The sequence below is a fragment of the Hemicordylus capensis genome, chromosome 7, assembly GCF_027244095.1.
Source record: "Hemicordylus capensis ecotype Gifberg chromosome 7, rHemCap1.1.pri, whole genome shotgun sequence".
Classification (NCBI taxonomy): domain Eukaryota; kingdom Metazoa; phylum Chordata; class Lepidosauria; order Squamata; family Cordylidae; genus Hemicordylus; species Hemicordylus capensis.
In genome coordinates this window covers 12,042,432-12,289,122 of record NC_069663.1, presented here as the reverse complement: position 1 = coordinate 12,289,122, position 246,691 = coordinate 12,042,432, and the positions used below count along the sequence as shown (strand labels likewise).

General features: G+C 47.2%; 5 protein-coding genes and 1 long non-coding RNA gene across 13 annotated transcripts; 2 read left to right on the top strand and 4 right to left on the bottom strand.

The window, feature by feature from the left end:
- Positions 1–5,328: 5,328 nt before the first annotated feature.
- On the bottom strand, positions 5,329–12,322 carry LOC128332420 (uncharacterized). Its single transcript, XR_008310649.1, has 3 exons — positions 11,807–12,322; positions 8,803–8,944; positions 5,329–5,881 (listed from the first exon to the last, which is right to left on the bottom strand). It is a non-coding gene; the product is annotated as an uncharacterized LOC128332420 (long non-coding RNA).
- On the top strand, positions 10,526–29,874 carry FCN3 (ficolin 3). 3 transcript variants are annotated; one of them, XM_053266677.1, is made up of 7 exons: positions 10,526–10,647; positions 10,783–10,827; positions 16,565–16,600; positions 20,211–20,338; positions 21,226–21,355; positions 26,153–26,287; positions 29,546–29,874. In XM_053266677.1, exons 2-7 carry the CDS (start codon positions 10,788–10,790, stop codon positions 29,785–29,787), a joined length of 711 nt encoding a protein of 236 aa, XP_053122652.1. In that variant the 5' UTR covers positions 10,526–10,647; positions 10,783–10,787; the 3' UTR covers positions 29,788–29,874. The 3 variants fall into 3 exon arrangements, with proteins under 3 accessions (XP_053122652.1, XP_053122653.1, XP_053122655.1); XM_053266678.1 differs by lacking the exons at positions 10,526–10,647; positions 10,783–10,827 and adding an exon at positions 11,515–11,634; XM_053266680.1 differs by lacking the exons at positions 10,526–10,647; positions 10,783–10,827; positions 16,565–16,600 and adding an exon at positions 17,845–18,041.
- A 15,961-nt stretch (positions 29,875–45,835) lies between these two features.
- On the top strand, positions 45,836–117,772 carry MAP3K6 (mitogen-activated protein kinase kinase kinase 6). Of its 5 annotated transcripts, XM_053268255.1 has the most exons (29): positions 45,836–46,448; positions 50,535–50,674; positions 57,676–57,699; positions 58,543–58,730; positions 71,537–71,705; positions 74,445–74,551; positions 75,402–75,572; positions 78,400–78,512; positions 79,118–79,277; positions 80,590–80,740; positions 82,916–83,023; positions 83,461–83,510; positions 85,070–85,165; positions 85,711–85,789; positions 86,647–86,780; positions 87,236–87,363; positions 89,341–89,477; positions 91,377–91,482; positions 94,248–94,405; positions 96,586–96,757; positions 97,537–97,696; positions 102,218–102,389; positions 105,498–105,671; positions 106,572–106,677; positions 108,394–108,655; positions 110,072–110,181; positions 113,275–113,384; positions 114,926–115,002; positions 116,426–117,772. In XM_053268255.1, exons 1-29 carry the CDS (start codon positions 46,127–46,129, stop codon positions 116,508–116,510), a joined length of 3,969 nt encoding a protein of 1,322 aa, XP_053124230.1. In that variant the 5' UTR covers positions 45,836–46,126; the 3' UTR covers positions 116,511–117,772. The 5 variants fall into 5 exon arrangements, 4 of the variants coding, with proteins under 4 accessions (XP_053124230.1, XP_053124231.1, XP_053124232.1 ...); XM_053268256.1 differs by lacking the exon at positions 57,676–57,699; XM_053268257.1 differs by lacking the exons at positions 45,836–46,448; positions 50,535–50,674 and adding an exon at positions 54,608–54,712.
- A 675-nt stretch (positions 117,773–118,447) lies between these two features.
- On the bottom strand, positions 118,448–170,792 carry SYTL1 (synaptotagmin like 1). Of its 2 annotated transcripts, none has more exons than XM_053268260.1 (15): positions 170,388–170,792; positions 147,420–147,815; positions 143,780–143,928; positions 142,674–142,791; positions 140,829–140,892; positions 137,459–137,522; positions 135,695–135,786; positions 134,454–134,582; positions 132,242–132,408; positions 129,613–129,715; positions 128,584–128,745; positions 125,325–125,403; positions 124,413–124,512; positions 122,559–122,764; positions 118,448–119,004 (listed from the first exon to the last, which is right to left on the bottom strand). In XM_053268260.1, exons 2-15 carry the CDS (start codon positions 147,545–147,547, stop codon positions 118,865–118,867), a joined length of 1,701 nt encoding a protein of 566 aa, XP_053124235.1. In that variant the 5' UTR covers positions 147,548–147,815; positions 170,388–170,792; the 3' UTR covers positions 118,448–118,864. The 2 variants fall into 2 exon arrangements, with proteins under 2 accessions (XP_053124235.1, XP_053124234.1); XM_053268259.1 differs by having other exon boundaries at positions 142,674–142,794; positions 170,388–170,791.
- A 7,025-nt stretch (positions 170,793–177,817) lies between these two features.
- LOC128333157 (trophoblast glycoprotein-like) lies at positions 177,818–186,626 on the bottom strand. Its single transcript, XM_053268301.1, has 3 exons — positions 186,463–186,626; positions 182,645–182,949; positions 177,818–179,574 (listed from the first exon to the last, which is right to left on the bottom strand). The coding sequence occupies exons 2-3, from the start codon at positions 182,920–182,922 to the stop codon at positions 178,737–178,739; spliced, it is 1,116 nt and encodes a 371-aa protein (XP_053124276.1). The 5' UTR covers positions 182,923–182,949; positions 186,463–186,626; the 3' UTR covers positions 177,818–178,736.
- Positions 186,627–201,183: 14,557 nt separating this feature from the next.
- TMEM222 (transmembrane protein 222) lies at positions 201,184–225,975 on the bottom strand. The gene is made up of 6 exons (XM_053268386.1): positions 225,731–225,975; positions 218,676–218,760; positions 217,679–217,710; positions 211,785–211,881; positions 206,914–207,044; positions 201,184–204,410 (listed from the first exon to the last, which is right to left on the bottom strand). Exons 1-6 carry the CDS (start codon positions 225,871–225,873, stop codon positions 204,323–204,325), a joined length of 576 nt encoding a protein of 191 aa, XP_053124361.1. The 5' UTR covers positions 225,874–225,975; the 3' UTR covers positions 201,184–204,322.
- Positions 225,976–246,691: the final 20,716 nt, after the last annotated feature.

Genomic DNA, 246,691 nt, shown 5'->3' with positions numbered 1-246,691 from the left:
TTTGAATGGGAGGCTACATTTGACCACATTTTGAAAAGTGCATCTGAGGTCCCAAGTTCCCTCCCTTGCATCTCCAAGATAGAGCTGGGGGAGAGATTCCTGCCTGCAACCTTGGAGAAGCCACTGCCAGTCTGTGTCGACAGTACTGAAGTAGATGGACCAAGGACCTGACTCAGTAGAAGGCAGCTTCCTATGATTTAGGGAGGAGAGCTGGTCTTATGGTATTTGACGTGTGAGCTGTGTAAGATATTCCCCTTGGGGGAGGAGGCCTCTCTGGGAAGAGCACCTGCCTGCTTGCATGCAGAAAGTTCCAAGTTCCCTCTCTAGCGTCTCTGTGAGTTGGCCATTCAGATACCTTGATGAGCCAGTGTGGTGTAAGTGGTTAGTGTTGGACCAGAACCACGGAGACCTGAGTTCAAATCCCTACTCAGCCGAGAAACTCACTCGGTGACTCTGGGCCAGTCACACATCTCTCAGCCTAACCTGTCTCACAGAGTTGTGAGGATAAATATAATCTCACAACAACCTTGTGAGGCAGGTTAGGCTGAGAGATGCATGACCACTCTGGGCTCTGGCCATAATTCCACCCTACTTTATGCAGCTCATGCAGCAATACCCTCAAGGACTCCCATTGGCCTTAAATGTGCTTTGAGGGCCTTAGCTCAGTATTGCAAAGAAGAGGCCATTCTAAAAGCCTCCGGACCGGTCCGGACATGGGCGGTTCGGATTCAGGTGGATTGGGGTGGTGGTGGGTTCCCTTAAGGTCAGGGGAGGGTTTACTTACCCCTCCCACCGCTTTCCCCCGTCTGTCGCCGTATTTTCTTTAGTAATTGGGGTGGCAGGATACCTCCCTGCTGCCCCTTCTCCAGGCGCTTGGCTACACAGTGTAAAAGGCTTTTAGAAGCCTTTTGTGCCCGCACGCAATTTAATCGATGCAGTGAATGCACCTTCCCCCGCTTCCTTCCTTACCTTCCCTGGCTTAGTGCAAAAGGCTACCTGTGTGCCCCTTCTTCCTTCAGTAATCGGGGCGGCAGGATACCTTCCTGCTGCTCCTTCTAAAAAGCCTTTTGCAGCGAAGGGTTAGAAGGAGGTATCCTGCCGCCCCAGTTACTAAAGAAAATACGGCGACGGACGGGGGAAAGCGGCGGGAGGGGTAAGTAAACACTCCCCCCGCCCTTAAAGGAACCCCCCACCCCAGTGCCGGACTGCAGCTCCGCGGTTCCGTGCACACCCCTACCTGGGCCTATCCCCACCTCTCTTAGGCTACAATCCAGCCAAGGCATTTAGCAAACTGCGTATGATAGATATAGCGTGACAATCTGATATGTGCAAGGCCCCGAACTTCCTCATCAGTGAAGGACTCGGGTATACTACCTCTCCTGTGGCATACCTAACCCAACTGGAAGTCCCAAAGCACAGGAGGGCCTTCATGCTGGCACGTTGCCATGTTCTTCCCTCAGCTGTGTTTGACAGATGCTATTATAGGAAGATTCCACTCTTGAAACATCAATGCCTCTGTGACTCAGGGCAAGTAGAAACAACAGGGCACGCCCTCCTTCAGTGTGTGTATTACAGGGACATTCATGCCACCTTCATTCTACCATTATTACAGAACTATCCTAATAATACGGACCAGTTTTTACCCTCTTTACGGCTTTCTCATAGCAATCCTGCCACCACTTACAGTGTTGCCTGATTCTGCACAGGAGTGATTAAAATCCAGTGGATGATGACCTCCTGTTCGTGCCCAACGCCCAGCTTTATGGACTAACTGGATCACACCTTTGCCTGTTGCTTCAGAGCGCTTGATGGCAGCCCAGCATTCCTACAGTTCTATAGTCCCACAGCTTCTTGGTTTTTTTTTACCTTGCCCTAAATTGATAAAACTCTTACTATGTCTATAGTTGCCCTTAGGAACATAGGAAGCAGCCATATACTGAGTCAGTCCATTGGTCTATCTAGTTCAGTATTGTCTTTTCAGACTGGCAGTGGCTTCTCCAAGGTTGCAGGCAGGAATCTCTCTCAGGCCTATCTTGGAGAAATCAGGGAGGTAATTTTGGAACCTTCTGTTCTTCCCAGAGCGGCTTCATCCCCTGAGGGGATTCTCTGACAGTGCTCACACTTCTAGTCTCCCTTTCATATGCAACCAGGGCAGACCCTGCTTAGCTAAGGAGACAAGTCATGCTTGCTACTACAAGACCAGCTCTCCTCTCCCTAGACCAGATCTCCTCTCCCTTGCGTGGTTTTATATGTCTCCACGTTTTGCATATAACTTTTTAATGCATTCTCTCTTTTATGCCTTTTTCTTAATGATGTTTTTATGATGCCTTTACAAATATTTGTACTGTTTAATGCAATTTGTAGATCTCGGTCATTAAGGGTCATTTAATTTGCGGTCTTGTTCTGTCTTAGACAGACATAGCTTTATTTTACATTCTATTTCTGACTCATAGTCTTTTATCATAGTTTTTCATTGTGCACCCTTAGACTTTTCATATCTACTTTTACTTTTAATATGTAATCACCCCTAATACATCATGCTGGTCTAGGACTGTAATAAAGATTGATTGATTGATTGATTGACCTGTCCCTTAAAAGCAAAGTCATGAGCAAAAGGGCGGTCCAGATCAGGAGCAGAGCCACCATTGGGTGAACACGTTCAAAGAACCCAGGCCGCCAATGGGAAAAGGCTGCTGAGCCCCGTGGCTTGGACTCCATAGGAGCCCAGAGCGAACTCTCCCCTCCCACACCCAGGCCACCAAGAACCCAGGTGAACTCTTCTCAGCCAACTGCCCAATAGAACATTGCCCTTCCACTCCCTCTCTGGAGGGAGAGAAAGGGGAAAACATCCTATCAGGCAGCTGCTGCTGCCTGAAATGACGAGCTGAAAGCGCGTTTGGGCTCTCTGCAGCCCAGGCCACACCCCCTTGTCACAGGCAGAGGGGGCGTGGCCTGGGCTGCAGAGAGCCCGAATGAGCTCTCAGCATGTCATTGCAGGCAGCGTTGGCTGCCTGATAGGATGTTTCCCCCTTTTTCTTCCTCCAGAGAGGGAGTGGAAGGGAAAAACGTTCTATCGGGCAGTCGGAGCTGCCTGAAATAATTGGCAAAAAGTTCGCCTGAGCTCTAGGTGGCCCAGGCATGGGAGGGGGGGAGTTCGCTCCCGCACCACGCCCCCGTGTGCGTGATGTCACACGCACGGGCTTATTGGAGGGGGCCACCGAGCGGGGCTGGATGTGGGCTGCCGCTCAGCTGGCTCCGCGCCTGGTCCAGATCCTTTCAGATCCTCTGCCGGTCCCCTACACATGATAATGTCACTCCTTCTCTGATGTCACTAGAGGACATGCTGATGCATTTGCAGCACATCTTGCAATCACATCATTTGAATTGCCCCTCTACACATGCTGGAGGAGTTTTGCAAAACAAACAGGGTCTTGCTTCCCATGTAGAAGTGTGATCTGTGGGTACGTTCTTGTCCCGTCCCAACATCCTTGCATATCAGGGTTTGTGGGGGCTGAGCCAGCCCCAAACAGTTTGCCTTGGTTGTCTGCTTTATTTACAATTTTTGCACGTATCAACCATATCTTGCTGGGCTGAGGATCCCTAAAATGAGAGATGAGCATTTAGTAGGACTGCTGGATGGGAAAGATAAAATGTAAATAAATTTGTTTTTACATTTATATGCTGCTTTTCCTCCAAGGAGTCCAGAGTGCTATAGATTGTTATGTTTATCCTCACAATAATCCTATGAGGTAAGTTGGACTGAAAGATAGGAGACTGACCCAGAATCACCCAGTGAGTTTTGTATCTGAGTGAGGATTTGACCTCATCTCTCACCAGTCCTAGTCCAATAACCACTACAACACATACAACGCAAGGGCTGCCAATTGGCCATTCTTGTCCTGCACCAAACTTTGGAAAGAGATATGCCTGTGGAGAAGTTGACTTCCATAGAAGCCTCTGTAGAGAATGATCTGCTCTTGGGCATATTTCCTTATACTCCCACCATTCTTCTCACTGCCATCTTGTGTACACATAGTTTTTTCCTCTCTTCCTCTTCAAGAAAGTTCCTAATGTTGGTGTTTCTCATAAGAACTGCCCTGCTGAAACTGGCCCAAGGAAGCCCATCTAGTCCAGAATCCTGTTTCAAACAGTGGCCCACCAGATGCCTCTGGGGAGCCCATAGCAAGAGGTGAGGGCAACCCCCTCTTTCCTGTTGTTGCTCCCCTGCAGCTGGTATTAGGAGCCAATGTGCCTCTGAGGCTGGAGGTAGCCCCAGAGGCGCTCCTACCCTGGACCTAGGGGCCCCGGTCCATGGCTTCCAAGGCCTGGGGGGCTCCAATGGTCAGGGGGGCCTCCTGCAGCCACCCTGCTGAACTTCTGTCTCTCCCCCCCATAATTTCAGCCGCCATGTGTGCAGCTGGGGGGGTGAGCCTAGCAGGCCTAAAACGGCGGCAGCAGGCGGAGCGACCTCTGGGCCTGTCTGTCCGGCCCAGCGGCTCTTGATAACTGAGGCGCTCCAGCATGCCTGCGCAGTTGAAATAGACCGTCACAAGCCCATGATGCCAGCTTGTCAGTCCTAAATTTCCTGACTTTGAACATCAAGCTTGCTTGCTTGCTCGCTTCATTCATCCATTCATTCATTCTATAGGCCACTTTTGCACATTCATACTCAAAGTGGTGTACAACTTCAAAAGTATAAACATTCAAAAATATAGTTTACACTAAAAGTAAGTGTGTGTGTGTGTGTGTGTGTGTGTGTGTGTGTGTGTGTGTGTGTGTGTCTGCGTCTGCAGCCTGCCTCCAAGCAAAGACTAAGGGGAGAGTCGATAGCCCTGTTCAAATATCTGAAGGGCTCTTATATAGAAGAATGAGCAGACTTGCCCTCTGAGGGCAAGCCTAGAAGCAAGGGGTTGGAATTACAAGGAAGCAGATGGAAGCTAGACACGAGAAAGCATTTTCTCACTATAAAAGAAAGGACGGTTGGAACAGACTGGCTCGTTCAGGTTTTCAAACAGAGACTGGCAGCCATAGGTCAGGGATACTGTGGTGATTCCCTGCACTCAGCTGGGGTCAGACTAGAAGACCTCCAAGGTCCCTCCCACCTTTAACATTCCATGATTCAATTTGAACTTGCAGTAGAAGGGGGATACTCTGCCTTGGCAGTGCTTGGATTTCCTTTCTGCAAACTGGAAAATGGAGGAAGAGGATGTTGAAAAGATTACAAAAAAGAAGGCACTTCTGGTAAGCAGATTCAATTATCTTCCTTCCTGGCATCTAGTTTGGTATACAGGCACACTTGGCTCACTCACAACACACACACATATATATGTTCTCTGCTGCACACAGTCAAGTTGCTCAAGGGGTCAAGTGAAAATTATAGTTTCCCATAAGGGAAATAAGGATCTATTATGGATCTGAAGTCCAGGACACAATGTGCTGTTTGAAGAAGCAACAATCACTCTCCCTCATACACACACATCTCTCTCCAGGAAATGGTGATTAATTACTTTAGAGATTATTGCAGCTTTTATGCCCTCGAACAAAGGTGGGGAAATCATCGGTTCACTCTCCAAGATAAGCCTTCAAAAGTGGCATTGTTCCCTGCAAGTACATATAGAGAAACGTGAGTTGCCAAAAGAGAGACGAGATGGATCCTCGCGTACTTCGAAGGGTCTTTGCAGCCTTGGTCTGGTTTTCCACCTGGAATGTGGCAACTGGTGACCCCAATACATGCCCAGGTAAGAGACCATTTTCCAATTGTAACTGAAGATTCCGCTACATCGCACAAGGCCCTGATGGAGGAGCTTTGTTTCTGCTTTCTCTCTTCCAAACAGTCCTCAAAGATGCATGTTCTTCCTGTCGGATATCAGTAGTCCCAATCCTAGTGAAATAACAGAGCATTTAATGGTCCACCAAATGCCATGGCAGGGAAGAAGGGACTTGTGGCATGAATCGCTATGTTGACACAGGTATTCGCCAATAGGTGCAGGAGACAGTGGGGCCATTTCTCCATCAATACTCAGTGGAAGGGAACAGAGGAACTCTTGTGCTGTTGGATGGCTGGTTTTTTCAATTGATTATGGGAGATGCACACTCCAGGGCTGGTGAGTGGGAGGGAGCACAAAGCTGCTGAGTGTGGGGAGAGGTAAGATAACTGAAATGACAGGACATTTAATGGTCCTCCAAATGGCACAGGAAGAAGGTACTTGTAGCACTACTCACTGTGATGTCGCAGATATTAGCAACACTAACACAAAGGGGAGGAGAGCTGGTCTTGTGGTAGCAAGCATGACTTGTCCCCGTAGCTAAGCAGGGTCTGCCCTGGTTGCATCTGAATGGGAGACTTGATGTGTGAGCCCTGGAAGATATTCCCCTCAAGGGATGAAGCCTTAGAAGGTTCCAAGTTCCCTCCCTGGCAGCATCTCCAAGATAGGGCTGAGAGAGATTCCTGCCTGCAACCTTGGAGAAGCCACTGCCAGTCTGTGAAGACAATACTGAGCTAGATAGACCAATGGTCTGACTCAGTATATGGCAGTTTCCTATGTTCCTATGTTCCTAACACTAATATTAGTAATATTAGCACTGTGATGTCACAAATATTAGGTGCCGGAGACATTTGTCCATCACAGTCCACACAAAATAATAATGTAGGAGTGGGGGGAGAGCAGGTCTTGTGATAGCAAGCATGAATTGTCCTCTTTGCTAAGCAGGGTTTACCTTGGTTTGCATTTGGATGGGTGACTACATGTGAGCACTGTCCGCTGTAAGACATGGACCATGGCTAAGTGGAAGAGCATCTGCTTTGTATGCAGAAGGCCCCAGGTTCCTGCTGGCATCTTCAGGTTGGGTTGGGAGAGACTCCTGCCTGTAATCTTGGAGAACCGCTGCCAGTCCGAGTAGACAATACTGAGCTAGATGGACCAGTGGTCTGACTCAGTACAAGGCAGCTTCCTATGTTCCATGAAGATCCATGCTACAGTCATTGCTGCAGAAATTGTGGTTGCAGAGATGGGGGATAGGGAGAATTGCATTTGCTGGCGGCATCGCATTGTGATTTGCTGGACTATGCAATTCCTTAAGAATAGATGTATTAGGTGGGGTGATGCTGTCTGGACTAGAGCCTCCCCCCTGCAAAAATAACTCCATGTGGAAAGGTCTTACCACTACAAGGAATAGCCTTCTCAGGTGGATGCAGGGGTGGTCCAGCACATTTTTCTGCCTGCAAAGGTCAACATGACTCCCCCCTCTATTTGCAGGTGAGTGCACCTGTGGTCACTGGGAGGGATGGCACACCAAGCCTTCCTTACATCCATGCCCGAGGTGACCCCTGGGCTCTGCCTCACGGAAGAGCTGCCCCTGGATGGATGGCTGTTTTGAAGAGATATGAAACTGCTGGATTGCCTGCACTCACCAGCATCCTTTCCCATTACATAGGCACATAGGAAGCTGCCTTCTACCAAGTCAGTTTGAAGTACAGAGGAGAGGGGTCGGATAACTGACAGAGCACTGATCAGAAGTCAGTTTGAAGGGGGTCAGATAGCTGACAGAGCATTGATCTCCACTGTTTTTCAAGTATGGGGCTGTTTGGCAGAAAGAAACATAGGAACATGGGCAGCTGCCCTATACCAAGTCAGACCATTGGTCCATCTAGCTCAGTATTGTCTACACAGACTGGCAGTGGCTTCTCCAAGTTTGCAGGCAGGAGTCTCTCTCAGCCCTATCTGGAGATGCTGGAGAGAAAACTTGGAACCTTCTGCATACAAGCATTCAGGTGCTCTTCCCAGAATGGCCTCATCCCCTAAGGGTGCTCACACATCCCCATAGCACTCACACATGTAGCCTCTCATTCAAATGCAAACTAGGGCAAAGGGGACAAGTCATGCTTGCTACCACAAGACCAGCTCTCTTCCCTGTAACAGGGACTCCCAGGTGTTGTTGACTACAACTCCCATAATCTCCAGCCAAAAGTCATTGCAGCTGGGGGTGATGGGAATTGTTGTCAACAACATCTGGGGATATCTGTTACAGGGAACATTGACAGCAAGTGTGGGTACCATATAACCTGAACATGCTATGGCAAAAGTCCTGCTGGGATGGTGCAAACAAAAATTGCAAGGATATTCCTAGCAAGGTGTTCCTAGTAGTGTGAAGATACCAAGTTTGCCAGCTTTCCACCCTTGGAGAAGCTAATGTCTGTAGTACATGCAGGGCTCCCTAGGGTCTCTTTATGATTTCTTGCTCATTTGATTTTCTTTTCATCAGTGTAGTGATCAGCCACCCCTCTCCTAAAGAGTTAACCGGAAGTGAACCCTGTCCTGACTGGCAGGCTGGTGAACTCCAGGGATCAACCAATCAGCCCACCAGGAAGGCAGGACCTAGAGAGCCGTTGGGAGGAAGGGGATTTTCTTTGTGAGAAGAAGCAGGCTGGGGGTGGGGAGAGCAGGACATGAGGCCATGCAAACAGACTCTGTAAGCTTGTAAAGATGCTTTTGTATATTCCTACATACCTGTTCCTTGCAACTGGGTAACCACAATTTTTAATGCGTGCTGCCCCAACCTAATTTGGGGTGCTTTTTGGAGTATTCTTGTAACCTACTGAGTATTTTTACCTGTCGCTAAAAGCTGAGAGGGCCTCAGACAGAAGCAGTCTGTAGCATTTGAATAAAACTTTTTCTTTTTGTTCTTTTCATTTACAAGCCTCCCCGAGTGGGGTTGTTAACTCAGGAGAAGGTGGGGGCTGGAAGGGGTCATACTCTGGTGCAGCACATCCTCAGACATTCAACAAACTACCAGTTTTCTTACCACATGTAGGCTTGCACGTGAAGGATTTTTGTGTACTTTTCCAGTAGCAAGAGGAAGAGAGTTTCCCCAGGATTCCACCTGATGCCCAGGGTGGGTCAAGCTCTGTTGAAAAGAGGGGTGGTGGAGGAAGCCATTTTTGAACCTACCAGAAATACAGAAGAGTTTTAAGAGTTTTCCAGAAAGCTCAGCGGAGATGATTCAGCATTTCTGTCCCTCACCTGAGCTTGCTCTGAGACAAAGGCTGTAATCTGCTACAATCACCCTCTGTGAAGTTGTGTTATCCTCTGAATGCTGAACTGTGAAATGCAAAGCCTGCCATCTCATGATGCACTTATCTTAGTGAGTAACTTGCAAATGATATTTCAGATCTAACCAACATGTCTCTTATACCTCAGCAGGGCAGCACAACTTCAGCTCTCCTGCAGATGCTGGACTCCAACTCCCATCATACCTGACTATTGGCCATGGTGGCTGGGGATGATGGGAGTTGTAGTCCAACAACAGAAGGAGGAGAGCCAATATGAATATTGAGAAGAGAGCTGGTCTTGTGGAAGCACTCTTGAATCGTCCCCTTTGCTAAGCAGGGTCTGCATGTGTGAGCACTGTAAGATATTCTCCTCTGGGGACAGGGCCACTCTGGGAAGAGCATCTGCATGCTTGTATGCAGGAGGTTCCAAGTTCCCTCCCTGGCAGCATCTCCAAGAGAGGGCTGAGAGAGACCCCTGCCTGCAACCTTGGAGAAGCTGCTGCCAGTCTGTGCAGGCAATACTGAGCTAGATGAACCAAGGGTCTGACTCGGTTTAAGGCAGCTTCCTATGTTCCTATGGATAGCTGGAGTTGTGGAGTCCTGCACTGCACCAGCAGCTGGATTCCTCTCCTTCCCACTGGAATTTTCTGTTTCCACAGAGGTGAAGATCGTGGGTCTTTCTGGCGAGGAGCGACTCGCCATCCTGCAGGGGTGTCCAGGCATCCCAGGAGCAGCAGGAACCTCTGGAGAAAAGGGGGCACCTGGCCCTCCTGGCCCCAAAGGTATCAAATAAGTAGAGTGAGGTCCCAGCAAAAGCTGTCCTTGCTGGAGTGGTTATGTTGGTGATGTTACACCATAAGTAACAACTCTTAACACCATAAGACCAGAGAACAGGGCTGCCTGCTTGTTTTTCTCTCTCTCTCTCCTCTTCAATCTCTGCTCTAAGTTGTCCTGATTGGTAGACTGATATTCTTAGGACTCTCCCATTTTCTTTGTTCTCTCTGTTCCTTCTCTTCTGCCTTCCACCATAAGGTAGCTAGGCTAGTACAAGGTGCAGGTTTTCTACCAAAGTCTGTTAAGCCACAGTTTCCCCCATTGCCGTGAACAGGGAAAACTGCGGAAGTGCTGCTTGTGCTACTGCCCATTTTTATAAGCGTCAGGGCTGACCCACAGATCGGGGGCATCTCTTCCCAGGCAAAGCCTATCTTAGGCACTCCCTCACCCCTTTGCCCATGTGGGTAGGTGCCTCCCATTGGGTGGGTGATTCCCATTGCCCACCCTGGCTGGCTGGCTGGCTAGCTGTGACTGGCTGGTTTGCAGACCCAACAATGCACACACCTACCTGCAGGGGCACCAAAGAGCAGCACATGTCACCCAGGGCATGAGCTGCTGTTGGACTACAACTCCTGTTCTTGGACCAAATGTTGTTGGACTACAGCTCCCATCATGCCTTACCGCAATGGCCAAAGGCCTTTTTGCAGGAGGAGGATGAGAATTGTAGTCCAACAGCATTGGGGGACCCAAGGCCAAAAACCCCTGCCTTAGAGTGAGAGTAGGGATTGTGTGCCCTCAGAGGATTTGAAACTCAGGATTTCTGCGTGAGTTCCTGTTCAGAGCATGCCTCTTGAGCCAAAGGTGGCAAGCTGAGAGTAGTCACTCAACTAAGTGCCCATTCCTTGTCTCTGCCTTTTTAACCTCCACACTCTCCTCACTGTGTTTTGTCTTGCTTTCAGGAGAGATGGGGCTACCTGGGAAACAAGGGCCGAAAGGAGAACAAGGTAACTGCACTGCAGTCATTTTCCTTTTAAGAACAAATTCCAGAGGGAGAGCCATGTTAGTGTGGTTGCAGCAAAAAACCAAAAACAGAAAACGAAAACTCCCAAGAGTCCCGAGGCATGAAAGCCAGGCAGAGGTGTATCTAGGGTGGGGCAGGCAGGGCACGTGCCCTGGGCACCACTTGAAGGGGGGCGCAATTTCTTAAAATTATTATTATTATTATTTTAAAAGCTGCCAAAAACAAAATGGCCACCGCATATGCTCAAATGGCCTCTGTGAGGCCCTAGGCCATACCAGGCCTCACAGAGGCCATTTGCGCTTTCGTGGTGGCCATTTTGTTTTAAGCTGCCATGTTTAAAAATTTTTTTAAAAAAATGGCCACCGCACATGCTTAAATGGTCCCTGTGAGGCCCTAGAGGCCAGCAGGGGGGAGGGGGAACCTTTGCAGACCCCCCCCCCAGCCTTTAGGAAGCCCCCTGAAGGGGCTACAGGTAACTTAAAAATATATACAATGTAAGTCACTGTACACATATTCAGATATGTGACTTGTATGTGACCTTCAGACTTGTATTTTTCTGCTGATATTATGGTAAAGTTATCTGAAAGATGGGTGTCAGATGTTTGGACAGAGGGCGCAATTTCAATGCTTGCCCTAGGTGCTATTTTCCCTAGATACGCCTCTGAAGCCAGGTTTCAAGGAGAAGAACACAGGAACAGCCCAGCTGGATCAGGCCCAAGGCCCATCTAGTCCTGCATCCTGTTCCCCACAGTGGCCCACCAGATGCCTCTGGTGAGCCCACATGCAAGAGGTATGTGCATGCCCTCTCTCCTGCTGTTGTGCCCCTGCAACTGACATTGAGAGGCATCTTGCCTCTGAGGTTAGAGGCGGCCTACAGCCCTTGCTCAGACTAATAGCCAGTGATAGACCACCTGTCCTCCATGAATTTGTCTAAATCCCTCTGTACGTCTCTTTCCACATACCTGAGGAGACTTTGGACTTGGCTTCCTCGGAGTGCCACTCCCCTGCCCTCCCCTCTGACCGCATAACAAAACACTTTTGAAACTGGACTGGAGTGCCTTTGATAAAGCATTTTTGATATGTGATATGGCACAGCAGCCTGTGGTTTAAAGTGAAGAGAGTAAATAAGAAAGCAAAACAAAAGATCCCATTCCTGAAGGAACTCTTTGGATCTTGGCTAACAATCTTGTTTAACGCTGTCCTGGTCTGGTAGTAACCAGTCCTGTGAATAATTGGGGAAGGGAGGCAAACCCACCTCCCACCTTTTGGACGTTGCCACTGCCACCAAGTGGGAGACTTTATTTCCCGGCTGCCTCCACCAAACAGCCCACCCTCTCTCTCTCTGGCTCCAACATTGTAGTGATGGGAAGGATTTGAGGGAGGACTAGGCCTCACTTATAGCAACTGCTGGGAGGGTGGGCCTTTCCTAAATCCCAGGACAATAAAAACAGAAGGATCAATCCAGAGGACTGGGAGCCAACTACACTCACAGCCACCGGAAGAGGAAGAAGAAAAAGCTTTGTTCTCCGTGTTTGTGAGGGAAATTGTTTCCCTTTATTGTATTGCTTGGATCTGAGTTGCATGGTTAATGAAAACTCTCTTGCCCTCGCTCCTCGCTCTCGCTCTCTTTCTCTCTCTGCTTTATGAAAAGACAATTGTTATTATTGCATACTCTTGTTTTTCTTTTAATCTAATAGTAAACCCTTGTTGGTGAAGTGTGTTACTCTAAGGTCTGCCTTAGTAACACGCTTTTGGAGGCCTAGGACTACTCAGCCCTTCTAGAGAGGGTTTTGCCACTTTACCCCCCACCCCCAGGAATCTTATATGGAGAGAGTGGTTTGTCCCACATAAAAATAAAGTGGATAGTGGCAGCCTACTGTGAATCCCTTGCAGTTAAGGATTCACCCCAGTGAACTCCACCCACCCCGCCGCCCCGGCTCTGGTAGGCACTTTGACATCACCGCAGATGATGATGATGATGATCATAAATAAACTTTTTCAGCTTCCCCATAACAAATTGTTCTCTGGGCGGCTCACAACACACAACATTAAAGCATCCAATAAAAACACATCAAACACATCAAACCACAGGTAGAGTAAAATAAATTGCCACCTTACTAAATTGGAGTGGGGAACAAAATTGATAGTCCACAAGAGATCTGAACAAAGGTATGTCTTAGCTTAGAAAGAAAAACAAAACAATCCAACTTATATTCCCAGGCATCATTTTCTCAATATTTTATTTTTTAAAGCCCATAGGATAATAAAACAAAGTAGGATAAATGCATACAATTACTCTGTCTAAAACTGCATCCCTAATGCATCCAGTTTCACGAGGAGCTTTCCCAGACAGCAGGCTTTAATGCAGGTTTTCTGAGAGGCTTTACTGATATTCCCCTCAGGGGCTGAAGCCGCTCTGGGAGGAGCGGAACGTTTCAAGTTCCCTCCCTGTTTTCTCTAAGATAGGCTGAGAGAGATTCCTGCCTGCAACCTTGGAGACGCTGCTGCCAGTCTGTGAAGACAATACTGAGCTAGATAGACCAATGGTCTGACTCAGTATATGACAGTTTCCTATGTTCCTATGTACTGCGAGTTCAAAGTTGCCCCCCGCTCAAATTGCCACAATAGTGGATTTTTTTTACCCCGGGTAGATAGATACTTTATTTACGGCCAATGGCCAAAACATTTAACTGGATATAAATCGGGCTACATTCTAAGGCATGATGAAAAACCTGAATGGTGTGTGAAGTGCTCACAGGGACTTTGGGGTAAATTTGGCCAATATGTGAATGCACACCTCCATTCCGGAGGAGATGTGAACTAAAATCCAGTTGTGAAAAACGTCCAGCTTTTCAGACTTTCCAGCTGCTGCTGCTTCTGCTTCAACACCTCTGATCCTTCTTCCTCCAGATTCTTCTAGCAGTTTTTCACCCTGTCTCTGCCTGAAATCGATTTTTAAACTCTGCCTTTTATACCCTAAAACTACTCAAAAGGTTAACATAGGAAATCATGTACAGCCTGAGGTCAAAAGGTTAGCCTAAGAAATCATGTACATACAACATAATGTTAACAGCACACAAAATGGAGGACCTTTTGTGCCTCCTTCATAGGGGCGTATCTAGGGTGGGGCAGGCAGGGCACGGGCCCCGGGCACCACTTGAAGGGGGTGCCATTTTTAAAACTTAAATTTGTTTTTAAAAAATGGCCAATGATAACAAAATGGCCACCGCACATGCTCAAATGGCCTTTGTGAGGCCCTAGGCCATGTCAGATCTCACAGAGGTGATTTGAGCATGCACAGTGGCCATTTTGTTTCCAGCTGCCACTTTTTTGAAAATTTTTATTTTAAAAAATGGCCACTACACATGCTTAAATGGTCCCTGTGAGGCCCTAGAGGCCAGCGGGGGGGGGGGGGGGTGTTAGGGGGAAACTTTGAAGACCCCCCCCACAGCCTTTAGGGAGCCCCCCAAAGGGGCTACAGGTTAAAAAAATAAAATTTAATATAAGTCACTGTACACATATTCAGATTGGCACTATGTACAGAGAATCAGGGTTTGTGTATACTGAGCTGATGCTTATGAGCTAGGATTGTATTCATTTGCTCTTACTTTGCTTCTTATGATGTTAGTTAAATGTGATGTCAATAATATTAATGGTGAGTTTGTCTTTGAATCAGTGTGAAATCCTTAGTATTAAGGCCCACTGGGAGTTTCTTGCTCTCTTTCTCTCATTTTAACTGTCTTTCTGAAATACTTGAATATATTCCAAGCAGTGAATACAGTTTACTCTGCACATCCTTTAATTATTTTCAGAGTATCTGGGAAAAGTCAAATTCTCCATTTATTTTTAAAACTTATGTAATAGTGATGCTACAATGCATAGTAGAGAATTAGACAGGCACTTCTGTTTAGTTTTCCAAGTACACCTCCACATAGTATTTGGGTATTTCATGAGCCCCAGCATACTGAAATTTGTAGTTTTCCAGCATTTTTTGGTCTGGCTACGTCCATTGCTAAATAGTTTTTGAAATATTAAAAGATTAACAAGCTTGACTTGTATTTTTGAGCTGATATTATGGTAAAGTTATCTGAAAGATGGGTGTCAGATGTTTGGACAGGGGGGTACAATTTCATTGCTTGCCCTAGGTGCTATTTTCCCTAGATACACCACAAATGCATGGTAGCTTTCATGGGCTACAGCCTACTTTGTCAGATGCAGGAAATGTTATTTTTGACTGAGTGATATGTGGATCCTGAGAAAAAACAATTCTGAGGGGCAAAAAAGGCTATAAATGCAAAGAGTTGCAGAACACCTGTGGCATTTCTATGCAGGGCCCAAGTGTCTATAAGATGCAAACAGTGAGGTCTACCCAGGTTTCCCTCCTAACTGGCATCCACACAACCAAAAATTGGGAGCACACAGAGCTCCCAAACCTGGGTAGAACACATTTCTTGGTTGTGTGAATGACCTCAGTGACTTACTCACAAATGATGGATGGACCTTCTTCCAGTGATGTTATGCTAATTTAATACCTGTGGTGGGAAATGAACCCATAGTCCCTATTAAGTCTGAATTGAATAGAATCACATTTGGAGACAGTGTGAAACTGCTGAGCTAGAATTTATATCGCTACTTCATGCTGGGCCCTGCTCTATAATCCCAGAGTCCCCGTTAGGCAACTATATTGCATCTGCAATCTGCCCTGCCGCATATGACGGTAGGGAATTTGTTCACCCACCCCCCACACACTTTAAAAGAACAAGAAATATAAATAGATAACCATCACAGTGCAGGAGAGGGGAAACACACTCTCACAAAGAACGCAAATACCTTACTTAAGCCCTGTTCACACATTATGCTCAACATTCATGCCATCTGTATGGTGTGTATGCAGGTGCAGACAAATATGAAGGTACACTTATTCACAAGTAAGGTTGAATGCAGGGACAGCCGTACAGGATCTGAGGTGGCAAGCCAGCCTCTGAACACCAGGTGCTATGAAACACCAATGGGAGTGGGGCAGGAGTGTTGCCCTCTTTCCCCCATTTTCCATTTGGATAGGTGACTACGTGTGAGCGCTATCTGCCGGAAGAACTCCTCTTAGGGATGAGGCTGTAGGTCAGTGGCACAGCATATGCCTTGCACACAGATGGTCCCAGGTTCAATCCCTGGCAGCATCTGCAGGTAGGGCTGGGAGAGACCCCAACCTGAAACCTTGGAGAGTCTCTGCCAGTCAGTGTAGACAAGACTGAGCTAGATGGACCAATTGTCTGCCTCACTGTCCTAGGTATGTTTATATGGGTGGAGAACTGGTCTTGTGGAAACATGCATGAATTGTCCCCTTTGCTAAGCAGGGGTTGCCTTGGTTTGCATTGGATGGGTGACTATTTATTTATTTAGCACATTTTTATACTGCCCCAACCCAAGGTCTCAGGGCAGTATATGTGAGCACTGTCTGCTGTAAAATATTCCCCTGAGGGGACGGGGCTATAGCTCAGTGGTAGAGGATCTGTTTTGGGTGCTGCTGAAGGTCCCAGGTTCAATCCCAGGCATCTCCAGGTAGGGCTGAGAAACAGCCCTTGCCTGAAGCCTTGGAGAGCTGCTGCCAGTCAGTGTAGACAAGGGTCTAACTTGGCACCAGTCAGCTTCCTATGCTCCTAATATAAATGTCTGCTTGTTGCTCTTTGTGTGGTAATATGTTTGCTTCCTTCAAATACCAGGAGAGCCGGCAGACCTTTCGACCCTCTGCCACAATGGTGAGTTCCTTTAATGCTGCTTCAAGGAAATCCACCCCACCCACCCCGCTTACCACTGCCTACTTAATTGCTTGAGACAGAAGCACCTCAGGAGTGCAGCCCTCAAGAAACTGTCAGTTTTTCAAAGGCTGAAACAATCACCCTTTCCTCAAAGGAATATGTGGACTTTTCAAATCCCACGGCTTTTCTCTGATTCATTATATATGGTTCAACTCCCCCTTTTCATGGTAAGAGGCTCAGCTGAATAAGAGGTAATATACCGACAATGCTGCACAGTGTACAGGTTGCTTCAAAAAACATTTCCAAAGCACCAATTAACCAAGATATACATGTCTTAAAAATGTAGACCGGGGTTGCCAATCTTAGGTCCAAAGATGGAGCTGCCTTTGCACGTAGTCCGGGAACTGCAATGGGTACAGAATGCGGCGGCCGGACTGATCTCTGGGACAACCCAAAGGGACTATATAACACTGATTTTAAAAGAACTGATAGATCCTCCCCCTTAAGTAGGGGGAAATCCTCAAGATTTTAAAAGCGCAGGGGAGTAGCGGCAGGAGGGAGGGCATGCCCTCAGCTCCTGCTGTGGGCTTCTGGTGGCATCTGGTGGGCCACTGTGTGGGCAGGACGCGGGACTGGATGTTCTTATGTTTAACTGCACTGGCTGCTGCTATGTGTCCAGGCAAAATACAAAGGGCTGGTTATCCTATACCATAAAATGGTTAGGTGTGCGGCCGTGCTGCCCGTGTCTTTTTGGGCAGTTCTGCGCATGCGCGGAGCGCGTGCGCAGAACTGCCAAAAAGATACGGCTGCCCAGACACGGGTGGCCATGTTGTATCTGAGCAGGGAGAGGCGGCGGTGGCGGCGGCGGCAGAAAGGACTGGCCTCGCTGGCGGCGAGAAGACTGGCCCCACTGGCGGTGGCCGAAAAGACTGGCCCCGCTGGCGGCGTCCGAGAGGACTGGCCCCGCTGGCGGTGGCTGAGAAGCCTGGCCCCGCTGGCGACGGCTAAGCCGCCGCCGAGAAGCCTGGCCCCACTGGCGGAGGCTGAGAAGCCTGGCCCCGCTGGTGACGGCCGAGCCGCCGCTGAGAAGCCTGGCCCCGCTGGCGGCGGCCGAGAGGACTGGAGAGGAGCTCACTCAGAGCTCCTCACTCCTTAAAGTCTCTTCCTGTACTGGCGCTTTGGCCGAAAAGAACGCAATAGGCGTCCTTTTCGGCCAAAGCGGCAGTATGTGAAGAGGCTTTAAGGAGTGAGGAGCTCTGCATGTGAGCTCCTCTCTCCTTCTCTACGTGGTCCCGGGCAGAAGAGGTCTCGGCAGCTGGGAGGGCGGGCGGTTGCTCAACACAGAAGTTGCCGTCTCAATATTGATCGTTTAAAACAACAATCACCGCAGAATGTGGCATGTTAATAAGCGGATTTTATTTGCAGCACTTTAATAATGCAGGTACGTTCTCCAACCGAGTGTAGCACTTCCTCTTTTTAAGTTTGCAGTTTGTGCAAGTTTACTCGGAGGAAAGTACTGTTGCTTTTCACAGAACATCGCTGCCCCAGTATTATGAATCTATCTGTCTGCTTAATAAATATTTCTTAATATGCAACAGTTGGGGTTGGCTTAAATAATATGATTAGGTTTGGTGTTCTGTCTGCCAATCTTGATCTGACAAGAAAACTGCGATAGGTAAGCAGTATTTTATCAAAATGGATTTTAGTGTGAAATATGGCACGGCTTAATCTCTATGTTCTAAAAATGGCTGTTGGCAAATTGAAAGCATCCCCCCCAAAAAAGGGCAAGAGAAAGGAAGAAGGAATAAATTAAAAAAACAACACCTAGCGCCCGTTATTATAACGGGCTTAAAATTACTAGTTACCTATAAAGCCCTTAACAGTTTGGGCCCAGGGTATTTAAGAGGGCATCTTTTTTTGTCATGAACCCTGCCCCATCACAATCTTCTGGAGAGGTCCAGTTAAGATTGTCACCAGCTCGTTTGGTGGCAACTTGGGACCAGGCCTTCTCTGTGGCTGCCCCGGGGCTTTGGCATATGCTCCCTGTTTATATAAGAGCATCTCCTTCTCTGTTTGCTTTTAGGGAGATCCTCAAGCCTGTTTTCTCAGGCTTTTAACTGAAATTATTTTAAGCTGTTGAATGTTTTTAAAAGATTGTTTTTACTGTATTTTGTGAATTTGTACCTGTTTTAAGGCTGATTTATATTGTCTTTTAAATTTTGTACACCGCCTAGAGATGTACATATCAGGCAGTATAAAAATATGATAAATAAATAGAATAATATAAACTGCAGCTCCCCTGCCACAATGGCTTTTTGCTTATAACTGTAGACCTCCCAGCCTTGGGTCCCCAGATGTTGTTGGACTACAGCACCCACCACCCTCTGCCACAATGGTCGAAACCATAGTGGCAGAGGGTGATGGGAGTTGTAGTCCAACAACATCTGGGGACTCAAGGCTGGGAACCCCTGATGTAGACCATTATTCAACCCCTGCTAACTGGCCAAAGAGACAGCTTTTTAACGTGGTGATTCTCTTTATTTAGCAGAGGGGGGAGTAACTGGCCCTATCTGCCCCCAGCACAGTACCTCCAGTGACTATTGCTGGTGTATGTCTTACATTTCTTTTTAGGTAGTGAGCCCTTTGGGGACAGAGGGCCATCTTATTTATTTATTTGCTGTTTCTCTATGTAAACTGCTTTGGAAACATTTGTTGGAAAGCGGTATATAAATACTTGCTATTATTAAAGCAAAGCACGAAAGAGGTAAGAGGTTGGATATTTCTCCCCAAAAGGACGTAAAAGGTGGAGAGGCAATCCTAATTTTGGTTAGCGATTGACAGAACATTTTTGAGGTTAGAATGCAGGTTAACTCAATGTACTCTTGTAAACACGTTTCTTGCAGAACAGAAAGCAAAGCCCTGTTTTAAATAATACTCACCTCTACATCTTGGAATCTTGGAAATGTGCTTTTGATTCTAAAATTAGAATCAAAATGATGCTAATCCAGTAGGATGATAAAAGCAGAGCCAAATGGATTCTCAACAAGAGATCTGAATTATTGGCCAGTGGCAAGAGGAAAGAGTCAAACAAAGTACTTAACTCCATGTGGGGCTGCCACTGAAAATGGAAATTTTGCTGTGTTGTTGAAATATGATTGTGCATTCAGGCCTCCTACAGCCGGTTTGTTTGGGGAAAGTTATATACAATTCTCAGCTAGGGGTCTGAAGCACAAGCCTGCCACGGGGTTTCTCCTAGTCCTTCCCTGTAAGCTAGGAGGAGGCTCCGTCCTATCAATCCCAAGTGCAGCTCCCTAAGTGTTTTTTGTGGGGCTGTGTGGAGCTTTGGCAGAAGCCAAATACTCTGCACTGTCCCTCAGCACCGTGCAGAGGTGACTGTTACCATTGTGCAGTGGTGTGCTTTACTTAGTGTTGGGGGGGGGGCTTCTTTAAGGGAAACCCTGCAACATCTTGGAAGGAGTGTACCGAGTGCTGGGAAGTGTCGCCCTTCCCAGAGCTTTCCCCATAGAGCTCCTAAGAGTTCTTGGAGATCTGCTGTATAGATGCACCTTTCTCCTTTCCCTTTGAGTTCTATCATGTCATTTGATCCCAGGGCCAAGGAACTGCAAGGAGCTATTGAGCAAAGGGGAGATTTTGAGCGGGTGGCACACCATCTATCTGCCCGACTGCCAGCCACTGCGGGTCTTCTGTGACATGGACACTGACGGAGGCGGCTGGCTGGTGAGTGATCGTCTCCTAGATGGTTGCATCAAGGAGCTTTTCCAAAAGGCGAGGCTTTGCTGCGGAGAAAAGTGGTGTAAATCTTTCCCTGCTAGTGCTAACTGAGCAAAAGCAGTGATTCTCCTTGCTGAGCAGAGGGAGAGCAACTGGCCCTATCCATCCGCAGCACAGCATCCCTCCAGCGGCTGTTGCTGGTGTCTATCTTCTGTTTCTTTGTTAGTTTGTGAGTCCTTTGGGGACAGGGAACCATTTTATTTTATTATTTTATTTTATCGATTGTCATTTAGTGTGTATTATGTTTTGTTAGCATTTCTGCCTCCCATGATCCATCACTATCACTATGTTTATATTACTTTATAATTTACAATATAGTTTACATTTATATATTCATTCTTTATGTCTTTTTTCCCCAATTGTATCATTGAATCTGTTGGGTTGTATTTTGGATTTTTAAATTTAGAGTTACCTTTTATTCAGGTAAATACGGTATACAACAATATACATAGAACACCCTGAAAAATTAAAATCAAATTGCACTAAGAACAAACCAATAAAAACCAGAAACTTCAGTCTCTGGTCAAATTATCAGCCATAGCACTGGTTTGGAGACTTCAGAAACCCAGTGGGCTTCTGTGCACATATAACGGTAGCTCAGGCATGTACAGCTTGGGCTGTCCTGCAGTGGCTGGACTACAACTCCCATCATCCCTGACCACTGTGGGATGATGGGTGTGAGAGTTCCAAAGCAGCTGGAGGGCCAAAGTTGTGCAGCCCTAGCTGGACCAGGATGGTTGAGTGGAATAACACAAATTCAGACCTCCTTTGGTCACTGATGGCCTGCCCTTAACCCACAATATTCTTTCCACACTTCTTTCTCACTTTCTCAGGTGTTTCAGAAACGAATGGATGGATCTGTGGATTTCTACCGCACTTGGGACACCTACAAGAAAGGCTTTGGGAGCCAACTGTCAGAATTCTGGTTGGGCAATGAAAACATTCATCTTCTCACGCGAGAAGGTATCGGTTTTTTGGTCTGTGGACCTTTTGTCTGCAACAGAGCCCTGCTATTCCTCCATGAGCCTCCGGGAGGCAGGAAAGAGCTGCAATCCCCCCACCCACCCCACCACCACAGGACTGGATTTACTTGCAGCAGTCCTGTGTGTGTAGAGGAGCATCTGACCTTTCCACTACCTTTCCACACTGCACCAAGTCTGAGTATTCCCGTTATCGCAACACCCAGCTCAAAAGCAATAGGACTTTTTTTATTCTCACCACCAAAAAGGGGACCCCGATGTTAACTATATACATACAATACTTACCCAAACAGCAAATGACTCTGAATTTAAGACAACCCCCTTTAAAAGTAGAGGTTAAATGCAGGTTATACCTGCATTTACTCCAAAGGAACAGGACTCTGAATTTAAGATGACCTCCTGGCTTCTAAAATAAAAAAACCTGGGGGCGGGGGAACCTAGTCTTGGATTCAGGTAAATACATTACAATGAGAAGAACCACTCAAATGATCACCATAGACTGCACGATTTAATAAATTCAATAAATTGAGAGACTTGGGGGTTTGAACTAGAGATTGGGTCCAAAGCTGGTTCTAGCCTAATGAGTTGCATATGTCCAGTCCATGTGTATGTTTAGGTCTTTGAGTGTGCTTCCAGGCATAAGGGTGTGTAACATCTACAGAGAATGTGAACATTAAGTATTGGCTAAGTTTGGTACAGTAGTGTAGCAACATTGGAAGTCGTCTGGGTGAAATCTGAACATAGGGACATAGGAAGCTGCCATAAACTGAGTCGGACTGTTGGCCCATCGAGCTTAGAATTGTCTACACACACTGGCAGCAGCTTCTCCAGGGTTGCAGGCTGGATTCTCTCTCAGCCCTATCTTGGAGATGCTGCCAGGGAGGGAACTTGGAACCTTGGATGCTCTTTCAGAGCAGCTGCATCCCCTAAGGGGATTATCTTACAGTGCTCACGCATGTAGTCCCCTATATATATGCAACCAGGGCGGACCCTGCTTAGCAAAGGGGACATTTCATGCTTGCTACCACAAGACCAGCTCTCCTCCCACAACATGGTCTTTGCCCGGCCAGCTGTGCAATGCTTCCTCTTTCAGATGCAGGGGCAGTCCCTTCATGACGTGCTTGCCTCAGGCAGTGGATTATTGGGGCAAGGCAGCAAAAGGGCCCCTAATGCCTCCACCAGAGCAGCTCTTTTGGAATTATCATCTGACCCTTGCCAGCTTTGTAGGGAGCATGGGGAGAAGAGAGAAGGCATCCTCTCCCCACACTCCTTGCCAAGCTTCCAAGCAGTATGAGAAGAGGCTGCTGGCAACTGTCCCTCCCCCTTGCTCCCCACCCCATGTTCAAAGCTTGGAAGAGTTGGTTATGAAAGGGGCTGGCCCCCACCACAAGGGTGAGGCAAGGCAGCATTTGGGGCCTGGCCTTTGGCACGGCAATATGTTAGTCAGTGGTTCCTGACCTGCAGGCCTCCAGATGTCACTGAACTACAACTCCCATCATCCCTAGCCACAATAAATCATAGCTGGGGTGGATGGGAGTTATAGTTCAGCAACATCAGGATGCCCCCAGCTTGGGGACCTTGTGTTAGGTCACCCTCAAGTGCATGTCAGGTTACAGCTTCCAGTTCAGGCCATTGACTCTGGAGACCCCAGACTGCAGAACTGGGGTGGCCCTTTCATGAGGGAAGGTGAGGCAGCCAACACAGGCGGAAGATCACTGAGGCACCAGCAGAATGCCTGTGAAGGCCTCCAAGCATCCTATCTTGCCCATGAGCTGGGTTCGGCCTCCCTCGGGCCTCAGAGTCCATGCCTGGGAGACGGGAGACTGACAGCACCTTCTCCTCCTCTTCCTGCCAGTCCTTGTCTCCAGAGTCCCAAGACAAGCCACGTGTCTCTACCAGAGGCTCCACTGCCCTCCTCTCATCCTGGCCCTCATCATCAGCCCTTAAATGGCTTGAGGCCCAGCAGGAATGCTTCCCATGGGGTGGGGCTCCCAACAGAAGTGCTCTGCCTCTGTGGGGGTCGCACGTTGCACCACTTTCGAGCTCTTCCGCCACCCCCTTCCCTTGGGGCTGAATCCCAGGGCATCGATCCTCCAAGTCCGGCATGCGCCCTGTGACGTAATCAACCAGGGAGGTCAGGGGACACACGCGGGCATGTCTGGACGGGCATGTCTGACGCCCTGTGTAAGTCCAGTAGGCACCACTCCCTGTGGCTCTCCACAATGTCCTCTGTGGCTTCCACTGGAGGACTCTTCAGGACTGATCTGTCTCTTGCAGCCTTTGCAAGAGTACCTTTCCTTATGCTCCTCGAAAAGCTGGCAAGAAGCACAAGGAGAGGAGGCTGCCGACAACCTTCCCTCCTCTCTGCCCCCCATGGGCTTACAAAGCTTACAAGGTCTGGTTTCGAAGGGGGCCTGGCCCTCCTGCCTAGGGGTGTGGGGCAAAGCAGGACCACAATACCTCGGGCTGCCTCTTGGCAGAAGCCACCCTCAAACAGTTTCTGCAGAATCATCTCCTAGATTCAGGGATGGCCACCCACAGACCCTGACATGATCCTGACATATAGGAAGGGAATTGTCCCCCTGTTAACTGAGCAAAGAGGCAGCTTTTACAAGTGGTGGATCTCTTCTATTCAGCAGGGAGAGAGCAACTGGCCCAATCCAATCGCAGCACAGCATCCCTCCAGTGGTTGTTGCTGGTGTCTTTCTTATGTTTCCTTTTTCGACTGTGAGCCCGTTGGGGGAGAGGCAGCCATTTAATTAATTAATTTTATTTCTCTGTGTAAACCGCTTTGAGGACTTTGGTTGAAAAGCGGAATATACATATCCGTTGTACGTACGTACAATGTAACTCAAGCTTGTTAATGGAACTGCCCCGGGGCGATTGTTGAACACCCCAAAACTGTGTCCGGGCTTTGTGTGGGGAAATTAGCTCAGAGTGGAGCAGTTCCATGTCAGAATAATTTTTGTGCAAAGCTTTGGTGGCAGAAAAATGGAGAGAGAGAGAGAGAGAGAGAGAGAGGCTGAAGTTCAAAAACAAAGAAGATTTTATTTGAGGGTAAGGGATACAATGGAGTAAATCAATTAAAGTAATATTACTACTAAAAATATGTTACAAGATTAACCAGATAACTGCAAAGAGGAAATTTAGCTTAGTGTCCAAATTAAAATAACTTCTAGGCTGACCAGAGAAAGGAGGCTGGAGAGAAACAGGTTTGGGGCTTTAAGAAGAGAGCCCGGATAGGGAGCGCAGAGGGGAACAGGTATTACTCTACAACCTTGTCCTCCCTTTAGCGGTGATTGGACTCATGTGGCTCTGTTGCAACTGAAGAGCTTCTTTCTTCAGGGATGAACTGGGAAGCAGCAGACAGCAGCAGTGAGGAGCCAAGGGGGGTTAGACAGCAAAGAGAGGTCCCCAAAGTGTCTGTTCTCAAGTAGCCAACCTCTGGTTGCAGCAAGGCTGGCTGGGCAGATCGGACCAGGCAAAAGGGCCAATCTGGAGGGTGGAAGCAGAGCAAAATACGGCCAAGAGTAATGGCGGGTGTTAGGTCTAGCGCCCAAATCATGGGTGACTCACACTGGGATCCAGATGGAGCAGACCAGGGAGGACCTGGGAGACTAAGTGGAGCACTCAGGGAAGCACACTGGCTCAAGGAACCAGGGGCAATTCAAGCCCAAATCGTGTCTTGGGGTTACATTCCAGTTGCTCTTCTTGCTTGAATAGCATAGTTCTGGGGGATCTCAAAAGGTTCCATTGTTTGTGTTTGCTGCGCTGTGCTACAACACAATGAGCCGGGTCTCACGATCAGTGAGACCCAGTTTCAGGAGCTGAGCAGGGAGGGAGCCCTGGGTGGCCAGATCGGCCGCCCACACGATTGGTGGCCCTTGGATCCAGGAGGCGGCTTTTCACCTCCCCTCGGGGGGTCTCCTCGTGAGCAACCGCACCACGGAGCCGCACCACAGCTACTCATGATCGGAAAGCACGGGTTTGTGGAGCACTCGCTCCGCAAACCCGGGCTTTGAGGAGGGCTAAAAAAGCGGGCTAGCCGCTTGTAAGCCACTGGGCTCGCCTGGTGATTTACACCATCAGCCAAAATCGGGCTAGGCTCCCCTAGCCCTATTTTGGCTGATCGTGAGAATAGCCCCAGTGTTTGAATGGGTCAAGTGTACACTGTTATGTGAATGGATGTGCAAACACGGTATCTCTTGGGTCAGAAAGATCTAGTAAACTAATCAGTATTTTAATGGGTACATCTCTGCATTTCTATCATCCACTTAGCTTTCTTCTGATAGGGAGGGAGTTTGTATCACAGAGCCTTATCTGACTTCCCTGCTGAGGTAATGGGTTTTTAGCTCTTTTGAGGCATCTCTGGAGGGGAGGTAGACCAAAGGGGGAGGGGGTCAATCTCTGTGCAGAGAGAGGCCCTGAACAGAGAGTTAACTTTTGTGAGTTAACTCTGGAGCCTACTTAGGCGTCCCGGCATAGGGAAGGCATTTCCTTTCAATTTGGCTTTGGCAGGTGCTAAATCTGGGGGTAACTGTCTCACTGCCTACTAAGTGACTGATCCCCATGTGCCAACAAATGGAGGGCTCATGATCTTGTGAGATTCCCGAGCATGTCGAGAGAGAAAATCCACAAGCTTGTGGTCTCAGGTATAAGCAGAGAGGCTTCTGGGAGCCCACAGAAGAGCAGTGCTAGCAACAGGCTCAATGGCCAAAAGTACACCTTGTATAAAATGCAACAGGCAAGTTAAAGTGAATTTCTGCTTTCTCTCCCATAGGGGAGCACCAGCTCCGTGTGGACTTGGTGGACTTTGATGACCGTAAGACCTTTGCTCTTTATCAGTCTTTCCAGCTCCAGGGAGAAGATGACAAGTTCCGGCTTGTTCTGGGAGCCTACCTGGCTGGCTCTGCAGGTGAGGGACTGAAAAACTGCTCTCATTCTATACATGCTTATCCCACTTTTCTTCCCTGGCTTTTCTTTAAAAAACAAAACAAAAAACTTGCCTATAATTATTTTTATGAAATCTAACTACCCCTACAGAACAGGACATCAAACAGGACCTTGACCAATGTGGTGTTTGCGGAACCTATGAAATTCAGGCTCTGTACCCCTGCTAACTGGGCAAAGAGGCACCGTGTGATTCTCTTTATTTCGCAGGGGGAGAGTAACTGGCCCTATCCACCCCCAGCACAGTACTTCCAGTGACTGTTGCTGGTGTCTATCTTATGTTTCTATTTAGAATTTGAGCCCTTTGGGGAAAGGGATCCATCTTATTTGTTTGTTATTTCTCTGTGGAAGGGCGGTATAGAAATCAAATTATTAGTATTGTTTTCTTGTTTACACAGTCAGACAGGTGTTATTGACTGGTTTGTTTTATCCAGACACCGAGTCCTTCCCAAGGACCTAGGATGGCTGAATTTTATTGTCAATGTTGTTGCTGTTGTTATAGATATCGTTGCAGAATATAGGCTGTTCTCAGTAAAGCTGTTTTTTGTAATTGGCTGATAGTGATTTCTGTGGCCCCTATGGTGTTGAGGTGCTCTTCAAGGTTTTTGGAACTGCACCCAGGGCACCAATGACCACTGGGATTATTTTGGTCTTTTTCTGCCACAGCCTTTCAATTTCAATTTGTAGATCTTTGTATTTGGTGATTGTTTCTATTTCTTTTTCTTCTATTCTGCAATCCCCTGGTATTGCTATGTCGATTATTTTAACTTGTTTTTCTTTCTTCTCAACTACAGTTATATCTGGTGTATTGTGTGGCAGATGTTTGTCTGTTTGTAGTCGGAAGTCCCATAATATTTTCACATCTTCATTTTCTTCAACTTTTTCAATTTTATGGTCCCACCAATTTTTGGCTACAGGTAGCTTGTGTTTTTTGCAGATGTTCCAGTGTATCATCCCTGCTACCTTGTCATGCCTTTGTCTGTAGTCAGTCTGTGCGATCTTCTTACAGCAGCTGATCAGGTGGTCCACTGTTTCATCTGCTTCTTTACAAAGGCGGCACTTGCTGTTTGTTGTTGATTTTTCTACTTTGGCTCTTATTGCATTTGTTCTTAGTGCCTGTTCTTGTGCAGCCAGTATTAAACCCTCTGTTTCTTTCTTCAAGTTGCCATTCTTAAGCCATTGCCAGGTCTTGCTGATGTCTGATTTTCCACTTATATTGTGCAAATATTGACCATGCAGGGGCTTATTTCTCCATTTTTCTGCTCGGTTCTTGACTTGTTCTTTCTTGTAGGCCTGCTTTGTTTCATTGGTGTTGAATAGTTTTGCATTATTGACCATATGAAGTGCATCTTCTTCACTGTCCTTGATATATTCTTCAAGGCCTCTTTTCTCCTCCTCTACTGTTTGATGGACTTGCAGCATTCCTCTTCCACCTGAGCTGCGAGGGAGGTATAGCCTATCTATATTGCTGCGGGGGTCCAGAGCATGATTGTTGGTCATGATTTTCCTGGTCTTACGATCTAGCGTCTCTAGCTCTGCCTGGGTCTAGTCTATTATTCCTGCAGTGTATCTGATAACAGGTATAGCCCAGGTGTTTTTGGCTTGTATGGTGTTCCCGCCATTGAGTTTGGACTTGAGGATTTTTCTAACTCTCCTGATGTATTCACTTCCTATTTTTCTTTTAACTTCAGTGTGTGCAATGTTGTTGTTGTTGTTGTTGTTGTTATTATTATTATTATTATTATTATACAGGGTATATAGATAATATGCAATGCAATTCTTCACATATACTCTTCCATTCAGCAGTGAACTGCAGGATATTCAAAACTCTCATGCAAGTTCCAAGCGCACTCTTCCTAACCATGCACAGGCTGTTGCAGGCTTACATACTACTTCTAGCACAATTGTACCTTTTGTATACAAGTCAAACAGGGACCTTGCAAAGTATTCACAGCTCCACTTGCTGGCCAGCTCTTGTATTCCAGGAGTCACCACCTTTGTGTAATAAACTAATAAGAACGACCCCATTTTTGTAGGCAAATTCTAAAAAACTAGCCAACCCGCACAGAGCATCTGTGAACTCTTTGAGGCTGACTGTTCCTTTCTTCCTCCTGCCCCACTCTCCCTCCCTCTCTTCTGCCCCACATTCTTGCCCCCTCCCCTCCCTCTTGCCCTCCCTCACCCTCCCACTCCTCTCTCTCACCTTCCTTCCCTCTCACCCTCCTGCCCCAGTCTCTCCTGCCCTCCCTCTCCACCCCCTGCACCTCTCTCCTGCCCTCCTCCAGGCTCTCTTGCCCTCCCCCTCCCCCAGGCTCTCTTGCTCTCCCCTCCTCCCCCTGCCCCACTCCCTCTTGCCCTCCCCCTGCATTTTTTAAAGCTCTACTTACCAGGCTGCCACCGCTCCTCCTTCCCGGATGACGAACAGGAAAGTCCCGCTGCCCGGTTCCCTCCCACCCCAGCCTTCCACGGGCTCCTGGCCTCGGCGGCTGGTTCCGGTGCCGCCTGGCTGAGAAACGCCTCCATGGCCTGGCCCGCCACTGGGCCGAGTGCCACCCTTGCGGCCGGGCCCGCCACGCCTCGTGCCGTCTCCGTGGCCTGCCGGGCCTGCTGCCACTGCTTGCTAGTCTTTGCGGCCGGCCTCTTTGGGGCCGGCGCCGTCTCCTCACCGCCTCAGCCAGGCCGGGCCAACCGCCATCTTGGCCCTCGGCCCATCTTGGCCCTCCACCACCACCCATTGCCGGGCTGGGCCTGCCAGTGGTCCTGGCCCACTGCCAGCCAATTCTCCTCTCTCCTGGGTGCGCCAGCCAATCAGGTGCTTCCGCAGCCCAGCCAATCAGCTGGGCTGCCAGGACGCACCTTCTATGGCACACCCAGGAGAAATATAGATAGACAGATATTCTCTCTCTCTCTCTCTCTCTCTCTCTCTCTCTCTCTCTCTCTATATATATATATATATGAAATTTGCCTTCAAAGACCATGATGTTGGTCTTACTAGTTGATTACACTTCTAGCCTACCTTTTTTCTATAAAACTCAGTATGGTTGTACGGGGTTCCAAGGAAGTCTCCCATCCAAATATTGACCTGGCCCACATCTCCTCAGCTTTAGCAAGGCTATTGATAAAGTTCCTTTAGCAAGGTACCTTCAGACCATGCTCTGGGACTGTACTAAGCTGTGTTACCTGGAACTGAAAGGTAACAACATCATCTTTCTGTGCTTTGCAGGTGACTCCATGACTGCCCATAATGGGCAGTTTTTTTCTACCTACGACAACGACAACGACAGTGGGACGCAGAACTGTGCTGTCACTGTGCATGGCGCCTGGTGGTATTCAAACTGCTATTCTTCCAACTTGAATGGGGGCTACCCAATTGGGGATCGGAAAGGACAGACATATGGCATAGACTGGAGAACTGGCAAGGGAATTGGCATCTCCTACAAGCACACCGAGATGAAGATACGCTAAACAGATGCCATCTGGGGCCTATGGAAAGGGTGGGGTAAAGAGAATTAAGTGAATAAAAAAGCAGGTGTGGTGTGTGCATTATCTTTATATCTGTAATATAAAGCTGCTTGGGCCCCACTGACTGACTGACTCGCTCACTCACTGACATGAAACTCCCAGATCAAAACATGAAAGATTAAAACATGCCATTTTTGCAGGTAGGCTTTAGATCTTGCCCAGACTAGCAACAAAATAATAATTACTGTCCCGGAGAATGCGGGAAAACTCTCTCATTGGAAAGCATGGGGGAATGATCCCTCATAGAGCTATAAGCATAATAGCCACAGAGAGAGAAGACCTTAAGATGCTTGCAAACTCCAAACTCTTGCTGATTGATGTGGAACTCCCAGACCCAACCACAAAAGATAGAAACATGCCGTTTTTGCAGGTAGGTTCCAGACAACCCAAAACACCAAAACCTTCAGAAAATATAATTACTGTCCTAGAAAATGTGGAGCAATTCTCCCATTGGACAGCATGGGGAATGATACTTCATAGAGCTAGGAGAAGCATAGAGTCACAGCAATAATATGTTTGCAAAACCCAATGCCTTACTGACTTACTCACTGACTGACATGAAACTCTGAGACCAAAGCACAGAAGATGGAATCATGCCATTTTTTCAGGTAGGTTCCAGAACTTGCCTGGACTACCAACCCCACCCCCCACCCCCCAAAAAACCAAAACCCTGTACTGTGTATAGTTTTGGTTACCATATCTCAAAAAGGACCACATAGAACTGGGAAAGGTGCAAAAGATGGCATCCGAGATGATCAAGGCATCTTCCTTATGAGGCAAGGCTACAACATTTGGGGCTTTTTAGTTTAGAAAAAAAAAAGGCAACTGAGGGGAGAAATGGTAGAGGTCTGTAAAATTATGCATTGTGTGGAGAGAGAGAATCCCCCCCCACCGCCTCTCACACCAGAACCAGGCGTCATCCCATAAAACTGATTGCCAGGAAATTAATTACCAACAAAAGGAAGTACTTTTTCACACAGTGCATCATTAATCAATGGAATTCTCTTTCATAGGATGATGACCATTAGCTTGGATGGTTTAAAAATAAAACGGGGCTTGGGCAAATTAATAGAAGAATTCATCTCTCAATAGCTACTCGTTTTGATGACTACAGGCTATCTCTGAATAACAATTGCAGGGCAGCAGCTGCAGGAGAGAGGGCATGCCTTCACCTCTGGCCCATGCGCTTCCCAGAGGCTTCTGGTGGACCACTGTGGGAAACAGAATGCTGGATTAGATGGGTCTTGGGCCTGATTCAACAAAACTGCTCTTATGTTCTTATGTAAAACTTCATTGTTGTCCTGGAAAATGCAGAAAAATGCAGTGGAAAGCATAGGGAATGACACCTCATAGAGCTAGGGAAAACACAGAATCGCAGAGAGATAAGACATTAATATGATTGCAAACTGCAAGAGGGCCCAAAATGGGCTGCAGACTGGCCCATGCAGTCATTTGGGAGGCAGGAAGGGAGCTGGAAAAAGTCCTTGCTGCCCTATCCTGCCATGCAGCAACGTTTTTTTTAAAGGTAAAAAGGGGGACATTCCCCTCACCCTCCCTCCCCGCAGCCACTGTGGCTGCCCTCCCCCTGCCCTCAAATTGTGGGGCAAGTCCTTGGCTGCCTATGGGCAGCAAAAAGCTTAATCCACCCTGACCATAAACAAAGTGGAGACTTGCCTCCCCGCATATAATCTGGAGACTGTGTTTTTATCCCATCTACAATCAGCAATCTGGTTCAGGTCTCCACCCACAATGACATAGCCTTCACAGGAACTCATTAATTTAGAGAATATATTATGAAGAAAGTTGAGTTGCTTTTGGTTTGGGCTGTAAATTGATGCAACAGTAAACATTGTATCATTAAATCTGCCCTTAATGAAAATAAACCACCCTTTTGGATCTTCCTTAATTTTAACCTGTTGTAACTTGAAAGAGCTAGCTAATATGATGGCTACTCTCCTGGCTCTAGTTGAGCCAGTAAAAACAAAAATTTCCCCTAAGAAAGGGTGGGTAAAGGTGTCTTTCTTGTTATTTCCCCATCCATCAGTCTCCTGAAAAATTGTTGATTTTTCTCTAAGGATTGCATTTAATACTCTCTTTCTTTTCATTGGGTTGCCCATCCCCCTAACGTTGTAGGCAAGGGCTTTGAACTCAGCCTCCTTTTTCAGTGGAAGTCAATTCCACTGACTTCAATTATGTCACCCAACACTGGTGCTTTCCTGTTGCTGATCCTCTTCTGTTATAGACAAATTGGGTTTCAAGTTAGGGTTAGACAACATTGTTGTCTTTAGTAATGATAAGCCTAAATCCATGTTTGGGGTGGGTGAGTAGGTCAGTTGGAATGATTAAATTCTTGGAAGATTTTGAAGATGAATTCCTGTTCCGAGCCTGGCTGGTTCGCTCTGGTTATTGATGCAACTCCATGGAAGTTTGTGCTGTCTCACAATATTGTCTGCAGCTAGTATTTTCAGGAGGTTGCCCCAAGAAGGTTCCACTAGATGCAAAGTGTCAAAATCCATCAAATTTTTGGTAAAGTCAATTTTGTTGAATTGGCTTGAGTTGCCTTATTGCCTTGTATTCAACCGTTCTTTTTCTAGAGTGGCTATTCTGTTTTCAGCTGCACTGTGTGAGGGATCTCTGTCTGTTTATCTTGTAACTGTTTTCACTGTTCTTTATATACCTTCTTTGACAACATCTCTTTTCCAGGAAGGTTATGAAGCGGTTCAGCTGTTTCAAAAATATTTGCCAAATTGCATTTGATGGTACTTAAGCCTGAAGAAATTGTCACTTGCTCCTTCTGCAGAGTAATCTTGAGGGGGTTAACAGGACTTTGTAATTTTGTGGCTAGTTTATTTGACAGTTCAGATAGGGCTGAGGATTCTGGAATTCTTCCAGTAGGCATTTGTAGCTCAAGGTCAATCTGCCCTGAAGCTGTGCTATTCTTTTAATTAGTCTTGGACAAGCTTTTACTTCTTTCTAAACAGCAATTGGTGATATTTTAAATGACAGAAAAAGAAATCTTTTCATTTTCAATAGAATTGTAGGGATTAAAGCGTGATCAAAAATTAATAGGAGTCTCTCCCATTCCAACAGGTCTACTATAGATGACTGTTCCCATCTTAGAAGTCAGCTTAGTGAGTATATAATCACTTTCCTTGAACCCCATCAACCCCTGTTGGTTTCTGGAAAAGCAATTTGCAATGTAATACAATTTATCTGGAGGATTCGCTTAGCCAGTGCACCATTCTCTTTGCTACTGGGAGGCATGAACACCTGAGTTCTCGGGACTACTGGTTCTGTTCCAAGGGACTCTACTGCTGATTTCCCGTGTTCCACCACTCTGACATTATTATTACTTTTAGCTTGGTGAGCCCCCATTTGTTTCTATATAAAGGCACCAAACACAGTCTCAATATGGTCCAATTTATTCGCCACATTTGAAAGTTGTTCAAAAATTGATAAAACCGTTTCCCCAGTTAAAAATATGTATACAGCTACATGATCTTTAAAGGAACTAAATTGAAGCTCCTGAGCTTGGTCTCCAAACAAATTGATTGAGTCCTCTGTTTGATGAACCTTTGTGCCATAGTCCAGATCATCATTGCTCTGCGTCTTCTCAACCTCATCAAATGACTGATCAGCCAGAAGATGATCTTCCTCTTCGAATATCTCATATCTGTTGGGAGAGGCACGAGTAGCCAAATCACTCACCATCTCTTTTAAAAGCAGGAGGTCATCAATCCATGCCTGTTTTGCTGCTTTTAGAGGCTTTAATTGGGAAGGGCTCATCCCATTTCATTTCTTCCCCATTGCAGCCAGCAACGTTGTCAGATAATGCACTTTAAAGTCCGAGCTTATTCTAAGCAGCTCCCGATAAAACTGTGGATATATTTATAAAATAAAGATATAACTACAAAAGAATAAAAAATTCCACTCTTGAGGACCAGAGGAAAACAAATTAAACAAGCTAATTAGGAGAGCTCCAAACTGTGCCACTGAACCATCACCATCATTAAAAAAAAAAAAAAAAGTAGGTAGACAGATCTTAATGTTTTCTAGGGTTTCTAACTCTGCTTGTTCCAAGGTCCATTTGACTATTTACAAACGATTAAGGCAATATCATTGTTTACCTTTTCTGCTGAGGCTGGACAAAAAGCTACCAGATTCCACAGAGATGGGCAAAATACTTCCAAAAAGTATTTTCGATATAAAATACAAAAGTATTGAAAATATGTATTTTAAATACTTGTATTTTAGATATTGTCCATCTCTGAATTTCCAATGCACAAATTTTGTGTTTAACAATTGGAGAGAATTTTTCTAGCTGTAAGAGCATATGGTGAGGCTGCCAACTGGTGATTTTAAAAAGACCAGGTCTGTGGGTCACATGAGGGGCAAGTTTTGACTGGTCTGGGGTGGAACCTAATAAATCAGAGTATTCGATCAAGATTGAATAAAACAATTCAGCCAGCCAACAATTCAGTTTGCTCAACTGGGTAGAAGTGATTGTGTGGAAGCAAGGTAGGATTAAAACCTGGGCAGCTTTTCCTCTTACCTTGCTTCCACAGAAGGACTTCCTTAGTATCTTGCTGCCACACAACCAAAAATTGAGAGTACAGGTGAAACTCAGAAAATCAGAATATTGTGCAAAAGTCCATTAATTTCAGTAATGCAAATTAAAAGGTGAAACTGATATATGAGACAGACGCATTACATGCAAAGCGAGATAAGTCAAGCCTTAATTTGTTATAATTGTGATGATCATGGCGTACAGCTCATGAAAACCCCAAATCCACAATCTCAGAAAATTAGAATATTACATGGAACCAATAAGACAAGGATTGAAGAATACACACAACTCCCAAACTCGGGTACAACACAGTTTTTGATTGAGTGAATGACCTCATAATTTTCTAAGAGGAATCTGGCCCATTTTCTGAAGAAGCTTAAAATGTCAAGAAAGCTTCATTCATTTATTATCATTCGAATAAACTAGCAACATTAACTGCCTTACCTCTACAAATCTTCAACCTAAGGAAAAATCCTTGCCCCCTGTGAATACTCTTTGCCACCCTTTTGCTCCCCAAAACTAGCTATTCTGCCTGGTTGGGACTGACAGACAGCAAGATCTGAACTTGCGTTTTGGGCGGTATAAAAATGTGATAAAATAAAATAAAGATCTCAAGCAGAGACATTTCTTTCTCCAGTCCTGTGGTGTGAAATATGTTAACTGTAGACATCACAGAGGACAGTTTTATAACATGTGATGTATCTTCTGTACCGCACCAGTTTTCTGATGGACTATAGTGCTGCTAAGGGAGGTGATGTGGGGACATGATTTTTCAAGACAGTTTCCACCCATGGGCATCTGAAGGGTGAGGAAGGCAGTCATGAAGGTGTGTGCAGCTTGGAGGCTGCAAGCAGCCATGCCTTGGGGAACTGGGTGATCTCTACTTTTGAAGTCCTCTTCTTATTCCACTTGCTGAGCTCTCCTTGTGTTTTCTGTTGACATCAATATAGAAGGCTAGGCCTTATCTACACCAAGGTCTTGGGTCCCAATAGGTTGCTGGACTACAATTCCCATCATCCCCAGCCACAATGGCCAGAGTTGTAGTCCAACAAAGGGAATTGTAGTCCAACAATGTATGGGACTGAAGGTTGGGAATATAGCAGTTAATCTTCATGGCATTGCCCAAGGAAGCCTGAGAATTATCATTTTTTGGGATGCCAAGAATTCTCCATTCAATATCTTTTGCACCAACCTTTCACAGAACTACAATTCCCAGGACTCTGTGGGAAGAATAAATAACTGTAAAGCCTGTTTATATCTGTTAAGAAACATATTGTCCTTCTCTCTTTTTGAGTATGTTGCATGCAACAAATCAAATGGAAAACCATTCACCATTTTATAAACAATGGATATTATTCTCCCAGTGGTGCTGTTTTCCTATAATAAACATTTCTGAAATGCAGAATACTTTCATCTGAACTTTTATAATTCTAAAATGTATTCACTTTGCTTTAAGTTTCAGTCGGCCACAGGTACCAGGGAGCTTTTTCAGACAATGACTTTACATCACTTTGGGAGGGTGCATGTGTGTGTGCTCATATCGGCCAGATTTACCCCGAGGTCTGTGCAATATTTCAGATTACACTTCACACACAATTTGGGTTTCCCCCGCCGTATTGGAACCCAGCCTGATTTATGTCTGGGGTTAAAAAAATCCTCTTCTTGTGTTGGAGTACCTGTTATACCCTGCAGTAAAGCCTCGCAGTAAGCGGGTAAGACCTGCTGTCTGAAAAGGCTCCTGGTAATGGAAGCACAAATGTAAGCAAGGACACTATCTCAACCACACACATTTTTATTTATTTGTTTTGAATGTATATACCCCACTTTTGATTAAAATGATTCCCTAGATGGCCCAGAACAGGTAACATCTTAGTAATCCTAAGACCTCCAGCCAACAGCTGAGACTAGTGTTTCATTTCTACAGTCCCGGGGCCTTCCTTAGGGTGGGGCGACTGGGGCAATTGCCCCAAGCCACGCGCTGGCACAGGCCTGCTCTGGGCACACTACAGTGCAGCCTGCCCTCCTCTCTCCCCCAGTCCCAGCCACTTATCTTTCTCCACAGCCCAACCTGAGCCCACCTTTTGTGTCTGTGTGCAGCTTGAAAGGCTCCCAGTCAAGCAGCTACAGCTCCTTCTTTCCCTGCATCTCAGCTGTTTGGCGAGTGGGCGGGGCTTCAAAGAGGCCTCCATGCAGGCCTGCCTGAAGTTCAGGAAGCAGGCAGGCAGGCAGGCAGTGTCCAGCCCTGGATGCCCTTGCCCACCAGAGCTCTCTGCAGACCCTTTGCTCAGCCCAGCCCAGCCCTAGTAATTGAGATATGATGTGATTTCCTTTTTGTGGTTATTCCCCCCGCCCGCTTGAATATTTAGGGATTCGCCATTGGGCTTTGGCATTGAGCAAACCCATCCAAAAAGTCCTGTAAGTGGCTTGTTTCATGGCAGAAAATTACAAAAAAATTATGGTGCAAACAATATATAATATGTATTTGTTTATGAATGCACTATGCTCAAGTTGATTTGCACCCCAGAAGGTCCATCTGAGAACTGTGAAGCATGTGTTGTGCTTTTTATTTTTATTTCTTTAGAAATGCATTATATGGCCAAGCTGGTTGGACATGTCCAAAAACCTCACTCACACTATCGACACTGTAAGTCATCAATCAGTATGATTCTGTAACGATATGAAATGTTAAGGAGGCCCCGCACAGGCTGATTCACCACCAGCCCTGCACCCCACTAGGGACGGCCCTGGTCCCAAGGCAATGGAAGTCAGGGTGGAGCAGTGTCTCTTCTGACAGGAAGAGGGGATGCAAGTTATCCCCCGTAACTGTTCTTTCTCTGTCCGGTCAGGCTGGTCTTCCCTTTGCCATGAGTTTGTTTGTTTAAAATATTTACATCCTGCCATCTACGGAGTCAGACCATGGGGCCATCTAGCTCAGTACTGTCTACACTGACTGGCAGCATGGTTCCCAGGTTTCAGGCAGGAGTCTTTCCCAGCCCTACCTAGAGATGCTGCGTGGGATTGAACCTGGGAGCTTCTGCACACAAAGCTGATGCTCTTTCACTGAACTATGGCCTCAACCCCAAAGATGGAGTATGAGGGTCTCCCATCCAGGCACTGATCACACCAATTCCTGCTTAGCTTCAGCAAGGTGCCTGTATTGTGTGCCCTTAGATCATACCCTGTGACAGTCCAGTGCAATTACTGCTAGGGGCAGTTCACAAAACTAGTAAAACGGATAAAACAATATAAAATTAATAACAACTAACTAAAAACAGGACTCAGTTAAAAACAAATCTAAACATTGCAAGTTAAAAAGTTTAAAACCCACCAGACATTTAAAAGCCCCTCTAAAAGGATGGGTGCGGGGACTAACAAAAAACCACTGAGAGAGGGAGCAGAGTGAAGCTCTTCTGGGAGGACACTGAAAATCTGAGGGGCCACCACTGAAAAAGCCCTGCCTAGTCCTTACCAAATGAGTCAGTGATGGGGCCAAAAACAGGGCCTGAGATGTTGAACAGGTCCTAGCAGCTTTGTATGGATGCATGTGGTGTGACAGATACCCTTGCCCCAATCCATGGAGGGCTGTAAAGGTCAGCCCTTTTAACCTAGCCCAGAGCAAACCGGTAACTAATTTTTATTATTTATTTATTTATTTCATTTTATATCCCGCTCTTCCTCCAAGGAGCCCAGAGCGGTGTACTATATACTTAGGTTTCTCTTCACAACAACCCAGTGAAGTAGGTTAGGCTGAGAGAGAAGTGACTGGCCCAGAGTCACCCAGCAAGTATCATGGCTGAATGGGGATTTGAACTCGAGTCTCCCTGGTCCTACTCCAGCACTCTAACCACGTTGCTGCAGGAGGCAGGGAGTCCCAGTGGCACTTAGTCCAATGACAGAGTGTGCCTTATTTCAAGTGGTATCATCCAGTCCCCAAACAGAGCCCATCTTTTTTGTTCGAAAGGGCATACACATGTTGATACTTTTGGGATAGATAGGAGGGAGACTTGACTTTGAGGTTTGGAAGACAGCCTGGAAAATTCCTGGCACAGCAGTGGCACACAGTCATGAGTTCCAACATGTTCCTTCTCCTCCTCTCAATCAGTTTTGGATTTCAGATGCCAAAGGCTGGTGAACCCAAAAACAACCAGCCCCACCTTCAAAGAAAAACAGGCCCCGTTCTAAATGCCTGGCTCGTTAGCACCAAGGTCAGTGACTGCAGAAATCTTAATGTAGCTCTGTGAATTCAGTGAGTTATATTTCAGGGCAATCAACAAGAGGGAAATTCTGTTTTTGGTCAACAACTTGTCCAGTTTCCCTCACTGCTAATTATAAGGTTTCTTTAAAAGTAACCTTTACAATCCATTCCCTCCTTGTTGACTGAAAGCACCAAGAGGGGCGGACCGGGGAGGCACCACCGAGGAGGGGAAACGGTCTCCAATTCAGGTCTCCAAGGAAGTTAAATTTGTCCCATTCACATTTTGTTTGATGCTGAATGCTACAGCTGCTTCCCCTCCACTCAGCCTTTGTACAGACTTGATATAAATATATCAAACACATAAATCTGTCTTCCACTTGCACACAAACCTGATTCAGACAGAGGCCCTGATCCAGAGCAAGTTGGTGCCACCTGTTATGCTTGTTTTTACCTCCAGAATTTCACAGATAGGGTTGTCATACCCTGCAGGGTTGGCTTTGAGTCTCCAAGAATCAGCTTCGGTCTCCGGGGCATTTTCCAGATCACACACTGCAACGTACTCACAGTCTCCAAGAATCAGCTTCGGTCTCCGGGGCATTTTCCAGATCACACACTGCAACGTACTCACACCATATCCTCTAAGTGCCCCTCCATATTGCCTGTGTTTCCACATTGGTGTCGCTGCATTGTCAGCAGGGTGAATTCACATTTCCCATGCCTTGATTCAAATTTTCATGATGTGTTTTTGCCCTAAAGGTAAAGTGTGCCATCAAGTTGATTTTGACTCCTAGCACCCACAGAGCCCTGTGGTTTTCTTTGGTAGAATACAAGAAGGGGTTACCATTGCCTCCTCCCGCGCAGTATGAGATGATGTCTTTCAGCATCTTTCTATATCGCTGCTGCCCGATATAGTACCAGTGGGGATTTGAACCGGCAACCTTCTGCTTATTAGTCAAGCATTTTCCCACTGTGCCCTACAACGTTGTAAATGTGTTGCAGAAAAGTAGCCACATTTTCCCATTGTAGGGTCAAAGGCCTTCACAACCTTTTAATGTATCCTTCCCAACCCAGACACTGTACAACAAAACTAGGGGTCGGTGAGGGTGGGGGAGATTATGAATAAATCCACAGTAATGCACTTCTAAGCTCCCCCCCCCCCACCCACACACTCAGTTTATGTTGTGGTTGTGGAGAAAGCCTTTAGGAACAAGACCCCGTGCTGCAAACATGAGCTAATCGGCTTGTCATCTCCTGAGGATAATCGTAGTTTGCGAAGTATAGGTGAGGGGGCAGGGATCGGAAAGAGGAGCATTGCCGTTGCTAGCTTTCCTCTGTAGGTGGGGCTGCTCCATTTCCAAATGGGATTCCACGAAAGGACAGGAAAGGCAGTGATTTCCTCATCAGCAACAGACGCTTCTAGAACCCTTTTGCCAGGCCAAAGCGTGTGCATATTTTGGTGTCTATGGATCGTAAGAGCTGGAGAACAGCAGGATCACTTCAGCATGTAAAGGAGATAAGAGATCTTGAAAGAATCTGTCCCGAGCCAGGGAGAATCTTGGAATGTTCCTGGACGAAAAACAAGCTCACATTCTTTCAATGCAAGCGGTCATGTCACAAATGAAAACAAAAATCTCTCCCCGCCATCACCCCAGTCTTTTTTATTTGGGCTGAAGCAACCTTCCAGGTCAGGCTGTCCCACACTGGTTATGACTCTGAAGAGGAGGACTGATTCTTTTATCTTTAGATCTTGACTTTCTTTTCCATCCCCCTGCCCTGGACTTTTTATGCTATCCCTTCCCTTTGTCAGGCCACCTAATGGCGCAGCGAGGAAGTAACCTGCCTAGAGAGCAGGAGGCTGTTGGTTTGAATTCCCGCTGGTGTGAAACTCCTATATTTGCAGCGAGCTAGGAAGGTGCTGAAAGGCATCCTCTCATACTGCGCAGGAGATGGCAATGGTCAACCCCTCCTGTATTCTACCAAGAAAACCACAGGGCTCTGTGGTCGCTGGGAGTCGACAGTGACCCGAGGGCACAACCTTTCCTTTCCTTTCCCCTTTGTCACTCCCTCCAGTCTTCAGGGGGGCCATAGCTCAGTGGGAGAGCAGCTGCTTTGCAGGCAAAAGATCCCAGGTTCAATCCCTGGCAGCATCTCCAGGTAGGGCTGGGAAAGACTCCTGCTTGAAGCCTTGGAGAGCTACTGCCAATCAGAGTAGACAGTAGGGATCCGGATGGACCAATGATCTGACTCGGCTCCCTATGTTTCTAGCAAGGCAGCTTCCGTAACACCGGTATAGCAGAACACTTCCTATCTGCTATCCACATTCCCCTGCTAACTGGGCAAAGAGGCACCTTTTACTGTGGTGATTCTCTTCATTTAGCAGGGGGAGAGTAACTGGCCCTATCCACCCCCAGCACAGTACTTCCAGTGACTGTTGCTGGTGTGTGTCCTATGTTTCTTTTTAGAATGTGAGCCCTTTGGGGACAGGGAGCCATCTTATTTGTTTTATTTCTCTTTGTAAACCGCCCTGAGCCATTTTTGGAAGGGCGGTATAGAAATCAAATTATTTATTATTATTATTATTATCTGTACTATGCATTTGAACCTGTACTCCGGTTCATGGCGCAGGTATAGTCATCCACACAAAAACATGTACAAGTGTACAGACATCTGTACCCTCATACAACATAATGGCCTGGTTCACACAGTCGTTTGAATGCAGGTTTAATGTGGGTTACCAACATGACTGTGATTGTGTAAATCCATTTCAAGGCAGGAACCTCAGATTCATCTCAGGGCATTAACCACCTTGGTATGAGTTCACACAATCACACGGTCAGTAGCCTGCTTTATAGGTAGATTTGAACCATTGTGTGAACCAGCCCAATGTCTGAATAGGAGTTCTCTTTCACTCTGAGTGAGGACTGTGAGATATTCCCCTCAGGGGATGAGGCTGCTCTGGGAGGAGGACCTGCCTGCTTGCGTGCAGAAGGTCCCAAGCTCCCTCCCTGGCAGCATCTCCAAGATAGGGCTGAGAGGGATTCCTGCCTGCAACCTCAGAGAAGCTGCTGCCAGTCTGTGTAGACAATACTGAGCCAGGTGGGCCAATGGTCTGACTCGGTATAAGGCAGCTTCCTATGTTCCTATCCACATGCTTGGATAGTGTTCACGCTGGAATCTATTACAGCAATTTGAAAAGGGATGGAATGGTGAAAATCCAATTTGTTTGTTCTTTGCCGGAAGTCTGTAAATAAGAGCATCTATATATTTAATTCTCTAAGACATACCCGTGGCTAATCCCATGTATGGCAGCTCTTGCAAGAGTTTGGGAGGAGCTGCCAGATAGCCATGGGTATGGGCAAGAAAATGGCAGTGCCCGCCAGGCAGAGAAAGCGGCCGCCAGGCAGGTGAGAAAATTACTGCGGTGGGTGGGCGGCACACTCCCTCTCTGGCCCACCTGCCAGCCAAAAGGCCCGCTGGGTGGAAGAAGGCGGGCAGGCGAAACCGGTGGGCAGGCAGCAGAGAAGGCAGCTTAACTCCCTTTCTGGCCCACCTGCTGGCCAGAAATAAAGGATGACCTGGCCTGTTGGGAAAAGTAGTGGGGAGGAGAAGCAGCAGCCAGGCCAGCTGACCCCTGGGAGAAGTGGCAGGGGGAAATGGGGCTGGGGGCGGGGGGAGAGAGGGAGAACTAGGGGCGCAGATGCTCTGCACCAGGTCAGCTAGTTCTCATGGATGACTCTAGCAGGGCATGGACACACGGGTGTTTTCCCAGGTTGCAGCTTCCAACCCAGGCTGCCCCACCCAACTCCAGTGCCAACAGTTCCCCATGAGAAAGAGCTGCAGCCTGCTGCGTGAAACTAGAATCCCCTGCAGCTTTCCAGCAACCAAGTAAATTCATGGGTTCTTTATGGATGCTGCCTTATACCAAGTCAGGCCATTGGTCCATCTAACTCAGTACTGTCTAGACTGACTGCAGAGGCGTATCTAGGGAAAATAGTGCCTAGGGCAAGCACTGAAATTGCGCCCCCTGTCCAAACATCTGACACCCATCTTTCAGATAATTTTATCATATCATCAGCTCAAAAATACAATTAAAGCTCTTTAATCTTTTAATATTTCAAAAACTATTTAGCAGTGGATGTAGCCAGACCAAAAAATGCTGGGAAATTACAAATTTCAGTATGCTGGGGCTCATTAAAGAAAATTACCTGTAGCCCCTTCGGCGGGCTTCCAAAAGGCTGTGGGGGGCCTGCAGAGGTTCCCCCTCCTGCCGCCAGCCTCTTAATTCATTGCCGCATCCCATCCTAGGCTGATTTCCAGGCCTGTTTGGACCTGCAAAGATTGGCATGGTGGCCATACATGCTCAAATGGCCTCTGCATGGCCTGGCAAGGTCTAGGGCCTCACAGGGACCATTTGAGCATGTGCGGTGGCCATATAATTTTTTTTTTTTTAATGGCCACTGAAAACAAAGTGGCTGCTGCACATGCTCAAATGGCCTCTGCGAGGCCTGGCATGGCCTAGGGCCTCGCAGAGGCCATTTGAGCATGCATGGTGGCCATCTGAGCATGCATGATGGCCATTTTGTTTTCAGCAGTCATCCATTTTTTTTTTAATTTTTAGAAATGGTGCCCCCCTTCAAGTGGCGCCCAGGGCATGTGCCCTGCCTGCCCTACCCTAGATACGCCCCTGACTGGCAGCGGCTCTCCCAGGTTTCAGGCAGGAGTCTTGCCCAGCCCTACCTGGAGATTGAACCTGGGAATTGCTGCAAGCAAAGCAGATGCTCTTGCATGGAACTAAGTTCCTCTCCCAAAGGGTAGGAAAGGCATGCTTCAGCCTGCTGCTGCACACGCCACTTGTGTTTCCTCACAAGTAGACCAAGGTTACACTTCTGGTAGACCAAGGTTACACATGAGTCCATGCATCAGGCCCTCACATTTTGGCCATCGGTACCATCTCAAGCAACACATGCTCATAGTGATTTTGGGCAACATCCACCCCACTTGAGATGGAAAAGAGGTGTGTTCTAAGTGCACTGTTGCACTTACAGCTTTCTGTGTTTTATCATAAGAACATAGGAAGCTGCCTTCTACTGAATCAGACCCTTGGTCCATCTAGCTCAGTCAGTATTGTCTACACAGACTGGCAGAGGCTTCTTCAAGCTTGCAGGCAGGAGTCTCTCTCAGCCCTATCTTGGAGAAGCCAGGGAGGGAACTTGAAACCTTCTGCTCTTCCCAGAGCGGCTCCATCCCCTGAGGGGAATATCTAACAGTGCTCACGCATATAGTCTCCCATTCAAATGCAAACCATGGCAGACCCTGCTTAGCAAAGGGGACAAGTCATGCTTGATACCACAAGATCCCCTCTTCTTCATCCCTACCCCTAATGATTCAGGTAAAATTGCAGTCATTTTTGCACAGAAGAAAGGGTTAAAACATAAGAACAGCCCTGCTGGATCAGGCCCAAGGCCCATCAGCATCCTGTTTCCCACAGTGGCCCACCAGATGCCTCTGGGAAGTCCACAGGTAAGGGCCGAGGGCTGCTGTTATTCCGCTGCAACTGGTATTTAGAGGCATCTTGCCTCTGAGGCTGGCGGGTCACAATGAATAAATTGTTGTCCTCTTTCCATGGAGTAATCTTTGGAGGACAATTCCTGCCCATTTTCATTTTCATTACTTTGACTTTTGAGTAGTTTTTGAGTTTGTAAAACTTTTAAAAGCCTTTAAAGCACCACTGCAAATCTGGCCACTGCAGATCTGATGATCAGGACAATACAAGCAGGAGAACTCACTGAAAAGCTGAAAGGATTGCAATGCTCTCATCTGCTTTCCATCTCTAGGAGTATAGACCTTGTCAAGCGTTACAGTGAGCATCTATCTCCCCAGCTGGCACTAACAGCTGCAGTTATTTGAAGCAGCAACAGGCTACAAACCCTTCCCACTAGTCACAGTGGATCTACCTGTGAGAAAGCACCTATGCATGCTTCCAAGTAGTTCCATTATGTGTGGATTGTCCACAAACCAAGAGCATAGGTGCTTAAGAGGCGAGAGCAGGGCAGAAATAAGCTGGTGCAGACATAACCTCAAGTGCTTTTGAACTGGAACACAGGAAGCTCAGTAGATGACTTTGCATGACAACATACTTCTATTAGGAACATAGGAAGTTGCCTTATACCAAGTCAGACCATTGGTCCTTCTACCTCAGTACTGTCTGCACTAACTGGCAGCGGCTCTCCAAGGTTTCAGGCAGGGGTCTTTCCCAGGCCTACCTGGAGATGCTGCCAGAAATGGAACCTGGGACCTACCTCCGGCATCCAAGCAGATGCTCTACCCCTGAGCTACGGCTCCACTATGGCCTCTATGGCAGAAGCCAATTACACAGGCGCACGGCCTCCAAAATGGCAACCGCACCGAAGGGAGAAGGCTGAAAACTAGCCAAACCGGCCAGAGGGGGCCATAAAGAGAGCTAGCAGCAGGAGAGGGAACCTCTGCAGACCCCCCTGCCGCCTCCAGGAACTCCCCCGAGGGGGATAAGGTTAAAAAAAAGTCTTTTTCTTTAAAAAAAAGGGGGGGTCTGCGAACCCCCAAACAGTCAGGGGGTGTTTGGTCCAGGGTCGGACCAAACGGGGTGGTTCGGTTCAATATCAAACTAGCTTGATGTTGAGCTGGTTTGCACATCCCTAAGAGACTCTAACCTTGGAGAAGCCACTGCCAGTCTGTGTAGAGTAGACAATACTGAGGCAGAAGGACCAATGGGATACGGCAACTTCCTATGTTCCTAATGCAAGTATATTCTCAGTGGAAAATCACATGCGCGCAGGCAGGTTCACTCTCTGGCATCTCCCGGTAGCGTTGGTAACCCCTGCCCGAATCTTTGAAGAGACGCTGCCAGTCAGTGACTCAGTGTAGCAAGTTGGACCAGTGATCCGACTCGGCAGAAGGCAGCTGCCGAGCGTTCTTCCGATGCTGGCTGGTTTGGGTGGCAGCCACGGCAGGGCAAGCGCTATAGAGACAGCTTTGCGCAACCCGGGGCGCTCCGCTCGCCTTTGGGGCTTTTCCTGCCAAGCGGAAAGGCGGCGGAGGAACGCCTGCCGCTCCAGTTGGGGCCTCCTTCCCCAGGGTGGCTCCAGGCCGTGGGCGGCGTTTCTGCGCCTTGGCCTGCGACTACGCCGGCCTCACAACCACCACCTCCTTTCTGCTGCGTCTGCAGCTCTTTTTACAAAGAACCGCACAGGAAGGAGCACGCCGCCGCGGGGCCGCCCGTCGATCCCCAGCAGCGGGCACCCCGCGCGGTCCCCAGGCAGGCACTCGGGGGGAAGTTTGGGTGCGTGGGGCCTGGGCGTCCCACGAGGGGCGGCCGGGGGCCAAACTTGGGAACTGCGCCTCGGCGAAAAGTGCCTGGCAGGCGGGATCGAGGGAAGTCGCCGCCGAGCCGTTTGGCGACCCTGGCTCGTGTTTGAGAGAGGGGCGATCGCTCGCTCGCTCGCTCGCGGGCTGGACCTGCGCCGCGGAGCCCCCTCACGGGCATGGCAGGGGACGACGGCTGCCCGTTCGGCACCGCCGGGAGCCTCTGGCAGGACACTTTAACCATCGCGCTGACGCCCAGCCAGCCGGTCTCGGCGGGGCCCCCGAGCAGCCGGGGAGGTGGCGGCGGCGGCGGCGGCTGCAGCCGGGGCCGCTCGCTCAGCGTGGTCTACCTCTACACGGAGGACCAGGCGGACCCTCTGCCCCTGCAGTGCCTGCGGGAAGCCTGCAGGGAGGTGCCGCGAGCCGAGCTGAAGGTGGTGGCCTTCGTCACCATGGCGCTCCTGGCAGACACGGGCGCCTTGGACTGCTTCTACAGCGCAGGTGAGTGGCAGGCGCGCGCACCTCCTGCCTGGAGGAGCGGGGCCGCTGGTTCTTGCCTGCCTGGGCGGCGGGGGCAGGAAGGGGGAACGGTGGATAAAGTGAAGCTTTGGAGGTGGCTTCCAGGGTTCCGAGGGAGCCAGTGTGGTTCGAGTGCTGGACTAGGAACGGAGAGAGCTGAGTTCAAATCCCTGCTGAGCCAGAGAACGGACTGGCTGACTCTGGGCCAGACAAGTCATGCATCTGTCAGGCTAACCAACTTCCCAGGGTTGGTGTTGCGAATAAGTACTAACTACTACTACTACTAATCCTTAGTTGCTCCATAACAAATTGTTCTCTGGGCGGCTCATAACACCACAACAGTAAAAGCATCCAATTAAAACACCACACAAAACAAACTAGGATAGAACATGTCAAATGCAATACAAAACATGTTAAAACACTTTTTAGACTAAACACTTGTTTAGATTTCAAAAGGCCTGAGGGATCAGAAAGGTCTTCACCTGGTGAGGATAAACATAGTCATGTACACTGCTCTGGACTGCTTGGAGGACGAGCAGGATAGAAATGTAGTAACTAAATAAGAGTGGGCACACACACACACCCCGCCACAATATTTCCCGCTCCCCCTTTTGCTTCAGACTGGAACTTTACAGCAAAGTGTCATAATTATTTTAAAAGACCTCCATCATTTAAAGAAGCCACATTCACTCCTCTACCCCAGAACAAACTGTAGAAGCCTGTGCAGCCAGGTACACAAGAGACCCTGAATTACCTTAACTATTCCTATAAGTATTTAATATTATACATGTAGCAAAATCTTCCTTTGCTACCCCTTTGATCCATGAAACTAGTTGTGGAGTCATCCCAGAAAAGGCTGGTTACTGCTTTCTCCTGCTGCTTTTTGAAGCACATAAGAGAGGATCAGCTGGAGCAGACCCAAGGGCCGTCTGGTCTGGCATCCCAGATGAGAAGCCCAGAAGTGGGACGTGCAACTGAATTGCCCTCTCCCACTCTTGCTTCCCAGCAATTGGGAAGCCACTTCTGCATGACAGGAGTTTACCAGGTGCAGGACAGGTAGCGTCAGCATTTTCCATGGCTGCAGCTGTGCTGGGGAGAAAGCTGTTGTCTGGAGAAGGCTCACCTTTCCTGCAGCCGTTAAGGATGAAGCCGCTCTGGGAAGAGCAGAAGGTTTCAAGTTCCCTCCCTGGCTTCTCCAAGACAGAGCTGAGAGAGATTCCTGCCTGCAACCTTGGAGAAGCCGCTGCCAGTCTGTGAAGACAATACTGAGCTAGATAGACCAATGGTCTGACTCAGTATATGACAGCTTCCTATGTTCCTATCTGGGATTTAAAAATCCACTTTTTGCACTGTTTTTTTGGAGCAACTTTAAACTTGCAGTAAAGCCTGCTGTCTGGGAAAACCCCTGGTCTCATTAGGGAGATTTGGCAGCTGTCTTCCGCATCCCAGCTGAATTGTCTTTAAAGGCGTAATGTAGAAGATTTCAGGATTCAGAATCAACCACGGAATGGGCAGCTGGAGCATCCTTATGAAATGCATCCTCTGTGGTCCTTGCAGCAAAGCGTGGGATAGCCATTCCTCTCACCAAGTGAGAGAAGCAAATGGGTAGAAACTGCACTGTAGGCAAAACAGAAGCAAAGTAATTGTCACGGTGGTTAGGAAGGAAATTCAGTAGAACATCCTCTCAACTAATTGCTTGTCTGACAAGTAGAACCGGTAACATTTGGCAGTAGGAGGAAAGCTGGTCTTCTGGTAGCAAGCATGACTTGTCCCTTTGGCTAAGCAGGGTCCGCCCTGGTTGCTTTTGAATGAGAGATTACATGTGAGCACTGTAAGATATTTCCCTTAGGAGATGAGCAGCGAAGATCCCAGGTTCCCTCCCTGACATCTCCAAGATTTGGCTGAGCTACATGGACTCAAGGCTCAGACTTGGTAGGCTGCAGCTTCCTATGTTCCTGTGACTTACCAAACGGCCAGATGACACATCGGATGCTCTGAAGCAGAGCTTCCCAACGCTTTTAAACAAGTGTACTTTTTCTGCAGCAGACCTTCATCTCAAGTACCCCATAGAGCAGGGGGAACCAACTGTAGCTCTGCAGCTGTTTTTGAACTACAACTCCCATTATTCTCAACTCGATAAATTGTGGTTGAGGATGATGGAAGTTTACTTAGGAAGCTGCCTTATACTGAGTCAGACCATTGGTCTATCTAGCTCAGTATTGTCCACACAGACTGGCAGCAGCTTCTCCAAGGTTACAGGCTGGAATCTCTCTCAGCCCTGTGAGAACAGGGGTGTGTTACTAGTACAATTCTAGTTTTGCTTTCATCTATGAAATGCCGAGAACAAGGTATATACAGGGCTGGCGGTAAATAATAATAATTATCAGCATTTTCATAGCGTGCTTTAGGTGTTCAGAGTTCTTTTCTTCTGGATAGTTGGTGAACCAGTTATATTTTTGGGTGGGGAGAGAGCACAAATTAACCATCAGAAACAAAATGGCAGTCTATGTATAAGAGCATAGGCTACAGCTCTTTGAACAGCTCTGTGGTACCAGCTTTGTTACCAGCTCTGTGGTAACAGCACTCATCATGTGCTCAGAGGCACATGTTTCTAAATTCTCCTTAAACACTGCTGTAATGCTAATCCTCAGCTTTTGCTGTTGCCATCCGTCTATACAGGTGGTGCATTAGAGAACATGGAGAACCTAGCCAAATTGTGTTTCCGTGGTTCTAATTCTAAGCCCCTAGCAGTGTTCCCTCTAAGGGGGATTCCCAGATGTTGTTGACTACAAGTCCCATAATCCCCAAGCAAAAGCCATTGCAGCTGGGGATTCTGGGAGTTGTAGTCAACAACATCTGGGCATCCCTCTTAGAGGGAACACTGGCCCATAGGCATTTTGTGTCACAAAAGATGGCGGGCGGCCACTAATTGATTGATTTACATGCCTCTAAAAGTGGACTAGGTAGGCCCATTGGAAGGGCTGTGGGTGGCTCAATGGCAGAGCATCTGCTTTGCGTGCAGAAGGTCCTAGGTTCAATCCCTGGCATCTCCAGTAAAGGCTGTTAATATCTCTTTTCTGAAACCTTGGAGAGTCGCTGATGGTCAGAAGACAATACTGAGCATGGTAGTACTGTGTGTACTACAGATTGAGAACCTCTACTGTAGACAGTGCTGAGCTAGCTGCTGTATAAGGCAGCTTTCTATGTTCCTATGACTGGTCTATCAGTGGCGGAGGAGAGGTGGTCTTGTGGTGGCATGCATGAATGGTCCCTTTTGCTAAGCAGGGTCTGCCCTGGTTTGCATTTGAATGAGAGACCACATGTGAGCACTGTCGGTATCCCCCTGAGCGAATGGGGCCATTCTAGGAAGAGCACCTTGCATTTACAAGGTTCAAAGTTCCCTCTCTGGCATCTCCAAGATACGGTTGAGAGAGGCTCCTGCCTGCATCCTTAGAGAAGCCGCTGCCAGTGTGCGTAGACAGTACTGAGCTAGATAGACCGATGGTCTATAAGGCAGCTTTCTATGGCTATCAACTGTAGCAGATCAAAGGAATCTCCATGTTCAGGAGCCATATTAGATCTGAGTACCAGTTACTGGGAAGCAACAGCATTGAAAATCTGTTGCTTTCAGTATTGTTCCCTCATACAGCATAATAGAAACGTAGGAAGCTGCCATCTACTGAGTCAGACCATCCAGTTCAGTATTGTCTACACAGACTGGCAGTGGCTTCTCCAAGGTTGCAGGCAGCAGTCCCTCTCAGCCCTATCTTGGAGATGCTGCCAGGGAGGGAACTTGGAATGAACTTCTGCATGTTCTTTGCAGAGCAGCCCCATCCCCTAAGGGGGAATATCTTACAGGGCGCACACCTGTAGTCTCCCATTCAAATACAAGCCAGGGCAGACCCTGCTTAGCAAAGAGGACAATGCATGCTTGCTGCCATGAGACCAGCTTTCCTCCCTTAAGTAAGGGAGGTACGCTTGGAGAGTTGAATAAGGCTTCTGTAGAGGTGGTATCTGGGAAGATTGCAGGGGAGGTTGTGTCTGACGGTCTCTGGTATCTCCCTGCAGATGTAGTTGTGGTGGAGCTCACCAAGAGCCTGTGCCAGCCCTCTCTCTTCTATCACCTGGGCGTGCGCGAGAGCTTCAGCATGACGAACAACATTCTCCTCTGCTGTTATACAGATCTGCCAGAGATGCAGGCCCTCCGGGTGAGTAGGCACAGCACAGTTCTCCATGAGGTGCCTGTGGGGTTGGTTTTGAGCCATTGGGGCCCCCATGCTCTTGGTCAGTGTTTCCCAACCCTTCCCCCTCTGAGGCACACTTAGATTAAGGGGGAAAAAGTTGGGTTGCACTGCCCGCCCCTCAAAGGAACATGCTTATTTTATCTGTCTGTCTGCCCTCCTGGGGCATTATGGGATGAGTCAGCTGCAAAAGCTGGAGGTTTAAGCTCCCAGTTCTGCAGCCGACTCTCTCCTTTATGCCTCAGGAAGGGAACACCTCCTTCCCAGTGCATTATGGGATGAGAATTGCAAAAGCGAGGTGCTCCCCTGCTTTTGCAGCTGACTCTCAGCGAGTCAGCACAGCACACGGAGTGTCCCAAAGCAAGCACCCCTGTTGTGAAACACTGTTCTTGGTCCTGTTGAAAGAGAGTCACCTGGTCACATCCAGAGAACATCTCTTGCGTATAAAGTCAAGAGGGAGACGTCTGTTAGTCTGGATGTTCCCAGGACATGGATAAACTGTGGGCAGTCTAGATTGCTGCAAGGTACTGAATGCATCAAGTCTTTTATTGAGGGAGGCCATTGGTCCGTCTAGATTGTTGATATCCAAGGCTTCAGGCAGGGAACTTTCCCAGCCCTACCTGGAGATGGCAGGGAGGAAACCTAGGACCTTCTGCATTCAGCACAGATGTTCTTGCATGAGTTATGGATGGTCCTGATAAATATATAGAGCTGCTTTATACTCAGTCAAACGATTAGTCCATCCAGCTGGGTATTGTCTACCTTGACTGGCAGCAGTTCTCCAAGGTTTCAAAAGTAAGTTGGACGGCAACCAGAGATAGGGCCTTTAGTGGCACCTAGTGTGAAAAATTCTCTTCTCAGTGAGGCCTGCTAGGCACCAGGTGTGAAGAAATGTTGGCTCAGTTTATCAGCCAGACAAAATATTTTGCTCGTCAAGCTATCTTGGTGATGTGAATTTGGTTCGTCCCTGGGCCCGCCTTAAACCAATCAAACAGACTCAGTGGAAATCAATTAGAAGTATTTAATCGCTACTGCAGATAGCAAGGTAATTCAATGGGCTATCGCTCTGCATTGAATACAAATTGGTTATAGGTGCATCTTACATTTATACAAACAACCTGAATGATGCTGACACCCCAGACATAGCATACGTGGCAACAAAATGGTGGACTAAGTATCTAGTACGCATGCAAATGATTCATTGTTCATCTGGTGATCACTCCTTATTTGGTTACATCCTGTTTTCTAAACTGTCCTGTGAGAACCAAGTTTCTTTAGATACATTTTAGTGGAGAGAGATAATGACGTTGATCATGAGAGGCCTTGATGGCTCTGAGCCGAGCTGGGCTGGGCTGGGGTTACTTTAAGTTAGAATTAGGTTTTCTAAGTAAAATGGTTTTGCTTTGGTTTTCTAAAACACATCATTGGTATATTACTCATCAGGACTTTTTTAACTTGTCAGGCATCATTATTCACTCATCACAGACTAGTAGACTAGTGTATTTCTGCAGCCTTGTGCATTACAACTTCTTTTTAACCAAGTTTTAGATGTTCTGATGTGAATATGGTTCGTCCCTGGGTCCACCTCTTAGTCAATCAAACAGACTCAGTGGGAATCATTTAGAGGCTTTATTGCTACTGCAGTTTAGCAATAGGTAATCAATAGGCTAACGCTCTCAACCGATTACAGTTTGGTTACAGGTGCATTTTACATATATATAGACACTCTAATGATGCTGACACCCTAGACACAGTATACATGGCAATAAAATGCTGGTCTAAGTATCTAGTACGCATGCAAATGATTCATTGTTCATCTGGCGATTACTCCTTATTTGGTTATATCCGTTTTTCTTACAATGGGAAGCTTGGCTGTCTCAGCAAGTTTCATAGATACATTTTAGCTGGAGAGAGATAATGACACCAATCATGAGAGGCAGTGATGTCCCTGAGCTGGGCTGGGGTTACTTTAAGTTAGAATGAGGTATTCTGGGCAAACATGGAGTTTCTTTGGTTTTCTAAACACATCAGTTCTATTCCTGTTTCTGATGCTTTGACACAATAAGATTTTATTGTCATCTTGGTTTGATGCTGCTTTCTGCTCTTTTATGATGATTATGATGATGAAATCGGGGCACATCCCGAAAGTGCTGGGGAGGGTACGTGGAACCTTCTGTGTGCAAGGATAACACTTTCTTTAGACCATGTATGGGTTATTTTAAAATTGGCAGCGTAATCCTGCCTTGTGGGATTTATTTAAATTTTCCATATAAATGAACACAATCATAGCAACAATTAAATGATAAATTTTGCACTTTAAAGTTTCTTTCTTAATACAAACAACAGAATTTGCAAAACAAAAGGGGTTAGAGAGACTAGCTCAAACTAATGTGCCCACACTGAAGTTTTTCTTTTTGGGGGTGGTGTTGGCTTGTTTGAGAGTTATTTCTTGGCCGTGGCACTGAGATGCAGTCTCTGGTTGCTGTCCCTTCTGCTTGAAAGTCTGAAAATAATAAATGTAGGCTTTGCAAACAACCAGCCTACAGGGAACTTCTTTGGCAGGCCTCTGGATTGTGCCTTTTTAACCATATATGGTAGTTCCTATTCAGCTTGCAGCCCCCTGCTGGACAAACTTATATCACTTAATGTTTTAACCCTTAAAGAGCAGGGGTTACACAAACATTCAGATGCTCTTCCCAGAGCGGCCCCATCTCCTAAGGGGAATATCTCACACTGCTCACACATGTCTCCCATTCAAATGCAAACCAGGGTGGGCCCTGCTTAGCAAAGGGGACAATTCATGCTTGCTACCACAAGACCAGCTCTCCTCCCTTGGATACAGCAACAGCTGCCACCAGGATTGCCTGTCTCAATTACAGTGTGAGCCTAGCTGGCTACCATTGTTGTCATAGGAACATAAGAAGCTGCCATATACTGAGTCAGACCATTGGTCTATCTAGCTCAGTATTGTCTTCACAGATTGGCAGCAGCTTCTCCAAGGTTGCAGGCAGGAGTCTCTCTCAGCCCAATCTTGGAGAAGCCAGGGAGGGAACTTGGAACCTTCTGCTCTTCCCAGAGCAGCTTCATCCCCTGCGGGGAATATCTTGCAGTGCTCACACATCAAGTCTGCCATTCATATGCAATCAGGGTAAACCCTGCTTAGGTCAGGGGATAAGTCATGCTTGCAAGACCAGCTCTCCTCTAGTCACCGCCTCCTCCTCAGCAGCCGCCTAGTGGAGCCTCTCTGCTGTGGTGTGTGTTGTAACCTTGAAACAGAAGTGGCAATTTACCAGTGCCAAGTGTCTTTACTCAAAGTGTCTTAAATCGAGGACTTTTGGCCCAGAGTTCTGCCCAGAGAAAATGCCTCTTGTTTTTTCTTAGGATCATATTCCCAAAGGGCAAGGAAGAGATGGACCAAGGATTAGGTTAATTAGGTTAAAACATATTTTAATGTAACTTTTATGAAGGCAGAGGTGATACAGTAATGATAAGGGTTAAGTGATAACCGTAATATTTAGACAACTATTCATGTAACTACAATTCAGGCGTATTATTTAGGCTACTGCAGTAGAGACAGGCATATTCAGCACTGGTAAAATTAGTCATTAATACTTATGTTGGCAAAATAATAGTTGTAACTACAGAAGCAGAAAGGACTTGAGCTTCCATCCCTGGCATCTGCGGGTAGGGCTGGGAAGGATTTCTGTCTGAAATTCTGGAGAGCTGCCTGCCAGTCAGTACTCAGCTAAATGGACCAAAGGTCTCATATGTTCATAAGGTTGTTGTAAAGATGACAACCAAATCATGTTTGTGAAAGCACTTGAGCATCCAAAAGCTCTATAATTTATACTGGTTCAGTAGTGCTGGTATAGTTAAGATGAGTTGTTTTAAAATTCTGCCATTATAAGCCCCTTCTAAACCCTTTAATGGTCATAAAACTGAAATTGTTTCTCAAATCTGCCTGAATGTTTGCAGACATTTGCTGAATGACTACTCCATTGAAATGTACGTAAGTTTCATTGTTGTGGTGAGTAATGTTCTTACCTGTGTGATGCAGTGGTCAGAGTGTCAAACTAGAACTGGGGAGACCAGGGTTCAAATCCCACTCAACCATAAAGCGTTTTGGGTGATGGGCTAGTCACGATTTTTCTGTCTTGCTTACATCACAGGGTTGTTGTACATCACAGGGTTGTTGTGAGGGAAGAGTCATGTATGTCGCACTCAGCTCCTTGGAGGAGGCATGAGATAAACATTATTACTGAGCAGGATCCCGACCAAATTGAGCATGACTAAATCCTGTTGGTATTGATAGACTGAAGTTAATTGTGACTCATGTGTCTGATTCATTTCAGTGTGCCTAGTCATGACTAGCTTAGACTGCATCCTGCCCATTGTTGATATTTCTTTATACTTGTAGCGGATTGTGGGTATGGAAAATTGCCTTTCCTTCTGAGACAGCCAGTTAATGCTTAGCGCACTGACCAGTTTGAGCCAACTTTGCAGCACGAGGGGAGACTCTAGCAGTGGGTCATCCCTTCCCTCTGCTTGAGAAGCAGATTGACTGGCTTAAAAATCTTTAACTTTCCAAAACCCAGAAAGAAAAAAGAAAAAATTCTGGTAGGATAAATCTCGCTGCCACCAAACCTCTCCTATAAAGCCGGATTGTACCTAACGGGAATTGGAGTGATTAAAAATCCCCGTCTCCCTCCTCTTTCCCTTTGTTACCGGGCAAGAATGAAGGGGGGGGAAACCTTTCTCTCCTGTACGTTTTGCCTGTGTTTGAAGCTAATTGTTAATTTGGCCAAGCTCTCCTTGAGACACATTTTGCACCAAAGAAGACCCCTCCCACCTCTTGCTGGGTTAATAGCCAACCCTCTGAGGCTTGTAAAAAGTAAAGAGAAGCCAGCATGGTGTAGTGGTTAAAGTGCTGGACTAGGACCGGGGAGACCCGTGTTCAAATCCCCATTCAGCCATGAGACTTGCTGGGTGACTCTGGGCCAGTCATTTCTCTCTCAGCCTAACCTACTTCACAGGGTTGTTGTGAAAGAGAAACTCAAGTATGTCATACACCGCTCTGGGCTCCTTGGAGGAAGAGCAGGATATAAATGCAATAATAATAATAATAATAATTGGGAAGGACTCGATGTCTGGATAAAACAAACCAGTCAATAACACCTGTCTGACTGTGTAAACAAGAGATAATTAATAATAAAGAACATAAAATGAAAACTTATTCAAATACTACAGACTGCTTCCGTCTGAGGCTTTCTCAGCTTTTAGATACAATTAAAAATACTTAATTGGTTACAAGAATACTTCAAAAACACCCTGATGATTCTGGGGCGGCATACTTTAAGATTTTGGCCTTTGTGGCTGAGGATGATGGGAGTTGTAGTCCAACAACATCTGGGGAACCCAAGGTTAAGAAACCCTGTTCTAAGGCGTTTATTTTCAGGGCAAGGAATGTGGCTTCACTCCACTTGCATTACACATCTGTTGTTTTCAGCCAAGCTGCATGGCTTATAGTCCCTTGATGCTGGAGCAATACAACCAAGTCTTAGGCAGATGCTGCAACATATAGTAATGCATGGTGATGCATATACAACATTAGCTATTCAGAATGGATTTTGGTTCCTTTTGGGGGTTTAGTGCGTGGGAGTTGCAAGGTCTGTGAGTTCGTGGTCAGCACGTGCTCTGTGTGTTGCTGCTGACTGTGTGATAAAGAAGCATTGCATGGCTGCGTTGTGGCGAGATGGCATTGTTATGTTGGCTTCGACAGAGAACTCATCATCTCATGATCAAGCCCTTGCTCTCCTCATCAGTTTATCAGAATTGAAAGCCACCTCCTGCTTCCTTATATTGAAGATGCATTTCTGTAACTTTCATTTTAGATAAATTTCTGTAACTTGGGAAGCTGCCTTATTCAGAGTCAGGCCATTGGTCCATCTAGCTCAGTATTGTCTACAATGACTGGCAGCAGCTCTCCAAGGTTTCAGGAAGGGTTTTTTGCAGCCCTACCTGGAGATGTCAGGGACTGCACCTGGAACCTTCTTCATGCAAAGCAGATGCTCTGCCATTGAGCTATGGCCCCATGCCTTTTCTCCTGTTTATTTTGTCCTATGTGGATTTCAGCACTTCTTCCAACACGCCAGAATATATTTATTATTGCACCAAGTCCCTGCTGATACTATTTTATTCTCACAACAACCCTGTGAGGTAGATTATGCTGACCTAATGAAAATCTGAACAACTCCCTAATGAAAATCTGAGGCGTGTGTAGAGCCTATGGTATTTAAAATCTTTTGTCTGCAGCTTTCAGACCTTTTCCTCCCTTGCAAACTTCCATCCTTCAGCCTTTTTGCAGCTGCAGGACTCTGGTCCTGATTTTGATCTGCACACAATCAGAAAAATGGTCAGAGGTTGGCTACCCTGTTTTGCATGATCATATGAACTCACAAAAATTCCTCCAGTCCAGGTTGCTCAAAGCAGGGTAACCTAGCTTTCCTACCATGTTCTTAACTGAGGTAGGAGGAGGAGAGAGCTCTCCTATTTTGATTTTCTGGTTGTGTGAACCCACTTGCCTCTTCTACCCAGCAGTCTGCTGCTCTTCCATGGCCAATTGGAGGGCAACTGCTGATGTCATGAGAATTTCCAGTCTGCTGGCAGTGCAAAGCATGCTGGGGAGACCTGGAGGCCCTGGGTTGACTTTCAGCTCCCTATTGCAGCAGTGGAGGCCTTGCCTGGCTTACTTGTGTGTTTCCTGGGTTTGCTGTGTTGACCCAAACAGAGATTATGCTCATGTGCTGCTAGTGGGGTAGGACCCCTCCAGTTGGTGATATGGATGGGCCTTCTGTCTGATAGTGGCTGTCCTTCGCAACGAGTTGTTCTCAACCTGTGTCACATCCAGTTTGGCCCTTGGCGATTTCCTACTGCTGGCTAACACCCCTCCCTGCATTTCTCCTTTTTAGGAGGAGATCTTCCAGAAAAATCTGGTAAGTTCAGTTGATTCTCTCTCACTCTGTCCGCTGGACATACAGTCTGCTCTTGCAAAATCAGTCTGGGGCTTCTGGAACAACCTAGCAATAATTCTGAAGAAGCGGCAACCTGATTTCCTTTTGGGATGCTGTACGCAGGTTCATCATCCCTTATGAAAAATAATGTCTGAGGAGGATTTCTTACTGAAGCTACTCCCGGAGATTCCCCTCCCCCCACTATTTTTCACAGTAGTAAACCATTGAGAATTTCAGGATTTCGATCAACGGTCTTATTCCTGGCCAGGCCAGTCCTGGAGCATTGGCAACCCTAGGTCTTTCCAGAGGGCCGTGAATGGCAGGATGTTCAAAGATTCCTTGCAAAGATAAGTGCCATCTTATGCCTCGTACACATGCTGTTGAAAGCTTCTACCCTACTTCCTAGCATGATCTTACCCTTGGTGGGTGTAACACCAAGTAGGGGCTTTGTGTGATTTTCGCGGTGCCACCTGCTGGCCAGCTCTTGTAGTCTGAGAAGAACCCACCCTTTCCCCCCAGTTGCACAAAAGTAGTGATGAAAAAGGGCGAGTTCTTCTTGGAGTGCAAGAGCCGGCCAGCAGGGGGTGCCACAAATATCACGTGCAAGATCCTGCTCAGCCTGTGTACAGAAGGTAAGATTGTGCTTGGGGAAAGCGCAGAAGCTTCAGCAGCAGTTGCACTGGGAGTAAGCTTGTGCTTGAATCTGAGCGAAAGCTTTGAATGCCCCGCAACTTCTTTGCCATCCAGAAAGACGCCCTATCAGAAGGCAGAGGTGGAAGGTGGGCGGGAGGATTTCTGCATCTAATTCACCTGACTGTCTTTCAGGACTGCAATGGCAGCTACACCTTCATCCCTTACATCGTGACGGGTCAGAACAAGGTCTTCTGCTGCGATGCCAGCACGATGATGTGCCTGAGTGAGCTGTATCAGCCCAACTTCAACGTGGAGACCTTCTTAACCCCGCTGTCTGGGCAGCTTATCAAACTGCTTGAGGGCACCTCGGCCAACTCCTGGTAATGCCTCTTCCTTTTTCTCTTGCTCTGCCCTCCTTCCACACGTATACGCCGGGCCCTTTCATTCTTTAGAAATTCATTGTCATTCTTTGACCTTGCTCTTTAGTCAGGTTGAAGACCTAAATGGCTAAGAGTATAAAAGCAACGGGGGCCGGGGGAAGATAAAACTTCTAGCAAGTTGAAACCGCACACACATGTGCGTTTGTGTGTGTGTGTGTGCGTACACACACACACACACACACACACACACACACACACACACACACCACATTAGCAGTTTTATTCAGTCCAAATTTTCCAAACCAGCCCAAGTCAAGTGCAAAGATAAATGTTTTTTTGTGGCCTGCTAAAAGGCAGCAGCATAGCAACGTTGGCAGCAGCCCATGTCCAGATTTACTGGGCCATCACTGCAGCCGCAGTCCTACCCACCCACCCACCAGCTGCCACCTTCCTGCCACTGCCCTCTGCAGCCCTGCTTGCCACTGCCATTGTAGCTGGTTTACTGTCCTTTGCCAGCCGCAGTATGGTATACTGACATCCCTGGGATAATGGGTCCCGGCATCATTACACTGTGCTGTGATTGGCAAAGGGCATCAAGTTGGCGGTGGATAGTGGGGCTGCAGGGGCCAGGCAGTGGGAGGGAGGACGGTGGTGGCAGGCAGTGAATGGCGAGGTGAGCAGGTGGGCCCACGGCGGAGCCACTGAATGGCAGGGTCTGTGGTGGCTCCCCTTGGTGGGACTCCTAGCAATCCCTTTGCAGAGCACAGAGCTGCACAATGGTAGATCTGCCTCTGCTGGAAGATCTGCCCCTGCAGAGAAGGAACTAAACAGGCCTCCCATGGCAATGCATTTCAAAGTTTAGTTACCACCGCTGAGAAGAATAGTAAACTTTATTTGTGAGCTGTTCTCTGGGCGGCTCACAACACAGCATTAAAACATGAAATAAAAACATGCTGCACTAAATCATGACAGACCAAAAGGGGGGAGGGGAGAAAATATGATTTAAAAAAAAAAAAAAACAATTGAAAAGACATTTAAAAAAACCAGTTGAAATTAGATCAAAATTTAAAAGGCCTGAGTGAACAAAAAGGTCTTTACCTGGCATCGAAAGGAACAAAGTGATGAAGCCAAGTGAACCTCACTGGGGAGGCTATTCCATAAATAGGGTGCAACCACCGAAAAGGCCCTCTCCTTAGTAGCCACCCGCCTCACCTCGTTTGGCAGGGGCACTCGGAGCAGAAGACCCTGTTGTGTGTGTGCCCACCCTCTGACAGTAGAGCAACCCAGAATAAGGCCTCCAGTATTGATCTTAGCACATGAGCAGATTCCGAAAGGCAGCAGTACAAACGTGTATGCAGGTGTCCAAGTTTCTCTGCTCTTTCTATGTGGCTTAATATTCCTGCTTTCCCTAGTTAATAAAAGGGACAGTTTCTGCGTCTTGGGGACATCTTCCTTTGGAAGAGAGAAAAATGAATGTGTATGATACAAGAAAACCTTGGTATTCATGGGGGTTCCGTTCCCCGACATTGTGGTTAGAGTGCTGGACTAGGACCGGGGAGACCCGAGTTCAAATCCCCATTCAGCCATACTAGCTGGGTGACTCTGGGCCAGTCACTTCTCTCTTAGCCTAGCCTACTTCACAGGGTTGTTGTGAGGAGAAACTCAAGTATGTAGTACACTGCTCTGGGCTCCTTGAAGGAAGAGTGGGATATAAATGTAATAATAATAATAATAATAATAATAATAATAATAATAATATTAATAATAATAATAATAATAATAAAATAAATAAAGAAACCGCATATACCGGATCATTGAAGTCAATGTAATTGCAGAGGTTAGGTTCCTGGAGGCTGGGGAACTGTGATAAAAATGAACCAAAATGAGCGGGCTTTGCAAAATAAAGTGCCCCACTGGGGTCTGTGGGCCTCCAGCACTGGCCCATGATATGTGCAACTGGGGAACACTTTACCCCAGCATTCTGCATTGTAAGGCCTGGAGGTCAGTGGTGCCCTCCATCAGCCCTAAATGTGGCTTCCTGAATAACTGTTTATTCAGCTCAGCATAGCTCAAGCTGAAGGCTCAGCATAGTCCACCTGGCATTCTGCGGAGATGACCATTCTTGGCTGTGCAGGGCTGCCCTTTGCCAAGTGCTAGGGAGGGGGTTCCATTAAGGGAACTGGAGCCCTCTTGAGCCCCTGCAGTATCCTGGTGGGCACAGTACACAGAGTGCTGGGAAGCATAATCCTTCCCAGCGCTTTCCTCCTAGAACTCTTAAGAGAGGGCTCTGTCTCTCTTAAAGGCCACTCCCAGCACTGAGAAAACCACAGTACTGCGCAGAGGTCAATGCACTGGAAATGGCTTTTGCATTGAAGGGTTTTTGGGCTGGGTTTTTTTCTTTCTTTCCTTCCCCAGAATGGCCCCTGCTTTAAAAATAGTGAAGACCATTCTCTTGCACAATATGCGTTTGGGTGACTCCCATTTGACTGAGGGTTGCATAACTTTGCAGAGCACCACAACCACACACAATCTTCTTGTTAGTGCTTTTGCAGATGCTGCCCAGTGTGTTTGTTTACAAATGTACAAGTTGGTCTTGTGAGAGCTGGTCTTGTGGTAACAGGCATGCATTGTCCCCTTTGCTAAGTGGGGTCTGCCCACATTTGAATTTGAATGGGAGACTAAGATTTGTGAGGACTGGAAGATATTCCCCTCGGGAGGGGGCTGCTCTGGGAAGAGCACTTGCATGCAGAAGGTCCCAGGTTTCTTCCCTGACATCTCCAAGATAGGGCTGAGAGAGTCTCCTGCCTGCAACCTTGGAGAAGCCGCTGCCAGTCTGTGAATAGCAATAGCAATAGCAATAGCACTTACATTTATATACCGCTCTATAGCCGGAGCTCTCTAAGCGGTTTACAATGATTTAGCATATTGCCCCCAACATTCTGGGTACTCATTTTACCGACCTCGGAAGGATGGAAGGCTGAGTCAACCTTGAGCCCCTGGTCAGGATCGAACTTGTAACCTTCTGGTTACAGGGCGGCAGTTTTACCACTGCGCCACCAGGGGCTCTTTCTGTGAAGACAATACTGTGCTAGGTGGACCAATGCTCGAACTCAGTATATGGCAGCTTCCTATGTTCCTAAGTTGGCAAAGTCTCATGGGAGCAAAGAAGCAGGCATGAAGGCAGTGCTGTGTCAGTTCAGCCCTGATTCCCTTTCCAATCAGCTCTGCCCCATAGCAGAGTTGCTTCGAGCATTGTTGCTTCCTACCCGGCTCCTTTTGCTCTGGAAGTGCTGTCCTTTTGTTAACTCACACTGTTTTATGAAGAATCCATATGAGATGTCCAAATCATTAACTTCTTGGTTTCCTGTATTCTCTTTCCTGTGCTTTCTCTGAACTACAGCAGGGCTTTGGCCCTGCTGCAGATAGTGGACTACAACTCCCACCGACCCTGACTATTGGTCACTGTGGTTGGGGGTCCACAGCAACAGTCCAGCAACAGCTGGAGGGCCAAAGTTGTGAAGTCCTGAACTAAAGGAACCAACCTGCTGCTGCTGCTTTTAACATGGTGATTCTTACCTAGGACCCCCTATCTATCTATCTATCTATCTATCTATCTATCTATCTATCTATCTATCTATCTATCTATCTATCTGTTTTATTTTGCTCAGTTAAACCCTGCTAACTGAGCGAAGAGGCACCTTCTTAAAGTGGCAATTCTCTTTATTGAGCAATGGGAGAGCAACTGGCCCTATCCGTCCCCAGCACAGCATCCCTCCAAGTGGCTGGTGCTTGTGCCTATCTCATATTTCTTTTTCGATTGTGCCCTTTGGGGAGAGGGAGCCATTTTATTTGTTTGTTTATATCTATGTGAACTGCTTGTGGAACCTTTGTTGAAAAGCAGTATATAAATATTTGTCGTATTCATATTGTCGTATTTGTTTGTTGCATCTATATACTGCCCCATATAAAATCTCTGGGCAATTTGCAAACTAAAACCTAACAACAATTAAAACCTTAAATCATAAAAAAAACAATTTAAAATAACCATCAATAATTTTTTTTAACACATTATAAACTACAAGCCTGTTAAAATAGGTGCATTTTCAATAGTTGCTTAAAAGCAGCCAGAGATGGGAGTGTGTCTCAGAGCCCTGGAGCAACCCTAGAGAAAGCCGGGTTTTGGGTCACCACCAAACAAGTTTGTGGTGGCTACAGCCAGACCTTGCCCAATGATCTTAATAGGGTCTGGGGTTCATGAAGAAGAAGGCGCTCTCTTAAATAGGAGCTCTTCACCAAAGGGTGGGGTGCAACTACGGGTGCAAGTTTTCACTCACAGTAGTGGAAACAGTCTCCTTTGCTAAGCAGGGTTCACCTTGGTTTGCATTTGGATGGGTGACTACACATGAGCTCAGTCTGCTGTGAGATATTCTCCTTAGGGAATGGGGACATAGCTCAGTGGTAGAGATCTGCTTGTATACAGAAGGTCCCAGGTTCAGTCTCTCCAGTGGCAGTGTCTCCCTTTATGTTTATTTTTTGGATTGTAAGCCTTTTTGGACAGGAAGTTTTTCACACCCGGGTTTTGGTTTGCATCTCCTCTAGAATGGAGGTGTGCGTTTCACAGATTGGCCAAATCTACTCCAAAATCCCTGCAAGCAATTGGGCAGCATTTCATACATATTTCGGGGGTTTTATTACATGTTAGAGTATAGCCCGATTTATATCCAGGGTAAACAAAATCCACTTTTTGCATCATTGCGCGGGGGGGAGGGGGGCAACTTCAAACTCGCAGAACAGCCTGCTGTCTGGGAAGCTTCAGGGAATCATCTCATTTATCATTTATTTTTCTATGTCCGCTTTGCAAACTTGTTGAAAAGTGGTATATTGGTAGTAGTAGTAGAACGACTTGTTTTTGGTAATTCAGTACAATTGTGTCTCTCAGTATGTCTTAACAAAGCACTGTTGTGACTTTTTGAGTCTCTCCTGCACTTTCAATTAAACCCTTCCTCTTTTCCAGTTTTACTTCATCCCATTCCCCCCTGGCTGGGGGAAATAATGAATTGCTCCTTTGAATCTGACAAAAAGAATCTGAGAAAAGATTCTCTGAATTCCCCCCATGTCAGTTTCTCTTTCCGGGGTGGAAGTTTAATTATTAGTTTCCTCTCTTCCCCCACCTTTGCCTCATTAAAACTTGTGAAACAGTGAAAACAGGCTGAACCTGCAAAGCAAGGGCCTTTTATATGAAATTGCCAGGGACCCTTTGCTCAGTGCAATTTACTTGTGAGTAGATATTGTAAAAGGCTCTTACCCATGGGGAATTGAATTACTAATTAATATATTAAATATTAATGTAAATTACGGGTAGATTTAATACCACATGCAGCCTCCATTTGAACTCTGTTTCCAGCTAATTGCAGAAAAACAATGTCTCAGCAGCCTTGGCTTTTCTCATACTATGGGAGGAGAGCTGGTCTTGCCGTAGCAAGCATTCATGGTCCCTTTTGCTAAACAGGGTCAACCTTGGTTTGCATTTGAATGGGAGACTTGATGTGTGAGCACTGTAAGATATTCCCCTCAGGGGATGGGGCTGCTCTGGAAAGAGCACCTGCCTGCTTGCATGCAGGAAGTTCCAAGTTCCCTCCCTGGCATCTTCAGATGGGCCTGAGAGAGACTCCTACCTGTAACCTTGGAGAAGCTGCTGCCGGTCTGTGTGCACAATACTGAGCTAGATGGATCTGACTCAGTAGAAGGCAGGTTCCCAAGCATTGCTATCAGCCGGAAGTAGTTATAACTCTAATTCCACATGGCACAATATATAGTGCTGTCTTCCCCATTGCAATGCCTGTCTGCATGGGCAGCCCTTCGGCATAGTTAATATACCCACATGCCTTATTGCCTTGTCTGCCTGTCAGTGCAAATTGGACAGCCAGAAACAGAAGGAGCTTCAGCAAAAGAAATTAAAGGAAGCTAAAGGACAACAGATTGTAGGTCTGAAATCTTCTGGGCCAGTAATCCCTCCCCCCCCCCGGCACTTTGAGAAATTCTTTTTGGTTTTTGTCTTTACTCGGTGTCTGCAAAAATCACCTTTTTTAATGCTTCTGCTTGCAACTGTGACATTTTTGTATTTTTTTGTTCTTCAGACTGGAAAGCTGAGATGTTTGAGATGCTATAAAAGATACCAAGGTCTGTGTTAAAGGCCACAATCTGTTATCGTGATGCAGTTGTATCTGGACAGATTCTTAGAGGCATTGCTTTACTGTAGATTCTTAGAAACACTGATGGGTTTTCCCCTGATAACAGCAGTGCACTTTAATAAGCGAAGTTGGGGAAGGAACAAGGAGGAAATGTTCCCTGTTTAGCCTTCACCCCTCTCGAAGCTAGGTGGGTAGGGGACAGTGGCTCCTGATGGCTGAATGGAAGGATCAAACCATCCTTGGCCAAGAAAGCCCTGGAAATCTCCCCGACAGATGAGTGGTGTAGTGAAATCCCTGTTCAGCCATGAAACACACTGGGTGACTCTGGGCCAGTCTCTCGGCCTAACCTCCCTCACAGGGCTGTTTTGAGGATAAGCATAACCATGTACGCTGTGCTGGACTCTTTGGAGGAGGAGTAGAATAGAAATGTAGTAAATAAATAAAGTGGATGGGTCTAATTCACTACTCTTGAGGAAGTGAGGGATAGTCTAGCAAAAAGGGTGTAAATCTGCAGCTTAATCCAATCAAGGGTACGAGTTCTTTAAACTTGGCTTCAGTGGTTACTGCTGGAATTGGTTATTTACTTGGAATTGGCCATTTACTTTTATTTGTATCCTACCTCTGTTCTAGAGAGCTCAGAGTAAGTAGAAATGAGATATATTTGTTTTATCCTCACAACGATCCTGTGAGGTGGGTCAGGCTGAAAGGTGAGTCAGGTTGCCATATTCAAGCTCTCCAAATCTGGGCACCCTAATTTGCATGCTGTGCAAATTAGCTTGGAAATAATTTGCATGTTATTCAAATTATGCAAAATAACTGATGCACTGGAGAGGACATAGGAGAGGAGAGCTGGTCTTGTGGTAGCAAGCATGACTTGTCCCCTTAGCTAAGCAGGGTCCACCCTGGTTGCATATGAATGGGAGACTAGAAGTGTGAGCACTGTGAGAGATTCCCCTCAGGGGATGGAGCTGCTCTGGGAAGAGCAGAAGGTTTCAAGTTCCCTCTCTGGCTTCTCCAAGATAGGACTGTGAGATTCCTGCCTGCAACCTTGGAGAAGCCACTGCCAGTCTGTGAAGACAATACTAAGCTAGAAGATAGACCAATGGTCTGACTCAATATATGGCAGCTTCCTATGTTCCACTGTCCAGTTGAATTGTATTCGCTCTGGATATCTACCAGAGCAAAATAATTTTCTACCAGAAAATATTTTGAAAATAAATGAAGAGTGCACTAAATTTGATTAATAGCAGCAGTAGAACAAAATAAATAAATACACTGAGCTTTTCAGTTAAGGCTGAAAATCTGATTGAAACCAGGGTACTTACTTCTAAGTAGGCATGGTTAGAATGGATTGCACTATAAACCCAAAGACCTTAAACATTACAATACACAGATAGCCAGTGATTTACATCAAAATCAAGCTATCTTCCCCACTGCCCTATAGAGATCTCCTGCTGACAAAAACAAAGGCAACATTCCTCAGGGGATTACTTATTGTGACTCTCAAGGGAAATGGCTCTCACATTGAAGTCTTTTTGCCCTCACTTGAAAAACAGCAAAGGTCACTGATCTATTGTCTAAACCAACAATCTTAGTGTCTAAACCAAACACCAACCAGAGCTTTTGGATGGGGCAGTATAAAAATGTAATAAAATTTATTTATTTAGCCTCCACACTACAATGGAGCATTGTTCCTGGTTTGTTCAGAGTTGAGGTCAATCACCCTGGTGCCTTTCCTCAGTCTCTCTAGAAATATATTTGATCAGGTTGCCTTGGGGAGATTCCCTGTTCCCCTTCCAAGATGCCACGGCTATGACTTAGAAATTTCTTTCAGCTGTTAAATGTTTAATAGAAATGCTAAATGTTAAATCAAAACTTTCCTGGGGCTTTCTCTAAATGCCCCAATGAGGCCCAAGAATAGCGGTACTGAGTAGCTTGTACAGGCACTATGCACCAGAACTGGGCTGCCAGAAGGGAAGGAGTGCTGCATTTAATTGCAATGTGTTTATATCTCTTAGGTACACAGAAAGCTGCATCTACTGAGACCGTTGGTCCCTCTAACTCAGTATTGTCTGCTCTGACTGGCAGCAGCTCTAAAGTGTTTTCGGCAGGAACTTTGCACCCCACCCCCCAGCTGGAGGGGTTGATCCTGGGACTTTCTGCATGCAAAACAGATGCTCTGCCACTGAGCTACGCCCGTCCTCTTGGAAAGGGTCTTCCCACTTGACCCAAGAGACAGCACCTCTTTCTTACAGAAGTCAAGTGCAAATAGACATTCACAGATACTGTGTGTCTGTGTCATTAGTTGTATTTCTTTTGACAAGCGCATTTAATGAAATCAGGCATTCTCTCCAGTTTGGGTGAGGAAACCAAGCCTTTAGTCTTCAGCGTGCTTATCATTGTGCTCACACTTCTTCTGAAGAAAAGCAACCTCGCTCAGCGGTTTCTGTAATCTATGGCTCACTCAGCCTCCCCGCCCCGGGGGGGGGGGGGAAGCAGAAGGAACCACTTTTCTCAGCTCCTTGGAGTTGTTTCCAAAACTGCCCTGCACTACTGAAGGCAGGAAGCTGTGTTAGACTTCAACAATTACATCAGAGTTGACCACATTATTATCCATGATCTGACTAAAAAACTGTGTGTTTGCTACAGGGGGGATCATACAAAAAATGTTGCATTAAAATCATCATTTTGCATTTTTGCTGCTCAGCCTACTCCTATGTGCCAAGAATCCAGGGATGGGGCTGTAGCTCAGCAGAAGAGTCTCTGCTTTGCATGCAGAAGGTCCCTGGTTCAGTCCCTGGGATCTCCAGGTAGGGTTGGAAGAGACTCCTGTCTGAAAATTTGGAGAGCTGCTGCCAGTCTGTGTAAACAAACCTGAGTTAGATGGACCAGTGGTCTGACTGTTTATAAGGCAGCTTCTTTAGGCATAGGGACATAGCTTAGTGGTAGACCATCTGCTCTGCGTACTCTGGGAAGCCCACAGCAAAAGGTGAGGGCATGCCCTCTCTCTTGCTGTTGTTCCCCTGCAACTGGCATTTAGAGGCATCTTGAGGCTGGAGGTGGCCTATGGCCACCAGACTAGTAGCTATTGATAGACCTGTCCTCCATGAATTTATCTAAGCCCCCTTTGAAGCCATCCAAGCTAGTGGCCATCACCACATCATGTGGCAGAGAATTCCATCAATATACTTATGTGCTGTGTGTGAAAAAGTACTTCCTTTTGTCAGTCCTAAATTTCCTTGTCATGAGTTTCATGGGATGACCCCTGGTTCTAGTGTTGTGAGAGATGGAGAAAAATTTCTCTCTTTCCATTCCATGCATAATTTTATAAACCTCTACCATGTCTCTCCATAGTCGCTTCTTTTCCAAACTAAAGAGCCCCAGATGCTGTAGACTTGCTTCATAAGGAAGGTGCTCCAGGCCCCTGATCATCTTGGTTGCCCTCTTCTGCAACTTTTCCGGTTCTACAATGTCCATTTTAAGATACGGTGACCAGAACTGTACACAGTACTCCAAATGTGGCCGCACCATAGATTTGTATAAGGTCTTTATAATATTAGCATTTTTATTTTTAATCCCCTTTCTAATGATCCCTAGCATGGAATTTGCCTTTTTCACTGCTGCCATGCACTGAGTTGACACTTTCAATGAGCTGTCCACCACAACCCCTAGATCTCTCTCCTGGTCAATCACTGACAGTTCAGATCCCATTTCCCTCTGTTAACTGAGCAAAGAGGCACCTTTTTAAAGTGCTGATTTTATTTATTAAGTAGGGGGAGAGCAACTGGCCCTATCCAACCCCAGCACAGGTTCCCTCCAGTGGACTGTTGCTGGTGTCTGTCTTATGTTTCTTTTTAGATTGTGATCTCTTTGGGGACAGGGATCCATCTTTATTTATTTTTATTTCTCGATTTAAACCACTTTGGAAATGGTTGGAAAGCGGTATATAAATATTTGTTGTAGTAGTAGTGTACAGTATATGGGTTTGTTTATTTTGCCCCAATATGCATCACTTTACACTTGCTAACATTGAACCGCATTTGCCATTTTGCCACCAATTCCCCCAGTTTGGAGAGATCCTTTTTTGGAGCTCCTCACAATCGGTTTTGGATTTCACTACCCTAAATAATTTAGTGTCATCTGCAAATTTGGCCACCTCTCTGCTTATCCCAACTCCTAGATCTTTTTTATGAACAAGTTAAAGAACACTGGTCCCAGTACAGATCCCTGGGGGACCCCACTTCTTACTCTCCTTCATTGTGAAAACGGTGCATTTATTCCTACCCTCTGTTTCCTTTCCTTACCAATCCACACATGATTGGCAACCAATCCACACGTGAACCTGTCCCCTTATTCCATGACTGCTAAGTTTACTCAAGAGCCTTGAGTAAACCTTGAGGGGAACTTTGTCAAAAGCTTTTTGGAAGTCCAAGTGTACTATGTCAATCATCATCCTCAAAAAGAGTGCTCAAAAAGTTCTAAAAGAACATTTGTGCAATTCAAAAATTCAAGTCGTGCAAAAGTTGTATTATGTTAGATTAGGGGTTCCTAACCTGTGGCACTCCAGTTTATTGTGGCTGGGGATGATGGGAGTTGTAGTTCATCAACTTCTGGAGTACTACAAGTTTGGAACCCTTGTGTTGGATGATGCAAAAAAGTGACCAATAAAAATGAGAAAAGTGAAATGAGTCATCTAGATCCTGATCAAGCATCCCTGTTTATCCTCCCCTGCCAGAGAATCTTCCTGCAGACTCTACTGCTACTCCCCACAGAGTCTTCCCCAATGAATAGAACCATCTTCTGCAATAGTGCTGTCAAATTCCCACTTCTGGGGATTTCCTTCTCCTTCGCGTAGGCTTCTAAATATAATGGAATGTGGCCCCAGGCAACAAAGTATGTGTACACAGACAAAGAAGAATGCACAGGTGTGTGTTGCAGCAGAGCATGCAATGTACGTTAATTATACTTGCATACCCTTGTGCAATTCTGAATCTTCCTTTCAGCCCTGCCAGAAGGTTCTTTCATTTTAAAAGTGAACTTGATGACAGACTTTGTCAGATGTGATGTACAGATAGGAAGTGTGCCACTGTATCTGCATTGGACATAATGGATGGGTTGAAACCACTGTTCCTTCTAAGACATGTGCATGCGCACACGTTTTTTGATGTCTGCTCAGTTAATTTTAAATCCCGCTCAGGTTAAATAGGGAAGGTCCCACTCTGAATGCACATGCCTTGAATAGGGAAGGTTCCACTCGGAATGCACATGTGCATATGCCTTGATACTACCGCTCAGAACAAAACTCATTCCGCACACAGATGAAAAAAATGAGAGAGAGAGAGAACACTGGTTAAGAAATTATGTGGAACCATGGTTTATTTTAGTTAAATTTTATTTTACCTATCTGGAATGTTACCATAGATGATCACCAAATCTTGGTTTGTTTCAGCACATCATGGTTTGCTAAAGTCCAAACCCTTCTCCTTACCTCCCTTGATCTAAGCTTACCTCTCTCTCTCTGTGCGGGGGGAGAACTGCTGAAACCAGCCAAGATTAAACCAGGAATGCAGGTTATGATATCACACAAAGGCCATGATTAGGACAGGCAAACCAACGTCAAACCGTTAATTTGGATCATGGTTTGACTGCCACAAATAAACCATGGTTTGTTGACTGGCGAGGATGCAAACATACAGCTTAGCCACAGTTAGACAAAGTAAGCCATAAGACGAAAGAACCCCCACAATGTGTGAATAACTGTGTGTACATTGAGCATAACCTTTAAAGCCCGTTAACAGTTTGGGCCCTGGATAGCTGAAGGACCGCCTGCTCCCAAGGGTTTCTGCCCACTTGACAAGATCATAGGAGGGGGCTCTGCTCCTCTTGCTGATGGTGAGAGAGGCTTGGTTGTCAAGCGTGTGGGACGGGGCCTTCTCAGTCATTGCCCCCAGGCTTTGGAATGCTCTCCCGCAGGCATCTATTTCTCAGGCTCCATCACAGTTTTTAGAAAACAAATTAACATGCGGCTCTTTACCCAGGCTTTTATTATTATTATTATTATTATTATTTTACATTTATATCCCGCTCTTCCTCCAAGGAGCCCAGAGCGGTGTACTACATACTTGAGTTTCTCTTTCACAACAACCCTGTGAAGTAGGCTAGGCTGAGAGAGAAGTGACTGGCCCAGAGTCACCCAGCTAGTCTCATGGCTGAATGGGGATTTGTACTCTGGTCTCCCCGGTCCTAGTCCAGCACTCTAACCACTACACCACGCTGCTTTGTTTACATGTTACTGTTTTATATAGGTTTTTAAACTGGGAGATATTATTTTTGGATTTAATATTTGTGCTTTTAATTTGTATTCTAATTGTGCATTGTTTTAATTAAATTAGGATTATTTTAATGAAAAGCAGTATAGAAGTGGAACAATTAAACACACAGACGTGAATGGGGCTGTCAGACCAAAGCAGTGCGAACAGGCTCGAAGGCAGGGCTGTCAGTGGGAGAGGCAGGTGCACAAGCCCCAGGAGAGGAGGTCCCCTGGGTAAACACGCTCGCCTTTGAGCCAAGGGCACCGTCAGGTTCTTAGCCAGGCAAAATTTGTTTTCTCTCCAGTGGCTACTTCCGGGAGATGATCCGCAGGGACATCCGCAGGGCTCGGGAAAGATACACCGGAGAGCAGCTGAGCTGCGAGCTGACCAGCATTCTGCAGCGCCTGGACAGCGTGGAGTGCCTCAGCCTTGATATTGTCATGAACTTCATCCTGTCCTACCGCGATGCACAGGTAAGCGGGCTGACTAGGCTATGGGCTAATCCAGAGCTGCTCAACTTTGGCCCTCCAGCTGTTCCCAGAGACTGTTGACTACAGCTCCCGTCAGCCCCAGATGCAATGGCTTTTGGCTGGGGATTATGGGAATTGTAGTCTGGGCATCTGGGAATCCCTATTACAGAGAACACTGGTGTGAATGTGTTTCTCAGGACAGTCCCAGAGTGTGGTGTAAAGGTACATGATGCAATAACCTTGCTGAAGTTAAGCAGGTCAGTACTTGGATGGGAGACTTCCTGGGAACCCCATAAAACCAACTTGAGTTCCCTAGGAGAAAGGTCACATAGAAGTGTAATAAACCAATAAGAGTTTTTTTGGCAATGGGGTCATAGCTCGGTGGAAGAACATCTTCTTTGCATGCAGAAGATCCCTGGCAGCATCTCCAGGTAGGGCTGGGAAAGACTCCTGCCTGAAACCTTGGAGAGCTGCTGGCGATCAGTGTAGACCAGGACTGCACAACTGGGCCCTCCAGCTGTTTTTGGACTACAACTCCCATAATCCCCAGCCACAGTGGCCCATAGCCAGGGATTATGGGAGTTGTAGGCCAACATCTGCAGGAGGGCTGACATTCAGTAGCCCTGGGCTACCATGTGGGGATTAGCTGTCCCAGGAACAAAACCTGCCCCACCTCAACCCAGCCATTCCCCACAGTATGTTCCTGCCCCCTTTAGGCCGTCTCATACCTACCAGGTATAATGCAAAATTACGGTAAACACAAATGCAACGCAAATGTGTAATGCAAAATACTCTAAACAATATTAAGCTAAATTGATCAACAGTCTGACTTGGTAAAAGGTAGCTTCATATACAGGGGTGCACAACTCAAATGTCCCAGTGGGCCAGAACCAACCACGATGATGTATTGGGGGCAGGGGGAGTCAATTTTCAGGGCATTCATTATTGTAGTAAAATGATAAAGATAAATATTAAAGCAATTACTAGTTAGTTGTGGGTCCTCCCCTCCCCGCAGGGACCCACAATTTTAACCAAAGATAGTAGCCCCAAAATAAGCCCTGTCCTTGCTCAGTCAGTGGGCACCTGACTGTTCCAGCCCCACACAAATGCCAGATTTGGGGGCACTCCTGCTGTTGCTGGCTACCTGGGCCATCAAAAATGTCCCTGTGGGCTGGATCTGGTCCCCGGGCCTTATGTTGTGCAGGGCTACTTTACACTGAGTAGGAGTGACTCTCCAAGGTTTCGGGCAGGGGTCTTTTCTCAGCCCTACGCGATGATGCCACCAGGGATTGTGTTGCCAAGGAGCTACCGGCAAGCATGGAATCTCCCCTTTGCTAAGCATGCTCTGCCTTGATTTGCATTTGGATAGGAGACTACATAAGATATTCCCCTTGGGATGGGGCCATAGCTCCATGGAAGAGCATCTCGGTCCTAGTTTCAATTCCTGGCACCTCCAGGTGGGGCTGGGAGAGACTCCTGCCTTGGAGTGTTGCTACCAGTCAGTGTAGACAAGACAGAGCTACATAGACCAATGGACTGACTCGGTATAAGGCAGCTTCCTGTGTTCCTGTGACTTTGGATATGGGACTCAGAGGCAGGGCATCTGCTCTGCATGCAGAAGGTTCCAAGGTCCCTGACAGCATCTGTAACCTTGTTGCTGCCAGTCAGTGTAGACCAGGCCTGCTCAACTTAGGCCCCCCAGCTGTTTTTGAACTATAACTCCCATAATCGCCAGCCACAGTGGCCAATAGCCAGGGATTATGGGAATTGTAGGCCAACATCTGCAGGAGGGCCAAAGTTGAGCAGGCCTGGTGTAGACAGTACTGAGCTAGGAAAATAGGAAGCTGCCTCATACCGAGTCAGACCACTGGTCCATCTAGCTCAGTATTGTCTACCTGGACTGGCAGTGGCTTCTCCAAGTTTGCAGGCAAGAGTCTCTCTCAGCCCTATCTTGGAGATGCTGCCAGGGAGGGAACTTGGAAGCTTCTGCATGCAAGCAGGCAGATACTCTTCCCAGAACGGCCCCATCCCCTAAGGGGAATATCTTTCAGTGCTCACAAGTAGTCTCCCATTCAAATGCAAGCCAGGGCAGACCCTGCTTAGCAAAACGGACAATTCATGTTTGCTACCACAAGGCCACCTGTCCTCCCAAGCTAGCTGGACCAATGGTCTCACTTGGTAGAAGGCTGCTTCCTATGCTCCTATGAAATAAACTCTGGTTCCACATGGTGCCTGTACCTCCCCACTGATGGTAGTTCAGTGGGCTGCTCCCCAAATCTCTGTTACCCTTGCTATGCTTTGCAAACTGCACTGATTCATACCAAGCCGAGAAGGAGTTGTGGTGGGATCTGGGTAGAACTGGGTTTGGGTGTGGCAGAAGGCTGTGTCTGAGAGGAGAGGAGAGCTGGTCTTGTGGTAGCAAGCATGACTTGTCCCCATAGCTAAGCAGGGTCTGCCCTGGTTGCATCTGAATGGGAGACTTGATGTGTGAGCACTGCAAGATATTCCCCTCAGGGGATGAAGCCGCTCTGGGAAGAGCAGAAAGTTTCAAGTTCCCTCCCTGGCTTCTCCAAGATAGGGCTGAGAGAGAGACTCCTGCCTGCATCCTTGGAGAAGCCGCTGCCAGTCTGTGAAGACAATACTGAGCTAGATGGACCAACTGGTCTGACTCAGTACAGTATATGGCAGTTTCCTATGTCCCTGTGTTTGCCTGCAACGCGGCTCTGTTTGATGTCTTGGCAGGACTGTGACGCCATCATCACCCTGGTGGAGACTCTGCAGGCCCTGCCCACTTGCAGCGTGGCTGAGCAGCACAACATCTGTTTCCACTATGCCTTTGCTCTTGACAGGTAAGGACCTTGGCTTAGCAGGTGTGGGTCCCTCTTCCCGGCCATTGCCGGGCTTCCCTTGATGCCTTGTGGGCAGTGGTACACCCCAGTGGTGTACCTAGTGTCCAGGTTCCTAGGCACAGCTGTGTTGAGGTATCAGCTCGTAGGACTGGACACAAGGTCCTGGCAGCCGCAGAGGGGCCTGAGCTAAGGATGGGACGTGGCTGCTCTTGTCCTAGTAATGGGACTCGGACCCACTGGTGCTTTGCAGAGGTGGCAACCTGGGATTGGACCTTCTCGTTGCCCCAGGTTGTGGGTCGCATTCCCCGTTGTTAAAAGAGGACTATCTTCCTTGGAGGCCTTCAGGAGAGCCTTCAAGACCCATCTTTTTAGCCTGGCTTTCAACAATATCTAGTTTAAATTTTGAATTTTAAGCTGGTCATTAAAATTATTATTATTTAACTGTTTTATTATGAGTTTTTAATTTTAATATAAACCACCCTGAGCCACTTTAGGAAGGGCGGTATATAAATTGACTAAATAAATAAACTCTAGCTATTCACATGGTGGGGAAGGAACAATTTCCCAAGAGGCAAAAGTAGGGACAGTGATTTACTGGGGACAGATTCCAGAAATAGGGGTTGTCCCCGATACATAGTGACAGCTAGAGCCACTGGCTAATCTCTACTCATGCCCTGGACACGGGTTTCAGCTCAAAGACAATCCAGCACTTCCATGGAGGTGGGAAGGGCCAGTTTTGTAGGTCCCCTTGAAAAATTGCCCGGCCCCATCAGTTTTGCTGGCTGAGAATTTGGTGAATAGATTGGGAGGGGATTTTCGGGTCAGCTCTCAGCGTGTGATGTATTTGCAGGCGGAACCAGCCTGGTGACCGCGAGAAGGCGCTCTCTGTCCTCTTGCCGCTGGTGGAAAGGCCTGCAGGGTCAGCGCCTGACCTCTACTGCATGTGTGGACGCATCTACAAGGATATGTTCATTGCTTCTGGCTTCACTGATGCTGAGAAGAGAGACCAGGCCTTTTATTGGTGAGGAATTAAAGGAATCCCTGTGGCAGGGCTGAACGGGCCCTTCTTGGGCTGCTGTTCCTAGGTTTCTGAATCTTGGTTGAGGGTGTAAACCAGTGTTTTCTGTAACAAGGGTTCCCAGAGACTTGACTATAGGCTTTTGGCTCAGACTTATGGGAATTGTAGTCAACAGCATCTGGGAATCCGTAGAATGTTTTAAAGAAGATTGGAAACCATTCTGATTGTATTTAAAGAACTATTTTCCTAATATTGATTTTACAACAGGGTTTGAAATTTAGTAATATTAGCAGGTTGAGTAGATCAAAATCGTGTTTGTAAGGTTTAAATCTATGTTTTGAATTATTACTATAGCAAGGGTCAATTCTATAGTTGGTGATTCATGAGGAGGTGTGAGCGGGAAGTCCATATTTGTTTAATGTGTTTTGAATGATTATTGTTAAAATTAATAAAGATTTAATATTTTTTTAAAAACCAAACAGCATCTGGGAATCCGTATTACAGGGAACACTGGTGTGAATGTGTTTCTCAGGACAGTCCCAGAGTGTGGTGTAAAGGTACATGATGCAGTAACCTTGCTGAAGTTAAACAGGTGTGATTCTGGTCAGTAGTCAGATGGGAGACTTCCTGGGTGGGAACCCCATAAAACCACCTTGAATTCCATAGAAGAAAGGTCGCATAGAAGTGTAATAAACCAATAAGAGCCTTTTGGGAATGGGGCCATAGCTCAGTGGTAGAGCATGCAGAAGGTCCCGGTTTCAATCCCTGGCAGCATCTCCAGGTAGGGCTGGGAGAGACTCCTGCCTGAAAGAGATGCTGCCAGTCAGTGTAAATACTGAGCTAGATGGACCACCAATGGTCTGATTTGATATAAGACAGCTTCCTAGGGGTCTGTGTTTCCACGGCTAGTCCAGTCCCCTTCTCCCCAGGGCCCTGGGCTGACCCCCCACCTCCTGCCAATTCTCTCACTTCTGATCTTTCTCCCCATCTCTTGACATCCTGCCCATCTCTCTGATCTTCCCAGATCTCTACCAATCCTCCCATCTCCAAACTCCCCGCCCCCTCTATTTCCCCCACTGATTTCTCTCCCTACTCACTGATGATCCTCCCCCATCTCCACTTGTATGTTGGGGGTGGAAGTAGAAGATTACTTGGCAGTTTGGAGGGGGTCAGATTTTCTGCACAGAAACTGCGCAGGGGGGAAGTGTAATCTCCTCTACTCACTGCATGCCACACTCCTGGCCCAGATTTGTGTCCCTGCAGCTGATTTTTAAAGATAAAAGGACTGCTTCTGGTCCACTTCTGGATTAAGCCTGTCTTGTAATGATGGCTTATTATTATTAATAAGAGGCATGATGTAGGCTTGTGTGGTAGGGACAGAACTGAAGCTGGAGCAAAGTAAAGGTAAAGTGTGCCATCGAGTCAGTGTCGGCTCATGGTGCTCACAGAGCCCTGTGGTTGTCTTTGGTAGAATACAGGAGGAGTTTACCATTGCCATCTCCCACGCAGTATGAGATGGTGCCTTTCAGCATCTTCCTATATTGCTGCTGCCCGATATAGGTGTTTCCCATAGTCTGGAGAACATACCAGTGGGGATTCGAACCAGCAACCTCTGGCTTGCTAATCAAGTCATTTCCTCGCTGCACCATTAGGTAGCAAAGTGTTCTTAAAAGGCACTCCCCAAAGAACAAAATAGGGCAGTGATTTGGATAAGTAGCAGAAAATAGAAATTGCACAGGAACGTGAAAATAGAGATTGCATAGAAAGCTGCCTTATACCGAGTCAGACCCTTGGTCCATCTAGCTCAGTATTATCTACACACTGACAGGCAGTGGCTCTCCAAGCATTTAGGCAGGAGTCTCTCCCAGCCTTGCCTGGAGTTGCTGCCAGGGATTGAACTGGGGACCTCCGGCATGCAAAGCAGATTCTCTGCCACTGAGCTACGGCCCCATCCCCCAAAAGCATGGTGTGGCTCTTACACTTCTGTGCTTCCTTTCTCCTATGGAACTCAAGGAGGGCCACAGTTTGACTCCCCTGGTCTATGCTGACTGACAGGAGCCATACAAGATTTCAGGCAGGAGTCTCTCCCAGCCCTACCTGGAGATGCCGGAATTTTCTACCTGGAAATTGATTGCCGGGAAATCTAGGACCAACAAACGGAAGTACTTTTTCACACAACGCATAATCCACTTGTGGAATTCTCTGCCACAAGATGTGGTGAGAGCCAACAACCTGGATGGCTTTAAGAAGGGTTTGGATAACTTCATGGAGGAGAGATCTATCAACGGCTACTAGTCAGAGGGCTGTGGGCCACTTGCAGCCTCAAAGGCAGGATGCCTCTGAGTACCAGTTGCAGGGGAGTAACAGCAGGAGAGAGGGCATACCCTCGACTCCTGCCTGTGGCTTCCAGTGGCATCTTGTGGGCCACTGTGCAAAACAGGATGCTGGACTAGATGGGCCTTGGGCCTGATCCAGCAGGGCTGTTCTTATGTTCTTATGCTGCCTGGGACTGAACCTGGGACCTTCTGCATCCAAAGCAGAGGCTCTGACCTTGAACTATGGTAAACTGTACCTGGTAAACAGGGGCAGTTGGAAGATATGCTGAATTTAGACCTATTCACATGTTATGTCCAATGCACATACATTCACTTAAAAGTTCTGTGCATATACTATATACAGTTATATGCCAGTCATGTATAGCAGAACACCTCCTATTTGTACTCTGAGTTTGAGGGGTCCTGGACCCAGGTTCACTTTTAAAATGGCCAAGTATGCCAACCGTCTTGTTCATTTTCAGGTTTGACATTTCTGAATGCTTTTCACTTCCCAGGTACCACAAGGCCTTTTCAACGGAGCCAAGTCTTCACGCTGGGATTAACTCGGTTGTCTTCCTCATAGCTGCTGGGCACAAGTTTGAGACGTCCTCACAGCTCCGGCAGATAGGTGCAGGATTGTTCCCATTGCATCCCACAATAGGACTTTGGGGTGGGTGGGTTTGGAGGTGAAAAGGATGCTACTGCTTTCCCCATCATTCTGCAAAAAAATTTTTTTAGAGCTATAACCTAAATTTTGGCTGATGAGGGGTGTAAATATTTACTTACACTTCTAACCTGCTTTTCAGCCAAGGTTGGTTCCCAAAGTGGCTTACAATTAAAATCCGTACAAAAATGCAGTATAGTTAGGAATATGTTGGTATGGGGGAATGTGGGGGGGATGGTTGATTATGTAGTCCAGGTTTCAGGCTCTTCCATAGAAGGAAGGCTAGGAAGGAGCTGCTGGTGAAGATACCAGTCCACAGATTGTGTGCTGCTGGAGTGTGTGTGTGTGTGTGTGTGTGTGTGTGTGTGTGTGTGTGTGTGTGTGAAGTTGCAGAGATGGAACTCAAATTAGTATAAATTTGATTTTTTTTCTTAATTCTTGCAAGCACCTTTTAAGTTCAGTTCTATTGTTTATCTGAAATGCAAATAACAATTTTTCTGAGAAATCCCTGACTCCCACACCAAGATAGGTTTCATTCCTAGCAAATTGTTCTTCCTTCCTTCTCCAAGGCATGAAGCTGAGTTGCCTCCTAGGCCGGAAGGGCTGCTTGCAGAAGATGCAGTATTACTGGGATGTGGGGTTTTACCTGGGTGCAAGCATCTTGGCTGGAGAGATGGACAAAATCATCCAGGCCTCAGAGAAACTTTACAAGCTCAATGCTCCTATTTGGTATGTGGTGTGAGCTCGGACCCTTCTCTGTCTTGTGGGTGGGGGATTGAACTGGCTGTTCATAGCTGGAGGTGAGCAGGAGAAATGGGTGAGCAGGAGAGGAGAGCTGGTCTTGTGGTAGCAAGCATGACTTGTCCCCATAGCTAAGCAGGGTCTGCCCTGGTTGCATATGAATGGGAGACTTGATGTGTGAGCACTGCAAGATATTCCCCTTAGGGGATGGAGCCACTCTGGGAAGAGCAGAAGGTTTCAAGTTCCCTCCCTGGCAGCATCTCCAAGAGAGGGCGGAGAGAGATTCCTGCCTGCAACCTTGGAGAAGCCGCTGCCAGTCTGTGAAGACAATACTGAGCTAGATAGACCAATGGTCTGACTCAGTATATGGCAGTTTCCTATGTGATGGGGAGGGCAGATTTTTGAGGGGCAGATCATTTCTGTCTTGCACTGGAGCTCTAACATAAAACAGGACACGGACAACTTTCATATGAATGGAAGTCCGTCCAACAAGGTAGTCAGAGAGGGCTTTGCACCACATGCCAATACTGAGGGAGCCTCGATTGTCGTGCATGTGTGATTGTTGTGCGTGCAGCCCTCTCTGTTGTTGCCCCCGGACTCTGAAATGCTCTCCCAGGGCGAGGGATGTCCTCTCTCTGATGTCTGTGGCTGCTTTTAGAAAACAACTAAAAACTTCTTTATTTGTTCAGACTTTTACCCCTTGGGATTGCCAGTCCCTCTGCTCTCCTCTGCTGCTCTGTCTTTTTATTGTTGCTGCTTTGTGGTTTTTTTAAAAATAGTTTTTATTGTGTGTAATTAACATTTTAATGGCATTTTAATGGGATTTTATGGTGTTTTAACTTATGTAAACTGCTTTGGGATGAGTTTTAGGTAAGGTGGGATGAGTTTGGGATGTGTTTTATGAAATAACTAACTAGAAATAAAGACACACAGAGGGTCAGTTGGGGCTATGTCTGCCGATCGGCCCAAGCCCCACACGGTCAGGATATGAGCGTGTGCATCCACTCCGAGTGATCCAGATCCCGACCTCCTGCAGCTGCTACTGGCAGCCATGGGACCTTTTCTTTCAGATCAAATCACAGTTGTGGATGGTGGGGGAGATTCAGACCGGGGCTGGAGAGGGGCAAAGCCCCCTTTCCCCACAGTCGGGTTTCTGATCCAGTTGGGGCCCCTGCTTACATTTGAGGAATCAAACACACACGCCCCATTTGTGCAGGGGGTGAGCAGTCTCCCCTGGCTGGCTCTTTACTACCTGGGAGGACTTGTTTTAAGATCTCTCTTTTTCTCCTTGTTGGTGCAGGTACCTGGTTTCTATCAAGGAGACCTACATCATATACAGTCACTTCAAGACTGAGCCAGACACATGGTCCCCCAAGCAGGAGCTAGTTGACTTCTGGCTGGGGTTCTTGATGGAGTCCTGCCAACCCTTCATCTCCACCGAGCAGTGTCTGGTAAGGTGGCAGTGAGTGTTGGCCACACTGGCAACCTCTTCTTTAGCAAAGCCTCTTCTGAGCTACCTGGCCTTGCCCCCTACCTGCCCCTCTGCTACACTCTTGGTTCTCTCCTGTCCTGTTGGAATGGATTAGTAGAATCAGTAGAATGGACATTACTACTTCTGACTCAGGTGGGGGAATCACACTTTTAAAGGTGTGTATGTGTGTGTGTGTGTACATGTGCATGAGGGAGGGAGGGAGAAACATCATTGCAAGTGGAAGTCTAGCACATCAAGATGAAGCCCGGACCCATAATTGTCTTTCTGGTATGCTAGTTCTCCACTTGCAGGGTTTGTTTGCAAATTAAGCATAATTATGCTCCACTGGGTGAGCACACAGACTAAAGAGGATTTGGGGCCCCCCGAAGGCCGTGGAGGCCATGGACTTCAACCCCGAAGTCCAGGGGCAAGAACACCACTGTCCCCAGACCTTGGTCTTTGGTCATTGTGGCTGAGGAGGATGCAAGTTGTAGTTCAGTGTCTGAGAACCCAGGTTTGAGAACCCTGGCTTTAAGGGATGCCAGAGATGGAACCTGATGCATGCATGCAAAGTCTGAGCTGACTAATTTCAGCTCCTTGCAGCAGGGTTGCAGAGTCAGAGTCTTAGGGAAGTTCCACTTCCTGACAGCAAAGCTCTTCCTGTCCAAGCTGCTCTTTCGTGTTCCTTCCCTTAAACTGAACAAAATTCAGGGCAGCCTTTATAGTGGTGGCTCACTTTAGAGAGCACTCGAGTCTTGGAAGATCTTTTCCCCCACTCATTTTTTAAATTTGTTAAGTCCAAAGTTCCGGGAACAGAGCAAATTGTAGGGGTGTTCTTTTCTCTGCCTTAAAATCCCTCCTCAGGTTCCTCCTTTTCTGAGAAGCCTTTCAAGTGGGAACCACAAGAGGTTCCCAGATTTGGGTTCCCAAATGTGGGATCACAATTCCCACTATCCCTTTCAGCCATTGTGGCTGGGGATAATGGGAGTTGTAGTTCACAACAGCTGGTGAGCTGCAGTTTGATACTCTTGAATTAAATATTACAGTTAGATATAATCAGATAGGTTTAAATATCAAATATTAAAAGACAGCAAGCTATATATGAAGCATAGTAACATACCATATAAATTTGTCCTGGAAAATATAAAATACATAATGTAACAAAGATATCAGTATAAAAAATTAACTACAACTACTAAATACCTGGTATGAATAGTATATAATAACATATAAATCATTCTATAATTACTAATATTTAAAATTCAAATATAGTTATAAAAATAGAATAATATTGTATACTAGTAGGTGAGGCCTGGCAAAGCCATTCTGTGTAGATTACACTTCTATAAAAGTTCAAGGAATTAAATACAGGAGGACCTCGATATTCGCAGGGGTTCTGTTCTATACATCAATCGTTGATATGGAATTGATTAGGTTCCCAGTTTGAGGAAAACCTCAAAAAAAAAAAAAAATCGAATTTCGTGGGGGGGGGGGAAGCTGCCTACCACCTTAGCTGCTCCCCCTGAGTTGCACTGTGACCCCAAATGCCTCCAAATTGGCTGAAAATCCCTTCCTTTTCCGGGTTTTTAAAAAAGATGACATTTTGAGGCGGTCAGAAACACAAAATGGTGGCCGGAAATTACCAGCTGCCATTTACTGTGGCTAGGGATGATGGGAGTTGTAGTTCAGAACATTTGGAGTACCAGTCTAGAGGGCGGGAGCGTCTGCCCTGGATCCAACAGATCCTGAGAAGCTGAATCTTGTTGCCCTTCCTGTAGTTGCTATCTCAGAGGAGCCCTAGAGTTCTGGGGACCTGGTGCCCCCCCCCCCAGCTTCCTGTCTTTCTCCAACTCTCCTGGGATGCCAGGAGCAGAGGCAATGCCACGCCAGGGCAGAACTCCCAACACTGGAGAGGAAGTGTTTGCCTGGCTGCACAAGGCCTGCCGCTCGATGAGCCTACTCAGGAGGAGGGGAAGGCCAGCTCAGGACCAGCCTGAGCTCTAGGAAGGGATAGGACTCCTGCCTCCTACAGAACCTCTCCATTTGCAGCCGGCCTTTGCTGGTGCAAAGTTCTTGCCTCCAGCCACTGCCTGGCCAGCCCTGGGTCCAGAGAGAGTCCATAAAACTGGTTCTATCATCCTTCCATTCTGTGCAGGTGTTGATTCTGGAGATGGGCAGAGTGCTGCAGCCATCTCACCTGAGTGTCTGCAACCAAGAGGCGAAGAGATCTGTGACTCTGAGCCACATTGGCTCCCTGGAGGAGGTATGCCTACTACTGCTACTTCTACTACTACTACTATTTATTTATTTACTTACTTACTTACTTACTTACTACTGCTATTTATATACTGCTTTTCAACAGGAATTATCACAGAGATTTACATAGAAAAAGTAAATAAAACAAGATGGTGCCCTGTCCCCAAAGGGCTCACAATCTAAAAAGAAACATAAGGTTGACACCAGCAACAGCCAGTGGAGGGATGCTGTGCTGGGGTTGGATAGGGCCAGTTGCTCTCCTCCTACCTAATATAAGCGAATCACTAGATATGTGATTTTAGATATATGCAGCTAGAACGTTGTGGCCAGTCACTCTCTTCTGGCTGTCTCCAGTGGGTTCTGCCTGCCTGGGCTTTTATTGAGATTTTGTCATTGCTGCCGCCAGGCTTTTGGTTGTTTTTAGCATCATTTTGGTCTCTACAGGAAGGAATTTCCACCTGGACATTTCCAGATTCTTCTATCCGTGGAGTCAGGTGATCATTTTTCAACGCTCAATGTTGCTTGGGTTTGGGCTGGTGCTTCTAGGCTGGTGCTTCTTGGGGTTAGCTTCCCCTTCTCTCATGCATTCCTGGGAACTGGGACCTCTTTGAGGTGCTAAATCAGTGTCTGGGCTGTACCACTTCCGATGGCATCCGGCAAGGGTGGCTCTAGGGGAGGCAAAGGGGTAAGCACCCCCCCCCCCGTTGCCTCCTTGTTTCTGTTTCAGAAATCTGATATGTGGGATGCAGCTTGCCTCTTCTGGGGCCCCCTCAGGATGTTTTAGGTGGCGTTGCCATTGGCAGGCAGGGGAGATGCTGCCGCCAAGAGTCAGCCAGCATTTCCTTCGCTGCAGATCCTGTCAGACAGGCTAAGGGAGGGCTGGCCTGAATGCCTAGTTGGCCAGTCAGGAGGAGGGAGAGATGCTGCCTTTTCCTCCTCTCTTCTGAGAGGATTCGTCTCACTTGCTGTGGAAGCTGAGGAAAGTCCTCTGGTTGGGACTAGTGTTCCCTCTAACAGGAATTCCGAGATGTTGTTGACAACAACTCCCATAATCCCCAGGCAAAATCCATTTGAGCTGGGGATTCTGGGAGTTGTCGTTAACAACATCTGGGAATCCCTGTTAGAGGGAACACTGGTTGGGACCCAATGGCACGCCAGTTCATTTTTCCTTGCATCCTTGACACTGCCAGTTGTATGCATTTAACCACAAACGGAGATTAAGATGCCGGTTTTCGAACACCCAGAATATTCAGAAGCAACGTTGCTTTACCTGGAAAAATGGTGCCTTGCCGAGAATCTCAAGTATCCACCTTGTTGTCCACTAGCAGGCGGGGATTCCTCCATACCAAAATTTCCCTCCAAATAGGAAGCAAAGTCAACAAGAAGCCTTCTAGCACATAGTGTATATGCTAAATCTTTTGAAGGATGATCAAATTTAGGAAGCTGCCTTCTACCAAATCAGACCACTGGTCCACCTAACTCAATATTGTCTACACTAACTGGCAGCAGTTCTCCAAGGTTTCAGGTGGGAGTCTCTCTCGCCCCTACCTGGAGTTGCCGGGGAGTGAACCTGGGACCTTCTGCAAGCATGCAGATGCTCTTCCACTGAGCTATGACCTCATGCCCTATGGGGAATACCTTACAGTGCTCATATGTAGTCTCCCATTCAAATGCAAACCAGGCAAACCCTGCTTAGCAAAGGGGACCATTCATGATTGCTACCACGAGACCAGCTCTCCTTTCCCAGCCGTACATGGATATGAATCTCACAGAGATGAGTCCTACTAATGGAACCTGGGACCTTTTGCATGCAAGAATGCAGATGCCGCTCCATTGAGCTATGACCAGTGTTCCCTCTAACAGGGGTTCTCAGACGTTGACTACAACTCCCATAACCCCCAAGCAAAGCCGTTGCAGCTGGGGATTATGGGAGTTGTAGTCAGCAACATCTGGGAATCCCTGTTAGAGGGACCACTGGAAGGGTACAGGCCAGGGCTAATGAGAAGGGGCTGCTGACCCTTTCCTTCCTCTGTGTCCATCTTTTTCTTGTCAGTATCTCCAAGTGTGATGAGCGGTGCTGCTTTCTGTATGTCGTGCACACAGCAGAGGATTTCCAGCTGTACTTCCCCACGCAGCACCATTGCCGCTGGTGAGTGCCGGGCCCAAAGGGAAGAAGCAGTGATGGCGCGCTGACACGGGGAAGGGGCGTGGCCGTTGTGGGATAGCAAGCTTGGCAACGGCAGCCTCTGTCCTGGGGCCACCACCAAACTTGCTACACCCTTGTCTCTGACACTGAACCACTGCTGAAAGGTTGCATAGGAAGCTGCCTTCTGCCAAGTCAGCACATAAGTCCATCTAGCTCAGTATTGTCTACACAGACCGGCAGCGGCTTCTCCAAGGTTGCAGGCAGGAGTCTCTCCCAGTCCTATCTTGGAGATGCTGCCAGGGAGGGAACTTGGAGCCTTCTCCATGTAAGTAGGCAGGTGCTCTTCCCAGAGCGGCCCCACCCGCTTAGGGGAATTCCATACAGTGCTCTCCCATTAAAATGCAAACCGGGGCAGACCCTGCTCAGCAAAGCTGACCATTCACACTTGCAAAGGGGACTGTTCACAAGACCAGATCTCCACTTCTGTTTAAGAAGGTTGCTTAAGTGAGCTGCAGAGTGTTCTCTAAGGCTTTCCCCCTGTTGCTTAGGTTTTGCGACCTGGCTCACTCTTTCATGGCACAAGCAGGAGAAGAAGGGAACAGCTGCAGCACTCCAGAGGTGCTGGAGGTAAGTTCGGGGAAGGAGAGACTTTGTGCCAGGAGTGTGACTTGGCTGCTGGTTTTCTCAGCTCCTAGTGAAAGGCGAGTGCAGGGCTGCCTCAAGTGGGTGCTAAGGGAGCAGACACTCAGGGCCCTGTGCTTAAGAAGGCTCCATGCTGCAGCAGAGCAGTAAGGAGCATAGGAAGTTGCCTTATACCAAGCCAGACCATTGGTCCATCAACACTGACCGGCAGCAGCTTCTGCAAGGTTCCAGGCAAGAATCTTTCCCAGCCCTACCTGGAGATGGTGCCAGGGATTGAACTTGGGACCTTCTGCATGCAAATCAGATGTTCTGCCACTGAGTTATTAGAGCCCCATCCCAAACATAGAAGACTACCTTATGCTGAATCTGACCCTTGGTCTAATCTGGCTCACTGCTGTCTACACTGACCGACAGTGGCTTCTCCAAGCTTTCAGGCAGGAGTTTCCCCCAGCCCTGCCTGGAGGTGCCAGAGACTGCACCTAGGATCTTCTGCATGCAAGCAGTTCTCTACCACTGAGTTATGACCCCATCCTCTAAGGAGAATATAGTCTCCCATCCAAATGCAAGCCAAAGCAAACCCTGCTTAGCAAAGGGGACAGTTCACACTCGCTACCACAAGACCAGCTCTCCACCCTGCAACGGAGGAACTTCTAGATCTGCCGGGGCCAGAACATCATTGATTCATTGGGGAACGCCCGCAAACTTAATTTCTTCCTGGGCCCTGCAAAAGTTAGAGAGAGCCCTGAGTGGGTATGTGAGAATGGCAGGCAACAGGGACAAGAGCGACTGCTGCATCTCCAGGCAGGGTCTTGCAGTTTCCGAACTCTCTTTGCCTTGCACAGTACCACTACGAATTCACAGAAGCCGGTGACAAGGTGATCCTGGGTAAAGGCACCTATGGGGTGGTTTATGCCGGCCGAGACCTCAGCAACCAGGTGCGCATTGCCATCAAGGAGATCCCGGAGCGGGACAGCAGGTATACAAATATGACAAATATTTACACACTGCTTTTCAAAAGAAGTTCCCAAAGTGGCTTACATAGATATAAATAAATAAATAACATGGCTCCCTGTCCCCAAAGGGCTCACAATCTAAAAAAAGAAATGCAAGAGACACACCAGCAACAGCCACTAAAGGGATGCTGTGCTGGGGACGGATAGGGCCAGTTGCTCTCCTCTTGCTCAATAAAGAGAATCACCGCTTTAAAAAGGGGCATCTTTGCTCAGCTAGCAGGAGCTGCGAGAAGCAGGGAGGAGTGCGGCAAGACCACTCTGCGTGGGCGAAAAGAAGAGGGAAGGTGGGATTTGCTTCCCGTGAGCTCTGGGGTGCCGTTGCAGAGACACACCCTGAATCCCCTCGGCTGTTCTCCTCGGCAGGACCCTTGGAGAGGAAGCCGTTCTTTCATTAACCACCACACCTCTTCCTCCTCAGGTACTCACAGCCCCTTCATGAAGAGATTGCTCTCCACAAGCGTCTGAAGCACAAGAACATTGTCCGCTATCTGGGCTCTGTCAGTCAGGATGGCTTCCTCAAGATCTTCATGGAGGAGGTGCCTGGAGGTCAGTTGGTGGAAGATGCTCTCTTGAATTGTGATGAGCTGATGGTGGGGATGTGCCTGAACTGTTTCAGTGCCTCCTTAGGGAAGTGCCAAACCGGCTCAGAAGCCTGCATACCAACTGGTTTTGGGGGGTTGGGGATCGGTTCCTTAAAAAACCAGGCAAGCAGGACCTTACCTGCTCCTATGCTGCCCCACAGCTTTTCCAGGTGCAACGCTTGCTTTCCAAAGGCAGCACGCAGCCTTTTGGAAAGCAAGTGCCACAACCGGGAAAGTGGTGGGGAGCAGGTAAGCTCCTGCTTACCTGGTTTTTAAAAGAACCAATCACCGGCCCACCTGCAACTGCCCAAGCCACTGTGGGCACATCCCTACCTGATGGGCCTCCTCTGTAGGCCCATCGTTTAGCACTTGTTCAACGAGAGTACATTGTACACAGATACAGCCATTCACTTGTGATGCTAAAGGCAGGTACAGAAGTACACATCCTGTCTGTACCGTGCATTTGAAGGGTCTGTTTCCAGGTTCAAATTTTAAATGAACACACATGCAGTCATTCACACAAACACATGTGCAGACGTCCGTACAATGTATAGCGTGATGTCTGAATCGGGCTTGTATCTCTATTTATCATGTTGAGGAGAGAAACCATGCATTACTGGAAGTGGGAGGGAAGGAACAAGAGAATGGGAGCTGGGAAATGCTCAGTGGCGGAGCATCTGCTTTGCATGCAGAAGGTCCCAGGTTCCATCCCTGGCAGCATCTCCAGGGAGGGCTGAGAAAGACCAAATGGTGTGGACAATCCTGAGCTAGATGTACCAGTGGTCTGACTCAGTCTAAGACAGCTTCCTATGCAATTGCTGGTTAGTAGGCCACATACACATATTTGGGGAAGAACTGGAAAAGCATTGGCTTTGCATGCAGAAGGCTGCGGATTCAATCCCTACCAGCATCTCCAGGTAAGGTTGGGAAGACTCCTTTCTGAAACCTTGGTGAGCTGCTACCAGTCAGTGTAGATAATACTGAGCTAGATAGACCAAGGGTCTGGCTTGGTTAGAAGGCAGCTTCCTATGTTCCTATGGAAGCCACATGTTCTGATGCAGTAGTTCTTCCTAATCCCAGAGGAAAGGGACTAGCCAAGGTGGTTGTTTGTCTTTCTGAGTGAATTATTGGGCAGGCTTGTAAAACCAGACTTTCATTGCCATGTGATAGAAGCAGAGAATTGGTTTTTGGAAGTCAGATCTCGCCTGCAGGCTGCCTGTTATAGAGGTCATCATCATCCATCCTACTACTACTACGATGAATATTTATATACCACTCTTCAACCAAAGTTCTCAAAGTGGTTTACATAGAAAAATAAATTAAGATGGTCCCCTGCCCCCAAAGGGCTCACAATCTAAAAAGAAACAAAAGGCACATACAAGCAACAGCCACTGGAGGGATGCTGTGCTGGGGATGGAGAGGGCCAGTTGCTCTCCCCCTGCTAATTTTAAGAGTATTGTCACTTTAAAAGGCGTATCTTTGCTCAGTTAGCAGGGGTAACTGAGATCCTCTGTAAGGGTCTCAAAATGTGGCCCTCCAGCACTTTTTGGACTACAACTTTCATCATCCCCAGTCACAATGGCCAGCAATCAGAGCTGATGGGAACTGTAAACCAACATCTGCCAGAGGGCTGCAGTTTGAGACTATCATGTCCAGGACATGGTCCTAAAGCATGTGATACAACCAGCTTGCTGAAGCTAAGTGGGTCTAGATCTGGTTAATGCTTGGATGGGAGACCTCCTGAAAACCCCGTATATACTGCTTTGAGATCCATCTAGAGATGTGAAGACTGGAGGGGACGGGGGTTGGTTGGGAAAATGGTTCCTGTCCCCCGCCTTCCAAGTTTTTCCCCCAGGACTTGTCATCTCAGATCCACCATAGAAGAAAGGTGGGTTAGAAATGTAACACACAGCAACCTAACTAAAATTCTTTTGCCATACAGGGAGCCTGTCCTCTCTTCTGCGTTCCATGTGGGGTCCCCTGAAGGACAATGAGACAACTATTGTGTTCTACACCAAGCAAATCCTAGAGGGGCTGTGCTACCTGCATGACAACCAGATTGTCCACAGGGACATCAAGGTGAGAGCTGTCCTAGAGTGGGCTGTCTGTATTGATGTGTGTGCTGAGCAGCATTGCAGATCTGAGACAGTGGGGGATGAAATGCAAAGAGCCAAAGCAAGGGGCAGAACCTCAGCCTGGTGCTCACAAATGAAGATTTGTTGCCACCTACAATATGCCCAATGCACTGTGAAAAACCATCTGCTTCGAGGATGCCTTGAATAAATACCACCACCACCACAACAACAACATAATAATAATGGGAAGGACTCGATGTCTGGATAAAACAAACCAGTCAATAACACCTGTCCAACTGTGTAAAGTAGTAGTAGTAGTAGTAGTAGTAGTAATATATTTGCACAATATAAGTGGAAAATCAGACATCAGCAAGACCTGGCAATGGCTTAAGAATGGCAACTTGAAGAAAGAAATAGAGGGTTTAATACTGGCTGCACAAGAACAGGAACTAAGAACAAATGCAATAGGAGCAAAACTCGAAAAGTCAACAACAAACAGCAAGTGCTGCCTTTCTAAAGAAGCAGATGAAACAGTGGACCACCTAATTAGCTGTTGTAAAAAGATCGCACAGACTGACTACAAACAAAGGCATGACAAGGTAGCAGGGATGATACACTGGAACATCTGCAAAAAATACATGCTACCTGTAGCCAAACATTGGTGGGACCATAAAATTGAAAAAGTTGAAGAGAATGAAGATGTAAAAATATTATGGGACTTCCAACTACAAACAGACAAACACCTGCCACACAATACACCAGATATAACTGTAGTCGAGAAGAAAGAAAAACAAGTTAAAATAATCAACATAGCAATACCAGGGGATAGCAGAACAGAAGAAAAAGAGATAGAAAAAAATCACAAAATACAAAGATCTACAAATTGAAATTGAAAGGCTGTGGCAGAAAAAGACCAAAAGAATCCCAGTGGTAACTGGCGCCCTGGGTGCAGTTCCAGAAGACCTTGAAGAGCACCTCAACACCATAGGGGCCACAGAAATCACCATCAGCCAATTACAAAAAGCAACTTTACTGGGAACAGCCTATATTCTGCGACGATATCTATAACAACAGCAACAACATTGACAATAAAATTCTGGCATCCCAGGTCCTTGGGAAGGACTCGATGTCTGGATAAAACAAATCAGTCAATAACACCTGTCTGACTGTGTAAATAAAAAATAGACATGTGGCCCCGTGCATCTTGAGGGTCTTCCTAAAAGCAATCGGAGATGGTCATATTTTGAAAGGGAGCATATTCTAAAGCCCCTGGGCAGCCACAGAGAAGGCCAGGTACTGGGTCGCCACCAAATGAGCTGATGGCAACTGTAACCGGACCTCTCCAGATTATCTTAATAGGTGTCTGGGTTCATGACAAAGCAGGCGCTCTCTTAAGCACCCTGGACGCAAGCTATTAATAAAATAAATGCTCTCCACTGCAAGATTTTTATTTACCAATTCATCTTCACATTTAGTAGCATTGATTTTCACACCATTCACAGTGCTTTTAAAGAAGATCATTTTCAAAACATGCCAGGCACATCCTAGGGCTACAGTCCATTTCCACTGCTGAGCTCCAGTCTGAGGTTTTAATCCTCCTAGATTTTATTTTATTGCTTTGGGGGGGCTGCCTCTGCTTTCCTTCTGTTCAGGTGGGTGAAGGAAACCCTCTGCTCTTAACAACAACCACCATTTATATATCGTTTTTCAACAAAAGTTTCAAAAGCGGTTTACATAGATAAATAATAAATAAATAAGATGAATCCCTCTCCCCAAAGGGCTCACAATCTAAAAAGAAACGTAAGGCAGATACCAGCAACAGCCACTGGAGGGATGCTGTGCTGGGTCTGGATAGGGGACATTCAGCTCTCCAAAGCAGTGGCTTGACTTTCTGGGTTTGCAGGGAGACAACGTCTTGATCAACACGTACAGCGGTGTGTTGAAAATTTCTGACTTTGGCACCTCCAAGCGGTTGGCAGGGATCAGCCCCAGCACGGAGACATTCACAGGTAAGGTGTGGTCCGTGGGTGTCAGGTGTGTCTGTCTGGCTGTGGGGAGAGCTCCTTCTTCCTTTATTTCCCGATGATGACGACAACGATGATGATTGATGATTAATTCGATTTCTATACTGCCTTCCAAAAAATGGCTCAGGGCGGTTTACACAGAGAAATAACAAATAAATAAGATGGATCCCTGTCCCCAAAGGGCTCACAATCTAAAAAGAAACTCAAGATAGACACCAGCCACAGTCACTGGAGGTACTGTGCTGGGGGTGGATAGGGCCAGTTACTCTCCCCCTACTAAATAAAGAGAATCACCACGTTAAAAGGTACCTCTTTGCCCAGTTAGCAGGGGAACAATGATGTCTGTTGCTTCTTTTTTCCTCCCACACTTTATCATAGGCTTAGCAGGGAACATGATCAAGCCACTGTAAAGTGAGCAGATCAATATAAGTGATCAATATAAGCAGATCACATAAGTGAGCAGATCAATTCAGAATGCAAGAGCAAAGGTTATACCAAATACAGTCACAGTGGTAATATGTAAATTGCACTGAGCCATTTTTGGAAGGGTGGCATATAAACCAAATAAATAAATTATGGAGGACAGATGGATGGACCTTGCTTGATCAGGCCCAAGGCCTAACTAGTCCCGCATCCTGTTGCCCACAGTGGCCCACCAGATGCCTTTGGGAAGCCCACAGGCAAGAGGTGAGGGCATGCCCCCTCTCCTGGCATTGCTCCCAAGCAACTGGTGTTCAGAGGTGAACCTGGAGGTGGCCTTTAGCTATTGATGCTTTGGCAGTTAACTCCTGAGTCATTATTTACAAGGCAAATGAAATGGTGTTTGTTTTTTTAAAAGAATACAGGGGGAAACTGGCAGACATACCGTATACTTGGCTGAATTGCAACAGAAATGATTGTGAAATTACCATTTCTTAAAACAAATGAGCCATGAACCGACACTTAGCCATGTTTATATTTAACTCTCATGTTCTAATCTATGCAGTGCACTGCTGTGAAAACAGGTTCTAGGAATAAGCCCTCCTGAGCCTGCTGCCTTTCACATGTGACTATGCTTTTTCCAATATGGAGTTTATCTCTGCTGGGAAGGGCTTCTCCAACTTGGGTCCCTCAATCCCCCCATTGTAGCAGGGGGTGATGGAAGTTGTAGTCTAATAACATCTAGGGACCCAAGTTGTATTAGCCCTGATGCAGTTTGGGGAGTGGGGGAACCTCCAACAAAGCAGACGCCTGGCATTGTTAAAACAACACCAAAATGCACCATTTATGCAGGTTGCAAAATTGAGCTTTTCTCAGCACAGACCCCCCCTCCCCCCCAAAGAAAGAAAGAAAGAAAGCTCCATTTTGGTCATTGGTCATCACCTGCTAAACAAATCCAAAGCAACAAGATTCTAGATTTTATGAGGCAAATGAGGATAGGGGAACAGTCTAAGAATAAAAGAGGCAGTCAAATCCCTGATCAACCAGGAAACTTACAGAGTGACTTAGGGCCAGTCATTAATTTCTCAGCCTAACCTCCTGTGGAGGAACAGCTATCCCACCACACTACCATGGGTGACAGATCCCACCTCTACCAGCACATGTGGAGAAACAGCCCTCTATTCCTCCTAACCTTTTTACTCCTGCCACCAAGTGGACTTTTGGTATGGCTGGGTCCACAACAGCCCCTAAAAAAATAAAAATAAAATAAAACTCAGTAGTGTGGAAAAGCTTATATGTGTGGGGTGGAGTTATTAAAACAGTTATTAACAGAGCAGGTCAGGGAAAATAAAAAATGGAAAAATGCATCTACTACCTGACTCTATACTGGTCCCTACCCAAGAGTCCTCTGTGCTGTCTGGTCAGCTTCTGGCTTGCTGGGTGGTTCTGATTCCAGCACAGGTTTGGGGCTCAATCCAGCCTGGCTCTTCTTCTTTTTTCTTAGTGATTTCAGCTGAGTTTCCCCCTCCAGCAGACTGACTTCCAGGACTCTCTGTCTTCTTCAGCCTTCAGCTCTCTCTCCAGCAGACTTGACTTCTCTGACTTCCAAGACACTCTCCAGCCAATTCTCTTGAATTCACCTTCCAGGACTGTCTCTCAGGACTCTGTTGACTTCCCCGACTTCCCTCTCAAAACACTCCCAATATATACAGTTTCTCTGGCCCAACAGTTTTTTAAGCCATCCAAATTAGAACAAACAAAAATTTCCTCCATTTCTTGAACTTTCTTTTTCCTCCCAAAACCAACTGTCAAAATGCTAAACCAAAAGTGAAACTACAGAAAGCCAAGAATGAGCTTCTGACCCTGCCATCCTTCTCCAGTCACAGGGATTTGCAAGCACAGAGAAATCCTATTTACAATAGGATTTTTAAAAAGGGTTTTATGAATATATTATGACACAATTCATTTATCAGGGCTTATTTACAAGAAGAGATTTGGGAATATTAATACATGATACAACACAGGGGCTTATTTACAGAAACCCAAGAGGTCTAGGCCTCATTCCTTCACACCTCCCTCATGGGGTTGTTGTGAGAATAAATATAGCCATGTATGTACTGCTCTGGGCTCCTTGGAGGAAGAGTGGGATATAAATGTAATAAATAAATAAATCAGGTCAGGGGTAATTGAAGGCAATCAAGAAGGTCGGTAATTGAAGGCAATCAAGAAGGGAAGCAGATGTGAGGGAGGGAAATCTGATTTGCGAGGCTGGCCGGTGGTGAGGTGTGGCCCCACTTACCATTTTCTGGCCTTCTCCCTTCCTTTCTCAGGCACCCTGCAGTACATGGCACCTGAAATCATTGACAGGGGACCCCGTGGCTATGGCAAGCCAGCTGACATCTGGTCCCTGGGCTGCACCATCATAGAAATGGCAACAGGCAAGCCCCCCTTCTTCGAGCTGGGCAGCCCACAGGCCGCCATGTTCAAGGTGAGGCTCGAATTGGTGCCCACTCTGTGGTTGGGGAGAGCAATTGGGTGGTTTTTTTGAGTTGTTGAGGGTGTGTGTATTTCAGAGTGGGCCAGTGGCTGCTTCAAGTTTGCTGGTCATGTCAACCTTGACCTAGGACGCTTCCAACAAGTTGTGCTTCCTTGGAAATGCCAGGCGTGCAGTCCTTGGCTGTAGCTCGGTGGCAGAGCATCTGGGTTGCATGCAGAAGATCCCAGATTCCCAGAAGGTCCCTGATAGCATCTCCAGGTAGGGCTGCGAGAAATCTCTGCTGGAAATTTTGGAGAGTGGCTGCCAGTCATTGTAGACAATACTGAGCTACATGGGCCAGTGGCCTGACTCAATAGTCAGCCGTTTCGTATGTACCTGTTGCTCCCCGGGGGATCTTTATCCGTAGCTAAGGAAGATGATGATGATGATGATTTCTTGTTTACACAGTCAGACAGGTGTTATTGACTGGTTTGTTTTATCCAGACATCGAGTCCATCCCAAGGACCTGGGATGGCTGAATTTTGTTATCAGTGTTGTTGCTGTTGTTATAGATATCGTCGCAGAATATAGGCTGTTCCCAGTAAAGTTGCTTTTTGTAATTGCCTGGTGGTGATTTCTGTGGCCCCTTTGGTGTTGAGGTGCTCTTCAAGGTCTTTTGGAATTGCACCTAGGGTGCCAGTTTACCACTGGGATTGCATTATTATTATTATTATTGTTATGTTATGTTTTATTTATTTATATACTGCTTTTTCTGTACCAAATTCCCAAAGCAGCTTACAGTACATAATAAAAGAAAATAGATAGTTCCTTGACCCAAAAGAGCTCACAGTCTAGTCTTGCTTGAGGCTTGTTTTGAGAAGAAACTACCTTGCATCCCCAGATGTTGTTGGACTACAACTCCCGTCATCCCCATACACATCCCATTGTGACTGGGATGATGGGAGTTGTAATCCTGGACTATGGCATGGCAGGCTGAGGGTTAGGAACATAGGAAACTGCCTTGTGCTGAGTCAGACCATTGGTCCTTGTAGCTCAGGACTGTCTACACTGACTGGCAGCAGCTCTCTGAGGTTTCGGGCAGGAGTCTCTCCCAGCCCCACCGGGAGATGCTGCCAGGGATTCAACCTCGGACCCTCAGCATGCAAAGCAGATGCTCTGTCTCTGAGCTAGGCAAGCTGCCTTATACCGAGTCAGACCATTAATTGGCAGCTTGTCTACCCTGACTCTCCAGGGTTCAGACATGGCTCTCACCCAGCCCTACCTGGAGCTGCTGCCAGGGTTTGAACTGGGGATCTTCTGCTCCCCAAGCAGATGCTTTGACACTGAGCTATGGCCCCACCCTCTACTCCAACTCAGCACGACCCACTATTACGTCCTACTGCCAAAGCCCTGCGCCCTCCACGCCCGCTTTTTACTTTCTTGATTGGCAGCTTGCTCCTCAAGAGGCTGCCCCTTGCCCTTCCCTGGTTTCAGAATCTTCTCGGCACTGCTCAGGGTTGTCCTGCCGAATGCAGAACTTTGAAGCTCTATAGATGCCCCAGCATATCTTTTATGTAAACCACTTTGGGAGGTCTGCCTGAAAAACGGTATATAAATGCCATAAATAAATAAATGCACGGCCCAGATTTTGTCCCCAGATTTTTACCGAGAGAAGGAAAAGCCATCTTACCCAACTGCTTCCTCGTACATGATCATTCTCCCTCCTCCTGCCTTGATGTTTTCACACATGTGGTCTAAAATTGGGAGCAGACCCAGCTTCCCCTACTCAGCTTGGGTGCTTAGCAGCATAAGGAGCTGCCATATACCATTGGTCAGACCATAGGTTCATCTAGCTCAGTATTGTCTACACAGACTGGCAGGGGCTTCTCCAAAGTTGCAGGCAGGAGTCTCTCTCAGCCTTATCTTGGAAATGCCAGGGAGGGAACTTGGAATCTTCTGCATGCAGATGCTCTTCCCAAAGCAGCCCCATCCTCCAAGGGGAATATCTTACAATGCTCACACATGTCGTCTCCCATTCATATGCAAACAGGACAGGCCCTACTTAGCAAAGGGGGCAAGTCATGCTTGCTACCACAAGACCAGCTCTCCTCCTCTGCCAACAGTTGTGTGAGCTAACCTTAGGTCTTGGCAGCGCACTATGCATCATCCCAGCCGTGGGTCTCTCTTTGCAGGTAGGCATGTTCAAGATACATCCCGAAGTGCCCGATTCAATGTCGGACGAAGCCAAGGCCTTCATCCTCAGTTGTTTTGAAGTGGATCCGGACAAGCGGGCAACGGCAGCTGCCTTGCTCCAGGAGCCATTCTTGAAGACAAGGAAAAAATGCAGGAGCCCTGTAGTGCCAGGTGAGATGTCAGCAGTGGTGGGGAGAGAGCCAACTTTTGGTGAGCCAAGCCAGGCTGGAAATTCTGGGGGTTTAGGAACATAGGAAGCAGCCTTCTACTGAGTCAGGCCATTCGTCCACCTAGCTGAGTATTGTCTACTCTGGTCGGCAGTGACCTTCCAAGGTTCCAGGTAGGATTTTTCCCCAGTCCTACCTGGAGATGCTGCCAGGCAGTGAAACTGGGACCTTCTGCATGCAAAGCAGGTGCTCTACCACTGAGCTATGGCCTTATCCCCTACCATCATTAGTTAACAAGGAAGGTGCCTTATACCAACTCAGACCATTAGTCCATCTAGCTCACTACTGTCTACTCTGGCAGTAGTTCTCCAAGGTTTCAAGCAGGAGTCTTTCTCAGCCCTACCTGGAGATGCTTCCAGGGAGTGAACCTAGGACCTGCAAGCAGAGCAGACATTGAAGAGGTGGTCTTGCAGTAGCAGACATTATTTGTCCCCTTTGCTAAGCAGGGATTCCTTTCATTTGCATTTAGATGGGTGACTACATGTGAGCACTGTTTGGTATAAGATATTCCCCTAAGAGAATGGGGCCATAGCTTATTGGTAGAGCATCATATTCACCCTTGGCAGCATCTCCTGTTAGGGCTGGGAGGGACTCCTTCCTGAAGCCTTGGAGAGCTGCTGCCAGTCAGTGTAGACAATACTGAGCTAGATGGACCAATGGTCTGACTCGGTAGAAGGCAGCTTCCAATGTTCCTCTACCACTGAACTCCTCCTCTCTATACAGATGAATTGCCAGCTTCGAATGCACCTGTAAGGTCCATTTCTGCAGAGAACCTTTTGTCCAGGAAGCGGTCTTCATCCTTGCAGTTTTTGCAGGTGCAGAAAGAGAACAATTTTCTGTCCCAAAGCTCCAACGAAATGACCCTGAAATCCAACTTCCTAAGGTGAGTTCTGGGACAGGTAGGGAAAAAGGGTCCCTCTTCCTTGGACAGGCACATAGTACACCTAGTAATAGGAACATAGGAAGCGGCTTTATACCGAGTCAGACCATTGGTCCATCTAGCTCAGTACTGTCTACACTGACTGGCAGTGTCTTCCCAGGTTTGGGGGCAGGAGTCTTTCTCAGACCTATTTGGAGATGCCAAGGAGTGAATCTTGGACCTTCTGCATGCAAAGCAGATGCTCCACTCTGAGCTAAATCCCCATTTCCAGTGTGTGCACAACCGTCTGCAAAATCCCATCTAGATGAGCACTTCCCTTGCACTATGGCGCCGCCAACTACTGCCCAGCATTTACCTTCTTATCTCCATTCATTACCAAAATAACCACTGGCTGGTAGAATGCTGTAAAAATAGCACACGAATGGTGCTCGTGCAAAGAAGGAGGACAGGATTCTGCAGAATTAGTAAGTACAACGGAAGCTTTAAAAGAAACACGATCGACCAACATCTGGAAAAACCCTTGTTTTCATCATCTAGTTTGCAGGATCACTTAAACGAAACCCTGAACCTTGTCAAAAACTGGGTATGTGTGTTTCCGTATGTGGGAGTTAGCTAGACTCTCTTCACAAATGCTTTATTTCCTTTTTTTGTATTTCCTGTGTGGGACAAAATAGTTCTATTTTTATTACCCCTAGCCATGAATCTTTTGAGGTTTTTCTTAAAGGTCATATTGGGTTAATTGCAAGCCAGTAGCCCATAAGCCAGGCCCAAAACCTTTGACCATCGGTAGCATCTAAGAGGTTGGATGCTTATAGTGATTTTTGGCAATGTCTATACTGCCTTAGAGCCACCTAATGGCACAGCGGGTAAGTAACTTGCCTAGAGAGCAAGAGGTTGCTGGTTCGAATCCCCACTGGTATGTTTCCCAAACTATGGGAAACGCCTATATCGGGCAGCAGTGCATATAGGAAGATGCTGAAAGGTATCATCTCCTACTGTGCGGGAGATGGCAGTGGTGAACCCCTCCTGTATTCTACCAAAGACAACCACAGGGCTCTGTGGGCACCAGGAGTCAACACCGACTCGACGGCACAACTACTACTACCTACCCCACTAAAGATGGAAACTAGGTGATGACCTTGTTGTTTGTTTATTTACTTATTATTAAAACTTTTATACCTCCCTTCCAAAAGGCTCAGGGTGGTTTACATTAAAACACCATTAAAATCAGTTAATAATTAAAACAAAAAGCATAAAAGCATAAAACAATGATTAACAATTAAAAACATCATAAAACAACAATTAAATAGTCAAAACCATTTAGAAACAAGTTTTAAAAAGCTGAGAAAGCCTGGTCAAAGAGATGTGTTTTCAGAAGTTTTTAAAAAATTGCCAGAGATGGGGAGGCTCGTATCCCAGCAGGGAGCGCATTCCACAATCTCGGGGCGGCAGCCGAGAAGGCCTGTCTCTGTGTAGCCACCAAACGAGTTGGCGGCAACTGGAGACGGACCTCCTCAATGGGCGGTGGGGCTCATAGCAAAGAAGACACTCTTAAATACCCAGGCCTAAGCCGTTTAGGGCTTTGGCCCTGTGTGCTATAACTAGCACTTTGTATTTTGCCCGGAAACCTATTGGCAGCCGGTGTAGCTCCATCTCTCTCTGTGTTCTCACCCCTTCATTATCCCTATCCCCAAACGATCAAGGTAGAATTGCGGTCATGTTTGCACAGAGCAAAGGGTGAGGGAGAGAGTAGTGTTGGGTAACAATGAATAAATTATAGTATTATCTCCATGGAGTAATCTTTGGAGGACATTCCTGTCAGTTATCATTTCCATTCCTCTGACACCGTCAATAAAAATGTATAGTAGTTTTTGAGTTTGTAAAACTTTTAAAGCTTTTAAAGCACCGTTGCAGATCTGGCTGCTGCAGGCCTGATTGTCAGGACAAAAAAAGCAGGAGAACACACTGAAAGCTGAAAGGATTACAAGGCTATTACGTCTTTGCCATCTGCAGCAGCATAGACCTTGTCAAAAATCACAATGCACATTCACCCCCCCCACCCCCTCCCAACAGGCTCATGTACTATAAGAAGAATTTGCTCAAAATTCTGACTGCTGTGGCCAAAAAGGAATATTACCCTGCCCTACTTACCTGCACTAGTCTATCTGTCCTGAGTGCAGTAAGTCTCATGTTGATCTGTGAGAAAATAAGGAAGAGTTTGAGCACCTCCTGGTGACTGCATTTTAACACTACCACAAACAGGTTTTTTGAAAAACAACTTATATAAAATAGCATCTAGGGGATGAGAAAGATACCATTTTCCAGGCAGGCTTCATAACAATATTTACCCTTAAAGTTCTTGTCATTTGGGTTTGGATTGAAATCTGTATATTTGATCAAAGATCGCAATGAACTGAACTGAACAGGCAAGTTTGGAAGATGCCTTTGTATTGTTATAATGAATTAATAGCAGGGAAATTCACACAGCCATAAACACGTTAGGCCAAGGCACTCTTTCCGGGCAGAAGTCCAGGGCCTCCACACCCCTGGGGCCCCCCAAATCCTTTTCAGTCTCTCCTCAATTGGTGTCACTGCGCTGTTCCACCGAGCGTGACTGTGGCCTGCACTGGGCGGCCAAGCGTTACCTCTGTTTTAGAGAAAGAAATATGTGGGATGGGAATATATTAAACTGCATGTTGAAATGTTTCTGCTAATGCATATTTGCATAAATGTACCTGTTTTATATTATATTACATTCTTGTGAGTTCAGTTGTTTCTGCCCTCAAGAACCCACGTGTTAAAAATACTGTGTTTCACGGTGTGTGTGTGTGTGTGTGTGTGTGTGTGTGTGTGTGTGTGTGTGTGTAGGGGGATGATGATTAACTTGCCCGAAGTGAGGGGCCCTCCTCCAAAGGCCTTTAGGTCCAGACTCCAAAATTACCTAGGTGGAGCAGCTCTGACAGTAGGTGATGAGTCCTACCCATTTTGTGATCGTGTGTTAGATAAAAACAAGGCCAGAGGCAGGGAGCTTGGTCTTCTGTGAAGCCCCAGATTTGTAGGATGATTTCCCCACCTACCCTATTCAGAAGCTGGGGCTTGACTGATGATCAAGTTCTCTTTCTCCTACCTTATTTTTATCTGACGCACGGTTGCAAAACGAGAGCATGCAGAGCTCTCGGAACTGGGTAGACCTCATCTCCTACTGACTTTATTATGGTCATGTGAACTGCCCTAGTGAGGAAAATCCCAAACTCCAGAATTTGAAATTCCAGACTACAGAAGGTCCGCCCCCTCATATTTCAAGATACTTCAGAGAAAGCCAGGTATAGGGAGGGGCTGCAGGCAAAAGCTGACAGGTGAAATAGTGGCTGACATACTGAGGAAAATTACTCAGGGTAATCTCATTGACATTAAAAGGGCAAGTTAGGCATTGCCTCACTTGTCCTTTTGTTTTCAATGAGACTACTCTCTGTAATTTTGCTCAGTATTTTCAGCTGCTATTATTATTATTATTATTATTATTACGAATACCTATATACTACTTTTCAACAGAAGATCTCAAAGCAGTTTACATAAACAAATAAATAAATTAAATTAAGGTGCTCTCTCTCTGCCAAATTTAGGAGAATCACCATTTTAAAAAGTGCCGCTTTGTTGTTAACAGGGTTCGAAATGGAGTTGCCAACTCTGACTGAAGCTATTCGTAGATATTTTTTGCCAATATGTTTCCCCCCTAAATCTTTCATATCAAGGATTAAAATCTCCGGGATTAAAAATAAAAATCTCCAGGATTGTTTTTCAATCTTTTCTGGAACATCCAAACTTAAGAACCTGCTTTAAACTGAGTCAGACCCTTAGTCCGGGTAGCTCTCTTCTGTCTGCTCTTCCTGGCAGGAGCTCTCTGGGGTTCCAAGCAGAAAGCTTTCCCAGTCGTACCTAGGGATGCCACCAAGGACTGAACCTGAGACTTCTTGCATGCAAAGCCAGTGTCCTCCTAGGGATGTGCACAAACTGAAGGATGTGCATGAATTGAGGGAGGTTTGTGCACTGGTTTGGCACCACAGGGAGGGGGAAGGTGAGCAGGATCTTTAAGAAAAAGGAGAGCAGGTCCTTACCTGCCGCCACATTCAGTGTCCGGTTGCAGTGGCGCTTGTCCCAAGTACCCCTGCATGGTGCCAGCATGCACATGGTGCCTGCGCATGCACAGACATCATATGCATGCTGGGACAAGTGCCACCGCAGCAGGAAGCTGAATGTGGCGGCAGCAAGCAAATAAGGACCTGCTTTCCTTAAGCATTCCACTTGCCCTCTCCCTCCCTCTGGTTCCCCCATGGCGAACCAGTGCATGTCCCTCATTGAAACGCCCCAGTTCCGCTTTCTATGAATTTAGCTTCACCCATGTCCAGACGCGTGTTCATGCCGCTGGCCCTTGGATTTAAGTTCCTCAGCAGATGTGATTGTGGCTCACCTTGGACTTGCGTGGCTGCTGCTGCTCCCAGAATCAATCCCGTTGTGTCCACACAGAGCTCCCGAGGGACTGACCGGCATTGACCTCAGTCTGTCCTCTTCCTCCCACGAGGATGGCGGCTGTTTGTTCCTGCTGAAAAAGGACAGCGAGCGCAGGGTCACTCTGCACAAGGTCATGACCGAGGAGCTGCCTACCATTGCGACTGCCATACACAATGCCCAGGACCAGGTAAGCACTGCTCAGGCCTTGTGGCTCTAGGAAGCCGCCTATGACCAAGTCAGACCATCTAGCTCAGGGTTGCCTGCAGCAAGGCAGCACAACTCTGGCCCTCTTGCAAATGTTGGCCTACAACACCCATCATCCCCACAGTGGGACGTCCCTCCCATCATTCCCCCATCCCCCACCCCATCATCCCCCATATGACAAATACGAATATGACAAATATTTATATACCACTTTTCAACAAAAGTCCCAAAGTGTTTTACATAGATATAAACAAACAAAATGGCGCCCTCCCAAAGGGCTCACAAGATAAGAAAGAAACGTAAGAGAGACACCAGCAACAGCCACTGGAGGGATGCTGTGCTGGGGATGGAGAGGGCCAGTTGCTTTCCCCCTGCTAAAAGAAAAAAGAAAAAGAAAACCACCACTTGAAAAAGGTGCCTCTTTTGTTCAGTTAGCAGTATTGACCATAGTGTCCAGTACTCGGGGTTGATGGTAGTCCAGCTTCTCCAGGAGGGCCAAAGTTGTGTAAGCCAGGTCTATGCTGACTGGCAGTGGCTCTCCCAAGATTTCAGGCGGGAAGCTTTCCCAGCCCTCCTTGGAGATGCTGCCAGGGATTGAACCTGAGACCTCCGGCACACAAAGTGGATGCTTTGCCACTGAGCCATGGATGCTACCAGCAAACACAGGCAGCTGCCAAACTGAGTCAGACCGTTGGTCTCTCTAGCTCAGGATTGCATACACTGACTAGCAGCAGCTCTCCAAGGTTTAAGAACATCAGAACAGTTCTGCTGGATCGGGCTCAAGGCCCATCTCGTTCAGCACCCTGTTTCACACAGTGGCCCACCAGATGACTCCAAGAAGCCCGCAGCCTTGCTTCATCTCCTGCCATTGCTCCTCTGCAACTGGTATTTAGTGGCAGCCTAAGTCTGTGGATTGGGCGGTATATTAAATTTTTAAATAAATAAATATTCCTTGCCTTTTGAGGCTGGAGGTGACCTATAGCCACCAGACTAGTAGCCATTGATAGTATGCTGTTGACACTGAGATCAACTTCTCCATGTCAACTTCATCAGGAGAAGGCAGAACCTCCCTAAATGCCTGCCTGGAAGCAGTCATGGGCTGGATGAGAGAGATAAACTGAGACTGAATCCAGATAAGATGGAGGTGCTTATTGTGTGGGGTCAGAATTCCAGAGACGATTTTGATATGCCTGTTCTAGATGGGGCCACACTTCCCCAAAAGTATCAGGTATGCAGTCTGGGAGTGCTTCTGGTCTGGATCCACACCTCTCCCTGGTATCTCAGGTTGAGGCAGTGGCCAGAGGGGCTTTCTATCCGTTTCAGCTGATACGCCAACTGCATCCATTTCTTGAGATGAATGGCCTCAAAACAGTGGTACATATGCTGGTAACCTCCAGACTTCTGCAGTGTGCTGTGGGGCTGCCTTTTTACATAGTCCGGAAACTTCAGTTGGTACAGATTAATGTGGCGGCCAGGTTGGTCTCTGGGTCATCCTAGAGAGACCACATTATTCCTTTGCTGATAGAGCTACACTGGCTGCCAATAGGTTTCTGGGCAAAATACAAGGTCCTGGTTATAACCTATAAAGCCCTAAACGGCTTGGGCCCTAAGTATTTAAGAGAACGTCTTTTTCATTTTGAACCCTGCCACCCACTGAGGTTGTCTGGAGAGGTCCATCTCCAGTTGCTGCCAGCTTGGCTGGTGGCCACATGGGGACGGACCTTCTTGATTGCTGCCCCGAGACTGTGGAATGCGCTCCCTACTGAAATATGATCCTCCCCATCTCTGACCATTTTAAAAAAGCACTTGAAAACCCACCTCTTCACCTAAGCTTTTTAAAGTTTTAATCGGTTTTGATTTTTAGATGGTTTAAATTGTTTTAAGATTTTTGTGTATGTTTTTAACTTGTTTTATGTTATTGTTTATAGCAATAGCAATAGCACTTACATTTATATACTGCTTTATAGCTGGAGCTCTCTAAGCGGTTTACAATGATTTAGCATATTGCCTCCAACATTCTGGGTACTCATTATGAACCCATTATGGGTTCATAATGAGTACCCATTATGAATTCATTATGAACCCAACTGGTACTCATTATGTTTGATCTAAGATCGTAAATAAACAACTAAACTAAACTGTTATTGTTAACCGCCCAGAGATGAAAGTTTGAGGCAGTGTACAAATTTGCAGACAAACAAACAAACAAACAAACAAATAAATAAATAAAATGTGTGTATGTGGCCTACTAACCAGCAATTGCATAGGAAGCTGCCTTAGACTGAGTCAGACCACTGGTACATCTAGCTCAAGATTGTCCACACCATTTGGTCTTTCCCAGCCCTCCCTAGAGATGCTGCCAGGGATGGAACCTGGGACCTTCTGCATGCAAAGCAGATGCTCTGCCACCGAGCTACAGCCCCATCCCCAGTCATGCAGACCAATGATCAGAGCTGTTGGGGGAGCGCCTGCCTTTTGCGTGCTCAGCCTGGCTAAAGAAGAAGCTTGGTTGGGGTGAGCCGGGTTTGGCCCAAGTTGGAGACACAGACCTTCTTTTCGTTCCTGGCTGGATATTCCCCTCCAGGCCTGTTTTCCTTTAACATAGGAACATAGGAAGCTGCCGTGCACCGATCCAGACCCTTGGTCCATCTAGCTCAGTATCGTCTACCCAGACTGGCAGCAGCTTCTCCAAGTTTGCAGGCAGGAGTCTCTCAGAGCCCTCTCTTGGAGATACCGGGAAACGAACCTGGAACCTTCTGCATGCAGTTGCTCTTCCCAGAGAGGCCCCATCCTCTAAGGCAGGCACCCCCAAACTGCGGCCCTCCAGTTGTTGCTGAACTACAACTTCCAGCATACCCAGCCACAAAAAAATTGTGTCTAGGGATGCTGGGAGTTGTAGTTCAGCAACATCTGGAGGGCCGCAGTTTGGGGATGCCTGCTCTTAAGGGGGACATCTTACAGTGATCTTATGCAGTCTCCCATTCAAATGCAAACCAGGGCGGACCCTGCTTAGCAAAGGGGACTAGTCTTGCTTGCTGCCACAAGACCAGCTCTCCTCCTTCTCAGAGCCTCCTTTCTTTTCCCTTCCCAGAGGCTGCTGCGTTTGGATCACATCTCCCAACTGGTGTCCTGCCTCAAGAGCTACATCCGCTCCCCCAACCGCAAGCAGCTGGCCCGGGACTTGCTTCAGCTGCAGACCAGCTTGCAGACAGACGGGCTCGGACTTAGTCATGTGCAGGCACCCCTTTTCATCTTGCAAGACACTGTGAGTATGCCAAGTACAAATACGACAATGAATACGGCAAATATTTATATGCCGCTGGTTTACATAGATATAAATAAACAAGTAAGAAAGACTCCCTGTCCCTGAAGGGCTCACAATCTAAAAAACAACAACACCACAAGATACAACCAGCAGCAACAGCCCCTGGAGGGATGCTGTGCTGGGGATGGATAGGGCCACTTGCTCTCCCCCTGCTCAGTAAAGAGAATCACCACTTTAAAAAGATGCCTCTTTGCTCAGTTAGCAGGGGTAGACGCTCAGGAGTAGATGCTTCGAATAAACGGACCAAGGGAAAGTTTGATAGTTAGTGCAGAACTGCACAATTTTGGCCCTCCCAGCTGCCTTTGGACTACAACTCCCATAATCCCCAGCCACAGTGACCAGTAGTCAGGGATTATGAAGGTTGCAGTCCAACATTTGCAGGAGCCCTGAGTTAGAAAACAGGGCATAGCCGGGAAGATGCCAGCTCAGATGTCATTCGGCTATGAATGGATGAGCTTCTTGGAAGAAGAGGAGGAGATCAGTGCAAAAATAAATAAAATTTTAGCTTCCCAAGGCCATAGACACATCCCCCCCCACATGACCCATGAGACTGTTTGAAGCTTCAGGGGTGTCACTGATTTTGGGAGGAAATTCTGCACAGAAGAAAGAGTTAACTCCCTTAGCTCCCACTGTCTCAGGCCATTTCCACTTCCCTCCTGCTCACATCCTGATTTTTAAACTTTAAGAATGGCATGATTGATCTTGACCCTGAGAACAAGTCATCCCTTGGGTTTTGAGGGACTCGCTCACTTCTTTTTGATTGGCTATAGCTGGAATGGTACTCGGTGCACTTGGATCTGATTGGAGAAAGGATGCCCAATCTGTCTCTCATCTCCACAGGTCAAGCAGGCACTGAGAAAGCACCAAATCAAGCCGCACTGGGTGTTTGCTCTGGATAACCTCATGGGGCAGGCGATACAGGCAGCATTTACCATCCTCTTGAAAGGTAGGATGAAGGGGGAGAAGAAGGGCTTGGTCCTGAGAGAACTGTACCTACATCAATCTGTACCTCAAGTAGTTAGTTGGGTGGAGAGAAGAAAATGGTGCCTTTGGGGGGCATAACTTGGGCATGAGATTTTTATGTGCTCTGGAGTCCTGTGCTTTTTTAAAAAAGTGAGAAAAGTAGACATGTTAAATCCAGGAGGATATGAGGAATGGAGGTGGAGATACAAATATGGATGGATATTTATATACCGCTTTTCAACAAAAGTTCCCAAAGTGGTTTACATAGAGAAAGGAAGACAAACAAAGATGGCTCCCTGTCCCCAAAAAGCTCACAATCTAAACAAGAAACATGAGATTGACACCAGCAACATCCACTGGAGGGATGCTGTGTGCTAGGGTTGGATAAGGCCATTTCCTCTCCCACTGCGAAACAAAAAGAATCACCACTTCAAAAAGGTGCCTCTTTGCTCAGTTAGCAGGGGACTCTAAACAACTGGAAAAATATTGCACACTGATTATTGACAAACAACATGTTTGCTCCATGGGGCTCAGGTTTTCCTGTAACCACAAGGTCTAGACCAGGCTTCCCCAACCTGCGGCCCTACAGATTTTGCCGAACTACACTTCACATCACCCCCAGCCACAACTTATTGTGGCTGGGATGATGGGAATTGTAGTTCAGCAACATCTGGAGGACCTCAGGTTGGGGAAGCCTGGTCTAGAAAGTTTCTCGTATAATTTACATTCTGTTTCAGGGGTGTAGCTATAATCGAGGGGATGGATTCCAAGAACCCAGGGCTCACAGCTCCTGAGGACACCCAGCTCCAGCCCTCCTTATTTCCTTCATTATCTCCCTAACTCCAAGGGGCTGCCATGGAGAGGGGTGAGCAGCACGGGCCCCCTCTCCCCTAGCTACGCCCCTGTTCGGTTTAATTCTTTTGGACCAGCCAGTGGATGGGATGAGTCCACTAATGGCTTCACTACCACTGTTCTCTTATTTGTTTGGGGGCAATTTTCTTTCTTTTAAGTGAGAGAAAGGTAGAAGGTGACCAGATGCAAAGGATAGCAAGCCCTTTTTATCTTTTAAGAAATGAGAGAGGGGATTGCAGCTTTTCTTCCCTCTGCATGACCTGGTGCTCCAACTGAAATTCTGTTTTCTATGCAACTGTGAAAGGGTACAGGGTCCCTGCTGTAAGGGTCCTTTGCTTCTGGCTACCCTAAAAAGGAAAGCAGTGGTGTTGCTGTCAAAAACCATCTGTTGCGCTACCTTCTTTACTGATATTGTTAAGAATGTAGGAAGATGCCGTGTTCTGAGTCAGACCATTGGTCCATCTCAGTCAGTATTGTCTATACAGACTAGTAGCGGCTTCTCCAAGGGTGCTGGCAGGAGGCTCCCTCAGCCCTATCTGGAGATACCAGGAAGGGAACTTGGAACATGCAGATGCTTTTCCCAGAGCAGCCCCATCCCCTAGGACCTAAGGAGAATATCTTACAGTACTCACATGCAGTCTCCCATTCAAATGCAAACCAGAGTAGACTGCTTAGCAAAGGGGGCAGTTCGTGCGTGCTACCACAAGACTAGCTCTCCGCCACCATTGCAAATGGAAAGAACTGCGGTAACGCAGGTAGTGCTACCACCAGTCCTCTACAGTGGCACTGCCCAGTCTTGGCCAACAACAACAACAACAATAATAAAAGTCTTCTCTGACATTTCCAGACCTGAAGATGAAACTGCCCTTCTCACAAGGAGAAAGCAGAGGGCACCTGAACACTCAGGAGGGAGAGGAGACAGTACTTTTGACCCAGGAGGCGCCACAGTCTGTGAGGAGCATGGACAACAACACCAAAGGCAGTGCCGACACTCCAAGTTCCGGAATTGGCACTAGCAGCAACAGCAGCTGGCTGGATTCCCAGAATCCCCTGAAGGGCTGTTTGCCTCTCTTCGCCCAGCTTCACCACCTGCAGTCAGAGACTAGAAGGTGAGCCTGGTGTAGGGATGTGCACAAACCCGTTCAGCAGGTTTTTTTTCTTGTCTGCCGAACTGGTTTGGAGGTCCAGAGTTCAGACCGGTTCGGCAGTTCCTTTAAGTCCGAACCGGTCTGAACTGGTTTGGAAGTCCAGAGTTCGGACCGGTTTTGGCAGCACCGCTGGTGGGGGGAACACGGGGGGAGGGGCCTTGCTGTTCCTTAAAAGTAGACCCCACCCCCGCACTGAACTGTCAAACCGATGGTTCATGCATATCCCTAGCCTGGTGGGATGAGTTTGTGTGGAGGGGGAATTCTCTTTTGTGACAGTGGCACTGGGACAAAAGGGGGGGCCTCTCTTATTCTAGAATTACTATTATAAAAATGTTTGAATTAATGTTATTGTGAGGTGCCTGGAGAACAATTCTTATGGAGTGGCTAACACAGTTGTTTTTTAAAAATAATGATTAATAATAATACATGTTTGGGGTAAAGTATAAAGTTATACTGGAGGTCTTGTACTGAATGTAGTAGAGGCAGCAAAAGCACTCTGGTGCTTGGGCAGTGAGGATTCCGTATGCAGATTGCGGGGAGAAGTCTTTGCTCAAAAATGCCAAAGAGAGGAGAATGCCGGTCTTGTGGTAGTGAGCATGAATTGCCCCCTTTCCTGAGTAGGGTTTGCCTTGGTTTGCATTTGGATGGGAGACTACTGGTGAATGCTGTGAGATATTCTCCTTAGGGGATGGGAGGGGCTGCAGTTCAGTGGTGGAGCTTCTGCTTGCATACAGAAGGTCCCAGGTTCAGTCCCTGACAGCTTCTATGGGTAGGGCTGAGAGAGACTCCTGCCTAAAACTTTGTAGAGTTGTTGCCAGTCAGTGCTGCTAATAAATAATAACAACAACAACAATAATAACAACAACAACCACCACCGAGTATTTGTATACCACTCTTCAACCAAAGTTTTCAAAGCAGTTTACATAGATAGATAAATAAGATGGTCCCCTGTCCCCAAAGGGCTGACAATCTAAAAAGAAACATAACATCTCCACTAGCAACAGCTAGTGGAGAGAGGCTGTGCTGGGGCTGGAGAGGGCCAGCTGCTCTCCCCTTGCTAAATGTAAGAGAACCACCACTTTAAAAGGCGCCTCTTTGCTCAGTTTGCAACTAGATGGACCAGTGGTCTGACTCGGTATAAGGCCATCTTCCTGTGTTCCCAAGGCCATGGAGTACAACTTTTGAATGGGATACATTTGAACGGAATACCTTAAGAAAAACACGTGCCACGTTCCAAGCCTTAGCCATTTTGTCTGGGGATGATGAGTGTTGTAGTCCAACCACATCTGAGGTCCCAGGGTGGGGAAACCTTCACTGTACTGCGCCATTTTAAATGTCACCAGTATGTTCACCCTGTGCCCTCTTCTCCCGTGCCAGGCTGCAGTGGGAGCTGATCAAGAAGGAGCGGGAATGCCAGAGACTCCTTCAGGAGGCACTGATGGGCATGGAACAGGACACCGGGGCTCTCAGAGGATCAAAGCTGAATGGTGAGGTCATGGCGGCTGAAAGAATGAGCTGGATGCACAGCATGCTCCATAGGCAAGGCTGTGTGTCTTCCATGCTCGACAAAGTGAAATGTTGCTCATTACGCTTTTAGCCCTGCTCTTTCCCCAAGGAGCTTAGGGTCTTGGTGGCCCCCTACCCATTTTTATTATCCACCCAACAACCCTGTTTGAGTGTGTCGTGGCTGGCCCAAGGTCACCGAATGTGCGGGAGCTGAGTGCCAAGGAAACCTAAATCATGGGATTGCTAACCCGATGCGTGGGAGCTCTTGCGAGAGTTCGCAGGCAGCTGCTGGATAGTGACGGGGCATGGGCGTGTGGGGGAAAAGAAACTGCTGGCCAGGAGAACAGCCAAGCGGCAGCCATCGAGCAAGGAGGGCAAGAGGAAAGAGGCAGCCAACGGGCAGGGAGGGCGAGAGGAAAGCAGTGGCCGGCGAGAGGAAAGCCGAGAAGAGAACTAGAGGCGCAGATGCTCTGCGCCTGGTTCAGCCAGTTTAGATCAGTTTTGCAGAGCTGCACAAGTTCTTTTGTTTTACACCATTCTGGTTTTGCTCATCGTAGAAGAGGGGAGGGATAAGGGAGAACACTGAAGTCTTACCCCCAGCTCTGACAGGTTCTGTCAGACCCTGGGGCATCGGTGGGGCTAGGATGACCTCAGAGTCTTTAGCCAGTGGGGAGCATTACTCCTTTCACTGGGGCTTTTTCTGTTCTCCAGTCCTTTTTTGGAGGTGCTTCCCCCAGGGCTCAGTCGGAATCTTAGGGCTCCTTCCAGAGCAAGCCCTCCTCCTCATCACTGGCCAATCCTCCCTTTATATACCCCCGGACACTTGGGGCATGTCTCACGAGATCTCGATGTTCACCAAGATCTTGCAAGAGCTTCCCCAACCTCACAAAACTACACCACTGTTTGGAGGCAGTTCGTCCGATCCTTGCCGGGGCCAGGCAGAAGCCACCCAGGTGGGTGTTTCATCTTTGTCATCCCCTCCTGAGTCAGGTTGGACCGTAAGACCTGCACAGGGGACATTCTGCCATGGGGCACGCTCCATACGCTCAGGGCTTTCTGCCCCATATTGGGGATTCCCCAACAGATTCTTGTTCATCCCCCTCTCTAAGCCCTGTTCTGATGGGATTACAGAGATGGTGTACTTGAGTACAAGCATCCAAAGCAGGGCTGGACATCCAGGCCTGTCACTCACTCCCAGCAGCACACCAGTCTGCAGTGGGGTTCATCTGAAGAGGCGAACGCCGTATCTCTAATGATGGGTGTTTCTGTGAATGGGAGGCAGTCACACCACATGAACACCATGGTAGCCGTTAGTGGCACACTAACGGGGGTAAAGGATGGGCCGGGGCAGGATTCCTGGCCGTGCTTTTTGACACTTACGATCACGTACATCATATTTGGAGTAACATTCGAATCGGGCTACTGTTTTGCGAGATTTCAGCAGACCCTGCCCAAATGTATTTTCAGGCAGATATTTGCATCCAAAGGAACCAGAAACATGTTTGCTTCTTCTTGTTTTTTTAAAGAAATCTGAATTTTTTCAGGAAGCTGTATTCTGTATACAGTATTCTGCACTTGTGCAGAATCATACATTGAGAGACCTTGTTATGGTGCTAAAGGAGGAGAGGATCTTGCTTTCTTTGGTGGAGCTGGTTTTGAGGTGTGAAAAGGACAAAGCGGGGAAGGCGTCAACTCCCCCCCATACACACACACATACATGCACCCACACACCATGTGCTATGCTCCTTTGCCAAATCAGTGGGTCTTGCAGCTATTTGGGAGTATAAAAGGATTTCTTCTGGTCCACTTCCTGTTTTGATCTGCTGCTATCACGGGCTGACATACAGTGCAAAAGTACATCAGCCTAGTAATGTTGTATTTGCATGAGTTGCACAAATGTAAAATTTGCTCAAATACATTGCCGAAGAGTAATTATTTATTATTTATTTTATTATTTATTTAACATATTTTTATACCGCCCAAAACTTGTGTCTCTGGGCGGTTTACAACAGATAAAAACAACATTAAAACATTAGTTAAAAACAAAACAAGAAATTTAAAACACAACAATTAAATTTTTTAAAAAACAATGCTCTAAAACAACATTAAAAACAATCAAAACAGTATCAGTTAAAAGCCTGGGTGAACAGATGTGTCTTTAAAGACTTTTTAAAAACTGTCAGAGATGGGGAGGCTCTTATAAATTACTCATTTATTAATTATTTTAATTAATTACAATTAATTAATTATTAGTGGTGTTTCTAATGGACTTACTCATGAGTAACAGTTTGCTCAAATTTTGCACTTGCGCAAATGTCACGTTACTATGCTTATGTACTCTTGCCCAGTATGTCAGCCATTTAACTTGATGTATACTGTGGCCCTCCATCTCTTCACCTCTTCATCTTCATAACTGACATTCTGCGTTGCAGCCTCGGATCCCTGCACCAGTTCTTATATCAAGGTGGGCTGGGTTACTTATTTATTTCTACATTTATATCCCGCTCGTTCTCCAAGGAGCCCAGAGTACAGGGTCACGTTTATCCTCACAACAACCCTATGAGGTATGCTAAGCAGAGAGAGAAGTGGCTGTTCCAGAATTGCCCAGTGAATTTCATGCCTGAACTTGGGACTTGAACCTGAGTCTCCCCAGTCCTAGTCCAGCGCGCTAACCACTACACCATGGGAGGGAACCAAATGCAAGAATAAAGAGAGGAAATGTCAGAAAGTATATCAAGGACAGTTTATTGGTCCAAAGCATTCAAAGTCTGTTGACTCTTCCTCGGGGAAACTAGATTAACCCTGCCTGCAACCTTGGAGAAGCCACTGCCAGTCAGTGTAGACAATACTGATTTAGATGGACCAAGAGTCTGATAATGTATAATGCAGCTTCCTATGTTGCTAAGAGTCAGATGTTGGGCCAATAAACTATCCTTCATGTATGTTCTAAGTATTGTCTTTCATTCGGGACCTATAGCTGTTTGAAGGAAGGAATTGTGGGCAGGTTATGTTGCCTGGAGTGATGTCATTGTACAGAGAAGGTGATTAAGTCCCCCTTTTCTCCACTTCCCCAGGTATCCCTGCATCTCTGCCTAGTAGTTGGGGGCGAAAGGAAGAGGCTGTAGACCCCCTCCTTGTGGAGTGGCTAGAGAAGCATGGGGTGGACAAGGACACTATCACAACGGTAGGTCATGTCTTCTTGGGGACAAGCATTTAAGAACATGGCCCTGCATGATCAGGCCAAGGCCCACCTGGTCCAACATTCTGTCTCCCCCAGTGGTCTGCCAGATGCCTTTGGGAAGCTCCAAGCAAGAGATGAAAGCATGCCCCCTGTCCTGCTGTTGCTTGCTCCCCTTCAACTGGTATTCAGAGGCATCTTGCCTCCAAAGCTGGAGGTGGCCTATAGCCAACAGACTAGTAGCCATTGATAGGCCTGTCCTCCATGACTTTATCCAAGCCCCTTCTAAAGCCATTCAAGCTAGTGGCCATCACCACATCCCGTGGCAGATAATTCTATAGGCTAATTATGTACTGCGTGAAAAAGTACTTCCTTTTGTCGGAAGAAGTCCCAATGCAAGTTGAATTGGCACTTGCCCTTTCAGCGGAGGTCTTTTCTTGCCTTAAGCAGGACTGCCCCTTTCCTCATAAGCCCCTTTATGAGCAAAGACTCTTGACCCTTTTCCCATTATGAGGCCAAGTCTGCAAGATAAGGTCAGCAGATTCTTAACATCCTCCCCTATGTGCAAGGGGCATGTTCAGATGAAGTGAAGGGGAGCTGGTTTTGCAGTGGTGAGCATGAATTATCCCGTTTGTTAAGCAGGGTCTGCCCTGGTTTGCATTTGGATGGGTGACCACAGCGCTGCAAGATATTCCCCTCAGGGGATGGGCCTGTAGCTAATTGGTAGAACTACCACCAGAAGGCCTCAGGCTGAATCCCTGGTAGCATCTTCAGGTAGGGCTGGGAAAGACTCTTGTCTGAAACCTTGGAGAGCTGCTGCCAGTCAGTGTAGACAGTATTTAGCTGGATAGACTAGTAGTCTGATTCTGTATAAGGCAGCTTTTTATGTGTTTCCAAACGCAGATTCAGTGGTACTTCGCTGCCTCTGTCTAGCCTGCACAGTGTCTCATTCTGGCAGTTTTCCAGGACTGGAAAATTGGATTTGGGTGGTGGGGCTGATTCAGGAGCTGATTCAGCCATTGTGTTCAATTTCGGTTAAAGCAAGATGTGAGCACCTACTTCCAATTTAGGTGAAAATAAACCAGTATTGGTCATGACAGCAAAATCAACTGCACTTAGTTTATGCAGTGATCTATAAACTCCCTTCCAACCTTGGCTTCAGATGATAGTTTATTTCACATAAGTGGGTTAGAATAAACCAAGATTGGTTGTGATGTCAGTGCCAACCAATCTTGGTTCAACTGCAGCTAGGCAGGAAACTGACATTCATATGGGAATTGGCTTGGTGCATCAGAGGTGGTCATCGCACCTTGCCTCGTGGATGAGCCGCCTCTGTCTACAGCAGAAGACTGCACAACTCTCCACCACCACCACCACCACCACCCCCCCGCATCCCCACACACCTTTATTTTTGGCTAGGTTATTCAGAAGTTCAGACTCGATGTTCTAGCGAGTGGCTGTGTGTTCTCTTGAGAGGCTTTCCACCCTGAGTGGCAGGAACCTCTCTGGGCCAGTCCTAACAAAGGCATCTTACCTTTCCTTCTCAGATCTCGCACCATGGCTTCACCCTGCCTGTCCTACTGAGCTTGGCTACCCTGGATGATCTTCGGTACACCCGTATCAGGCAAGTCTCTCAGAAGTAAAGGAAGAACCTGCCTCATTCTTCCTGTGTTTGTCTAATAAGGGCGATTAGTTATACAGCATCCATATGCTGAGGTACATTGACTGACCTTTGCTGTGGCTCCCCCACTGGCAGAAGGAAGGCTACAGGGTCCACAAGGAGCATTCAGTGACTGAGCAAAGAGAGGGAGGGGGAACGATTTTCATGTCTCTCGCCTCCTTCCTCTCCACTTATATAAGTAGTAGTAGGCAAGGCCTGCCTTTGACCAAGCAAAGTCATTTTGCGTAGATTACATTGCTAGGAAAGTTAAACAAAGTAAATCCAGGAGGTCCTCTAATATGACGACGTTAACGTTTGCAGAAATTACAATACTGGAGTGCCTGATCTGACCACCACCATCACCAACTCTTCCTCCTCCTCCTCCTCTTACTTATATACCACTTTTCAATATAAGTTCTCAAAGCAAAAAAGTAAATAAAATAAAATAAGATGGCCCCCTGTCCCCAAAGGGGACACCATCTAAAAAGAAATAGAAGGTAGACACCAGCAACAGCCACTGGAGGGATGCTGTGCTAGGGGTGGATAGGGCTTGGGGACACATTTGCTTGGGGACACATTTAAATTTTTGAGAGGTTTTTCTAGCAGAAATTCTGAATAATCGGAGCGTTGGTCACTTACTGTGAAGGCTTCTTCTGGTTGCTGCGGTCAAGGCATCTCTGTGGGTTATCTCCATCACGTGCTCCTGGGCAGGACTATGTAAAATAGCTAATAGAAAGCCTTTTAGAGCCCGATGGGGATGACTCCACCCAGTTCTTACAGGCCAAGTTGGCATAGAAAAAGTTACATCCAAATCAGATATAACAGACTGTACTCAATACGAACTCACTTGAAAACAGGCAGCCAACATGAAGCAGTGTAACCCACTTGTAAGATGAGATAGAAACAAGATAGGAGTCGAGATCCAACAACATTTCCCCATGACCACAATACCTATCGTAACAAGTAATTCTCCTGGAGTAGAGCAAGAATAAATATATACTAGCCGGGTGGGCTGAGATGCCTTGATTGCAGCAACCAGAAGAAGCCTTCACGGTAAGTGTCCGATGCTCCGTTCTCGGTTGCTGCAATCAAGGCATCTCTGTGGGACATACCAAAGCAGTACGTCTCCGGGAGGGAACCCACAGTTTGCTCTACTCCTGGGGAAGCACTTCCTGGAGAACCCGCCTTCCAAAGGCCGCCTGAGCGGAGGCATATAGGTCCAATTTGTAATGTTTGATAAATGTGGATGGGTTCTTCCAAACAGCCGCCTTACAGATCTCCTGAGCAGGGGCATTGGTTGCGAAGGCCACTGAAGCTCCAACAGATCCCAGGTTCGCTCCAGCATGCCCACTGGCTGATTCCTTTCTTTTTCTCTCGCTCTTGGCAGAGGGGGAATGGTGTGCCGCATCTGGAAAGCCATCTCGGAGCATCGGCAAAGCCTCAGCCAACAGTTGCAACCTGGGGCAGAGTGAAAGGGGGACTAAAAATGCGAGTTCTCGATCTCTGCTTGGAAGGCACAGATTCTGGACTAAGCCGGCTGCCTGCTGTGCCGAGTCACCAGAGCAGCAGTCCACAGATGTGGTCAGCCACGACTGCCCTGGCAAGCAAGTACTGGATTCCGGCAACAAGGCTTGGGAAGCATTCTGCAGCTGAGAAAAGCCACAGTCTTCTTGTCGTCTTGTTCCTGCCAATGGATTGAGCTGCAGTCAGCAGCTGCGTTTTAAAACCTCTGTTTTTTATTCTCTCCTACATCTGCACAGAAGATTCAGCCTATTTTTCTCTCAGCAGGCCCAGGGCTAGCCTCAGGGATGGGTGAGCTAGGCGATCCCCAGCCTGAACCTGCACAGGTTGCCCAACTTAGCAACACTGATGAGCTAACCGGGGAATGGAATGGGTGCTGTAAGCAGCTCTCTCTGAGCCGGTCTCCCTCCTGCTTCTTAGAAAGCGGGTGTGGTGGGGTGGGGATAATACTTTGCACCCTGAGAGTAGGAGACCCAGATGGGGCTGCCAGTGGAGAGAGTTTGAATAAAACCCTAAGGTGCACTTCTTTGACAGTGGGAAGATTGTCCTCCAAAGACAGGTTAAGGGCCGAGTGGTGGAAATTCAGAGCTGTGTAGCGAAAGGAGGCTGACAGGAAAACCGGTCGTGGTGATCATGGGCTGACCCCTTTCTCTCTGCAGAGTGTTCACTAGCTTTGCAGAGCTGGGCTTTGAAAACAGTAGTCTACAGCGCCACACTCTGGCACAAACAAAGCCCTGTGATGGTGGGATAATTGCACCGAAGGTGGGGGGGGCGGCATTTAAAAAAAATTATGACAAGGCTGCTGAATGGGAATTGGGGGAAACTTAGGGCTGAAATTGTGGGGGATGGAGTCTGTGTTTTCTAGGAGAGTTGATTTTGTAGTAGCAAGGGTGAACTGTCTCCTTTGCTAAGACCTTTGCTAAGCAAGGTCTGTTCTGATTTGCATGTGGATGGAAGACTACACATGAACACTGTTAGATATTCCACTTAGAGGGTGGGGCCATAGTTGAGTGGAGGCTCTAGATCTCAGGTTCCCTCCCTGGCAGCATCTCCGGGTAGGGCTGGGAGAGACTCCTGCCTGAAACCTTCTAGGGCTGCTGCCAGTCATAAGTGCTTTACCTTAATTCTATGGGGAGTAGAGCAGGCTGCATTTCCTCGGTGCCAAAGAAAGACACTCTGTATATTCTCAGATACACTTTTACCATATTCCCTGCTGGCTGGTGAGAATACTTTTTTGACTACCAAACACTCGCACAAGTTAGGGGCCCCAGCTCAACAAGCCTTCCACGGCCTCAGTGTGAATTGGTTGCTTGTGTGTCAAGCTTTCCCGCTGTCCTTTCGGCAGGAAAGCTGGCAGGATCCCTCCCAACTGCTCCTGCAAACAGAGCCCAGCTAAAATATCACCAAGTCAGTTTCCATGGAAGCGCCTCTGCCAAAATCTGCAACTCTCTCTTAAGACGGAAAGGAAAAGGGGTAAAGGGAGTGGGAGGAGAAAAGGTGACTGCATCCATCAGCCTGGACTGCTTTTGAATTACCTGCAGCATTGCAGTCGCTGCTCTGGCGTTAGCAGTGAATCTCTTTATTTGCCTCACATCCTAGGTTACAAAGCACATTCCACAAGAAGACCATAAAAACAGCCTTGCTGCATCAGGCCCAAGGCCTTTCTAGTCTAGCATGCTGTTCCCAACAGTGGCCCACCAGATGCCTCAGGGAAGCCTGCAGGCAAGAGCTGAGGGCATGCCCTCTCTCCTGCTGTTACTCCCCAGCAACTGGTATATTGAGAGGCATTTTGCCTCTGAGGCTGGAAGTCACCAAACAATGCTACGGTCGCAACAGCAGAGTAAAAATAACAAAAAGCCCACTCTAGTGGTTCAGTGTAAAGAAAGGATAAGAAACAATTATTTGCCATTTTTATGGTCCTGCTAGAACAGCAAAAAGGAAGACACAGGATTTAACACAGGAGTTTGGTTTCTGTGTGCAGCAGCAAGGATGGAGATATGATGTGCTGGCACGGGAGTTAAGAAAATGGAGGCAGCTTGTCTCAGTGTCGATGCTCTGGTAAGGAGAGAGGCAGAAGAGAAAAGCCTCTCTGTGAGCAGGGGCCCTCCAGGTACACAGGGCGGCAGCAGCAACCCCTGGATCTGGTCAGGTGGCACCAGGGATATGCCTGGCTGCATCTTCAAGAGCTGAAGTTCTGGAGATAGACATCAGTTCACATCCATCAGGTCTCCTTTGCAGAGATCTCGCTTCCCCCTTCGTCCCACCACATGCAGACGTCCCGCTGCAGACCAGCCAAGGTACAGGGTTAAGTCCTAGGGGCCAAGTTCGTCCGCAGAGGGAGTCCAGCTTCCAGCCACTGCCCAGGCTGCTTGAACAGCCTTTCCCAGAGGTGGCGCTCCTCCTCTGTCGAATCCATCCATGGGACTGCTAGGCCATAGCTGTTCCCTGCAGAGAAATGAAGCCATGATCAAGCAAGAGCTGTAAGTGCAGCCCTCCAACTAATTCTTTATTGGGTCTCTGCAAAGCTTCGGCTGAAGCCAAAGCCCCTCACACCATGGGACAGAGACTACTGTTCACAGTGTCCAGGGCTGCGCTTTGCCCAGTGGAGGGGACTGGGGGTGCTCCTTTAAAGGGAGACAAAGCCCTCTTGAGCTCCTGCACGGTCTTGTAAGGCATGCGTGGAGTACTGGCAAGTATAGTTCTTTCCAGTGCTTCCCTCCTAGAGCACTTAAGAGAGGGCTCCGTCTCTCTTAAAGGGCCCTCACAGCACTGAGGAAAGTCCAGTACAGGTGGACCTCGTTAACTCTGGTTTCAGTATCCATGGTTTCGCGAATCCAGAGTTTGACAAGCTGTTCTAGTGAGAATTAATCAGGCTGCTTTCTTTTCACTGTTTCTACAATGTGTCCGCTATCTTGGATCGGGGTGGATTTCATCATTACAAACAGCACCGCTGAGGTGTCCTTGTGTGTCACTCACTACAGCTGTTCCAAATGTGTGTCCGCCATCTTGAATTGGAGTGGATGACATCATCACACACCACGCCATTTGGGCATCCCTATGTGTCTCTACAGATGTAGTAAATTTGGTTCAAATCGGTTAGGTGGTTCACAAGTTCGTCCACTTGCACCTCAAAAGTTTACACGTCCACCATCTTGGTTCAGGGTGGATGACATCATCAGAAACTATGCTGTTGAGGTGTCCCTGTGTGTCACTCACTGCAACTGTACCCAGTTTGGTTTAAATTAGTTGGACGGCCCACAAATTAGCTTGCTTGAGCTTCAGATATTCACACAGTCACTATCTTGAACTGGAGTGGACTACATCACCACATACCATGCCATTTGGGCATCCCTGTTTGTCCCTACAGTTGTAGCAAATTTGGTTCATATTGGTTAGGTTGTTCACAAGTTAGCCCACTTGCGCCTCAAAGGTTTATGCCTCCACCATCTTGGAACAGGGTGGATGACGTCAGAAACTACGCTGTTGAGGTGTCCCTATAACTATACCCGGTTTGGTTCATTTTGGTCCAGGCGTTGCAAAGTTGATAAGAGAGGGGACACACACAGAATCAATGCTGGGTGATTGCATAAGCCTACTAGAAAGTAGACTAAAAATAAGCACAAGATTCAATATTCCCGGTAGGGTGTTTCACGTATCTGCGGTTTTGAACTCGATCCTGAACATTGGTGTGTGGGTGTGTGAAGGAACCCCCCATGTGTGTTCACTTGAACTGGCTCCAATCCTGTGATGCCTCTCTGGCCAACTTGCCAGTCAGGCCTGGCGAGGGGTTGTACTGCTCAGTGCTGAACTTCCAACTGCAGGGTAAGGGAGCTTCATGATTACAGTATTGTGTGCATTACTGGAGGAGTTAGAGCAGGGGCTGGGGATGGTGGGAGTTGTCGTTCAAAGACAGCTGGAGGGCCAAGGTTCCCCACCCCTGAACTAGAGAGTGGGGGAGCGTCAGATCTGAGGTGGCCACAGGAAAGTGCTGTGCTCGGTCCTTATTTCTGCTTCCCACCCACCCCACCACATTTTTTGGATCATTTTCCAGGTTCTGGAACCCAATCCTCTAATTCCCATAGACACAATGTCTCATTATTTTGTTATTCGTGGTCGGAAGCGAGGAAGGGAGCCCCTGCCAATAACGAGCACAGTGGGAGATGGCTCTCACATAGCCCCCTGCCCCCCCACCCCACCCCACCCCAAGTTAAGCATCATTTTTTAACACATAGGTTCTTGAAGGCACAAACCACACCACCCCGGACAGACTAAAGTGGATTTGGGGGCCATCAGGGGGTGTGAAGGGCCTGGACTTTGGCCTCAAGGTCTGGGGATAAGAGCCCCAAGAAGCCCCCACTTCGAAAACGGAGAAGCTCACTCCCCCATGGGCATGGCAAGGATGGCACACTGCCCACATTCAGCAGTGGGACCCACGTCTGCTTTTACTTCTGCCCTCATCCAAACTTGGCCCATTGCCACGAGGGGACAGACCCGCGATCCCGGTCTATTAGAGCAGGGGTGGGCACTGGGCAGCTGATTTAAAGTAGCTCTCCAGGTATTTGGGTCTCTCTTGCTCCTCTGCTGCCCTGCCGCAAAATTCTCCCAGAATTCCAGGGGCTTTGAAGTTAAAATTTCCTGTTCTGTTGAGGTAGGCTTTTGTATAAGCTGCCTTTCTGCAACTGATTCCATCTTCCCAAGCTACCATTTCAGGCCAGTAACTCCCAGAGATCGGGCAGGGCAGGAGGCAACAGACCAAACAGCTCATTGAAGCCTTAAAGGACTGCTCACCTTTAAGGTGTATTAGCTGAGACTTCTCTCATCCCGACTGTGCTCCTCCCAACGGTTAATGTGTCATGTTTCCAGGAAGGGTCAGCCCCCACATAAGAGACCTTCGCACATCCCATAGCTTGTCTCTTATTACAATCTTTTTTTGGTGGGGGGGAGAATCTATTTTTGCAACAGCCTAATCCAGGGCTGCCCAACCTCGTCCCTCTTGCAGATGTTGGACTACAACTCCCATCATCCCTGGCAATTGGCCGCTGGGGCTGATGGGAGTTGCAGCCCAATAACAGCTAGAGGGCCAAAGTTGTGCAGCCCTGGCCTAATGCTGTGCGTGATGGGGACAAGTAACCATTTTCTTCTTTTTCTGCATCCACTGCTTTGAGACCCATTTTGTTGATAAGTGTGCTGGGGGTGGGAGTGAGTGAGTGAGTGTGTGAGTAGAGAAAAACAACAACCTGAAGCCAATCCTGCCTGGGACTTGCTCCCAAATAAATATACCATAGGATTGCCTCCAGAATCCTGTTAAGACAGGTATCCTGTTCCAAATAAAGCAAAACACTTGATAGATACTTTACGGCCAATGGCCAAAACAAAGCAACACATAACTGTCAGAGAGTTCCACTGGGCGTTTTCATGAACACGTTTTAACGCCTTTCCTTCAGCTATATTAACGGGGAGATTTCAACATTTATCCCTGGAGGCTCGCTTGTGCCCTTGTGGTTCAGGCGAACCTGAATCAATTGCTCATATTTTATTATACTGTAGGTTCTATAGTAATATTAGATATTATTTGATTTTGCCACTTCTTTCTAGGTTTCAAAGTCAGTTGGAAGATTTGCTGGTGAAGTTTTTACTCAAAGAGAATGCACTCTGCATCGCTCATGTTGTAGCAAAATTTTGTTACATTGCAATTAGAATTTGTAGTTCATTGACTGATGCTAAAGTTAATGGTTGAGTTAATGTTGAATGCTGAAATAATGTTTATTGTCTGTGTTGTTTTGTTTTGGCCACTGGCTGTAAATAAAATATCTATCTAAAAAAATAAAAATAAAGCAAAGCACTGGAATCCAGTTTGAATCAAATGGACAACCTAGATTTCTTTTACAGCTGTGCATCACTTCCGCTAAGGGCAGGTCTGCCCCATCTCATTCGTCCGCAGAGAGCTGCAGACCCCCTACTTTGGTTCACTCAGCTGACCCCGCCCCCCCATGCCTCACCTGTGCCCAGACTCAAGCGGACACCTCCGAGCGGTTGCTTGGAGAAGGTCTCGTGGTCCCAGATGATGAATTCGGCACACGCCTCAGCCAAGTCCTTGGCCTGAAAGCCGTCGTAGACCATGGTGTGGTTGAAGGTGGGGCTGAGACTCTTTTTCACAATACGGGTCTTCTGGCGGCTTGACTTGCTGTCATCAGGGAGGATGTAGCTGGAAGGGAGAGAATGGCTGGAGGAGAGCTGGTCTCGCAGCAGCAAGCATGAATTGTCCCCTTTGCCAAGCAAAGTCTGCCCTGGCTTACATTTAGATGGGTGACTACATGGGAGTAACAGTAGGAGAGAGGGCATGCCCTCACCTCTTGCCTGTGGGCTCCCCAGAGGCTTCTGATGGGCCACTGTGGGGAACAGGCTGCTGGACTAGAGAGGCCTTGGGCCTGCTCCAGCAGGGCTGTTCTTACATTCTTATGAGCACTGTCAGATATCCCCCCCTAGGGGATGGGGTTGTAGCTTAGTGGGAAAGCATCTGCATGCAGAAGGGCCCCAGTTCAATCCCTGGCAGCATCTCCAGGTATGGCTGGGATAGACTCCTGCCAGAAATCTTGAAGAGCTGCTACCATCCGGTGCAGACAATACTGAGTTAGATGGACCAAGGGTCTGACTCAGTAAAAGGCAGCTTCCTATGTCCCCAAGGCATATATATTTATTTGTGCAAAATGCAGCAATGAGAACCCCTCTGCATATGTAGGAGAATGAATGAGTGATGGAATTTCAAGATGGTGGCAGCTTAGACTGCAGGCTGTAGATTCCAGTTTGGAGTGCTCTTCATCCATAAGGGAAAAAAGCCTCCCACTCCTCCCAAATCCCCTTACCTCCCCACGTACATGAAAACTAGGAAGGAAGAAGAAAATCTGCCCTTGTTTTTTGCCTGTTATGCTGGCTTTCTAACTGCTAGGAGTTCTTAACTCAGATGAACATCAACAAAAACAGGTGGGGGGTAATTCACCTGCTTTCTGAAGCAGTACTCTTCTCACTCTACTCCATATGCAAGCTTGCTACTAACTATAAACAGATACACTTGTGGTGTTTTTGGTGAATCCATTCCTTAATCCAGGCGAGCTTTTGAATGGGGCTTTAGTTACTTGTACTCTAGCCCTGGAGTAGAGGTGGGGCTAACAAAGACAACCAGCAGCAACAGCACAGAAAAGCAGCCTGCACTGGCCTCTCTGTACATCTATCTATTTAATTCTCTAAGGCATACCCATGGCTAATCCCGTGCGTGGCAGCTCTCGTGAGAGTTTGTGAGCAAAAGCAACTGAATGGGCAGTGAGGATTCCATATGCAGATAGGGAGAAGGAGCCTGTGAGAGTAGAAGCACCATGGTGATTGGGCAGTGGGGATGCCATTTGCAGATGGGGGGAGGAGCCTGTGATGGGGCAACTCTAGAAAAGGCCCGGTTTCGAGTTGCCACCAAGTCAGTGGCATCTGGAGCTCTCCAGATGATCTTAATTGGTGGCAGGGTTGATGAAGAAGGTGGCGTCCTCTTAAATACCTCGGTCACAGTATAGGTCTTATTTGTAGTAGTATTAGTCTTATACAGAGTCGGACTACTGGTCCTTCCAGCTCAGCATTATCTACAACAACTGACAGCAGCTCTCAAAGGTTTCAACCAGGAGTCTCTCCCAGCCCTACCTGGAGATGCTGCCAGGGGCTGAACCTGGGGCCTTCTATATGAAAAGCAGATGCTCTACCCCTGAGCTATGGCCCCACTGATCCCCACTCAGTTGAAGTGAGAGCCAAACCAAGAACTTCCTGGTCCATTTGCACAGATTGGGCACCCCAGCAAGAGGGCTGGCATTTACCACTGAACGTAGGAGTCCGCTGTGCTGCCCCGGTGGGGAATGAGGTTCTGTGCGTCCTTCACCCAGATGTGGAGCTCTCCCGTTGGAGGAAGCCCTTCTCCTGGAAAACAAAGCTGTGTTAATTCAGGTGAGTTCAGAGGCTTCTGCTTTGGCCCCCATCCCATGCCGATGACATTCCAAATCCAACCCAACTCAGCCCCAGGACAGATCGACCAACATTAAATCCTGTAAGGAACTAAAGATTGGGAGGAGAGCTGTTCTTATGGTAGCAAGCATGAATTGCCCCCTTTGTTAAACAGGGTCTAGAGCCTGAGCCACGCCCACATGCGTTTGATGTCACGTGCACAGGGTGTCACTAGAGGGGCCAATGGGCGGGACTGGACACAAGCCACCATTCAGCTGGCTCTGCACCTGCACAGCCAGTCTGTGTAGACAATACTGAGCTAGATGGGCCAATGGTTTGGCTCTGTATATGGCAGCTTCCTATGTTTTTATATTGTGCTTCCTGCCATATATGCTCTTTCCCCTTCATTCCTTCCTCTGAGACACTAGATCAGGGATTCTCAAACTTGGGTCCTCAGGTGTTATTGGACCTCAACTCCCATAATCCCCAGCCTCAGTGGCCTTTGCTTGAGGATTATGGGAGTTGAAGTCCAATAACACCTGAGGACCCAAGTTTGAGAATCACTGCACTAGATCCTGACACAACTAGAAGAGTGGAGTGGGATCAGGGTCCTAGGGAGAGTCCTGTCCTCCCCTTTTGTTAATTTAGGCCCCATCGCACTGGGCAGGCTTTAACTGTGGTTCTCACTCAGTGACATCGGAACTAGGCAAGTGTATCAAAATCCCACCAAGTCCAAAACCTGGATGGCAGGGAGCAGCCTGAAAAGAAACCAAGGTCTCAAGGCTCACCTTCTGAACCAGCTGGAATGAACTTCAGGGCCAGATTGAGTTTGCCACGGCTAGACAGACTATCTGGGCTGACTGCTGTCTGCGAGAGGAGAGCAAGAAAGCGGTCACAGGAAAAGCAGAGCAGCCAAAAGAGAGCAGAAATAATAGATGGAAGGGAAGAAGAGCATTAGGATTAGGCATCCTTAAGGACAGAATAGCAACACTCATGAGGGAGGATGTTGCACTGCTGATTTGGGGCTTTATAAAAAGGCTTATTCAGGGTGAGGGTTAGGCAACCTTAGCTCTTTGTTGAACTACAACTCCCATCACCCCCAGCCACACTCTATTATAGCTGGAGATGATGGGAGTTGTAGTTCAGCAACTTCTGGAGAGCCACATATTGCCTCCCCCCCCCATTATATAGTCTCCCATCTGCAGACCCTCCAAGTGCTTTGCAAACACCACATCCAAAAGAAAATAGAATCATTTTGAAATTCTCGAGAGGAAGCAGTGTGTGGGGTGTGGGTGGGAAGGGAAGATGGCACCACAACTTGTGGGGAGTTTTGTGTAACATTTCTCCAGTGTAGATTGCACCACCTAGACTGACAGTGCAGTTCTTTTGGGGCGAATGCAGAATAGTGCAGCTGTGGTTTGGCCTGGGAGGATCAGTTGCATTGCATCTAGGTCACCAAAACCCTTTCAGGGAAAACGGCCTTAACGTGTGCTTGCACCATGGGAATATTAGTCAGAAGAGAGGAAACAATCCATCTTCCCTTGCTTCTCCTCCCCTCAGATGTTTTGGCCGATACTCTTTGTGAATGTGAAGTCACAATCAGGCTAGTACACATATCTACAAGAAACAATAGGATTCCCACCAAACAATGAAAGAGCAGGCCACAACTTAATCCAGTGTAGCACTGGATTATAAAATATTTACAGAATAAGATCAAATATAAATAAATGTAAATATTTCATTCTGTAAATAAAATATTTACAGAATAAGATCAGATGACTGGACAACATATCAGTGAAACTGAATGTGTAACAATGGAGGGTTGGTCAAGTCCACAGTGTGGAGAGAGACGCGATACAAAGGAGTCCAGACATCCATGATGGCGACCGTCGTTCCGCTGTACGTCTTTCTCAAGTGGAGAAGGGGCTTCACAAAATACTCCACATACTCCAAAGTCCAATCTTCCAGTAGTGTGTTGACAGCAGTGGCACACCTCCACTTTGGGCGCCCGGACTGCCCCTGCCGTGAGTTCCCCCACCCTCCCGTGTACAACGGGACGGCCAGCCAGCACAGCAGCCGGTTGGATGCCCATGCCAGCAGCAAGGCCAACGAGGCGCCCATGGCCAGCAGCCAGAGAGCCCGTCAGGCCAGCGTCACCCGATGCCAGCGCACCGCCTGCAACCCTGGCAAATTCGGGCACAGCCGCCGCTGCCTCGGCTGCCCCCTTGAGCCCTGCGGCCATCGCCGCCATGCACACTCCCTGCCTCCCGACCCCTTGCAGTGGGGTCAGCCGCGACAGCATCCAGAGGGAGGGAGGGAGGGCGGGAGCCCCTGGCCAAGGGGGTGGCTGCTCCACTCACTTCAGACGGGCACCAGCGTGGGGTGGGGCAAGGCTCCTCGTGGCAGTGGCTCAGGGAAGCCTGGCACTCTGCTGTCTTCAATCCCCCCAGCTTTGCCGAGTTGGGAGTCGGTTCCTGGTGTGACTCATCTTAGCGCATCCTGGTGAGGAGGAAAGTGGCAGCGGCGGGGGGGGGGGGGGGGGGAGACGGTGCTCAGCTCTGCAGTCACTGCCCTGGCCACCCTTCCAGAGTCCTGCACCAATTGCTTAGGGAGGGGGAATGAAGGCAAGGATGGATGCGGTGGGGGGAGCCGGCAGACGGCGCTGCACCTTACGCTTGCAGCAGAGCTGCAAAGATCAGCCTCCCTTGGATGGATGGTTTGGCCTCTCTCGGTGGGGCGGGGCAGGGGCTTGCGGCAGCGGTAGGAGACCCACCCCAGGCCTTTGGAGGCCCCCCCCCAGACCTCGGCTGGGGCCCCAAGGTCTAGGGGTAAGAGCCCCTCTGGTTGATGACCACGTCTACTAGAAAATTCACTCAAACAGTCAATATCTCATAAGGTCCAAAACCTTATAAGATTTTGGCTGTTTGAGTAGAATTTTCTAGAAGTAGTCACCAGGGACCTCTGAAACGGAGGTCACTGCCATGGACTCATTTGTATCACATCTCTCCCCAAACTGTGGACCTTACCATTGTTACACATTTAGTTTCACTGATGTGTTGTCCAATCATCTGATCTTATTCTGTAAATATACTGTACAGTACAGGAGGTATCAGGGGTCTCCACAATTCACATTTATCATGGCTGGGGATGATAGGACTTGTAGTTCAGCAACATCTGGATTGCCACAGGTTGGGACAGGAGACCCTGTGCTATATGAGAGTCATGCAACTATAGTGCTATAATCAGAGCACCTGTGGGTACACCTGCAGAGCACCTGTGGGTACACCTGCAGAGCACCTGTGGGTACACCTGCAGAGCACCTGTGGGTACACCTGCAGAGCACCTGTGGGTACACCTGCAGAGCACCTGTGGGTACACCTGCAGAGCACCTGTGGGTACACCTGCAGAGCACCTGTGGGTACACCTGCAGAGCACCTGTGGGTACACCTGCAGAGCACCTGTGGGTACACCTGCAGAGCACCTGTGGGTACACCTGCAGAGCACCTGTGGGTGAATTACCAGCAGACTTGGAGTAACGTGTAAAGACGTCAGTTTCACAAAAATCTGATGAAAAAAAGAACTTACAAGGGGCCCAGAAAACACCCAAATTGCCCCAATGTAACTCAATAGAGCAGAATGTTCACAGACTCAGAGGACAGTTAACAGACAACCAGGTGGGCAGAGCTAATGGAACTCAGTGGCAAGGAGGGCTTGAACAAAAAGAGCAGGAGATTTCTCAGTTCAAAGCATATACCCTCAAGACAATCACAACCCCTTCTGTGGGGAAAAAGTGCCTAAAACCTTCACCATGCAGAAGCACAGGCTTAGCTAACACAAACACAACAGAGATATGCACATCATTTTGATGCAGGTCCATACTGGTATTATTATCATCATCAAATTAATATATTCTGCAATATGCTTATCATAGCTAATTCCTGTTCCTTGCCCACTGCTGGGGGTAAAGTGAGTGTTAAACGGGAGGAAGAAATGGTGCAGAGTGGGAAGGGGAAATAGCAGATATGCTTCAACGCAGAGGATATTTACCTTGGGCTGGAGGTTAAACCACTGGGGACTAGTGTTGCTCCAGTCCCAGGTATTCAGAGGAATCTCTACCTCTCCCATGAAAAGGTTTCGGCTCAAGGAGTCATGATGCCAGACAGAAAGGTTCAGGGTCCTGCTCTGGAGATCCGCTTTCTCAATCTTGTACTGCAAACCAGGATTGGGAGACAGGGTGGGAGAGAAGAGGAGATCAATACATATATATGTACATACATATATACATACATACATGTGACAAGATGTATTTACTGACTGATAGATTTACGTGACATCTCATCATACGGATTTATTTGCATCACATAGGAACATAGGAAGCTGCCATATACTGAGTCAGACCATAGGTCCATCTCGCTCAGTACTGTCTAGCCAGACTGGCAGCAGCTTCTCCAAGGCTGCAGGCAGGAGTCTCCCTCAGCCCTATCCTGGATATGCTGCCAGGGAGGGAATTTGGAACCTTCTGCTTGTAACCATGCAGGTGCTCTTTCCAGAGCAGTCCCATCCCCTAAGGGGAATATCTTACAGTGCTCACATGTAGTCTCCCACTCAAATGCAAACCAGAGTGGACCCTGCTTAGCAAAGGGGACAATTCATGCTTGCTACCACAAGACCAGCTCTCCTCCTGTATGTATTGATTGCAGTTCATATTGTTGATTCCTTATTTACAATATAGTATCTTTACAGAGTTATTGGTATACTTTGGGGGTATGGCTTTCAACTGAGGTCCTAGTTTTTGGTTTTAGGGACTTCATCTTCTTTTTGTGTATTAGGAACAGAGGCAGCTGGCTCCTACTGAATCAGACCCTTGGTCCACCTAGCTCAGTACTGTCTACACTGACTGGCAGCAACTCTCCAGGCAGGGGCCTTTCCAGCCTGAAAATCTACCTGGGACCTTTTGCATGCAAAGCAGCTCCTCGGCCACTGAGCTCTGGCCCCATCAACCCTTTTTGGCCTCTCTCCACTATCCAGACATCACACCAGCTAGAGGCACCACTGAAGCAGTTTCTCCCTCCTGACCTTAAGAATCTCGTTGAAGACGGGGTCCAGGCTTCTCTTCTTAATGGCAGTTTTCCTTTTGCTGTGATTGGATTTGTCAGGAAGGAGGTAGGCTTTGACGTACCTGTGAGTGATGGGGGAGTGATAAAGGCAATTCCGGTCACTGCAAGTCAACTCTGCAGGGCTTTTCTAGTTCTGTACCGTATTTACCTAAAGACTAGGTCCCCACCCCCACCCAATTCTTTGATGTTAGAAATTAGGGGGGCATCTTAAAAGCCAAGTTCAAGACAGATCATCCCGGAGAGAATCTATGTGGTTGCTAGGAGTCAACACCGACTTGACAGACCAGCACTTAATCCATCCATCCATCTTAAATGCAGAGTCCTCTTCTTTTTGAGTCAATGCAGGTCTAATCTATATTTAACCTATATTTTTAAGGGGCTCGTCTTAAATTCAAAGTCATCTTCTATTTGGGCAAATATGGTAGTTGGCAAACTGTGACCCAGATGTGCGGTGTGGCCTTTCCTAAAGTGAGCCACACCAGAAGCACATGGCTAGTGCAGATCAGAGGAAAAACTCATCCTCATCTCCTACAGCAGGGGTTCTTAACCTTATGTCCCCAGGTGTTGCTAGACTATGACTCCCATCATTCCCTGTCACAATGGCTGAAGGCAAGGAGGTTTCTCAGCCTTATCTGGAAATGCCAGGGTTTGGACCTGGGTCCTTCTGTATGCAAAGCACGTGGCCTACCACTGTGCTATGGCCACTTCCGTAACATATGCCACAGCTTTACAGAGAGTCAGACCATTGGTCCATCCAGCTCAAAGCTGTCTACACTGCATGGCAGCTCCCAAAGATTTCAGAATGGCATATTTCCTGTCTGGAGATGTCAGGGATTGAACCTGGGACCTTCTGCATTCAAAGTGGGTGCTGCACCACTAAGCGACATTCTTTTTCAAGGACCAGAGAGAGAACCCAGCTAGATGCACCCATGGTTTGAGTGAATAAAAAGCAACTCCCTTGTTATATCTTATATTCTCACACATGATGCTAGTAGCAATACTAGTGGTTGACAGAAGTCTCTTGAAATGTCTCGGATCATTTCTGCTCTCTCTAAAAGCTAATGGCACACCCATGACACATATGCCATTTGGTTGGATCAGATCAGGGGTTTTCAACCAGGGGTACTTTGAAGCCTCCTAGGACCTTCCTGCCTCCCTGACTCACTTGCATGCTACACCAGTGGCTTCTCCTCCAGGAGGGGAGGGGGAGGCGTGTCAGGCAGCATCCCTCCCCCCTCCTCTCCACATGGCTGGACTTAGCCCACCCTTCCTTTAGCTTGACTGACAGGCTCGGCAGTGAGGGAAACACTGGCCGATGCTCAGCATTTACATTGCCCTCGCTGCTGAGCCTGTCAGTCAGGCTGAGAGAGGGGTAGGCGGAGCCCAAGCACCTAGCCAGGCAGTCAAATGGAGAGTAGGAGGGAGAGCCAAGGTCAGGTCAGGGGTATGCTGTGAAGGCCCAACCAAACATGAGGCTCCAGAGGACAGGAGGAAGAAGGAATCCACAGCACAGAGGTGGTGGGTGGGGTCTGATTCCAGTTTGCATTTTATTTCCCACCAACTTTGGTAATCGTTACTTCTAGGAGTCACAACAACCCTTAGCTGCTTACATGCAGTGTCAGATTTAGGCACAAGCTACAGTTTAGGGCCTCACATTATAAGATACCTCTGGATACAAAGAAGTGACTAAATCTCAAGTTTTACCTAATGTATTTTCATTTAAAGAATACCCTTAGCCTTGCTGCAAGATAACTGTTGTTGTTACATCAGTTTTCCATTGCATCTTTGCCAAGCAAAAACAAAAAGGTTTATTATTTCTATTTTCATTGTTCTTTGTGTTTGTGGCATTTTTGGTTAATCCATTCCTTGATCCAGGCCAGCTTTTGAATGGGGCTTTTGTGACTCATACTCCAGTCCTGGCGTAGAGGCGGGGCTAACAAAAGCCAGCAGCAAGAACACGCAAAAGCAGTCTGCACTTGCCTCTCTGTACTTAATAGCTATTTCATTAAAGTGTTAATATTCCCGATTCCACTCCACTGCCTTGTCCTTGCACACCACAACTCTTTCCCTTGGATTCCACACTATTAGACATTTTGTGGAGGGTAATACTGTCAGGCTTTTCAAGCTTCACATAGCTTGACCAACTGACCATGCTTATGGGGCACCTGAGCTGAAGCTTTGAGATAAAGGAGGCATACTGTTAATTTTTTTAAAAAAAGTTGAAAACCCCTGGATTAGATCCAGTGATGTAGTTGCCCCACCCCCTACCCCCGGTGGCATGCACATATCCCCGCTTACCGTAAATGACACCATGCCGTGCCGCCCACTGCCACTTGCCGGGCAGCTCACAGGCCAGTAAGATGCTGGAAGGCCCCATTCCTGCCCTCCAACTTCTTGCTAGTTTGTGAGCTAGCTGGCAAGCCGTGGCTGGTGGTAGGAGTGGCAGCAGCAAAGGTGCCACAAGTGGTGGCAAAGAATGTGTTGCGACAACTATAGCTGCGCCCCTGTCAAGGTCAAGGCAAGAGTGTCACAGAAGCCAACGGATGACCACAAAAAGCATGGTCTTCCGTGGTCCATGCCAGACTCACGGGTCTGACCGCTGCTTCCTGGCTTCAGCAAGATCTCGGCACTGGATGATCTGAATGTGCAGTTCCTTCTTCCTGGAATGATACAGCAGGGAGAACTGGATGCAGCCACGGACGTCTACGGTCCCAATATCGTTGTCGGTGAATATGCTCATCAAGCTGCCGCTCATCTGTAACAAAGCAGAAGGGAAGAGTGTCAAAAAAAATAAAAATAGGGACAGGACTCAAACCCAGAGCAATGGAGCAGGAAAGGAAGGCCTGGCAGAGGGCGATGGGTCCATGGGAAAAGCATATTTGTGGCAAACCTAGGAGTCTCTCTTCTCTCCATAATGATTTCCCCCCAGCAATATGGGGAAATAAAACTTTTCACCTTTCCCAAAGGTTCCTCCCGCCAACTTTATTAGAATAAAATTTACAGTGCAGAACAAAATTAATCCAAACACAGAAAGCAAAACATCATACAATAAACCCCGATTTATCAATCCATCCACATTCTAATATTACCTGGGGTAAGAAGACAACCATAATCCTCCCAGATTGGTATAAAGAATGAAATCTGACCATATTACATAAAAAGTTATTTGCGGTCTGGTTGGCACGAGACTGAATAATATGAGTTAACTTTTCTGAGATCATGATATGCCATAGATGCTTATACCAGATATCCATTGACATGGTTTGATTTGGCTATAGCTAACCTGGCAGCAGTTACCATAAACACCACTAATTTTTTTGATGACACATTTGTATTGACTCCAGAAAATATATTTACTAATGCCAGCTGGGGGCATAAACCTATTTTCTGATTTGTGATTTTGCTGATCTCTGAGAATACCTCTGACCAAAAAGACCCTGGGGCAGGTCCACCAAAGATGAAAATAGGTTCCCTTCATTCCACAACCTTTCCAGCAAAGCAGGGAGCAGTCTTTATGAACGTGTGCTAATTTTACTGGGGTCAGGTACCATCAATGAAAAACTTTGAAAAAGTTCTCCTTAATTTGGGCCGAGGAGGAAGTAACTGGTTTGCATTTCCAAATGTTCAACCACTCCTGGTCTTTTGATTTCCTGTTGGAAGTCATTTTCCCAAGATGGGAAGGCCAACTTTGAGGCCACGTAGAGGGTTAAATGTGTGGTTTATAATCAGCTCATATAATTTTGAAACCACACCTTTAAGGGAGTCCAAAGCTCCCAAAACCAGCACTTTGAATTTTGTTAATTGTCTATTGGCTTGAGCTGTTATTTCTGGGTTGGATATAAAGGATCTGCACCGTAAAAGATGTATCCATGTGCAGTGCAGAGGACTCAGAATACCTTTCCCAAAGGTATCCAATACATTTTTAATGCAATAATGTTCTTTGCCATCTACTAAAATATGAAGGTTTGATGTGAACATGGAGGAAGGCGAGATGCAAATCTTGACTCTTAAAACTGGAAAGCACTTCACTGAGGTCTAATGAGCCTGGGAGGTTGATTCAGAGCAGCAGGGGCCTACTGACAAGTTCTTAGGAGACTTGCAGTTATGCAAGAAATGAATTTTTTCTATTTCTTGATTGGATGAGTATCCTAGGGCAGAGGACAACTTTTCAGAAGCAAAGTGCCAGCCTCCCTTTGTGCAGGTTCTTCAGTCTTCTTTGCCTTTTCATCTTTACTCATACCTCCTTCACCAGAAATGGTCTTCATGGAGCTCTCACTTTTGAAAATTTAGAAAATCCAAGAGCCAGGTTTGGTAGTGTCGGAGGGTCAAGAAGAAAGGGAAGTTGAAAAAGGATGTCTGAGGAATGGAGTACAAATTTCACACGATTCACCATGTTAAGCGCTGCCCTCCTCACTAAGAGAAACGTGCATACATCTGGTCATAGGAACATAGGAAGCTGTCATTTACTGAGTCAAGCCATTGGTCCATCTAGCTCAGAACTGTCCACTCTGACTGGCAGTGGCTCTCTAGAACTTGGACCTTCTAGATGTTGTCAGACTACAACTCCCATCATTCCCAATCACAGTGGTCAACAGTCAGGGATAATGGGAGTTGTAATCCAAAGTCTGCAGGAGGGCCTAAGTTTTACAAACCTGCTCTAGGGTTTCATCAATGGGTGTTCCCCTGCCCCACCTGAAGATGATGCCAGGGACTCAACATGGAACCTTCTGCATGCAAAACAGAGGCTCCACCACTGAGTTATGGCCTCATTCCATGACCCAGATTCCCACAGTCACCTACCGTGGATGAGCTGAGACTGGAGAATGAGGAACTGGTGCTCAGCCATTTATTCTGGGGACTCATCACATTGTTCTTTGGAGGCGAAGTACCTGAAGCTTCTCCCTGGCCATTTTCAAGATCCCCATTAGTCTGATTTCAAAACAAGACAAAACGGTGAGGTTAAGGGCTTATTCTCACACCCATGGATTTGAGTCAGTCTTTGGACTTCTGGCCATAGGGCGCCACACAGCGGGCAGGTACACACACATAACGTGGAAACTACTTGCAAAGTCTCAGGTTCAAAGTCCAGCTTGACTGTGACTGTCTGAACCCATGCCAAGGCAAGAACCAGAGGTTCACTTGGAGCCTCAAACAGAGATGTGTAACCAAGATTTAAAGCTGGCTTGCCAAACCAAGTGCTGCTTCCACTGTACCGTTATGTCTGAATTCATGCTCTTTTATGAATTGCATAAAAGATTCATTCCAGGGGAGCCCACCCCCTTTGCAACTGAGACCAATGGCTGCAAAGCAGTACAAAGCAGACAGGGATAGCATCCAGGGCCTTGCTGGGAGACATGGCTGGGTGGTGTACCTCTGGCTCAACTCGGTTGCTTCCAACAAAAATCAAGATATGTGACCGTCTGCAGTGGCAGTTCCCTTCATATCTCAGGCTAGGGGAACCTCAGAGTCATTGATATGCTTGAACCCAGCCAGTGAGTCAATAATACAAACACCAGTGCGACGCCAGGGACTGGATTTTGCACGCCACACAAGTGCTCAAGGAGTTAGACATGCAAAGGTTTAGTGGTGCAGAAAGTTAGGCGTGAGGGTCTAGCTGTTGAGAGCCCTGGTTGAGACCCTCCCCATTCCCAAGTGCCTTCAAGACGCAAAGTTTCCGTCAGCCATCTGCAGAAACAAACCCTATGAGAGAGACCACTGAGGCTGAGAAATGGCCGTTTAGCAGGGATTTTAGCCAGGTGCCTCTACTCCCATCCACTGGGAGTGGAGCCACTACCTGGCTAGCATTTGCCATATTTACCCAAATAGAAGACGACTTTGAATTTAAGACAACTCTCTGAAGACAGAGTATACCTGTGTTTACCCAAAAGCAAGGCGACACTGAATGTTAGAAACCCCACCCCCAATTTCTAACATCAAAGAACTTGAGAAAAACTAGTCTTGGCCAGCATGGTATTCGGGTCTTGATTTGGGCAGTGGGAAACCCATAGATGGTTGCCTAGCAACACTCACTGCCATCATACCTGCACTGTAACCGTGATGGCCGGTAGTGCATCCATCTGCTGCTCTTCCTCCTCAGCATCTGAACTCAGGCTACTAAAGGAGTTGCTTCTCTCTGCACAAAAGATGGAGACATTCAGGGGTTGGTTTAGCCTGAGATATCTGAGGACCCAATAACTTTTGCCTCAGCCAATCTCACCACAAATATAACACATTTGTCCAGTGCAACTTGGAGGCCTAAACCAGGAGGTGGTACCAGTAAAGGGGCAGTCCTTCAATGAGGCGAAGTGAGACACTTGCCTCAAGAAGAGGGCTGTTGGGTTGCAAGAAGGGCAGCAAGATGGCCCCTCACTGCCTCATGGGCCTGCCTCTGCCACCCACCACCATTGGTGCAGCTCTTTGTCTAGCAGTTATACAGCAACTGCCTGGCAAAGAGCAGCTCCAGGATAGCTCTCTTCTCTTCCTCCTCCTCGCCTTCTTCATGGCAGCATCCACCACCACTGCCTGCCTCAGCATGTGCCCTCTCCACTCACAGGGCTGGTTATGAAAAGGGAAAGGAAGCAGAAGGGCAGTACAGTACAGTAGAGGATTGGAGACTGTACTGCCCTTCCCCCCTTTTGATTCTATTTCCATCTCCTTTTCATAATCAGTCCAGCAGTGAGCAAGGGAGGAGGCACAGGAGGTGTGTGCAACACGTCAAGAGCATAGGGAGCTTGCCAGCAACCCAAAGATAGGCTGTTGCTGTCAGCCCCTCCCTCCACCAACCATGCCCCCTGCCACCACCCAGAAGTGGCCACGTGGCCCTTCTCACTTCCCAGGAAGAGCTTCGTTTGCTGGGCAGGTACTTGCTGGCTTATTTGTTTTCTCTTATTCAGAGCAACAAAGCGCCGACTGGGAAGGAGTGGGAGAGGGGCCATGCATCACACTCCCAGCCCACGAGCACTTTGCCAGCTGGGTACGGGAATACGACAACAAGGGGGAGGAGCAAGGGGGCACCGTTGTGCCTCCCGACCCTGGCAGCTCAGGGATATTTGTTCCCCACTTTTTCCAATGGTGACTATGCCACTGTGTCTCACAGTGGTGGCTATCACCACTGCAAAGGAGACGGCAGTGAAGGCAAGTGTGTATGGTAGGGATGTGCACCATTCGGTGGGGTGGGGGGAGCGGTATTTTTAAGCACGAGTGAAGCTGGTCCTTACCTGCTCCTCTGCCATTTCCTGGTGCAGCGCTGCACTGCTCAGAAATCCGCACGTGTCTGCATCCCTGTGTGTCTGGTGACGGGACAGGCAGCCCGCTGGGTGCAGCGCGGCAGCGGCGTGCAGACTTCTGAGCGGTGCCACACCAGGAAATACAGTGGGGCAACAGTGGAGCAGGTAAGGACCGGCTTTACTCATGCTTACAGATACTGCTCCCCATCCCACCAAAACGATTTGGCTGGCCACACCAAATCAATTCATGCACATCCCTAGTGCATGATGGAAGGGATGACATTTGGCAGGGTAGGAGAGTGGGCATGCAAGGGCAGCATTTGGTACCCTCTTGCAGGAGCTCTGAGGTCTTGGACTACCACAGGGCTGGAAAAGAGGTGACCAGCTTAACCGTTTGGCCTTGAAGGCTGAAGATCTTCCTCTTCCTTGGGGAGGCAAAAGGAGAGGAAAATATCCATCGCACTTTCTATAATGTACTGTCCTTACACATGCAAATAGACACAATGAAGCTGTCTGTGTGTTTGGTGGCACGCCAGGGAGGGGAGGGGAGGTTTGCTGCTGTTATTTATTTGCTTTTACCTAGCTCATCCTCAGCCATCTGTTCCGGTAACTGGGTTGCATCCCGTGGAGTCAAGTCAGCCATCTAAAGAGACAGGCAACATGCTGGGTTCACAGGCCACAGGCAGACTCATCATGGAAATATACTCAGATTCATATTTGCATATGCAAATTGAACCAATTATGTCCCCATCCCTTCAGAACACATTGCTGCTAAAACCCAAGAAAAGTAGCACTGACAACAGCAGCAGCAAAAGAACCAAGCTCTGGACTTGGTAAAATATTTGCATATTCAAAACGCTGAAAGCTGCTTCCTCGTGCATGAACACTATGCAAATCAAATCTGGCATCCCCCTGTGGATTTAACGAACTTCACTCCTAGCAGCAGGGTAAGTGCTGAAGCTTCCATTAGGGAGCCCACATCCATGCCCAGGCATTTCTGGAATGCTTCCAGCTGGTGCTGTCCCCATTTCTGCCACTGCCACATTGGATTTAACACATCTGGCAGCAGCAAACAGGATGGGGGGGGCAGAAGGTTAACTGAAGTCTCTGTGCTTGACACATGAATGCATGCATGTGCAGATCACAGCTCCCCAAATGGAGCTGATAGAGGCCGAGACAAGATCTTATACGAAATGACTCACACAGCTTGCTTTTTAGGAATGTCAGCTCTTTGAAATAGATCCCATTATAGCGCCCTCTCTAGAGAACTAAATCTACCTTCCCACAAGCACACACATTTTAAGAAAGTAAGAATTATATAGCAGAATATAAAGTGTTCTTCAAATAATAGGTGCTATTATAGGTCCCCTGCTGACTGAGCAAAGAGGCACCTTTTTAAAGTGGTGATTGAGTTTATTTAGCAGGGGGAGAGCAACTGGCCCTGTCCAACCCCAGCACAGCATCCCTTGGTGGTGTCTGTCTTGTGTTTCTTTTTCTTTTTCAGATTGTGAGCGCTTTGGGGACAGCGAGCTCTTTTATTTATAACTTTGTAAACTGCTTTGGGAATCTTTGTTGAAAATAGGTATATAAATATTTGCCGTATTCATAGGTGTCACGAGTAAAAGGCTCTCTTGCCCCCTGATTGATTTGGGGGTGGGGAGGCAAAAAAAAAGGGCCTCCAATTTATATGGGGAGGGGAGCGGATCTTGTGGTAACCAGCATGAACAACAACAAATATTTATATACTGCTTTTCAACAAATGTTTCCAAAGCAGTTTGCATAGAGAAATAACAAACAAATAAATGAATAAGATGGATCCCTGTCCCCAAAGGGCTCACAATCTAAAAAGAAACTCAAGATAGACACCAGCCACAGTCACTGGAGGTACTGTGCTGCGGGTGGATAGGGCCAGTTACTCTCCCCCTACTAAATAAAGAGAATCGCCACATTAAAAGGTGCCTCTTTACCCAGTTAGCAGGGGTTGAATTACCCGCTTTGCTGAGGAAGGTATTCCTTCGTTTGCATGTCTGAACACTGCTTGCTGCAAGGGGTTCCCCTCAGGGGATAGGGCTGTAGCTCAGTGGCAGAGTATCTGCTTTGCAAGCAGAAGGTCCCAGGTTCCGTCCCTGGCAACATCTCCAGGTAGGGCTGGGAAAGGCTCCTGCCTGAAACCTTGGAGAGACGCTGCCAGTCAGGGTAGACAATACTGAGCTGTCTTAGTATAAGGCAGCTTCCTGTGTTCCCAAGAATCATTCTGGCCCCAAAGAGTTCAAGGGTTCCCAGTCTCGGATCCCCAGATGTTGCTGGACTACAACTTCCATCATCCTTCAGACCAAAGATTGGGAACCCCAGACAAGTACACCATCCTGTTTCCATCAGTTGTCAGTCTAGTTTTACCAAGGAGTCCACAGGCAGGGATTGAAGGCAAGAGTCCTCCTCTGGTTTGCCCCCAGCAGCTGGTATTGAGAGGAATAGCACTTCTGAACCTGAAGGTTCCTATAACAAGGATAGCCAAAACACGGCCAATAACAGAATCCTCTGTGAAGCTGTCTAAGAGCCCTCTTTAATGTCACCCCAAGCAACTGTCATCACCACAGCTTGTGGCAGGGAATTCCTTCTTTGAAACCTCTGAATCAACACAAGATGGTGGTGGTGTTTTTAGTGGTATACAAACCAGGTGGCTGTAACCATTTACAACACAAGGGGGGAGAAAAGAAAAGAAAGCAACCAAGAAAAGAGGAGTGGGGCGGGAGGAAATAGGGAGAAGTTTTAAAGAGGGAACTTCCAAGTCACATCACATCATCAGGACAGTAGACCAAGTTATTGTTTTAGAAAGCTTAGATGTTAAAACAAATATGGCAGCATTTACTATGACGCAGTGGGGGAGGGAGGCTGGCGGAGGCCTGTGTTCTGGCCTCCTGGCCCCTCCCCCCTGTATCTGACATCAGACGCAGGGGGGCAGCTACCCACACACCCCACATCTAATGTCAGACATGGGGGCGTGGAGCAAAATAATGCAAACGAGGCCACGCAGCCTCCATTTGGGAGCAGAATAATGCCCCTCCCCACATCTGATGTCAGGCAGGGGGCGTGTCTGGGTTCTTTGAACCCATTCGCCCAATGATGGCTCCACCCATGCTGTGATGGTTTTTTCTTGTTCCAAATACACACACACACACACACACACACACACTTATCTGTATCTCACTAGTTGGGTAGCTGGAGCAGTTTCTTTGCTGCCTATCTGCTATCATCAACCAAACCTGAGAAAGAACTTATCAAGGAACCTAGGAAGCTGCCTTATACCTGGTCAGGCCCTTGGTCCATCTAGCTCAGAATTGTGTACACAGACCGGGAGCAGAGTCTCCAAGGCTACAGGCAGGAGTCTCTCCCAGCCCTATCTGGAGATGCCAGGGAGGAAACCTGGAACCTTCTGCATGCAAACATGCAGGTGCTCTTCTCAGAGTGGCCCCATCCCCTAAGGGGAATCTCCTACAGGGCTCACATGTAGTCTCCCATTCAAATGCAAACCAAGGTGGACCCTGCTTGGCAAAAAAGACAATTCATGTTTGTCCTCCACAAAACCAGCTCTCCTCCATGCACAACATGCTGCCAGTCAAAATAGACAAGATGGATACTGTACATGGATTGTACATGCATCGAAGACAAACATGGGAGTAGGGTTTTGGAATATCAGCTAACTTTCTGTAAAGAAAAACGTGGCATCTCTTTGTGGCAAGTACCGCCATTATACTGACGATGAGAGAGAGAAGTTCGATCAGAGCTGCACAACTTTGGCCCTCCAAATGTTTATGGACTACAGTTTCTAGCCTCCCCTGCCATAGTGGCCAATAGTCAGGGATGATGGAAAATGTAGGCCAATGTCTGCAGGAGGGCCAGAGTCATGTAGCCCTGCCCTAGGCTGACCCAGCCCACTAAAAGAACTCACCTCTGGGCCAGCTGCCAACTCATCATTGGTCCAGGACATCTGAGGAGAAGCTTTGCTGGGTAGTCTAGGAAGAAACAGGAAGAGGATTACACTTTCATAGCAAGTTATCTGGTTCAAAAGAGATTTTATCCAGGAGGCAATACAGGGATCCATATGGGGACGGACGGACGGACACACACTCTCTTTGGGTTGGATTATATCTTTAAAAATATTTTATGTTTTATTTATATTTTATTTTTTAGTTATTTATTATTTATTTATCATATTTCTACACCGCCTGATACAGACATCTCTAGGCGGTGATTAAACACATCTAATCAATCATAATAAATTATATTGATCCTCAATCTTTTTGATGCAATTAATCATTTACTGATCAAAGCTATATCCCATTGTTTTTGCTATCAAAGGCGCTTTTCTCCAGGAAGCAAGCTTGGTATTCTGCTACTCAGAGACTTTGCTTTCAGACAGGGCATGCAGACCCCAAAGAGAGTCAAGATTAAGAGCCATTTCATACATTGCACAAAGACAACCACCATAGGTGTGTCTGGGAGTGGGAGCTTTTAAGAAAAAGGAGAGCACGTCCTCACCTGCTCTCTACCACCCCACACAGCTTCTGCTGAGGTGCTGCGTGGCCCAGGTACCCCTGTGTGGCACCAGCACACACATAGCGTCTGCACATGCACAGGCACCATTTGTAGCCTCCAGGTGACCACTGAAAGTCATTCTGGAAATTCCAATGGTTTATTATTATACAAAAATACAGGGCAGGGGGGAGATCTCTGAAGAGCTTTAGCCAGAGTTTACAATTCTATTGCACCCATGCACAATCACACAATCTCACAATCACACTTCACAATGCAGATACCCAACTACAAAGTCAAGTGCCAGGAAGCCCTAGATACTCTCTTTTTAAAAAGACTCTGCAACAAGAGGTCTGTGGGGAAAGTGCTGGGAAGGATGACGTTTCCCAGCATCCTTCCCACAGCTTCGCTCCCTTTAACAGCCCTCCGCCACTAGGAGTGTGTGCACAAAACCGGCTGACCCAGTTCGATTCGAGTCCGAACCGGACCTAAACAGAACCAGGCCAGTTTGGTTTTGCCCCCCATCGAAACCCGCCCTGGGTTTGGTTTGGTGGGGTTTGCGAGTCATTAAAACAGAACAAAAAATTTCTAGTACTTACTCCCTCCAGGGGGGCTTCTCTGAGGCTGTTGTGGGGGGTGTCAGAGGTTCCCCCTCCCCCTGCAGGCCTTCACTGTGCCAAAAATCATCCAGTTTGGGCATTCTTTGACCCTTTCTGCGCCTTTCCCTTTCACGGTGGCCATTTTGGAGGCAGCCGTGCATACGCAATGGGCTTTTTCACACAGCACATAATCTATGGAATTCTCTGCCGTGGGATGTGGTGATGGCCACTAGCTTGGATGGCATTAAAAGGGGCTTAGACAAATTCATGGAGGACAGGTCTATCTGTGGCTACTGGTGAGGGCTATAGGCCAACCCCAGCCTCAGAAGCAAGAATACCACTTCCAGGGGAGTAACAGCAGGGGAGGGGGCAATTCCTGCTTGCTACCGCAAGACCAGTTGTCCTCCCCACAAAGCCCTGCACCTCGGCTTTTCTTGAGGGCTGCACATTTCTCTCCAAGAGTCTCCCGAGCCACCCTTCTGCTCTTCTTCACTCACAGCTTCTTTGGGAAACTTTTCCTTTTGGCCATGTAGAGAGGTGCCCCTTTCCATCTGACAAACTCACCAGCTTTCAACCATTTCACACTTCCCGGGCGGAACGGCTGTTTCCAGCTCAAAAAAGGCACCACCTCCCTTCCACACCCAAACGGCAAAGCTTCTCACCTGTCCACGACATCTGGCATGCCCACAACCTCCACCGTGCTCTCCTCCTCCTCTGCTGGGGGCTCACTGATCACTTCTAGATCTCCCAGGCTGGCTCGCTGCTTCAGAGACAACTCGCCTGCTTTGTTGTAGAAAAGGTGATATCTAGAAATCATCTCATAGATTCATTTAAAAAAAAATCACACAGAGTCACAAAAACATCAATGGAGCTTCCATGTTCAGAAGTAGCATACCACTAAGTGCTGGATGCCAGCAACAAAGAGGAGGAAATCATTCCATTCTCCATTCGTGCCCTACCTGTTGGCTTCTTGGAGGCACCTTTTCTTATCTGCCCCCCTTCCTCCTTTTCATTATGTGTCGGTCTTTATTTAGATTGCAAGCCTGGAGACAGGGCCTTGACACAGAGGTGCACCTAGGTAATTTTGAACCCTGGACCTAAAGGCCTTGCGGGGATGTGGGGTGCTGCCACCAGCAGATAAGCGGCAATGCACTATTTTTTACACCAGAGCATGCTCAGGAAAAGCTGGGAACTCTTTTTAGGTCACATTAATTTATATCACATTAAGCATGCTCTGCATTTGGAGGGCCTCCCAGACCTGTGTGGGACTGGACCTCCACCCGGAAGTCTGGTCCAAAGAATGCTATTGCCTTGACATTAAATTTTATGTTTGTACAGTGCCTTGCATTTCAGGCTCTTCAGAGAAAGAGAGTGTTATATATTGGGGGAAAATCTGGTTGGTCATCCCTGTGGGAAACAGGGTGCTAGTCCACATGATCTTGGTCTGATCCAGCACAGCAATTCTATTGTCTTAAATATATTTATTCCCTTTGGTTGCAGGTAGCAGGGGAAGAGGATTCCTGAGGCAGGGCACCAAATGGTTTTCCAGTTTTTCAAGCAGCAGCAGAGAGAGAGAGGGAGGGAGAGGGAGGGAGAGAGAGGTGTGAAGTGGCAAGGAGTACATGGCTGCCCCACTGATGCCCTAGACAATTGCCTCATCTTGCCTCATGGAAGGACTGCCCTCGAGTGGAGGGAGCTCAAGCCCTTAGCAGTTTTGAAAGAAAGGGTTTTGCTGCAAGGATAGCCACAGGACAGCTCTGCCCCTTACCTCTGGGCTTCTTCTTCTTGCGGATAGAAGCCCGGACAATGTCAGAGCCAAAGTGGTTGTGTTGGTGCCGCTTGGAACGGACGTCACAGAACCAGTCTCCAGAGAGGATCTTCAGCCAGCTGGGATCAGAAACGGACTGGCGCAGCTTACTTGAAGCAGGAGGGACAAAGAGAAGTAGACAGGTTGGAAGGAACGCTTCCTGGGACAGATTTACAAGTCTCTTCATGAACACAGAAATATTTGAGATTGCTGAACACTGCAGGATCTTAGGGAGGAGAGCTGGTCTTGTGGAAACAAGCATGAATTGTCCCCCTTGCTAAGTAGGTCCAGCCTGATTTGCAATTGAACGGAAGACCACATATGTAACCACTGCAAGATATTCCCCTTACGGGGCAGGGCCACTCTGGGAAAAGCACCAGCCTGCTTGCACGCAGAAGGTTCCCTTCCTGGCAAGTTCCCTCCCTGGCAGCATTTCCAAGATAGGGCTAGGAGAGACTCCTGCATGCAACCTTGGAGAAACTGCTGCCAGTCTGTGTAGACAATACTGAACTAGATGGACCAATGGTCTGACTCTGTATAAGGCAGCTTTCTATGTTCCTACAGATCTATATATATTTTTACTTACATTAATATACTGCTTCTCCTCCAATGAGTCCGTAGTGGTTGTGAGGTTTATGTTTATCCTCACAACCACCCTGTGAGGTAGGTTAGGCTGGAAGATTCGAATTTAGGTCTTCCTGGTCCAAATCCAAGGCTCTAATCACTACACCACACTAACTCTCCCTGTTGTATTCCATGATCCAATCAGTTTGCTCAAGATGCAGTTATGCAGTCATAAAGGTATGCACATGTGATTTTGTACCAACTCATGTATTCTTTATTCTAGGCTGAAGGGCTGCAAATCTGGAATTTGCTGGAGTGGTGTGGATATATGGGGATTCAGTTAGCAGATTCCCTCCCTGGCATCTCCAGGTACGGCTGAGAGAGACTCCTGCCTGAAACCTTGGAGAGACTACATGTGAGCCCTGTAAGATATAAGGGATGGGGCCACTCTGGGAAGAGCAACTGCATGCTTGAATGCAGAAGGTTCCAAATTCCATCCCTGGCAGCCCCAAGATAGGGATGGGAGAAACTCATGACTAAGACCTTGGAGAGCTGCTGCCAGTCAGTGTAGACAATACTGAGCTAGATGGACCAATGATCTGACTAGGTAGAAGGCAGCTTCCTGTGTTCCTATAATTGTACTTCACATCTGCACAGAGGACTCCCATACCATTTCACAAGCTAATTTGCAATTCTCATCAAGCTTGTTCTTAAAATGGTTTGCCATGAGGTTTGGGGGGTCTGTTGATCGAAAAAGAGAAGTCTGTTGTGTCCTTGGGAACAGAGAACTAGTTGTAATGCTTTTTGGATCCTGTACATTGGCTGACATCCAAGCAGACACTGCATGCGTGGAAGAATATTTCTTTCCTTTGCTGTCATCTATGCCTCCCAAAAACATGTCCGAGGGTCCCATATCCTTCAGAGACATAATTTCAAGAGGCACAGACGACTGTGGTGGGCAGGGAACTGGAGAAATAGGTGAAAATCCCCCCATTGCACATATGAAATGGTCTTCTGCATATGCAATGATAGTTTGAATGTCAGCCATTATTTCCAGCAAGTCAGGGATATTGCGAAGTGCATCCAATTACAGGAATATTTTGAAGTGCATCCAGTTACATTATTTTCACCCACTAATATAAACACACACACACACAAAGCTGTGAGAGTTATGCCCAATCAGTATATTACAATCTTATGCAGCATTGTAGTTAAAAGGCTGAGCTACAAATGAAGAAATCCTGGTTCAGCCCTTGTCTCTACACGGAATGAGGCTGTAGCCTCACACCTAGAACTGCAGCCGCAGGGGTCGACCAAGGCACCCTGTTAAGAAGACTTTGGATAAATTCATGGAGAACTGGTCTAACAGGAGGACTAGTCAGAGGGCTACAGGCCACCTCCAGCCTCAGAAGCAAGATGTCTCTAAACACCAGTTGCAACAGGGGAGCAACAGCAGGAGAGAGGGCATGCCTTCACCTCTTGCCTGTGGGCCACTGTTGGAAACAGGATGCTGGACTAGAAAGGCCTTGGGCCTGAGGCAGCAGGGCTGGTCTTATGGGAAACAGAACGCAGCTCTCTTAGTGGAGCCAGCCCATCCACCAGGAAGACCCAGGGGGCAACCTAGGGCACCCATTCTTGGGGGTGGGTGGGCACTGCCACCTGCCCAAGTAAATGAATTGTATTTTGATGGATGTGGGTGCCATGCCATCCTGCGCCGCAGTATCCAAGTTTTGAGGGGATACCTCTTGGGCAATGCTGCCTGCCTGGCTAAGAGAAAGGGAATGATTTGCTGTGCCACTACCAGTGCACATTTCCCTGGGAGATGGTTGAGTGGGCAGCGCCCTCCTCCTGGCCGGTCTCTGGCTTGCTTTTCTCCTCCACCCCCCTCAGCGCACTCTGTCCCCACCACTTCCCTGCCTCTCCCCATTCGGCTCACGCAGGGCCTCCGTCTGGTTTCTCAAGAGCTTGGACCCAAAACAGGAAGTAAGTGGTGTGCCTTAAAACTGCTTCTCAGGGAGACAGAGAGGTTGCTTGGCCCCAAGGGCTGCAGAGCCTGCACGGTTGCTGAGGGGAAGGAGCAGGCTCGTAGCCAGTCTAAAAGCTATGGGAGGGTACCAAAAAAGAGGGGGGTACACAGCTTGCAGGGGGCAAGGCTTGCCCTAGACCCCAGGATGTGCACAAAACCGGCAAAGCTGGCTCAGCACAAATCCAAACTGGATTCGAGCCAAGATGGCCCTGTCCAGTTCCGTGCACCGTTGAACCGGGCCCGGTTCGATCTGAACCGGGCCAATTCAAAGGGGCTCGGAGCTATACTGGTAAAGTGGAATCCGGTGAGTCCCCTTTACCAGAAAAGGGCAAGGAGGAGCAGGCAGCTCTCCTAAAAGGTAGATGGAGTGGGGAAAGAGGAAGACATTACCTTAAAAGTGCTGCCCCTGGTGGCAGCTGTGACAGAGCGGCTGGGTGGGGGCAGTGGCTCCCCCCCCCTGCCAGCTTACCCAAGTAGGTAGGGCCAGTTCAGGCCCAGTTCACGCCTCTGAGCAGGCATGGAGGTCACTAAAATGGCCTCCAAACATGTGCAGAGGACATTTTAGTGACCTCCATTCCTGCACACAGGCCCGAACTGGCCCTGCCTACTCCAGGTGAGGCCGGTGGGAGCCGCTGCTACTCCCCCCGCCATGGCCGTACATAAGAACAACCTTCCTGAATCAGGTCCTAGACCCATCTAGTCCAGCATCTTGTTTCCCATGGTGGACCACCAGTTGCCTCTGGGAAGCCCACAGGCATGAAATGAAGGCCTGCCCCCTCTCCTGCCATGGCTCCCCTGTAACTGCGATATAGAGGCATCTTGCCTCTGAGGCTGGAGGTGGCCAACAGCCACCAGACTAATAGACCTGTCCTCCATGAATTTGTCCAAGTCCCTTTTAAAACCATCCAGGCTGGTGGCCAGCACCACATCCTGTGGCAGAGAACTCCACAGGGCAAGTCCTGTTTCTTAGCCCAGGTTTGTCAGGAATATCGCCACGTGGACAGCTCTAACCTGATCCGCCCCTCCTCAGACGTCCGCAGCTGTGAGTCTCTCTGTAGCACCTCTGCAATGGCGTTCTGCTCCTCCTCGGTTAGGAAGCTGAGATCCAGCAAGGAGTCCATGTCGATCTCTGGATCCATGGGAATTACTTAGTACAACGCTGCCAAGTCGACACCATCAGAGTCCAAACACCGCGGTCTCCGTGAAGCTCTGCCAGGTACAGCCCATTAAGACGTCGCCTCTTCACATGAAACGTGGGGGTCCAGCCAGGAGACCAGGATCATTGGTATACATTTTGCCATAGGCACCGAAAACTCTCTCATATAGGGAACCATTAAGTTCTAGCGATGCTCCATGAACCATTACTCTCCATCGTGATCACCTGTTGAGAGGCCAGGCCACAGACTCCTACAAAAGGAAGGAGACAAAACAAAACATTTTAACACCTCTCAAACACGGCACACTTGGATGTCTGTTTTATACCAGTTTCCAGCATCAGGAATTCCGCCAAAAAGCTTGAAAACTGCAATCAGGGGAAAGGGGAAGGAGTGCGATTGCTAAGAATTCAGATTCTACTAGCTGTTGTCATTTTAATCGACAATTTATCTTTTTAACTGCTTGCTGTAGTCACGCCGAGTCCTTTTGGACCTGTTCAGGCAATATTTCATCCACTGGGCCTACCACACACAGTCAGGATGTGTGTGTGCTTTGGGGGACATTTTTGTTCAGAAGGAACACAGGAGAACCTCTGTATTCACGGGGGTTCTGTTCTCTGCTACTAATGCAGATATACGGAAACCGAGAATACAGAGTCAGTAGGGCAATGCAAATTAGGGGGTTACGTTCCCGGTGGGTCCCAAAAATTGGGGTTAAAGGCCCTAGAAACAAGGGTGGAAGTTGCCTACTGTGCATCATGAATCCAGCAGCACCCCTCAATATATATATATAAGATCAGCTGGAAATCACAGGTTGTGGGGTGGTGGGGTTTTTTTTGGCAAATGGAGCCATTTTGAGGCTCCCAGAAACTACCTCAGAGGTCATTTCCAGCCACCCCCAACCTGCAGATACATAAGCTTAACCCTTTCCTCCCCATCCCCCCGCATATACTGAGGTCGCGTGTCAATTACCCAGCCATGAATACATGAAAGCATGAATACTGAGTCCGCAATTAACCAAGTTCTCCCATACATAAATAATCCTCATCATAATAGCACTTGCCTATTTGCTTCCTTATTTCCCCCTCCCTCCTTCTCGTTTCCCCAGTCTTATTTCCCCACTGCTAATATCAGATTGTAAATTCCTTTGGAGCAGAGACCCTCTGAGACTGTTATGCTGGCCTGCTCAACTTTGCCCCCCTAGCTGTTTTTGGACTACAACTCCCATAATCCCCAGCTTCAGTAGCCAATAGGCAGGGATTATGGGAGTTGTAGGCCAACATCTGCAGGAGGGACGAAGTTGAGCAACCCTGTTGTTAAGTGACATGCAGACTAACACTGCAGTATAAATAAAATGAGGATTCGAACATCCCTGACCGGTGCCATAGCTCAGTAGCAGAGCTTCTATTTTGCATGCAGAAGGCCTCAGTTTCAGTCCTCGGTATCCCTAGATATAGCTGGGAAAGAACCATGCCTGAAACCCTGGAGTGCTGCTACCAGTCAGTGTGAGAAATACAGAGCTACAGTAAAAAGACCAAGGCTACAAAAAAAAGAGACCTCAGTACAAAGGTAGTTTCCTGTGTTCCCATGGAAGCCACATGTTCTGCCCTAGAATTTCTTCCCAATTCCAGGGGAATGGGACTGGCTATAGTTATCCAGTATGAGGCTGGGATGGGGAAATACACCATATTTATCTGCACAGAAGAAAACTCTGGATTTAAGATGACCTCCTTAAAAAATAGAGGTTACATACAGTTTACACCTGCATTTACCTGAAAGAAACATGACTCAAATTTAAGATGATCCCCTAATTTCTAACATCAAAGAACTTGGAACGCCCCCCACACACCCCAATTTCTAACATCAAAGAACTGGTCTTGGATTTGAGTAAATATAGTACGCTATGCATGCTCAGAAGTCCTCCTTTATTATGGCTTCCCACATGCAGGGGGAATCCCTGCTATTTAATCTCTGATCTCCACTATTTAGCATTAGTTGTTAGCTGCTCAAGCAATGACAAGGAACCAAATAAATCTTTCCTGGTGGAGCTCCTTATTGTTGATCCAATTCTTTCTGCAGAATGGGAGAGGAATGTGTGCTTATTCGTGCAACTAAACTCAAAAGTTTAGAACAATAAACTTTTGTCTACAGCAAACTGAAGAGTTCCTACAGATCAAGTTTTCCCAAACAGTTTGGTGCTCCAAGTTCTGAGAAATAAACGTCCAATGAATAGCAGTACATTTTGCACGCACTATGAATGAGGAGGCATCTACAAATCTACTTGCCAGCTAGTCAGGGGTGAGTGAGCCCAGCCCACTGGCGAGTAGGACACCTAGCACCACAAGAGATCTCATCAGAGGTCTCATTTCCGCTGCTGTTTTGGAGAAGGTAAGGAACAGAAGGGATCCTTCCTGAGCAGTAGGAGAAGGCTCCCACTGTTTCTCACCCTCTCCATATCCCAGTGCAAATGGCAGAAGACCCACTTCTCTCCTAAGCCCTCTGCCAGTGTACCAGGAAAGGGTCTGAGGCAGGGCTGCTTGGCCTACAATTGCCATAATCCCAAACTATTGGCCATTGTGGTTTGGGATTATGGGAGTTGTAGTTCAAAAACAGCTGGGGGACCTAAATTGAGCAGGCCTGGTTCTGAGGGAAGAGAGAGAATTGGTGGTGACCACAAATAATGGCTGGCTAGTGAGCCAAGAATACATCTGTGGATCTCCGATTATGAATCACCGATTTGCCACTCTGACTGAATTAGCCCATTATCTTCTAAACACAGTACAGCCTACATCACACCAGGGACTTCTTGTCAGTTTCATGCAATGCTGTCTGTTTCCTTCCTTTTAAAAAGTAGTTATTTGTACTTGTAGCTTGTTCTTCCTCCAAGGAGCTTCAGGTGAAAAGCAGGGGACTCTCCACTTTTTCCAAGGGCAAACAAGGAACATAGGAAGCTGCCCCATACAGAGTCTGACCATGGTCCATCCAGCTCAATATTATCTACAGTGACTGATGGCACCTCTCCAAGGTTTCAAGCAGGAGTCTCTCCCAGCCCTACCTGGAACCTTCTGCACGTGAGAGTCCGGAGGTGGGGCAGGGGCAGGGGCAGGGGCAAGCGCGGGCTGTTCCTCCTCCTGGATTGAGCCAGTTCCCATTGGAATATGGGGAATATTCCCAGGGAGGGGTATTGGATTGCTGGATTTGCCCACCGCCTCCCCAAAAGAGTCCTGCAGACACCTATGCTTCCCTGCTAACTGAACAAAGAGGGACCTTTTAAAAGTGGTGATTCGCTATATTTAGCAGGGGGAGAGCAACTGGCCTTATCCATCCCCAGCACAGCATCCCTCCAGTGGCTGTTGCTGGTGCCTTGTGTTTCTGTTTTAAATTGTGAGCCCTTTGGGGACAGAGAGCTGTGGAATTTTTGGTTAATTCCATTTCTTGATCCAGGCCAGTTTCTGAATAGGGCTTTAGTTACTTGTATTCCAGTCTTGGAGCAGAGGCAGGGCTAACAAACAGCCAGCAGCAAGAGTCGGAAGGCAGTCTGCACTTGCCTCTCTGTACACAGTATCTATTTCATTAAACTGTTAGTATCCCAGATTCCACTCCACTACCTTGTCCTTGAACACCACAGCTCTTTCCCTTGGATACTGCAGGAGCCATTTCATTTCATTTCATTTCATTTCATTTATATCTATGTAGACTGCTTTGGGAGCTTTTGTTGAAAAGCAGTATATAAATATTATTCGTATTCAAGCAAACAGATACTCTACCACTGAACTACAACCCCCATCCTCTAAAAAGAATATCTTACAGCAGACAGGGCTCATGTGTCAAAATCAATCCAAATGAAAACCAGGACAGATCTGGCTTAATAAGGGGAGGCAAATAATGCTCACTGCAGGGTATAATGTGCTGTTTCATGGATATTGGCCGAGCCTAACAGAACACTTATTTATTTATTTATTTATTATTTATTAGATTTATATACCGCCCTTCCAAAATGGCTCAGGGCGGTTCACAGGACACTTGCATGTTGACCTCAGGCTAGCCCTCCTGGTTTACATCTCCTTGCCTGAACAAAGGAAGCCTTAAAGGGGCACCCTCCTGTCCCACGCTTGGGCACTCCTCCTCCTTAGCCTGTTGCTAGTCCTGACCTGCAGATAAGAACATTAGAACATAAGAACAGCCTTGCTGGATCAGGCCCAAGGGCTATCTAGTCCAGCATCCAGTGGGCCACAGTGGCCCACCAGATGCCTCTGAGAAGCCCACAGGCAAGAAATGAAGGTATGCCCTCTCTCCTCCTATTGTTGCTTCCCTGCAACTGGTATTCAGAGGCATCTTGCCTCCAAAGCTGGAGCTAGCCAGTGACAGACCTGTCCTCCATGAATTTGTCTAAGCTCCTCTTAAAGCCATCCAGGCTGGTGGCCATCACCACATTGTGTGGGAGCGAATTCCATAGGTTCATTATGCACTGTTTGAAAGTGTATTTCCTTTTTGTTGGTCCAGAGTTTCATTTCAATGAGGTTTGCACAGGAAAACTTCCTAGATCAGCATGGAGGGGAGTTCTGTTGGATCAGGAGCCTTGTAGATTCAAGGGGTGTGCCCATGTTAGCCTGGAGTAGTGAAGAGGAAAAAGGTGCTTTTTAAGAGCCTGAGAAACTAAAGATAAGAGAAATGCAAAAAACATTTTAAGAGTCAGGAAGTGGTTTTTGCATTCCTGTTGTCTTTAGTCCTTACCTTGTCAGCTTGTTATGGTACAGAGTGCCTTTCTTAGTGCATTTCCTGTATCTGATGAAACAGCCCTTGAGCGATAAACACCCAAGAAACAAGAAACCAACAGGGGCATTTTCAAAAGGAACATTAACATCACCTCTTCACCTGGAAATTAGTCTCTTTTGAATGTCACACCAAACAAGCTGGTTAGATTTTAATTGATTACAGTTGTATACTTCCCTGTCCTGGTATACTAACCTCTGAATGTTCCCCAGATGTACACACTCTCGCATACCCAGGGAGAATATATATAACCATGCTAAGATGTTGTGACCTATTCCCAAGAAGCCGGGACCCTGGCTAACCATGGGTTATGACATATAACTGCTTTTCTTGTGTAATTGTTTTCTTAAGAATAATTCAAGAATGTATAAATATGTTGCCTTGTTGTTGAGTCTCTGTCCTGCTTTGAGCACGAGCCAAGCAGCACCTTTGCTACTTAAGGGCAAATAAAACTTTGATCTTAAGTCCTCTCGTCTGGGCTGATTATTGGGCTCCATCCGCCCAGGAACGAACCTCCCCTATTGGGGTCAGGGGTGCCCCGATACTTCAACTGTGTGAAACAGGATGCTGGATTAGATGGGCCTTGGGCCTGATCCAGCTGGGCTTTTCTTATGTCTAACTTGGTTGGTAGAAGGGAGCTTCCTAACTTCCCTCTGTACACATATTCACATGCTACGTTACAACACATTCAAGCTTCCGGTTTTAATCCTGTCTATTTTGTCCTGCGGTTTTGTATATATTTGTTGTATTATTTATTGTTTTATTAAAGCAGTGTTATTTTACTGTAAGCTGCCCTGAACCACAGTGTGGCTGGAAGGGTACAACAGAAGTATTATAAAAACCTGATGCATTCAAATGCAGTAAAAGTGAGCAAGATATGGTGCATAGATACTTGCTAACTTTCACCAAAAGAAAGAAGGCTTCTACTTCACAGCTCTACCTGAAGATTTTCTAAAGCAGACTGCATCAAATTTTTATACGAATAGAAATACTATTTCTACTGTGTCCTTCCAACACACTACAGCTCAGGGCAGGTCGATTCAGACCTAGTCAAGACTCCCAGGCCAAACTCTCCTTTGGCCATTGTATAAGGAAGGCTTTCCACCACCAGGAAGACCTATAAGATCCGGAACTGGAACTATATTGGAGCCATTAGCCCAATATTTGGACTCTCTCTTACAACCTTTTGTAGAGACCAGTCAATCTTATATTAGAGATACCAAACATTTTGTTAGCATTATGGAGAAGTTTCAGTGTTTGGAAGACATTGTATTTATTACTTTGGGCGTTAATTCTCTATACACTTCCATTCCCCATGAAGGAGCAAGATCGGTGATAGAAATTGTCCTCAGCTCAAGAGTCACATTACATCCTCTGACTTATTTTTATTAGATTTACTAGATATTATGCTAGAAAAAATTATTTTTGTTTTGTATAGGTGTTCAAACAATCAGGCAAAAACTATGATGAAAGGATATCCCAAACCCACTGATAGGAATTCCATTTTACATTATGACAGTTTTCTCCCAAGACATATTACCATATACCATTTGGTCAATTTGTAAGATTGAAAAGGAATTGCACATCTTCTCAAGTGTTTAACCAACAACGAGCAGCATCTGCATCAACATCCAGAGGCTATCCCAAGCGAGTTATAGAGATGGCAAAGAAACTATCAGATGAAATTTCCAGATGTGAACTCTTTGAAAAAACATAATAATGATAAACCTAAGAGACGGTATTGGTCTCTTGAGTTTAGCTCCAAAGCTCGGCGCATTAAAAGGATTATTTTTAAACATTGGCATTTGATTCAAGATCTATCTGGGTGCCTCCGTATGTTGGATACCATCGTAAATATATCTTAAAATATCAGTTAGTCCATTCAGACATAGCCAGGACTCAAATCAGTACTACAGATGTAAGGGGACATTGGAAGTGTGGACATTGCACATGTTGTCATGAATGTTTACCTACGAAAGAATTCATCAATCCAGCTGATAAGAAAATCATACTTAAGACTTTTATTACCTGTCAATCCACAGATGTCATCTATGGATTGTCCCTGTGGTCTTTTTTATGTGGGTCAGGCCAGTAGACCTTTGAGAATCCGAATTACAGAATGTAAGAGTAAAATTAGAATTAAAAATATGGAGGCCCCCCATTACTGCCCACTTTATTAAATTTAAACACTCAACAGAAACAATGAGATTCTTTGCTATTGAAAGAGTAACAGTTAATACTAGGAAAGTGGGAGAGTTGAGTTCTAGACTAAACCAAAGAGAAGCCTTTTGGAGCTCTTCCATCTCCTATGGGACTTAGTGAAATCTATCTCCATATCTATAAAGGATCTATCTCTATCTCTATATATAATTCTCTAAGACGTACCCGTGGCTAATCCCAGGTGTGGCAGCTCTTGCGAGAGTTTGCAAGCGAGCTGCCGGGAGGTGGAAAGGAAAGCAGCAATGGGTGGGGGGAAAGCGGTGGCGTGAGAGAGAAAGCAGCAGAGGGCCCTCTCTCCTGCTGTTGCTCCCCCTGCAACTGGTATTCAGAGGCATCTTGCCTCTGAGCCTGGAGGTAGCCTATAGCCACCAGACTAGTAGCCACTGATAAACCTGTCTTCCATGAATTTGTCTAAGCCCCTTTTAAAGCCATCTAAGCTAGCGGCCATCCCCACTTCTTGGTCCTAAAATTCCCAGCCTTCAGTTTCATGGGTATTCATTTTGGAGACATACAGGTATAACCTATACTGAACCTTATGTTTTGGTTTGTTTGTTTGGGGGGTGGGGTTCATCTCAAATTCGGAGTCCTCTTCTATTTGGGTCAACACTAGTAGCTTCCAGAGAAGAACGCTGCTTAAGCTCTTGCCCAGTCCTTGCACAGGGGGGTTGAACTTCTTCACTGGGGAACAAGCTTTTTTTACAACACTTCCTGTCCCCGAAGCTACAAAGGGAAGCACCAAGCAGGAAAACCAGCTGGCAGACCATAGGATGCAATGCAGTTTGTGCAATGATCTGCAACAGATCTTGTGACGAAACAACAGCCCGGCCACATGGGATTTCTCTCCTCACCTGGGATGCTTATGAAGCCAGCAAAGGAATCGAAGCCACCCTCCTGACTCATACCCACATTGTAGCTGGCATGCTCAGTGCTTTCATTTTCAGCTCTGGGCTTGCCAAGGAGCTTGCCATAAACACACACACACACACCCCTACATCCTGGAGAAATTTCAATAGGTATTTTAATAGCCATCCAGAGTTAAATCTGCCTGGATCTTGCTGTGGGACACACACCCTGCACAAACACGGCCTCTCCCTCCTCCTCACACGCAGGCTCAGACATCTATGCACCTTTGCCAGCATTAAAATACAAGTGCACAACAAAGGTAAGGATCAACATAGGAACACAAGAGTTTGCCTTAGAGTCAAACCATTGGTCCATTTACCTCACTACTGTCTACACTGACTGGCAGCAGCTCTCCAAGGTTTCAGGCAAGGGTCTTCCCCAGCCCTACCTGGAGGTAGGGATTTGAATGCCAGGGATTGAACCTGGGACCTTCTGCATGCAGGCAGATGCTTTACCACTGAGTTACAGCCCTTCTCCAACTCACTTAGGAACACAAGAATCTGCTTTATACCGAGTCAGACCATTGGTCCAACTAGCTTAGTGCTCTCTACACTGACTGGCAGCAGCTCTCCAAGGTTTCAGGCACGGTTCTTTCCCAATCCCACCTGGAGAAGCCCGGGAGTGGGCCTGGGACCTTCTGCATGCCAAGCAGACACTCCATTACTGAACTATGGCCCCATTCCCTAAGTGGGATATCTTATAGAACTCACACATAGTCAACCATCCAAATGCAAATTAGGGCAGACCCCGCTTAGCAAAGGGAACAATTCATGCTCCCTACCACAAGACCACCACTTAATGGCACAACGGGGAAATGACTTGACTAGCAAGCCAAAGGTTGCGGGTTCAAATCCCTGCTGGTATGTTTCCCAGACTATGGGAAACACCTATATCGGGCAGTAGCAATACAGGAAGATGTTGAAAGGCATTATCTCATACTGTGTGGGAGGAGGCAATGGTAAACCCCTCCTATATTCTACCAAAGACAACCACAGTGCTCTGTGGTCGCCAGGAGTCGGCACACTTTACTTTTGCCACAAGACCAGCTCTCCTCCTGTAGTGTGAGAGATGCAAATATCCCAGTCATCACAATAAATGCTTGATTCAAGTGGGGGTGTGAAAATGCAACTACTCGCAGCCCTTTTTTAAAAAAAGGGACAAGCAATCTTCTGTAGCACCGAAGAAAGTGGCTGTGCTGTGAATCAGGAAGTGCTGAGTTCCAATCCCACCTCTCTGCTTCGATCTTAGCAAGTGGCCTTTGGCAAGCTACTCCTTGAATTTGTTAGAAGGGGCGGGGGGGCAGGTAAAGAGACCCTTAATGACACCAACAAGCTCCTCCCAGGTTTAGCTAAATCGCAGCCCGCTTGTAACATTCTGAAATTGGGATCTAATGCAGCCAACACAAAAGGTAAGGGGGCTAGGCCCACTCTCCCCCCCTCCCGCCTGCTCAATTCAAAATACTCTTCTCACATCTGCAACATAGTGATAGGAATACTGACCTACCTTGCAGTGTTGTTGTAAGGCTACAGAGATGATGTAGAGAGTGTGGCTTGAATCATCCAAAGGACTAGGAATCAAGCAGCACAGCCCTTCCTGTCTTAGGCAATTCTGCCCTGCAAGACCTCCCTTCCTGCCTGTGTGTGCACACACCTCCTCGCAGAAATCTTTGCTCCCTCTTCTGCTGTGTTAATGCGAACAAGATCTTACCGATAGGGTATTCCTGGACAGGGAAGCCTGTGTGGAGGACATGATTCCCAACGTGTCTTCTGCTTCACTCAAAAATAGAAGCCTATTCACATGTAGTGTTTAACACTCACCCAATGAGTGTACAGTATAGACAGATACAGAGCAGTACACAGGTGGAATTATTCACACATGATGCAGAAACTGTACCATGCATTTCAAGGGCCTGGGACCCATATTCACTTCTGAAATGAACACAGGTACAGTCATTCACACAAGGCCCATTCACATGTTATGTTCAACGCTCATACAACAAATGTACAGCGTATTCAGGTACAGATCTCTAGGCAGGGACAGCTATTCATATGTTATCCTGAACGCAGTTACAACAGCACATTTCCTATCTGTACCAAGCATTTGAAGGGCCTGCATCCAGATTCACTTTTAAAATGGACACAGGTCCAGTCATTCACACAAAAACATGTAGGAGTGTACAGACATCTGTACACTCATACAACAATGTCTGAATCGGGCTATTATGGAAGGGCTTTTTCATTAAGAAGCACGGGCAAAAAGTCTCTCTCTCAACGACAATAACTTCGATTTTTTTCCTCCCACCCTGTCCCCACAGCCAGCAGGCTCAGCAAGTTTCCTCTTGCACCTTGTGTTGGGAAAGGCACATGCTTATGCAAACTGGACAGAGGAAGCTTGCATAAGAGGCAGCCAGAAATATTATTTTCTGAAGGATGAGGCAACAGGCCTGCTTGACACAACAAGACAGAAGCAGAAGAGCTGAAAGAGAGGCCAACTGGGTGGCTTCTTCCAGGGCTTCCCAAACTTAGCTCCCTGGATGCTACTGGACTACAGCTTCCAGCATCCTCGGCCACAGTGGCTGGGGATGATGTGTTTGGACCCAATCAATTTATGGAACTCATTGCCACATGATGTGGCAATGGCCACTGGCTTCATTGGCTTGCAAGGGGGATTAGACAACTTTGTGGAGCAGGAGGAGAGATCTAACAATGGCTATTGGTCGTGCGGAACCTCCATGTTACACGGGAACATCAGCAGCTGCCTTAGACAGAGTCAGACCCTTGGTCCCTCTAGCTCAGTACTGTCTACCCTAAACTGACCAGCAGCAGCTCTCCAAGGCTGCAGTCAGAAGTCTTTCCCAGCCCTCCCTGGAGATGCTGTGAGGAACTGGACCTGGGACCTTCTGCATGCGAGCAGATGCTCTTCCACTGAGCTGAGACCCCTTCCCTTAAGTGCTCCCATGCCATTTACATGCCATTTCCCATCCAAATGCAAACCCAGGTGGACTCTGCTTAGCCAAGGGGACAATTCATGCTTGCTACCACAAGACCCGCTCTCCTCCCCCAGAGGCAGCATACCGCTGAACACCAATTGCTAGGAGGCAGCAGTAAGGGAGGGCTATTGATTTCATGCCCTGCATGTGGGATTCCCGGAGGTGTCGGATAGGTCACTGTGGGATAAAGGATGCTGGACTCCTCTCACATTCTTATGTCTTCTTCTCCACGTGAAGTGGGAAGTGGAAGAACCAAGAACCAATGGCCAAGAACCAATTCAGAAACAACGTTGCCCAGACCTCTTCCACCTCCCACTTCATGTGGAAAAGGCAATCGGTACACCCAAACATACCTCCCCATTTCTTTTAGGTGCTTTGTTTGCCTTCTTGGTCTCCCATCATGTTCCTTGAGCCGTGTATTTCATACTGCCTTTTGATAGCTTAAGCCAGGGGTTCCCAACCTTTGGAACAAGGATACTGTTGGACTACAATTCCCATCATCCCCAGCCACAGTAGCCTTCAGGCTTTGTAAACTGCATGGAAGAAAGTTGCATGATTGGGCATTGTGGCTGGACTACAACTCCCATTATTCCCAAACAGATGGCCGGTTATTTCGACAATGGAGATTTATGAACCACTTTTCAACAAAAGTCATGAAAGCGGTTTACATAGGGGGAAAAGAGATTATTCCCTGTCCTAAAAGGGCTCACAACCCTAAAAACCGTGAGGAAGACATAATCACCAGCAACAGCAATGCTGTGGGGCTGGATAGGGCCAGTTGCTCTCCCCTTGCTAAATTAAAGAGAATCACCACTTTGAAAAGTGTCTCTTTGCTCAGTTAACAGGGGAGCTAGTAAGGTTACACAAACTTCCTCCATCCATTTTATAATGGGCGAAGGCCACTGAGGCTGGGGATGATGGGAGTTGTAGTCCAACAGCATCTGGGGACCTAAGATTGGAAACTGCTGACTTAAGCTACCATCCAGTGTAGCCTCCATATTTCGATCCTACCCGAGGAAATTCTAGATTTGCAGCATTTCCACCTAGAATAGAGAACACATAGGACCATAGGAAGCTGCCATATACTGAGTCAGACCATTGGTCCATCTTGCTCAGTATTGCCTACACAGACTGGCAGCGGCTTCTCCAAGGTTGCAGGCAGGAATCTCTCTCAGCCCTATCTTGGAGATGCCAAGGAAGGAACTTGGGACCTACATGCTTTTCTCAGAGCGGCTCCATCCCCCAAGGGGAATATCTGACAGTGCTCACACATCAAGTCTCCTATTCATACACAACCAGGCTTAGCTACGGGGACAAGTCATGCTTTCTACCACAGACCAGCTCGCTTCCCAATAAGCACTTGTTCACAGAAAACAATACTTGCATACATTTATGACTTTGTATAATTGCATTCTGAGCAAACTACTTGGATGGTGGAATGTAAATTGCCCTGCCCCGAAGAAAAACAAGGTCTGCCATACGACAGCCAGCAAGGCACATCTCCTCCACCCTCAGAGTACAATGAGCATCACTAGGAAAGGTGCCAACATCAAGGACCAGGTCAAGGTCTCTCTGTATGTTCAAGGAGAAGTAAGGAAAGCCCTGCTGGATCAGGCCGAGGTCCATCTAGTCCAGCTATATCCTGCTTCACCCAGTGGCCAACTGGGTGCATCTGGGAAGCCCACAAGCAGGGAAAAAGAGGGCAACCACCCCTCTTTCTGATGTCCGGGGCATGCCCCCTCTGATTCCAATGTAAATACAGCATACAGCTATCCTCCCCAGTGAGGTTCGCCTGGCTTCATCATTTTGTTCTTTTAGATGCCAGCAAAAGACTTTTTTGTTCACTCAGGCCATTTAAATTTTAATTTTTAAAAAATGTCTTAAATATTATTTTGTATTGTATTTTGTATTCCCCATCCCCTCTTCTTGGTCTGTTATGATTTAATGTGTTGTGTGCTTTTATCTTTTCATGTATGTTGTAAGCCACCCAGAGCATAGTTTGTTATAGGGCAGCTAACAAAGTTCATTTATCATCATCATCTGGGCCAGTAGCCATTGATAGCCTTGTCCTCCATGATTCTGACTAATCCCTTTTGAAAACCATCTAGATTGGTGGCCATTGCCACGTCTGACAGCAGCAAATCCCATAGTTTAATGGCACAGTGGGAAATGACTTGCCTAGCAAGCCAGAGGTTGCAGGTTCGAATCCCCGCTGGTATGTTTCCCAGACTATGGGAAACACATATATTGGGCAGCAGCAATATAGGATGAGGCTGAAAGGCATCATCTCGTACTGTGCAGTATGACAGATGACCAAAGAAAAACCACAGGGCTCTGTGGTCGCTAGGAGTCAACATTGACTTGACGGAACACTTCACTTCAGGGTAAAGAAGCACTTCCTTTTGCCTGTCTGGAATCTCCCAGCATTTAGCTTCAATGGATGACCTGTGCAGCAGCTTGAGAAAGACAATGCTCCAGTCTAGAAAGACAATGCTCCAGTCTAGAAAGACAATGCTCCAGTCTAGAAATCCTGTCCAGGCTTTGCCCAACACTGACGCAGGAAGGCAGCAGCAGGAAAGGTGGACTCTGGATCAGTGCCAGCCAGCCTAGCCCTCTCAGGTGCAGCCTCCCTCCCTCCCGCCCTGCTGTGCTCATTTACCTGGGATAGGTAGAGAAGGAATCTCCCCACTTCTGCATTCCCTCGTGGCCTGCAGCCAGACCGAGTGCTGCCAAGGCAATTCACAGCCCTCACTGCCACACCTAATCAAGGGGTTCCGGTCAGCCCCCCGCCCCCACCTTGCCTCCCCAACCCCCACGGCCTTCAGGGAAGGCAGAGTGGTGGATGCTAGGAGAGCGTGCAAGTGATATGCAGGTCTAGGCTTGTCCTCCCCACACACCCCTATAGCATCAGAGTCTCTATTATTACAGGCTTCTCCGGGCGCTTGCATATCAAGGCACTGTGTGTGCCCTTCCGCTAAAGAAACTCAAACTTTTCAAACCAGAGTGCAAAACTATAAAAACATAGGAAGCTGCACTGAGTCAGACCATTGGTTCATCTGGAGCTTTCCCTGACAGCAAGCTTCACTGCGAGTTCAAAAGTGGATTTTTTTTTTTTTTACCCTGGATATAAATCAGGCTATACTCTAATAATGCACAATAAAAACCCAAATCGTGTGTGAAGTGCTCCCTTATAGCTCGCAGGGACTTTGGGGGAAAAGGGGCCAATATGTGAACACACACCCTCCACTCCGGAGGAGATGTGAACTAAAAGCCAGGTGTGAAAAACTGCCGTGTTCCGTATTTACTCTGACTGGCAGCAGTAAAGTTTCAGGCGGGAGTCTTTCCCAGCCCTACCTGGAGATGCTGCCAGGGATTGAACCTGAGACCTTCTGCTTGCAAAGCAGGTGCCCTACCACCAAGATATGACCCCATTCCCAACATTTCAGCTACAAGTCAGAAACGTTCATGGGAAGCTGCCTTATACCAAGTCAGACCTTTTGTCTATCTAGTTCAGTATTGTCTACACCAGTGTTTCTCAACCACCGGTCCGTGGACCAGTGCCGGTCCGCGAAGCGCTGGGTACCGGTACGTGAGGCATCACTAATTAAAAAATACCCACCCCCCCAAGAAAAACAATTTTGGGCCGGAGGGGGCCACCAGCTGCTCTCCAGAGCTCATTCCCAGGCACCCCTTGCTGCAGCGAGGACTGCCTGGGAATGAGCTCCGGAGAGCTGCCCACAATTGTTTTTTGGGGGGTGCCTGGGTGGAGGTGAGGGGGGCAACTCCCTTACTAATGGCTGGTCCAGGAAACTGTGCATGAATAATGTACCGGTCCATGACTCCAAAAACTTTGAGAAGCACTGGTCTACACTGAGATTTTAGAGCAATCTTTCTCAGCCCTTTCTGGTGACTGAACCCGGGAACGTCGGCATCCAAGCAGATGCTCTTCCACCGAGCTACAGCCCCAGACACTCAGGAGAATATTCTAACGCAGACAGAGTTCAACAACAACTATTTATATGCTACTTTTCAACAAAAGTTTCCAAAGTGGTTTACATAGAGAACTAATGAAATGGATCCCTATCCCCAAAGGCTCACAATCTACATGCTCACATCTAGTCCTACTTCCAAACGCATGTACAATATGTGTACAGTGTTTAGGATCATAGGAACATAGGAAGCTGCCATATACTGAGTCAGACCATTGGTCTATCTAGCTCAGTATTGCCTTCACAGACTGGCAGCGGCTTCTCCAAGGTTGCAGGCAGGAATCTCTCTCAGCCCTATCTTGGAGATGCTGCCAGGGAGGGAACTTGGAACCTTCTAAGGCTTCATCCCCTGAGGGGAATATCTTGCAGTGCTCACACTTCTAGTCTCCCATTCATATGCAACCAGGGCAGACCCTGCTTAGCTATGGGGACAAGTCATGCTTGCTACCACAAGACCAGCTCTCCTCTCACATTAGCCCTTTCCACACACTATGCTAACACACATACAACCTACGTACAGTATATGCACACAGAGGTGCTCTTGCCCCTGAAATTCTGGGCTGAAGTCCAGGGCTTCCACAGCCCCTGCCCACCCCCCCCAAATCCTCTTTAGTCTGTCCCGAGTGGTGTGGTCGCCCAACCAAGCATGAAGATGCTTAATCTGCAGTGGGGAGGGTGGGGGGGCTCCAAAGGCCTTTAGGTCCAGGCTCCAAAATTACCTAGGTGCACCTCTGTAGGCACGTGCAGTTATTCGTACTCTGGGCCTGTTTGGATACCATCTCATACAGGGAAGCTGCCTTATAATGAGTCAGACCATTGGCCTAACTAGCTCAATATGGTCTACACTGACTGACAGCAGCTTCTTCAAGGTTCAGGTCGGAGCCCTTCCTGGAGATATCCGGTCCTGAACCTGCAAACCTGATGCTCTACCACTGAGCTACAGTTCCAAACGCAAAAGTGGCATACGTGGGTCTCCCATCCAGGCACTGACCACACCAAGACCTGCTGAGCTTCAGCAAGGTGGCTGTGTTGTGGGCCCATAGACAATGCTCTGGAATTGCCCCCTGCCAAAAAAAACCCCCAAAAGAACAACAAACAACAAATATTTATATGCTGCTTTTCAAGTGTTCCCAAAGCGGTTTACACAGACATAAATAGAAGGGCTTCCTATCCCAAAAGGGTCCACAATCTCAAAAAGAAACAGACACCAGCAACAGCCACTGGAGGAATGCTGTGCTGGGGATGGATAGGGCCAGTTGCTCTCCTCCTACCAAATAAAGAGAATTGCCACTTTTAAGAGGTGCCTCTTTGGTCAGCTACGGGGGGGGGGGATCCAACATGTGATTATAAAGGGGGAATGCTTCAAGCGCACACACATCTTTAAGTCTTTCCTAGTACTCCTGGTGTCCCTCCAGTGTGTTCCTTTATTGCAGAGAGAGCAGCCCGAACCACTGCTCTACATACAGTCCAAACACCAGTTTGTCTGAACCACTTACCCACACAATAAAAGAACACTCTGAGAGGATGTCAGGATGGTCTTGTGGTAACAAGCATGACTTGTCCCCTTTGCTAAGCAGGGCCTGCCCTGGTTTGCATTTGAATGGGAGACTACATGTGTGAGCACTGTAAGAGATTCTCCTAAGGGGATGGGGCTGCTCTGAGAAGAGTACCTGCATTCTTGCATTCAGAAGGCTCCAAGTTCCCTCCCTGGCATCTCCAAGATAGGGCTGAGAGAGACTCCTGCCTGCAACCTTGGAGATGCCGCTGCCAGTGTGGGTTGACAATACTGAGCTAGATGGACCAGTGGTCTGACTCAGTATAAAGAACAACTAACAATAACAAATATTTATATACCGCTTTTCAACAAGAGTTTCCAAAGCAGTTTACATAGAGAAATAATCCATAAATAAAGATGGATCCCTGGTGCCCACAGAGCCCTGTGATTTTCTTTGGTAGAATACAGGAGGGGTTTCCCATTGCCTCCTCCCGCGCAGTTTGAGACGATGCCTTTCAGCATCTTTCCTGTATCACTGCTGTCCGATTTAGTACCAGCGGGTATTCAAACCGGCAACCTTCCGCTCGTTAGTCAAGCTCCTCCTTTTAATTGTGTGTACTGGTTTGTGAGGGGTGGGGGGAGACTAGCATCTGCAATGGTCCGTGATGTTCAACAAACACACAGAAACTGCACTTCCTATCTATAGGGACAGGTACCCCGGTTCACTTTTTAAAGCAGGGCTGCACAACCTTGGCCCTCCAACCGTTGTTGCATGACAGTACCCACCATCCCCAGTGGCCAAAAGTCGGGGGTGATGGGTGCTGTAGTTCAGCATCTGCAAGAGGCCAAAGTTCTGCACACTTGTTTTAAACAAATGCATGTACAATCATTCATGCAGACACACGCCAATCCATTGCACCATTGACTTTGCAACCGGTTGTCCTGCATTGGTTTATGAAGCGGGTGTGTTAGGGAACTGCTTGCAACAGTTTTCTTTATTTTTTTAAAAAAGTTCAGCTGACTGCTTAATCTCACCCTGGATAGGAGTGTACTTAGTATTACAAAATTGCTGCAACTCAAACACATTAAAGTAATAATATCTGGCCTTTTGATAGGCAGCTGTGCATGAGATAAAGAGGAAGCAGTACGCTGGCATTTTGCATTTGGACAGCCAAGAAACTTTGCCACAGTCGCAGATCTTGGAGCATGATTTAAAAGCAAAACAAGGGGTTATACTAGAACAGGGATTCCCAACTTTCCCCAGGATTCCCATTCACTGATGATGTTGGGAGTTGTAGTCTAATATTGGAGGAGAGCTCGCTTGAATGCTTTACCCTCGGCGATGCTAGTAGGGAAATTTGAGAGAAAACCCTATGAGGAGAGACTATGCCTTTGTGGAGCTGCTCCCGAAACATTGACGCATTCACTGTTACATTGTCCACTTTATACTGATGAAAGAGATTTATTTTTATCTCAGTATCTGAAAGATCTCCAAAGCCACTCAGTGGAGACAATTCTTATATGCTTATTAGAAGACAGGGACCCAACAATATCCCTGGCGGTTGCTAAATTTTGTTATAGATTGACCAAACTAAGAGAAGCTAGAGCACAGCAATCGGTTACTGTCAAAGATTCCTGATTTTATATATTTGATGACATTTTAGACTTTGTTTCCATTATTGTTTTCTCTTTTTACTGTGTATATTCTGTGTATATTGATGTTTGATCTAAGATCGTAAATAAACAATAACAATAATATTGGAGGAGCGCAGGTTGGGAATTCCCATTAGAGCAGGGGTTCCCAACCCATGATACTCCAGATATCATTAAGCTACAACTCCCATCATCCCCAGCTACAATTTATTGTGGCTAAGGATGATGGGAATTGTTGTTCAGCAATATCTGCAGTGCCTGGGAACCCCTGTGTTAGAAACAGCAAAAATGGTGTCATAATATGCTATCATCCTTAACAGTTCAAAAGGAAGCTCGCCAGCTGCAACATGAAAAATGGAAAGCAATTTGCTAGATAGTGCTTTAATGTTCACGCACTTACATAAATGCTGGAGGAAAGGTGCATTCATCCCCTACACAGAGATCCAACTTCTAATTGGGAAATCCTCCAGAATAGCAACTCTAGTACAGGCATAGGCAGATCTTACTACGACAACAACATTTATATACCGTTCTCAAAGTTCTCAAAGTAGTTTACACAGAAAAAGTAAATAATACATAGATAAGATGGTCCCTTGTCCCAAAAGGGACCCACAATCTAAAAAGAAACATAAGGAAGATACCAGCAACAGCCACTGGAGGGATGCTGTGCTAGGGCTGGATAGGGCCAGTTGCTCTCTCCCTGCTAAATACAAGAGAATCACCACTTTGAAAGGCGTCTCTTTGCTCAGTTAGCAGGGTCTGCTTTGACCAGAACCCCAAAGATCCAACAGTTAAAGCCAAGAGTAACTGGCGGAGGCGCCCAGTACAAAAATTGTGACTGTGGGTAAAGCAAATTCCAACAACCCGATTTAGAAGGGGAAAGGCCATTCTGTTGTTGCTACTGTCAAACAATTGAGAGAGAGAAACGCTGGCTAATTTACTGCAATTCATGCACTACACCCCGATCACCTTTCCTTCTGCTCTGGCTGTAGTACGTGTGCTTGTCATTGTTTTCATGGCCTTCCCCGAGTTTCCTCCAAATTGTACATGAGCCAGCTGGGGTGGCCAGCACCATCTGACGGATGCTGGTTCTGATTCTTAACAAGGTCTAACCTCTCAGCTTTCCGTGTGTTCTCGTGCTTTGATTGCCCTGACTATCAGGCCTGCAGTGGCCTGGATGGCTCTACTAGAGGTTTAGAGAAATTCATGGAGGATAAATCTGTCAGTGGCTACTAGTCTGAGGGCTACAGGCCACCTCCAGCCTCAGAGGTGAGATGCCTCTCAATATCAGTTGCAGGGGAGAACTGCAAGAGAGAGGGCATGCCCCCACCTCTTGCCTGCGGGCTTCCCAGGGATATCTGGTGGACCACTGTGGGAAATGGGATGCTGGGCTAGATAGGTCTTGTGCTTGTCCAGCAGGGCTTGTCTTACGCTCTTATAACGGGTCCAATTCAGCCCCATAATAGCATCCCCGCCAGCGGCTGTTGCTGTTACAAGACACATTTCTTTTTAGACTGTGAGCCCTAGGAACATAGGAAGCTGCCATATATCGAGTCAGACCATTGGTCCAGTGTTACCTCTAACAGGGATTCCCAGATATTGTTGACTACAACTCCCATAATCCCCAAAGCAAAAGCCATTGCAGCTGGGGATTCTGGGAGTTGTAGTCAACAGCAGCTGGAAATTCCTGTTAGAGGGAACACTGCATTGGTCCATCTAGTTCAGTATTATTACCGGGTCTAGCAGCGGCTTCTCCAAGGTTACAGGCAGGAGTCTCTCTCAGCTCTATCTTGGAGATGCCAGGGAAGGAACTTGGAACCTAGATGCTCTTCCCAGAGTGGCTCCATGCCCTGAGGGGAATATCTTACAGTGCTCACACATCAAGTCTCCTTTGGGACAGGGAATCATCTTCTCATTATTCTTTTCTATGTAAACTGCTTTAAACACTACTTTTGTTGTATATACTTCATATATTTATATACATTAATATAATGTATATAAATTATACATTATATATAATATATAATGTATATGTTTATATACATTATATTAATATACTCATATATTTATATACTTTTGTTGAAATACATTAACAAACTACTCCAAGCTTTTTAACTAGAACTGTGGTTTTAAACTGTTTTTAGTGTTTTAATCTCTGTTTAATTAATTTGTTTTGTATTTGTTGCACAAACCACCCAGAAATGCAAGTTTGGGGCAGTGTACACATATACTAAATACTTTTACTTATACACTGTACACTGTATATATGTAATAGTAGTAGCAGTCCAACAACATTGGAGTGCCCAGGTTTGAGACCACGTGACAAAACAAAGCTACAACCTCTGAGTAAGCCTGCAGCCCAAAATACTGCACTTGAATCATTCATATCTGTTCTAACACTGGAATTCCCCTTGAGCACCCTTTCTAGAGTCCATGAGGACTAGTCTCACAGTCTGGAGGAAGGCAGATGAAACAAACTCATGGGCAGGAGTTCTGCTGAAGCCCAGATCCTGTTTACAGACACAGCGAGGACCTCTCCACCCACACACATACACCCTTCTCATCCTCAAAACACAGAGCCAAGCATTGAGGTCTCGCCACTGTCCTAGAGATGAGCAGGTTGTGGTTCCGCTACGGTCCCCACTGGAAACACACCGAGAAGTGCTTCAACCACAGCGTGGGTGGAATAAGTGGGAGGGAAAGAAGCAGCATGGTATTTGTGATAACATCAACATGTGGATGAAGAAGGAAACAAAACAAGCCTCTGTGACATACTGAGAGACTGCTTTAAACAGCTATACACTCCTCTTCTCAGACACACAGAGACACCATAGACTGGGGTGGCCAACCTGAGGTTCTCCAGTTGTTGTTGGACTACAACTCCCATCATCCCCAGACACAGTAGCCAATTGAGATGATGGGAGTTGTAGTCCAACAACTGGAGGGCCGAAGTTGTGGTATTCTACCCTAGCCACACAGTGGACGCCTCAGCCATCTAACTCCAACACCACACAGCTGGCATTCAGAACTAGGGTTGAAAACTTTAGTTGATTAAATCCACAGATCAATTGAACAACTACAGCTTTACCTGATCAATGGTCAAGGGCTAATTTTAGTTGGAGGGGTCACAAGGATGGCCTTCTTTATTTTTTTAAAGACCGTTTTTTGGTTCCAGTATGAAAAAATGAGGGTTCCTTCCAGTAAGCGGCAGCTGTTAAATTGTAAACAGTCACACATCCTTCCAAATGTCAGGTAATTAACTCAGAGACAAATCAGCTAAACACATTTTGGGGATGCAAAGGGAGTCAACATCTTCTGGGTCATCTGATAGTCCTCTTAGAACCCACAGGTACTTGCCCTGTCTCTCTTGATTCCAGAGACCCTGAAATGTGACTGTCTCTGAGGAAGACCAGGGTAGCTGACCAGGGTATCAAATCAAGATTCAGCATCTGGTAAGCGAGAGAATGGTAATGCCCATCTGGACAACCTGCTCAACGCAGCAGAAGGTAAAGATAAGGGTTGGTCCACATCTCCTTAGGAGAGAGCCATCAGTTGGCCAGCTACCATGCCTAGAGGTAGGCAAAGCAGAGAGCCACATTCAAATCCTCCAGGAATACCACCAGAGTGCTCAGGTGACCCAATGTAGCGGGGCATGCCTGTGCCTTTAATAGCTGCAAAGAAGAAAGAATTTTGATAGATGCATTTTTCTCACCACCAGTGACAAGCTGCACCCACTAAAATCCTCTTCTGTGCAGCTCTTAAAGGTAGAACATAACCCACACTAGCAAAGCCAGCTTTTCTGCCTTGGCACAGCTTGTGGCAGGCACAAATCCAACAGTAACAGTTTGCTCTGGTGTGAATGTGCAGACACACACAACACTTCCTCTGCTTGATTTCTGTCTGCAAGCATATCAGATAAAAGACACAAGAGGGGTGTCTTTTGAAGACACCTTGAAGAGGGGTGACACAACCCTGGGTTGCCCCCTTATTGCTCTCACTTGGATCATGGATATAGGTCCAACGTGTGTCAGGTGTGGAATGCACCCTCTGTGAGCCTCCTTAATCTGGAAGATGTGGAGTGTACCAAACAGGGATCCCCTTGTGGAGGGGCACAGCCTCACGGAAAACACTAGCAGAGGCCTAGCCCTACCACTTGGTGAGACCAGCCCTGGCGAAGGGAAACCTTCCCCAGAACACAAACCAAGGGCGGGAACAGTAAAAAAAAAGAAGGGATTTACACAGCCTGCCAATCTTGGCACCTGACCCAATGGCTGCAAGCCTATGCATGCTGCTTAGAAGGCAATCCTACAGTGGGGCTTGCTCCCAGGTAAGCGTGCATAAGATTGCAGCTCAACTTTTGCCAGCTATATATTCACACACACGCACAAGACACACACCCCAGCCAAACATTCACAGTGGAACAGGATCCAGGCCCCAGCTAGCCTAAAAGGGGTGTGTGTGGCGGGGGGGTGCTTTAAAAAAATGTAGGGGGGGGGCAACTTAACTGACCTTTTAAAAGGTAACATCTTAGGCTAGCAACAGCCAGTTATTTAAAGATTATTTAAAATAATAATAATAATAATAGGGAGGGGGTTGTAGCGGGGGCAGGCCCACCTTTGCAGCCCTCCCCCAGCACCCTACCGGTGTGGCGGGATGGATCTGTCAAAGCACTCCGCACTCTTGCCTGTTCAATTCCGGATTCCCGGGGCTACGACCCTGGCTCTCCCATATGCTCCAACGAAGGCAGGCAGCGCCTCTGAAATCTGCGCACCCACGCGCTCTGCTCCAGGTGAGGGGGCTTACCTGTCCAGGTGGGCGGGCTCCTCGGCGCGTTGCAAGACCCAGCCGCGGGAACGGTTGCTCTCCGGCTGCTGCAGGCTCGGGCCCGAGGCTCGGCAGGGCGGCCCGCTTCGGAGCAGGAGCAGGAGCTGGTTACTCCCTCCCTCCCTCCGCCTGGCCTGTGTTTGCAAAGCAGCGCCTCGGCGGGAGACCTAAGGCTGAGTCAACCGCGCGGCGGGGGAGGAGGAGGAAGCGCTCACCGACCCAGAGGTGGTGGCGCGAAACCCGGGCCTGGATCCAGGGCAGCCGGCCGGGCTGGAACGGACTAGAAGGCTCCTCGAGCCACCCGTCTTTTCAGCCTGCCCTGCTGCTGACTTGCGAGGAAGACTCGGGCAGCTGCAGAGCACTCGGTCCGTCAACCTGCCTCGATCCGCTTTGCCTGGACGCTGAGCCGCTCCGGAGCGCATCAGGGCGCCCAAGGCTCAACCTGAAGTAGCTTCAAGCTGGTTATGTTTTAAGCTGCCTCATTAAGACTCGAGGGAAGGAAAAGAGCAACTCAGCGGAGGGACCAGAAATCATTTGGGGGGGTTGTTGTTTTTGGGGGGGTGTCTCTTACAGGTATATTTTCACCCTTTCTTCTGCAAGCTTGGTTTTTGATGTTGTTTTTTAAACTACTTGCACACCGCCCAGAGCCTCTGGATGGGATGGTTTATAAATGTAATAAATTAATAATAATTAATAAAGAAGCTCAGGGTAGCATATACTTATTTTATTCCTCACACAACATCCCTGGCAGGTAGGTTAGGCTGAGAGAGTTTGACTACCCCAAGGTCATCCTCTGAGCTCCATGGCTGAGAGTTTTTAGAGCATAGGAGCTGAGTTCAAATGCTCACTCATAGGACTTTCATATGGAAAAGAGGGCCCGTCTCCTGTACCTTTAAGGGATGCCCAGAAGAGGGGGTTTCAGAAGCTGCAGCTTGTCATGCAGGGGGATTGAGGGTACAAAAAGACCTGTTCTCTTTTCCCTATGAGAGTCCTATGATGGCAGCAAAGAAGAATATTTATATACCACTTTTCAACCAAAGTTCCAAAGCGGTTTACATAGATAGTTAGTTAGTTAATTAATTAAATGGCTCCCTGTCCCCAAAGGGCTCACAATTTAAAAATGAAACATAAGACAGACGCCAGCAACAGCCACTGGAGGGATGCTGTGCTGGGGATGGAGTGGGGATTTGAACCCAACTCCTACAATCTAACCATAACAGCACCTAAGCCCACCACCACCACCACCTAGATTGATTCGAGAGTTTTTCCTATTTGCCCTTCCTATGATGACCTACCAGGTGCCATCCTCTGTGCCATCAGGCATGGCTAGGTTCCACCCCCTGCCCTGCCAGGCCTTTCTGTTTAGCTCTCTCCCAGTGCCTTGCCTTGCACCACAACTTCATTCTCTGGCTGCTTGGCAACCTTTAGAGTAGGTGGTGCATTTTCTTCCTGGACCTGCATCAAAGTCCATACCATTTTGTAATAATTTTAGGGTCCAGTCGCACACTGTCTGGTCTCTCTCCCCATTCCCAAATCTTAAGGTTCACTCGCTCACAAATACACTTCCCAGATAAGGTTGCCAGCTTTTCCCCCCAGCAGGGCTCCTCTGTCTTTTAACCAACCCAGTATATTTTTATTGCATAACTTGTAACATTCTTAATAATGCATGTGGGAATTAATGTTGCACTGATTGCCAGTTCTTAACATCTGCAATCCTTCAGGTTTTTGTTCCTCATGTACATCTCTGTGTGTGTGTGTGTGCGCGCTCTCTCTCTCTCTCTCGCTCTCTCTCACACACACACACACGGGGGGGGCACACCTGGGAGCTTTGGGGCTTCCCATTTCAAGGGCCACCAGATTCAGGACATGACTCCAGTGTTTTTAAAAAGTGAGAACTTCAGAATTTTTCATGCCAAGTGTTTCAATAATGGAAAGAAACTGCATTGCTTAAAACTTCCCTAGTTGTACCAAGTGAGCTACATAACAGTTGGTTTCTGTGCTGGTCTTGCCACATTACCAGACAACTCTGTGCCAAACTAAATGTACAATTCTATATGGGTTCAATTTGGCATTGAAGAAGCTTCCCACCCCTGCAAGGGTTACAGGCCTAATTAATTAATTAATTACATGTATATCCCGCTTTTCCACCAGGGAGCCATGGTTATGTTTATCCTCACAACAAGCCTGTGGGGTAGGTTAGGCTGAGTGACTGGCCCAGAATCACCCAGTGAGCTTTATGGCCGAATGGGGATTTGAACTCAGGATCTTTCTAGTCCAACACTCTAACCACTACACTATGCTGGCTCCATGGCCAATTAAAAAGAGAGAGCACAGAGGCCAGTGTGGTGTAATGGTTACAGTGTTGAACTAAGATGGGGGGAGACCCAGGTTCAAATCCCCGTTCAGCCATGAAATTCACTGGGTGACTCTGGGCCAGTCACTTCTCACTTGGCCTTTTTTCCTCATAGAGTTGTTGTGAGGAGAAACATAACCATATACACTATTCTGGACTCCTCAGAGGAGGAGGATATAAATGTAAAATAATAATAAGAAAATCTCAGGCCTTGCATAGTAGGAGTTGCAAGTGGCCAGGGTTCCATTTTTAATACTAGAGCAGAGTCCTAGAAAACGTGAAATAATTAGTGCCCCTGAGCATGTGCTGAATGCAAGCCCTTTATCACCGAATGTCCACAAACCAGCTCCCATGTGCCCATGATAAGTAGACATTGATTCCCAGTCAAAGGTGAAAACGCTCACTGAAGATCTGGACCAAAGTCAACAGAATTAAGTTCCATTATTTTCCATCGAACTGAAAAGAAAGAGGCATTTGACCACCACCACCCCAAAACCAGTTCCCCAGATTTGTTATAATGTGCAGTTCTTTTTGCACAGTGCAAAAAAAAAAAAAAAAGTGCATTGGAAACTAAGTTCTGTGCAATTGGATGTAGGTGGTTTCCCAAAAAGAAAAGAAAGAGGAATTTGTTTTTCATTTCCATCTTCATAACCTTCCACAAAAAGGTATATTTGGGTCTCCCCTTTCTTCCCGCTCTCCCCGTCTTCTTTTTCTATTTGTTCATATCTTCCCTTCCATCCTCCTCCCCTTTCTTTTTGTTAGACAATCCTGGAGTAAGGGGGTGCTTGTGGATAGGGGTGGGCAGCACCCACCACTTGTAGAGGGATGAGTGGGAAGCTTAGAATAAACCTTGACGGTTCTTTAAAGAAGGAATGCACAATCGTGAGTCCCCAGATGCTGTTGGACTAAAACTTCCATCATCCCCAGCCACAGTGACCAGAGGGATGATGGGTGTTGTAGCCAAACAACATCTGGTTGGGAACTCCTGCTTTAAAGAACTCCTCTCCTCCTGACTGTCAGCACTCCAGATGTTTCTGAACTACTCCTCCCCTCATCCCCTGCCACAATAATTTGTAGCTGGGGGTGATGGGAGTTTTAGTTCTACAACATCTAGAGTGCCACCGGTGGGGAATCCCTGCGCTCACCCTAGGCGGATTGCAGGAGTGTAAGACTTGATACCCTTAATAATAAATAAATACATAAATAACAACAAGTTTATTTGTTAGCTGCCCCATAACAAACTGTTCTCTGGGCAGCTCACAACACAGCATTAAAACATGAATGAAATAAAAACACATAACACATTAAATCATAGCAGATCAAAGGGGGGGGATACAAAATACAATACAAAGCAATTTAAAAACTCTTTTAAAACCAGTTAAAAAGATTTTAGCTCCTTTGCTTAGCTTTGTTTTTCAGAAGGAGCAGGAGAGAGAAAGAGACGGAGAACCAGAGCAGGGAGAGTGCCTTTAACAGCTGTGCAAGAGAGAGAATTTCAACTGGTACAGCTTTTCTCTTCCTCCTTTTGCACCTGCCAAACAATGTTCCTTGTACCAGGATGTTGTTGACTACAACTCCCATAGTCCCCAGTTAAAGACCATAGTGGTTGAGGATGTTGGGAGTTGTAGTCAACATCTGGGGGTCCCTGGTACAGGGAACATGGCTGCCAACATTCTCTCCTCTGCACAGCCATTAAACAGTACGGCAACCCTGCTACAAGCCCTGGTCTTGTGGCAGCAAGCAAACATGCATGGCCCCCTTGCTAAGCAGGGTCTGCCCTGGTTTGCATTTGAATGGGAGATTGCTTGTGAGTCCTGTAGGATATCCCCCTTAGCCGATGGGGCTGCTCTGGGAAGAGCATCTGTGCGCTTGCTGGCAGAAGAATCCAAGTTCCCTCCCTGGCAGCATCTCCAGGATAGGGCTGAAAAAGACTCCTGCCTGCAACCTCAGAGAAGCCGCTGCCAGTCTGTGCAGACAATACTGAGCCAGATGGACCAATGGTCTGACTCGGTAGAAGCCAGCTTCCGATCTTTCTTAGCATCTGGAGGAGGGGGGGACGGGACGGGGGAAAATGGAACATGGGCCTCCTAATGTAGCATGGAGTTGCTGGGACTGCAGACATCTGCTTGAAATGACAGCCAATCATTCTACAACCTGCATCCTCCACTCGGTGGATTCGCTTAGTGACACACAAGAACATAGGAGGCTGCCTTATACAGAGTCAGACCCTTGGTCCATCTAGCTCTGTCTTGCCTACACTGGTTGGAGCAGCTCTGCATCGTTCCAGACAGGAATATCCCCCAACCCTACCTGGAGATGCTGCCAGGGATGGAACCTGGAGCCTTCCGCACATGCTCTACCACTGAGCTCCCTCTTGTTTAGGGCAGGGCTTCTCACAGGTGGGTCCCCAACCCAGAGGTTGTGGGATTGCAGCTCCCATCACCCCCAGGCTGAAGGCCAAAGGGATGGCATGTGTGTTTGGTCCAGTAACGCCCAGGGACCCAAGTCTGAGCACCTCTGACGTAGGGACTATGCCAAAAAGACACAATCAGGGCAAACATTCTCCAGGCTTTGTCTGCTTTTGAGGATTTCTGGCCACTAGAGGGCAGCCTGGAACAGCTCTCCAGGAATCCGGGGCTTTAGCAAAGAGGTGAGCACAGGAAGTTCAGGACAGCAGCTCTCTCTGCTCAAAATGGGAGAGTGCTGTGTCTTTAAAAGGGCAGAATTGTTGGGGTGGATACACATGTGTGCATCATCTGGACATCACGAATAGGGGGATGAGCTATAGCTCAGTGGCAGAGCAGCCCTGCTTGGCAGCATCTCTAGGTAGTGCTGCGAAAGACCTCTGCCAGTCAGTGTAGACAATACTGAACTAGACAGGCCAATGGTCCGACTCAGTACAAGGCACCTTCCTAAGGAACCATAGGATAGGCACACAGCCTTGGTCTGGGGGAGGAGGGCTGGACTTGTGGTAGCAAGCATGAACGGTCCCCTTTGCTAAGCAGGGTCCACCCTGGTTTGCATTTTAATGGGAAACCACATGTTTGACCACGGTAAGATATTCCCCCTAGAGCAGGGATCCTCAATGTTGGGCCCCCAGAAGTTCTTGGACTTCAACTCCCATAATCCCCAGCCAAAGGCCACTGGGCCTGGGGATTATGGGAGTTGAAGTCCAACGTTGAGGATCCCTGCAAGAGGATGGGGAAGAGGATGCTCTGGGAAGAGCATTTGCATGCAGGTTCCAAATTCCCTCCCTGGCAGCATCTCCAGACAGGGCTGAGACTCCTGCCTGCAACTGTGGAGATGCCGCTGCCAGTCTGTGTAGACAATACTGAGCTAGATGGACCAATGGTCTGACTCGGTATGTGGCAGCTTCCTATGTTCCCAGCAACTATGGGTAGCATCCACAATGGTGCTCACAGAAGGCCTTGTGGTGGTTGCTGCTTGCTGCACAGTTATGCTGCCGCTAGCAGAAGAGGGACCACCCCAATGTATGTTGTGCAAAATATATTTCCGTGTAACAGGATTGTGAAAGAGGTTGCACAACAGCACGAATGCAAGGACTAGCCTGAAACAGAAGCAAGTGTCTTTATGCAACATCCTTGTGCTGATGCAACAGCATTAAGGCTAGTCTGGAGGGTGCCCTGTATATTTTTTCCAGGAGCCAGAAACAGCTTTCAAGGGAACCTTTAACCCAATCAAAAGCTGGGGAGGAGGAGTGTCCAATCAGGATCCCAGAGCTGTGTGTGTACTCTCAAGAACCGGTTGTGTGTTGGGGGGGGGAGGGAATTGAGGTAGCTGTATGGGAAAGTGGTAGTGTGTGCTGGCCGTGATCCAGGCAGGCACGTAGCTAGAGGAGAGTGGGCTCACGTTTACACCTCTCTCGGGTGGCCCCTTGCATGTGCCAGCCACGCTCTGTGTGACATCACACAGGGGGCGTGGCCAGCTCCATGTGACATCACAGGGGGCGTGGCCAGACACTGGATGGGCCCCACAGAACTCCCATTAATGCCAGTTTCCTTGTAGGCTGGGTGTTTTCTTTGTTCTCTTCCTTGAACAAAGGAAACACCAGGCCAACAACTACGCTGGCTCCGAGGGAGGGGTGAGCCAGGCAGCTCCCAGGAGCTGGGCAGCTTGGGTTCTTTGAACCCATCTGCCCAAATAGATCTCTGCCGGTGACAATGCCAACTGACATTGTTAACCCAGCATTTTATCTAAGGCGGGAGATAAAAATGGCCGGTGGCATCCTACCCAGTTCGTGGCTAGCACACAATCACTTTCCCAGCCTCCTACCTCAATTTTTGCCAACACAAGACCAGTGGCACAATGGACAAAGCATCCAACGACAGAGCAGAAGATTCTAGGTTCGATTCCTGGCCAGCTCAGCTTACTTTAGGGGAGAAGAGCTCATCTCGGGGTAGCAGGCATGAATTGTCCCCTTTGCTAAGCAGGATCTGCCCTGGTTTGCAATTGGATGGGAGACTGCATATGTGAGCCCTGTAAGATATCCTTTAGGCAGATGGGGCTGCTCCGGGGAAAGCATCTGCTTGCTTGCATGCAGAAGGTTCCAAGTCCCCTCCCTGGCATCTCCAAGATAGGGCTGAGAGAGACTCCTGCCTGCAACCTTAGAGAAGCTGCTGCCAGTCTGTGCAGAGAATACTGAGCAAGATTGACTGATGGTCTGACTCGGTAGAAAGCAGCTTCCCATGTTCCCGTTCTCCGAAGTGCATGCAGCTCAGAACATGCCCACCCTGATTGTGTGAACAGAGCCAAGATCTTGGGTCACCCATCCTACCAAGACGACCAGACATCTTTGGGATGCAAAAAAAACCCCAGGAAGTGACTCTATATGCTCATCCACAAGCCCACTTTCTCCAATGAACTTGGTTTACTGATGCCAGCCTATTTCTCCAAGGAAGGCTTCTGTAACAAAATTGGCTGCATTTCACTGAGAAGCTTAATTGCTATGATGAAGTACACAGGTGAGCATTTTGGACTGGGGAGAAAAGCAAAACATTTCCTCCTCCCCCTGCCCCGCCCCCCCCACTGCTTCAATTCCCCAAATATCTTCCAAGTTTGACCCTGTGAAAGAGGCATTTGGAGCTCTTGCATGAGAAGGAAGAGCCCAGACGGCCACATCTCAGCCTTTGATCTCCAGAGTTCTGAAAGCCATTTCAAGTCAAACTTCCCTACCCCAACAGGGGGTGATCTGGGTTACAGTGCTGCAAACATTTCCCACACCCTCGGCCGCTTTCCCCCTTTTGAGCAGGCTGTCCTTGTCTCAACCTTCCAGCGAACAAAGCCCTGAATTAATAGATCCCCCACAACCGTTTGCATCAAACAGGAACCAGGCCAAATTCAGGGCTCTAGTCAGATTAACACCTGACTGTTGGCACTTCGTGGATAAAGTAGGGGGAAGGGCTGTACTGCAGTGGAAGAACGTCTGCTTTGTACGCAGAGGGCCCCAGGTCAAGTCCCTGGCCGCATCTCCAAGAAGGGCTGGGAAAGACTCCTGCCTGAAACCTTGGCGAGCTTCTGCCAGTCAACGCCGACAATACTGAGCTAGATGGACCACTGGTCCTCCTTGGTAGAAGGCAGCTTCCTATGTTCCTAACCCTCCAGGAACATTCAGCCTGGACTGGAAAATCTCAGATACTGGACTCGCCAAGAGCCTCTGCTTTGGATGATGGCACATCCCAACGTTTGTATTCACTTTCAATCTTGTGCAAGACTGCTGCCTAGAAGATCTGAGTATTTTCTCAACCTTTGTATTAATTAGGCTGGCCCTCAAGTCAAAACACCTGCAGAAGGGAGACCATGAAAGGATGTTCCTCAAGTCTCCACCAAGATCTCCATCCTCCTTATAATGCTTGGTTTCAAATGCAGAGAAGACACCTCCCAGCAGCACACTGTGTCCTAAATACAGATAGATGCCACTGAAAAAGTGGGAAAGTCTCCCAAAGAGAGTAGTCGCATTATATGTCCAGCGTGGAGACCTGTGTGATGCGGTGATCTGCTTCTATGTCATAGCAATAGTGATAATCCTCCATAAAATTCTGGCAGGTATCCCGCATGCTGTTCATCCACGTCTTGATCCCTTTGCGGTTCAGGTAAAGCACAAAGAGGAAAACAACACCGATGATTCCTAGGACCACACCTAAGGCTGCGTAGGAAGTCTGAAGAGCCTTTTCTCCATGTGGGCTGGAGTGGCATGCCAACTCCTCCCCAATCAGTTCTGCCAGGGAGGCGTTCTCCAGATCCCGAGGGAAGACACAGACTAGTTTCCCCACATCCGCTACTCGCTGGCTGTGGTTTAGCCAGCTGACCAGGTCCTCGATGTCACAATTGCACACAAAAGGATTGTCCTTCAGGAACAGGCGGAGGTGCGGTTGCCTGGCAAGGGCACTCAACGCTCCGCTCCGCAGGGTCTTGAAGGCATTCAAGGTCAGGTCAAGGTACTTGAGGTCAAGGCCGGCAAAAGTGGCATTCCTAATGTCCACCAAAGAGTTGTTCCTCAAGTCCAAATGCTCGAGTTTGGAGAGGCCAGACAACATGCCCGGAGGCAAGTAGACTATCTTATTGCTGGCGAGCTCCAGTCTGGAGAGGTTCTGGAAGCCACCTTGGGCCAGAGTGGCTGCCAAGGGGCGGATGGCAGAGGAATTGTACAGCGAATGGCTGAGGTTTAGCTCCCGGATGGAGTTGTTCCTGGCATTGAAGGCATCAGGGTGGATGCTGGCCAGGTGGTTATAACTCAGGTCCAGGTAACGCAGGCTCTGGAGGGCAGAGAATGCCCGGGACTCCACAGTGTGAATCCTGGGGAAGAGAAAGAGAACGGACCTGAGCTAAATCATTCCAAATTGCCCTGTGAGAAATAAGACCTGCAGAAGTTGTCTTCCCCATGGATGCCAGATTGATTAGCAAACTGACCCAGAGAACTATGCTCCTTGCTGTGAACACTGAAGGCAAGAGATCATCATTCTTCACAGAGAATTCCATAGATATGATTATGTGAGGTGTGAAAAAGTACTTCCTTTTGTCTGTCCTAAGTTTCCCAGCCACCAGTTTCATGGGATGTTGTGACAGAGGGTGAAAAATGTCTCGGTCCACTCCATGCATAATTTTATACACCTCTATCATGTCGCCCCATAGTCGCCTCTTTTCCAAACGAAACAGCCCCGGATGTTGTAGCTTTGCCTCATAAGGAAAGTGCTCCAGACCCCTGATCATTTGGCTTAGGACCAAACTACCTGCAGGACCACTTCTACATAGTTCTGCCCACCCTGTGAGATCATGTAGAAAGACTCTCCTGCATCTTCTCTCTTCTAAAGCACAATTGCAAGTGATGCATGGGCAAGCCTTCCTTCTCAGTGGTGACCCAGCCCTCTGGAACTCCCTGCCCCTTGATCTTAGGCTCACCCCATTGCTATTCAATTTTAAATGGAAGTGGAAGCCTTTTTATTTCAGAAGGCCTTCCCTTAACAATATGTATATGTTCCATCTCTAGGGGGATAGATGTTGGCAAGCATCATCACCATGAGCATTTTCCCCTTGGGATGGTACTGACTGGAAAATACTGTGGGTCTGGTTTATGGACTATTAACATTTTACCCAGAATGAGGTTTGATTGTTTTCATTTCTTACTGTGGTCAAAAGACCAGAATAGTTTTCATTGTTTATGCAAGTTTCCAAACTTGAGTAGTACAGAACTCTTGAAATATGTGGATTCAAAACTTCTGGAGAGATAGTTTACCCCATGAGTCCCTGGGATAGTTTGCCCCATGCCCCATTGCCAACAGCTCTCTCCTCACTGGCCAAATTCACCAGTGGGACCTACCTGCAGAAGTATAGGCCATGCCCCACAAAGGCCTTTGTGGGAAGACAGCCTTAAGGACAGGTGAGTGCCCAGCCTCTTATATCGAGTCAGACCATTGGTCCATCAAGCTCAGTATTGTCTACCCAGACTGGCAGTGGCTTCTCCAAGGCTGCAGGTATGAGGCTTTCTGGAGATGCCAGTGGGCGGGCGGCAGGGTGGAGACTTGGGACCTTCTGTATAAAAAGCATGCTCTTCCCAGAGCAGCCCCAAGTAATGCATTTGGGGGCAAAAAAACCCCAACTTCACATATACACTGATGGGGTCTGAGCTGTTGATGACTGACCAGGAGAGAGATCTTGGGGTCGTGGTGGACAGCTCATTGAAAGTGTCCGCTCAGAGGGCAGCAGCTATGAAAAAAGGCAAATTCCATGCTAGGGATCATTAGGAAGGGGACTGAAAATCAAACTGCTAAAATTACAATGCCCTTCTACAAATCTCTGGTCACATTCGGAGTACTGTGTACAGTTCTGGTAAGGAGAATATTGTAGAACTGGAAAAGGTGCAGAAGAGGGCTACCAAGATGATCAGGGGCCTGGAGCACCTTCCTTATGAAGCAAGGCTACAGCATCTGGGGCTCTTTAGTTTGGAAAAGAAGCAACTATGGAGAGACATGATTGAGGTATATAAAATTATGCATGGAGTAGAGAGAGTGGACAAGCTTAGAGTGGTCCTGCTTAGACAAATTCATGGAGAACAGGTCTATCAATGGCTACTAGTCTGGTGGCTGTAGCCCCAAAGGCAAGAAGCCTCTCAATCCCAGTGGCAGGGGAGCAACCGCAGGAGAGAGGGCATGCCTTCACCTCTTGCCTGTGGGCTTCTCAGAGGCATCTGGTGGGCCACTGTGTGAAACAGGATGCTGGACTAGATGGGCTTCCTTGGGCTTGATCCAGCAGGACTGTTCTTATGTTCCTTTCCCCTAAGAGGACTCTCTTACAGTGCCCACACATGCAGTCACCCATTCAAATGCTTAGCAAAGGGGACAATTCACGCTTGCCAGCACGAGACCAGCTCTCCTAACTGGAGGTGGTTGGAAGAGCATCAGAGGCCAAACCTCAGAGACCGGCCGTACAATATGTATGCTCAGTGTCATCGCCTGGCTTCGACAGTCAGGAGAGGGCATCAGAGCCGCAAACCGGTGCTTTAATTGCAGGGTCCTGCCAAGCCCGTTTCCATGGCAATGCCCATCTCTCCAAATGAAAGGTGGCAGGAGATGAGAGCACAGACTGTGGAATCGGTGACGAGGGGTAGGGATGTCACAACTTCCAGAAACAGATACAGGCCCAGCATCACCAATAAGCAACGCACATTGCCAAGTTTCTGGGGGTTGCATATGCACATATGCACAGCCGTCCTATGGGAATTTCGTACCAACATAAAATTTCATCCTGAGCAGAGAAAAAGTTTCCTCGGGACCACATGAATATGTTCTGTTCACTTTCAATTCCCCTCCCCGTTGTGTCTCCTCCTGTCTCCCTTCCTCTCCCCGCGCATTTCTATCCAGACTCCTCCTCCTCGCTCAAATCTACTCCATCCTCCCAAATCCTCTATTCATTCATTGACCTTCTTTGTCTTTGCAGGGGGAGCAAGGGTTTTGGCTGGTGTGGTGTGTGCTACGTGTACACCATCTGCAGATCAGATCCGTTATCTCTCATCCCCATATACCGCTCTTAACATGTTCATAGAATATAACAAGTTATGATTAATATTCATAATTATATATTTGACCTAATTTTTTTAATGAACCGTTTCTAAAATTTAAAAAATCCAATTTAAGTTTTTTTAAAATTAATTTCTCTCTCTTTTAAATCATCAATTTTTATCAACCCTGCTGTACAACATAACGTCTGAATCGGGTTATGTTGTACATGGCTACATAACCTGGTGCAGGACTTCCAAACCATGATCAGTTTTGGTTTCATTTTTCCGGAGTGCTTTTGCCTTTCTTCCTGATCCCATGACTTGGAAATCTATGGAAGCCTTTCCTCTCCAGCCCTTCCCAATGGACTTTACCTGTTGTTGGCCAGTGAGAGCGTGACCAGATTGGGCAGTCCTAGGAAGTCCTGGCTGCCGACGTGGGTGATCAGGTTGCCGGTTATGAAGAGGTTGCGAGTATATGGCGGGATCCCAGCTGGGATAGAAGTCAGCTCTTTCTGGACACACTTGATGGTGCGGGCTGGTTCTGAGCACTCACAGGGAACTGGGCACGGCTGGCAGGAGAGAGGGGCAAGCAGCAGCACGAGCAGACCCCAGGAGCCCAGGATGGCACTGGGAGGGTCCCGAGGGGTCATTTCCAACACACCTCCAAAGGATCCTGGCTGAAGGAGGAAAGAGATCATTAGAACCCTGGATGTTGTTTCATTAAGGGGGGGGGGGAATACTAGTCACAAAACCTGCTTCCAGATAGCAAAGGGGTCAGATAAGCAAGAGTGCGGTATAATGGCTAGAGACCTAGATCAGACAGACCCAGATTCAAATCATAGGAATGTAGGAAGCTGCCATATACCGAGTCAGACCATTGGTCCATCTAGCTCAGTACTGTATACACAGACTGGTAGCAGTTTTGCTGCAATAAGTTTGCAGGTGAGAGTCTCTCTCAGCCCTGCCTTGGAGATGCCAGGGAGGGAACTTGGAACCTTCTGCGTGCAAATATGCAAGTACTCTTCCCAGAGCGGCCCCACCCCCCCCAAGGGAAACATATTACAGTGCTCACATGCGGTCTCCCATTCAAACACAAACCAGGGCAGACACTGCTTAGTAAAGGGGACCATTCCTGCTTGCTACCACAAGCCCAGCTCTCCTCCCCAGACTTAGCTACAAAGTTCACCGGGCTAATCTCTCTCTCAGCCTATTACTATAGATACTTATATACCGCTTTTCAACAACATTCTCAAAGCAGTTTACATAGGGGGGGTGGAAATAAAATAAAGAGGTTTCTAAATAAATAAAGTACCAAAAGGCCTCTCTGTCTAAAAAGAAACACACAGTGGACACCAATAACAGCCGCTGGAGGGATGCCGTGTTGGGAATGGATACCTACTTTACAGGATTATCCTGGAGATAAATGGGTGGGGAAAATGATCAAGGCCAGGGCTGCACAACTTCAGCCCTCTAGCTCTCTTTGCACTACAACTCTCATCAACGCCAGCCACACTGGCCAATAGTCAGGGGTGAGGGGAGCTGTAGTCCAGCAACAACTGAAAAGCCAAGGTTGCCCCCCGCCCCCCCACTGATCTAGGCCATCCTGGCCTCCTTTGAGGAAGGGTGGGCTAAAAATGGAATGAGCAAAAATACCCTTGTATTCCAAAAATAACTATCAGTCCCAACACAGTACTAAGATGGAGCACTTTTTACTTCTGTAATCATATACAGTGTCATGTATATCCCACATTCCTCCCATGATGGAGCTCAAAGTAGCCTTTGGAAGGTAGGAAGCTACTTTATATTGATTCAGACCATTGGTCCATCTAGCTCAGTATTGTCTTCACAGACTGGCAGCGGCTTCTCCAAGGTTGCAGGCAGGAGTCTCTCTCAGCCCTATCCTGGAGATGCCAGGGAGGGAACTTGGAACCTTCTGCATGCAAGCATTGAATCCGGACAAGACGGAGGTAATGTTGGTCAGTAGGAGAGCCAATTGGGATGAGGAGATTTTACCGGTTCTGGAAGGGGTTGCACTCCCCTTGAAGGAGCAAGTACGCAGCTTGAGGGTACTACTGGACCTGGCTCTGCTTTTGGAAGCTCAGGTGGAGGCAGCGGCCAGGGGTGCCTTTGTACGGCTTCAGCTAGTGCGCCAGCTGCGTCCCTTTCTCCAGAAGGCAGATCTGGCCACAGTTACCCATGCCTTAGTCACGTCAAGGCTGGATTACTGTAACGCACTCTACGTGGGGCTGCCCTTGAAGAATATCCAGAAACTGCCGCTAGTGCAAAATGCGGCAGCTAAGGATTTATCCAGAGCTGCCCGGCGAGAGCACATCACACCCATTCTGAAAGAGCTGCAGTGGCTACCAGTTTGTTTCCGAGTCCAATTCAAGGTGCTGGTTTTGACCTTTAAAGCCCTTAACGGTTTGGGCCCGGGATACCTGAGGGACTGCCTGCTCCCAAGGGTTGCTGCCCGCTTGACAAGGTCATCTGAGGGGGCTCTACTCAGGGTGCCGACAATGAGGGAGGCTCGGCTGTCATGCACGTGGGACAGGGCCTTCTCTGTTGCTGCCCCCAGACTCTAGAATGCTCTCCCAGTGGCTATTCGCTCCTCGGTCTCCATCACAGCTTTTAGAATGTAAAATCTTGGCTTTTTGCCCAGACTTTTGATTGTCTCTGCTGCTACTCTTTGTACTCTGTATTGCTTTTGTTTTAAATTTTTAGACTTTTTTTTTTTAATCTTGTTTTTAAATTTTGCTGTAAACTGCCTTGGGATTGTTTTAATGAAAGCCGGTATATAAATTTAACAATAAATAAATAAATAAATAAAAATCCCCCGAGGGGAATATCTTACAGTGCTCACATGTAGTCTCCCATTCAAATACAAACCAGGGTGGACCCTCTTAGCAAAGGGGACAATTTATGCTTGCTGCCACAAGACCAGTTCTCCTTGCATGCAGATCACAGGTGGTCTCCCATCTCAGACCCAAACCGGTAGTAAGGTGTCTGCATTACATGCCTTCAAGCAACAGGCTTGGGATCTGAAGTTTTAGGCCAAGGATTCTCAAACCAGGATCCCCCAGTGTTGTTGGACTACAACTCCTATCACCCCCGCCAGATCATTGTAGCTGGGAATGGTGGGAGTAGCATATGGGGACCCCAGATTGAGAACCTCTGGTTAAACTATCTAAATTACTTCTCATACATACATGATCTCAGTAATATTCAGAGCAAGGCACAAAAGCCAGCCACTGCCAGCATTATTGATCCCATTCTGCAGATGGGAAAACTGCGACCAAGAGACAGCCACGTACCTCTAGCCACTTACCATGTTCATATCAGAGACAAAGTTTGAATGGGACGTTTCCTGGCTCACAGCTCAGTCTCTTTCCAGTGAAAGCCACTAGCCCTGGGGTTCTCAAACTTGTGTCTCCAGATGCTGCTGGACCACAACTTCTATCATCCCCAGCCACAGCAGAGAGTTATGGCTGGGAATTATGTGAGCTGTACTCCAGCAACATCTGGAAACCCAAGTTTTGAGAACCCCAGGGCTAGTCCAAAAATCCCATTTCACAGACCAGCACCATGTTGAAGAGCAAGCAAGAAACACCCCCTTCCCTTGCTCTTTAACCACCCTCTCCTTACAAAATGCGGGTTAAAGGGGGGTGGTCGATTTGCACAGCCCATAAAGCCCGCCACTTCAGGGCTCTCGGAACCCACTCCCTGACCCCTCATTGAAAAGCCTTCCCTTTTTCAGCCCACTCCCAGAGGTCTCCATCTCGTCTCCTCTCCCTACTCCACACCCCACTTCCTCGGCCAGCATTTGCACCTGGGCTTGCGTTACGTACCAGACGGAAGCAAGAATAAGGTGGAGGGGTTGTTGGAGCCTTCAGAGACGGCCATGCTCCCTCCATCTGCAACCAGAGCTCGGGGCGTCCACTCTGCCGCCACCTCTTCCTGCAATCTGGGCAGCGCGCAGACCCTCGTTGACGGACAAACGACTCCCGCCGCCTCCAGCATCACAGCCTCTGCTGTCAGCCCCATCACCACCCCTCGCTTCAGCAGCTGTGCGCCCCCCCCCACTCCAAAGCCACCCCAGTCGCCAAAAGGCGATCAGGGCTGGATCCCACCCCCTCCCCAGAGCAATGACTTCGCCCCCCCCCCCCACCCTCCCTCCCTGCGCGAAGATGCACCTTGATTTCCTCCTCCGCTTTGCAAACTGAGGACTTGCTTGCTCTGCTGCCGGGCTCGGCTGCCTCTCCAAGCCGGGGATCGGGGGAAACGCCTCCCGGATCGCGGCCGTCCTTCCTTCCTTCTCCTCCAAGGGAGGAGCAGGGCTCTCTCTGCTCACCCAACGCGCCTCTGCCGGCGCGCACAATGGGATTCCTCAATTGAAAGGCAACATTCGGGGGTGCGGCTTGCCGGGGAAGGGTCGCTTTCCCAGCCCCACCCCCTTTCTTAAAGATATAGGCACCCACCCCGTCTTCTTCTTCCCTTCGGAACCCAAGCAAGGGGGTGGGGGGGACGGACGGGACGAACCGCCAGGTGTAATAAGTGCCATCAAATTCGTCCTGGAAGCCGCAAAAGCAGCCCAGAGTCTTGTGGCATCCTCAGACTTTCTTCTCTTTTTTTTTGTGGCAGTAGCTTTCGTCAGATTTATTTGGTTTTGATTTATTTCAGTTTTTACATGTATGCCCCGCTTTTCCTCCAAGGAGCCCAGAGCGGCCTCCACCATGGTTCTGTTGTTCCCCACAACAACCTTGTGAGGAAGGTTAGGCTGAGAGATAAGTGACTGGCCCAGGGTCACCCACTCGGCCACCCCAATCCTAGTACAATAACTACCCCATGCGGTCACTGAAGTGGGTGGGTGGACTCTGAGAACAGACAGGAGTAATAGTCATTGTAGTAATAATTTTATATGACAAATGTGTATATACTGCTTTTCAACAAAAAGTTCCCAAAGCTGGATGGATGGATAGAAATAAATAAAAAAAATTGCTCCCTGTCTTCAAGGGGCTCACAAGCTAAGAAAGAAATGTAAGATAGACACCAGCAACAGCCACTGGAGGGATGCTGTGCTGGGACTGGATAGGGCCAGTTGCTCTCCCCTTGCTAAATAGAAGAGAATCACCACTTTAAAAAGGTGCCTCTTTGCTCAGTTAGTTACTATTACTAGTTACTATTACACTTACACACACAATTATTGTAGTAGTAGTAGTAGTAATGTCAAGAAGATCAAGCACTGTAAGAGGCTGCAGGAAGTGTGTCAAGGTGAAAGAGCATCATGAATTCCAGAGCCCATCCAAGGAATCTGGGAGTCAGTCGAAAGGTGATAAACACAACCCTCTGTGTGTGGGGATCCTGATCTTCCTGGAGTGCCCAGAGGCACTAAACCTGATAGATAAGGGAGTACCTATTTAAAAAGTTTAAGCCTTAAGCCTTAGCCTTATGTTTCAGACCACACAGGATCATTCATCCCTCCAAAAAAACAGCCATGAGAAATTCACCTGATGGAATATGTGAACACCTGAAATTCTGGGGACTTCTGTTGAAAAGCGGTATATAAATCTTAGTCATATTCATATAAATATTAGTCATATTCGTATGATAGTCCTCAAGGCAACATACACAGATTCCAGGATGGTCTGGTCTCCCATCCAGACCCTGATCGGACCCAGACCTGCTTAGCTCCCTCCAAGTCCCAGTATCCTATGCCTTTAGGCCACAAGCACATCTTTTGCAACAGACAGATATGCAGATGGGTCTAGATTATGGTCTTTGGTGTGGCTTTTGCTCCCTAGGAGCCATCCAGTCCCCTTCGTTATGGATATCTTTCTGAGCAGGCTCAAAGAGATGTGTCCCTCCAGGCTGTCCTTGGATGGCTTCGAATATCCTTTGATCTCTGCTTCCAAACAGAGCCCACCCCCCACCCCCACTGTGAGTGTGAGACTAAAGAGGCACTGCCTTTGTGACCCTGGAAAAGTGCCTGGCAGGGAGGGGCTGGCCGAGGCAGCCAGAGGGGTCTCCTTCCCCCATTTAAAAGCATTTATTTAGCATTTAAAGCACAATTTCGAAAAGGGCACTTCCTAACCAGATTATCAATCCCCACAAAGGGCCATCTCTGCTGGATTCAAGCCATGGCAGTAGCCAGGATGCTTTTGAAGCAGAGCTTCACTGTTTTTCAAGTAGGGGGCTGTTTGGCAGCTGCCCTATACCGAGTCAGACCATGGCCCTTCTAGCTCAGTATTGTTTACCCAGACTGGCAGCGGCTTCTCCAAGGTTGCAGGCAGGAGTCTCTCTCAGCCCTATCTTGGAGATGCTGCCAGGGAGGGAACTGGGAACCTTCCCAGAGCAGCTCCACCCCCTAAGGGGAATATGCTCATATGCATGTAGTCTCCCATTCCTATGCAACCAGGGCAGATCCTGCTTAGCAAAGGGGACAAGCCACGCTTGCTACCACCAGACCAGCTCTCAGAGCCGTTTCTCACTGAGCTGGTCTCCACACAGTCCTGCACTCTTCTCAGTTCAGGGAGGGCCCTTTAAGCTCTCTTAAGAGCTCTAGGAGGAAAGCCCTTGAAAGGGCTACACTTCCCGGCTCTCTCTGCCTGCCTTCCAAGATGGCACAGCAGGGGCTCAAGAGGGCTCCGTGTCCCTTCAAGGAGCACCCCCTCCCCTCCACTGGGCAAAGCAGCAGCACTGGACACTGGGAATGGTAGTCTCCAGGGGGCTTCGGCTTGGGCCAAAGTTTCACAGAGGCCCAATCAACAATTGGTCAGAGGGCCACACTTAGGGTTGATTGTGGGGGCTCCACTGGCCTCCAGGCCTTACAGTGAAGAAAACGGGGAGGGGGGGACGTGTATGTTAGGCCACGCAGTGCAGCTTTCATTCTAGGTAGGGCTTTTTAGGGTAAACAAGAGCAGAAGGAGAAAGAGAGAGAGACTAATGAAGCTCACCCGGCAAGCTGTAGGACTTGGCAGAGATGTGAAGAAGAGACAAGTTCCGTCCCAATGATGGTTTCTTGGCAGGGCAAACTGGAAGGAGGTGGAGATGGGGGAGAGCAGGAATCGTGACTGGCAACAAAGCAGCCTTGCCAGCGGTCCACCTTTGGAGAATGGAAGTGTAGTTCTGTGAAGCGGGATGCGGATTGGGGGAACACCTCATAGAGAAAACTCAGCACCGGCAGCAAAGACACTTCCCAGCATGTTTTGAGGAAACCATCATGGTTAAACTGTAATAAAGCCAACTTCAGTTTCTTGTGCATTGAAAGTAACTTAACCCCCTCTTGGTTTCCCCTTTGTTTCTTGGCCTGATTTGTTCAGCTTGAGACTTAACACTTTTGTTTGAATTAGGGGGGTGGGGAAGAGCCCTGATAATACCTCTTGCCTGCCAAAGCAAGGGTGCATAGGAAGCATGCTGCCTTAGGCTGAGACAGACTCTTGGTCCCTCTGGCTTGGTATTGTCTACCCTGGCTGGCAGCAACTCTGCAAGGTTTCAAGCAGGCAGGAGTCTTTCCCAGCCCTACCTTGGGATCCCAAGGAGTGAATCTGGGACCTTCTCCATACAAGCAGATGCTCTACCACTGAGGTATGGCTCCATCGGTTCAGTCCCTGACATCTCTAGGTAGGGCTGGAAAGACTCCTGCCGGAAACCTTGGAGAGCTGCTGCCAGTCAGTGTAGACAATACTGAGCTAGAGGGACCAAAGGGCTGACTCAGTCTAAGGCAGCTTCCTATTCTCCTATGTACCCTTACTTTGGCAGTAGGGATGTGTACAAACCAAGGTGGGGTGGGGGAGACCTGCAAGTGGGATCTTTAAAAAGGAGGAGAGCAGGTTGTTACCTGCTCTCTGCTGCCCCATGCAACTTCCTGCTACGACAAGACTCCTCCAAAGAACCCACACATGGCACCAGCACACACCTGGCATCCACACATGTGTGGACACCATTTGCATAGTCAGCATGGGGTTGCTAGCCATGCAGCTGGCATCCGTGCATGTGCAGACGGCATGTGCGTGTGGGTGCCGTGCACCCGGGTTCTTGGGAGGAGCACCATTGCAGCAGGAAGCTGCATGGGCCAACAGAGATAAGGGAAGAACCTCTTCTGCTCCTTTTTAAAGATCCCGCTTGCCGCTCCCCCTCCGGCAGTGCCGAACCTGTGCATGAACCTTGGTTCATGTACATCCCTATTTGGCAGACAAGAGGAATGATCAGGATCCTACAAATCTTTACATACAGTAGATCCAAGCCTGAAATCCCATATAAGCACACTTACATAGGAGTAAAGTCTAGGGAAATCAGTAGGACTTGCTTCTGAACAAACATGCATAGGATTATTTACTTACTTACTTACTTACACAGTCAGACAGGTGTTATTGACTGGTTTGTTTGATCCAGACATCAAGTCCTTCCCAAGGACCTGGGATGGCTGAATCTTATTGTCAATGTTGTTGCTGTTGTTATAGATATCGTCGCAGAATATAGGCTGTTCCCAGTAAAGCTGCTTTTTGTAATTGGCTGATGGTGATTTCTGTGGCCCCTTTGGTGTTGGGGTGCTCTTCAAGGTCTTTTGGAACTGCACCCAGGGCGCCAATGCCCACTGGGATTATTTTGGTCTTTTTCTGCCACAGCCTTTCAATTTCAATTTGTAGATCATTGTATTTGGTGATTTTTTTCTATTTCTTTTTCTTCTATTCTTCTATCACCTGGTATTGCTATGTCGATTATTTTCACTTGTTTTTCTTTCTTCTCGACTACAGTTATATCTGGTGTATTGTGTGGCAGATGTTTGTCTGTTTGTAGTCGGAAGTCCCATAATAATATTTTTACATCTTCATTCTCTTCAACTTTTTCAATTTTATGGTCCCACCAATTTTTGGCTACAGGTAGCTTGTATTTTTTGCAGATGTTCCAGTGTATCATCCCTGCTACCTTGTCATGCCTTTGTTTGTAGTCAGTCTGTGCGATCTTTTTACAACAGCCGATAAGGTGGTACATGGTTTCATCTGCTTTTTAAAAAGGCGGCACTTGCTGTTTGTTGTGGATTTTTCGACTTTTGCTCTTATTGCATTTGTTCTTAGTGCCTGTTCTTGTGCAGCCAGTATTAAACCCTCTGTTTCTTTCTTCAAGTTGCCATTCTTAAGCCATTGCCAGGTCTTGGTGATGTCTGATTTTCCGCTTATATTGTGCAAATATTGACCATGCAGTGGCTTATTTCTCCATTTTTCTGCTCGGTTCTTGACTTGTTCTTTCTTGTAGGCCTGCTTTGTTTCATTGGTGTTGAATAGTTTCTCGTTATTGACCATTTGAAGTGCATCTTCTTCACTCTCCTTTATATATTCTTCAAGGCCTCTTTTCTCCTCCTCGACTGTTTGATGGACTTGCAGCATTCCTCTTCCACCTGAGCTGCGAGAGAGGTATAGCCTATCGACATCACTGCTGGGGTGCAGAGCATGATTGATGGTCATGATTTTCCTGGTCTTACCATCTAGTGTCTCTAGCTCTGCCTGGGTCCAGTCTATTATTCCTGCAGTGTATCTGATAACAGGTATAGCCCAGGTGTTTATGGCTTGTATGGTGTTCCCGCCATTGAGTTTGGACTTGAGGATTTTTCTAACTCTCCTGATGTATTCACTTCCAATTTTTCTTTTAACTCCAGTGTGTGCTATGTTATCAGCCTGGAGAGTGTAATGTTCTTTCTCTTCCAGGTTCTTGATCTTGCTTCCATTGGGCAGTTCTATTCCTTCTGTTTTTGTTATTTTTCCTCTGTTCATTATTAATGCAGCACACTTGTCTAATCCAAACCCCATTGCTATATCACTACTGAATATATAGACAGTGTTTAGCAGTGATTCAATTTCTGATTGGGACTTTCCATACAACTTCAGATCGTCCATGTACAGCAGATGGTTGATTTTACTTGATGTTTTAGATGTTTGGTATCCGAGGCCTGTTTTGTTTAGTATTTGTGAAAGTGGGGTCATGGCGATTACAAACAACAGAGGGGATAGTGAGTCCCCTTGGAAAATGCCTCTTCTAATGTTAACCTGTCCAAGTGTCTCGCCATTGATTGTTAACTGTGTACTCCACATACTCATTGTTTTTTTAATAAATATCTGAATGTTTTTGTTGACACCAGTTGTTTCTAAACATTTTTGTATCCATGTGTGAGGCAATGAATCAAAGGCTTTCTTGTAGTCAATCCATGCAACACTTAGATTTGTTTTTCTTCTCTTGCAATTTTCTAAAATCATTTTGTCAATCAGCAGCTGGTCTTTTGTGCCTCTGGTGTTCGGGCAATTTCCTTTCTGTTCAACTGGAAGCTGTTTGTTAGTTAATAAGTGTTGCATGACTTCATCTGCTATTATTCCAGTTAATAATTTGAACATGGTTGGCAGGCAGGTTATCGGTCTATAATTACTTGGAACTGCACCTTTTGCTGGGTCTTTCACGATGAGATGAGTTTTCCCAGTTGTTAGCCATTGTTCAATATCACCTCCTTGCAAAATGTCATTGAACTGTTTTGATAGTTGTTTATGAAGGCTTCTTAGGTGTTTAAGCCAAAAGCCATGCAGTTCATCGTCGCCTGGTGCAGTCCAATTTTAATTTTCTTTGCTCTTTCACTTATTAATTCTGGTGTTATTATTAGATCTTGCATTTGTTGGTTACATTTTTGACCTGTTTCATCCAGCCTGCTTTTTTATTATAATCTATTAGATTGCCCCATAATTTCCCCCAGAATTGCACTGTTTCTTCTTTATTTGGTGTTTCTTTGTTTCTTGTTGATATTATTATTATTTACATTTTATATTCCGCTCTTCCTCCAAGGAGCCCATAGCGATGTACTACATGCTTAAGTTTCTCCTCACAACAACCCTGTGAAGTAGGTTAGGCTGAGAGAGAAGTGAGTGGCCCAGAGTCACCCAGCAAGTCTCATGGCTAAATAGGGACTTGAACCCGGGTCTCCTCGGTCCTAGTCCAGCACTCTAACCACTACATCACTGGGAAGGTGGGAGTGGGGCTGCCCCAACCGTCCTCACAGGCTAGAGCTGGTCTCTATGGGGGCTGATGCTGTGCTCTCCCCTAGCCTGGTTGCCTCCTTCCATGCCTTCCTCTCAGGGCATCCTCTCAGATGCTGCCAGGGATTGAACCTGGGGCCTTCTGCATGCAAAGCAGGTGCTGAGTTTTCTAAGCTTCAGCCCCATGCACTAAAGGGGAATATTCTACAGCACTCACATGCAGTCACCTATCCAAATGCAAACCAGGGCAGACCCCACTTAGCAAAGGGGACAATTCATGCTTGCTAATAGAAGACCAGTAGCTTAGAGGCTACTACCCAAAAGGTCCTTTCCTGTGTACCCACCCAAAGGACTGCCAGTGATATTTTAGGTCTCAGATTAGCAACTTGTACAGCCAGTGAGAGCTCTGGTAAGAGTGCCTTTGCCTCTGTGATCCCCACCACAAGTTAAAGTCATCTGGAGAGGTCCGTCTCCCATTACCACTGGTACATCTGGTGGCGACTTGGAAACAAGCCGTCGCTGTAGCTGCTCCTGAGCTGTGGAAGGCACTCCCAGCAGAAATTCGTGGTTGGCTTTCAAGAGAGCCCTGAAAACCTATTTGTTTGGTCTGGCCTTCCAAGCTTTTCAAATTGTTCTTAAATATTTTAAACTGATTTTAAAAGATTTGAAACTGTTTTAAAATTCATTTTCATATTGCTTTAAGCTGATTATTATTTTATTTATTAATAATAATAATAATAATTATTATTATTATTATTATTTATTTCATTTTATATCCCGCTCTTCCTCCAAGGAGCCCTGAGCGGTGTACTACATGCTTAATTTTCTCCTCAAAACAACCTGAAGGAACCGCTAGGCTAAACAGACCCTCACAACAACCCTGTCAAGTAGGTTAGGCTGAGAGAGAAGTGACTGGCCCAGAGTCACCCAGCAAGTATCATGGCTGAATGGGGATTTGAACTCGGGTCTCTCCGGTCCTAGTCCAGCACTCTAACCACTACACCATAGTTCCCCCTCCCCCATAGTTGTGCACCACCCATTGCCTCTGGATAGGGCAGTTTTAAAATGTAATAAATGAATAAATCTCTCCCTCTCTTTTTCTTGTCCATGGGACATAGCTTTGCACCTTCCTGTGTTTGCATGAGGCAAATGTCACCATGCGCATACTTGAATGCTCCAGCCTCCCCTCGAAGGATCACACCCTCTTGATGCTTAATCCAATGGCCTTGTACTGGTTTCCGACAAGCCAGGAGCTGCTTCTCCATTTCCACAACAAAGAGAAGCCTCCTCCAACAGTCTTTCTCCATATCAAAGCCACTCAGTCTGGACGTCAGAGGTGTTAGCCCTCACTAGAGGTGAGCACCAAAGGAGTTTTGCATAACTTCTCAGCTCAGGAACAGAAAATGGCCAAAGGGTTCAGACCAAAACACAGTGCAAGGCTTCTGGAGAGAGGTTACTATGCGAATTAACTTAGTGATGGATTCATCTCTTGCACTGAAGGATCTGCATGTAGTGTTGGGGTTTATCTCATCTGACTGGGGACTAAGATCTAGTTTTAAACAATGGCTATGGAGGAGCTTACTGGTAGCCAGAGGTTAATTGAGCAGGGGAAATCTCCCAATCCCCTTAGAAGTGAGGATTGGGTGCAGGACCTGCTTGAGTTAGTGGCACATGAAAAATGGGCCCTCATAAAAGGAAATAAAATGGATAAATGGTCAGAAACCTGGGACAACTACCTTGAACTATTCTTAGAATAAAAACCCCTCTAATCTACCCACACCTACTAATACAAAGGTGAGTATCCCTTCTCCTCTTCCCTCCTTCCCCTTCTGTTCTCCTTCTCCCTCTTTCTCTTTCCATCTCTCCTTTATTTTCTCATCTCCCCCCAACCAGTGCTGAAGGAGGAAGGGGAGGTTGGGCCTGGGGGTGGGCAGGGGGACTCGGAAAGATGTAAAATACAAAATGTCAAAAAACCAGTAAAAAACAAAAAAACCACACACACACACACACACACACACACACACACTAAATTAGTTGAAGGCCTCTGCCAGGATGCCAGCCTGAGTGCCATGGTGGCAGCTTGCAATGCCAATGGTACTACTGGTAAGAGCCTCAATTAATTTAATGTTAAAGGTACCTCTCGCTGCCCCCCAGCACCGCCCTCACTATCTTTATTTTAAAAAATTCAGAAGACTTGGAACATTCCAAACAGTATGAGCTTGTTCCGTGCTGAGCTTGGGACAGGACCCCCCTTTTAGGGGTGTTCTGTTCCAAGCTCGGAACACTCGGAAGGGCCCATCCCGAGTCGGAATGTTCCAGCTCAGAACGTTCTGCACAGTCCTAGTCCTCACCTCCGGCAACAAAAGGGTCACCCAACAGGGCCAAAGGTATGCCAAGAGAGGGAGAGAGAAGTCACTGCAACACTGTTCTGCCCCTGGTGTTCACCAGGTCCCCTCTCCGAAGTGGGAGGAGGAGGGCTGATTCAGTGAACGAATTCAGTGTTTCAGGAATGGAAGGGGCCTTTTCAGAATTGCCTTGCTGTTGGGATCTCAAAGACGAATAAGGCTGTTAGAAAGCTGTTAGATCATAAAAGAGAAGGAGCTGCTCAGAGTTCCACGGATGGCCATGCAGGCAATGCTCCTGGGGGGATGAGGGCAAAGCTCCAGGGCAGAACATCTGCTCTGAATGCAGAGGCCTCAGTCTCAATCCCTGACATCTCAGGTAGGACTGAGAAAGACCCTTCTCTGAAAACTGGCTAGATGGAGAATGGTCTGACTCAATACAAGGCACCTTCCAATGTTCTTATATTCGTATCTAATCAATCTATGTATCTAATTTATATCACGATCTAATCTCTTATCAATCTAATCTCCATCTATCTTCTATTTTTGTCTATTTAGCTATCTTATCTTTCTGTTGTACTATATTTGCCCAAATAGATAACAACTCTAAATTCAGGACTTCCCTCTTAGAAAAATACAGGTTAACAGGTTATACCTCTATTGACCCAACAGAAAGAGGGTTTTAAGATGATCCCCCCTAATGTCTACCATAAAAGAACTAGGAAGAGAACTACCCGTATTTACTCTGAATTGAAATAAGATCCCCCCCCCCGATTTCTAACATAAAGGAACTTGGGGGAAACTTAGTCTTGGATTCAAGCAAATACGGTATCTATTCACCATCTACTGTACGTAACCTCTGTTGATAAATGTGTCTCATCTATCTGTCTAATCTGTCCATCTATCAGTCTGAATGGCTGTAGAAAAAATGGAAGAAGCTGATAAGGCACCCAGGTTCCAGCTGGCGGGCAAGACCCCACCTTTGCTGCCCTCATTTCAAAAGCTCCCAGTGTGGACTGGCTTAAGTGCAATTTGATATCATTCCCCAGGAAGGCCTTTGATGCTGGGCCTGCTAACAGGATGAGAGAGGCAACCTCCCCTCTGCCATCCAGCTGTGACAAAATGACCCCACTTCAAAGAATGCCTGTCAGCTCACCCCTGCAGGGACAGACCTTCCTATAGCCACAGAAGCATCCCTCACTTTCACAGGCCTTCCGGCTGGGTGGGTCCTTTCCTTTCCTTTCTCTTCCCAAGAGGCAGCACAATCAAGAATGTTAATTCGGTGTGGCAACCTATAAGTTGCCAGTGGGTATATATACCGTTGGTAAGTATATGTACACCCATATTGAGCCAGGTTAGTGTTGGACTAGGACCTGGGAGAATTGAATTCAAATTCCGATTTAACCATGAAACTCACTGGATGACTCAGGGCCAGTCACTTATCTCTCAGCCTAGCCTACCTCACAGGATTGTTTTGAGGATAAACACAACCATGTGCACTGCTCTGGGCACTTGGGAGGAAGTGGAGGATATACATGTAAGAATAGAATAAAATAAAATATAGTATTAACTTGAACATTTGCTTATGGCTACAGTCATTGAAAAACTGGTAATGTGCCCTATTCAGTTAGCCTTGGAATTGCCCACAAGGTACCCAATACCTCCCAGTACATCGCTGGCAGGAATTGAGCCATGGTTTGAAATCCTTCTTCCCTGCACCAAGACTTGATCCAGCCTGGATCCAAAGCCAGCAGAAGCTTTCTAACTACCCCAATAGCAGCAGGAAGACAGAGGTTGTAATCTATCAGTGAAGTGGAAATGGCAGTGACAAGTATTGGAGTCACAGAGGGGGGAGAGAGAGGCTGCTGGTCTAACAAGGCGAAGGCTTCAAAAGGAATCTAATAAAGGAAGCTGCAGGGTCTGAAGGATCAGACGGGCCAACTCATAGCGACCTGCTTTTAATTAGGGCAACTTCTCAGCTCAGCAGAGCACTCCTGCCAGTGTGAGGTCTCCTTGCGAGGGAAGCGGTTGACCTCTAAACCTAAAAAATGCCAGAAGAGCAGCAGCACAGGACTAGATCCGTGGGGTTCCTTTGCCTGGTAGCCAGAAAGGGTGACAAAGAGTGTGTGAGCACAGCTCTCCTTTCATTTTCACACTTCTGGGTCTCCTGCAAGGAGGGATGTTTCAGTGGCTGCACTGTGGCTTTGCAAAGCAGATGCAACAGGAAACATACCCAGGCTGGAAGCTGTTCTCCATATACAGAAAGGTTCTATCCCAGCTAGTTTCTCAGAAAGCAGAACATTAGCATCACAGACCTTACTTTTTAAGAAAGAGGGAGAACTGAAAAATATGAACACCCACTGTCCCTGAGGTCTGAAGTGGTACATTCCAGAATTCTGCCATTTTGATCTGTTTCCCTGCCTAAGTTCACCCCAAGTAGAAACTTAACCAATAGTGAGAAGGCTGGCTTTTCTTCATGATGCAGTCAGTGTTTTTTTGTTTTGCTTCCAGGGGGTTGTTGATGCAAGGGAGGAGAGCATGCAAAAATGATATGCACATATATTTCACAGCAATCCAAAATATCAAGATGGCAGCAGTCGCAGGAACATAAGAACATAGAAGCTGCCACTGGTCCATCTAGGTCAGTATTATTTAGGTGAAGGCTGCATAACTTTGACCCTTCTGCAGATGTTGGACTACAATTCCCAGCATTCCCAGCCACAGTGGCCAATAGTAGGGAATGATGCTTCCTTCATTCCTCACTATTGGCCACTGTGGCTGGGAATGATGGGAATTGTAGGCCAACATCTGCAGATGTAGGCCAACATCTGCAAAAGGGCCAAAGTTGTGCGACCCTGGTCTATACTGCCCCATCTCCTGGTTTTTTTAGTGACATAGGAAGCTGTCTTTTACTGAGTCAGACCACTGGTCCATCCAGCTCAACATTACCTACATTGACTGGCAGCAGCTCTCTCCAAGGTTGGAAGCAGTAAGAGGAGTATCTCCCAGCCCTATCTGGAGATGCCAGGGAGCAAACCCAGGACATTCTGCATGCAAGCAGATGCTCTACCCCTAAGCCACATAGCCCCATCTTCGAAGGGGAATATCTTACAGCACTCACATATAATCACCCATCCAAATGCAAACCAAGGCAAACTCTGCTTAACAAAGAGGACAATTTATGCTGGCTACCATAAGACCAGCTCTGAACCCCTCTCCACAAGGAAACACACAGCAGGGAGAAAATAGAAGCCAGAATACAGGACAAGCTGGAAAAGACATAATGGAGGTAGAACAGGGGAGGGATATTCCACCCAGGACTGCCCTTTTTACCAGCAGCACAGCCCTGTGTTTCTTCTAATGCCCCATAGTCTCCCCACTCCCAGAGACAGAGCCGCCGCCACTGTTCTCTGCCTCATCAACAGCCAGCAGGCGCTGATTTTGCAGAGCGCATCTGTTTCTTTGCTTTCTGTAGATCAGCAACTCAAAGCTATTCAGTGGTAACAGCAGGCAGAGGGGAGGGGTGTGGGGTACTGTCAGGGTGCGGCTTCCTTTGTTGAAAGGGCAACAAAAGCCCCGGGCTTCTGAAAGGGGCTCTCACGTTAACGAAAGGCTACCGGTGCCTATTGCCGGCTCTCACCAAAGTGGAAAACATGGCTGAGTCCCATAGGAGCATGAGAGGAAGTGAGAGGTTTAGATGCCGTGGCATGTCTATACCTACAAAGATTAGAATCGTCCGGACGGTGGTTTTTCCCGTGACACTCTATGGATGCGAAAGCTGGACTTCGAAGAAGCAAGATAGAAACCGTATTGATGCTTTTGAACTTTGGTGCTGGAGAAGACTTTTGAGGATACCATGGATGGCCAGGAAAACAAACAAATGGATCATAGAAGAAATCAATCCAGAATTTTCACTCGAGGCACAAATGTCCATGCTCAAACTATCATACTTCGGACACATTATGCGAAGACCCAGCTCCCTTGAGAAGTTTATAATGCTGGGGAATGTTGAAGGAAAGAGAAGATGATCAGCAGCAAGATGGATGGACTCAATTACGACAGCAATGAATGCACCACTGAGAGACCTTAAAGGCCAAGTTGAAGACAGATCATCCTAGAGAGAATCTATCTATGTGGTTGTTGAGAGTCGACACTGACTCGTTAATTGAGTCAATAATTAATTGACTCGATTGAATCAATCAACCAATGCTGCTGCTGCCCTCTCTCTTGCTGTTGCTCCTCTGCAACTGGTATTGAGATACATCCTGCCTCTGAGGCTGAAGGTGGCCTATAGCCACCAGACTAGTAGCCATTGATAGACCTGTCCTCCATGTTTTTGTCTAAGCCCCTTTTAAAGCCATCCAAGCTAGCGGCCATCACCACATCCTGTGGCAGAGAATTCCCCAGGTTAATTATGTGCTGTTACAGCTAAAACAAATAGAACCTGCTTGATAAAGCAACACATTCTGAAAAGATGCATTCACACAACCAGCATCTCCATGGTTTATAGCCATTTTCAGATGACAAGCTGGTTGAGTTCTTATGATCGTTAAGTCCACAGAGCAGCCAGCTATAATTCACAGCTGCGCGCACTCTTGGAAACTGCACCTGTGGCAGTGGAAATCCTGGTCAGTGGACCAGGAAGCGATTTGAGTGCAAGGTGCAATTGTACCTGGGGGCCATGCTGGCATTGGCAGTTTCAGATCTGCATGGTGCCCAATGACAAGTTCCCCTCGTACCCAATCACTTCCCAGGGAGCATACATTGCTCCGAACTGTAGCTAGACACTTCTCGGGCTAACGTTCCTCATAAGAACATGGCCTCTGTGTTGAATCCAGAGCAGAAGCTTCTTCCACCAGCTTTTGAGTCTGGCTGGGCACAGAGACATGCAACAGCTTGTTGAACCTTTTCACTTCATGTGGATTGAGACAGTATACAGTAATATATGGATGGAGAAAAAATAGCAGGAGTGGTTGTGTGAATGCAGCCAGAGATGAGAGCAGAATGCGATTTTTAGGGGCTAGGTTAGCAATTCATTCTTGCTCTTCTAGACGGAAGATCCATTCCCCCACTCTTATGATGCTTCTGCCCACACACATCAGCCAAGGCTTATTCTAGGAAACGGTTGAGGAGCACCTCATATTGTGGTTGAAGCCAAGTGGAAGTGAACTGCCTACATCTCAGGAAAGGAAGAATATAAAGCAATCCAGTGAAACCTGATCAGTACCTAGCTAAGAGACCATTGCGAATGCCACATAAACGGCACCAAACTTTCTAAAAAGCAAAGTGGGACATCAGTAAGTAAAAATAAAAAATCAATCAATCAGTGAAAAAAGTATATTTGTCAAGATATAGAATTTGAGTTCCAATATGCTAATCCAATTCATTTGTGCACAACATTTAATACCCACATCTCATTCAGTGATTTAGTGTGTCTGTCTGATCTCAGATGTACAGTGTTCCAGCCCTCATCCACCCCAAATAAAAACTCTTTCCTTCCTGACAGCTGGAGAGATGGAATGAGAAGCCGGCACAATGAAACAAGCGCTGCTTGGAGACGTACACAGAAATGCATTTATTTTTCACCATCATCAGGATTATGAAATCACAGCAGCAGAGTTCAGCATGTACAAAGGAAACCAGCACCCCCGGAGAACCAACTCTAAGAGGACAGAGGCCCATCTGGCTAATCACCAGCCAAGGGGGGAGGAGGAGGGGGAAGGAGAACCCCCACATGGCAAATCAATGAAACTCAAGAGGCCTCAAAAAAGGGAAAGTGGCACACAGACCCAAATGCAGCAAGCACGAAGGAGCCTCCAAGAAAGAGGTATCAAAGCAAAGAGGGAATCCTCGAGGACTTTGCATCCTACCAAATCGCTGCTTTGAAGGCATTTCCACGCAGATATAAACCATGTGTAGAGTTGCTGCACAGTGATCTTTGGCAAATACTCAGGATTTCCCCAGTCCCCACACAGAAATGCCTTTTACCTGGGAATGTTGCAACTCTCACCAACAGCACCACATGGCAGTTCCTAGGCAGGTATTGAAAATGGAGGACCAATTCGTTCATCAGAGCAGGACTAGGCAACCTTTGGCATTCCCGCTGCTGGTGAACTACAACCCCCATCATCATGCATGGGGATGATGGGAGTTGCAGTTCAACAGCTGAGATGGATGTGGGCTTGTGGTGAAGGGGTCACGTGAGTGCCAACCTACTTTCAGAAGCTTTTCTGGTCACACAGTACCTGCCACCTATGGACATAGTGAAGGAACTGGCCCACGGCTTTGTCACAAGGGGTGGGAAAAGATGATTGGCAGCAGCTTAACCGCTTACAGCAGAAGGCCTGTAACTTGCCAAGGAAGGGCAGCAGCTAGCCACACAGCTATGCCCACTATCATCACCCCTTAGCAACAACATGCTGAGTAGGGCTGCCTATCAGACATCCCGATGTCCCCGTGTGCCTTCCTGACCAGCCCCACACAATCCCGATTCAGTAAAAGAGCCCCCCACGGGAAAGGTGAGGAACTGCATGGAGATGGCCATCCTGGCAGCAGGGGAGGAAGGGTGTAAGTTCATGGGCATTGGAGCATCTGACGCTCAACCCTACTGCCAAGGCTCAAGACCCAGGAAGAGCGAAACAATCCCACATCGATCTGCAACGGCAGCCTCAAAGTTAGCACTCAGCGTGTTCGGCCCACTAAATTTATTCCTACTCTCCTCCAGTTTGTGCTCCTCTCTCTCCCTCTAGCCAGCCTATTCAAGAACACAAACATTAAAACACACATTGTGAGAGCACAAAAGGCGGCTGGGGAGTGGAGGGGGGAGGGCAGGGTGTGCGCAGAGAAGGGTTAGGTTATAAGTTTATTCGGTCATTGACCAGCAAGGGCGTTTCTACCATCCTGCTCCTCCTACCACCAGTGCTAGCATCAGATTTTGGCAATGCTTGTTCAGTTGCATGATGTCAGGAAAGCACGTTTTAATTGACTCAAAAACCTGGACTAACACCTACGCTACTGTAGCAAGTTGGCTTTGAGCACCAGGTCTGGGAATTTCTCCTTCCTGGAGCTCTTTTTGGCAAGTCAAGATAAGGGGGGTGGCGGGGGGAGCGGAGAGAAAGCTTTCTTATTCAGTAGGCTTGGCCTATTAGCTCCACAAAAAAACCCGAGAAGCCCTGCTGGGTAGTAAGCTAAACAGCCCAGGGTTCGACTGATGGACCGCCACTCACACTCACTTTGATGTAAGACCTTTGATCTCTAAACAGCCTCAAGCTTATTGATTAGGTTTTCTACAGCTGCTGTCGTGCTTGAAATGGCTGAATGCAGCACAAGAGGTCTTGGCCCAGCCCCAGATGTAACACGCACAGAGAGAATATGCCGCTCTGTAGCACACTGCAAAGCGCTGGAGGCTCCTGACACAGTATTAAAGGAGAGAGACTAGCACTGGGAAGTGGGCGGGGGGGGGGAGAGAAAGGGGAGCAACCTAAAACAGCCTCTTCTGCCCTCTTCCTAGAATTTTGCATCACCACATGGGCAAGACCTCGAGCCAGAATCGAGGGCTTCTGTGACTGGGGGAAAAGGACACATTTCCAGCTGCTTCTAGGCAACCTGGAAATAATCCTGGAGAGTGTGGGCCTAAAAAGCTTTTCTTCTATGCTCTTCTTCCTCCTCCTTCTCAGAAGAGACTTCATGCTGGTCTACAGCTTCTAGCTTCTGTCCCTTGGCAGGAAAACCAGGCATTCCTCTGTACCGCTGAGTGCTTCTCGAGTCTTCCCAGGTGAAATGCAGTGCTTCTGAGTTTGACTCTCGGGGCTGTGTCTGGTTCCCTCATGGAACTCTGGGAACTGGAGTTCGATGAAGAGGGCCGGAATGTCTGACAGACTCTCAAAGGCTGAGCCAAGGACAGCTCAAGGGCAACACCAATGATGATTTTGCCAGCGACAGCATGAGCTGGAGGGAGACGGAGAAGACTCAGCTGCTTTAGAAGAATGACATTTCCCTAAGAACACCATGTAATGAATCCACTCCCTCTGCAACCAACGAGGGGCCATAACAGCACAGAGCCTTGTGCTGTGATGAAGTACCAGCTGCAAGTGCAGAAATGGAAGGTAAACCTACTCTGGGCACAACATCCTCCCCTGTCTGTGTGCACAACGGGGGCTTTCTTTTCATTTTGAGAGTGCCAATACAGAGGTATGTGGCAATCGGAGAAATGTTACTAACAATATTGCAAATTCCCTTTCCCTATCAACGTGTAAGCAGGCATAACCCGATCAGCCGACCCCACCTATATGCAGAGTGGCAGAGAGCGCCCCTTTGCACAAGTGCTATCAGGAATCAGCCCCTCATACCTACTTGCGAGGGGAGTTAAACCCTCACTGCATGTCCTGCAAAGCAAAGTCCGGGGATGTATCTTTCTACAGCAGAGCCTTCATTCTAAGGGGAGCTTTGGCGAGAAGCAGGGTGCAGTGGTTTGCCCCCGGCCCCTGGGTGTTTGAAGGCAAGAATGTTTAAAAAGACATTTTTAAATTACTGGAGAATACCAGCCCCACAGGATAAAAAGGAGAGTTGTTCTAAGAAAGCAAAAATGGACTTCCTTCCCAAGTGTTTTCAGGCCAAGCAGCTCCGCGCCTTCCTGGATTGAACACCCACAGTTTTCACCACTTGTCTTCCAAAGAGGATGGGGAGGTTGGTGTCATCCATCACCGCAAGTGAAGGGTCAGAATGACTGTCAGGATAATCCCCAAGAAGAGGATGAAGGGAAGCCAAGTCTTCACAAAGCCCCCTAAGCTGCAGGGAGAGAAGAGAGATTTAGGAGACAAAAGGGGGAGAGCAGGCAACACACACACACACACACACACACACACACACACACAGGCAGGAACAGAATCATGGTCCGCTGCATAGTCCATCCTCATCTGGTGGCTACTCGGGGAAGGGCCTTCTCTGTTGCTGCCCTGAGGCTTTGGAATACACTCCCTGCCAAAATAAGGCCATCTCTGACCGCTTTTAAAAAGAGTCTTAGCAGACATTTGTTCATCTAAGTTTTTAATTAGACACAGAGAACTGTGAATTTGATTTAGAAACTGTTTTAAATGTTTAATTTTGTGCTGTGTTCATTGTAAACTCCCCAGATATGTGAGTTTGAGAAAGTACACAAATAACAAATATAATGAATGAATGAATGGTGGTAAGCTGGCAAACAGGTACAAGGGAAGGAAAAATTAGCAATATTAACCAGAGAAAATCAGTTTATTCTAGTTAGCATTTTGGGATTGGATGGTTTACAAACATAGTCCATTCTAGCTAGTCAACATCTCATGGATTTAACAACAGTTGGGAGAGGGAAGGATAGAGGCAGTTCGGAGGGCTTTGTGGGGGGAGGTGAGGTGGGAGGTGAGAGAGACTGCAGCTGCACTAGGTTTTGTTGAACACCTGACAGGATGATCCCTCCCTCCTCAGGAGAGGGGCAGGTTCGAGTTAGCGAACAACGTTTTGGCAAGCTACTAATTTTGACAGGATGGCAGAGAAGTGAAAGGCAAAAACAAAGTTCTCTCTAGTGATCTGTCCAGGACCAGCTAATTCCTGACCAGTGCACACCCTGCTCACCCTCCACCATCGGTAACAGAGATTCTCAAATGATATTGACTATAATTCCCATAATCCCAGCCAAAGACCACTGCAGCTGGGGATGCTGGGAGTTGTAATCAACAACAGGGATGTGCGGATTGGTTCGGGTGAGAACTGAACCCTCGCCACCAGGCCCAAACCAATCCCCCCGCCCCAGTTCGCAATTTTTTTTAAAAAAATTAATTTTTCTTTCTTTACCCGTATCCCCTTCGGGTGGCTTCCTAAAGGCCACAGGGGTGTGTGTGTGCAAAGGTTCCCTCTCCCCCACCGATCTCTTATCTCACTCTTGCAGCCCATCCCAGACTGATTTTCGGCCCCTTCGGGCCTGTAAAGATCGGCACAGAGGCCATTTTGGAGGCCACCGCAGAATGCTCAAATGGCCTCTGCAAGGCCTAGGGTGCATGGTGGCCATTTAAAAAAAAATTTTTTTTTTTTAATGGCCACCGCACATGCTCAAATGGTCCCTGCTAGGCCTCACAGAGGCCATCTGAGCATGCGTGGCGGACTCCAAAATGGTCACTGTGCTGATTTTTACAGGCCCGAACAGGCCGAAAATCAGCCAGGGGACGGGCTGCGGGGGTGAGAGGGAAACTTTGCGCGTGCACACACACGTGCGCAGCCTTTAGGAGAATAGGCTACAGGTAAAGAATTATCCTGACAAGTAGTAGTGTACCACCAACACAGCTTGAAGGATCATCTGACAAGTAACATACTTTAACTGGTGAACTGAGTCACCGTTTCTTGATCTCTGGGGGAGGGACATGCTGAGCTTCAGCACATAGCCAGCCAATCAGAAGCTGAGGGTCTTCACACTTCTCCCTCCTCTTCTGTAGTGGATACATCACTGAGGTGTCACCTTCAAGCCAGCAGTCCCCCCCCCCGGAGCCCCTCAAGTACCCCTGGGGTACTAGTACTCCCTGTTAGGAGCCCCTGTTTTTATCACAGTAAGCAACAGACCAGGCACTGAAAGCAGATCTGAACATCCTGAGAATCATACCTAACTTTTTTTTTTTAAAAAGTAAAGTGTATAATCTTCATGCTGCAATTATAACCTTCAGATACAGACCACGTCTAGTGCAATGTCACAGTAGGTTTCAGAGGGAAAGGGAGATCTATTATAACTGTGGTCTTCCATAGCTCATGCATCCAAATTGGATGCCATCTATAACTGGTTGTGCTCCTTCAGCTCTGCAGGTGAAGTACCCATTACTGCCTTCTTAAAATGTGTACAATACTGATCAACTATTATGAGCGACTGCAGCTTTTCCCAGGGCCCAAGGACCGCTCACATTACGGAAGAGCTGTGCATCTACTGTATTTACTAAGACTAGCTTCCTCCAAGTTCTTTGAGGTTAGAAATGGGGGGGGGGTCATTTTAAATTCAGGGTCCTCTTCCTTGTGTATACATAGTATAACCTATGTTTAACCTATATTTTTTAAAGGGGGCCATCTTAAATTCAGAGTTGCCTTCTATTTGGGTAAATACGGGTATACTGCAAACACCAGCAGATTTTGAGATCTGAATAGCTTCCAAACTCGGACCAAGAGGGACGCCATTACTCAGGCACTGCATACTGGGGTCTCTTAATAGACAGCCAAGCATTTGATCAAAATCCACACCTTCACCTACAACGGTATTTACAGTAGCCAGTTCTTTACTCACCTCACATACTTTCCATACAGCAGAGAGAGGAAGCAAAGCTTGACCATGTTCCAGGAGGTGCTGTTGTCGTATCGCATGAGATTTAAGGCCAGAGCTACGTGGGAGTGGCAGTTGTCACAGCAGAGGTTGTGCTGGGAGAGAAAAAGAAGAGCGTGAATCTTCCCACGGACCTGTCCATATTCAGTGCTCAAGTACTCATTCAAAGGTGAGCAGATTTTGAAATCAGCACTTCATATGAGAAGGGGGCTAATTAATAATGGTCTGTTTTCAGAGATTTTTATTCATGTTCACACGGTAGAGCATTGAAACATCCATTCCTCACCTACAGTGTTCCTGGTAACAGGGATTCCTAGATGTTGTTGACAACAATTCCCATCATCCTCAGCTACAACAGCCTTTGGTCAGGGATTATGGGAGTCGTAGTCAACACCTGGAATCCCTGACACAGGGAACTCTACTCCTACCTGCAGGTGGAAAGCCTTCCCATGTGATGTTTGTAAACCTATCTCCACAGCCCGAATCCATAAAGTAACAAGGGCAGTTGCTTCTGTGTACAGACTAGCAAGCGTGTGATCAATTACAGTGAACTGTGAGAAAAAAGTTAGAGAAAAACTGAGGGTTGCTTATACAGCTATTATGCTGAATTTGATCCAACTTTTGCCATTTGTGGCTGGGGATGAAGTGATGTAGTCCAGCAACACCTGGGGACCCAAACTGGAGGACCCCAGCCCTACACTTTTCGTCACATCAAACCTGTTTTCATCAACATATTTGAATTTGTTTTCTTCCCAAAGGTTCTGTACACATATTCACGGCTGAGATTTCTTAAGGCTTCTGAAGTCAAACAGGCATTGCTGGAGCTGAGCTTGAAACCCAAGCAAAGCTGACCTCCCAGGGCCTTAAATTAGGTTTTTGAAGAAAGGCGGGATGTAGATTTTTTTAAACAAATAAAAAAAAGCTACAAAGTAAGATAAATCTTGCAAGAGATCAGCTATAAGATAGATAAGATTAGCATTTGTAAAGAAGGTGATATTTACTGCTCAGCCATAAAGCAGGGTTGATACAAGTAGTATCTTAACATTTGTCTGAGACATGCAGTCAGCACACGATCAAACACAAATGCGGGCAGAAATTGAAATCCCAATGTCAGGAAAAGCTTCACCCTGCTAAATTTCTGCCTGGAGGAAGCTGCTACAAGTACAGGAACCTTATAAAGAAGAGGTAAAAAACTGGCAAACTCTAACACATGTTTATTGTTATAAGTTATAGCACATGCCACAGTGGCCAGGGACGATGGGAATTGGAGTTCAAAAACAGCTAGAGTGCTGAAGTTGTGCAGGTAGTATGCCACAATTAAAGGGCAGAGGCCTAAATGATCTCACTGAAGTTCTGGAAGCTACACGGGAATAGACAAGTTGCGCCAATCCGGAACATTCTAGAAACTAATCTGTATAAACTGATCTCTTAGAGTACTGAAATTTGGGGCTTGGGTGAATCAATGAAATCAGAAGGTTTCCCCCAAAATAACATTCTAAAATCTATCCTGTCGAGAATAAATGCAGGAATGGTCCCAGTTGTAATGATGTGTGACTCTCTCCTGCTCAAAATAAGTACTTCCTACTCAAAATAAGCCATACATATGCCAACTGCTTAGTTTCCACAGCTCTGTTGATATGAAGAATCTCAATTCATTTTGACTAGTTCATTTACTCCTTAAATTTACAGTCTGCTTTTTGACAACGCCTCCAAAATAGCACACAGGCATGTTTAAAATACAAAACCACTACATGTCATGCTAACCAGTCAGAAGAAGCACCTTTTTAAAAGTGGTGATTCTCTTTATTTAGCAGGAGGAGAGCAACGGGCCCTATCCATCCCCAGCACAGCACCCCTCTAGTGGCTATTGCTGGTGTCCATCTTATGTTTCTTTTTTAGATTGAGCGCCCTTTGGGGACAGGGAGCCATTTAAAAAAAAAAATATATCTCTATATCTCTATCTATGTAAACCACTTTGGGAACTTCTGTTGAAAAGCAGTTTATAAATATTTGTTGTATTCTTATCATAAAAGCACAGAACACCACCACAAATAGTAGATTCAGATAAAAACCAGAATCCACAGGGTGCAAGTTATCCAGATTGAAAGTGCATCTAAACAAGGGGATGGGGCCATAAGCTGAGTGGCAGAGCATCTGGGTTGCATGCAGAAGGTCCCAGGTTCAACTCCTGGCAGCATTTCCAGGTAGGGCTGGGGAAGAGCCCTGCTCAAAATCTTGGAGAGCTGCTGCCAGTCAATGAGCCAGATGGATGAAAGGCCTAACTCTGTATAAGGCAACTTCCTATGTAAGTTAGTTATGACTAATTTAAGTCTCACTAGTGTTAAGGCCTGGCAAAATACAGGGATGCCAGTGGAAATTGAGAGTTCGTGCAGACAACGCTCAGTAGCGCTGCAGCTCTGAGCCTCTTGAAGAGGTGGTGCTGCTGAGAGTCGAGGGACGCTGGGCAACAACATGGGCTGCATCACAGGTGGCTGCAGGGGGAGAGCGGAGAGCATGGAAACCAGGCAGAGCTCTGCTAGCACAAGGTGTCTGTCGTCTGCCTCGTCTCCGGGCACTTCCCCCTCTCCGGCTCACAGAGCGGCTCCTGCTACTGCAGAGAGTGCTTCAACCCTCGGTAGTGCCTTTTTGGCCGGCTCAGGAGAAGGCACCGGCACCGACAGCTGTTTGAGCTGACTCTCTTCCGCTGTTATCACTTTGCAAGCCAGCCTACGGAACTTAGTCAGGATTAATTTAGAGCTGGATGCTGCCCAAGAGGAGGCCGTCATCTGGTTCCCCCTGAAATAATTTTAGCGGAAGGAAGGAGTCAGCAGCTAAATGGGAGTTTCAGAGATCTTTTTATTTAAACAAATCGGTATTCTTTATTAGGAACATAGGAAGCTGCCTTCTACCAGGCCAGACCATTGGCCCATCTAGCTCAGGGTTGTCTCCTCTGACTGGCAGTGGCTCTCCGAGGCTTCCGGTAGGAGTCTTTCCCAGCCCTACCTGGAGATGCTGCCAGGAATTGAACCTGGGACCTTCTGCATGCAAGTAGATGCTCTACCACTGAGCTACGGCCCCATCCCTTAAATGCCTGGCACAGAATCAGCACACACTTTCATCACAGGTTGGGAAATTACTTATTATATCTGTCAACATTTAACCTTACAGAAGTGCCAGCAAATGCCCTCTGCCATTACAGATGGACAAAACCGCAAAGTGCCTTTAAATCTGCATTACCCTGTAGGCAGCGGGAAATGACTCGACGTAGCAAGCCAGAGGTTGCCGGTTCGAATCCCTGCTGGTATGTTTCCCGGACTATGGGAAACACCTGTATCGGGCAGCAGCGATACAGGAAGATGCTGAAAGGCACCATCTCATACTGTGGGGGAGATGGGAATGGCAAACCCCTCCTGTATTCTACCAAAGACAACCACAGGGCTCTGTGGTCGCCAGGAGTCAATACCGACTTGACAGCATACTTTACCTTTACCCCGTGAGCAGAAGACAATGACAGGGGTTTCCCACTAAATGTTCCATTCCATTATTTAGGATAGTGTTAGGAATATGTTTCTACAGCACCTTCTGTAAGATTATAAACACTGGTTCAACCAACAGAAGTCAGTTTCTCTTGGCCAATAACACCATGCAGATTTCTTGTACAGTGACTACTTTTGCTTTGGCAGCTCCAGAAAAGCAGCAAGAACATCTCGATTCACATGCAGTAAAATTGCCAGAATGATGTGTGCCAAGCCAGGGGCTCTCAAACTTGGGTCCCCCAGCAGTCCCTGTAACAGGGATCCCCAGATATCAACAACTACAACGGCTATCATTTCCAGTTTCAATGGCTTTTGACTGGGGATTATGGAAGTTGTAGTCAACAATCTCTGGGAATTCCTGTTTCAAGTAGGGATGTGCACGAACCGAGGTTCATGCACAGGTTCAGCACCGCAGGGAGCAGGATCTTTTTTTAAAAAAAAGAGGAGCGCAGGTCCTTACCTGCTCTCTGCTGCTGCATGCAGCTTGCTGCTGCGGTGGTGCTTGTCCCAAGTAGCCATGCATGACGCTAGCATGCACATGGTGCGTGTTGGTGTTGCTGACCATGCAAATGGCACCCGCACAAGCACAGACACCATGTGTGTGCTAGCGCTGCGTGGGGGTACTTGAGACAAGCACCGCCGCAGCAGGAATCTGCATGCCGTGATGGAGAGAGTTTTTAAAAGTTTTTTAAAGACCCCGCTCCCCGCCCCATGGTGCCGAACCGGTTCAGGGCAGAACTTGTGTGCGAACCTCGGTTCGTGCACATTCCTAGTTTGAGGGACCAGTGGCTCCCAGATGCAGTTGAACTACAATTCCCATCATCCCCAGCCACAATGGCCAAAAGCTATGATGGGAATTGTTGGTAGTCCAACAACATCTGGGAACCTAAGTTTGGGAATTCCTGCACTGTGTTCCCTCTAAGAGGGATTCCCAGATGTTGACAACTACAACTCCTGTTACTCTCGGCTGCAATGACCTTTGGCTGGGGATTATGGGAGTTGTCGACAACATCTGGGAATCCCTGTTACAGGGAACACTGCTCCTGAGCAAAGCATTGCTTGGCATTTAACTGTTGCTATTTGTGGTGTTCTGTTATATGTAGTCCTTGGTTTACTTTCTGGTCAATTTTATTGTATTATTTGAGATGCCGTTTTATCTTTTGTTATGACCAAAATAGAGAAATTGAGTTCTTGTTGGTTTTCAGTAGCTGGGAAGAGAAACCTGCCGACCAGCTGGCTGTTTGCAGATTACCCGCTTAAGAGATCCAAAAAGCCACAGCTGAGTAATGCATTCCTCACCATGCGGTGCTTGTACTCCTCGGAGGCATCATTCACCGCAGTATCCCAAGCATTAGGACCACAGGAATACACTTTGCTGGGATCCAGCTTCCAGTATCTGGGGGGAAGCAAGGAAGGAAGACTGAAGATGTCAGTTTACACGTGTGCATGCTAGTCTGTCTTCCCACACCTTCCTCCCAGACAGAATACCTTCCCTTCTAATAAGACAATTATTGTGCTAGCGTCGAATACCCTCCTTGGCAAGATTAGGCAGGATCTTTCCTTCTTAATCTTTAGACAAAGGCCTTTCTGTTCCACAAGGCTCGTCATTCTACTTCTTACCTTCCTAAACTGCTATCACCCATGTCTCCAGGTAGGGCTGGGAAAGACACCTGCCTGAAACCTTGGAGAGCTGCTGCTACTCAGGGTAGACCAGTGTTCTTCATTGAAAGACGCAGCAGCGGCAGCTGCCCAGCCCCACTCAACCTTAAGTGCCCTCACAGGATTGTTTATTGGGCCTGTGTGAACCTTTGGCTGAGGCTGAATACTCTGCACAGTTCCCCTGGCACCATGTGGAGATGACCACTCTCACCATGCAGAGCTGGAGAAGTGGGGCTCAGAGCTTTGGAGAGAGAAATAAGAGAGAAAGGGAAAGGAGACAGAGCTCTTTGGAGCTCCTGCACTGTCTTGCACAAAGTGCTGGAAATGGCGACCTTCCCAGCATGTTCCCTATCAAGCTCTTAAGTGAGGGCTCCATCTCTCTTAAAAGCGCCCCCCGCCCAGCACTTTGAATTTAAGGCGCGTGCACATGCACACACCCGCAATTTCTAACATCAAAGAACCTGGAAAAACCCTAGTCTTGTATTCAGGTAAATACAGTACTTAACCTGGGATTCTTTAAGGGTCAGTATGAGCAGTAGTCTGGGAACGAAAGTTTTATAACGCAGGAATTATTGCCCGGCAGGAAATGCCTCTCACACTGAAGGTTTTTTGCCAAAGTGGCGCCCACTTGAAAAATAGTGAAGATCGCTGATTTACTTTTACTGGTTTTATTCTTATACACATGCCATACGCTGCTTTGTGATTTCTAATTTAGAATAAAGTGTACGTGAACTAAACAAACTCACTCTTCTGCTATAGGGAGAGCAGCAGCAGGAGAGAGGGCATGTCCTCACCTCTTGCCTGTGGGCTTCTCCAAGGCATCTGGTGGGCCACTGTGTGAAACAGGATGCTGGACTAGATGGGCCTTGTACCCTGATCCAGCAGGGCTGTTCTTATAAGAAGTGTCAAATGACATCTCCTCAGGCATGGCTCTGGTGCCTTGGGGAGCAGGGCTGTATATGAGTCATGACTTCATGATCTTGCCATGACAGTGCAGATAAAGAGCCAGAGCCAGCGTGGTGTAGTGGTTAGAGTGCTGGACTAGGATCGGGGAGACCCAAGTTCAAATCCCCATTCAGCCATGAAACTAGCTGGGTCACTCTGGGCCAGTCACTTCTCTCTCAGCCTAACCTACTTCACAAGGTTGTTGTAAGGAGAACTCAAGTATGTAGTACACTGCTTGGAGCTCCTTGAAGGAAGAGCGGGATATAAATATAATACTAATACTAAGAAGAAGAAGAAGAAGAAGTTATTGAGCACAGAATTCCACACCCTCAGAATCTCAGCTTAATAATTCTATAGCTCTGTTGATGTATATGGCACAATATACCAAAGTTCAGTTCAGTTTTATTGCAATATTTGATCAAATATAGAATCCAGATCAAATAAAAGGAACCTTAAAGATTCAATACAAATGCATATATGTATATACACATGTGGAATCAAAATTTTACATCAAAATTGAGATAAAATAGTATAGGGTAAAACAAAATTAAAAAGAAGGGACTGCAGAGATGGGACAATTAAAATTGACCATTTCTGATACACCATGTGCGGATCTTAATAGCAGCCATACAAAATGTGGCTACCATGCGTGAGACATCAGTGTATTTATCAGAAAGAAATAAGTTTAGATAAAATTCATCTGAATTATCAGGGTATCTAAGAATGAGAGGAGCCATACATTTGGAATGCAGCTCACGATAGAAGGAACAATACAGAAGCACATGGCTAACTGTCTCAATATCTCCATTTCCACAAGGGCACAGCCTCTCCAAATAGCAAAACAATATACCAAAGTGTTACCAAAAGGGGCAAGTCCCTGTCCTGAGGAACTGACAATCACCCCTGGTGGCGCAGTGGTAAAACTGCTGCCCTGTAACCAGAAGGTTGCAAGTTCAATCCTGACCAGGGGCTCAAGGTTGACTCAGCCTTCCATCCTTCCGAGGTCGGTAAAATGAGTACCCAGAATGTTGGGGGCAATATGCTAAAATCATTGTAAACCGCTTAGAGAGCTTCTAGCTATAGAGCGGTATATAAATGTAACTGCTATTGCTATTGCTAAAATTTGATGGTGGGCGGGAGGAGAGATAGAAGCAAGAGTAACAGAAGAATATGCATGAATGTGTTTATACATACTTTATTTACCCGAATAGAAGACAACCCTGAATTTAAGATGACCCCCTTAAAAATAGAGGCGATATCTGTACAGGTGGCCCTTGTTACCCACGGTTTCAACAACTGTGGTTTTGTGTATCCACAGACAGGTCTTAGAGACCACGGTATAAAAATAGGCTAAAATTAACCTATACGTGGTTTTGTGTAGCCGGAAATGACTTCCGGTGTCATTTCTGGCTGACATTTTACAGTGCAGAGATATTTTGTGGCTTAAAAAAATCCCCATGGTTTTTCATGAAAAAGGGAATTGGAGGTTTGAGGGGCATTGCCTGAGAGCAACGTACACTACTTTATTACTCTTATTTCTGTCTTCTCCCCACTTTTTTAGCCCTTTTTGTATAGGAACCTAACCCCTGGGTTCCCATAGGAGTACGGTTCCGTTATTTGCGTTTCTGTATTTGCATCTATAGGTGAGAGCAAAACCCCCGCAAATAACGAGGGTCACCTGTACTGTATTTACCTGAATCCAAGACTAGCTTTTTTCCAAGTTTTTTGATGTCAGAAACTGGGTGGTCATTTTAAATTCAGAGTCCCCTTCCTTTGGGGTAAATAAAGGTATAACCTCTACTCCACCTCTCTGTTTTAAGGGGGTTGTTTTAAATTCAGTGTCATCATCTATTCGGGTAAATATGGTGTTTACCCAAAAGGTACAGCACTCTGAATTTAAGATGACCCCCTCCCCCCAATTTCTAACATCAAAGAACTTGGGGAAAACCTAGACTTGAATTAAGGTAAATACAGTACTTAAGCTTGAATTCTTTAAGGGTTAATATGAGCAGTAGTCTGGGAACTAAAGTTGTATAATGCAGGAGTTCTCAACTGTGAATCCCTAGATGTTGCTGGACTACAGCTCTGTGATGGACCAGTCCATCACAAGCTACCAATGCCAAAGGCCATTGTGGGTGGGGATGATGGGAGCTGTAGTCCAACAACATCTGGGGTCCAGTACAACCTCTAGCAGGGAGTCCCAGATGTTGCTGACTGAAGGTGAAGTGTGCCTTCGAGTTGGTGTCGACTCCAGGCGACCACAGAGCCATGTGGTTGTCTTTGGTAGAATACAGAAGGTGTTTACCATTGTCTCCTCCCGCACAGCATGAGATGATGCCTTTCCGCATCTTCCTATATTACTGCTGCCTGATATAGGAAACATACCAGCAGGGATTCGAACCGGGAACCTCTGGCTTACTAAGTGAAGTCATTTCCATGCTGTGCCATTAGGTGGCTATAACTCCCCTAATCCCCAAGTAAAGGCCATTGCAGCTGGGGATTCTGGGAGTTGTAGTCAACATCTGGGGATCCCTGTTAGAAGGAACATTGCTAGAAGGATCCCTGTTAGGAGGGTTTTGGGAGCCTAGGAAGCCTTGGTATAAAGCATTAAAGGCTTCTGAAAGCCCTTCTCCCTCTTGCGTGAGACTTCACCACATAATTATATAATAAATATATGAAAGTACAAGAAGATGACTGACAACTGAGATAGTTAGAGGAAACCAAATTTGATATCTCTGTCTGGCCAAGAGTGCTAGAACCTCTGGGTGGATAGATTGCTGGTATTAAGATACCAAATCTCATGCTAGATTCTGCATAAACCCAACTCAAAGGCAGATATAGTTGAGACACAATGCCAGACAGAGACTCAACCAAAAGTTCATCTGGAGAGACATCTGGAAATGTTCATCAGCTACTGCAGCTCTCACTGCTTCAAGCCTTCCGTTCATGCAGAATTTTTTCAAAAGGCTTCATAAGGGCAAGTAGACTTCAGCGTTAAGGGGTTGTCAGCTTTTATCTTACTCTGTGGATATTTATAATGTATCTACAGATCATGCTTAGAGTTATAGAAATGTTTGCTGCTAATTAAGTACTAGCACTTAATGTTATAAGTATGGGTATAACTAATACTTAGTTACACTATTCAATGAAAAGTGCAAGCCACAGCTGCCCTCTGGAGTCTGAAAGTTTACTCTGCTCTATATATGTTATTGAAATAACATTTTTCAGCCAAAGGAGTAAAAGTGGTTTACACAGGAAATGGACAAGCAGCTACAACTTCTTATTCTTTTATTCTTATTAACTACAATATTAAGAGATACAGGATTGGGTGGCACTGTATTATGTATATTTATCTCCAGATGGTGTCATTTGGAGATTGCAAAGTGAGAACTAAAGTATGGAGTTCCACATGGCTCCATACTGTCTCCAGTGCTCTTTAACATCTACATGGTATTTCTGGGAGAGATCATCAGGAGATTTGGTGAGGGCAGGAGATTTGGTGCAGGGTGTTATCAATATGCTGATGAACCCAAATCTATTTCTCCATATCAACCTCACCAGGAAATGGCACAACTTCCCTAAATGCCTGCCTGGAGGCAGTAATGGGCTGGATGAGGGAGAATAAACCAAGACTGAATCCAGATAAGACGGAGGTACTGGCTGTGGGGGCTAGGGACCTAAGAGATGGTTTAGATCTCCCTGTTCTGGATAGAGTTACACTCCCCTGAAAAGATCAGGGAGTGCTCCTGGATCCAAAACTCTTTCTGGTTTCTCAGGTTGAGGCAGTAACCAGGAGTGCTTTTTAACAGCTTCGGCTGATATGTCAGCTACACCCATTTGAGACGTAAAGGACCTTCAAACAGTGGTGGTAACCTCCAGGCTCGAGTACTGTAATGTACCCTACGTGGGGCTGCCTTTGTACGTAGTCTGGAAGCTACAAGTGGTACAGAATGCGGCAGCCAGACTGGTCTCTGGGACAACTCAAAGTGACCATATAACACCGATTCTGAAAGAACTGCATTGGCTGCTGATATGTTTCCGAGTGAAATACAAAGTGCTGGTTATTACCTATAAAGCCCTAACACCTTGGGTCCAGGGTACTTAAGAGAGTGCCTTCTTTGTCATGAACCCAGCTCGCCTATTAAGATCTGGGGAGGCCTGGTTACGGTTGCCATGGGCTTATTTGGTGGCAACTCGGGACCTGGCCTTCTCTGTGGCTGCCCCAGGGCTTTGGAATATGCTCCCTATCAAAATAAGAGGATCTCCATCTTTAGAAAGACCCTCAAGAAAGACCTGTTTTCTCAGACTTTTAATTGAAAATTTAAACTAATTGTTTTTATCCTATGAAATTGTTTTAACTGTTTATTCTGTGTAATTGTTTTTACTCTGCTTTATATTTGTTGTTTTCAGTTATGTACACCGCCTAGAGATACATATATCAGGCGGTATATAAATAAATAGAATAAGGCATGCATTTGTCTGTTTTGCTGTGCATTTTCTGTTGAAAAGCAGTATATAAATACTCTGAACAATAATAATATTTGCAAGGAAACATATTAGGATGAGTGAAGAGGGGGAGCAACACTTACTTCACAGGCTTCCCAAAAGCCATGTTGTCTTCCTAGACATAGGGGAGGAAAAAATAAAAAGAGGTACCTCTCTGTTAATTAGCACAAAACACACTTTAGAAACCATGAAGAGAGTTATACTACAAATCAGATAATGCTAGGTTCTGGGAGGAGAGCAGGTCTCGTGGTAGTGAGCATGAATTGCCCCCTTTGCTAAGCAGGGCCTGCCTTGCTTTGCATTTGGATGGGTCACTACACATGCAACTGCTGTAAAGTATTCCCCTTAGGGGATGAGCCACAGGTCAATGATGGAGCATCTGCTTTGCATGCAGAAGGTCCCAGGTTCAATGCCTGGAAGCAACTCCAGGCAGGGCCGGGGAGACTCTTGCCTGAAGTCTCGGAGAGCTGCTGCCAGCCCGTGTAGACAGTACTGAACTAGATGGATGAAGGGTCTGACTCGGTAGATGGCAGCTTCCTTTGTGTGCCCCCCCCCTCCAATGTCTTCTACTAGTCCTTCTGGAAACCTCACACTGGGACGTCTTCAATGCCTGTCTTCTCATAGGAGAGTCCAAGACATTTACACCCCTTGCTGCTTCAGACCTTTCTGAAACCAGTTAATACAGAGAAATCCACTCCAAACGCATGTAGGACACTTTTTCAAAACCACTTACTCTTGGCAACCGATGGCCCAGAAGCCCAACCCTATTCCCAAAACTCCACCCATCTCATGAACAGCAACAGATACCCCTCTAGGTCCCTCCATAAACACCTAGGCTGCTCACTCCTACACGTGTGCATTCAATTTGCCTGTCTGACAGGCAAACTGAAGAGAGAAACTGATGCTGTATAATGGGAGGGTGCTGACAAAATCTCCATTCACAATGTGGAGGGTGAAAGAGCCCTTTTGCATCTCAACTCAAATCAAGGGGCAGAATGGAAATTGTTGGCCATTCAGCCCTTGTTCAGTTCAAAAATGTACTGGCTAACCAGGCCTGTAGAGGAACAATCTTCTACTCACAGAGACGTAGTAAGGCCCTGCAAAGTCCCGGATGATTCCAGCTGAGGTACAAATGCCCATGTGACCAATGATGGGGAAGAGCCACCTACCAAAAGAAGAAGAAAAGTGTCAGGGACCTTGCATTTTTCACACACACACACACACACACACACACACACACACACACACACCCCAAAAGCAAGCTGTCGGCAAAATGCTGGAGTGGCTCTCCTGTGGGCCAGGCGGACCTGAAGAGAAAGAGGGCAAGTGACATTAAAGAAGAGGTGGCTGCCCATGAAAGCCAGTGGGCCCCACTGAGGCAGAAGCCAGATGTAGCAAGGGCAGTGAAAGAGAGGGTCCCAGTCTTTCTGGGAGTCTCCTGCTGCCACGCTACCCTCCGGATGATCGTAGGCTATATACTCCTATGAAGTGATTGAACTGTAAATAGTGGCTCTCGTGATTATTTGCCTTCCGAATGGGAAATGGAACTTAAAAGGAAATTGCTTTCCTATGAGTTTGCTCCACAGTTACTGTTGTCCTTGATCAAGCTAGCCTGGTGCTCTCCCAAAGAATTTGTGTCATAGCATGGCAATCTGATAGGAGTTTTATAATCAAGGAGATTAATGGTGGATAACCAACTATTGAATATGAAACCTGCCAATTACTTAGATAAGCTTACAGCAGCAAAATATCGTTGAGCCTTCATGCTAGCATATTTTGACGTCCTACCTTCTGCTATGTTTGAAGGCAGGATTTTTAAAGAGTCCCTTGTGTGGAGCAATTTTGTCCTTGCAAGGCAGGCGCTATTGAGACATTATCCCATGTGTTGTTCTACTGTAGTTTCTACAGGGACATTCGTTAGGAATTAATAGTGATCCTCCTAGCAAATTACCCTGGCCACCCAGATTAGTTCGATGTTAGCTATCTCTTATCTGATAGCAATGACAAAATTACTTATGCAATCGCTAAGTTTTGTCTCACTGCCATAAGAATTTAAAGTAAGATTGTATCTGTATAGTTAGATTTTATAAGGTTTACAAATACCTGGATTAGTTTATTGCTGCTGTTTGAGCTGTATGTATATATTTCTCTGGCCAGCAACTGTAAATAAATAGAACTGAACTGATTACTTGTGGTCCCATCAATGACTGAGGTTGGCTGGCAGGGACTAGAGACAGGGCCTATTCAGTTGTGTTATATTATACTTTATATTGTCCTAAGTTTGTGAGCCACTCTGAGCAGTTTTGCACTGAAGGAGCAACATATAAATAGGGAAATACATAAAACACCCTGAGGCAAACAGACCTTTGAAAACCAGAATAAAATTAGAGTTTCTTTCTCTCCCTCCACCTTCCTTTCTGGCCATCAATATAACAAATATGGCTAAGATACGCATATATCAGGAGAAAGACGAGCAACATCTGTGGACGGTTGCAGGGCTGGGCTTGCAGAGCTATTGGCACAGGTTAGGTTTCGAGGGCTAGTACAGTTAAGAGCAGGAACTTGAAATGCTAGGCTCAGGAACTGTGCCACATGCACTCCTGTCTGGATTCCTTCATCTGAAGTGAGGGGGACAGTGTTGCGGTCACAACAATGATCTCTGCAAGACCAAGCAGCAGGCCAGGACTAGTTGGATCAGCACGGAGGGTAGACCCAGCAACTGCTGTGCACAACTACCGCACTAGCTGAAGCTCATATCTGCCTCTCTCCGAGACAAATGTCACCAGTTCACCAGAGAGAGCTCCCGTTTTCTGGTACCTGATCCTAATGCCCTGCTTTTGTCTTTGGGAGAGGCTTTTTTTGGGGGGGGGATTCTTTTTAGTATGAGTTGTTAGTGTTGCCATTTCCCACATTTACAGACCTGTCCCCTTCTAAAGAAGTTAAATCTTCAAGAAAGGAAGGAAGAAGATGCATATTGACGCTAGTGAGTGTGCACATAATTGGACAGTGCTCTGATTAATTTCCCACCCACTTTAAGAACATAAGAACACAGCCCTGCTTGATCAGGCCCAAGGCCTATATAGTCCAGCATCTTGTTTCCCACAGTAGCACACCAAATGCCTTTGAGAAGCCCACAGGAGTGAGGGCATGCCCTCCAACTCTGCAACTGGTATTTAGAGGCATCTTGCCTCTGAGGCTGGAGGTGGCCTATAGCCATCAGACTTGTAGCCATTGACAGACCTGTCCTTCATGAATTTATCTAAGCCCCTTTGAAGCCATCCAAGTTAGTGGCCATCACCACATCTCATGGCAGAGAATTCCATAGATTATTTATGTTCTGTGTGAAAGAGTACTTCCTTTTGTTGATTCTAAATTTACTGACCTCCAGTTTCATGGGATGGCCCCTGGTTCTAGTGTTGTGAGAGTGGGAGAAAAATTTATCTCTGGCCACTCTCTCTATTCCATGCATCATTTTTGGTCCCTATAGCCACCTCCTACAACAGCTATTATGCTTAAGTCACAGCTATCCTATAATAGCTGCAACCAAATCAATTATGAAACTGAACACTGTATTAAAGATCATGATCTGATGAAGTCAGTTTAATACCATCTGCTTCAAAAGGCAGTGCAAAACTTGCTGTTAGAGTTTCTTCCTCATACCATACATCAACAGTGGAAGAGCAGAGCTTCAGTTTAATCTTTGGGGTGAGAACCAGGGTATCAGCAATACACAAGAACCACCCTATTCCCATGCCTCCTCCCTACCAGCTGTAGAGGAAGCCACTATCTTGGCATTTCTCCTAAGTTGTTAAGCATGTTTGCCAAGGAGAAGACTACGCCTCTCCCTTGTGGCCCACACCTGCATCCCTGGCTTCAAAAAGACTTTCAATATTATAATGCAACACAAAACAGAAAAAAAATCCAGCCTTTGCAACAGACATCCAGGCACCATGACCAATGAGATTTAGAAGTTCATGCCAAGTGAGAGCAGCAAAGAACTAAAAGTTTGGAATTGTTTAGTGACTTGCAGGAGGAGGACTGAAAGGAGTGTTGCCTTGAATATTTTCTCCTAAATGACAGTCAAAGTACATTTTCCTTCTCATAGCTTTTGTATTCAAATATTTGCAGTATTGGGTAAACATCATTTCTATATATCCAAGGCATATCTCTCCTTCTAAATCACCAGATACATTTGTCCTTGGGGATAAAGAGATATGATGTGAGGGGGTCTATGATCAGATTTCATTTTTACACTTTAAAGCAATGGGGGTGGGGGTGGTTTGGTTTTGATCAGAGCAGTGGCATTGAGGGATGCAGCATTTATCTCTTTTCCCTGTGCTATGTTCACAATCTAAATTAAACTCCAGATGCCCCCTGCAGGACTAATAGCAACGGAGGTACATGGTTTAGATCAGGCCTGCTCAACTTAGGGCCCCCAGCTGTTTTTGGACAACATAGGAACGTAGGATGCTGCCATATACTGAGTCAGACCAATTGGTCCATCTAGCTCAGTACTGTCTACACAGATTGGCAGTGGCTTCTCCAAGGTTGTAGGCAGGAATCTCTCTCAGCCCTATCTTGGAGAAGGCAGGGAGAGAACTTGGAACCTTCTGCTCTTTCCCAGAGTGGCTCCTTCCATTGAGGGGAATAGCTTACAGTGCTCACAAATCAAGTCTCCCATTCATATGCAACCAGGGTGGACCCTGCTTAGCTAAGGGGACATGTCATGCTTGCTAATCCCCAGCCACAGGAATTAGGGTAGTTGTAGGCCGTTTGCAGAAAGGCCAAAGTTGAGCAGTCCTGGTTTAGTTCAAGGAAATGGCAAAGGATTAAACATCCCTTCTCCAGTAGTATCCCCCACCCCAATCCAAACTGGAGTCCCCAGCAGTGTTCCTTGTAAAAGGGATTCCCAGATGTTGTTGACTACAGTTCTCATTATCCCCAGCTGCAGTGGCCTTTGATTGGGAATGACTGGAATTGTAGTCAACAACACCTGGGTGTTCCTGTTACAGGAAATACTGGTCCCCATTCCTGACTACTTTAAAGTACAAAACAAACCCATCCCAACTTGAGATTTGATAACGAATCTCCTGCATCATCTCTTTTTTGGCTAGGGTTGCCATTTTCTGGCTTTCCAAATCTGGGTGCCTAATTTGCATATTATGTAAGTTGGCTTGAAAATAGTTTTTGAGCAGAATAGTGACTGCATGCTTTGCTCCATAACTCCACTTCTACAAGAGCTAGAGCTTTTTTTTTTTTTTTAAGGAAAGCTGAAATCCAGGTGAAACCTGGAATTTGGGGGCGTGACAACTTCATTTTTGGCCCTTAACTACTGAAATCCAGAGCCAAGTAAACATCATAATTCCTTCAGCTGCCTCAATAACCACAGCATTAGCTGCTTCAATAACCACAGCATTAGCTGGTCTCTGAACCATGGTTAAAAAGTTGAAATGGTTAAAAAGTTGAGAATGGGGTAGGGATGTGTACGAAACAAAAGAACGCAGATTCAGTTCAAATCTGAATCCATTTGAACCACATCATGCCAAATCAGTTTGGTCGAACTGACCAGCCAGTCCGATCTGTTCAGTCAAACCAGTTCAGCAATTTGGGTAGCGATACTTGTAAAAGGGAATCCAGTGAGGATTACCCTTTACAAGTAAAGGGGCAGGGGAGTGGCAAGAAAGGTTGTTCAAGTATCTTACCTGGCTCCCTGCCACTGCCCCCATCTCCAGCCGAATCACTGGCGGGATTACTCTTAAAACACAGGCCGCCCATGCAGTAGTGGGGCAGCCTATGTTCCAGCCTCCATGGATGCGCAGAGGCCGGAAACACATTGTTGCTGCCATGTGAGTGGCCTGTGTTTTAAGAGCAACCAGACCAACAATTTGGTTGGGGATGGGGGTGGCAGCGAGTGGCAGAAAATCAGGTAAGAGACTTTAACAATGTTTCTTGCTGCTCCCCCTCAATATAGGACCAGTTCTTATCCAACTGTGCTTGGTCCGGTTCTATCGCGGCCCAGCCTGGCCCCAAACGATTCAATGTGAACTGGTTCTACGTTGAATGGTTCATGCATACTACTTGTTACAGGCCAGCTCAGATATTATTTTCCAGCTTAAAATCTTCTCTCCTACTTATCGCCCTTAACCACAGAAGTGTTACATTCACCAGCTTTCTTCTCTCAACCATGATATACAATGGGTTTGCTGTTTCCTCAAACCACAAGCAAGAAAGTACTTGGCTAGCACTTCTGGTGCTATGCTACAGTTAAAGAAGACCATGAAATAGGGAGTTTGGAGATGTACTTTCTCTGTGCATGTAGGCTCTCCATTGAACTATCAGCTATATAGCCTTTGATGGCTGTCTCTTAACAAAATTCTTCAAGGTCTGGTTTAGACACAATGTCAGGTATGTGGAATTGGGGGAACCTTACCTGTACAGAGCTCTACCTCTTCAGTAGTACACTTAAACCAGGTCACTCCTGCCCAGTGTTCCCTCCAAGGCATATGCACATATGTGCGCCCACACATTTTTTTAATGTCGGCTCAGTTAATTTTAGATTCAACTCAGTTTAAATCAGGAAGGCCTCACTCTGAATGCATGTGTGCACACGCTGCCTTGATACTGCCACTGAGAATAAAACTCATTCCATACACAGATGAAAAAAATTAGAGAGAACACTGCTCCTGCCTACACAGGCCAGAAATATACCATGCTACTAGGTCAGCGCTGTGTGCAAAAACTGCAGAACCTTGTGTGATCGTTACCACATGCCACTGTTACATTTTGTTTTACTTAAAACAAGAACGACCCATACGTACAGCAAACAACCGATATGTTTAACCCATATGTAAGTCGGTGGCCATCACAACAGTTAAATCCATACGTTTATAAACTGTGTAAGAAGTACTTGCTTCTGTCTTTCCTGAGCCCATTCCTAATCCAAATTGCATTGGGGTGACTCCAAGTCCCAATCGTATGAGCAAGGGAGAAAACTTCTCCCGATTCACTTGGCAAGAAGTTTGAATATAAATAAAAACTAACAGGGTGGTGGGGTTGCATGAAGCATCTTTAACCCCAGAGTGACTTTCTTCTCAAGCAAAACAAATTGTTTCGCAAGTAAAAAAGGCAGTTGGAGCCTTAATTTAATGGAGCACAACATTCTCTAGCACACAGCCCAACTGCACTGCTTATTTGTGAAGCAACCTTTCTCCTCAGAAGTTAAGATTGCGCTGGGAACTAACGATAGTTTGTGGTCAGCAAGGCTAATACTGCTGCTCAAAATTTATTTCATAGTTATTGGATCCCATTCCAAAGTGGCCATTATAATAGTAATAATATGCTATGGTCATATGTGGCAAGCCACACAGTACTTGCCAATCAGAGATAACAGAGCCGTAAGTTTTGGGCAGTATAAAAATATGTTAAATACATAAATAGAAATAAGAAGCACCATTGTGATTTTATATGCAGATAGGGAACAGGAGCAGGGCCCAAGCAAGTGAGCGGCAGGGGGTGAAAGGGGTGGGGGTGAGCCAGCAGTGGGGCAGGGGCAGGTGAGAGTGGGTGGCTGACATTGAGCAATAAAGCAGGGGCTGTGGCAGAGAGCAACAAAGTCCTAGCGCACAGATGCTCTGTGCAGGTTCAGCTATTTAATCGTAGTTTTAATAAAGGAAATATTTCTACCTTGCCTTTCTTCTGAGCAAATCACGGTGGAGTACATAGTCCCCCTCCCGTCCCAATCCCCAAGCCTGTGTGAGAGAGTGTAAGAGAGCAAGTGTGTGTGTGTTGGGGGGCACCCAGGGAGCTTCAGGGTTAGGAGAAAACTTGAATCCGGGTCTTCTTGGGGCACGACCAACACTCTAGCCCAGGGCTGCACAACTTCAGCCTTGCGGCTTTTCTTGGACTACAGGCCCCGTCATCCCCTGCCACTGACCCATAATCAGGGATGCTGGGAGTTGTAGTCCAACATCTGCAGCAGGAGCGAAGTTGGGCAGCCCTGTTCTAGCCACTGGACCGCACTGCCCCCGGCAGAGCCTGGCCGAAAGCGCTCTTCCCTGGAGAAGAAAGGAGGACCCGGAGGAAGGAAGAGGAATCCCTCTTGGACGACCCCCGACCCCGGCGGGGGTTGCACTCACGTGAGCACGGGAATGGGCGTCCACACGACGCAGTAGGGGAAGCGGCACCGCTCGGGGTCCAGCCCTATCCCGCTCCCCACGCCCACGCTGACGCCGCCGTGGAACTGCTTCATCTTTTCCACCGCGACCTCCTCTTCCTCCATCACCGGGGAGGGAGGAAGGGAGGAGGAGACGGCATGACGTCACTTCCTGGAGACGGGAGCGCCGCTTCCGGGGCAAAAGGAAGAAGGGCGTCGGAATGAAGGCGGGGCGGGGCTCAGGTGCTGCTGGTTCGCTATTGGCTGCTGCGCGAGCGTTCTACGGCTTCTTTGGATTCCGAAGCTGCCTTTAGAGAGGGGTTTAAGTTACAAAAGCGGAAACAACCCAGATCAGCTTTAAAATATAAGCAGACTCAAGCAAGACTAGTAGAAAATTAAAAAAAAAGAAGATCAGGGGGCTTTTAGATTTACTCTGAAAAAGGAGAAGCAGCAGCAGCAGCAGCCACTTTGTAAGGAAAAGGAAGCATGCACAAGACTCGAGTACACATATTTATTTATTCCTATATACAGATACATGTGCCTATGCACGCTTGATACAATATCTTGCTATATTTTAAACATGTTAAGTTGTTCCTAAACAAAAACAATAGCTGTGCTTTTTACTAATTTACTAATTTATTGTTCGGAAAGGCTCCAGGAGAAGGAGAACTCAAATGTGAAATTGCTGATCTAACAAAAATATGCTACTTGTCCCTACAGTCAGGCTCTATACCAGAGGAATGGAAAGTGGCTAATATAACTCCGATTTTCAAAAAGGGATCCAGAGGGGATCCGGGAAATTACAGGCTGGTTAGCTTAAACTTCTGTGATGGATGGAAAGCATACTTCAGGATAAAATTGTGTTAAACATATAGAAGAAAGGGTTCAGTGTGCATAAGCCCTTCCATGCCTGGGAGACAACACTAAGGGGATTACGGGGTCCCTGTCATACAACAATAGAAGGGGTAAATCCAGTAGACTGCTGTGGAACTTCTGAGTATGCAAACAGTAGGTGTGGTAACATTTTATCCTAGTCACATGGATTTTTGTGCACTTTGAGTGTGCAAAAGGTGTTTCAGAGTCCCATGAAAACGCTCAATTAGACCATTAGTCTTGGGGTGGTGGGCAACACTAATGAGGTGATCGATCCCCCATATTTCTCTTAGCTTTTGCATAAGTCCGGATAGGAACACACAACACAGTACCTTTGGACAGAATTTCCTCTGGGACGCCATATATTGCAAGGAAGGAGGCCAGAACTTCAGCAAGGGTTTGTACATCTACCTGCTTCAGTGGAACGGCATCCATCCACCTGGACACAAAGCAAATGAAAGTTAAAATATAGCAATTGCCTTTGGAGAAAGACTGGATCGGGCTCACCAGATCCATAGTTGGAGAAGAGGTGGATTGGGCCAGATCCCTATTGAAAAGTTGTGTCAGTAATAGGGAGGGGCTGCCATGGCTTTATCTTGTGCTTTTCCCATTCATTGACATATGTCACGTAATCTACAAAATCCCTCACATTTTGGAGCAAGTTGGGCCAGTAAAAGCTCCAAGAGAGTCTCTCCGTACTGCAGTCAGTTCCAAGGTGGCCACTAAAAGTGGCCTCATGGGCCAGCTGCCAAAGGTCCTTTCTGAAATTCTTAGGCACAAGCAGCTGCCTCTTCGCTTCCAAGCAACCCCCTCCACAGTTCTTTGGGAAGTTATTCGCTATAACACCCCCCCTTTCCACCCAAAATGGGTTTTCGGAGTTTCTGATAGTTCTGGAGGCAGGGCGGCAGCCTAACCTCCGAAAGCTGCTAGGGAGAGGTCACCCCTTTGGCTTTGTTTGAATTCTGTGGTCACTGGGCTATCCAAAGATGCCAGCGAAAGCTCCTTTTCCTCCCTTCCAGATGATTCTTCTGATTCAGGGGGAGAGCTGGTGTCTGCTGAGTCGCAGGGCCCATCAGATGACTTTGGGGAGCCCACGGGCAAGAGACGAAGGCATGCCCCCTCTCCTGCCACTGCTCCCCTGCCGATGGTGGCCTATAGCCATCTAGACTAGTTGCCATTGATAGGCCTGTCCTCCACCAAGGGTCTAAGCCCCTTTTAAAGCAATCCAAGCTGGTGGCCATCACCATGTCCTATGACAGAGAGTTCCACAGATTGTGTGAAATACCCCATTTTGGAAAATGGACACACTCTGCAAGTTTGATGCCATCTGGAAGGCCCACACTGATGATGATGATGTGGAATTGTATTGCCTGAGACTAGTGTCTAGTTCAAATTCTGGTGGTGTGTGTGTGTGTGTGTGTGTGTGTATGTATATATATATATATATATATATATATATATATATATATATATATATATATAAATTTATTGCCATATTCACATTCCTTCCTCTGTATGCCAAAGTATTCAGTATAGGGGCCTTAGGGGGATGGGATCTCAGGGCCTTGTTATTATTGGATGTATAACTTTACTGAAGCTTTAATGAGAGAATGAGAGAGAGAGAGAGAGAGAGAGAGAGAGCGCACTATCGCACAAAGAGGGGAGCCTGAGAAAATCAAACAACTGTTAGGCCAAACACCTGCGGAAGCAAGAACATTTTTACCTGGTGAGAGAGCATCACGGGAGAGGGGAGAGCATCATGAGTGCCAAAGCCTAGGCAAAATCATTCTCCCTCTCTCTCTCTCTCTCTCTCTCTCTCTCTCTCTCTCTCTCTCTCTCTCTCTCTCACACACACACACACACACACACAGAGAGAAATAAATCCTATCAGCAGTGGTGCATTACTGCAGGGACGGGTAGGGACACAGTCCCAGTACATTTTCCCCTCCAAGCTTTCAGCAGAGACACAAAGTCCTTGGCTTTCTACGCAGAAATAATGTACAACTCTTGCTATTCCAACTGTTTATTAGCATTCTTCCTATCTTACCATAGGAAGCTGCTGTTTACTGAATCAGACCATTCGTCCAGCGAGCTCAGTGTTGTCTACACTGACTGGTAGCAGCTCTCCAAGGCAGCAGGTGTATGAACAGACATTCATTGGGATGGGTGTGGCTGTCAGGGTGGGTGGCTGTCAGGGTGGCTATGGGGGCTGTTGTGGAGAGCACCTGAACTTCTGAATTTGTGCCTACATCACACTGCCTATGAGGAATGGTGGAAGGAAGAGCCAATTCTCACCCCCTGTCCATGATGCCCAGGGAGAGGGAAGGCTTAATTTCTCCCTTCTAAGGACTGAATATCAAGTACATGAATAACACGAATATTAATTTTTTAAAAAGACAATCCAGACCACCTGCAGAATGGGGGAAAAGTCAAGATCCATAACTCATTTGGCATTCATAGCTCTCAGGGTTTTTTTTAGCTTTTTAAATGACTTTTTCATTTGAAACATTTTAAAAACGTAATTCTAATTGTGGTTTTAGCCTGGTCTTTTAACTTTTGAGCTTAAGTTGTTTAACTTTATTCGTCTTATTTTACATTGTATCTATTTTATTAATGCTGTGAGCCGCCCTGAGCAGTAGTGTACGGGAAGGGCGGGATATAAGTATTTTAAACCAGTCATTCAATCCAGTCACTGTTAGGTCCATCTGTCCAAGTCAGGCAGAAGTGGGGATCACTCTTTTGGAGGGAGGGGAAACGTGTTGAGCCTGCTTTAAAGGGACATTTGCAGGCCCCCAGCGTTGGTGATCCAGCAGCACCATCTTGTGGACCACAAGGTAAGAACTTTGGAGCTAGTTTGCAGCACACAGGGCTTATGGGGCAAGAAGCATCTGCCTCCTCAATTTGTTCAACATTTGAAATCCATATTTTTAATTGCGTTTGTAGTCTGTTTCGTGACTTTGATGCATGCATGAAAGCGTTAACCCTGACATAAAGGTATTACATTTGCACACATGGATCCATAACTCTGTTTTTAATCTATGCCGTGTAGAAATAAATACAGGCAAATGGGTTTCTTGCAGAAGCCGTTTAATTTCATAATAAGGGTACAGCCCCATACTTAAGCAACTTTCACGATCAGGGCACAGCACCAAACGGAAGAAAGATGTGCAACTGAGTGAGGAAGAGACTTTGAAAAGATTGTGAAAATTCGTTTGGATTAGAAAGAGTCTGTCCTCCTGAGACCAATACTTGGAAAGTCACTGAGGGAGACCAAAGGGTCGAAACGCGTATGACTGCATAAGGACTTGAACTCCCCTGGAACTACAAAATTACACAATTTAGACAGCATATGTCTGAGGACTTTTATTATACTATAACTAATGATCTAACTGGCATATGTCTGAGGACTTTTAATATATCATGAGTTTTTAAAAAAATTCTTGATATGTTTTAAGCATTCTTATGAAACATGATTAATCTTCATTATTAAAATACTCATTTACATTCTTATTTCTTGTATATATTACTAATCTAGGAACAAATTATAGTTTTTCCTGATCTTTTGCATTGCTTTAATTTTAAGAATAATGGAGACACCTGGGTCGCCCAGTCCTATAGCCACCCTGAGAAGAAAGATTTTAGTCCAGCAGTTTCTCTCTGAAGTGTTTTGTGGAAGTTTGAGGGCAGCAGTAGGCAGGGCGTCCCCCAGAGAGGAATATGTTCTCCTCCTGGTTTCTGAAGGTTCCGTTTCTTATGTCCATGATTCTGAACTATTCCAGGGGCTCTCAAACAGGCCCTTTGGACTACCCTCATCCCAAGCCACAATGGCCTAGGCCACTGTGGCTGTGGATGGTGGGAGTTGTAGTCCAAACACCTCTGGAGACCCAAGTTCAAGAACTCCTCTATTAGCCTATTGAATTCGAAGTCAGTCAAGAATGAGGTTACCTTTTTCCACCATGGAAAATAATTATTCCTCTTTAGATGTTCAGTCATCACAGCAAGAAAGGCAGTAATGACCCACCTTACAGGGTTGGTGTAAGGACAGCAATAATGAATGTGAATGCATTTATTTCTTTTATGAATTTCTACCCTGTATTTCAACATATTATTTCCAAGGTGGCTTACAAAATGGCTTAAAACAAATAACAATTTGAGACCTAACGATTCCATCTCTTGGTCTTCACCAGATCATTAGTGAATAGGTAATGGGATGGGGATGTCCCATGCTTATCTGAGTTCCTGAGGAGAAGAGGAGCAAAGCTACTTCTCTTTGCCAAGAAGGGAGTTTACTAGTCCCTTGTAAAGGTCTCTTTGACCCAGGTCTACCTGCTAGCTTCCTTCTCTTTAATAGAGAGGCCATGGGAGAAGTTTCCTGCAGTCGTTTATTCTGACCTTGGGCAATATCGCCCCACGTTTGCTGGTGCTAAGGGACCAAATAGCATAGTTTGCCAAATATGGGCATGTGCAGAGTTCACGACCCCATGAGCTCAGGTTTCCAAGTTGGAGGCCGCAACCGTGCAACTCCAAATAACATAGAGGGGTGCAGAGTGCCCCCCAAATAAGCTGTTCTCACAACAAAGGGAACATGATGACTTCCTAGGAGGGGATATGTATATGAGGGAGGGCAAAGGATCCTAGGGTCTGGCCTGCTGTGACCAAGGATGCTCTTGTGATGGCTCATCCTGGCAAAGCAATCCATGGAGACCACATTACACTCCTGCCCCATGGCCGCTTGCCACCAGGGGACTAGCACTCTCATGAGAGGGTAAGTCTTCTGGGGAGGACCTTAGGTTCGCCAACCTTCAGTCTTACATCAGACTGTATGCTCATGAATTGAGCTATATAAAAAAGGGGGCCACCACTTGCATAGGGGACCCGTTCTCTCTGGTTAATGATATAACTTTTGCACAATGACCTCCTGCTCTCCAGGGAAGCCTTTCACACACCTAAAGGATATTTTGATGCTCCATGTGTCTGGGTGTAGCCGGGTGGGCAGATTGGGGAAACACTGGGACAGGGGACAGATCTTTACTCTCATTCAAATTTCCCGGGTTCGGACTGTGCTGCCAAACTGGCAGAGGGTATGCTTTGACTGTTTCTTCTTGGCAGTCCCCAAGATAGGGAGATCTGTTGCCGGGGTGCCCATCCCTGTGACTTGCTGGTATAGAGCAACCAAGCTGGGTGGCATCTGCCATCCGGTCCTCATGCATGTCTCCATGGCCTGACATTCTCATGAGATAGCTGTCCATGATAGAAGGGATGCCACTGCATATTATTAGTGATTCTGCCTGACACCCCTGTCTCCACAGACAGTTCTTCTCATGAGGTGTGAAGAGGTATCCCCATGGCCTTGCACTCTCATGAATGAGCAGATCCTGCTGCCCGGCCCTTCTCATGAGTAAGCCTAGGGACCGCACGTGTTCCCCCAAGGGGAAGGGGCTGGGCCCCCCTTTCCCAATATCATTGTGCAAAAAAATAGAGCAGACCCATTCAATAATTCCTGGTTGGGGTTGCCTTTTAGACCAGACCCCTGGTATTGCTGTCCTGCCTTACGCTCCCTTCCTAGCGACTGCATGTGTTTGTGAACATAAATCTTGATCGCTTCATTTTCTGATTGCTTTTCATTTTCTGAGAGCTAAGCACATAGTGCCTGTCTTGCCATCCTGTTCCCTCTCTCTCCCGACTGCCGGAGGGGGGGGGACACAAGGGACAGAGTGGGAGGAGGGCATGCCCCTATGTGACTTTCCCATTTGACAGGCTTTGGAGCTCGGGATGGGATGTTCCAGTGTTCCTGCTGCCGGGCAACTGTTTGATTGGATCAGAGATGGGTGGGGTGGGGCAAATGCTCGGAGAGGTGGCCAGTGAGAAGCACTGCAGGAATTGAGTGGGTGGAGTCCCAGGTGGGTCTGGGCCACCCTTTCTATGATAGCGGTTCCAGAAACTGCATGAAACCACAGTTATGGTGGCATCCACATTCAGACATAACGACACTCGAAAAACCTCAGGTGAAACTCACTACAGACTGAAGGTTCAAGTTGGAGTTTGGGGAGGCTAACTGCAGGTTGCTTTTGCCATGAAACTGTGGTTGCATGCCTCCGGATGTTCACAAATTCAAACCTCTGCCCCATTTAACTGTGATTTCGTGTTATGTACGAATGTGGCCAGTGAAACAGAGCTGGGTCTCATTTGAATACTGATGATACCACTGCCCTGATCTGTGGACAGCCTCTCCCAGATGTTTCCTGCAGAGATTACGCAAGATGTGGAGTATGATTGATAGCTGTGGCACTCCAAAGACCACTGGGGCAAGCAGTAGTCCCTCAGTGATTCCTCCCTTCAAAGTAGAACTGAAACCAGTCCAAAACTGAATTTCTCAGCCCCGGCTTCCCTGGCTAAGAGTTTCTGAAATATCTTTAAAACATCCCTGAAACAGACCGCATTGCAGGGATCTAAAATCTGTGGACAGTGGCGGAAAATGAGGTGGGTGGGTGGGTGTTGATGACCCAGGCGTCTGTTCACTTCTGGAGCTGTAACAAGGGACTTGAGCTAAAGCCTGGAGTAGAGCAATTAGAAGATTCTGCAGAAACTAGAAATGGCCCGAGGCTGTGGACAGATGCCAGGGTCAGAACGATGACCATGAACTGCATGTTTGGCTGGGAATCCAAGCTCATTCATGGGAACTGGTGAACTGTATTTGCAGAAGTCTGCCTGAAGCACTCTCGGACCCATGGAAGCACATCCCTGAGGGCCACACAACCTACAGGTTCAGGCCACCCTTTTGTACTCTTCCCTGTACAGGACTTGTTTCTGCTGCCTAAAAGTGCTTGCAGAGCAAAGGGAGACTGGTGGAATTTGTCTCTTCTTGCACAAGATCACTGTGACGGTTTGTGTTGGTTGTTACATGTGCTATTTATATGTGTTTATTATTCTATAGAACGGAGTATAACCAGTTGTTGTAGGCCTGTACAGGATGATTGGCTCAGGACTAGAAAGACCCCTGCAGGAGGGACCAAGACACCCTGCCTTGGAGAAGCCGCTGCCAGTCCGTGTAGACAATACTGAGCTAGATGGACCAATGGATGCAGTAGAAGGCAGCTTCCTATGTTCCTCTTGAATGCAGGGAGAGGCAGACGGAGAGGCAGCTAAAGTCAGTGGAGTAGTGTTGGTCTGTGTGAGTGAAGTGGAAAAGGTGGGCTGTAGGCTTGGAGTTTGAAGTTTCTGAAAAAGGAGGATGAGCTGGTATAGAGAACTAGGATCTGTTCAGGGAAAACCACAACAGACCTAAGGAGTGGCTGTGCAGTAACTCTGGAACAAGCAAGATATCGAAACCTCGGTGTAGAGAAAGTCTGTCCACATTAGTGTCAGCTGTGTCATCTCCTTGTAACCATTACGTTTTTGAACACCTTGAATGTGTAACCAGCACACTAAAGAACGATCATCGGACAATAAAATCTTGCTATTTGTTTTATAACAATTCCATTTGTTTCCTCTCCTACGCCACTGAAAGAAAGACCTCCACACTAATGTTTAATTATTTATTTCATTTATATGCAGCCCATTCTAGAAGGGCTAAGGGTGGTTTACATCAAACGTTTAACCTGTTTAAAAATTCAAAATAAAAAGCAAAATAAAAACAATTGAAATATTCACATAAAACTCATTTTTAAAAACCATTTCAAACCAATTAAATATGATTAAAAACCAGGCTGAAAAGAGAAGTCTTTATCTCTTGATAAAGGCCTCTTGAAGGCCTCCAAAGAAGATAAACCTTTTGCACCCCTGGGGAACATGTTCCATAACCGGGGGGGGGGGCGGGGCTGAAGACGGGCCTCTCCTGATGTGTTAATGAGTGGTGGGGATCTTGCAGGGAAAGATGCTCTCTCAGGTAACTGCTCAGGCATTAGAGAGCCTCGGGATGGAGAAAGAAGTTGCTTCATCTCAAGTTCTACTCAATAGAACTTGGTGGTGGCTGCTAAAATGGACCCCAAAGTAGAATGGATCCTGACACACACCCATGCCCGGATCTGTGAACAGCCTTTCTCTGAACTTCCTTGTAAATATTAACGAACACGTGGGACAGGATTTAATTTATCTATCACATTTATACACCATCTAACAGATAAATCTTGAGGTGCTACACAATGATTAATTAACTTTGACCCCCCAAGGCACCACAAAGTCTATTGGATTGTGCTGTATTGGACTGACACCCTGTGGATCCTCCCTTCAAGTTAGGACAGGAACTTGGGGTGGGAACCGGATTCGAGCTCAAACCAGGTTTGAGTCAAACTGGCCAGGTTCGAGCTCAAACTAGTCCGGCCCTCCAAAAAGGGGCCAGTCCAAGCTGGAGCTGAATTGGGCCCACTCCAACTGGTTCCAGTGCTTGCAAAGGGGAATCTGATGAGGATTCCCCTCTACAAGCATCAAGGGAACCCTATGGGGTTGAAAAAAGGTGGGGTGGGCAGGAGGTTACCTTATATGCTGCAGCAGCCACACAGCTCCTCGGCAGCTGCTCCCCTAGGCCTTGCCAGTGCTCCCCCCATCAGTGTGGGCCAGTGTGGGCTGGAACTGAGCCCTGCTAGCTTGTACTGATGGGGAGAAGTGAGCCACCGCCACCACTGGGGAACCACACGTCCATTGTGGTGCATAACCTCCCATCCACCCTTTCCCAATCCACTAGGTAATCCCTAGGGAAATTACCGGATTCCCCTTTGCAAGTACTAGAACTGGGGTGAACTGGTTTGAGTTTGATTCAAACTTGAACCCAACTGCCCAGAGTAGTTCCGTGCACACCCCTAACAGGAACCAGTCTAAAATTGTACTTCCCCGCCTTGACACCTCCAAGAGATCTTCAAAGCATGCCCACCAGAGTGTGTAGCAGGTCTCTAGAATGCAAAGTCCCACCCTGAAATGGGGGTTTGCAAGGTGCAACCCAGGTGTCTGGTGTTGATTACTGAAATGATCTCAGTAGGCTCTTTGATGTCAACCAAGAGTATTATGCAAATAGGAGCCCTTCCCCAGCGAAACTTCTATCAACACTTACTGTCTCTAAGTTTCACAAAGCATTATTTAGAGCCAGACAGGATGTGCTCCTCTTGGCAGTACTTTTTGGCAGGTATAATCACGGCCGCCCTTAGAGAGGGTGTGGGACCTGTGGCAAATCAGCCAGTGTGGGTGGGGGGGGGGCCTTCCAGTTAATTCTAATGGGGGGTTAAATGAGCAGGGCCCAGGGCAGTCACCCTGCTTGCTATGCCCTAAGGACAGCCCTGGGTATAGAACACCTCAAGCAAACAGGATCTCCATGAGGTGAAGAAATGCCCAAGACAATACAGCATGTTCCTTTATACTGCTCCTTTTATACAGATTTACATGCCAGGTTGATCACACCATTGTTATTGAATAGGCCAGGTAAGGATGAATCTTACTGCACACGGTTTCTCCTCTTGGATAATTGTGTAGACACTACCGGAAAAGTAGCTAGTTTTTGCTTGGTAGCCCTTAAAACTAGGCAACAAAGGACCTCCGATAAGATTTAATCTGATCCTGTATGCGAGAGGTATCAGCTTTTTAAATTCAACCTGCTGTATTAATTGTATCATACAATGCTTTATCAGGGGGTGTTCTCCGTTTTGGTTTTTGTGTATCTGATCATTGATGTTAATTAATGATGATTACTGAGCAGGGGCTAGAGCTTGAGGGATAGCAGCTAGCAGATTCTGCTAAGCTGCAGGAATTAGAAAAGGCCCAAGGTTGTGCACAAAGGTGAGGGACAGAGTGATGACCATGATCTGCATGTTTTACTCAGATTTCCAGCTCATTGATGGGAACGGATAGAATGCCTTTCTAACAAGTTATGACCGGAAGCAGTATCTCACCTGTGGAAACATGTCCCTGGAGGCAGTGCAGGAACGGAGCCACCACTGGGCGAATGGGTTCAAAGAACTGAAAGGCAGGTTTTCAGATTCTTTTAAAAACTTATCAAGCAGGGGGATTGATAAAGCATCTCTGGGAGGGCAATCAAAAAATGGAGGAACACTGCTGAGAAGGCCCTGTCCTGGGATGGGGCCGTAGCTCAGTGCTAAAGCATCTGCTTGGAATGCAGAAGGTCCCAGGTTCAATCCCTGGCAGCATCTCCAGGTGGGGCTGGGAAAGACTCCCACCTGAAACCATGGGGAGCCACTGACAATCAGTGTAGACAGTAATGAGCCAGATGGACCAAGGGTCTGACTAGGTATAAGGGAGTTTCCTATGCAGATGATGGGGGAACCAAACTGATGGCAAGATGCCACTTGCTTCCCTCTGTCACCTCACTAGCCTCTCACCACCACTGGGGGGAAAAAAGAGGAAGGGGGCAGCATTTCACACCCTGCTTCACATCTGTTGCCACTCATGACATTCATTTTTTTTTATAAATTTCCACCCATTCCAAAGCAAACTCAGTTGTGTAGTTTAATTGGCAGCTCAGAAACAGTTCATAACGCTGAAAAACTTGATTCTTCAAACTTGATGACAGTTCATTGATGATGATTTTATTCATATGGCAGCCCACACACCAGTTCAATTATCATGTTGCAACTTGTAAAAAAACATCTCATGGGAAAGAAGAGCTCTAAGCAGCAAGCAGGGGGTCGACCTCAACACCCAACATTCAGCCTTTTTGCACAGAATACGAGGCTGATGTGCTGTGAAATGGAATTTGGGAAAGGTCTGAGTCACCTAATGGTGCAGCAGGGAAGCAACTAGCCCAGAGAGCAGGAGGCTGTTGGTTCGATTCCCAGCTGTTGTGTATCGGGCAGCAGCGATATAGGAAGGTGCTGAAAGGCATCATCTCATACTGTGTGGGAAAAGGCAATGGTAAACCCCTCCTGTATTCTAAAACCACATGGCTCTGTGGTCACCAGGAATCGACACCAACTCAATGGCACCACCTTTCTTTTTGGGATGAACAGCCATCTAATAGCACAGCAGAGAAGTAACCTGCCTAGAGAGCAGGAGGCTCTCCTAAACTATGGGAAACACCCAGCAGCGATATAGGAAGATGCTGAAAGGCATCATCTGATACCGTGTGGGAGATGGCAATGGTAAATCCCTCTTGTATTCTACCAGAGAAAACCACATGGCTCCGTAGGCACCAGGAGTCAACACCGACTCAACAGCACCACCTTTCCTTTCCTGGGGATGAACACAATACTACTGGCACAGTCCTATGAAAGTTAAGTACCTGTGATGCTCATTGATTTAGAATGGAAGAGGCACAGGGACATACACATACATAGCTTGCCTGCTGAAGTCAGAGGGACTTACATGTGCTTCATTTGGTGAGATGATGTTCTGTGTCCAACAGATCGTGTGGACACTGATAAGCAACAGGAGAACGCTTTGTCCCCCACACCTGGTATTCAATGATATATTCCCCGAGTATGAAAGCTCAACTTAGCCATTATTCTTTTACGTGAAATGTACTTAGTTGTTTTCATTTATTAGCAGCCTTTTTTTCATGAGGGAACTCAGGGTGGTGCGCTTCGGATTCTCAGGTCTTTCATCCACCCATGACCCTCTTAGCGAGCTGATGTGTTAGGCTGCTTCCTATGTAGAAATATATCATCCCACCCTGCAAATTGAACTCTATAGGAAATTTATTGTACACACACTTACCTGGGAGTCAGCCCCCATCAGGCTAAGTGGGGCTTAAAACCAACTAAACATCTGTAACATTGAGCTCCATAGGTGCACTCTGCATCATCAGCCAATTCCCCAGCAGCCCATTTAATTATTAAAATGATGCAGTGATGCTGCCCATGGTTTTAGTAGTTACCATAAACCCCTGCCCTACTCAAGTCAACCCATTGATACAGCAACTGATCAGGCTAAAAGAAAGCACCTGTCCACGAGGTTAATAGATTGCTTGCGCTGACTTGTAAATGCAGTCTCAGGGGAAGAGAGTTTTGGACTTTTGCAGTAACAGCACAGCTTTATTTCTGCACCATACAGAGCTCTCTCAACAATGGGCTATGCTTAACTATGCCAAATATTGCTGCAGAACAGAGAGACACGGGGCCCATCCTCATGAGCAAAAGCTGGGTAGGAAGAGCACCCAATCGGGATCCCAGGCCTGTGCACACTCCTGAGAACCTGTTATCATGCGTCAACAATTGAGGTAGGGTGGGCAAGTGACCTCATGCTAGCCACAATCTGGAAAGGACAGGGTGGGACGTGCTTTTCCTCCACCCTAGAGAAAATATTGAACAAACAGTGGTTGGCCATGTTACACCTACCCAGATCATATTTGGCAAACAATCAACTTGCCTGTCATCCTGCTTTGCTTTCTGCCAACACATGACCAGTTCTGGGAAGTGTACACAGGTCTGTGATCTTGGCTGTGATCCTCCCACCCAGCTTTTGGATGGGTGCCCTCCCCAAGGAATGCCACCACGGCACCACCGGTATAATGGGTTAGCTCCATGCATATAGCTAAGGATGGCAGAGATACAGATGTCCTACCAAAACAGGGTAAAGTTTTTCCTCTTTGATTTCCACATATATAGCTTTAGGAAACACACGTTTAGTTTTTCTGCTACCATTCTTGTGACAGCTGAGCATCTTTGCTTCATTCCACTGTGGATATGCTAACCACCTTCATCTGACAGAAAGCACATGCTGGAGCATCTTGTATTAGGCTGACATCTGCTGTGCCAGTCTCTCTAAACTTTAAAAGTTTGATTTTTTAAAAAAGAATGCCCTCAACCACTGCACAAGAGGAGCTATTCTGCAAATAGGAGGATTCTTATAGTATCTATACAAAAATATGAAATTCAAAAGAAGGCTTTCCATACATCAATGCAATACTGAAGGCAGTTCTGATTATCATTAACTGTTCACATGACTGACAGACCCTTGTCCTACCCACTTCCAGGAACTGCACATCCTCCCAATTTTTGATAGCCTGAGAGAGAAAACAAAGTCACAGCTTCCTTCCATGATCATCTCCTAAGCAGCCACTGAGTCAGAGGGCTTTCCCTACCTAATTCAGGATCTGGGTACAACTGCCAGGTAGGACAGAGCCTTTGTTGCCATTTAGCAGACCATCTCCACCACTCCTATCTCACGTCCTCCTCACAGAATAGTAAACATCAGAAGCCTGCTCAGCTCCCAAAACTGGGTGGAACTCTTTGCTACCCAGTTAATGATTGTGGGAGCTGCCTTAACAGTATTCTCAGCCAACAAGACTACTGTGATAAAATATTCTCACACAGGTGTGTGCAACTTCCACAAGGTGTACAGCAAGGGTTGCCAACCTGCGGTACTCCTCATGTTGCTCTCATCATCCAGTACCCAGAATGTTGGGGGCAATATGCTAAATCATTGTAAACCGCTTAGAGAGCTCCGGCTATAGAGTGGTATATAAATGTAAGTGCTATTGCTATCATCCTTAGCCACAATAAATGGTAGCTGGGAATGATGGAGTTGTGTAGTTTGGCAACATGTTGAGTACCTGATGTACTCCATATCGAATACCTGAGTAACTCCTGAGGTAAAGCAATGGCAGTACTGTGACACAGAAGAGAAAATAAGCATCTTTTAGAAGAGTCCAGCTCTGCAATATCCAATTTGGTCTTGGAAGTGTTGCTAGAATAGTTTTGAAACACATACTGTATGGACCACAAGTCAATGATAGCAGACTGAAGAACTATTCACTATTGATACCTTACCTTTGAGTAAGGTATCTTTCTTTGAGGAAGAGATCTGGTCTTGTGGTAGCAAGGATGACTTGCCCCCTTAGCTAAGCAGGGTCTGCCCTAGTTGCATATGAAATAGACTAGAAGTGTGATCACTGTAAGATATTCCCCTCAGGGGAGAGAGCTGCTCTGGGAAGAGCATCTAGGTTCCAAGTTCCCTCCCTGGCTTCTCCAAGATAAGGCTGAGAGAGATTCCGGCCTGCAACCTCAGAGAAGCTGCTGCCAGTCTCTGTGTAGACAATACTGAACAGTTTATGCCAGCTTCCTATGTCCCTCCTTTTTGTGTTTCATTATTTGCACTGTAGTACTAATAATGTGAAGATGTAATTTATAAGATTTAAGATCCAATTTTCACAGCACATTTTACATGTACAAGAGCCCCTGGTGGCACAGTGGTAAAACTGCCGCCCTGTAACCAGAAGGTTACAAGTTCGATCCTGACCAGGGGCTCAAGGTTGACTCAGCCTTCCATCCTTCCGAGGTCGGTAAAATGAGTACCCAGAATGTTGGGGGCAATATGCTAAATCATTGTAAACCGCTTAGAGAGCTCCGGCTATAAAGCGGTATATAAATGTACGTGCTATTGCTATTGCTATGTATTAGATCTCAAACCCACCTTTTGTATGTGAAGGTGGTATTAAATGAAATAAACCTGTGTTGTGCTTATTTGTTTAAAAAAAGATTTTAAAAACCCATAAATAAAGTGTAACTTAAGAATGACTTCCACACCCAGTAAGTTTTATTCACTTGTATTTGGCAATATCGAAGTCTTGCTATCCACCACTCCATGTCTTTAGATGCTAGCTGAGTCCTCCTACAGGAGAGCTGTAGTCAACTTGAAATCCAAATATCTTTTTATTTAGCAGGATGTGGGGGAAGAGGAGAAATATAATTTTGCCCCAAATGAGGAAGACCAGATGTTAGCTAACACACCTATCAACTTTGCATCTCCATGCAAAGCTACAAAAGGATATAGCCACAGAGAACAGAATGACACCCAAGCAAAACTAGAACAAATAACTGTTTAATTGCTTAGCCCCTCTGCTTCCAGGGACCAGAGAAACAGAAATGTCCCATTCCCAGTAATGGTGGGGGGCAGGGGCTAGGAGCAGAAGCCTACTCAACGCACCTCCACACCAGCGGGCTTGGGCATTTACTCAAGCCTGCCACCATGGAGGAAGACAGAAAGCAGAGGGTGGGGCGGGGGGAGAGCAGAAAAGCAGGGGCAAAAATAAAAACAGAAAAAGGTTTTGCGGGGAAGCGAGGGGGAAGAGAAAGGCAGAAAGCAGAAAAGCCAGGGCAAAATGCAGACAGAGAGCAGAAAAGGAAGGGCAAAAGGCAGAAAGAGGGACAGAAGGAAGAAAGCAGGGATTGCATCCCACCATCAAATGAACAAGCTAGTAAAAGATCAGGCTTACCAGCAGCCCCAGGGAATCCTCTAGTCTAGAGCAGGGAGCTTCCTCTAGCCCCCCCCCCCTCTGCCTGCAACTTCCTCTTCTAATTCCTAGGGGGTTCTGCCCAGCACTGCCCCCAGAAAGGAGGCCGGGGGGGGGCATATTAAAAATATACTCCCTGAAGCAACCAGGAAGAGCATTTTTAACCCATTACTTTAGTTCTTCCAGGGGGCAGTGCCAGGAAACCCCTAGGAATCAGATTGGCAGGAGCAACTTGAGTAGCAGCCAGGCGCGGCGCATGACAGCCAGTGGCCCGTGTGCAGCCACGGCAGGGGCCCCACTCACCCCGCCCCCTGTGTCCGATGTCAGACATGGGGGCTAGCTATGCCCCCGCATCTGACATCAGACGCAGGGGGGGCGTGGTCTGGCTCCTGAACAGAGCCCAGCAGCTCCGCATGGCCCCTTCCAGAATGAGTCGGGCTGGTGCTGCGTCCGCGGCTCTTCCGTGCAGGGGAACGAACTGCAGGGGAACGCCACGAATGCAGCACTGGCCATTTAACTCCCGAACGGGGGCCATGTGGCCCCCGCTCAGGAGCTAAACCAGCACCCCCACGTCTGAAGTCAGACGCGGGGTGTGAGTCAGGGCCATGAGGTGTGGCACCTGATTGGGTGCGGCCCGGGTTCTTTGAACCTGCCCACCCAATGGTGGCTTCGCCCCTGGTCGCAGCTGTTCCAGCCAGTAAGACCAAAAGAAGACTTTACAGGCAGGGGAGGAAGGACTGGAGGAAGCTCCTTGCTCTGAAGGTTTCCCAGGCTGCAGTTAAGTCGGATCTTTTACTAACTTGTTTTTGTGGGGGTAGGCAGAGCCCCTCCTGCCCTTATTGACCAACTACCACTGCCAGTAACAGAAGAGACTAAGGCTTGTGTATTACTTTTGCATTTGCAGTTTTTGGAGACACTTTATTTAGTTTCCATTCCTGGGGGGGGGGGGGAATCATATGAGCCATTTTCTTCTCTGTAACCTAAAGGAAGCCTTTTTAATGTGTACATAATTGTTTACGCCAGACAAGATTCCTGTGCTAGATTACAAAAATAGTATTTCTGGGCTTCAGAAAAGGAGTTAACCAAAAGACAAGACTAGAGCCTCTCTCTTACCCACCCCCAGACTGGGGAGGAAAACACAGGAAGTGAGCAGCACCTGCTCCTCATTCACAAACATGGGCAACACATCCAGAACAAGGTGCCCTAGGTTACGAGGCTGCTTTTTACCCACCGGTAGTATTTTCTTCTTTAAACCAAGCAGCAGTTAACAAAAAGCCTATCCAGGGCAGAGGAATGTTCTGACATATCAGGAGTTACAGGGAAGAAAGCTGCAATCTTGCATCAGGAAACAAGTAGCTGCCACAGTAAAAAGATACACAGTGAAAGGTATTTTGACCCTTTTTCTAGAGGTTCGAATCTCAGCCTGACTTTCCTGCATGGTTTTGAATAGGAAGGCTTCAAAAAGGAAGTCTGAAAAGCAGCCAGTTGCAAGGAGGAGGAATCCGAGAATGAGGGCGAAATTACAGATTGTATTAGGGCTTCTTTACTCGCAGGCAAGTTTTGTTTCGGCAGAATCACCTTATAGTTTGTATGCTCTCCTCCATTTATATACAACCCAAACGTGCCTTCTGAGCAGCTTCATCTCCAGAACACAGAAGGGATAACAACTTAGGAGGAACATCCTCTCTGGAATCCCTACCCCACAGAACACCGCTTTCTATCCTACTCCTTTTATCCCACCTATAAGTACAACTGTTTAGGATAAGAACTGCAAGCAAGGTTTCGCCAACACATAATTCCTCGGGGAAACATTTGATTGTTCCCCAGGAACATGTTCTGGCGTAATGCCATTTTTAAGAGTCAGGGGAAGCCTTGGGTCCCCAGATGTTGGATTACAACTCCCATTATTCCCAGCTTGCAACCACTGTGACTGGGGATACTGGGAGTTGGAGTCCAACATCTGGGGACCCAAGATTAGGAGCCCCTGCTGTAAGCAGTTGAATCCAGTATACAAGCTTCCATGGGTCAGGCCTGCTGGGTCAGGCCCATCTAATCCAGGATCCTGTTTCACAGTGGCCCACCATATGCCTCTGGGAAGTCCAACGACAAGAGACGAGGGTATGCCCTCTCTGCTACTGTTGCTCCCTGTGGCTGGTATTCAAAGGCACCTGCCTCATAGGCTGGAGGTGGTCTATAGCCCTCAGACTAGGACTCATTGAAGGCATTCTCACAATCAGTGGAAAGCGGGCTGAGGGAGCTTCGCCCGCTTTCCACAGATTGTGGGAACTACTGGGCTCGCAGACGAGCCCGGTTTCCCCAAAGTGGGTAACCCGCTGAAATAACCCTCCCCTTAAACGCTGTTAGCGGAGCGAGCACTCCACTAACCCCATTTTTTGGATCGTGTATTGCCGTGGCACGACTCTGCGCCACTACAACACAAGTGGAGACCCCTGGCTGGGGGTCTCTCCAGCATGCCTCACACAATCTTGTGGGACCTCCTGGAACTTCTGGGGGCCCTGTGGCCCCTGATCCCTGCAGCCCCTGCCGGCTCCATGACAGAGCCGGCGGTCGTGTGGGCGGCTGATGCAGCCGCCCAGGGCTGCAAGAATGTTCGTCTGCGGGGAGAGCGGGCTAAGCCTGCTCTCCCCACAAACTCCCTTCTGGCGAGTCTCACTGATTGTGAGACTCACCATTGATAAGACTTGTCCTCTATTAATTTATCTAACCCCTTCTTAAAGCCACCCAAGCTGTTGACTGTCACCACATGCTGTGGCAGACATTTCCATAGGTTAATTGTGCACTGTGTGAAAAAAATACTTCATGTTGTCAGTCCTAAATTTCTTGGCAATCAGTTTCATGGGATGATCCCTGGTTCTAGTGTTATGTGAAACTGAGAAAAATCTCTCTATCCACTCTCTCCATAGCGTGCATAGTTGTATAGACCTCTATCATGTCACCCTTCAGTCATCTTTTTTCTAAACTAAAAAGCCCTGGGTGTCGTAGCCTTATCTCATAAGGAAGGTGCTCTAGGCCCCTGATCATCTTAGTGGCCCTCTTCTGAACCTTCTTCAGTTCTATAATGTCCTTTTTGAGGTATGACAACCAGAACTGTACACAGTACTCCAAATGTGGCCACACCATAGATTTGTATAAGAGCATTATGATATTAGCAGTTTTATTTTCAGTCCCCTTCCTAAAGATTCCAAGCAAGGAATTGACCTTTTTCAGAGCTGGTGCACATTGTGTCCACACTTGCCACAAGTTGTCTACCACGACCCCAAGATCCCTCTCCTGGTTAGTCACCAACAGCTCAGACCCCACCAGCATATATGTGAAGTTGGGTTTTTTGCCCCACTTTACTCTTGCTAACATTGAACCACATCTGAGCAAAGAGACATCTTTTAAAAAGGGTGATTCTCTTTGTTTAGCAGGTGGAGATCAACTGGCCCTATCCATCCCCAGCACAGCATCCTTCCAGGGGCTGTTGCTGGTATGTATCTTATGTTTCTTTTTTTAAGATTGTAAGCCCTTTGAGGACAGAAAGCCATTTTATTTATTTATATCTATGTAAACCGCTTTGGGAACTTTGGTTGAAAAGCAGTATATAAATATTCATTGTATTCCTATCTGCCATTTTGTTGCCCATTCCCCTAGTTTGGAAAGATCCTTTTGGAGCTCTTCACAATCTGTTTTGGATTTCACTACCCGAAACAGTTTGGTGTCATCTGCAAATTTAGCCACCTCGCTGCTTACCTCAACCTTTAGATCATTTATGAATAAATTAAAAAGCACCAGTCCCATCACAGATCTCTGGGAGACTCCACTTACTTCCATTTAGAGAACTGCCCATTCATACCTACCCTCCGTTTCCTGTCCTTCAACCAGTTAGCAATCCACACATGAACCTGTCCTCCTATCTCATGACTGCTAAGTTTTCTCAAGAGCTGTTGGTGTGAAACTTTGTCGAAAGCTTTTTGAAAGTCCAAGATCAACCACCTTTATCCACACACTTGTTGGCACTCTCAAAGAGCTCCAAAAGGTTGGTGAGGCAAGATTTCCCTTTGCAGAAGTCCAGGAAGAATTAATTAGACTATCTTTGAACAGTGGCCATCCTTCCTTTTTGCCCTTTGTCCCCATTCAATGAACAAAGTATTCTTCTGGGGAGAGAAGGAAGGAAGAAGTAAAGCCCAACTTGACAGCACCCCACTCCCAGACTGGGCCAGTGCATTACCAGTGAGTGGGGAAAGTATTTGGATGAGCCAGCAAAACAAGGGGATGACAAGGAGAGTTGTGTCTCCTCCCCGCATGGCCCTCAATACCAGACAACCAGTCACCAATTCAGCCAGTTTTTAATATTAAACAAAACTTTTAAAAGGGCCAACCAACAAGTTATAGGGATGGGAAGGGAAACTAAAAGGCAGGGGCAGGCAACCTTTGGCACTCCTGCCATTGTTTAACCACAGCATTAATGAGCTATACAAAAAAATTGTGGCCAGGGATTATGGGGATCTTAGTTCAACAGCTGGAGTGCCCAAGGTTGCCCATCCCTGCTGTAAGGTTCCTCCAATAATAACCATAATGGTTAACTATGCTCCATGAAATGCTTTCAGGTTTAATGCAACTTAAGGGCCCAGAAAACATAGTCCATTTATGAAGACGGAAATGCATACAGTGAATATTAGAAGGCACTGCCTTGCAAATGTCTGGCCAGGGAATATGGCTTTTGCAACTGGGAAGGCAGCAAGCAGGAGCTGGCCTGTTCTGGCCCAAATCTGCTAATAGGACAGAAGGACTGCAGGAGGGCGCAATCCTTGAAGGGGATGTTGCCCAGTGCCAAGGTTATAGGGGCAACCAAGAACTTTGCCTCCATGAAATATGCAGTAGTCTTGGGCAGAGTGG

Bases quoted from the DNA above. Each gene is read 5' to 3' on its own strand.
- LOC128333157 (XM_053268301.1), bottom strand. From the start codon at position 182,922: ATGACCCCTCGGGACCCTCCCAGTGCCATCCTGGGCTCCTGGGGTCTG. The intron at 179,575-182,644 runs GTAAAGTCCATT...TCTCTTCCCCAG, and splicing joins CTCTCACTGGCCAACAACAG to GATTCACACTGTGGAGTCCC.
- FCN3 (XM_053266677.1), top strand. From the start codon at position 10,788: ATGGGGCTACCTGGGAAACAAGGGCCGAAAGGAGAACAAG. The intron at 20,339-21,225 runs GTGAGTGATCGT...TCACTTTCTCAG, and splicing joins CTGACGGAGGCGGCTGGCTG to GTGTTTCAGAAACGAATGGA. The intron at 21,356-26,152 runs GTATCGGTTTTT...TCTCTCCCATAG, and splicing joins TCATCTTCTCACGCGAGAAG to GGGAGCACCAGCTCCGTGTG.
- TMEM222 (XM_053268386.1), bottom strand. From the start codon at position 225,873: ATGGAGGAAGAGGAGGTCGCGGTGGAAAAGATGAAGCAGTTCCACGGC. The intron at 218,761-225,730 runs GTGAGTGCAACC...TTCTTTTGGTAG, and splicing joins ACGCCCATTCCCGTGCTCAC to GTGGCTCTTCCCCATCATTG. The intron at 207,045-211,784 runs GTGAGGAATGCA...TTTCTCTCCCAG, and splicing joins AGGAGTACAAGCACCGCATG to CACAACCTCTGCTGTGACAA.
- MAP3K6 (XM_053268255.1), top strand. From the start codon at position 46,127: ATGGCAGGGGACGACGGCTGCCCGTTCGGCACCGCCGGGAGCCTCTGG. The intron at 80,741-82,915 runs GTAAGGTGGCAG...CATTCTGTGCAG, and splicing joins TCTCCACCGAGCAGTGTCTG to GTGTTGATTCTGGAGATGGG. The intron at 83,511-85,069 runs GTGATCATTTTT...TTTTCTTGTCAG, and splicing joins TCTTCTATCCGTGGAGTCAG to TATCTCCAAGTGTGATGAGC.
- SYTL1 (XM_053268259.1), bottom strand. From the start codon at position 147,547: ATGGATCCAGAGATCGACATGGACTCCTTGCTGGATCTCAGCTTCCTA. The intron at 124,513-125,324 runs GTGAGCCTTGAG...TTTGTTTTCCAG, and splicing joins CATTCCAGCTGGTTCAGAAG to GAGAAGGGCTTCCTCCAACG. The intron at 122,765-124,412 runs GTAAATGCCAGC...TCTCCCTTCCAG, and splicing joins GCGGACTCCTACGTTCAGTG to CTACATCCTCCCTGATGACA.